This window comes from Ochotona princeps, chromosome 10 (genome assembly GCF_030435755.1).
Source record: "Ochotona princeps isolate mOchPri1 chromosome 10, mOchPri1.hap1, whole genome shotgun sequence".
NCBI classification, from domain to species: Eukaryota; Metazoa; Chordata; class Mammalia; order Lagomorpha; family Ochotonidae; genus Ochotona; species Ochotona princeps.
In genome coordinates, this window is record NC_080841.1 from 983,234 (window position 1) to 1,262,168 (window position 278,935).

General features: G+C 58.3%; 4 protein-coding genes across 5 annotated transcripts; 3 read left to right on the top strand and 1 right to left on the bottom strand.

Annotated features, from left to right (window-relative positions):
* The first annotated feature begins 11,279 nt into the window (after window positions 1-11,279).
* RGL1 (ral guanine nucleotide dissociation stimulator like 1) lies at window positions 11,280-83,095 on the top strand. The gene is made up of 18 exons (XM_058668938.1): window positions 11,280-11,367; window positions 11,908-12,018; window positions 42,023-42,231; window positions 50,805-50,879; window positions 57,015-57,199; window positions 58,989-59,113; window positions 61,086-61,301; window positions 66,769-66,872; window positions 68,471-68,555; window positions 70,259-70,348; window positions 71,369-71,455; window positions 72,281-72,313; window positions 73,899-74,020; window positions 74,942-75,031; window positions 76,102-76,288; window positions 78,791-79,042; window positions 80,816-80,930; window positions 82,785-83,095. Exons 1-18 carry the CDS (start codon window positions 11,341-11,343, stop codon window positions 82,970-82,972), a joined length of 2,301 nt encoding a protein of 766 aa, XP_058524921.1. The 5' UTR covers window positions 11,280-11,340; the 3' UTR covers window positions 82,973-83,095.
* Window positions 83,096-87,583: 4,488 nt separating this feature from the next.
* On the bottom strand, window positions 87,584-134,060 carry COLGALT2 (collagen beta(1-O)galactosyltransferase 2). Its single transcript, XM_004578829.2, has 12 exons — window positions 133,645-134,060; window positions 108,113-108,223; window positions 104,648-104,765; window positions 102,640-102,774; window positions 100,598-100,802; window positions 98,177-98,296; window positions 94,994-95,070; window positions 92,163-92,269; window positions 89,555-89,687; window positions 88,719-88,846; window positions 88,170-88,376; window positions 87,584-87,881 (listed from the first exon to the last, which is right to left on the bottom strand). The coding sequence occupies exons 1-12, from the start codon at window positions 133,896-133,898 to the stop codon at window positions 87,605-87,607; spliced, it is 1,872 nt and encodes a 623-aa protein (XP_004578886.2). The 5' UTR covers window positions 133,899-134,060; the 3' UTR covers window positions 87,584-87,604.
* A 10,555-nt stretch (window positions 134,061-144,615) lies between these two features.
* TSEN15 (tRNA splicing endonuclease subunit 15) lies at window positions 144,616-153,205 on the top strand. Its single transcript, XM_058669682.1, has 5 exons — window positions 144,616-144,783; window positions 146,805-146,886; window positions 147,101-147,236; window positions 152,336-152,477; window positions 152,826-153,205. The coding sequence occupies exons 1-5, from the start codon at window positions 144,616-144,618 to the stop codon at window positions 152,844-152,846; spliced, it is 549 nt and encodes a 182-aa protein (XP_058525665.1). The 3' UTR covers window positions 152,847-153,205.
* Window positions 153,206-202,667: 49,462 nt separating this feature from the next.
* C10H1orf21 (chromosome 10 C1orf21 homolog) lies at window positions 202,668-277,410 on the top strand. 2 transcript variants are annotated; one of them, XM_058668942.1, is made up of 6 exons: window positions 202,668-202,914; window positions 248,310-248,525; window positions 253,620-253,714; window positions 272,559-272,635; window positions 273,936-273,996; window positions 277,115-277,410. In XM_058668942.1, the coding sequence occupies exons 2-6, from the start codon at window positions 248,432-248,434 to the stop codon at window positions 277,151-277,153; spliced, it is 366 nt and encodes a 121-aa protein (XP_058524925.1). In that variant the 5' UTR covers window positions 202,668-202,914; window positions 248,310-248,431; the 3' UTR covers window positions 277,154-277,410. The 2 variants fall into 2 exon arrangements, with proteins under 2 accessions (XP_058524925.1, XP_058524926.1); XM_058668943.1 differs by lacking the exon at window positions 202,668-202,914 and adding an exon at window positions 233,200-233,324.
* The last annotated feature ends 1,525 nt before the right edge of the window (window positions 277,411-278,935 follow it).

The following is a 278,935-nucleotide window of genomic DNA, read 5'->3' on the forward strand; positions in this document are numbered from 1 at the left end:
AAGGTCAGTGGGTGAGGCCATTGTTTTCACATTCTCTTTTTCCTTCCTGTATTTAGGGGGAGATGAGAGTTAAGGGAAAAGTCCACTCCCAGTCTTAGATCTTGCATTCTCCAGGTGGTACTGCAGTTTAGCTCAACAGTTTAGCTGATGCTGCGGCCAAGCCCAGCCAATCACCACCTACTCTGGCTTATGCATGGACCAGTAGGTACAGTCCTCCCAGCCTACCTCCCAGTAGGTACAGTCCCTGATCCAGCTTACATGCAGGCCAACAGGTGTTGTAGCCCTGCCCAGGCAGGTCTGCCGCCAATCCTATCTCTCCCACTCACCAGTGGGAATAGTGGCCCAGCAGGAGAGTTCCCTGCAGTCCCCTGACTGGGTTCACCCGCTCTCCCCTGGGTCTCATGTGTGCTGGTTGGGTGCAGCGGCTAAGTCTGGCATGGCCTGCCTCACCTCATCATTTACCAGTGGATACTGTAGCTTGGCCCAGCCTGGCCAGCCCCAGTTCCAGCTCACACTGGGGGGCACCACAGCCCAGTCAGCTCAGCCAGTCCCCAGTCCCAGCCCTAATGTGAACTGGTTGGTATGTGGCCTGACCTAGCATGATCCATACACTGTTCTGGCTCTTGGATTTGGCAGCGGGTGATATGAACTGGCCCAGCCTGGCTTGCCTCACTCCTGAGCCAAAGGTAAGTCCATGGGTACTGTAACCTGGCCTAGTCTGGGCTGATCCTTTTCTTGGCTCTTGTGCTCACCTGCAGGGACTGTGTCCCTACAGAGGAGTTCCCCAAGCTCCTCCATCAGAACCTCTCCCAGTACCAGATCTCACACCGGTGGGCCCATGGACCAACTCTGCTTAGTCCTCCTCCTGTCTTACAGGAACACTAGCTTTTCCTGACTGGGCCTCACCCATTCTGGTTCTTACTGTTGGGTGCCACAGCCCAGCCAAGCCTGTTCACACCCAGACACAGCTCACACATGGCTCGGCAGGGGCAGAGACCTAGCCCTGCCTGTCCTACACTCTCCCTGGTTCTCAGGAGCACCAATGGGTGATGGAGTCTAGCCCAGACTTGCACACCCCAGATCCAGTCCACATCCATGCCAAGGGAGAGTGTAGCCTTGTCCAGACCAGACTGCAGCCCCACTCCGGCCCCTGTGCTCACCAGTGGGACCAACAACCCAGTCCAGCAAGATGAGGTGACCAGGTGGGGCCAGCCTGGGGCTTGGAAAACAGGTCCCGTGCGAAGTCCTTTCACTCCGTCTGTCTCTAAGGGCAGGTCCCCAACTAAGCTGTACACCCACAGGCACTGCCTATAAAGGGCCCTTTACCTCCTGTCCCAGTACCTCCCAGCACCTCCCAGCATGTCCCAGTACCTCCCAGCACCTCCCAGCATGTCCCAGTACCTCCCAGCATGTCCCAGCACCCCCCAGCTTGTCCCAGCACCTCCTAGCATGTCCCAGTACCTCAGCATGTCCCAGCACCTCCCAGCATGTCCCAGTACCTCCTAGCATGTTCCAGTACCTTCCAGGTCGAGGCTCTGTACTTTTCGGGAGGAAACTGGGTTGGCCGGAGCCACTGCTCCATCCTGTCTCGGCCCAAACCAAACCTGTTTTTAATCTGCGGCTCTCCCTTTAGGTCCCAGACACAGGCGCTTCCGCCTGGGCCCCTCTGAGTGCTTCCTGCCACTTTTACAGGAGAATAAGGAGAAGTAGAAGCCTGACTTTGTTCTTGGCAGTGGCAATGCTTGGCTGCTTTCTGATGCTTAAAGAAGACATGGCCTCGTTGAGACACAGGCCACAGAACGGGGGAAAGGACTGTCTTTGTTCTTTTGTGTGTTCCTCTGGGAGTGGTTACTGTATTTGCAACATTTGGATGAATTTTTGCCAACCTTGAATTTCTGTTACGCATGTTTCTCTTTTCTTTCCGCCTTCTCAAAAGTTCTCCTTTGAGGCAGAAACTTTCCATTCCTGGTTTCATCCAGAAGACAAATATTTCTGGGAAAACACTGCATTTCAGCTGTTCAGCAATTCTGGTGTTATGTAACTGACCACACTGAGACTTTAAATTAACTCTGGTTACATTTTATTGAATAGTGTCATGAGTAGAATAAGCAGAGATGTTTTCAAAGCTTTTGTATGTTTTTAAACGGAGACAGCCCCCGCGAGGTCCGGGCCGTGTGTTGTGCTGGACAAGAGCTTCGCATTGACGGGGCTCCAAGGCCGACTGTGCTGAGCTCCGGGCTCTCCGTGCGGTCTCTTCTTTGGCCTCTTTCCCCGGGGATTGTGGTCTTGCCTGGTTCCGTCGCTGCTGTGGGAGGCTGTACTCTGACTCTTGCACAGTGCGCCCTGACTCACACCCAGGCTTGGTCTTGTCGTCGCTCCTCGTGTGCCTGTGGCTGCCACCTGACCGAGCTCATCGCTCTCACCAACCCGGTGTCCTTCAGCATGATGCCTGTTGTCACATTGTGACCTCGATATTTGCCAAACACCACTAAGGCTTATTTGAAAGCTCTTGTTTTGTCCCACTTGTCCCAGACATAGTTATTTGCCCTACATGAGTCTGCAATGGCCTCCCCTCTGCCCTCCCTGCCATAAGTCAACCCGTGGATAAGGATTAGGGTCACCTTGTTCACCCATTGCATTATCGTTTCAGTCAGCTTTTAAAAAACTAAAACATCTGTGCCAATTGATGAGCTTGAACACAGCTCATTCACCTGCAACACGTGGGCCGCTGACCCAGCAACACCATCTGTTCTGTCCTGTATGCCTGTGCTGTCCTGTTGGGTGCAAGAGCTGTGTCTGCCTCCCGAACAGGCTTCTCTTAGTCTGTGAAGGTGCCTGCTAGGGGTGCCCTGCTGGGGGATGGGAGGCAGGCTGGGAGCCCCACACAGGTGGACTGGCTGTGGAAGCACCATAACTGCCTACAAGTGGCTCATCCTCACAGTGCCTTGTGGGGCATCTCTGTGTGCTGCTCACAGTCCCGCCCCTCTGCACCTGCTCCTCTGTGTGCTGCTCATAGCCCCGCCCCTCTGCACCTGCTCTGTGTGCTGCTCACAGCCCCGCCCCTCTGCACCTGCTCTGTCTGTGCTGCTCACAGCCCCGCCCCTCTGCACCTGCTCCTGTCTGTGCTGCTCCCACAGCCCCGCCCCTCTGCACCTGCTCTGTGTGCTGCTCCCACAGCCCCGCCCCTCTGCACCTGCTCCTGTCTGTGCTGCTCACAGCCCCGCCCCTCTGCACCTGCTCTGTCTGTGTGCTGCTCCCACAGCCCCGCCCCTCTGCACCTGCTCCTGTCTGTGCTGCTCCCACAGCCCCGCCCCTCTGCGCCGGTTCCTCTCTACTTTGTGAACTCTTCCTCACTCATTGCTCCATGCCGTTTCTCTGCTTCACACTGTGAGCAACTTCAAGGCTGAAAAAGCATCGAAGGTTTATCTACATGATTGAATTTGAGTGGTGTCTGACCATACGTCTATCTATCCAGCAATCATTGATGTGCCTAGTCATCTATCACCTGTTCGCTGCGTGTCTGTGATGTGCTGAGAGCCACCTGCACCCGGCCTTACGGGCAGAAAGGCAGACATTACCTCCGCCTCGATAGCGCCTTAGCCTGACAGGAGACATAGGTGTTTATCCAACAGCTATGCAATTACGGATGAAATCACGCCCGTACCAAAGCTGCAGAGTGGAGCCTGGTGTGGGAGGGTGCCTGCTGGGGTCCCTGCTGGGGGATGGGAGGCAGGATGGGGGGCCCACCCAGGGGAGTGAGCTTGCAGAGGCTCTGACTGAGGCAGTCCGACAGATTTAGGAACTGAACAGAACCTAGGTACAGGGAATAAAAAAGCTGAGGCCATTGCAGACCACCTGAGCACAATCCCACGCCTTGGCAGCACATAGACTTCTCAGGTATGTATTTATTTGTCTGAGAAGGAAGTAGGTGTAGACAGACACACGCAAACACGAGGACAAACGCCCCGACCTTCTGGTTCAATACCCATGTGCGCCACAGCCGGAAGCAGGAACTGGGAGCCCAGGTTTCCGGTGCAGGGAACGGGCCCCACGTGCAGTGGCTGCAGGAGTCCAGCACTGTGAAGGGGCCACCAGGATCCGGGTGCCTGCCTCTAGACTCGGCCTTTGCTCTTGAGCAGCTGAGAGGCACGTAGGGGGTGGAGATGAGGGGAGAGAGCATGGCCCTTTGCTAAGGCGGCTCTGGGCTCTGTGCCTGGAGGGCTCCCTGAGCAGTGTCGGGGCTCAGGGTTCTTGCTGTGATCTCTGCATCATAAAGTTTTGACTTGAATCTACAAAATCTTGAGTTGCTTAAATATGGATCTTAATTTTAATACAGAAGCTTTTTAAAAAAAACATTATTTTTATTGGAAAGACAGATATACAGAGAGGAGAGACAGAGGGAGATCTTCCATTCTCTGCTTCGCTCCCCAAATAGCTGCAACAGCCACAGCTGAGCTGATCCAAAGCCAGGAGCCAGGAACTTTCTCAGGGTCTACCACATGGGTACAGGGTCCCAAGGACTTGGGCCATCCTTGACTGCTTTCTCAGGCCACAAACAGAGGGATCTGGATGGGAAATGAAGCAGCCAGGACACAAACCACCACGTGGGATCCAGGGCATGCAAGGTGAGGATGTAGCCACTGGGCTGGTACTCCAGGCGGCCCCTGATAGAGCAGCTTTTGTCCTTATGGTAGCAGCTGGGAGTGGCAGCCATCGTGCTGGCGGCTGTGCTGGCGGCTGTGCTGGGGGCTGTGCTGGGGGCTGTGCTGGGGGCTGTGCTGGGAGCTGTGCTGGGAGCTGTGCTGGGGGCTGTGTTGCATGGTGTCTCCTGCGGAGTGCTGCTCCAGTGAGCGGAGTGTCGGGAGTGTTGCGACCCTGTGTCTCACGGGCTGGCCACGCTGGCATTGGTGGCCTGCAGCTCAGCTTGGCCACTGTAGAAGAGTGGTTTTGGTGAGTCTGGATTTGTAGCATGTTCTGTTCTAAATGACGGTGCAAGAGGAGATTTTCTCAGCCCTGAAACACCTGGCTTGGCTGGGTGCCCAGTGACTCCGCCCAGAACCTCCGTCAAAGCGCTCCATGGCGTCAAGTCGCCTGGGTCTCATTTTACTGCTGTTTTATTACGTAGCATGCAGCGCGCCTGGTGACTGGGCTGACTGTTGTCTGTTTTTGATCTTGTTAGCAATGGCGACAAATTTCTGACGGGCTGTCCTTTTTTCTTTAATTAGTTGAGGTAATAATGCTCATTAGGTGAGGTTGCAAATAGCCGCCCTGTGCCTAGCCTCCTGCCACTGAGAAGAGCATGGCGCGCTGTGCAGGAGGAGCTCCGTGCCTCTGCCTGGCGCTGGCTGCGCGCTGGGTTTAGGGCTCTTGTGTCCTTGCTCTCTGTTCTCTGGTCCACTGCTTTCCTTGGAGGAGGACTGGCGTTGGCTTGCCGGAGTGGAAGAACCTACTGCTTGGGTTCCCCCTTAGGGTGTTCCCCTGAGCTGCTGAGGAGGTGTTTGGAGAGCTGTTCATCTTTAACCCAGCGTGGCAGGGTTGAAAGTCCACACGGGAGGAGGTGACTTGGCTGGCCTCAGGTCGCCACGGCTGGAATAGCCGCAACAGAGGTTGCGCTGAGTGAAGACAAAGACATCCCGTAGTGAGGTCTCAGTGCCAACAGCTTGCATTTTGACAATACATTGATACAGGTGACCATCAGAGTCCCCCCCACTCTCACTAACACAGGTGACCATCAGAGTCCCCCCGCTCTCACTAACACAGGTGACCATCAGAGTCCCCCCCGCTCTCACTAACACAGTGACCATCAGAGTCCCCCCCCACACTCTCACTAACACAGGTGACCATCAGAGTCCCCCCCACTCTCACTAACACAGGTGACCATCAGAGTCCCCCCCACTCTCACTAACACAGGTGACCATCAGAGTCCCCCCGCTCTCACTAACACAGGTGACCATCAGAGTCCCCCCCGCTCTCACTAACACAGTGACCATCAGAGTCCCCCCCACACTCTCACTAACACAGGTGACCATCAGAGTCCCCCCCACTCTCACTAACACAGGTGACCATCAGAGTCCCCCCCACTCTCACTAACACAGGTGACCATCAGAGTCCCCCCGCTCTCACTAACACAGGTGACCATCAGAGTCCCCCCCCACACTCTCACTAACACAGGTGACCATCAGAGTCCCCCCCACACTCTCACTAACACAGTGACCATCAGAGTCCCCCCGCTCTCACACAGGTGACCATCAGAGCCCCCCCCACACTCTCACTAACACAGGTGACCATCAGAGTCCCCCCCACACTCTCACTAACACAGTGACCATCAGAGTTCCCCCTGTTCTCACTAACACAGGTGACCATCAGAGTCCCCCCCACACTCTCACTAACACAGGTGACCATCAGAGTCCCCCTCGCTCTCACTAACACAGGTGACCATCAGAGTTCCCCCCCACACTCTCACTAACACAGGTGACCATCAGAGTCCCCCCTGTTCTCACTAACACAGGTGACCATCAGAGTCCCCCCCACACTCTCACTAACACAGGTGACCATCAGAGTCCCCCCGCTCTCACTAACACAGGTGACCATCAGAGTCCCCCCCACACTCTCACTAACACAGGTGACCATCAGAGTCCCCCCCGCTCTCACTAACACAGGTGACCATCAGAGTCCCCCCCACACTCTCACTAACACAGGTGACCATCAGAGTCCCCACCCACTCTCACTAACACAGTGACCATCAGAGTTCCCCCTGTTCTCACTAACACAGGTGACCATCAGAGTCCCCCCCCACACTCTCACTAACACAGTGACCATCAGAGTCCCCCCCACTCTCACTAACACAGGTGACCATCAGAGTCCCCCCCCCACTCTCACTAACACAGGTGACCATCAGAGTTCCCCCCACTCTCACTAACACAGATGACCATCAGAGTCCCCCCCATACTCTCACTAACACAGATGACCATCAGAGTCACCCCCACTCTCACTAACACAGATGACCATCAGAGTTCCCCCCCTGCTCTAACTAAGGTAGGTGATGTTTTATTTTGCTAACATCCCCATTAGCAGGTGTGCTGTAGTCAGGTTATATTTCCCTAATACTTAGTAGTGTTGCGTATTTTTTCACATGTCTCTTGGACATTTGCCATTTTCTTTGGAAAAATATCTATTTAGGCCCTTTGCCCATTTCCTAAAATGGAGTTTATTTACCTCTTATCAGATATATATGTTGTGAAACACATTTTTTAAAGTACTTTTCCCCAAGTCCAATATCCATTATACTTCCACTGCCCTTACTTTGTGTCCTGGAAACAATCTGTATACCCAGGCCAGAATGTAACGAGCAGACTGACTGCAGCCACAGCACCCAGAGTCAGTGGAAGAGGCAGAAGGGAGACAGGGCCACGCTTCCAGGCAGTGCCTCTGCCGTTCCTGGCACAGCCGCCATCAGGTGCCGTGTGCAGCCAAGGTGATGGGAGTGAGGGTCCGACTGGCAGGCACCAAGTCATCCACAAGTGAGAGGAAGCTCAGCTGGCTAGCGTGGTGTCGTTGAGCCGGCACTTGAGAGTTACTCCCTGTCACCCTGTAGACCCACGTACATTCGGCCATAGTTTTGGTACCTTTTCACTTCTTGCGTAGAGGTTGGATTAAATTTCAGAAGATGTAGCATCACGCAGGCCAAGGAATGAAAGAATGACAATACAAGCTATACGATCTATACTTCTTAAAAAAGATTTATGTATTTCCTGGAAAGAGGGAGAGAGTAAGTTTTCCATCCACTGATTCACTCCCCAAATCAGCCACAGCAGCTGATGCTGCTCAGGCTGAAACCAGGAACTTGGAGCTCCATCCGGGCTTCGCATGTGGGTGGCAGGGTGCTTGGGCCATCCTTCGCTGCTTTCCCAGGTGCATTAGTAGGGAGTGGGGTCAGATTTTTCACCTCTAGATAGATTATCTTGAAGAATTTATACACTAGCTTCTGTTTGCTCTTCATTGTGGTGAGACTGTCCCTCCAGCTGGACGCTCCTGTAGACTCTCTCTGGTCACGCTGTGTTCTCAGTGTGGTGCCAGCAGGCCTGGTGACCCAGAGCTGGGCCCAGCAACATCCTCATTCGTTTGGGTCGCCTTTTCCCTGCTCGGTGGGGGCTGTTGGTTGACTGTGAACACAGTGTTGTGCAAAGCTCTAGCTTGCTCATGTTCAGTCTGCTGTGTGTACCCTGAGAGCAACTCATCACCCCGTCCTGCTCCTGAGGTGCCCGTGCAGGCAGGGCTGTGCAGGGCTGGTTCATGTCACTCAGCATAGTGTCCCCAAGATCCACCATGTGGTCACAAGAGGCAGGATTTCACTTACTTTAAAGCTGGAAGAGTATTCCATGGTATGTGTAGGCCACGTTTCATTTATCCCTTCATGTTGGTGGGCACCTAGATTGCTCCCACGTATTGGGTTTGTGGGCACCTAGATTGCTCCCACGGACTGGGTTTACAGGCACTCAGATCACTCCCATGGACTGGGTTTGTGGGCACTTAGATTGCTCCCACGGACTGGGTTTACAGGCACTCAGATCACTCCCATGGACTGGGTTTGTGGGCACCTAGATCGCTCCCACGGACTGGGTTTACGGGCACCTAGATTGCTCCCACGGACTGGGTTTACAGGCACTCAGATCACTCCCACGGACTGGGTTTACGGGCACCTAGATTGTTCCCACGGACTGGGTTTACAGGCACTCAGATCACTCCCACGGACTGGGTTTGTGGGCACTTAGATTGCTCCCACGGACTGGGTTTACAGGCACTCAGATCACTCCCACGGACTGGGTTTACAGGCACTCAGATCACTCCCACGGACTGGGTTTGTGGGCAGTTAGATTGCTCCCACGGACTGGGTTTGTGGATTCCACAGTAGTGACCATGCGTGGGCAGGTGTCTGTTGGTTGACACCCTGGGCTGGACTCGCTAGATTGTATGAAAATTCTGCTGTCCGTCTCTCCACCGGCCCTCCTGCTGACCACAGTGAATGCACTGTTCATGGCCCAAGAGGTTCCATTTTCTCTCCGTCACCACTACCCTTTGTTTTGTTTGTATTGTTTTGTAAGCGGTGTCAGGTGACCTCTTGGTGGGCTGCTCACTAGCACTGTCCTGAAGGCTTTGTGAAGCTGAATACTCTCACACCTGCCAGCCATTTGTGTGCATTCTTTGGCAGATGGTTCCTTTGCCCATTAAAAAAAGATTTATCTATTAAGTCTAATGCTGGAGCTATAGAGAGGGGGTGTGAAAGACACAGACGGGTCTTCCATTTGCTGGCTCACTCCCTGGATGGCCACAGTGACCAGCCTGGGCCAGGCTGAAGCCAGGGTGGCAGGAACCCAGACCTTGGACTCCGCTTCTCCTTTTCCAGGCATTGCCATGGACGGGGTTCGAAACAGAGCTGCCAGGACAGCAGTCGGAGCCCATACCTGTTAGACAATGCCGCCCCTGCTTTGCCTGTTTTAAAATGGAATCATTGTGTCTTTATTCTTGGTCTTCCTGCGGAAGTTCCTATGGACTCTGGCTGCTAACCCCTGCTGCACTTCCCCCACTGCATGGGGTGCTTTTGCACTGTGCATTTCCTGAGTCGGGAAGACGAGCTGCCTGGCCAGGTGGAGTCTTGTTTGTTTCTGTTACCTGTTCTTTCAGTGCGAGAGAAGTCTTCATCAGGGCCAGCGTAGAGCACTTCCCCCATATTCTCAGCGTTGTTCAATGTTGGGTCTTGGGGTCACAGTGCTCAGGCGCATTCCTTTTTCTGTTTGGGGTGCAGTAAGGGTCCAGCCTCATTTGGCCATGGACGGTGACCGTGCCCAGCACTGCTAGTTAAAGAAACTGTCGCTTCTCCGTTGCGTATTGCTGGCATGCTTGCTGAAGGTCAGCCTGCCGATGACCTGCCGCCCCTTGGTCTGGTCTGCCTGTGTGTCTGCACCGCTCTGTCCGGTTACATTTGAAGCCTGGAAGTGTGAGGCCTCCAGCCTGCGCTGGGGCTCCAGTGGTTTCAACGCTGCTTTGCCTGCCGGGGCTCTCTGTGGCTCCATAGACATCTTGGGGTGATTATTGGTCTGTTTGTTTGAAAATGTGGTTGGGATTTTGACAGCAGTGCGTTGAATTCGTGGAGGTTTGACTGTTACAGACACTTGCCATACCTTGTGTGTAGCCCGTAAACATGAGATATTTATCCGTATAAAGACAGAGCCCTGCTGTAAACAATAAATGCAGCAAAAACTTCACTATGAAAGTAGCTGATGAGAATCAGCGCATTTCTGTATGAGGATTGTTTGGAAAGTCTGTGGAACAACAAAATTCAAAGGTGAATTTGTTTCGGCAGAACAACATTGTGAGAGCAGCACTTGCTGCAGTTCGCATTCTCATGAACTTTCCTAAGACTGCTTATATGTTAACAAGAAACAATATAAATGAAGCTAAGGAAGCAGTTCCATGTGCAATAGCATCAAAAAGAACAAGATACTTTAGAATAAACTTAACAAGAGACCGGACTTGTGCACTGCTAACGTACAAGACATTGCTTATCTTTTTTTCCCTGTAAAGATTTATTTATCTATTTGAAAGAATCACAAAGAGAGGAAGAGATTCAGACAGGGATGCAGGAAGCGAGGGGAGAGGAGGAGGGAGAGAGAGCTTCCTGCTAGTTCACTCTCCAAGTGACAGCAAGAGCCAGGGCTGCGTCAAGCTGAAGTCAGGAGCCAGGAGCTTACCTGAGTCTCCACGAGGGAGGCAGGGCACGCACTCTGGCCGTCTTCCACTGCTGCCACAGTCCATTTGCAGGGAGCGGAAGTGGACCAAGCAGCGCCTTACGTGCTGAGCCACATGCAGCCGCTGTAGCTGTCTCCTCAGCTGGGGGATACTCAGGGACTCACCCTAATGGAGGACTTTCTGGTTCCAGGATCGCTGCTGTCATTTGGGGTCAGCGCTCAGTTATGCTGAATTCACCAGAGATCACAGAGAAGCGAAGGGGGCGAGGCACCGGTGTGTGCCCCCAGCCCTTCAGGCGCCCTGGCCCCGGGGAGGGCTCTTCCTCAGACCGACTGTCCTCTCGAGCGCCAGCGCAGGCGTTTCCTGCGTACTTGTCCGTGGGGTTTAGCAGGGGAGCTGACATCACGGAGCTGGCGGGGAGGAGTCTGCTCCCTTTGTGGCGGCCCGCCGGGCAGCGCATGTGTGCGCAGCGCGGGCCGGACCGCAGCGCACGGCGGGCGGGACCAGACCCAGGGCGACGCTGGGTCGCAGACCGCGGGGTCCGCAGCGCGGGGCACATCATGCCGCACTCTTGCCCCCGAGTGATCCCTGAGAATGCGACTGCCGTGGCTGGATAAAATGGTAATTAGGGCTTGCTCCTGCTGTCCTCAGGCTCCGCAGCCCAGGGCGCTGGGTCGGGATGGGAGCCAACTTTCCTGGGCTCTGCTGCCCCCTGTGTGTCCGCGGGCCTGGGGAGGGAGGGAGCGAGGAGCTGCGGCCCGGGACTGGGGCCACGCAGGGGTCTCTTGTAGAAGGGAGAACTCAACATCCACCCACTCCACCCCCGCCCCCGGAGAGTGAGGACTGGCCATGAAATGCCTGTTTGTGTCCCAGGCGGAGGCACTTGGAAAAGCACAAACTTTTTCTGCAGATCAGTCGGTGTTCCTCCACTAAGGGGGGGAGGAGTGAATCAGGACGGAACTGTGGGGAACTGTGGCCGCTTCGGGAAGAACAGACCTTGCAGCACACCCGTATGACTTCTGACTGAGTGTAGGGTGCTGGGCGAACCTGCAGGTCCTCCCACAGGACCAGGGGATCCCTGGGAGGGGCTTTAGCACTTAGCTGCTGACTGACTGCAGTTACCAGAGGGAATACTTTTTCTGCTTTTCCTGTTTCTGGCAGAGCTCCATCCAGGACTGGGGTGAAGAGGTAGAGGAAGGCGCTGTTTACCACGTCACCCTCAAGAGAGTTCAGATTCAGCAGGCTGCCAATAAGGGGGCTCGGTGGCTGGGGGTGAGTACTGTGGGCTGGGTGAGTACTGCGGGCAGGGTTGAGTACGGCGGGCTGGGTGAGTATTGTGGGCTGGGGTGAGTACTGTGGGTTGGGTGAGTACTGTGGGTTGGGTGAGTACTTCGGGCTGGGTGAGTACTGCGGACTGGGGCTCCGGCTGTTTGCACTGTTGGGCACAGGCATTTGGCTTTTCCTTTCTCTCTCTTGGCCTTAGGAAAGAAACAGTGTCTCCCCAGTGTCTGCTGAGCCCCTTGGGTCTGTCTCTGTGTTTAATATTTTCCAGAGTATCTTCCCTCGGTCTGTCAATCATTGAGAACCCTTGGAGGCAGCCTAAGGTGTGTGGAAAATGGACGTGGGGTGGGGTGGCAGGCCCTAGCTAGGAACAGTGCCTGGTGGCAGCACATGCACCCTGCCCAGAACCCCTCCTCCTGGAGCACTCTCTGAGCACTGGGCAGCGGTGCCTTTGGCAGGACGTCTTTTACCAAGATGTGAAAATCTCATCAGTGAACCCTAAACACATCCCAAGTCAAGAGAGCAGGAGACAGTTGGGCAGCAGAGAGACAGGGTTCTTGGTCCTGAGGCCACAGTCAGAGGGCAGGGATGGGGAGTGGAAAGCCTGCTGGGGTAGTGTGCTCCCGGTTCCGAGACCAGTAGGCGTGATGCACACGCAGCCCATCGGCCCTGGTGTGCAGGATCAGAAAATAGAGAGTGTGTGCGTCAGTGTCCGGAGGTGGAGTGTGGACCGGAAACAGAGCTGCCCTGGCCCGAGGCAGCGTGTGCCTCGGGGAGTTCCGTCCTGGGTCGGGGGTCTGCTGACAGAAGCATTCCACTGCTTCCTGTTGGCCTTTTCCCTGCGGCCCGCGGGGTGGGATGTGGCCGTGGGGCGGGCAGGGGTGTGCTGGCTCCGACAGGCCCCTGACCCCGCGTGGCTGTGAGGGTGGTGTGGGTGTTGCTGCAGGCCTGCTGGGGAAGCAGGGAGGCAGAAGTAGCGTTCCGACGAGTCATCACTTTGAGTTTTGTCGGGACGCGGTGTGGATGTGGTTTGGCTGCTCCCTAGGGCAGGATGTTGCTGAGTTCTGAGCCAGTTGCCTTCCAAAGGATCATGCTTGTCAGTCAAACACAGCAGTGTCCTGGGGAGATGAAGTGGTTAGCTCTGCAGGCCCCAAACATGTAAGCCCCTGTGCATTTGGGTGATCACAGCTACGTGGTTATTCTCCCTACAGTTCTGCACCTGGCATGCCTCTTCCTGCCTGCCTGTCCCCGAGTTCTCAGCACTGTTTGCCCCGGGGCTCGCAGTAGCTCTCCACTGCCAGGACAAGGATGCCTGGGTAGGGCTTCTCTGATGGACGGAGCGTGATGCGTGACTGCCCCCGGCCCTCAGGGCCCTGCTCCCCACCACGGCTCTTCCTGTCTTCACTGGTGTGCTGGGAACCTCTGCTTTTGTCCGCTGAGCCCTGGTGACGGTAGACCTTTGTGTCTGGGGACCTGCTGGCCTCTGCGTTGGGTTTCCTGGGCTGCAGTGCCCTCCCCACAGTGCCTCTCCACAGCAGTCCTGGGGGGAGGCGAGAGAGGAGGGTGGCAGGAAGACATTCATTCATTGTTTTCCACCAAGGAAGTCCTTGTTAGAGTGATGAAGCTGCTGGCCAGGGCGCACACGGGCACGTGGCACAGCCCACGAGTAGGGGAGTGGACGCCCGCAGGGGGTCCCGTGGCTGCCTCTTCCTGCTCGTGCTTCCAGTGAGGAAGTGCCTGTTGTCAGGGTGGTGTGCGTCTGATGGACAACCCCCCAGGGAAGTGCACCGAAGCTGTGCGGGGTATGTAGTCCGAGGAGGTGAGCACGGCTGCACCCCGTGTCTGTTTAGGTTAGCGGAGAGACAGGGCGGTTTTCATGTTGTTGCTAGTGAGATCCGGTTTTGGAAAGAGCAGAAACGTCACGCAGTCCAGAGCACTTAGGTGGTATTTCTGATCGTTCCTTCAATCTAATATTGAGTTGATCTTTGAAATGAAGCCAGTGTCTTTGGTTATAAAATATGCCGGTGGGCCTGGTGCGGTAGCCTAGTGGCTAAAGTCCTCACCTTGCATGTCCTGGGATCCCATATGGGTGCCGATTTGTGTCCTGGCTGCTCCGCTTACTGTCCAGTCAATCAATCAATCAATCAATCGATCTTTATCTGTACGTGTGTGTATGTGTGTGTGTGTGTGTGTGTACACCACCAGCTAACTCCCAGGGCTGGCCTCTTTACGCGGGCACTGCCAGTCTTGCCCACTGGCACTGTGGTGTTACTGATAACTGGGAAAAACCAAGTATTATTAAGTTTTTTAAAATGATTTAGTCATTTGAGTGACAGGGTTGGGAGGAGAGAATGAGGGAGAGCCCTTTTCTCTCTGCTGACTGATTCCTTTAAATGACCTCCAAAGCCAGGAGCCTGGAGCTCCACCGGGGTTCCCACGTGGGTCCAGGGGCTAAAGCAGGTGGGCCATCTCCTGTTGCTTCCCCAGGCACATGTCCAGACAGGTGGGTCAGAACTGGAGCAGCTTCTCTGATCCCGTAGCTGGCATTGTGAGTGAAGCTGGACACGTTCCGTTGCGTGGGACCCCATGCCTGCACTCTAGGGTCAAATTCAGGGGTGGGAGAGGAAGACAGTCCTGCTCAGAGCCTGTGCCGCTGGCTCTGGAATCCACTGAAGGAATGTGTTAGCGTTCAGATAAGATAAGCGGGAGGAGAGGGCGTTCACGTCACAGGCGAGGTTGCTGGGGCTGGGTCAGCACTGCAAGGCTGCAGGGAGTGGACGGTCAGCAGGCAGTCAGGTGACTTTTCTGTCTGCCCTTGTGCAGGGGCCGCCAGGCCCCCTTCTCCACCTCCGGGGTTGTCACACCGTCGGCCACGTTGGCTCTTGGTGACGATGCAGCATTGCGCAGGCGGAGACTCGGGAGGACAATGAGATAGGTGAAGACAACAGATGTTCAGAAGTTAAAGAAGCTGCACATCTGTTTGAGAAGCTGGTTTGGGGGTTAGTACGACAGTAAGGCCTGACTGGTCTGAGACGGTGACTGCCAGCTGCTCCCTGGCTGCTCCCTGGGAGCTGACTCCACCTGGCATCTCAGCGGCATGGCTGCCCGTGGTGCCCTCACTGAGAAAAGCACCTGCTGTCCAGCTCTGGGGCAGAGCCTCTGACTGTGTTCACGCGTCCTTGGAGTCTCGCTGTACACACTTACCACACTCTGTTGGGATTGCTGATCTGTGTCTCCCACTAGACTGTGGACACACACGTGGCCATCTTGACGGCAGAACCTTATTAGAGCTTTGCTGAATAAAATGTCAAAATCCCTTCTTCTTTGAGCGACTACCCTTGTCTTGATGAATAGGAAGTTGTGTCTCATTTAGAATGCCGTTGGCATGAGAATACCCGCTTGTCAAGCGGTGGGTGTGGCCGTGGGTGTGAGAATCAGGCAGTGCTCACAGCCCTGTCCGTGTGCTCGCTGCAACGCAGCAGCTCCGAACAGGGCAGACAGAAACACTTCCCAGCACCTTTGAGATCTGAGAGGCGCCACCGTGCCTGCCTTACTGCCCCTGGGGGCGACAGGCATTGTGCCCAGCCCCTTGCCCTGTGGCCGCAGCTGTGAGGAGCTGGGCCCTGGAGGAGCTGTGGGTTTATAGCAGGCTGTCCTTGTTCTCACTGTGGAGAATGGGGCGTGGGTTGTAGTATTCATTTGTGTTGGAATGTTTAATTCAGACTTTAGATGTACATTCCAAAAGTTAGGAAGCACCTGTAGTGAACTAAGTTGTGTTTTCATTTCAGTCTAACGAGCATGATTCTAAGCTAATGAATTCACTAATGCGGTGGCTGCCCCTCGTTAGTCGGAGTCTCTGCGCTGAAGTTCGCTTGGATCCCTTCCCTGCTGAGAGCTGTGCCGGGGCGCGTGTGGAGCGAGCAGCAGGCCCTCGAGAGTTAGAGAGGGCACAGAGCTGCCATTTACACACTCATTCCCAAATGCTGAACGCAGCCAAGGCCAACGGCAAGAGCTTCTCCCAGGTCTTCCACATGCATGAACCAGGCCACGGGTCTCCCCTGCTGCCTCCCAGGTGCCTCAGCAGGGAGCTGGCTGGGAAGCGGAGCAGCCGGGACGCCAACCTGCTGCGCGTGTGCTGTTGTCGTGGTTGGGTGTGAAGTGTGTGTCTTCCAGCAAGCACACGTGGCGTGTGCTTGGGGCACTCACTTCCTCCACTGAGCAAATGGATGTTCTGGATAGATTTCATTCTTGGTGAAATCCAAATGGAAGAAAACCTCTCCAAGTTCTAGAAAGAAGAGGAACCAGAGGAGTACCCTGCCAGGCCCTTCCCTCACAGTGACATGTTTCATGTAAAAATGGGCAAAACACACAAAGCCGAACACTGATGCTTCCACTGTTCATTGTGTAGAATAAACGCAGTGCCTGTGGGTCAGGAGGAGAGTGGAGTGGCCTGTTCCTTGGGGGCCCAGCCAGTCTATGTCTGAGATGTCCAGGGTTGGTCTGGAGCTGGGGGAAGGCAGTAGTTTGGGTCCCTGGCCAGGTTCTTTGTCCTGGGTGGACATGGTGGACACTGGGAACAGAGGGAAGAGGCTGGACAGGCAGGTGTGGGTGAGGGGGTGTCTTAGCAGGAGCCTCCGGCTTTGAAGACGTGTACAGCGCTGTGTGCCTCCATGGAGGAGAGCCAGGCTTGCGGGGTCCTGGCCGGGACGGGAGGCACCTTGTGGCTTCTCAGGTCCCCAGCTCTACTGGGCTGCTCATTTCTGGCTGCCTGTGAGCGGAAGGCATCCACTCCAGGACTGTGCAGGGGCAGCAAGGCCTCTGCGGCCCTCTTGCTGGCCACTGCCCTTAGCTGGGTGCTGGCCACACATGAATGTCACTTTGGTCGCTGCTGCCTGTGAGTATGTGGCAGGTGTGGGGAGCTCGGGGCACGGCTGTGCTCTGTCCTCAGGTGTGGGGAGCTCGGGGCACGGCTGTGCTCTGTCCTCAGGTGTGGGGAGCTCGGGGCACGGCTGTGCTCTGTCCTCAGGTGTGGGGAGCTCGGGGCACGGCTGTGCTCTGTCCTCAGGTGTGGGGAGCTCGGGGCACGGCTGTGCTCTGTCCTCAGGTGTGGGGAGCTCGGGGCTGGCTGTGCTCTGTCCTCCGGTGTGGGGAGCTCGGGGCACGGCTAGGCTCTGTCCTCAGGTGTGGGGAGCTCGGGGCACAGCTGTGCTCTGTCCTCAGGTGTGGGGAGCTCGGGGCACGGCTGTACTCTGTCCTCAGGTGTGGGGAGCTCGGGGCATGGCTGTGCTCTGTCCTCCGGTGTGGGGAGCTCGGGGCACGGCTAGGCTCTGTCCTCAGGTGTGGGGAGCTCGGGGCTGGCTGTGCTCTGTCCTCAGGTATGGGGAGCTCGGGGCCGGCTGTGCTCTGTCCTCAGGTGTGGGGAGCTCGGGGCACAGCTGTGCTCTGTCCTCAGGTGTGGGGAGCTCGGGGCTGGCTGTGCTCTGTCCTCAGGTGTGGGGAGCTCGGGGCACGGCTGTGCTCTGTCCTCAGGTGTGGGGAGCTCGGGGCACAGCTGTGCTCTGTCCTCAGGTGTGGGGAGCTCGGGGCACGGCTGTGCTCTGTCCTCAGGTGTGGGGAGCTCGGGGCACGGCTGTGCTCTGTCCTCAGGTGTGGGGAGCTCGGGGCTGGCTGTACTCTGTCCTCAGGTGTGGGGAGCTCGGGGCACAGCTGTGCTCTGTCCTCAGGTGTGGGGAGCTCGGGGCACGGCTCTGCTCTGTCCTCAGGTGTGGGGAGCTCGGGGCACGGCTAGGCTCTGTCCTCAGGTGTGGGGAGCTCGGGGCTGGCTGTGCTCTGTCCTCAGGTGTGGGGAGCTCGGGGCACAGCTCTGCTCTGTCCTCAGGTGTGGGGAGCTCGGGGCACGGCTCTGCTCTGTCCTCAGGTGTGGGGAGCTCGGGGCACGGCTAGGCTCTGTCCTCAGGTGTGGGGAGCTCGGGGCACAGCTCTGCTCTGTCCTCAGGTGTGGGGAGCTCGGGGCACAGCTCTGCTCTGTCCTCAGGTGTGGGGAGCTCGGGGCACAGCTCTGCTCTGTCCTCAGGTGTGGGGAGCTCGGGGCACGGCTGTGCTCTGTCCTCAGGTGTGGGGAGCTCGGGGCACGGCTGTGCTCTGTCCTCAGGTGTGGGGAGCTCGGGGCACGGCTGTGCTCTGTCCTCAGGTGTGGGGAGCTCGGGGCTGGCTGTGCTCTGTCCTCAGGTGTGGGGAGCTCGGGGCACAGCTGTGCTCTGTCCTCAGGTGTGGGGAGCTCGGGGCACAGCTGTGCTCTGTCCTCAGGTGTGGGGAGCTCGGGGCTGGCTGTGCTCTGTCCTCAGGTGTGGGGAGCTCGGTGCACAGCTGTGCTCTAGGCCATAATGTGAGCTTTTGTCTTTCACAAGCGGCTCTGTGAAGCCGCCCGGGTCCAGAGCCTCTGGATCTTTCTTGTCCACGCAGCCATGGGAGCTGGGTGTTTCCGGCAGGAGCCCCTGGGCAGAGAGGCAGCTGAAGATGCAGCTGCAGGGTCTCCAGCACAGAGCTCATCTCTGCCACCCTGCTGGGCACTGTGCCTAGGCCAGCCCTTGACACAGGATGTGCCAGGCCTTCCTGGTGCAGTTAGCGTGAGCACTTGAGCTGCCGGGTGAGGTCCTGGCTTGAGCCGTACCCCACTGCACCCTGAGTCAGCCCATAGTTTTCACCTGAGAGGCAGAATCAGCAGCTTGTACTGCATGCTCCTGCCAGCCACCTTACCCGCTCTCTGAGAGGGCACGGCTCTGCCATGGGTGGGGCAGTGTCCCCGGCTCTGTGCTCGCTCTGGCTGAGCACAGGGGAGGACCGAATTGCTCCTGGATTTGTATATGGCATTTCTCATGTCATTCTGTAGCTGACTTGTTGATGATCTTACTTTTGTATTCTTAAAAAAAAACGCAGCACTTAGCAGGAGATCATATTCCATCTTGTCTGTTTGCTGTTTCTGCTGGAAAAGTGGGAGGGAGGGACACAATTTGTTTCAAGTTGCGTGCTAAGCATTACGCTGGTCTGAGTGGAGCGTTGCTTCATGCGCTGACAGATTGTCTTGCGGCATCAGTGTCGAGTCTGATGTTTGCTGCTGCTTTATGTGAAACCTGAGCCCCAGGACTGCACTGACCTGCTCCTGAGATGTGAAGTGGGGGATCCCTGTGTTTTTCTGCTGGTGGCATCTGTGAGAACCCCGAGACTGTGTGCAGAGGGTCTTTGTGTGTGTAAACCCTTCTGTTGTTACTGTCCAGCTCCTTCCCATTGCGCACACACTGGGCGTGCACTGGGCATGCTTTGGGTACACACTGGGCACATGATGGGTACATGCTGGGCACACACTGCGCACGTGCTAATCACACTCTGGGCACTTTCTGATCCCATGTTGTGTACATGCTGGGCACACACTGCGCACATGCTGAACACATGCTGGGCACACGCTGATCACGCTGGGCACATGCTGGGCACACTCTGGGCACATGCTGATCACGCTGGGCACATGCTGAACACATGCTGGGCACACTCTGGGCACATGCTGATCGCATGCTGGGCACACACTAGGCACATGCTGATCGCATGCTGAACACATGCTGGGCACACTCTGGGCACATGCTGGGCACATGCTGGGCACACTCTGGGCACATGCTGAACACATGCTGGGCACACTCTGGGCACATACTGGGCACACTCTGGGCACATACTGAACACATGCTGGGCACACGCTGATCACGCTGGGCACATGCTGGGCACACTCTGGGCACATGCTGATCACATGCTGGGCACACTCTGGGTACATGCTGAACACACGCTGGGCACACTCTGGGCACATGCTGATTGCACTCTGGGCACACTCTGGGCACATGCTGATCACATGCTGGGCACACTCTGGGCACATGCTGATTGCACGCTGGGCACACACTGGGCACATGCTGATCACATGCTGAGCACACTGGGCACATGCTGATCGCACGCTGGGCACACTCTGGGCACATGCTGATCACATGCTGGGCACACTGGGCACATGCTGATCGCACGCTGGGCACATTCTGGGCACACTGGGCACATGCTGATCGTACACTGGGCACATGCTGGGCACACACTGGGCACAGGGCTCTGCTGCTCTTGCTCAGCCTCAGAACAATCTTGCCTTTTTGCTTTGCTTCCCGATGGCTGCTTACCCAGGGATGTTTTTGTGGGGAGCAGGAAGAGGTCTCGTGCTGCCCCTGCTGTCACCTCCTGAATCCTAGGGAGGGTCTTGCATAGAAAAACATTCATTCATTCTTTCAGTCATCTCCTCCATTCTTTGTGTGGTGCCTTTGCTTTGCTGTGGAGAGGAGTGCTGGGCTGTCAGCTCTTGGTTGGAAGCCAGGCTGCGATGTGGGCTCTGAACTCATGAGCTGAACCTCAGGCCCACGCTGGCCCTGCTAGGACATGGGCTCTGCCTACCAGCTTCGCCTTCCCGTTGGGAGCACAGCTTGCAGGGTCTCTGCCCATCTCCCTTCATGGGTGTGTCACAGCTGCTTCCTCTCTGCTTTGTATTTCTCTCCTGCGAGTTCCTTTTTTTTTTCGTTCCTCTTCCTTCCGGTCTTCCTTTGCATTAAACATAGTCAGCAGGGTCTGACCTCCCTCTCACTCATGGGAACCCCTCTCCTGGCCCGCCCACTCTGAGTTCCCTTCCTCGTCTCTCAGGCCATCCTGGGTGGCGTGGGGGCCCCGCAGTGCTCGTGGCACTGGGCTGGACCTGTGCAGTGTGAGTGACAATTGAATATTCCATCCCCAGTGCCACGTGCTGGCACAGTCATTGTAGCCACCACACATGGACTGCCCTCTGTCTGCCCACTCCAGGGTGCCAAAGGGCTCAAATGGGGGCACTTGTCTCCTGGCAAAGCCAGAAGCTGCGATCAACCCCCATCAGCTCTGAGGCAGCTGCTGCAGGGGTCCCTGAGCTGCCTCAAGGCCTTGATTCTGCATGGACAGTGATGGTTTTCATCCACCAAGATGTAGAGAATCACTCCTCAGTGTCTGTTAGAGGTGTGCAGGTGGGCCGTGGGGATGAGGGACGTGGATGAGGTGTGGGGTGGGGCGTTGTCCTGCCGTGTCCAGGGGCCTGACTGCAGCCCTGGGTCTGAGTGCTCTCCCTGGGTCGCCCCTCCCTGTGGCCCCGCGGCTCCTTGTGGTCCTCCTCTGAAGGTGGAATCCTCAACACGGTGGCCAGCACGGTGACCTGCACACGTCGTCCCCATCACCAGGATGTCACCGTGATGACGGCCGGACCCTTGGTTTGCGAGTTGACTTCCAGCCAGTGCTCAGATGCCCCTTAGCCCTCCTCTGCCCCAACTGGCCTCTGCATGAACGTAGAGCTCAGCCCGCAGCCAAGGGGCTTGCTGTCCCCCTGGGACGTTCGCAGGACACAGGGTCAGGGTGACCTCTGCTCTGCAACATGTGGCTTTGATGCTGAGTTAGAGCTCATGTGGTTCCCTTGTTTTGTAGACAGAAGGAGACACGGAGGGCTTGGCACGTGTGTTGGTGACGCAGCAGGAGGCTCGTGCCTCACCTGACCTCGTGAGTCAGCCCTCTGCAGCCTTTAGAGGGGATGCCATAGGGCTGAGTTCCTCTGAGAGTCACGCTGCGCTTCAAATCAGTGTTTAGGGTTGATCCTGACCTAGCATCTGAGGCCCACAGTCTGCTTCCACCTTGGAAACAGCTCTGCCGGTCAGGGAGGAGACCTGGCCATGTCTACCATGATCGCAGGCCCACTCTAGGCTTCCTACCCTGTGTGCTGGCGCGGCTCCCTCCTGCCGCCCGGACTCGTCGGCCCGAGGTGCTTAGCCCAGGTGGCTGCGTGTGTGCCCTGGCCCTCTGAGGTCTGCACACCCTTGGCCAACCTGCCTCTTCCAGGCATGCTCTCAGCAGTCCCGGTGGGAAGTGGGTTGCTGACCCACTCTGCTGCCCACCCTATGCCCCCATGTAGGTTCAAGTGGCCCGTGTGTCTGGACCGCAGAGGGGCTGAGGGCCATGTGGGCATGTGTCTTTCACCCCGTCCCTGCCCTTTGTTCACAAAAGAAAGAGGGCTTTGTCTTCCCGTGGTGTCCGCGTGGGAACCCTTCTGTCCTGCCTCCGTCTGCTCACTGAGGACCTTCCGGTCCCAGGGTGCTTGGACACAGTAACATAGTTGCAGTCATGCTATCTGGGCAGGTTTGTCATTAACAAAAAGTGCTTTTCAGAACAAATCTCTCGCAGTTACTTTGTAGTTGGAATTGTTTGTGTGCTAGTTTTGGCTGCCCCAGAGAAGAGTGTGCCCTGGGCTCTGTGCCCTGGGGGTCTTGATGGGCAGCCCTCAGTCCTGGCCCAAGCCTCCTCTTGTGGCTCAGCAGAGGGAAGCAGCTGGGAGGGGTAGAGGGGCACTGCCCTGCGCCCTCCGGGCTGTGTCTTTCAGGATGGTGGCTGCCAGGCAGTGTGGGAGCCGTGGCCCGTGCAGGCTGAGGGGCTGCGTGTGTGTGCAAGCCATGCTGGCCCAGCAGTAGCATGGAGTCGAATGCAAACGTCTTGAGGATTTTCTCTCGTGGCTGTGCTCACCTGCAGCGCTGTGGGCTGGGTGTGCCGAGGGGACATGCTCGCTGCACTGCTGGCGCTGCTGCAGGCTCCCCACCACCTGTGGCTGCCATTTCTGTTTCTTTGTGGTGCTGCTCTCAGGCCTTTGCTTTTTTGAAGCAGATTGGGGGAGTGGCCTCACGAGTGGCTGAGCGAGCAGCTTCGCCTGCAGGCTGCTGTGAGGCCATGTCTGCTCCGCTCAGAGCGGAGATTATGGGTCTAGAATTGCTCAGCTAACCACATCCCACTGGCAGGGAGTGCGGTCACTGCTGCTCACACGAGGCTCCAGGCTCCGATAGCTAGCTGCTGTCCTCCCTCCTCGGCCGACCTGCCTCCTCAGCCTGCAGGACCCTGGGCTGCCTGGAGCGGGGTGGAGAGAGAGCTCCATGAACCTCCCCTCTCCCTGGTTATGCTGCTAGCAGGAGGGGGCTGCTTCCTGCCTGCAGCCCCACAGCCCCACAGCCCCACAGCCCCGCAGTTCTGCAGCCCCACAGCCCCGCAGTTCCACAGCCCCACAGCCCTGCAGTTCTGCAGCCCCGCAGCCCCGCAGTTCTGCAGCCCTACCCCACAGCCCCGCAGCCCCACAGCCCCACAGCCCCACAGCCCCACAGCCCCGCAGCCCCACAGCCCCGCAGTTCCGCAGCCCTACCCCACAGCCTCACAGCCCCACGACCCCACGGCCCCACGGCCCCACAGCCCCGCAGCCCCACAGCCCCGCAGCCCCACAGCCCCACAGCCCCACAGCCCCACAGCCCCGCAGCCCCACAGCCCCGCAGTTCCGCAGCCCTACCCCACAGCCTCACAGCCCCACGACCCCACGGCCCCACGGCCCCACAGCCCCGCAGCCCCACAGCCCCGCAGCCCCACAGCCCCACAACAGCCCTCTCCCTGCCTGGCTGGCACAAGACAGAGGCATGGTCAGCGCAGCCTCACTGTTGGCCAGGGTCTGAGTAGAGGACACTTAGAGCCGCAGAGAGAAGGGGAAAGGCGACAAAAATGAACTTGAAGGGGTCCCATGGCCTTGTATTTATCCTGACAGTTGTAAAAATTCCTTTGGGTTGACCCATTTTTTCCTTTCTTAATGAGAAAAAAAAAAATCTGGCACAGAGGAAGAGTGACTGTGTCCCAGCCTTTGCTCCTGGAGCCAGACTCTCTCAAATTGCATCTTAGACATGCTTGGTGTTTTAAAAACAGCTGCCACAGAGCCACCACCCGTTTGTCTGCGACTAGCATGGCGTTCATCTCAGGGAAGAATATCAAGGCACAACAGCCAGGAGTCACTGAACTGGAATGTTCTGTATGAGCAAGATGAGCCTGCGTGCTGGCGCAGGGGCCCGCGACCTCTGGCCTCTGGGACTCTGTCTGGTCCTGCTGGAACCTCCCAGGATTTCTGAGGGTGAGGGGGCGTTGCTCCTCAAGGGTGGAGGCCCTGTGACCCCCGCGCTGTGAGATGGAGCTGGGAGCGTGTGCACCACGCCTGCCTGCTGCTGCAGTGGGCCTGTCTTGCCTCTGTGCACCCCACATCGGAGCTGGCTGGCCCCTGTGCGAGGGTCTTGTCGCCCACTGTGGGTGACGCCTGGCACACTTTCCTTCACCAGTCTGCCCTGTTCAGAGCCCTCCCAGCAGTGCCGTCCCAGCCGTCCTGTGAGTTCCCTGTTGCCCTTGAGGTGGCGAATGTGCTTTCTGCCAAGGCCATGGCCCCACTGTGGAAGGTGTCACTTTTACCAGTTAAAATGGCCAAGTCACGGCAGTTACGCACAGGTCTGTCTACACAGACATAGAATTTCTCTCAAGACTGAAATTCAGGAAAGACCACATGGTCCTTTTTAAAGGATACAAATTGTTTTCAATGTTATTAAACTCGAAGAGTTGGTTTACAAAAAAATCTAAATCTGAACATTGTCTAGGGCCAGGAGGATGGCTCAGTGGCTACATCCTCAGCTTGCACAATGTGCCAGGAGCCCATAGGGGCGCCGGTTCATGTCCCGGCCACTCCACTTCCCTTCCGGCTCCATCCCTGTGGCCTGGGAAAGCCCAAAGCCTTGGACCCTGTACCCATGTGGGAGACCTGGAAGAAGTTCCTAGCTCCAGATCAGCTCAGCTCCGGCTGGTGTGGCCACTTGGGGAGGGAACCAGTGGACAGAAGATCTTCCTCTCGGTATTTCTTTTTCTCTGTAAATGTGTTTTTCCAATAAAAATTAACAAATTTTTTAAAGAAAAATGTCTAATTTTTCTAACTTGAATTTTGTAATCTTAGCTATTTGTCCAATTTTTTAAAATAATCTCCTAAAATTCTGACTCAGTGAGGCACGTGCCAGCCATAGCTTTCTGTTCAGCTGAAGGGGATTATCTGTGATTGGCCATGTCAGTGCTGAGCTGGGCTTTCTCCGCGTGGACCAACGTGCAACTCTGGGCTCGGCTGCTGGAGGCCCGCCCTGGCGTGTGCATGGTCTGTGACCCTTGGCCAGCAGGGTCGGCTGCGAGCGAACCAGCACTGCTCGGCCACAGCTCGGGACCACACCAGCTCAGGAGGCTGAGGGGAGGTTGCTGCGTGTCTGTGCTGCTGTGTGGGAAGTGCAGGCTCAGAAGAGGCCTGTTGCCCTCAGTGATTCCAGGCAGGCTCCTGGTGAGCAGGGCTTCCAACCCTAGCTGGGCAGGCAGCCGGCCCCGTGGGAGTCAGTCTCTGTCCCAGTTCGTCCATGTTCAGCCCCCTCTGCTGGTGCTCGGTGTGCCTAGCAGGTGATTTTTTTGGCCCTGTCTGGTTGGCTTTGCTGGGCCGGGAGGGTTGGCCCTGCTTTCTCCCAGACCCCGTGACCCATCAGCCACTCGCATTGTTCTTGCTCCCAGAAGATTTAACCGAAGTCTGTTTCCTTGATCTTAACACTGTGACTATTAACTTGTCTGCTTCCAGCTATGTGCTACGCCTCAATTATGGGGAAGCCGTTCTTTTAACATTTGAGGAATCTGGGGCAGGTACCTGGTGTTGTAGTCTAAGCTGGTTGCAGGAACACTGGCATCCCTTGTGGGTTCTGGTTTGAGTCCTGGCTGCCTCGCCTCTGATGCAGCTCCCTGCTAATGCTTGTGGGAGAACAGTGGAGGATGCCAAGCCTTGGGCCCCTGCACCTCTACAGGAGACCTGAAAGAGGCTGCTGGCTCCCAGCTTTGGCTCCCTTGGCTGTTACAGCTGTTTGGGTGAGAACCAGCAAATGGAAGATCTCTTTCCTTTCTCTGTCCTTCTCTGTAACTGTACCTTTCAAGTAAATATATATATTTATATTTATATATTTATATATATATCTTTTATTTATATTTATATATATATATCTTTTAAAAAATAAGAAATTTGGGAAATCTATTCAACCACCTTAGTTCCTTTCTATGCATTTTTCGTTTCCTAATTGAACTGTTTGTCCCCCGTTTCCTGTTTGGGAACATTGCTTTCCTGACATTTGTGCTACATGCCTGACACCTCTATAGGAACAGCATTCCTGTCCCTAAATCCTGCCACAGCCTTTCTCACAGGTGATGTTAGCTATCCAGGGCTTTGTTTGTCTTTCTCCCATCACAGAGCAGAGAAAGCCCTGGTGGAGGCTGTGCTCAGTAGCTGTTGGTGTCACGTGTACAGTGAGGGGGCTGTGTCCTGCTGTGCCCGGGGCAAAGGGCAGTGGTGCCGTCAGTTGGAGCGCGGGTGCTGCAGGGGCTGGTGCTGTGCTTAGTGATGGTCACACGTGAGCTGTCAGCCAGAGCGCGGGTGCTGCAGGAGACAGTGGCGCTGTGCTTAGTGATGGTCACACGTGAGCTGTCAGTCGGAGCGCGGGTGCTGCAGGAGACAGTGGCGCTGTGCTTAGTGATGGTCACACCTTGCGGCCCTGCCTGCAATGGAACAATACTCTTTACACCTTCCTGTCTTCCACACCCATCACACGGACCCCAGCAAGGGCCCCCCTTGAGAAACATCCCATGGAGGGGCAAGAAGGTAGAGAGCTGTCAGGCAGGAACTGCCCGCTGGAATGTCGGGGTGGCAGAGATGGGCGGCAGGCATGGACACGGGCACGTGGGGCATTGTGGACGCTGTCAGGTGGCAGAGGTGGGCGGCAGCCATGGACACGGGCACGTGGGGCATCATGGACTCTGTCGGGTGGCAGAGGTGGGTGGCAGACACAGACACAAGCACGTAGGGCGTTGTGGACTGTGCTGGGTGGCAGAGGTGGGCAGCGGTCACAGACACGGGCATATGGTGCTGGGCGGCAGTTTCAAGCTGTCTTCTGTTTTATGAACTTGGAAAAAGAGGCACAGCTGTCACTGTTGGTCAGCTCAGCTTCCCAGAGCAGAAAGAAGCACTCGAGCAGTCACAGAAAGGTCTTCTGGGTAGCCAGCTAACAGGAATGCCGGGTGGTGCCCTAGCCCCTGGGTCTCAGGTGCCTGCGGGGTTCCTGCCAACACAGCACCCTGGGCGGGAGTTGGACTTTCACAGGCTGCCCCAGGCAGTGTGACCGCACCTGCAGTCACAGGGGTTGGGTGGTCTGAGTGTCTCCTTCCCGAAGCCCTCATCTTCAGTCAACACCTTGCCCTGGGACTCCCCAGTGCCCATGGTCCCCCATTGGTCTGTGGAGATCGCCTCTTCCCTGCGTAGACCCTGACTCCCACGGGGTGCAGGGGTTTGGCTGTTCCTTTGCTGTGTGCCCTGAGTCTAGCCCAGAGCGTGGTGAAGACAGGAAAAAAGCTTAGTAAGTGCGTCTGAGGAAGAGACGGTTCATCCATGGGCAAGGGAAGTGGGGTGCCCTCCGCATCCTAGGTTATGTACTTGCAGTCGGAGTATCCCAGAACAAGGTGGCGCTGGTGTGGGCAGTGTAGAACAGTTGGGCATTTCTTCCATTCGGCGTTGCCAGTAATTCCAAGTGATCTCACACGCAGGAAAGGCTGCACATGTGCTGCAAGCAACGCAACATGGTTCTGTGGGGGGCTTGAGTTCCGTGAGGTCCTGGGGCCCTCCCTCTGGGTGCTGAGGGGATCATGGCCTGGGAGACTGCCTGGTTTTGGAATGAGCACTATCTTTTTAAGGTTTATTTATTTTACTTAAAAATTAGAATTACATAGAGAAAGGGGAGCAAGCTCTTCCATCTTGCTGATTCGCTCCCCAGATGACCACTATGGCCAGAATTGGGCCGATCCAAAGCCAGGAGCCAGGAGCTTCCTCCAGGTCTCCACGTGGGTGCAGGGTTCAAGGATCTAGGCGGGCTTCCACTGCCTTCCTTAGCAGGGAGCTGGAGCAGCTGGAGCAGCCTGCTCTGGCAATGTGTGGGATGCTGACACCACAGGTGGAGGATTAGTTCGGCGTGCCTTCGTTTAGTCCCTGGAGTGAGCACTTCTGTCTGGGGCTGATCTTACAGAGCATGCTGAGTCGTGGGCGGAAGTTGGCCCGCGGTGGGCTGCTTTTAAAGGCAGAGAAGCTGCCAGGTGCTTGAGGAGTGTCTCCATGGAATGTAGCAAACTCCTGAAGTGCTGCTGCAGCTGGACAGCTCTGGCCGTCTCTGAGCCCTCAGGGGTCCCTGTGGGAGGGCTCAGTTAGCTTCTTCCTGACTGCATTCACCACCCACCCCCTCCCCCGATCCCCTCACGGTGCCCTTCTGCAGTCTCAGGGTCCTTGGGTCGGTAGCCGTGTGGTGGGTTGGATGCTGGCACTGCAGTGAGCATGACAGCTTCCCAATGGGGAAGCGCCAACCTGGAAACCTGTGGCCTCGCTTCCTCGCTGACTGCTGCCCATCTGGGTGTGGGTGTGCGGGGCAGCTGTCCCTTCACAGGAAGTACTGCTTGATGACAGCTGGGTGCCAGTGGTCCCGTGGGAGGGTTGAGACATGCTGGGGCTCTCCCAGCTAAGTGAGGGAGCCCCTTGGCTCCGTGGACCAGCCTGGCCCTCCGTCCAGTGTCCTGGCCATGCTTGTCCTCAGAGAATCGCTCTTCCACACTCTTCCCCTCGTTTACGTTGAGCACAGCAGCCGTGAACCCCAGTTGCTTGGCTCGAGGTCATGGAAATACCTTAGAGGCTGTGCAGGTGACCCGGGGAAGTTCCCCACCACACGCACAGTCTCCTCGCTCTCGTCAGAAGGGCAGTGTGGCGTGGAGTTCTGCAGCCCATGTCCCTGTGTCTCCCTTCCAGAACATGGTGGCGACTTGCAGTGGACGCCAGAGCCCCGCCGCTGTCCAGGGCCTTTTGGTCCCGGCCAGGCACACTGCTTGCTCTGTTTGCCTCAGATAAGCATCCAGTGATTATCAGCTCAGCTATGAAGTTAAATCACATTTCAGGAAGGGGAAGTGCTGCAGATCCTTCTCATGGGAGAATGCATTTTTGAAAATACACAGTTGCTATTGGCAACATGACCATTGTATCTCTTGGACTTAGACACACTTGGCCCTAGTTCTTGTGGTCCCATGGCCGGGGTCCTGGTAATATGGGACCTGAACATTTGCCTTCGTGCAGTTGGGGTGACATGGAGCAGCTCTGTTGCTGAGGGCTCTTTCCACTCAGCAGCACATGGAGGGACGACCGGCCAGAACTTGGGGACTGAGTCACAGCATCCGTGCTGGGCCACGTGTGCAGGGAGGGGCTGACTCGCACTGTGGGCCTGCAGATGTAGGACAGCGCAGGAGGAGGGCTCTGGGTCTGCCTGTCACCTGTCAGCCACAGGCAGCGTGCTGACCGTGCTTGGGTCAGATGAGTCTGCGTTTAGGAGGCAGGTCACACATGGACACCTGGCACCCTGAAGCTGTAGTGTGCGAGAGCACATGGAGCAGCACTGACCCCACTCCCGGATCCACTGCCGAGCGTCGCTGTTCCTGCAGTGTGCATGTCCTCCGGGTGGAGCTGGAAAGAGCAGAGGGAGGGGAAGGGGGCCGCAGAGGGGCAGGGACAGCGGCCAGAGCTGCTTGGCACAGGGCACACTGTGTCTGTGCAGGGTCCTGCAGGGCTGTAGCTGGTGCTGTTAAAAGTTGAACCCGGGCCCAGCGGCGTGGCCCAGCGGCTAAAGTCCTCACCTTGAAAGCCCCGGGATCCCATATGGGAGCTGGTTCTGATCCCGGCAGCTCCACTTCCCGTCCAGCTCCCTGCTTGTGGCCTGGGAAAGCAGTTGAGGACGGCCCAAAGCCTTGGGACCCTGCACCTGCGTGGGAGACCTGGAAGAGGTTCCTGGTTCCCGGCATCGGATCGGCGCGCATCGGCCCGTTGTGGCTCACTTGGGGAGTGAGTCATCGGACGGAAGATCTTCTCTCTGTCTCTCCTCCTCTGTGTATATCTGGCTGTAATAAAATGAATAAATCTTTAAAAAAAAAAACCTGGAACCCCGCGGGAACTCAGCCATCGAGGAGCTTTGGGTCTAGGAGGCTTTGCCGAGTGTGTGTGCCCTGGCCAGCTGTGCAAGTGAGCTGGTCTGTGTTTGGAACACGGTGTCCCTTTCGTCTCTTGCCTACGCCAGTAGCTTTCTGAGTCCTTCTTGTGTTCCTAGAGTTGGTCCTAAGAATGTCACACTCTACTCCTGTTTGATCACGGTGCACTCTGAGTCCTAGCGTCTTCCGTGGCTTCCCCTGGAGTTAGAGCACGCATCAGGGCTCTGTTCCTGGCATGGTGCACACGCCTGCTGCTATACCTGCCTGCCGTCCTGCAGCGCTCACGCCCCAGGCATGTCCTTCAGGAGCCGTCTGTCCCCTCTCACCTGCTGCACGCACGCCCTTGCTCAGCATGGCATCGGTGCCTCTTAAGGATTGGTGCTTGCAGTGGCCTTCTCTGCCCGCATGCTGGTGTGGAGTGAATGTGGCAGTGTCAGGAACCTGGCAGCTGAGTAAATGAAGGTGAGGCTGCGGCTGGAGAAGGGTGCTCTGGGCCTGACTCGTGAGCTGGAGAAGGGTGCTCTGGGCCTGACTCGTGAGCTGGAGAAGGGTGCTCTGGGCCTGACTCGTGAGCTGGAGAAGGGTGCTCTGGGCCTGACTCGTGAGCTGGAGAAGGGTGCTCTGGGCCTCACTCGTGAGCTGGAGAAGGGTGCTCTGGGCCTGACTCGTGAGCTGGAGAAGGGTGCTCTGGGCCTGACTCGTGAGCTGGAGAAGGGTGCTCTGGGCCTCACTCGTGAGCTGGAGAAGGGTGCTCTGGGCCTCACTCGTGAGCTGGGTGGCCCATGTTGGGACATGGACACGACTCTGATGTGGCATTCCAGAACATGATGTCACGAAACTAGATGCTGCTGGTTTGTTTCAGTAGTAACTTCCAAATTCAGAGACCTTAGACAATGTTCTTTTTGTTCAAGGTTCAGAAACAGGCCTGGGAAAAAGGGGAAGTTAAAAAGGCCTGCAATAAATTCTGCCTTGCCTTTCATGCAGAGTTTTGAAGCTGCCTGCTAACCTGGGTCTCACAAACACATGTTCTTCAGTCTGTATGCTGGCCACTGCCCCGTGGACTAGACTTGATACAGCATACAAAGCTGTGCCAAGTGCAGCAAGTATGTGGCCCCACTAGGCTGCTGGCGCTAGACTGAGGTGCAGAGAATCCAGTAGGAGTCATGTCGGGAACATGCTGATGTCACAAGGTAGATCCGTTAGGGACTCCGGCCCACTCAGGGCCATGAGGTGCTTGTTTCTGATGTGAGCTGTGAAGATGGAAGTGGAGCCGCGAGCAGGTGCAAGGAGTGCCTCCGTGTGTTGGCGGCCTTGCTCGCTGCGTTCTCTGGAGAGGTCGCCAGGCCGGGCCCCCGTGGCAGCTCCTGGACCGTGTTCTACAAGCAAACCTTTAGAAAGGTGCTTGTGGTTGTGACGTGGGCTGGAGGGGCAGGGCTAGGAAGTGTGGCTAGCAGGCACCTGCGGCTACGTGGGCTCAGGAGGGCTGTTGGAGAGGCAGGCAGAGGGCTGTGTCTGCGAGTCAGTGACCAGGGCTGGGCAGGTCTCACCATCTGACGTCAGGGCCCAGCTCCCTGCAGGCAGGACTCGGCCTGGGCAGGTGCCTGCTGCTTTTTACAGACCTTTGGCTTTTAGTGGCTACTTGTCCAGTTGGGAGGGGTGGCTCTGGGCTGTCCGGCTCCAGCCTCTGGAGGGTCATGGCTTGTGGACCTGCCTGTCAGTGTGGCTGTGTCCCATGAGCATTCACTCACTCTAGGAAGAGAAGGACACTGTCTCTGGGTGGAACCCTGAGAGGCAGGAAGGAGAGGCTCCCTGGGGACATGGGGCCGAGCACCTCCGGGGGACCCGCGAGTTCTCAGGGCTTCCTGCAGCCCTGCCGAAGTCATTTATCTTCCCAGGCTAGATTCAGTCCTGTGAGAAGCTGGTAGGGAGAGGGAGTTCTGTTTCCCCAAGGGGAATCTTTGTCACTAAGGTTATTTCTATCGGATTGTCGAGTCTGCAGCTGGTACCCGGGAAGGGGCGGGGCAGTACAGGAGCGTGTGCCCTGTTGAGGTGCAGGTTTTGGTAAAAGGGGTTGAGAGGAACAAGGAGGTGAAAGGGGAAGGACTTCTGTTTTCCCAGCCGTATTTTCTTGTGTTTGCACAGTGTAAACAAGCCACTTAGCACCTTCCGAGACAGCTTCAGGCCACTGTGTGATTGTATTACTCCCTCAGCAGCACCCTTGGACAGCCAGGTGCGGATAGGCACGGGTAGGGCAGTGGAGTATCCTTGTGGCAGCCTGAGTGGCAGGAAGCCAGGGTGCGACTACACCCTGGCCTGCCCCGAAAGGGTTAAGGTTGCCATGTCATTTGGGGGACAGTCACCACGAGGGAGGGTGTTGTGAGAACTGAACCAGAAAGTGTGCTTGACAAACACTGTGGGAACATGGAATTTAAGGTGAAAATAAAAATTGAACTGGGATAGGCACTGGGGACAGAATGTGTTGGAGAGTCTGGGTCCAAGTCCTGGCTCCGTTTCTGGCCAGCCTCCTGCTGGTGTACCTCTGGGAGCCAGCAGGCAGTGGCCACTCTGCTGGGAGCCCGGATGGCGCTCCTGGGGAACAAGTAGGTGGGAGATACGTGTCTGTCGCAAATGGAATGGTTTGCATTTTTAATTTTGATTCAAATTTATTATGAGAACAAGTCTGATAGACTTGTAAAACCTCTGATTTTTTCCTTTTTTCCTGTAATTCTTTTTTAAATTTAAAAAAATTTATTTTTGATATTGTTTACACAGGTGAGTGAGATGCATGCCCATGGGGGTCTCTGATAGGGTAGGGAGGGTCAAAGCGTGGAGGAAGGTGAGTGGACCACATGTTTTTATTTGTTTCCTCCTGTTCCCACGTAGAAGGAAGAGGAGGGGCTGCTCCTTGCTGTCCCACTACCTCAGCACCAGGGATGGGCGGTCCGTTGAAGATGCGTTAGAGACCCCGGTGTGGGGAGCAGTGTTCCGAGGGTTCCCTGGGCTGGTTTCAATAGTTGTGAGATACTGTCGGTGTGTTGCACCAGGGTTAGAAAATCTTTCCAAGGGCTGTTGGCTGAGCAAGTCCATGTCAGTGCGTGCACAGGCCCAGGGACATGCTGCAACGCTTGGCCGGGAGAGCCGTCCACCCTGCTCTGCCTGCCTTCCTCTGGCAGGACACACGACGTGCTCTGCTGGTCTAGATGAGATGGCCGTCATGTCCCCACCGTGCATCTAGACATGCTGTCCACAGCACAGGCATCAGCAACCGAGGAGGCTCACTCCCGACACATGTGCTTCAAGACCCACATCCTGTGATCTTCCCTGATTTTTCCCTGTGATTTGAGTCCAATGGTCTATAATTGGGGAGTCCCCCAAGAAACTTCACCTGGGGTCACCTCAGACTTGACTCCTGTTTGCACAAGCCAGTGTAGTGTCAGATCTGCTCTCACCAGTGTGTGCAGCTGCCCGGTCAGATCCACCTGCAGCCCGTCTCTCACATGAACTGGTGGATGCTGCAGCCCACCCCAGCCCACACGTGTGCCAAGGGATGCTGCTGCGTTAGCCTGGCCTGCCCTCAGCCCTGATTCTCGTGCTTACCAATGAGAGCTGCAGCCCAGCAAGGGAGTGCCCCCAGTTCCTCTACCAGGCCCACTCCCAGTCCAGATCTCACTCCTGTCGGAGGGTACTGTGGCCCAGCCTGACATGACTCACACCCAGTCCTGGCAATGGCCAGCTTGTGGTATGTAAGCATTCTGACTTTTGTGCCTCCCAGTGGAAGCTTTTGGCCTAGCAGGCGAGTTCCCCTACTAGGTCTACTTTGACAGGTGCCACAGCCAGCTTGGAGTGGTCTCCCCTCAGTCCTGGCCTTTGCATGTGCTGGTGGGTGCTGCAACCTGGCCCAGCCCAGCCCACTCCCAGCCCTGGCTCCCACAAGTGTCAGGGGAGTTCTGTGGTCTAGCCTAGCTCAGCATGTCCCCACCCCAACTCTCCTTGCAAAGCAGCAGGTGTTGTAGTACTACAAGTCCCCCACAGAATTGCCCCCATATCCAGTTCTCTCGTATTCTGTTGCATGCTGTGGCCCAGCCTGACACAGTCACAATGCCTACTCCAACACTCATGGGTGGGTAACGCAGCTGAGCTCAACCAGCTATTCCCCCAATCCCCAGCTTTTGCAAATGCCAGCAGGTGATGCTGTTTATCCCAGTCCAGGTCTCCCACGTGGATGGCCTGACCCAGACATGCCCTCCAGTTCCCCCCTCTAAACCACTCTGTCTCACCTGTCTGCAAGTGCAGTGGCCTGGTCTGCGAAAGACCCAGAAGTTGTTCCTCCACTGTCAAACAGGCTCTCAGCCTCTTCCACTCCAGTATGTCCCCAAACCCCCTTCCCTGGGCAATCCCAGACGACCCTTCATCGAATCCTCTCTTTCTTGATCTCAGTGGGACCTCCATCTGTCTGCAATGCCCATGTCACCATGTACCCTGAGCGGAGCGGAGGGACTAGGGTTACAAAAAGGACAACACACAGTGGGTCATTCTTGTAAAGAGAATGCCGCTTTATTGAACTCTAGCCTGCCTTTTATACTCTGCCTAGTTCCTCCCAGCATTTTCTCAATGCTCAAGCAGCTCCTAAGACCCCTGGGGATATCTTGAAAAAGGGGAAGCGGGGAAGCGGGAATTTGTGGTCAAGCCAGGGGCTAAGTGTATCAGGCCAAGATTGCGCATCTGTTACCCCTTAGAAACAAGTTAAGCTGTGGAGTTAACCTTTGGGAGACCAGGCCCTGCAGCCCCTGCCCCACTCTCATCCCACTCCTGCCTGGGGGCCAGGGTGGGTGTCCCCACATATCTAAAAAACAGACTAGGCAACTCTGCTGGCACACTGGCATAGTTAACACAGCTTTGGCATTAACCAGGCTCAGGATGCCGACCAGCTGTTGGCTGCTCTCCTCCCAGCTGTGTGACCCTTGCCTAGCTGTACGGCATCCTGATAGTTTCTAAAAAGGCCTGCTTCAGTGCCGTACTGAATTGATACCCAGATGCTGATTTTCCCGATGCTTCCTCTGAGCTCTTTGACCCTTGTTTTCTTCCCCTTTCTTGAGAGCACAAGGCTGGTTCTCTCAGAAGTAATTCAGTCCAGGGAGGAGAGCCACTACCTTGGCATGTGTGCCCAAGGCATGCACAGAGGTACCAGTCGCTCCCCACTTGCCCTGCACTTGGACATCTGAGAGCTGGAAGGACACCTGCTGCTCTGCCGGCTGCTGCCTGGGGTGGCCTGTGCCCCAGGAGTGTGGCTTTGTCAGGGACAGTGCTGCACGGCACCGGACATGCCATGAGGCTTCTGTTTACACATGAACGTGCAAGTCCACAGACTTTATTTTAAAAATTTCTTAATTTTTATTCAAAAGGCAGTTTTTGCAGACAGGAGAGACAGGTCTTCCATCTGCTGGCTCACTCCCCAAGTGGCCACAGCCAGTGGAGCTGAGCTGATCCAAAGCTGGGAGCCAGGAGCTTCTTCTTGGTCTCCCATGTGGGCTCAGGGTCCCAAGGACTTGGGCCATCCTCTGCTGCTTTCCCAGGGTGCATTAGCAGCGGGCTGGGTCGGAAGTGAAGCGTCTGGGACACGAACCAGTGCAATACAGGACACTGGCACCACAGAGCAAAGGATTAGCCCGCTATGCCAGGGCATCGGCCCCAAGCGCACAGGCTTGAAAGTTTACCGTTGGAGGGGAAGTGGATCAAGGTGGACGATATCACCATTCAGATTCTCTAATCCAGGGGAATGAGAGTTTATTGGCATTTAAAGTAGGACCTTGATTTTCCTGCTGTCTCATTGATGATGCTAACAGTAGAGATGGAATGTTTGCTTGAAGTGGAACTAACCCTGTGAGGTGGGCTGGTTGGGGGCGGTCAGAGAGAGCCTGCCTTGTGCTATGCAGTCAGGAGGGAACCAGTACCTCTGTTTCAGGTTTGGAAACACCAGGCAACTCTGGGCCCTACCTGGGCTGGCACACAGCCGCACCTGGAGTGCCCCAGACAAAGGAAACTACTGTGTGCAGGGTTCCTGGCACCTGGGGCAGACTGGCTGGAGGTCCTTTCCCTTGCACAGAGAGTGGGGGAGCGGGGGCTTGCCTGTGGCCCACCTCCTGGCTGACTGCTGCCCACAAGGCAGGGAAGCTACCTGCTTGTCTGTGACCTCAGAGCATGACCTAAGTGACAGAAAAAGGAGGAATTGGGGACTTTTGGAAGCTTGGTCTGGGTACTGTTTGTGGCTGTGATGTCACTGGGCTGGGCTGTGATGTCACTGGGCTGGACTGTGATGTCACTGGGTTGGACTGTTTTGGTTGACACTGTTCTCCTTTGGGTAGCTCTGGATCCTTGAACTTCTTCAAATGGCACGTGGTTTGTTCCTCTGGCAGAGGCAGTGTCCACTGTAGGTCCCTCATAAATTGGCCTTGGATGGAAATGGAGCCTGGGTGAATTCACAGCACCTTTTCTGTTAGCACTGAACCTCTACCTGAGAAATAATGAGTGAAAATGAAACTCTTGTTTAGAGGCGGATCAGCAAACTTCCCCAAACCCACTGCATTTTTGATTGTGTCTCCCAGAAGCTCTGGAGTCCTTCTAGGCCGATGAGATGGGCAGCAGTGGGCACAGACGCTGCATGTGCCAGTGCTGAGCCAGGTCCCCGGAGCCCTGCCCTGGCTCGGCTCTGCAGCCCGAGACACGGCTTCCTGTCTGCTCTGGTAGCTCCTAGACACTGTGGGTAACTCGGAAACCCTGCTGGGCATGCCCCACAGGGCTGGGGCCTTGGTGTGACGGAATGCTGGCATTTTCCTGGGCTGGGGTGCTCATCAGACAACCTGGCACGTGGCCCCACACGAGGCCAGCTCTGGGGACCCTCGTGGGACTGTCAGAGCACCCTGGGCAACATGCCACGCACCTCTGCCTCTCCCTCTTGCGTTCCCACCATCAGACTGTGGTTTTCCACATTGCATAAGGTCAGAGGTCATAGTGATAACACAGCTGTGGTGGGAATAGCTGCAGAAAGAGAAGAGCTGCTGGCCCTGAGTGGGCCCTGACCTCACACGACCTGAGTCGGGGGCAGCTCCTGGCAGTGGGGTGCTGAAGAATTGGCTCTTCCCAGGGCCATGACCTGTAGGTGCTAATCTCCATGGCACAGTTGTTTGCCCCATGGCTGCGTTCACTCTGCCGTGTGATGCCATTGTGTACCAGGAGGGGGTGGCCCCCCAGGTCCATGCATGTTGTGTCCCCTTGTTGGAGCTGCGTCGAGTCTGCATACTCACGTGGTCACACTTCTGCCAGTCAAGGCTTCTGGCTCGCTGTCTCTCCTGGCCATGCAATGGGCCTCTCTCAGGCTGGCCGGGTGTTCGTGTAGGGCCATCCCCAACCTGCCATCTCCTGTTTAATCTGCTTTGGCTGGAGGAGTGACTTAATAGATGTCATTTCTGTATCTCGCCACTAGGGTGCATTTCCAGTGACACCTCAGCTTCCACCTTGGAGCTTCCACTGCTGTCCTCAGCATCCCCTCGTAGGGATGGCAGCGTTGCTTTCCAAGGCCTGCATCTGATTCTCGATCCTTCTAGATCCAGCTACTCACTAAGAGTTATTTCTGATTGTCTCTGAATTGTGTCCTTCCCATTCATGATCTTCCGGTCCCTGGTGCCTTCCAACATCCAGGCGTCCCCTCTGGTCTGTCCCCCACTCGGGCTGGGGGACTCGCGTCTCGGCTCCTTGGCCGGCAGCTCTGTCTGCAGCCTCAGGTGCCCACTGCCTCTGCCCAGTCCCCAAGCCTTGCCTGTGTCACGGGGCTCTGTGGCCGCTCTGCTTTCCCCTAGTGCCTGTGCTGCCAGTGCTTGTGTGGGCACGCCCTTGTGCCCGGCGTTGGTGTGCTGTGTGCTTTGAGCAGGTGGAAGAGACTCCGAGCCTAGATCTCTGTTGCCTGGTGCTGCCCTCCCTCCCCGTTTCCCCTGCTCCCTCAAAGCAGGCTGTAGAAACCACACGTTCTTTTCCCACACTGTCCCCCAAACATGACCTCCGCCTGCTCCTGCTGTCCAAGAGGGGGCCTCAGGCCTTTATTCCAGAAGGCCCCACCTGGCCCAGAAGGAGCAGGACCACACCAAGGGTCCGAGGAGAGTGGGGCAGATCCTGGCAGACTGCTCAGTCCACCAGCTGTAGGCCAGTCATGTTTCTGCACCACTGGGGACTCTTCACGGAACCTAAGCATGAAGTGTGCCGTGTTACCTGGGTCTGCAGGCTGCATTTCCACAGACCCTGGTGTTACACAGAACTTTGTTGAAATATACTTGTGGGTCTCTCTCGCTACCCTGCCTTTGTTAGAGGGCGTGAGCTGTGACCCTGGTGGGGATAGGGAGGGCTGTCACGCCTGTCTGGCCCTGCAGTTGGACTGGCTTCCTCTGTTGGCACTGCACGCTCTTGACCTTCCTGTGCGTCCTACTGTGTGCAGCCCCTGGCACGTGGGTCTGTCTGGTGAGGTGAGTGACTAAGCAGGTGGATGTGGCTGGCATAGTTACTGGAGCAGTAGGCAGATGGGCAGTTGGCAGCTTCCCACACCATCTTTCTGACCACAGAGACCCGGGGCAGGGGCAGATGGCAGTTCTTTGGTGTGGCTCCCTGCCACCCGCCAGGCCAGCTCTGGCCGTGACTGCTGCCGGGCTCAGCTCAGCACAGAGAGGTCTGCATAGGCTTCCAGGTCATCCTCCCCTTGTCCTTCGGGACCTGCCCTCCCCTCCACGTGCCCCACCCCAGCTTCATTTAAGGTGGGCTTGGGGTGGAGCTTTAGGTGAAGTTTGCCAAGGGAAACCCGACGCTGTCACAGGCTAAGCGAGCTTGTTTCCGGGCTGAGCCTGAGGACCGCCGTCTGACCCTGAAGTGTGGTAGTATTATGGTGCCGGATTTTGACATTTCCAGAAAATCATCGAGTCTGAAGTCGGTGCTAAGGCATAAAGGTGGGTTATTCAGGTTAGCCTAGGTCTCCCAGCCCAGCAGGGCTGGATGGGGCAGGCGCAGCCGAGGCTGCAGCAGGAACAGCAGGGCGGAAAAAGAGAGCGAGGTTCAACGGCACAGGGTTCTTATATGTTTTAGGCCAGTAATTATGCAGTCATGATTGGTCAGTTTAACTGTTAACTTTCAAAAAGAGCAAGTTGGCAGGCTTCTATTGGTGGGTCTGAAGCAAGCAACTTTCAGAAGGTACAAACTGATGGGCTATAGGGCGGGGAATCTTATCAAACACCAAGGACCTCCTTCCTGAGGAGTGGTCTGCCGGGTGTCCTGCCGGGTGTCCTGCCGGGTGACCTGGCGGGTGACCTGCCGGGTGACCTGCCGGGTGACCTGCCGGGTGTCCTGCCCGGAGTCATGTAGACTGTCAGGCCTGGAGTTCACACAGCCCCCAGCCAAGCAAGTAAGGCAGAAATGACAAAAGCAGAAAACGTCTAGCTTCTTCAGTATTGTTAAAATTTATTTATTTGAAAGGCAGAGTTGCAGGTGGGGGGCGGGAAGGGGGAGAGTGAGAGAGAGAGAGAGCGCCTTTGTCCACTGGCTCACTTCCCACGCGGCTGCAGTGGCCAGGAGCCAGGAGCTTCATGCCGTCTTGCGCGTGGGTGCAGGCTCCAGGCATTGGAGCCGTCCTCAGCTGCTCTCCCAGGCGCCTCAGTAGGGAGCTGGATGGGAAGTGGAGCAGCCAGGACTCTAACCAGTGTCCATATGGGATGCCAGTGTTACGTGCAGTGGCCTTACTCACTGTGTCACAAAATGGATGGCTGAAGCGTGTTTTTAAACTGTAATTTTTGCAATTCTATACAGGTGACAAATATACAGTCCAGGTCTGTTGAAGTAGCAAAAACATTTCACTACTCTATTAAGAAATAAATCAGATGACTGTATAGATATTAAAGTTGGAAATGAATGTTACCTTTTATAATGTCAGTTTTCATTCCATTAAATGAAAAGTATATGAATTTAGTTTGAAAAGGCATTACAGGGCCCAGCACGATAGGCTAGCAGCTAAAGTCCTCACCTTAAACATGCCAGGATCTCATATGGGTGCCGGTTCTAATCCCAGTGGCCGCGCTTCCCATCCAGCTCCCTGCTTGTGGCCTGGGAAAGCAGTGGAGGACGGCCTAAAGCCTTGGGACCCTGCAGCCACGTGGGAGACCTGGAAGAGGCTCCAGGCTCCTGGCTTTGGATTGGTTCAGTTCCAGCCATTGTGACCATTTGGGGAGTGAATCATCAGACGGAAGATCTTTCTTTCTGTCTCTCCTCCTCTCTGTATATCCACCTTGCCAATAAAAATTAACAAATCTTAAAAAAAAAAAAAAAGGCATTAAAGGAACTTATTAAGCCAGCATTTTTTAAAGTGTGTTTATTTTCAGGTTCTCTATGGTACTGTGAGAATATGGGGAAATCCACGCGGAAATGCTGTTTCCCACAGCCCCCTCTGAGGACCTTGTGACTTGTGGTAGAGTGGCAGACTTTGTGGCTGGGACCTTGACCGTGAGGCCAGCATCTCATGATGGTGCTGCTTGCAGGACCAGCTGCTGCACTGCAGTCCGGTCCTTGCTAAGGCCCCTGGGGAGGCAGTGGAAGGTGTCCCGGAGGCTTGGGCTGCTGGACATGTGTGGGAGACGCTGAGGGAGTTCCTGGCTCCTGGTTTGGCCTTAGGGAGAGTGAGCAGTGATTACACAGACCCATCTGTGCTTGCTCTCTCTCTCTCTCTCTCTGTCTCTCCTTCTCCCTCAGTAACTCTGCCTTTCAAACCAATATGTGAATAAATAAATGCTCCGGAGAGTGCAGCAGGTGTACGGCCGAGAGCAGCCGTGCACAGTGGCGTTCCGAGGGCTGTGGGGGCTGCCCTGCTCTCTGCCCCGGCCGTGAAGCTTGGCCACCACCGGGCTGCTCTAGAGCCACGAAGGTGATGAGCAGGGCTTGCGAAAGCCTGGGTGCTGTGCCTGAACCACGCGGGGCTCTGGGAAGTTGTCACAAGTTAAACCAAACCAAAAGATGAAGCCGCTGCCTCATAAGCTGGGTCTTCGTATGAACACCTGTGGGCAGCCAGACTGGCAGCTGGAGATCACCAGGGGCCTCCTGGAGGTGACGCCTTGTGGGACTACAACTGGTAGTCTGACCTTTGACGGGCAGGCAGGGCAGCTGCGGTTGCCCACCGTGCTGCCGGTGCATTCGCTCTCCTCCTCTAAGGTTTGTGCTTCCCTGTGGAAGGTCTCAGTGACGCAGGGCAGCCAGTGCAGTGGAAGCCACTAGGGCTGGCTCACACCTGGGACACGTGCAGGTGTGAAGGGGATTTGCCTGAGGACCCTTGGGTGGGGAGCTGAGCCCTGGATTGTGTGTTGGGCACTGCCACATGTGGCCTCAGTGTGATTCCCTTCCCAGCTGCCTTCAGTCTTGGTGACTGGGGAGCTCACGGGTGCCAGTGTGTGCCATGGCCATCACTGCTGCTGGGAGCATGTGGCGGTGGCGAGGGCAGTGTGTCTGCCGCCTCCCCCGCCCGCTCGCTCCACGGCTGAGCCTGTAGCTGCTTCCCAGCCCACCCAGCTGTTGCCTGATGACTCTGCCTTCCATGAACTGCGAGGGCTGAGCCTTGGTCAGGTTTCCACAGAGTACCAAATGACCATGGCCAGGTTACCAGGCTCATCGCGGGGTCATCTGACCCTCTCAAACCCTAAAGCCTCCACGGCCTGCCCCTCGTGGGCAGCGTGAGCTCTGCGCTCACCACGGTAGAGCCACCTCCCCTTGAAGAGGATCAGGGAGAGGTAGTGACTCACTCCGCTCCATGCTGAGACCGTGGAAGCTTCCTGGTCAGCTGGACAGATGTGAGCGTCCCCTCTGGGTACCACAGCCCCGCTTCTACCCGCTACACCACACCCTGCACTTGTTCTGGCGTCAGCTCTCCAGGTGCTCTTCTGTTATGTGAGGGCTCGTGGCTCCTGATGCTAACTGGTCATTCCTCGCTCAGGTCGAAGGGGACCAGCTGCCGCCGGGACACACAGTCAGTCAGTATGAGACCTGCAAGGTCAGGAGCATCAAGGCCGGCACGTTGGAGAAGCTGGTGGAGAACCTGCTGACGGCATTTGGAAACAACGACTTCACCTACATCAGCATCTTCCTGTCAACGTACAGAGGCTTTGCCTCTGCCAAGGAAGTGCTGGACCTGCTGCTGGAGCGGTGAGTGCCACCTGCTGCCTGAGGAGTGCGGGGAGGGAGCCCCGTGGGGGGACTGGCCGCACTCGGAGCATGCAGGCTGTTATGCTCGTATTTAGGGACCGCTCACCACCCTGATGGAGTTTCAGTGCATTGTTGGCATGCCTGGAGTCCTGTCCTGGGGGTTGGACGTGTGTTCTGGTGAAGGACACACACTGCCCGGTGACGCGTCCTGCACGTGTGGCTGGAGCAGCGCACGTCTGTGAGACTTGACTTGATGTTGGAAGGGAGGAGCTGGGCTCAGACAGCTGTGGGGGGGTGTCTAGACTTACCACCCACGCCCTCCCCTTCCAGCGTCTCCTGCTGAGGAGGAGGGGTTCAGGATGCTGTTTTCATGTTACCAGTTCTCATACTAATTGAAGAGTATATGAAAATTGTGAAAGTTTTGTTTGTATTACTTCGTTTTCCCTAAGTTAGACTGAATTAAAAACCACGGGAGACAGACAGTTACCAGGTGGCCAATTATTCAGGTTGACACTCCGTGTCACAATTTGAAAACTGGAATTCGTCTAGGAACAGGTGTTTTGGCGAGAAGTGAAGATACCTTGTGTGCAGTGTCAGCTGCCCTGGCTCGGCATCCTGGCTCCGTCTTCCTAGTCCTGGGCTTCATGGGCGGTGGTGGCGAGGGCTGGAGGGCTGGTGGCACCTGTGGAGACCTGACTGTGTTCTTGGCTCCTGACTTTGGGAGCCATTGTGGCCATCTGAGGAGTGAACCAAGGGACTGTGGTCGCCTCTCAAGTGAATTAAAAAATAAAGGTAATCCAGATACAAGTTCAGAAGTTCAAATAATTCAGAAAACTATAAAAAATGGAAAAGTATAAGCTTTTTTCCCAAACCTCCAGTCCCATCCTTGCTTGGGAATCACTGTGAAGCGTTCTTTTCCGTTTTCCCACCATTTTCCTGAGTATGTGTAAATATGTGTGTGTGGACACACATGCAACAGTTGTCACGTGGTTATCATGTCATGTGTACCTGTGTGTGATTGTGTTAGGCTTTCGTTACTCTAACTGAGGGAAGCGAACTTGAGAGGTATGTTTTGACTCACAGTTGTGGCAGCTCACAAGCCCAAGTCAGGCGGCGCTTTGGTTTGGCCTCTGGTTGGCGTTGGCCGTCACATTCGCCGGCCACCAGGGAAGGCGCCCGTCGTATACAAATATTCGAGAGACTTTAGATGTTTAGCTGGCCTTTACTCCAGGGGGCCGCAGTCACCAGCCTCACTTCCCAGTGCAGCAAAAAGGCAGAGCCCAAGCCACAAAGGAAGGAAAAGCCAGAAAGAACCGTGCAAGGGGGTTTTAAACCCCCCAACACAGAAGCTGGAGTGGGGTTGCTTCGGCCCTTCTTTGGTGCAGTGGTGACGTCACTGCCCTGGGGCCCACCAGGATTCTGCCATCCGTTCTGGGTTGCAGCCTGGGACTGGGCTCAAAGCTAGCTCCACCCTCCTCTGGTTACCATGGTAACCGGCACCGGCCAGGCCTGAGACACCACAGGGCGTCCACGGCGAGAGCGGACTGACTCACACATGTTAGTCCGTGTGGCCCTCCAGGACTTCCCCGAGAGCCTCCGTCTGAGGACATAGACGTCGTGACTGGGTGCAGTTTCTGTGTCCTAGCACCATTAACCAACACTGGGGACCAGCCCTCCACACGTTCTGGAATGTCCCTCCACAACAGGGACATGCACAGGGCCTGCCTGCTAAGCCACGCAGTTTTGCTTCATTTGTTTTTATGCTTAAGTAAATTAGCATATGTAAAAGCTTTTTAAAAAGCTGGAAATGCTGAAAGCTAGAGAGATATAGGCAGTTATTATTTCAAAGTCATAGAGACGGATCACCACAATCTTTTTAATGGCTCTGTGAATTTGAGCACATGTGATTTAAATTTTTTTGCACTGAAATAAACTAACTCTTCATTCTCAGTTTCCTAGGAGCCTTCTGAAGCAGCCTTGTTTATCAGATGGGTGGCCTGTGGACGGGCGCGGAAGCTCGCTCCAGTTTTAAGCTTTATAAAGAAAGTGTTGCAAGAAATAGTTTTGATTATTTATCTTCTGAGGGCTTGTTTGAGAATTCTATAGGATAATTTCATAGTGGATTGACTAATAAGTTAAAAAAAAGTATGCTGGAATCGAAAGACTCCAAAGAGGCCAGTGTTGTGGGGCAGTGGGTTAAGCTACAGTTTGCCAGGTTGGCATCCTTCTCAGGGTGGCTCTCCTTCAAATCCCGCTCCTGGTAGCACCCCGGGAAAGCAGCTGCCGCTGAGGGGTCCCTGGCTCCTGGGCCGGCTGACTGAGGAGTTGGATCGCCCCTGGGAAGTGCCACCACGCTCCCATCTGCTTGTCCCTGGCGGTCACCGGCACCCCAGGCCGCCTGGGCCGGCTCTGCACGTGGAAGCTCCCGGAGCTGTGCTTTTCCAAGTGAGGCTCCTGGTGGATGTGCCTTCTCCGTTTCCTGCTTATGTTTGGGGCTGTTTTTAGCAGATCATTGATCAGCTGTTTGTTAAAGAAGTCAGAGTTTGCTTGTTTTATGTTTGACATTTTCTCCATTGGTTTTATAAGTTATTTAATAATAGCTGTGACACTGTTAAAATTTTTTTAGATATTGGCATGTTTTAATCTTAAGAAAGAGTTGATAATTCCACTGACAGTAGGGTTATTAAGAGTGGGTTTTCCCCAGCTGTGGGCAGTGGCCTAGCTTGCACTGTACCTAGGCAAGTGTTACACTGCTGGCCGAAAAGCAGCTAAGAGCTGATGAGCATCCTGGACCTGCTACCTACATCTGTTAACCAGACCAGTGTGCCCTCAGAGTCACCTAGCCTGTTGCCTATTTGTTTTGTGTTGTTTTGTTTTCTGAAGATATGTGTGTGTGGAGGCGCCAGGTCCATGAGCACCTGGGACAGGGGGGCTGGGGAGCAGGGTTCAGCAGGGCCCGGGATTAGCTGGCCTGGAGTCTTAGGCCTGCCTGCACAGTTGATGTCGGGTTCATGAGCCCCCAGGGCGGTGGGGTCCTGTGGGGTCTGGGATGGATCATCTGATTTGCCAATGGGTGAAGCCCACTGGCTTCCTGGCAGCACCTTTGTGGGGGCTTGGTGTGTGTGCTTGAAGGGGTCTGGGGGATGGCACAGGTTGGGGCGTGTAGGGAAATGAGGGCTCATGTCCAGGATTGGTGGTCTGACCATAGAGTGTGTATCAGAACTGGACCTCCTCAGTGGAAAAGACGGAGCAACGGAGCGCAGGCCCAGATGGAGGATATGGCAGCCCACTGAGACCTGCAGAGGACATCTGGTACCATAGCAGAGGAAGGAGGGCAGAACAAATTAGACAACAACCCCAACCAAGTGGTGACAGCAACAGTCGGGGCAAATGGAGACTCTAAGGTTGACTCTGTCAGCCAATGGACATGGGGAGAGTTTCTCATCCTTGGGTCAGTGAGATTGAGAGCACTCAGAACTATTGAAACCACCTGGCAGAGCCCTCGGAGTATCGCCACATCAGGGCATCGGGTTGATGTTGAGTGGCTCATTCCCCAGGCCTGGGTACTGCGGTGGTTGGGGGGTTGGGAATGGCTCACCCCCTTACCTCCCCCCTTTCCCTGGAAACAGGAGGAGGCAGTAGAAAATTTGGAAACAATGACCTCACCCACTTTCCCCTAATCCTTGATCCTTCCCACCCTGATCAACTATGTAAACATCATTAAAAATAAACATGAAAAAGGAGTGGGTTTTTCCTCATCTATGCTCGTAGAGTGAGATGCTTGGAACCCACAGTTTTTCATGGGTTTTTGTTCACCAAATGGCTGGCTTCCAGAACCGCTTTGATCTGGTTGTGACTTCCTGTGGACAACACAGATAACCTGCTGGCTAAATCCTCACTTTGCATGTGACGGGATCCCATATAGGCGTTGGTTTGTGTCCTGGATGCTCCACTTCCCATCCAGCTCCCTGCTAGTGGCCTGGGAAAGCAGTAGAGGATAGCCCAAAGCCTTGGCTGGTCCGCTGCATCCATGTGGGAGATCTAGAAAAAGCTCCTGGCTCCTGGCTTCAGATTGGCTCAGCTCTAGCCATTGTGGCCACTTGGGGAGTGAACCAGCAGATGAAAGATCTTTCTCACTGCCTTGCCTTCCCTATTTGTAAATCTGCCTTTCTAAGAAGAATAAACAAACAAACAAACAAACAAGCAGACCAACCAGATACAAAGAGCTGTGTTTTCAATTGCTACATTGATCAAGCATTAAGCCTGCGCGAGGAGCTTGGGGGTTGAGTTGGTTCAGTTTGTTTGTTTTCTTATTTAATCACTCCTACCTGTGAGTGGCAATTGAAGACTTGCAGGCAATTGAAGACTTTGCTATCTGTTATTTGGAGGCAGCACAAGGAGGTAATTGCAAGCATCAGGAACTCCTCTCCAGTGCCTTTGCAGCTGTCTCTTCTGCTCCTAGTGACCCACAGGCCCCGAGAGCCGCTGGAGTCCCCGAGCGCTGCGGTCCCTCCACGCCGCACATTCTGGAGCAAGTTTAGCTTAGGGCTTCTGTGCGGCCAACCTTTCCTTAATGGCTTAATTTTGTAAATATTTGTTGGTTTTGTGAAAGAGTGACAGAGACCTAGATTTCATAGTGGCTGACTCACTCTCCCAGGCCTGTAACGGCTGGGCCCGGAGGACGTCAGGCATGAAGCGCATTGCTGCCCCCAGGTGCCCGTGAGCAAGAGGGCGGAGTTGTAAGCAGGCGAGAGTCAACTCCAGATGGGTCCCACGTGAAGCCTGCAGTCCCGTTGCAATGTCTGTGCTTTGTTTGTTCCGAGTTACTTATTAATGTCAAATTTCCATCACTTACAAAGCAAAGTGTTTCAAAACAATATCAAGTGGTTAGCATGCTGTGTGGGACGCAGTGCCTGCCAGCGTGCACTGTGGGAGGTAGCAGCTGTAGCCAGCACTGGAGTTCTGAGCTCCTGGCTTCAGCCTGGCCCAGGCGCGGCTGCCGAGCGTGCAGGGATGGGCAGCAGTGATGGAGGACTCTGCCTGGCTCTGTTTCAACATCTCCCTCTCACTGAGTTGTTTTTTTTTAATGTTTACAACAGCAAAATAATGCTGCACTTTATTCCTTTAGTTTTTACCAGTCCTCCCCCTGTTCCCACGAGGCCAGTTGGGAACTAGCCAGGGGTTCCTTAGGAGCCTCTTGTCTCCCCAAGTGGGGGAAGCCTCTGGGAGTCTGCACTCTGCCAAAGACACAGATGTGCCAGGGCCCCTGGCATGGCTGCTGGGAGAGGAGGGCATCTCATGGACACTACATTTGTGGGCAGCGGCACAGGGACATCGAGAAGCCTGCCACCGGCGGGTGTTGGCAGCCTGTTAGCGTCCGTGATTATCCAGGTCCTGAAATGGGAATGATGTTGGCTGCGCAGGGTCGGAGGCAGGGAGAGGGGCTGGAGCGGGCTCAGCATGACGCTGTGCTGCTGGTACTCGGGGCAGGAAGGGGGCCCTAGAAAGGGTGCCTAGGCAGCCTCTGGCCAGAGCCACTCATGGCCTGCACTTCAGCCCTCGGGGCCAGGTCAGAGCCGTGCCTCTGAGCTCACTGATCTGAGATGGTAAACAGGTACATTTAAAACACTGAGTTTGTGGTGACGTGTTATGGTGGCATCAGACTGGGCACTGCTGTTAGAGGGATGGGCTGGGCCCCAAGGCCACACAAGGTAGGTCATTGCCGTTTCCCTCTTGTGTTCAGGGTGACATTTCCACAGGAGAGCTCCCAGGGCCTGGCTGGACAGATGATCTCATGGGGCAGTCAGGGTTCGGCCTCAGCACCCCGCTCAGGTCCATCTCCCTGTGAGTGACCAGAGCTGTTGTAGGGGTCCATCCAACCAGAACGAGGGAAGGGTGTGGAGCAGCTTTGTGGCCACAGCCCCCAGCAGCTCTGTGGTAATGGGGCTGTGACCATCCAGTACCCCAGGGTCGCCCTCAGGAGGTCTCCCTTTATGGCCTGTCCCTCAGAGCTGCCCAGGGGACAGGAGGAAGGAGCTCCTGGCTCCTGACCATACTGGCTGTGACCATCCAGTACCCCAGGGTCACCCTCAGAGGCTTCCCCCTCATGACCTGGGCCCTCGGCTCATGGCCCAACCCCTAGGGCTGCCCAGGGAACAGCAGGAGGGCACTCCTGTCTTAAGTGGCTGAGGGTTACCATGAAGCAAACTAACAGCGAGGGGACCTTCCCTGTCTCTGCCTTTCAAATACATGTTTAAAATAATTTAATTTGAAAGGAGAGGGCTTAGCTGTTTTTTTTTTATTTAATCTTGTTTTTTTAATCTGTGATCTTAGTCTGGAAAATGTGATTTTTTCCCCATCATCCTCTACTGAACGTGCGGTGGCACTGGTGTGGATGCAGTCAGCTGCACGCAGCCTGGTGCACACAGAGGCAGCCTGGGGGTGTGGGAGACACGGCCAGGCTCTCCTCGTGCGCTGCACCAGGAGCTGTCGGCTGGACTGGCTTGCCATGCATGGGCCAGTGCGCCTGGGACCTCTCCACGGCTCCTGTCATCTTTCCATGGGCCAGTGCTGTCACAGTGCGTGAAGTGCCAGGTGACAGGCAGACAGGTAGTAGGGGGATGCTGGGGACAGGGACATGGGAACACTGACCATGGGCTGGCCAGGGCAATCGAGGATGTTGTGGCGAGGACTGAGCACTCCTGCAGCAGCACAGCCAAGGGTGCCAGTTCCTCCGTGCCCTCTGCTGGCAGTGCTGGCACAGTCAGCCTGGCTCTGCTGCTCCGTGCCCTCTGCCAGGCAGTGCTGGCACGGTCAGCCTGGCTCTGCTGCTCCCTGCCCTCTGCCAGGCAGTGCTGGCACGGTCAGCCTGGCTCTGCTGCTCCCTGCCCTCTGCCGGCAGTGCTGGCACGGTCAGCCTGGCTCTGCTGCTCCGTGCCCTCTGCCAGGCAGTGCTGGCACGGTCAGCCTGGCTCTGCTGCTCCCTGCCCTCTGCCAGGCAGTGCTGGCACGGTCAGCCTGGCTCTGCTGCTCCCTGCCATCTGCAGGCAGTGCTGGCACGGTCAGCCTGGCTCTGCTGCTACCTGCCCTCTGCCAAGCAGTGCTGGCACGGTCAGCCTGGCTCTGCTGCTCCGTGCCCTCTGCTGGCAGTGCTGGCACGGTCAGCCTGGCTCTGCTGCTCCCTGCCCTCTGCCAGGCAGTGCTGGCACGGTCAGCCTGGCTCTCCTGAAAGACCGCTGTGACTGGGCTAGGAGCGAAGGGGTTTTCTTCAGGAAAGTCTGTGGTGTGTAGGAGTTGTCACGGAGCAGACCTCCCAGAGCTCTCTCCTCGTGGCTTCCTGTGCATCAGGGCCAGGTGCTGTCCTGTAACCCTCAGCAGCAGAAGTGGCTCCCTTGGGCCGCCCAGCGTGATGCGTCCCAGAACCTTTGCTTAGAGATGGGGCTGTGAGGGCAGTTGGTGCAGCGCTGCGTGGGCAGGCAGGGCAGGGCTGCATGGGCAGTTGGGGCAAGGCTTCGTGGGCAGCTTGGGCAGGGCTGTGTGGGCAGTCGGGGCAGGGCTGTGAGGGCAGGGCAAGGCAGGGCTGTGTGGGCAGGTCAAAGCAGGGCTGTGTGGGCAGGTCAGGACAGGGCTGTGCAGGTAGCTCAGGACAGGGCTGTGCGGGTAGCTCAGGACAGGGCTGCTGTGGTGTTGTGGGTTCACGGAGACACTGCTCCTGCAGAACTGAGGGTGAATGCCAGTGCACAGCTGGACCTGGGGACCTGGGCCATGGCCAGGCCTGCCCACGGGTGCACAGCTGGACCCGGGGACCTGGGACCATGGCCAGGCCTGCCCGCGGGTGCACAGCTGGACCCGGGGACCTGGGGCCATGGCCAGGCCTGCCCGCGGGTGCACAGCTGGACCCGGGGACCTGGGCCATGGCCAGGCCTGCCCGCGGGTGCACAGCTGGACCCGGGGACCTGGGGCCATGGCCAGGCCTGCCCGCGGGTGCACAGCTGGACCCGGGGACCTGGGCCATGGCCAGGCCTGCCCGCGGGTGCACAGCTGGACCCGGGGACCTGGGCCATGGCCAGGCCTGCCCACGGGTGCACAGCTGGACCCGGGGACCTGGGGCCATGGCCAGGCCTGCCTGCGGATACATGAACTGCAGCTTCTGGTGGCTTAGCCAGGAGTCTTTGGTTACTTTTGAATTTTTAACAAGGAAAAAATTAAATGTAGGCACTTGTTTCTTTAAAAAAAAAAATCAAGCCCAACTAACAGCTGCCCTCTCCCTGTCACTGGGTCTGGGAGGGCTCGGTGCTTTCCTCTTACCCAGAGTTGCCCCTACCTTTGGCAGGATGTGCCCGCCAGCAGGGTGGGCACATGGGGTTGCTGTGCCATGGATCTGGCTCTCTGAGTGGTGGGTAAGTGCTGGGAAGCTCTACGGTGGCGGGGGCAGTTCTGAGGGGTGTCCATGTCAGCTCACTCCTCCACAGGCACCTCAGTGCCCCATGCTGACGGGTTAAACATGCCTGGGCGGAGGGCGCAGCTGCTTCCCACCATGCTGACCAGCCTCCTGCTGTGTTTGGTCCATGCAGGTATGGAGACCTGGCAGACCCTCGCTGGGAGGAGGATGGATGTCGGTCCCCAGAGTCCAAGGCCATCATCAGGAAGTGAGTGATTTCTGCTATGCCGCACGTGTCCATCGAGGTGGTGTCCCAAAGAGCTTAACTGGGGACTGCATTGGCCCCATGCCTCTGGGCTTGATCCCTGACGCAGGCAGGCACAGCCCTGGACGCGACACAGACAACCCAGCTACAGGCGCTGAGTGCTCTGCAGGCCGTGGAGGCTGGGAAGGACAGGTGGTGGAGAGTCCCGGGGCGGGCTGGGGTCTTCAGAGGCTGGGCTGATCTGAAGCTGTGGGTCAATCCTGTGGCCCCAGGCAGAGAAGCTGCAGGAGGCTCTTAGGCAGAGACCGTGTGTGGAGGCATGAGGAAGCAAAGGAGGGGCAGAGGAAGAGCGGCAGGTGCTGCGTGCGGCCTGCAGGGAGGTGGGGCCTGGGCAGCAGCGCTCAGAGGACACGACGAAACATGGAGCTTGACTCTGAGTAGCTGAATCACATGGCAGAATGGTACAGGTGAGGATTTAGAGGGGCAGGGAAGGCTTGCGGGCAGCCTGCTCCAAGCTCCCATCTAGGGAGGTGCTAAGAGCATCGGTGGGGCTGCTGGCCATTGGGTAGGGTGAGAAAAAAGGGAAGCTGGGTGTCTTAGGGGCAAGTACTCTAAGGGGCTGTAGGGAGAGCCTGGCAGGGGCACACAGTGTGTCTGCTCAGGCCTGGGCTGTGGGACAGAGGAGGGCCTGGCAGGGGTGTGTGCACACAGTGTGTCTGCTCAGGCCTGGGCTGTGGGACAGAGGAAAGCTTGGCAGGGGTGTGTGCACACAGTGTGTCTGCTCAGGCCTGGGCTGTAGGGAGGAGAGAGTCTGGGAAGGTTGTGTGTGCATGTGTCCGCCACAGGGCTGGGCTCAACCCCTGGTATCAAAGACAGGATGCACTCTGCTCTCAGAACTTCATGCCATGGAGCAGTTTTCAGCCTGGGGTCTGAACACAGATGGAAAACAATGTTCAGAGATGGAGCCTGGGTCCTTCCAGTGTTGTCAGGTTGGAGAAGGGTCCAGCTGGGGACAGGCATGGGCAGTGTGTCCCAGGGAACAGCGTGGGGAGGATTTAGGAAGCATGTGGCAAGCTGTGCTCCTTGCTGCCTGAGCCTCTGCATCAGCGGTCCCCTGACGTCAAGCCCTTTGGCAAGCACACTTTGGAGGTGGGTCAGGAGAGAGGCCCTGGGCAGCACTGGCACAAGCTGTCTGGTTGTCAGAGCTTGTCCTGTAGGAAGGGGGAGGTGCGCTGGCAGGCCAGGTGAGGCTCGCTTCTTGTTGGTTGCACCCTTGCCTTCAGGGTGGGCTGCAGTGCACCCTGTGCCTCCCTCGCAGTGGGCGCAGGACAAGGGGCCATCCTCCACTGCTTTGCCAGGCACATCAGCATCACTGGCATTGTCTCCGCTGCTGGGCCACGGCCTGCCTGCAGTCCTGATGTTGGGCCAGAAGCTGAAGGCCTCCTTACTGCTGGATCGGGGATTCTTAAGCCGAGTTAGGCCTTGTGGAGCTGTGTCCTCTGAGACTTGCTGCCGGAGTGTTTGTGTGTGACCAGGGGAAAATGTTGGAGGACTGGGGAGGGTGTTGGTGCAGCACGACATGGGTGTGGTGGTGGGGAGGGCCTTGGGGTGCAGGATGGCATGGATGTGGTGGGGAGGACATCATTGGGGTGCAGGATGGCATGGGTGTGGGTTGGGAGGACACCAGGGGGTGCAGGATGGCATGGGTATGGGGTGGGAGGGCCTTGGGGTGCAGGATGGCATGGGTGTGGGGAGGGCCTTGGGGTGCAGGATGGCATGGATGTGGGGAGGGCATTGGGGTGCAGGATGGCATGGGTGTGGGGTGGGAGGGCCTTGGGGTGCAGGATGGCATGGGTGTGGGGATGTGGGGGTGTGGTGTTGAAGTTGGGCCTGGCCTGCAGCATTTGGGATTTGATGTCTGATTCGGGCAGGACAGAGTGATCAGACGGGTCCTGTGTGCAGTAGGTGTAGGCTGCTGTGGGGGCTGCCTAGCCTGCACCTGGGCAGGGCCCCCCGGGTCCTGAGCCCCTTAGTCTGAAATTCCTCAGCTTAGGGGCGGGTTTGAAAGTCAGGAGTGTTGCCTGAAAGCCTCTGGATGGAGCTCTGGGTATGTGAGGCACAAGACCAGAGGTCCTTGGAACTGTGGGTGGGCGCTGGGCAATGTCACACAGGTGGAGGTGAGCCACGCGGGGAGCAGGGCCAGCTGTGGTGTCAGGTGGTGCCAGGGGAAGCAGGCCCATGATTCTGAATTCATTCAGGTTCCGTGCACTGCAGGGGCGTGCACAGGGGCTGGGGTGAATGCAGCTGAACGGGTTAGGGCACATCAGAGCTCCTGGCCTGAGGTCCCCTGAGGTCCCTGGGAACGTGGCCCTTGCCCAGAACGGGCTATGTCCCTGTGTGCTGCCCCTGCCCACCTGGCTCTCACCATTGCCTAGCTCCTCCCCGTCCTGTTTCTCAGCACACAGCACCATTCCTTCTGGCCCTGTTTCTGAACTCTGCTCCCCGTTCTGGCCTTACAGGTCCACAGCACCCCCACCAACCAGCCCGACAGTGAGATGCTCGTGTGAGAATTCACTTTATTTTGGAATGTATAGGGCTTGTGACAAGAGCAGGATGATGGTTTGGATGTTGACTGAGTCCAAGGCTGAGGCGGCCCAGCGGAGGCCAGCCCTGACCTGGAGCCACGGGGCTCCCACCTGGTCCCTTCAGCACAGAGCCCACAGGTTCAGGGGTGTCGAGGGCAACCAGCCCATCTTTGTGTGCAGAACCCGACGGCACAGAGGTGCTTTGTCGAGGCTGCCGTGGCTGCTTCCCCCTGCTGGGGAGACCATAACTCGTTTTGCTGAAATGGGAGGAAAGGTTCTGGTTTGCTGCTGCCAGTGCTCGTGGGTCCCAGTGGCTCACTGAGGTGAACGAGGCCTCCGCGTGGAGCTGAGAGCTGCAGGTGCCCGCTGCTGTCCAAGCTGTGACCTCTCTCTGGTACTGATGGAAAGAGGGACTGCCCAGGGCGCTTGCCCGTCACGTGCAGGCCCATGTGGAGGCAGACACAGGGGTCCTGGCGGGTTTAGCTCAGGCTAACAACGCATCGTTGGAGCCGCAGAGTGACCCTTTCACATAAGTACCAAGGAGGAGTTCCCTGTGTGAACACAGACCCAGTCCACCTTGTAGCCATTTAAGGAATCCGCAAGAACATGTAGTTGCACATGAAGGAGCCTAGTGCAGTGGAAGCGCTGGCTGCCGCAGCATCTCCTGTGTGCAGGCCACTGGTCCCGGAGCCTGCCCCCTGCAGTGGGAAGCAGGAATCCACTTGCAGTGTCAGGTGCACACTGAGGCTTGGGGTGTGGTGTGTGTCGGTTCTGGAGTTCCCAGCCTGGCCAGTGTTTGTGAAACAGGGGACGCATGTGCTTTGACAAGAGAGCAGCTCGGCCCACACTCATTCCATCCTTCCTGCGGGTCCTTTGGTGGAACCAGACGCGTGTCCCCTGCCTGGGTCAGACTGGTTGGCGTTATGACTCTGAATGATTCTTTCATTTGTGCACGGGAGGAACCGGAATGTGCCCAGTGTCATGGGGTGAATACAGCCATATGTGCAATAAACGCACACGTGTCAGTACGTGTGCAAATGAGTAAATGTGCAGTGACCACATCCACACAGAATATGCGTGCACATAGTGATATGTACGTGTAATGAAGTCATAGTGAGCACAGTGACTGCGTAGATAGTGACACTTCTTTTTAAAAATTATGTAATTGGAATGGCAGATTTAGAGAGAGAGGGAGACAGAGAAAAAGATCTTCCATCTGTTGCTTTATTCCACAAATAATGCAATGGCAGGAGCTGAGCTGAACCAAAGCCAGAGGCCCACTGGGGCTCTCCCATGTGAGCGTAGGTCCCCGAGGCCTTGGCCCGTCCTCCTCGATGGGAAATGGAACATCCAAACGCGACTTGGCACGCATATGGGACTCTGGGCTTGCACATGGGAGATTAGCTCTGTCCCCAACTCAGTGAATGCACTCGTGCTGTGAATGTATACATAGAGTAAACACATACAGTGAGTGTGAACACACAGGGACACTGCTGTGCAGTAAATAACACTGAATACATACAGCATGTGCAGTGAACAAGCCTGTGCACACTAGATACCTGCATATACTGAACACATCAGCGAATGTGTGTGTACAGTGAATAGACACACGTGGTAGACACACGTGCACCGAGTGAAGGCACCTTAAGCACAGGGACTGCGTGTGCTGTGAACACTTGCAAGTCCACAGTGTATGTGCATTACAGTGAATGTACACATCCGTGCACACAGTAAAGAGAAACATGCGGTCCCATATTGCTGGTAATGTGTATGCACACGCAGTGGGCATGAGCTGGTTTGCCTGACACACTCACCAGCATCTCTTCCTGCACTGAGACCTGCCCTGCCACTGGCGCTGTCCCGGCGTTCCTGGCCTGGTCCTGCCAGAGAAAGTCCGTGGTGTGCAGCTCTGCGTGCAGGGCCAGCAGCCCTGGCATGCCCCAGGTCCCTCTTGGGAGCCTGTCCCTGTGTGCATTGCCGGCCCTGCAGCCTGTCCTACCCCTACGCACACACAGTGAGACGCACTCTGTGATCACGTGCGGCCATGAGCAGCTGAAAGCGGCTGCGCGCCTGCCTCCCAGGAGTTACCAGGGAGTAACTAAGCATGGAAACTAAGCTGTCCATGTGCACATCACTTCAACATGTATGCCTAGTCGTGGAAGCATCTGGAAGGGTGCGCTTCAGGCTGCTAGCGGAAGGCCAGACAGGAGCTGAACGTAGGGGAAGCCCATGCTTGCCCTCATAGTCTTTGCATTTGTTAGGATGTACTTTTCTGCGACAAATAGGAAATGTTGTGATTTTAAAATGGTGTTCCTGCCAAAAGGAGACAGAACAAGCAGTAGGTCCAAGTCCACGGACCTCCCACCCCAGTTGTCCTGGCCTAACTCCCTCTAGCTTCTGGAAGACAGTGGGTTGTTTTGGGAAGATGACACTTAGAGAGTGGGGGGCTATTACCAACGCAGTGGACTTGATGTCCTTTCCCTTAGGTGACCACAGTGACAGCAGGCGGCACCACTGGCTTCCTTCTGCTGAGTTCCAAGGGCAAGTGGTGAGGCCGACTGTGCTCCTAGCCACTGGGCGGAGCAGGGACCAGGATGCCCAGCCTGCTGCAGCCGGCAGGGCAGCCAGAGCTCTTCAGGAAGCCAGTGACGCTTCTAGCACTTGCTGAGAAGTGGGGTTTTTTGGCTGACACATTTTGGTCAGTGAGGTCTCTAACTTGAAGACCAGGTGATGTACCAGCTGCTCTCAGAGACAGTGCCTGCCCCAGGGCTGCTCTGCAGGTCCCTGATGCCTTCCTCTCTGAAGTCCTCTTGGTTCCTGAAGCACACAGTGGCCACTCTGGAGGCAGATGTGCCTCTCATGCTCCAGTCTGTTCCCTGGGGAGGGAACGCCCTAGCCTGGTGGCTGCAGGACGCAGGTCTGCCAGGCCGCCCCAGCCTGGTGGCTGCAGGACACAGGTCTGCCAGGCGGCCCTAGCCTGGTGGCTGCAGGACGCAGGTCTGCCAGGCTGCCCCAGCCTGATGGCCCCAGAATGCAGGTCTGCCAGGCAGCCCCAGCCTGATGGCCCCAGAATGCAGGTCTGCCAGGCAGCCCCAGCCTGATGGCCCCAGAATGCAGGTCTCCCAGGCTGCCCCAGCCTGATGGCCCCAGAATGCAGGTCTGCCAGGCTGCCCCAGCCTCATGCCTTGGTCTCTCCTGGCCCTGAATAGACAGGAGGTGAGGGAGCTCACGCTGGCCTCCTGCAGTTGTTTGGCATTAAGGCTGGGACTGGTGACGTCCTGGCCCCTGGGATGTCTTCCCTGAGGGGTCACTGGGCTCCTAGGCCATGCAGTCCATCTGCAGCCTCCGGTCTGAGCGTGCAGAGCTGTGGTGTGTGGGTCACTTCGAGGTGGCTGCCAGAGCTCACCAACGCCCACACATCTCTGCCCTGGTGGGCTGTTGTTTGCTGCCACCCACTGCCCCAGGCATGGACACTGCTTTGCAAGTGCTTCCCAGGGTCCTGGCCCTGCACCCCCACCCCCGCTGGTGCAGTGACACCGCCTCTGTCCTACAGTGCCATTGCGTCCATCCTGAGGGCCTGGCTTGACCAGTGTGCCGAGGACTTCTGGGAGCCCCCTCACTTCCCCTGCCTACACAGGCTGCTGGCCTATCTCCAGCAGACCATGCCAGGCTCGGACCCAGAACGGAGAGCGCACAATCTTCTGGAACAATTTCAGAAGCAGGAAGTGGAGACTGACAGTGAGTACTGGTCACTCTGGGAGAGGTCAAGCCGGGACTTCGAGCTGTGCAGAGGCACCGGGCACCAGGGAGCCCAGGGTGCTGCAGAAGCTGCTGGTGCCCGCAGTGCTGGTCCTGCACCTGACTGGCACCCAGCTGCTCCCCCATGGCGCAGGCTGTGTGGGATGAGCTGCCCAGGTGCCACCCCTACACCTTGTCCCTGCTGGTGGGAGTTTGTCCGGTTCTGTCCTGACCTCCCCAACACATGGAAAGGGGTTTCTTTTCCCACAGCCAGATTACCGTCATTTGGCGTCTCTCACCTTATCAGAAGAAGTTTCTGGGCTGTTTTCTTCAATGTGAGGAAGTCAGGGTATCCTCGGGGACACAGGAGGGGCTGCCCTGCAGTCACGGGGGCTCGGAGTGCCGTGAGGCCCGCCTTCAGCACACATTATCTCCCCTGGCCGGGGGCAGAGCCATTGCCATGGCAGCCGACCTGTTTCCCTGCCCTGGTCCTGGATCTCCCCAGGAGAGGAAAGGGTTCCTAGGCACCCGACCCAGCCCACACAGGGCTGCCTGTTGGCTGCATCCCCAGCATCATGGGAATGCCTGGTGACCAAGCCCCTTGCTCCCCTCCACAGCAGCCTCTCCTGGGCCTGGCTCTCCTTCCTCTGCAGGGCTGTGGCCTGGAGGGAGGCTCCTGGGCCGGACCAAAGCTCCTGAGTCCTCCCTGGGATGGGCCCCAAGAGTCTGCCAGTGTCTGGAAAATGGCAAACCCTCATCTGCTGAAGCAGCGGGTGGGCACTGTGCACACACTGGCCACTCCTGGCATTTGTTGAATGCATGCATGAGGTCCAGCTGGGGCTCCCATACTCTGGCTGGCGTGGGTGTGCTTCTCATCCTTTGTGTTGGGATGTGCCAACACGGATCATGTACCTGGCAAGGGTATAGGATGCCCACCCAAAGGCCTACCTTTGGGATCCCAGACTCTTCCCAGAAGGAGAGAACCAGGGCATGGCAGGAATATGATGGAAGCTGCGCCACAGCGAGCTCTGAGCCCCAGGTCCAGTATCCCTCAGGGCACACGTGTGTGTCTGGGCTCCAGGGGACCCACCGCTGTGTGAGGCTCTTCACTGCAGGCTCAGGGATCGCTCCCTAGTCACATTCCTGCCACCCGAAAACAGCCCTGGCTGCCCTGCCTTGGCCCAGGGTGCTCCTGGACTCTGTTACTCTATGAAGAGAGAGAAGCAGCCTAGGAAAGCAGTGAGCATCTGAGGAAGGGAGTTTCCAGCTCTGCCAAGCATACTAGGATATGCTGGGATCTGATCACACTGCATTCTGAGTTCACACAGATCTTATCTCACACTGGGATCTGAGCTCACCCTGGGAACTGATCACCCTGTGATCTGAGCTAACGCCAGGATTTGAGCTCACACTTGATCTGAGCTCACACTGGGATCTGATCACACACTCTCGATTTGAGCTCACACTGGGATCCGATCACACCAGAATCTAATCTCACACTGGGATCTGAGCTCACCCTGGGATCTGAGCTCACCCTGGGATCTGATCACCCTGGGATCTGATCACCCTGGGATCTGATCACACTGGGATCTGAGCTCACATGGGGATCTGAGCACATTGGAGGCCCTGTGTGTACATGCTTCCTTGAGCACCCATGGATGGGTCCACAGCTCTGATCGTCCATGACTGTTCCACTCTGGTGTTTTTCCGGTCTAGTGAGGATGTCCAGTGTGCCCTGCAGGGTAGTCCACTGTGATACAAATGCGATTCTTCTTTTCTATGTGGGCAGATGGGCCTCCCTCCACCCCGCCTTTCAGCCTGGAGCAAGACGGGGGGCTTGAGGCCGGAGGGCCAGCAGAATTCATGCGCTTTCCCGAGGACCTGGTGGCTGAGCAGCTGACCTACATGGATGCGGTATGTGTCCTCTGTTCTCTGGGGAGAGTGTGGCTCATGGAACCCACGGACGTGGCCAGCTGAGAGCTTCAGACTGAGCACCTTGCTGTTTTGGGTGAAGGTGCCCAAGACAGTGGGCATGGAGCCCTGTGGTCCCGTGGAGCCAAACCAGGCCTGCCGCATTGGCGTTGCTGTCCACAGAGGCTCAGAAATATTTCAGGAGAACAAGGCCTGAGTTAGAGAACATGAACACACCGACAACTGGCTGAACATGGCGTCCTGTGCTGGCTGGATGTGTCGTCAGCTGTACGCACTTGGTTGGCAGTCACAGTTCATGGCCCCATGCCAGCTGGGACATCCTGGCAACAGACAGGTCTGTGGACCTCGGCTCCGTGGTTGTAGCTGCTCGCGGCCTGGCCTGTGAGAAGCTGGCCTGTCAGTGGCAGGCTCCCCTCTGCAGGAGCTGCATGAGAAGGGTCATGGGGCTGTGACCACATGGCACCATGAGAAGCAGTTTTGTTCAGCGCCTTCTTTCAGATTCTGTAGTTGATAGCCTGAAGGAAATATGTAAGCCATGGCTGGTTACTCCTTGTGGAAGCCCTGGCTGAGTCCCTGCTCCCTCCCACTGTGTGGTGCCCAGCTGCCTTTCCTGGCATGTGCCCCTCGCTTTGCTTGTCTCAGAGACTGCAGCCCGCAGTGGGGCGTGAGCTGCACACCCATCTGCCCTGGCAGCAACGGGGACACCACTGGGTTGCTTGGACTGGTAATATGGAGTGTACCTGAAGTTTGTTTAAATCTGCGTTGTCTGTGTTCTCAAACAGACTAACAAGATGGCACAGTCACTGCATTGATCTGTTGCAGTGGCCACACAGCAGCCCAGGCATGAGCTGTGGGTCCCTCGCATGGCCATGAGCCCAGTTGTGGGCTGTGGGTCCCTCATACGGCCGTGACCCCGAAGGTGGGCTGTGTGACCCTAGAGGTGGGCCGTAGGTCCCTCACATGGCCTTGACCCTGGAGGTGGGCCATGGGTCTCACTCACATGGCCTTGAGCCTGGAGGTGGGCCGTGGGTCCCTCACACGGCCCTGACCCTGGAGGTGGGCCATGGGTCCCTCACACGGCCTTGACCCCGGAGGTGGGCCGTGGGTCCCTCACACAGCCTTGACCCTGGAGGTGGGCTGTGGGTCCCTCACACGGCCCTGAACCCGGAGGTGGGCCGTGGGTCCCTCACACAGCCTTGACCCTGGAGGTGGGCTGTGGGTCCCTCACACAACCCTGACCCTGGAGGTGGGCCATGGGTCCTTCACATAACCCTGGCCCCAAAGGTGGGCTGTGTGACTCCAGAGGTGAGCTGTGAGTCCATTACACAGCCTTGACCCTGGAGGTGGGCCATGGGTCTCTCTCACATGGCCTTGAGCCTGGAGGTGGGCCGTGGGTCCCTCACACGGCCCTGACCCTGGAGGTGGGCCATGGGTCCCTCACACAGCCCTGACCCTGGAGGTGGGCCATGGGTCCTTCACATAACCCTGACCCTAGAGGTGCGCTGTGAGTCCCTTACACGGCCTTGACCCTGGAGGTGGGCCATGGGTCCCTCAAGTGGCCGTGACCCTGGAGGTAGGCCATGGGTCCCTCACACAGCCATGGGTCCCTCACATGGCCCTGGCCCCAGAGGTGGGCCATGGGTCCTGCACACAGCCCTGACCCCGGAGGTGGGCCGTGGGTCCTGCACACAGCCTTGACCCTGGAGGTGGGCTGTGGGTCCCTCAAATGGCCCTGGCCCCAGCGGTGGGCCATGGGTCCTGCACACAGCCCTGACCCCGGAGGTGGGCCATGGGTCCTGCACACAGCCCTGGCCCCAGCAGTGGGCCATGGGTCCCTCACATGGCCCTGGCCCCAGCGGTGGACCATGGGTCCTGCACACAGCCCTGACCCCAGCGCTGGGCCTTGTGGGCTCGCGGTCTGTGCCTTGCTCATGCTTTGTCCTCCCTTCCCCAGCAACTGTTCAAGAAGGTTGTGCCCCACCACTGCCTGGGCTGCGTCTGGTCACGCCGGGACAGGAAGGGCAACAAGCACTCGGCACCCACGATCCGAGCCACCATCTGTCAGTTCAACGCCCTCACCAGGTGTGTGGTCAGCACCGTGCTGGGTGGCAGGGAGCTCAAGAGCCAGCAGAGGGCCAAGGCCATCGACAAGTGGATCGGGGTTGCTCATGTGAGTCCCTCGCTGCTGCAGGTCGTGTTTGGGGGCGGGGAGGAGGGGAAAGGAAGCAGGAGGGAGGGGCAGCTTTGCAAAATAGGAGTTTGGGTGTTTGCAGATGACAGAGCATTTCTGTAGGCAGGATTGCGTCAGCAAGCTTTGGGGAATGATGGTGGTATGAATTTCTGCTGGTTTGAACACATTTGCGTTCAGCGAGCAGGCAGTGCCCAAAGCCAGTCACTTTCTCATGCCTCCAGAGGAAGAGCAGGAGGTCACTGTGTAAAGAATCCAGGTGGTCTCCTGTGGCAGGCGGCTTGGTCCCTGGGCAAGGGGCCAGGCAGAGCAGGTCCTGTGCCCCACAGAGCTCTGCTCGAGTGAGGAGTGGGTGTCTCTCCTCTCCAGTGATGAAGGACACAGAGCTTTGCCACACCTTCCCTGCCCACCACCGGCCCCTCCAGCACAGTGTCCAGCACTGAGGCCCCTCCTGTACCGTGTCCAGCACTGAGGCCCCTCCTGTACCGTGTCCAGCACTGAGGCCCCTCCTGTACCGTGTCCAGCACTGAGGCCCCTCCTGTACCGTGTCCAGCACTGAGGCCCCTCCTGTACCGTGTCCAGCACTGAGGCCCCTCCTGTACCGTGTCCAGCACTGAGGCCCCTCCTGTACCGTGTCCAGCACTGAGGCCCCTCCTGTACCGTGTCCAGCACTGAGGCCCCTCCTGTACCGTGTCCAGCACTGAGGCCCCTCCTGTACCGTGTCCAGCACTGAGGCCCCTCCTGTACCGTGTCCAGCACTGAGGCCCCTCCTGTACCGTGTCCAGCACTGAGGCCCCTCCTGTACAGTGTCCAGCACTGAGGCTGTGTGTTGGGACACAGCAAGGGAGGCTCTGACATTGAGTTTGTCACACACTGAGTGGAGACAGGAAGAGCAGGCTGAGCTGTCAGGATGCTGATGCCTGTAACTGGCACGGGGCACAGCGCATCTGGGTGGAGCCTGCTGGTGCTGGGTGTGCCATGTCAGAGAGTCGACCTCACACTTTCTGGGCTTCGTCACAGTCTGTGTCTCTAGAGGAGATTGTTAAAACATCATAAATACGTAAAACATCAGCCTTCCAGATGCTCTGACTGGTAGGCCCTGGCGTTGTCGGCCGGCTTAGCTTCCTGCTCACTCTGCACCACTTTGCTGGAACCCGTCTTTGGACGCGTGCTGTGGCCTCATGCTGCCCTCATGTTGTGAGGTGCCTGTCACAGCAGGGCCTCATCACGCATCTGCGGTGAGTTCCTGGCTCCAGGCTGTACCTGGGGAGTCTGCATCTCATACATGGGACATGGAAACATGCATTTGTAGCTTTTTCTATTAATCTGTTTAAGTAAGTGCAGTACTCTGAGGCTTTTGAGCATGGTGACATTTTGTAAGTGTGTCAGCATTCACTATAGTCTGAGGGCTTGCCCTGAGCATCTTCAAGCAGCTGCATCTTGGATGGTGAGCTTCGAGAGGTCTCTCATGTACGGCTGCTGTGGCCATCAGCCCCGTGCCTGTAGTATTACAAACAGGTGTATGTGCGCGGGCGGCCTGGCCTTGGGTCAGATGCTGTCCCGTGTGTCACCCAGCAGGTGTGTAGAGGCCTGGCCTTGGGTCAGGTGCTGTCCCCGTGTGTCACCCAGCAGGTGTGTGCAGGAGGCCTGGCCTTGGGTCAGGTGCTGTCCCCGTGTGTCACCCAGCAGGTGTGTAGAGGCCTGGCCTTGGGTCAGGTGCTGTCCCGTGTGTCACTCAGCAGGTGTGTGTAGAGGCCTGGCCTTGGGTCAGGGTCCTGTCCCGTGTGTCACCCAGCAGGTGTGTGTAGAGGCCTGGCCTTGGGTCAGGTGCTGTCCCCGTGTGTCACCCAGCAGGTGTGTAGAGGCCTGGGCTTGGGTCAGGTGCTGTCCCCGTGTGTCACCCAGCAGGTGTGTAGAGGCCTGGCCTTGGGTCAGGTGCTGTCCCCGTGTGTCACCCAGCAGGTGTGTAGAGGCCTGGGCTTGGGTCAGGTGCTGTCCCCGTGTGTCACTCAGCAGGTGTGTAGAGGCCTGGGCTTGGGTCAGGTGCTGTCCCCGTGTGTCACCCAGCAGGTGTGTAGAGGCCTGGGCTTGGGTCAGGTGCTGTCCCCGTGTGTCACCCAGCAGGTGTGTAGAGGCCTGGCCTTGGGTCAGGTGCTGTCCCCGTGTGTCACCCAGCAGGTGTGTAGAGGCCTGGCCTTGGGTCAGGTGCTGTCCCCGTGTGTCACCCAGCAGGTGTGTAGAGGCCTGGGCTTGGGTCAGGTGCTGTCCCATGTGTCACCCAGCAGGTGTGTGCGGGAGGCCTGGCCTTGGGTCAGGTGCTGTCCCGTGTGTCACCCAGCAGGTGTGTAGAGGCCTGGCCTTGGGTCAGGTGCTGTCCCGTGTGTCACCCAGCAGGTGTGTGCAGGAGGCCTGGGCTTGGGTCAGGTGCTGTCCCCGTGTGTCACCCAGCAGGTGTGTGCAGGAGGCCTGGCCTTGGGTCAGGTCCTGTCCCGTGTGTCACCCAGCAGGTGTGTGTAGAGGCCTGGCCTTGGGTCAGGTGCTGTCCCCGTGTGTCACCCAGCAGGTGTGTAGAGGCCTGGCCTTGGGTCAGGTGCTATCCCCGTGTGTCACCCAGCAGGTGTGTAGAGGCCTGGCCTTGGGTCAGGTGCTATCCCCGTGTGTCACCCAGCAGGTGTGTAGAGGCCTGGCCTTGGGTCAGGTGCTGTCCCATGTGTCACCCAGCAGGTGTGTGCAGGAGGCCTGGCCTTGGGTCAGGTGCTGTCCCCGTGTGTCACCCAGCAGGTGTGTGCAGGAGGCCTGGCCTTGGGTCAGGTCCTGTCCCGTGTGTCACCCAGCAGGTGTGTAGAGGCCTGGCCTTGGGTCAGGTGCTATCCCCGTGTGTCACCCAGCAGGTGTGTAGAGGCCTGGCCTTGGGTCAGGTGCTGTCCCCGTATGTCACCCAGCAGGTGTGTGCAGGAGGCCTGGCCTTGGGTCAGGTGCTGTCCCCGTGTGTCACCCAGCAGGTGTGTGCAGGAGGCCTGGCCTTGGGTCAGGTGCTGTCCCGTATGTCACCCAGCAGGTGTGTGTAGAGGCCTGGGCTTGGGTCAGGTGCTGTCCCCGTGTGTCACCCAGCAGGTGTGTAGAGGCCTGGCCTTGGGTCAGGTGCTGTCCCCGTGTGTCACCCAGCAGGTGTGTAGAGCCCTGGCCTTGGGTCAGGTGCTGTCCCCGTGTGTCACCCAGCAGGTGTGTGCACAAGGCTTGGCCTTGGGTCAGGTGCTGTCCCCGTGTGTCACCCAGCAGGTGTGTAGAGGCCTGGCCTTGGGTCAGGTGCTGTCCCCGTGTGTCACCCAGCAGGTGTGTGCAGGAGGCCTGGCCTTGGGTCAGGTCCTGTCCCGTGTGTCACCCAGCAGGTGTGTGTAGAGGCCTGGGCTTGGGTCAGGTGCTGTCCCCGTGTGTCACCCAGCAGGTGTGTAGAGGCCTGGCCTTGGGTCAGGTGCTATCCCCGTGTGTCACCCAGCAGGTGTGTAGAGGCCTGGCCTTGGGTCAGGTGCTGTCCCATGTGTCACCCAGCAGGTGTGTGCAGGAGGCCTGGCCTTGGGTCAGGTGCTGTCCCGTGTGTCACCCAGCAGGTGTGTAGAGGCCTGGCCTTGGGTCAGGTGCTGTCCCCGTATGTCACCCAGCAGGTGTGTGCAGGAGGCCTGGCCTTGGGTCAGGTGCTGTCCCCGTGTGTCACCCAGCAGGTGTGTGCAGGAGGCCTGGCCTTGGGTCAGGTGCTGTCCCGTATGTCACCCAGCAGGTGTGTGTAGAGGCCTGGGCTTGGGTCAGGTGCTGTCCCCGTGTGTCACCCAGCAGGTGTGTAGAGGCCTGGCCTTGGGTCAGGTGCTGTCCCCGTGTGTCACCCAGCAGGTGTGTAGAGCCCTGGCCTTGGGTCAGGTGCTGTCCCCGTGTGTCACCCAGCAGGTGTGTGCACAAGGCTTGGCCTTGGGTCAGGTGCTGTCCCCGTGTGTCACCCAGCAGGTGTGTAGAGGCCTGGCCTTGGGTCAGGTGCTGTCCCGTGTGTCACCCAGCAGGTGTGTGCAGGAGGCCTGGTCTTGGGTCAGGGTCCTGTCCCCATGTGTCACTCAGCAGGTGTGTGTAGAGGCCTGGCCTTGGGTCAGGTACTGTCCCCGTGTGTCACCCAGCAGGTGTGTATAGGCCTGGCCTTGGGTCAGGTGCTGTCCCCGTGTGTCACCCAGCAGGTGTGTGCAGGAGGCCTGGCCTTGGGTCATGTGCTGTCCCGTGTGTCACCCAGCAGGTGTGTAGAGGCCTGGCCTTGGGTCAGGGTCCTGTCCCGTGTGTCACCCAGCAGGTGTGTGTAGAGGCCTGGGCTTGGGTCAGGGTCCTGTCCCGTGTGTCACCCAGCAGGTGTGTGTAGAGGCCTGGCCTTGGGTCAGGTGCTGTCCCCGTGTGTCACCCAGCAGGTGTGTGCAGGAGGCCTGGGCTTGGGTCAGGTGCTGTCCCCGTGTGTCACCCAGCAGGTGTGTGCAGGAGGCCTGGTCTTACCTAGGTGTCCAGCCAGGACCAGCCTCCTCTGCCATGTCTTCTGCACGTTTCCTTGGGATTGGAAGATTCTTACTGTGGGGCTCTGATTTATGGTGCCCTGAGTTTTGGGGCTATGTAAAACCCTTTTACCTGGAAGCAGTGATAAAACCACAGTGTTTGGGAAGTTCAGTGTTGCAGGACAAGTCCATTTGAAGCCAGATAAATGTAAATAATAATATTTGCCCAAAAGCCAACCTGCGTGTGTGGTGACCCTTTATCCCTGCGTGACTGTCATCTCTAGGGCAGGTGGGTCACCGAGTGAAGCCAGCATGAGGAAACAGTGTGGTTGCTACCCTGTGCATCTAGTGTCCAGGACCCCTCCCCATGTCCCTGTGTGTGCAGGCCCCCTCCCCATGTCTGTGTGTGTCCAGGACCCCTCCCCATGTCCCTGTGTGTCCAGGACCCCTCCCCGTGTCCGTGTGTGCAGGACCCCTCCCCGTGTCCCCGTGTGTGCAAGACCCCTCCCCATGTCTGTGTGTGCAGGACCCCTTCCCTGTGTCTGTGTGGTGTGCAGGGCCCCTTCCTGTGTCCATCTGGTATGTAGGTCCCTCCCCTCCCCGTGTCCGTGTGTGTCCCCCCCCCCCCCCCCGTGCACTTTGTGTCAGTGATAGTGCCTTTACTGCCCTGCGTCTGTGTTCACTGGGACAGCTGGAAGCTAACAAGCACACAGAACATGTTAAAGGCAGGAAGCGGGCACAATCCCGTGCCTGAGTCCATGATGTGTGTGGTTAGACTGGGCAGCGAAGGGGCCTCTTCTGACATTGGATGTTGGCACAGCTGCCCCTTGAGGGGCAGGACCCGTGGCGGTGGTGGCTCCTCTGAAAGGGGCAGGCTGAGTGTCTATGTACCACCATCTTAATGTACTCTGGGCCCGTCCCTGTGCACACAGGAATGTCGCATCCTCAAGAACTTCTCCTCCCTGCGGGCCATTGTGTCGGCTCTGCAATCCAACGCCATCTACCGGCTGAAGAAGACATGGGCTACAGTCCCCAAGTGAGTGCCTGGACCACTCTGCCACCCAGATGTGATGGCTCGCGGCTGTGCAGCGATATGTCCAGCACCTTGACCGGGTGTCCCTGCTGCATCCCAAAGCTACAGGCATTCAGGAGCGCAGGGCATAGTGTGCACCTGCTAGCCGCCTCCTGGGTCCCCAGTGCCCATCTCCGGTGCCCACCACACCATAAGCTGTCCCCTCCATATCTCTTGGTTTAAACTTTAGGGCCAGGAGCGAGTTCACTCAGTATTTCTCTCTTGCTGTTGTGCAACCCGTCAGAGCTCAGTGGGTGGCACACAAGATATGCAGCATGCTCAAGCAGAGGTTGGGACATGGATGCTGGCGGAGTGTGTCCCAGATCAGGCTGATGGGGCACCCATATCCCGGTGGGCAGGACCGAGAGGAGCCAGGTCGTGGGTCCAGCATCTGGAGTGAACGAGGCTGCCCCGAGGACCTTACACTCGGCTGTGCGGAGCTGCCTTGTTCGTGATGCTGTGTCCATTAGCAGAGGAGTAGCAGGCTCCAGGGCTGTGTCCTGGGTGGTCAGTCTCCTCGCAGTTGTTTTTGGTAAGGCCATGACCGTGTGCACAGGAGGTGAGCTGGAAGATTCTCCCTGCACCACAACCATGGGAAGACGTGACAGGCCCTGGTGAAGCCATCGGGCCTCAGCGTCCCCCAGCCCTAAGGGATGCGCCCTCTCCTGCTGGCCGGAGTCCCCTGCCCAGCTCCAGCCCTCTTCCCCAACAAGCCTGAGTCCAAAGCACAAGTTAAAGAAGCACATGGACCCGTGCCTCCGCCTGTTTGGTCCACGCTGCCCTTTGAAGGAAGCCACATGCGTTCTGTGTGTGCCTCTGTGATGCAGGCCCACCTCCTGGCTGCTGCAGGGGGTCCTTCAGCTCGACTCAGCCCTGTGCAGCCCCTGCTGAGCCATCTCTGAGCCCTGGGTCCTTTGCCTGTCTGATAGATGGAGGACACCTGCTGGTTGGTAGGAACCAGTGAGACCAGCGATGGTGGTTCTTGTCCTCAGTGCTCAGTGAAAATGCTACCCCTTCATTGTTGGTTCACTCAGCCCTCACAGGGCCTGGGGAGAGGCCTAGGCTGCTGGACGCTCCGACTTCCAAAGCGGGCTCTGGGCAGCGGGCTGAGGAACAGGCCGTGCTGTTCACACCACACCTCTGTAGGAACCTGCTCAGGAGGGCTTGGCCACGATCACTGTGGACCTAACGGCACAGTTGAAGTCTGCCCCAGCCCTGCTGGCTGGAGTGTCAGGACAGGACCCTGGTCTTGGAGTGGAAGCGTGGGTGGTGAGCTGCAGCCCTCAGCAGCTAGCCCTGACAGCTTGGGGCTGGGCCGAGTGGGTGTAAAATCTTGTGAAGCTCCATGGGGTGCCTGGGTGGCGTGGTCCGCATCTCACAGCACGGCCTTTTGCCCCATGGAACCGGCCTTTCTAGGAGCACAGTGAACAGAATGCCTCTGCGCATAGTCACCATGTCCTCTGAACCCTCTAGAACCACTCTGCAGGCCCTGTGCCCAGGACAGTGGCACTTGGGGGCCGGGGCCCGCTGTGTGCCGAGTGTCCTCCTCGTGTCTGCTGCAGGGATCGCGTGCTGATGCTTGAGGAGCTGTCGGACATCTTCTCGGACCAGAACAACCACCTGACCAGCCGGGAGCTGCTGATGAAGGTGAGGTGGGAGTGGTGCCCAGCACAAGCCCACGAGGGCACGGCTGCTGCCTTCAGCTCTCATTGTTCCTGCTGCAACGTCTGAGGCCCGAGGGCAGCTGGGAAAGTGCCGAGGCCAGGGAGCCCCACACCGCACCCCCAGGCTTCCCTGTAACAGCACAGGGTATGGCACTGGAGGTCAGGTGTGCAACGCGGACTGCTCAGCAGACCCCTTGTGCTGGCCTCAGTGGGCATCTCCCAGAAGGACTGAGGCTGCACCTGCCGTGCGTGCCCTCTGCTGGGCCCAGGCATCCTGTGGCCAGAGCTGCCCTCAGGGCTGACACATCTGCCAGAAGCTGAGCCCCTGTGCAGCACAGACGCGTCCTCTAGAATATAACATGCCAGGAGCCGCAAAAGGACAAGTGGCCAGACAGCAACCTGGGACCAGCCGTGCCAAGGGAGCTAGTGAGGCCAAAGAGCTCTCAAGTGGGTGTTGGCATCCTGGATGGCAGGGCGAAGTCTCCTGCCCTGAGGACCATGGTCTATGGTAGGGCTAGAGCGGCAGTACTGCTTGCAGAGACAGGAGAGCTGCCCTTGTTACCTCGGCACAGGTGTTTCCTAGGAGCCCTTGGGAGTGGGACCCACGAGGAGTGACCCGGGAGCACACTGAGGACTCCACCAGGTGCGGCTTCCCACTGGCCCAGCACTGGCGTGATGGCTGTGCTGGTCTCAGAGTCTCCATCTTAGAGACCAGGAGAGCAGCGGGTACCTGGTTGTGTTCCGTGGCAGGGGGAGGCAGAGGGGTGGAGAGCCCTGTTGTCGTGTGCTACATCTGGACCCATAGGGGTGGGCTGCCTGCAGCCATGGTCCTCCGCCTCAGTGCCTAAGTCTGTGCACCGGGGACATAGCAGAATCATTCTGAAGATTGAGTGCAAACCTGAGCAGGTGTGAGTACTCCGGGGCCAGACACTCAACCAGGTGTGCCCAGCAGGTGGGGACCAGGGAGGCCAGGTGTGCCCAGCAGGCGGGGACCAGGGAGGCCAGGCTGGGACTCAGGAATGGATGTCAGAGGAGGTGGGGCAGCTAAGAGGACTTGCCCAGACCCTTGCCCGGTCACTCCTGCCATGTGGCTGCTATGTCTACCCAAGGCTCGTCTCTGTCATGACTCTGTGGCTCAGGTCCCAGGTCTCCACAAGAAACGGTCATTTCCCTGTCCTGGCTGTCGCAATATACCTGTTAGAATTGTCTGAACGGAACATTAACTGGGTTGGCTGGTAGCATCCTACAGACAGGCTGGGCACAGCGCATGGCTTGATGGTTGTTTATGTTCCTAACTCCCATGTGTGCCCACATGAGAGCCTGCGGTTGGCTGTGTGTGCCGTGTGTTCCTGTTCTCCCTGTGTGCCCACATCAGAAGTGTGCACTGGCACCTGGCCTGGGAGGGAGCCGCTGTGCTGCAGTCACAGCCACACGTGCAGGACTGGTGGTAGGTCTGAGAGGTGACCATGCATGGCCATGCATTTTGGGACAGGGTTGATGGCTTGATCTCTGAGGAGGGGCTGGCTTCCAGGTGTGTCCAGTGCAGGCCTCCCCAGCCACCCTGCTGACTGGGGCATGAGCAGTGAGATGCAGTACCAGCGCACTGTCCATGCCGGCTGGGTCCTGGTGGGGTCGTACCCCAGAGATTTCAGTGGCCACCAAGCCCTCTCACTGCTCTTTCCTCAGGAGGGAACCTCCAAGTTTGCCAACCTGGACAGCAGCGTCAAGGAAAACCAGAAGCGAAGCCAGCGGCGCCTGCGGCTCCAAAAGGACATGGTGGGTCCCTCGCACCCCAGGGCCTGCGGGGCCACCGCAGTGCTGGACGCCCACCGGGTACCCATGCCTCCTGGCTGCCCGTTGTGGGAGCCACGACTCACACTGTCCCTGGAGCATGTGCTATGGGTTCAGGGCCGCACAGCAGCATGCTCTGCCCTCGTGGTCCTCCTGCTCCTCCGTACCCGGTGTACGGGCTCCTCCTCCCTGTCGTCCCGTGTGTGATGTGGGGCCATGGGAGTGCCTGCTCACTGCGGAGACTCCCCTTACAGCCACAGACTGTGCTATAAAGTAGCTGTTCTCAAAACAGGGTAACTTTGCAGAGGAGGGGAAGGACTGTGGGGAGGGGACCCTTGTGTTTGGCCAGGAAAGGCATGGCGCCCCCTTCAGAGGGTCTGGGGCAAAGCCCAGCAAACTGCACCTTCCCTGTTGGGAGTTCGACACAGTGAACTTGTGACTTGAGAAAGTTTGAGATTCACAGAAAACCTGCAGAGGAACAGGAGCCCAGTCTGCATCCCCGCCGCCAGGATGTCCGTGCCAGTACCGGCAGCAGTGTCCATGTGTCAGCACCAGCAGACGTGGCCTCGTCCTGTTCACGTGGGCCATCAGGGCAGTGTCACTGCTGGTGGTGTCCTCCCCCCGTGGCAGCGTGCGTGTGTGTGTGGTGTGAGCGTGGCCTTGACCTTCAGCTCTGCAAGTGACCATCCCTCCACCCCGCTGGCCACTAGTCCACGGGGCAGCTCAACGCTGCCCTCCCACATTGTGCAGCCGCCCAGCCCTCACTTAGTAGTCAGCTGCTTCCAGGGCCGTGCTCTGGAAGAGCAGCCAGTCCCTGGCCTGAGCCCAGAGAAGCAGCCCCTCTGTGGCGTGTTCACACCTCTGTGTGGTCTCTGGCTGTGAGACACAGGCTGCAGCCATGGGCCCCCGTCCGGTCCGCACAGCTCAGCCTGTGGCCACCTGTTGGACTTGCACATCTGACACTCCTGCAGGATGGTGAGCAGTGACCCTTCGCTTGCTCCTCAGGGCATGATGCAGGGGACTGTCCCCTATCTGGGCACCTTTCTGACTGACCTCACCATGCTGGACACAGCCCTGCAGGACTACATCGAGGTGAGCCCCGCAGAGGGAGGCCGGGCCTGGGATAGCTGACTGCAGCTCACCTGTTGTGAGTGTGGAACACAAGGACCTGGCAGAGACGAGCAGGGAGGCGTGACACCCCGTGGGCTGCCGTCACGTTAGAGGCCACGTGAGGCCGTGCGAGCCCTGCCTGCCTCCCCCGGCTGGGGAGGGACCTGGCAGATTTGCGGGTGCCCTGAGACACCCTGTTCTCCTTCTTGCTGCTCGCCCCAGGGTTCTGACAGTTCCTCTCTTTCTCCAAGGCCCCAAGCAAGGATTAAATGGAAGTGGGGTGTGCAGCTGTGTGGGTGGCCTGTGTGCTCAGCCGCATCCCTGCAGCAGGTGCCCAGGGCACAGCCCGCCACAGGCACGCCTTCCTCCTCCTGCCCTCCCTAATCCCCGCTGCCTTCCCACACTGTTGGCCTCAGCCGCTTTCCAGAACACCCATGGAGGTCATGGAGACAGGGGTGACCACAGATATAGAAACTGAGTTCCACCTCAGGCATGAAGAACTGAAACTGGACCCTTCCCATGCTGTGGGGCAGAGCCCCCTTCTCTTCACCCACTGAGGGCTGTCGGGGCGGACGTGTGGTTCCAGTAACTCAGTGCCGGCAGTGACACGTCCTCTGCTCGGGTTGGTTGCAGGCCGCCTGCTTGGAGGCGACTGGGTTTCTCCTGATGGAGAAGTTCTCCATCTCTGTGGCTGTGGAGCGGAGCTCCCTGGGGCTGTGCCCAGCCCTGCGAGGTGCCTGGGGGGCCCGGGGCTGTGCCCAGGCAGCGGGGCTGACCCCTTGTTCTGATGGAGGTCCTCTCTTCCAGGGCGGCCTGATCAACTTCGAGAAGAGGAGAAGGGTCAGTGGAATCTTCTCTGCTTTTCTGGTTTTCGTTGCCCACCTGGGTGCGAGTTGGGAGAGAGTGAGGACTTGGGAAAGGTGCTGGTGCGCCCTACCCTCGCATTCTTGTGCACTCACCCAGGGAGGTGGGCTTACTCGGCCTCTGTTCAGAGGCCAGGAGCTGCCCAGGGCACCTGTGGCAGTGCTGGGAACACCTGCTCCTTCCCCTACCTGCCGCCAAGGACAGAGCGCTCCCCATGGAGCCATTGCCCGTGTGTTGTACCCATGAAAACTCCTGAAAGGGTGCATTTCAGGTGTCTCGCCACAGCTGGGTGGTCAGGAAGCAGGGAATCCCTGTGTAGACCCAGGCCGGCAGCCACGGCAGGGAGCCGGGACATGGCCTGGCTGCTGCACGGGGCAGGGGATGGGGGAAGTATGTCGCTCCCATCCACCTGCGTAGGCCTGGCTGTCTGTGCACTGCACACTCTGAATTAGCTGGACAGAGGAGGGAGCTGTGAACATTGCCACAAAGCCTGGGCTCAGTGCACTTGACCCAACGCACTCTCACGCGTGAGTGTGCACCTCAAAGGTTTACAGGCTGGTGGGGCAGGATGGGGGTGGCAATCATGGGACCACCTGTGTGGGCTCCGGCCAAGGGGCATCTCAGTGGCTGGGACAGGAGCACCCATCTGCAGTGGGTGGGCTGGAGTGTTGGCCCTGCAGTGGAACCAAGGCACACAGATGTTCTGAGCGCCCGCCCCCGTCACCTGGGTGATGTAAGCCTTCCCCTCTGCACGGGGTGGGGCGGCAGGTAGATGCTGTTGCCCTGCAGGGACAGGAAGTAGAATGCATTGTCACCACCTGAGAGCACCCCTGGGGGCTGTTGGGCCGGGGAGGGTACTGGGCCAGGACCCCTGGGCGCTGCTGGGCTGGGGAGGGCCCTGGGCCAGGACCCCTGGGCGCTGCTGGGCTGGGGAGGGCACTGGGCCAGGACCCCTGGGGGCTGCTGGGCTGGAGAGGGCACTGGGCCAGGACCCCTGGGGGCTGCTGGGCTGGGGAGGGCGCTGGGCCAGGACCCCTGGGCGCTGCTGGGCTGGGGAGGGCACTGGGCCAGGACCCCTGGGCGCTGCCTCCGGTGCTGGGGAGGGCGCTGGGCCAGGACCCCTGGGCGCTGCCTCGGGGGCTGGGGAGGGCGCTGGGCCAGGACCCCTGGGCGCTGCCTCGGGGGCTGGGGAGGGCGCTGGGCCAGGACCCCTGGGCGCTGCCTCGGGGGCTGGGGAGCGGAACTCTGCATTTCTCCCATGCACAGAGCCCTCTGGCGAGCTCTGAGCCCGTGGTCCAGGGCCCGGCTGTGTAGACCTCAGGCCTCCCTCATGCTCACTGCCTCACTCACTGGGGCCAGGCATGCCTAGGAGCTGTAGTGTTTGTGATTGTCATATAACAGCTGCTTCTCTGTGCTGGCTGTAATGGAAACGGCTGAGGTGGGGTTCGTGTGCCTTGGGCTGGGTGGTCAGGGCTGGTCCTCGGTCCTCCAAGGGGCTGTCCTCACGAGCCTGTGGTGGGTTGGGTGCTCACAACACACCCTGTGCCCCATGTGGCTGCAGGAGTTTGAAGTGATCGCCCAGATCAAGCTGCTGCAGTCGGCCTGCAACAGCTATGGCATGAGCCCAGACCCCAGCTTCATCCGCTGGTTCCAAGGGCAGCGGCTGCTCACGGAGGAGGAGAGGTGAGTGGCCAGGTCCACAGGGTGAGACTGAGGAGCAGTGGGTGCTGGGTGGGACCTCCTACCAGCAGCTGCCAGGCTCTGGGAGCTCCAGGAAAGCATTAGGGGTGCTCCTGTACCCAGCTCCCGGAGGGGGCGTTCAGCTGACACCTGCACTGGTCAGTGCTGCCCCTGGGTCAGTGGGCCGGAAGGAGAGTGGAGCACCACGGCCGTGCAGTGTCACCGGGGCTGGCTGGGCGGCTCCCAGGGCACTGCCAGGACAGATGAGGCATGGGGCACCAAGGGACCTGAGCATCTATCTGTTGCGGGACGGGGGAAGACAAAGGACACGGGAGGACATGGGAGGACACACAGGACACACAGGACATGGGGATGACAGAGGACATGGGACACAGGAAAGACACAGGACATGGGAGGACAGGGCACGAAGAGGACATGGGAGGACACAGAGGACACAGAGGACAGGACACAGGAGGACACAGAGGACACAGAGGACAGGACACAGGAGGACACAGAGGACACAGAGGACAGGACACAGGAGGACACAGAGGACACAGAGGACAGGACACAGGAGGACACAGAGGACACACAGGACACAGAGGACACAGAGGACAGGACACAGGAGGACACAGAGGACACACAGGACACAGAGGACAGGACATGGGGAAGACACAGGAGGACACAGAGGATGCAGGACACAGAGGACACAGAGGACAGGACATGGGGAGGACACAGGACAGAAAACGGAGGACACGGGGGGGACATAGCCTGTGAGGCCAGTGGACCACGTTATAACCGCTCTGTGGGCCAGTCAGGTGGCACCTGTGGCATGAGTGCCTGCGCAGGGGTAGGTGGAGCCAGCTCAGTGCTTGGCCTGCAGGGACAGGGTGGAGCTGGGCCTCATGAGCACCTCCTGTCTGCCAGCTATGCCCTCTCCTGCGAGGTTGAAGCAGCGCCCGAGGCCAGCACCACCTCGCCCAAGCCGCGGAAGAGCATGGTGAAGAGGCTGAGTCTGTGAGTGTCAGGCTGGGGATGAGGTCAGGATGTGGGCCTGCAGGGGGCTGTCGGCATGGGGGAGGGGCGTGGGCCTCAGGGGGCTGTCGGCATGGGGGAGGGGCGTGGGCCTCAGGGGGCTGTCGGCATGGGGGAGGGGCGTGGGCCTCAGGGGGCATGGGCCTGTGGGGGGAGTGTGGGCCTGCAGGGGGCCGTGGGCTGGGGGAGGGGCGTGGGCCTGCAGGGAGCCGTGGGCTGGGGGAGGGGCGTGGGCCTGCAGGGAGCCGTGGGCTGGGGGAGGGGCGTGGGCCTGCAGGGAACCGTGGGCTGGGGGAGGGGCGTGGGCCTGCAGGGGGCCGTGGGCTGGGGGAGGGGCGTGGGACTGTGGGGCTATGGGAGAGGGGTTCTTCTGGCCATCTTGCCAGCTCACTTTGCACAGCAGGGCTTAGTCCCCAAGGCTTTGACAGACTATTAGGAGCAGAAATATGTGTGTGTGTGTGTGTGTGTGTGTGTGTGTGTGTTATAATGAACATTGGATTTATTTTCAGTGTATTTGAAATATGAGGAGCTAGAGATCTTACAAACCTGCTTCAGTTCCCCAGTGCCCACAGTGATCCAAGCTGGGCTAGACCACAGCCAGGAGCCCAGCTCTCCATCCCTGAGGGTGGCAGGCACCCTGGTTCTCAGTGCCCGGGCCACCTGCTGCTACCACCCTGGTGTGCACAGGCAGGAGCCGGGACCAGACAGACCAGCCTGGGAGCAGGTGTCTGAGGTGGCCCTGGCTGTCTGCCTCAGCCTGGTCCATCCATGCTGGTGCCCAGGGAGGAGCAGGGCTGTGGTCGGAGGTGGTGGGCCTGCAGACTTGTTCTGGGGGCAGGTCGCAGAAGCTGTGCGCTCCGGGCGGCCAGGCCAGACGCTGGCTCCTTGGTTGGGCTTGCTCAGCAGATGTGTTCCTGCAGTGACGATGACGGGCCCCGAGCGGGGCAAGACAAGGATTTGTCCTAAGCTGTCAATGTTCCCTGGCCCCGTGTCCTCCGGCCCCTGTCCTCCGGGTGTCGCAGCTTGCCAGCCAGGCCTCATGTCCTCCACAGGCTGTTTCTGGGACTGGATGTGGCCCCTGGAAGTCCTCCCACCAAAGAGCAGCCCAAGTCTGCAGCCAGCGGCAGCTCTGGAGAGAGCATGGACTCCAGCAGCGTGTCCTCGTGCGAGTCGAACCCCTCAGAGGCCGAGGAGGGCTCCCTCACTCCCGTGGGCACACCCGATGAGCCTCAGAAGAAGGTATGCATGCCACAGCCTGCCCTCTGCAGGCTGCGAGGGGCGTGCCTGCTGGCACCTCACTGGCCATCTGGGGGTCGGACTGGGACCCCTCCAGGAGAAGCAGGGACACAAGCAGGGGAGCCTGTGCCTATGGCCTTTGAGGTTCAGTTCTGCTGAAGGCCTTCCACACAGCTGAGGTCGGTCGCTCTCCCACTAGCCCTCTGAGCGTATGCCCACACGTGTGCTGGCCGCATGACAGGGAGCTTCTGGGCAGCCCCTGTTGTCTCTCGGGTGTCAGGGAGCGTGGCTGCTTGGGCTGAGCCTGTGCTGGTCGGCTGAGTGTACCAGCAGAGTGCTGTGAGATGGACTCAGGTGTTCAAGAGCCCTGCAGCCCGTCACATGGCTCCCATGGCAGAGGCCGTGGGGGTGGGGCAGTCAGCCATGTCTGACAGAAGGGAAGGAGGGAGGAGAGAGAAGGGTCCCCATAGCATGGTCGCTTCCCAGCATCAAGCAAGCTGGGTGTTCCTCTTGCCCCTGCCATGCCTTGGTCAGCTGGGTCCTGCCCGCCCCTGCCCTGCCCTGTCTTGGTCAGCTGGGTCCTGCCCATCCCTGCCCCTGCCATGCCTTGGTCAGCTGGGTCCTGCCCATTCCTGCCCCTGCCATGCCTTGGTCAGCTGGGTCCTGCCCATTCCTGCCCCTGCCCCATCTTGGTCAGCTGGGTCCTGCCCTGCCCTGCCTTGCCCTGTCTTGGTCAGCTGGGTCCTGCCCTGCCCTGCCCTGCCCTGTCTTGGTCAGCTGGGTCCTGCCCATCCCTGCCCCTGCCCCATCTTGGTCAGCTGGGTCCTGCCCTGCCCTGCCCTGCCCTGCCCTGCCCTGTCTTGGTCAGCTGGGTCCTGCCCATCCCTGCCCCTGCCATGCCTTGGTCAGCTGGGTCCTACCTGCCCCTGCCTTTGCCATGCCTTGGCCGGCTGGGTCCTGCCCATCCCTGCCTCTGCCATGCCTTGGCCAGCTGGGTCCTGCCCACCCCTGCCCCTGCCCTGTCTTGGTCAGCTGGTCCTGCCTGCCCCTGCCTGTACCAGAGCCTTGGTCAGCTGTGTCCTGCCCATCCCTGCCTCTGCCATGCCTTAGTCAGCTGGGTCCTGCCAGCCCCTGCCCCTGCCCTGTCTTGGTCATCTGGGTCCTGCCCACCCCTGCCCTGCCTGTACCAGAGGCTTCTGCTCCCGATTGGCTGTGTCTTGCTGTGTGCTCCCTCGGCCAGCCTGGCTCTGTGGTCACCTCCAGCCCCTCACTGTGGCCGGGCTGGCGAGGCTGAGTGGTGAAACAGTCCCATGGCTTCGTGCTGCTGTGTGCAGGGCCTGTGTTTCCCTTCGTGTGGTCTCATGGCCGGAGTGGCAGCCTCGGAGCATTGGAGACAGTCACAAGTGGCTGCCCACACGGCCTGTGTCCACACGGCCTGTGTCCACACGGCCTGTGTCTACACGGCCTATGTCCACACGGCCTTGCACATCTCAGGGCTGTGCTGAGGGTTGCACCTTTGCGTCTCTTCTCTGGGCTTTGACTTCTGGGGGTGCTGCCCTGGCACTGTCCATGCTGGGGCTGAGTGCTGCCAACCCCAGAGGACTGGCAGGGTTGGGATTGAACACTGTGTGCCATACGGTTCTGCGCTGTGGCGACCACAGTCTCAGTGGGAAGCATGGTACAGAAGTGGGGGCCGTGTGAAGCTTCATGTGCCCGGCCTGCAGGGACCTGGTCACCTGCCCTGTGTGCGTCACCGCCTGCTCAGCTCCCATCCGTCCCTCACCACACTGCTCCTTGCTTCCTGCATGAGCACTGGGCTTGCTTGTGGTCCCAGGTGGGGAGCTGGGCTCAGCACTGCATGGCCTTGTGCTGGGGGCTGCCCCGCCTCCTGCCCTGCCGGGGTCCTTCCCTTGATGGTGGCCTGCACACAGCCACCTCCATCGTCACTCCTCAGTTTCTGAGAGTGGGGGACACACATGGTTTGTACGGGGCTGCCTTTCCCAGGCGGTCTGCACACCCTGGGTATGAAGGTTGGCAGAATTGTGGAAAGTAGCCAAGGAAGGGAGAGGAAGATGAGTCGACTCGCCTGATGCCATCCGTGCAGGCTGTGGTGCTACCAACGTGCTGGCACCCGTCAGGCTGAGCTGCTGCCCTCGGAGCCCAAGCGCACGAGGCAGCAGCTGCGCAGCCCGGAGCCATGTCCCATGGGCAAGGGGAGCGAAACAGAAAGTCGCTCCAGGACATTTCCCATGATCAGTGTGTGGTGGTCTGGGGAGGCCGGCAGGGCTGGCCCAGGGCCTGCTCCTCTTGGGCTGGCTACCTCCAGGGTGGCCCTCTGCTGCCCTCTGCTGGTCAGTGTCCCTCAGGCCCACTCCCAAGGAGATGGTCACCATTGCCTATGCCTCCACCATGCATGGGGTTGTGGCGGTAGTGGGGGGTGGCTGGGCACGGCCGGCCCCGTGGGCCCTCTGCCCTCTGATGCGCCTGCATGGGTCCCTTTTGCAGCTGTCCCAGTCATCTTCATGTTCCTCCGTCCACTTCATGGACACCAACTCCTCAGGGATCTCTCCTTCAGCCAACCCCCTGTCCTCGCCTGCGTCCTCCAGCAGCAACCTTCGAGCCCACCAGCGCTCCGTCTCGGCCACATCCATGCCCTGGACGGGGCTGCCACCTGTTTACAACCAGCAGCAGGAGGACAGCTGTATCGTTCGTGTCAGCGTGGAGGACGGCAGTGGCAACATGTACAAGAGCATCGTGGTAGGCGTCACCCTGTCCGTGGGGCTCTGAGGGGACCTGAGGGAGTGTGTGTGTGAGACAGAGAGAGCAGGGCCTGGGGGTGTGTGTGTGAGACAGAGAGAGCAGGGCCTGGGGGTGTGTGTGAGACAGAGAGAGCAGGGCCTGGGGGTGTGTGTGTGTGTGAGACAGAGAGAGCAGGGCCTGGGGGTGTGTGTGTGAGACAGAGAGAGAGAGAGAGCAGGGCCTGGGGGGGTGTGTGTGTGAGACAGAGAGCAGGGCCTGGGGGTGTGTGTGTGTGAGACAGAGAGAGAGAGAGCAGGGCCTGGGGGTGTGTGTGAGACAGAGAGCAGGGCCTGGGGGTGTGTGTGTGTGAGACAGAGAGCAGGGCCTGGGGGTGTGTGTGTGTGAGACAGAGAGAGAGAGAGCAGGGCCTGGGGGTGTGTGTGTGTGAGACAGAGAGCAGGGCCTGGGGGTGTGTGTGTGTGAGACAGAGAGCAGGGCCTGGGGGTGTGTGTGAGACAGAGAGCAGGGCCTGGGGGTGTGTGTGTGTGAGACAGAGAGAGCAGGGCCTGGGGGTGTGTGTGTGTGAGACAGAGAGAGCAGGGCCTAGGGGTGTGTGTGTGTGAGACAGAGAGAGAGCAGGGCCTAGGGGTGTGTGAGACAGAGAGAGCAGGGCCTGGGGGGGTGTGTGAGACAGAGAGAGAGCAGGGCCTGGGGGGGTGTGTGAGACAGAGAGAGAGCAGGGCCTGGGGGTGTGTGTGTCAGCAGGGCCTGGGTGTTACTCGTGGGTGTGTGAACATCAACCCTGCCCTATCATGATCTTACCAATCGCTTGGCCTGGAGCCAGCCTTGGTCCCTGCTTGCGTTGCCCACCTTGGGGTGGGTCACCCCCAGCTGCAGCCCCTGACTCTGGGGGCTTCTTGCTGATGCAGGCCCCGAGATGGGTTGGGGGGAAACTGGCTCAGGTTCTTGGCTTGCTGCCCCCCTCATGGGCACTGGATGCAGTGGCAGATCCTGGCTCTGGCCTGACGTAGCCACAGTTACTGTGGGCATTGGAGGAATGAGCTAGTATGAGAGCTCTGGGGCTCTCGGCCCTGGATTAAGCAAACAGATGTTCTTAGAGCTGCTGAGTCCTACCCTCACACCAGGCGGCACACATCCCGCTGTGCTGGAGGACTCCTGGGGGTGTGGTTGGGGCCCCCCGCTGAAGTGCAGGTTGCTGGGCCCTAGTTGTGTGGCTGGAGCCCACGTCCCAGGACAGACTGTGGGCTCTGGCCTGGGGTCTCTGCACAGAGCCTCACTTTGAACACGGCCCTGGGTTGGAGGTTTGCCATAGGTGTTGTCAGACCCATAGCATGTCAGTGTGTCTGAGGATAGAGCCCGCGTGCATGGGCGCAGTTGTACCGTGACGGCTCCCACGTGCGGCGTGCCGGCACCCTGTCTCCTGCTGCGGAGGGTGCGGCTGCGCAGTTCTGGGCATCCATGGACCATTCTTCCTCACCCCCAAATGCCACAGCAGCCTGGCTGGCCAGGGTCCCAGCTGAGTTTCCCACATGGGCAGCAGGGCCTGAGCTCTGGGGTCACCCCCTGCTGCTTGGGCCAGATGTGCAGAGAGCTGGGTCACCAGCGGACACCGGGGACTGGGCTTGTCCTGGTCGGCTGGAGGGAAGCAGCAGCTGTGCCCCACACCCAGCTCCTTGGCCGGGCTGTGTAGGGCGGAGCCAGGAGGCCCTTCTGGGCCAGGCTGCAGCAGAGAGGCCAGCGGCCTGCTCAGGGGCCACTCTGTCTCCACAGCTGACGAGCCAGGATAAGACACCCACAGTGATCGAGAGAGCCATGCTGAAGCACAACTTGGGCTCGGAGCCGGCTGAGGACTACGAGCTGGTGCAGCTCATCGCCGAGGACAGAGGTGGGCAGGGGTGCAGCCCGTGCAGGTGGACCAGGCTCCACACGTGTGTGGTAGGGCTTGACTGTCAGAGCAGAGAAGTAGGGACCCGTGAGCACCTGGCTGGGCTGTCATCTGTCTTAGGTTGCCTGGAGGTTCCAGGTGGAAGCCACGCATGAGCGCTGCCAGAGGGCACAGGCCAGGTGCCGGAGTCCAGCTCCAGCCGAGAGTTCGGAGCTCGGGAAGGGTGCGTGAGATAGGCGTAGAAAGAAGAGAGAAAGAAAAGAGAGACGGACCACTAGGATTCCTTGATGATTGTGGACATTGCGAGAAAGCTGTCCGCTTTATTTATACAGAAGCAGTACAAAGTTTTCTTTTAGGGGCATTTTGACATAGCTTCAGGGGGGCACAATTTACAACTTCTTGAGAAATGATTGAGGAAGGGTCCCACATTCCTTGCTTATCTTGGTTTGCCAGTCTTCATCCACTCTCCTCAGGTCTGGGCTCTAACCTTGGCGCCACCTGTGACAACCAGGCCCCTACCTTGAATTATGTATGGGTTAGTAAGTCCGGGGTCTTGGTGTATGGGGATTACAGGCCATTGGCACTAAAGGCCATTAGGTCAGCAAGCTCACACAGTTTGTTATCTGAACAAGTAAAGCAAGAGTTGTAACGGCGGAAAGAATTGTAATTAGCAATGAGCCAAGTTTACTCCATTTATGTTTCAATTCTACAATTGACAAGTGAGTGTTTCCAAAGACAATTCTACAAATTGTTTCACCTCAAGACAGGGCATTATCCATTCCAACGTTGCAGCCAAGAATTTCTCAGTAGACAACACATCTTATTCAGTAATACACTCTTACTACAATTCTTATTCTATAACTTATCCATCACTTAATGGGAGAAATACATCAAAAGAGAAAAAAACAAAGATCTAAGACAAAAGGTTCCAAACATTAAGTTCCTCTACAACTGCAGGTTCTACAACCTCATAAGTGATCAAATAATAATCAAAAGTATATCTTTGTGATGTTAGTGAAATCAGCCTATACTTCCTCTAGTTAGAAATTATGAAAGCAGCTAAAGCAACTACAGTTTCTATGTTCTAAAGAGTTGCAAGGACAGGCTAACCCTTAAGGTCACAGTAACTATATTTTTTGCTTTAGCAGGATAGCCTTTAGGGTCCCAGTAACACGATAGCCTTTAGGGTCACAGTAACAAAATAACTTTTAGGGTCCCAGTAACAAGATAGCTTTTAGGGTCCCAGTAGTTATATTTTTTGTCATGGCAGTTTTAACCCATACTCCCATCATTTCCATTAGTTTGTAAAATTCTTATCAAGCCATTTCCCAGAAAGCATGCTAAATGTCCAGGCCAGATTTTATGGCAATGGGTAGGTACACAATAAGGTGTCTGGAAACAGCATGGGCTTGATTGTACTCCTGTGTGCAGTTAAAGGCCCACTCACCAGGACATTATCAGTAACATTAACTCTCAAGCTGATATTGTTTGCCAAAGCCATCTCACAGGGGCAAACAATGCCTCAATAGATTACAGGATTCTTAGTGGGGTGCTTGAGTGTCCATGCAAAAGGGTGGTGAGACTGCATCAAGGTGGTCAGAGAGAAATCCGCCGGGCCCTGCCAAACAGCTGGAAGCTCCCTGGGCCCTGCCATGCAGGGAGCTGTTCTCGTCACACCTTTGTGTCATTCACACCTACTGCACGGACCCTGGCAGCCAGGCGTGGGCACTGCCCCGCGCCTGCTGCCTCCCGGAGGTCACGGGCCAGATGTGGGCGCTGCCCCGCCCCAGCTACCTCCTGGAGGTCACGGCCAGGCGTGGGCGACCCTCACTGCCCCATCTCCTGGCCTTGCAGAGCTCGTGATCCCTGACTCCGCCAACGTCTTCTACGCCATGAACACCCAAGTGAACTTCGACTTCATCCTGCGCAAGAAGAACGCCACGGACAAGCAGGTGCCACTGCGCAGCCGGCCCAGCCTCACGCTGCCCAGGACAGCCAAGCGGGGCTGCTGGGGCAGCAGACACAGCAAGGTCACCCTGTGAGGCCCGTGGCGGACATGTCCCCATGAGGTCCACGACGGGTGTCATAGGAGACCAGGAACCCAAGCTTCACTTTGGAGCCCGCGTGGGCGTCGGCCAGGTGAACAGCTGTGTGTGTACGTGCACTGGGCCTGGGCCACTGCATGACGGAGAGGGACCAAGACCCTGGCCAAAGGCCCCTCAGGACTCCTGTGAGTGTAGGGTACTGGGCTGGGGGACACCAGGCCCAGCTTGGGGGGCAGGGGGACTTTGTTGATCAAGCACTGCAGTTGAGACCCCGTGTGGAGACCCTTGCCCCAAAGGACCTGCTCACACCTCATGCTGCTGCCCCGCCAGGACCCTGGTGGCCACGACAGCCCACCAGGCAGCCCAGCTGCTGCCCCTGAGGCACGGGTGGGGTCTCTGTGCCTGGCCTGTGTGTGACCCCCAGGACCCTGCCCCCGCACTGCTGTGGGGTGGCCCTGTCCCCCCAAGCCGGGCTTGGACGTGTGGGAGAAGCACTTTCAGAATGTTGTTCTTTTTCAGGAAGATTCCCCAGAAGCCAGTTTTTATTCTAAAAATAAAAGGGCGTGAGGCTGGAGTGTGTGAAACGGGGTGACACAGCTCATTTTCCTCGTGTCCTGGACTGTGCGGCTTGCAAGGCCTGGGAGGGTCACACGGGAAGGATCTGCCCATGGGCCGGCTTGGGCCGGCTTGGGCCTGCTTGGGCCAGTGTGGCCTGGTCTCCCCTGGCCTCTGGCCATGCCCGTTGCTGGACTGGTGCAGGATGGGGAGCAAATCCATATGTTGCTGATGACTGTCAAGGTGGCGATAACCCCGGCCGTCAGGCAGCCCCGCACCTACGCTCCCGTTCCTGGTGGAAGGCAGGGTACGAGGGGCCCATACTCTGTCGCCCGTCGCCTGAATGGGTAAGCTAGAAACCAGCCCTGGGCATGCGCTGCAGGAGCCCCAGTGCCATGGGCTCGGGGTTCCAGGAGATCCTGGGGGTGACACCCTGCTTGGCTGTGGAGTCATCCCAGGCTGGGCTGAGAGCTGCGTCCTGGCCTGGCCCCCCGCTCTTCCACTGGCCCCACGCTCCTATGTAGCGTTCAGGAGTCTGGTTTCTGCTCTTTGCCCAGGCTGCTGAGCAAACCCAAGCCACCGCCTGACTTGGAGGAATCCCGGGGAGGCCCAGCTGGTGTCCCGTAGCATGAGTGGGCGCACACAGCCCTGGGGGGCAGAGGTGTTTCTGTGTGTGGGAGGAGGGCCATAGGTAGCTGGTGAGGGACATTCTAGAAGAGCAGGCCCTCCCCTCATTGTTGCTGGGAGCTTGGCCTGGGGGCTGCTGCTCACACACTCAGTGGATGGGCATGGCTCCTGCGCTTGACCTCCCACAGGCTCAGGCTGGGCCAGCCATGCTGACTTAGCACCCATCTAGCTCAGTAAGTTAACAGCTTCTTTTAAAACATTTGGGGGATAGGGAGAAGTAGTGTACCTATGGGCAGCAATTCATGTACCAGCTGCTCCACTTCCCATCCAAGCTGCCTGCTTGTGGCCTGGGAAAGCAGTCGAGGACAGCCCAAAGCTTTGGGACTCTGCACCCACATGGGAGACCTGGAGGAGGCTCCTGGCTTTGGATCAGCTCAGCTCCAGCCATTGTAGCCACTTGGAGAGTGAACCAGAGAGTAGAATATCTTTTTCTGTCTCTCTTCTCTGTAAATCTGCCTTTCCAACAAAGAAAAAAATAAATCTTGATTTTTAAGATTTATTCTTCTTCTCAGTTTTATTTTTATTGAAAAGGCAGATCTACAGAGAGAGGGAGAGAGAGATCTTCCACCTGCTGGTTCACTACTAACAGCCAAAGCTCAGCCAATCTGAAGCAGGCGCTTCTGGTCTCCCATGCAGGTGTCAGGGCCCAAGGCTTTGGGCCATCCTCGACTGCTTTCCTAGGCCACAAGCAGGGAGCTGGTTGGGACTGGGGCAGCTGGGACACAAACCAGCACCTGTATGGGATCCCAGCATTTATAAGGGAAGGATGAGCCATAGTACCAGGCCTTAATAAATCTTAAAAAAAAAAAAGTGGCCCCTCCGCATGTCTGCAAGGGCTGGGTCAAAGCCAGGAGCCTGGAGATGAACCCAGGTCTCCCATGTGGCTGGCGGCCACCCAGCTCCTCACACTGACTTCCCAGGGTGCCCCGTGGCAGGAGGCTGTGGGGGATCCCCCCTCTGGGCACTCTAAGGAGATACAGGCATCTCAAGCCAGGCAATAGTACCCAGTGTTTGGTTCCAGTTGTGTGGCAGGGTGATGCCTTCCGGCCCAGCGAGGGTACAGCGGGCACAGGGGCAGAGCACCACATTCCCTGTCCTGGAGACGTTGGCTTCTTCCCCGGGTGCCCAGGCAGAACTGGCGAGACACAGTTGTAGGGGCTGGCATACGGGCTGCAGGGGGAGATGTGGGGAAGGAGCTGACAGAGGTCGGTGTAGTCGGCCCTGAGCAGAGGCTCGGGTCAGCCTGCACACCGATCTGCGGGCATGGGCACGTGGTAGGCGCCCGTGAGAGGCTGCAGACAGGTGCCCACAGGCAAAGCTGAGGGGCACAGTTGCAGGGGACAGCAGGGTCAGTTGTCTTGGGAACCACAGATGCCCGCAGGGTTGGCAGGCCATGGCCTCCCGGGGCAGGGCAGGGCTGGACCTGCCACTCCGGCAGTGCCCAGGGCCCGGGCCCAGTCTCCACTCTATCCACTGGCCTGGGCCCTCGGAGATGGTGTGTACTGAGTCAGCCTGCATGGGAGACCAATGTGTCTGACCCGCAGACTGCCTCGGCTCCTGGGGCAGTGCGTGCAGCCACTCCTTCTCCCCCACCTGGCCATGACCCCTCTGACCTTGCCTCTGCAGCTGCTGTCACAGAACTCCCACAAGTCCGCTTCCTGTCTGTGACGGTGCTCACGTTGGAGTGTCTCAGAAGGTGCAGGGGGCAGAGGGCATTTGGCTCGGTGCTGGAGGGTCTGGGTTCTTTGTTGCCCATCCTTCCTGTTGATATACAGCCTGGAAAGCAGCAGGTACTGCGCCTGCATGTCTCGCACTGTGGGAAACGCAGCTGGAGCTGCTGGCCGCGGCTGGCCCGGGCACTGGGGGCGACCCGGTGCCTGGAAGATCACTTCAGGCAAAGCCAGAGAGGGTTCCTGGGGTTAGGGTCAGGGCTGCACCTGCAGAACTCTGGTCCCACCACCAAGTGCAAAGCCATGCACCACCCAGGTCCCTCAGCGGACCTTCTTAGACCTGACATTTTCCTGGAAACTTCCCGGGGAGAGCGAGGAGCCTGGGATTCCCGAGACCCCAGTCTGCATCCTGGATGAGATCCACACGGCCTCGTGGCCTGGGTAGCTTCCCACTGCCACGCCACACGAACCCCCTCTTCTGAGCCAGGGGTGCCTGGCTGGAGAGACTGAGGCCAGTCAGCTTTGAGCGTTTCTTTTAATTCTTCACAGAGCTCCCTCACACTGGTGTTAGCTTCTCCCCACGTTGCACAGCTCAGCAAGGCGTGGTGGGCTCGGCATGCCAGCAGCCTCCCACCACGACACCAACACGCTGCAGCCTCGTGAGCACAGAGTAGAGCCAGGCTGGCAAGGGAGGCTTGGGGCACCGCCAAGGCTTACAGCCTTGGCCTGAGGATGCCAGAGGGGTTGGGGAGGTGGGTTGCCTGCGACTTGCAGGTGGCACAGGGCCAGAGCCACCCCTGGACTTGGCTGGCGAGGGACAGGCCTCTGCGGGACGCTGGCAGGAAGGCCAGCACCTCTGAGGGAGAATTCTTAGACCCATCAGACCAGCTGATGGGAGGAAGCAGCGCTCTCGTTCAAGGGCCCAGAACTGTGCTCATCCACAGCCAGGCCCCAGCTCTTGCCCCCCGAGCCACACATGCGCACACTCCAGCCAGATGCAAGCTGTGACATGCAGGTGCCCGTCCGTCCTCCTTAGCTGCTGTGAGGTGGCCCAGGAGGCAAATGGCAGAGTTAGCATGGCCATGCTGTCCTGGTTTGACGTGACCTTGAGTTTGAGGGTGGGGAACCATCTCCAGGGAAAGGCTCCGAGGGCACAGTGTGGTTGGCTGACTTAGTCACAGTGGCTGCCCAGCAGTGGGGTCTCCCTTGTGCAGGGCCTCTGGCAGCAGCGGCAGCAATATCTACTCGCCTGCCTCACCCTTCAGCCATGTAAAATAAATAATCCAGGGAAACCCAGCTGCCAGCCACACACCTCCCTGGCAGCCCTTCCCCAAATATATTACCTTTGTCTTCATAAATACAGCAACCTGAGGAGGCTGGCCTCAGCTGTCCACATGCCCTTGCCCACACAGCCCAGGCCCTGGGTGGGCAGTCTCCCCCAGGCGCAGTGCTCAGGGAGGGGCTTCAGCCAGACCCAGACCCGTCCGCCTGGCCCATGGCCTGCCTGAGGGGCAGAGGTCTGCCAGGCAGTGTGGTTCCCCCACGGAGCATGTGGTTGACGCAGGGCCCCATGGCACGCCATGGGAGTGCAGTCCTGCTGCCATGGCCGCTCCAAGGCCCACCTGCGGAGGGGACACTCACACGGGAGGGCACGGGGAGTGGCAGCCTGCAGCTGGCGCAGGGAGCTCTGTGCAGTAGACACGGCCTCCGGGGACCCTCAGAGCTCGTCCCTCGAGGGCGCAGCGTCCAGGGAGGTGGGGGGCAGCCGTGCCTCTGTGTTCTTGGCACTGTCATGGCTGTGCCCTTGCTGCCGGGACTTCCAAGGGTGGGCCCTGTCCCAGTCGGTGGCCACCGTCTCATTGTCCCAGATGGTCGAGGTCTCTGTGTCACTCAGGTAGCCCGGCTGGCCGGTGTAGTGCGTGGGGTGGACAAGCAGGGGCTCGGCAGAGAAGGCCTTCAAGTCTCGGACCTGGTAATGTGCCTTGTACTCGGCCCTGCAAGGGCAGGCCTCGTGAGGAGGGGCTGGCATGGTGCCCCCCGGGCGCCTCCAGGAGACGGGCATGAGTGAGCAAGCATGAAGGCCACACACCCCCCATAGCATGCAGTGGACACCCTGTAGGGACTTGTCCATGAGACACCCACACATAAATGGGCAGGGACTGACCAGGGGCGCCCTACACGGGGTACTTGTCATACGTGATGGGCAGGAAGTGACCGCAGGGGACTTACACGGGGTGCTTGTCATACGTGATGGGCAGGAAGTGACCGCAGGGGACACTTACACGGGGTGCTTGTCGTACATGATGGGCAGGAACTCGTCCACAGGCAGCATTTTGCCAAACGGCTCGGCCCGCACCAGCTTCTGGGCCCCCTCCAGGGAGATGGCGTAGCCCAGGGTCCAGTAGGAATAGTCCGCCTCCACCAGGTTGTCCACCGAGGGCACTGCCCGCTCCGGCACCTTCACCTGCATCCTCTTCCTGCCGATGTAGCTGAAAGGAAGGCCGCCACGGACAGCTGGCCTGAGAAACTCCTGGGCCAGCCCCACGCACAGGCTGGAAGCCAGGGCTCTTGGTTTTAGGCAGAGGCGTGCAGGCCAAGCCTGATGACCTCCAGGGAAGTGACAAGTCACAGTGGCCAGGGTAGGGGCTATGCGAATCCCAGCTCTGATGCCAAGGGACAGAACCATGGCACTGTCCTCTGGGGCTCTCCCAGTGGCCCATGGAACCACTGCTGGGTTCCTCTGAGCTTCAGGCGGCTCCAGGGGTCCCCGACCCCATGCCTGGCCAGGAGCTGGCCCGGGGGCGTGGGCAGTGCCGGGCTCTGGCACTCACATGAGTTCCCAGTCCAGCTGGGCCCGCTCGACGTCCTCCATGAGCGTCACGAGCTTCTTCTTGAACTGGTGCTCAAAGCGCACGTCGTCCTCAATGACCAACACCTTCTCCAGTGCGCGGTCGATCACCTGTGGACACGTTGGAGGGAAGACCGTGGGAACCAACCCGCTCCACTGGGCAACCAGTGCATGGGCACACACGGCCGCTCATCACTAGAACGCAAACACTGGCCTGTCGGGAGCACAGTGCCACACACAGGGTCAGTGTCACAGCTGACCCTGGATGGCAATGCCACATGCAAGTGTGCACACCACACCAAAATAGCCACGTGCCACAAGGCTCCATGCAGAGGGCAGGGCATGCCAGGCTGCACTGCTGGTCGGGGCAGGGGTGCAGCTGCGGGACCATGAGGTGTTGGGGCATGGCTCCATGTGTCAAGCTGCGCTCAGCTGTGTGGCAGACACGGGCCACCCCTGAGGGAATGGCCATGGTCAGGATGCTCCAGTCCAGCAGAGGCCAGGGTTTGTGCCCATGAGTTGCGGGCCCAAGTGCCAGCTCTGCTTCTCCTGACCACCTGGCTGCTCAAGTGAAAGCTCCCCTTCCCGTGTGACCTGTGACTCCCGCATGAGGTTACCCGATGGTGACAATGACATGCGCCATACCAACAGGGCATTCTGCAATGATGATACTGCTCAAGGAGAGTGGCCTGGGGTGGTGCCAGACCCCTCTGAACCCCTGTGTGGCTGCCCTCGGGCAGACAGCCCAGGCCAACCCTCCCTGAGCAGCCACGTGGGGGAGACTCATGCGGGCTCCCCTGCCTGCCGAGCCGTGCTCACCTCTTTCCATACTGAGTAGTGGCTGAGGAAGCAGCCGATCTCACCCCTGGTCAGGGGCCTGGACGAGTAGGGGTCGCGGTATCCGGGCAGCATCTCAATGTGGAGGGCCTTCAGCTGGGTCGTGTTGAGTGCCCTGCGGAATTGGGGTGAGGCTGGGGTGAGCAGGGCACGTCCCCCTAGTGTGAGGGAGGGAAGTGCTGTGTCCTGAGAGCCTCCACGCACAGGGAACGGTTTCTTGGGCCTCCCAGCTTCTTTCTTTTTTAAAAATTGCACTTATGTGAAAGGTGGAGAGCTTCAACCACTGGTTCACTCCCCAGATGCCCCAGCAGCAGGGACTGAGCCTGCCCTCCTGGGTATGTAGGAGGACGGGGCCAGGTGTCAGGCCACTCCACGGGCCACGTGAGCATCCCAGCCAGCGCTGAGTGGGTGATCCCACAGTGGCTCTGCTGACACTCATGCCGTACCCTGCCCCGGAGGCCAGCGCCCAGCAGCATCGGACACTGGGGGGGAAGGGGCAGAATGCCAAGTGCATGTGGCCCTCCTCACCTAGACACAGAGCCAGGCATGGAACAGAGCAGAGATGGCCCATGAGGCCATGGGCAGGGACCTGCAGCTCTGCTTTCCACACCATGGGGTGTGTGTTCACAGGGAGCAGCCACACTACCATCCAAAAGAAAACACGTAGTTCATCGACAGAGCCCAGCTGTCATCCTTGTACTTCCTGCCACCAGGACAGGTACCTCCTGTGCTGGCCTCGCCGGCCACACATGGCAGGAGCTGGAAACAGGCAACTGCATCCAATGGGAGGAGTGGGGTTCAGGCCTGCTCTGCTGAGGAAACTGGCCGGACACTGCACCTGTAGCATGTGGTCTCAGGAGCTGACATGGTGCAACGGGCAAGCTGCTGACCAGGATCCTGCATGCACGCAGGTGTTAGTTGCAACGGTTCCACTTCCCATCGCTGCTAATGCGCCTGAAAGGGCAGTGGAGGATGCCCCAAGAGCTTGGAGCCCTGAACCCACTTGAGAGACCCAGCTGGAGTTCTCGGTTCTAGCTTCGCCTGAGCCAGCCCTGGAGTGAGCCAGCCCTGGAGTGAACCAGCCTGGGGAATGAACCAGCCTGGAGTGAGCCAGCCCTGGTGTGAACCAGCCCTGGCGTGAACCAGCCCTGGAGTGAACCAGCCCTGGAGTGAACCAGCCTGGGGAATGAACCAGCCTGGGGAGTGAGCCAGCCCTGGTGTGAACCAGCCCTGGCGTGAACCAGCCCTGGAGTGAGCCAGCCCTGCAGTGAGCCAGCCCCCAGCCCTGGAGTGAGCCAGCCTGGGGAGTGAACCAGCCTGGGGAGTGAGCCAGCCCTGGAGTGAGCCAGCCCTGGAGTGAGCCAGCCCTGGCGTGAGCCAGCCCTGGCGTGAACCAGCCCTGGAGTGAACCAGCCCTGGAGTGAGCCAGCCCTGGAGTGAGCCAACCCTGCAGTGAGCCAGCCCTGGAGTGAACCAGCCCTGGAGTGAACCAGCCTGGGGAATGAACCAGCCTGGGGAGTGAGCCAGCCCTGGTGTGAACCAGCCCTGGCGTGAACCAGCCCTGCAGTGAGCCAGCCCTGGAGTGAGCCAGCCCTGGTGTGAGCCAGCCCTGGCGTGAACCAGCCCTGGAGTGAACCAGCCCTGCAGTGAGCCAGCCCTGCAGTGAGCCAGCCCTGCAGTGAGCCAACCCTGAGTGAGCCAGCCCTAGATTGAGCCAGCCCTGCAGTGAGCCAGCCCTGGTGTGAACCAGCCCTGGAGGGAGCCAGCCCTGGAGGGAGCCAGCCCTGGAGTGAACCAGCCTGGGGAATGAACCAGCCCTGGAGTGAGCCAGCCCTGGAGTGAGCCAGCCCTAGAGTGAACCAGCCCTGGAGGGAGCCAGCCCTGGAGTGAGCCAGCCAGCCCTGGAGTGAGCCAGCCCTGGAGTGAGCCAGCCAGTCCTGGAGTAAACCAGCCCTGCAGTGAACCAGCCCTAGATTGAGCCAGCCCTGGAGTGAGCCAGCCCTGGAGTGAGCCAGCCCTGGAGTGAACCAGCCTGGGGAGTGAACCAGCCCTGCAGTTAACCAGCCCTGGAGTGAGCCAGCCCTGGAGTGAGCCAGCCCTGCAGTGAACCAGCCCTAGATTGAGCCAGCCCTGGAGTGAGCCAGCCTGGTGTGAACCAGCCCTGGAGTGAACCAGCCCTGGAGTGAGCCAGCCCTGCAGTGAACCAGCCCTAGATTGAGCCAGCCCTGGAGTGAGCCAGCCTGGTGTGAACCAGCCCTGGAGTGAACCAGCCCTGGAGTGAGCCAGCCCTGCAGTTAACCAGCCTGGGGAGTGAACCAGCCCTGGAGTGAACCAGCACTGGAGTGAACCAGCCCTGGAGTGAGCCAGCCCTGCAGTGAGCCAGCCCTGGTGTGAACCAACCCTGGTGTGAACCAGCCTGGGGAGTGAACCAGCAGGTAGAAGAGCTCTCCTTGTTTCTCTGACTTTCAAATAAATAAAATCTTTCAAAAAAGTGTCCCCCCTCAAATGGCCCAGGAGTCTTGAGGTCCCCCCAGGAGTGACAGTCACTGTTGGAGACATGCCCTGAGCAGCTGGGGTGACCCCCACTCACTTCCCGTCCACGGCCTCTACAACCTTGACCGCGATGTCCTGCTCCTGCAGTGTGCGCAGCATGCGGCCCCGCCTGTCCTGCCTGCGTTTGAGGTTTATCATGAAGATCTAGCAGAGGAAGGAGAGGGGCCAGTGGTTACCGGAAGCTTCCACAGTCTGTGGGAGACGTTTAGCAACTCCCTGGGTCGCAGCCGGAGCCACTGAGGGCCAGGAAGGACCTGCCCACGCTGCTGGCCAGGGGTGTGCACAGGCCCGAGGAGCCAGGCTGTCACCATGTGGCTACCTCGTGACCCACCCACGCCCATCGTGTGTCCCCGTGTCCTTCCTGCCTGAGGGAGTCCCCAAAGTTACTCTATGGGAGGGCAAAGGTAAGTTAACCCCAAACACAGCAGAATGGGGAAGCAACAGCCGGGCAGGTGGCTGACTTCCTCAGCACACTCGCGTCATGTCCTGGCATCACCACTTGGCCAGCGGCTCATAGCATCGGGATGCGAGCGGTGTGACAAGTCCTCACTCAGGGCTTTTCTCCAGAGGTTGAGAGCTGCACTGTGGTCACCCGAGGTGGCATCGTAGCCGTTCCCTGCGGGCACTCCTGAGAGGTAGGGACAAGCGGCCCCGCCCCATGACGAGGAAAGCAGACCAGCGGCACCGTTCACACACCCCATGGCTGCAGGACACGTTGTGGACAGGGCACCTGTGTGTGGCTGAGGGACCACAGCAGGTGCACTCTGCCTGCACTGCCCCACCCGGCCCCTCTGGCCGTGCTGCTCGAGCTGTGAGGTCATGACTCCTAGACATGACGGGCTAGGCCCCAGAGGCCTTGCACCTGCTGCCATGACAACTCGCTGTTGAGACTGAGCCCCTCCTCCAAGGTTGGGGGTGCTGGCAGCCAAGCATGGGGACACACAATGTAGCCAGAGTGCAAACTCCAGAGTGGGGCAGGTGACGCTGACTCTGGAGTGTCCAACAGAGACCCTGGGGTAGAAGGCAACAGCCCATTTCCTCTTGTGCCAAAAGAGGACAGGTGCCTCTCCCGCGCCAGTGGGACGGTGCTCTGCGCCGCGGCTGGAGCGAGGAACTGTCCTCCAGCGCCCTCCAGCGTTCAGAGTACGTGGTGCTACAGGCAGGGTGACACCTCTCTGGGCAGAATCGGGAGCTAGTGTCCCTGTGGACCCAAGGCAGCACGCGGACTGTGACGCCTCATGGAGCAATATCCTCATGTCCGGACATTTCCAACCCCTGAGGAAAGCTTCCAGGAGCAGGAGTGCAGCAGCCAAGGTTCTCTGGGCCACAGGCAGTGCTGGGCGCTCAGTCCCTCACAGCCATGCCCTGACTGGGCTGCAGGCAGTGCTGGGCGCTCAGTCCCTCACAGCCGTGCCCTGACTGGCCAACAGGCACTGCTGAGGACCCTGTGGTCTTACTATACCTACTGTTTTCCTAACTGGAGAATTGTTTCTGTAAAGGTGATTACTTAGTGACTCCCGGCCTCATCACTGGCCATTACCTCAGGCAGTGGGTGGGCAATTGAGCGCCACAGTGTGGGGCCACTCCCTCCCAGCCTCACCTCGGGCCCCTGCTTGACTGCCATGCTGTGGGCCTCAGGCCACCTGGGGTCATCAGGGAGACCAGCCAAACCAGAACACAAACACAGACGCATCCGGAAAGCCCCTGCATAGCCAGGCCTGCGTCTGCAAGCTCTGCGCTTCGCCGTGACTGGGCCAGCAGACTTGGCCCAGCCAGCTGGCACGGCCTGCTGGGTAAACAGACGTGACAGCCACCAAGCGTGCCCACCCAGGCTCAGGGCCGCAGAGGCCCCAGCCAGCGGCACTGCCTACAGCTGGCGTTTCCCACCAAGCCAAGGGGGCCAGTCTGTATGCTGTCCTGCCAGGGTGGGCTTTGCTGCGCTCCCCCAGGACTGTGACTTTAGGGGCAAAGAAATCTGCCAAGGACACTGGCCCCACTCAGAGGGGCGGGAGCGAGGGCCATGTCCGGGGGGGGGGGCAGCTGGTCGGTCACCCAGGGATTTGAGTAGCCACGAGCTCCTCCTGGAATTTTCCTTAACACTCTTGGCTCTTCCCAAAACCCGGTCCCAGTTCACCTCACAGAAGAAACCCTGATTCCCACCGCCTGGGTGGCACTGAGTGTTCAAGGTGACTGAAGGCGTTGTCCCGGGAGGGGCAGCAGCACCGAGCACCGAGCATGGGGCAAGGACCTGGTCACATTACAACACACCACACTCCACACCCTGCCACACTCCACGCCACACTCCATGCCCGAGACACTCCACTCCTGACCACACTCAACACCACAGTCCACGCCACACTCCATGCCCGAGACACTCCACTCCTGACCACACTCCATACCACACTCCACGCCACACTCCATGCCCATGACACTCCACGCCCTGCTCCACAACTCCAGGCCTGGCCACACTCTGCCACACTTCACGCCTTGCTCTACAACACTCCACGCCCCGTGACACTCCACGCCCTGGGGAATGTTCTCGCTTAGGCCCTGCTGCCACGGGCACTGCTCCAGGTTCCTGGTCACGGTCCAGGTGGGGGAGGCAGAGACCAGGCTGCACCTGCCCAGGTGTGTCTGCTGTGTGTGTGCCCTGGACAGGCAGCCTTCCCTCTCCTACACGCTCCGAAGCTGCCCATGATGCCGCTGCTGGCAGGACCGCATGGGCTTGAACCAGCTTCTGTCTGCCCAGGTCTGGTGCTGGGGCCTGCTGCCCAACCCCCGAGGGTGAAAAACAGTGCAGAGAAAAACAAGGTGGGGTCCGGCGTGGCTCCTCCCCACTGCTCGCAGCCCTGACCAAAGGCATCTTACCTCGTCAAACCCCATCTTGTCCGGATGTCTAGGCGCAACAGACACGAACTGGGAGGGCTCCATTGGAGGACGGTCAACTAGAAGACCCAAGAAACTCATCAGTCACAGGCCCTGGGGCAGGAGCCCCCTAATCCCCTACAGCCCAAACCTCAGGATGGGGGCAGCTGCTCCAGCCTTGGGGCCTTCCAGTGCGCACAGCGCAGAACCTGCCCAGCCCCTCAGGGATGAGTAGGGGGACGGCGAAGCCATCTCCTCCCGGGACTCCACAGCTGCGTGGGGCCGGCGTGCAAAGCCGCCCTCCCTCCAGGAGCAGAGTCAGCAGTAGCTCAAGCCTCCTCAGCCCCCAGAGCCGGCCCCGTCGACGGCCCATGGCTATGCCTGACCCACTGCAGCAGAGACCACCTTAAAGCTGGGGTCTGTACCATCACCGTTCCCAGAGCAGCGGACAGCCCCTCGAGCAGCTCCACCACACCCCGGGGCACCAAAGGTGTCATGCAAGCGGTGTCTGCAGGGCTGGGGCCTTGGGGGCGTAACTGCAGCGCTGGGCCCAATGCCTGCCGTGGTCCGGCCATTCTAACCTCCTCACTGTCAGAGCCATCCTCCTCAAACATGGAGCTGTCCATTCCTGGTGCCCACTGGGGGCTGGACAGGCTGCTTCCTGCCAGCGTCATTCTCATGTGTCCCCTCCCCAACAGTGCACTGCTGACTCACGCCCGCTGTCTGCACGCCCCCGAAGATGACTGCTGCTGAGGGGCTCCCTTCCCTGCACGGGTCCTGCCTCACCCGACCTGAGCCCCACTGTCCATCAGGAAAACAACCATGCTGGCCGGGACACCTGGGCGTTGGGACGTCGGACGGGCCAGCACTGCTGGACAGGGGCACAGCTTCCAGGGCACGTGGCCTTTCCACCCCACGTGATCTGCTTCATTTACTGTCCCTCTCACTCCTGCAGTCTTTAACATCCTTTCCTAGGTCATACTTGGGCTGCAGTTGAAGTGCAGCCCGCAGGACACCTGCCTCCTCAGGTCCCCTCCATTGGCTCCAGGCCACAGTGGTCTCTCTCCCAGGCCATCCTGGGCGCCAGGCGCCCACCCCCATGATGGCAGCCTCCCCCCATCTCCTATCAGTATGTAAATATGCTGCGACAGTCACCTTAAACACCAACCACACAGACCGCCTAGTCCACGGCCCCTCACCGCCACAGCCCCTGTCCACGCCCCAGCCTGTCAAGACGCCACTCCCCTGCCCCTGCCACTGGCCCCTCCTGGCCCACTTAACCACCGTGGTCCCGTGGCTACATAGAGGTGGCCCTGGTTGAGGTCACCACGTCCTTGGCTCTTGCAAATGCTCCTCCCATCTTCCTGCTCCTAGCTGCCCGGCCGGCTGTGGCCCCGAGGGACCCTCCTCTCCTCGCTGTCCTTTGCTCCGTGAGCTCATGCTGCTGGCTTCAAACAGCTGCCCGGGCCGAGGGCCCTCGGATGTCTGCCTCAGACTCCCCACCCCGTGGTCTCCCGCCTTCCCAGCAGATGGCAAATAAACATCTCAAGTTTCACGCCCAAAACTTCCTTCCCCCGTCTTCTCCACGACGCCTTTCCCATCTCAGTAAGCTGGATACCGGCCGAATCCCAGAGCATGCCCGAGCCCGGCTTTGATGCTTGAACAGCATCCAGCTCCCTGTAGGTCCTGCAGCTTTGCTACCAAGCATGGGCTCAACCCGCCTGCCCCTCGGTCCTCTCCGCTGCAGCTTGTGGCCACTGCGGGGGCCACCTTCTGGAGCACACAGATGTCACCAGGTGATCCCACAGGTCCCACTGAGTGCGAGCCAAACTCCGCGTGGCCCAGGACTTCACCGCCCCGCAGACCCGGGCCAGTCCTGCCCCAAACCCCCGCATGTCCGTGGGTCCTTGGTCCTGCCTTCCACGCGGAATGCTCACCCTCAACTCTTCACATTGTTTCCTGCCCCGGCACGTCACCTGTATGGTTCAGGCCACATTTCCATGCTAAGCTCGGGGCTTTATTTACACTCTTACTCCATTACATTCTACTTTCTGAAATCCAGAGGTGCTGGCAATGACACCGCAGGTCAAGCCGTCACACGCAGCACCTGCATCTCACGCCAACCCCGACTGCTCGGCTTCCCAGCCAGCTCCTTGCTGTCCTCCTGGGAGAGCAGTGGAGGGTGACCTGAGTGCTTGGACCTGCACCTGCGTGGGAGACCCAGGTGAAGCCTCTGGCCCCTGGCTTCAGCCTGGCCGAGTCCCTGCCATTGCAGCTGTTTGGAGAATGCAAGAGAAGCTTGAAGTTCAAGGGTTGTTTATAGCTCTGTTTCTCTCTGTAACTCTACCTTTCAAATAAATAAAATAAATCTTTGAAAAAAATGTCCTCAAAATCTGAGGGGAAATAATCTCTAAAACAAATCTGGAATGTGGGATTTTAACATTTTAATGAGAGCTCAATGCAGTGCTGCCCCCCACTTAGAGGGTCGGCGCTGGTCCGTAACCTACAGGTTGCTCTCAGTGGCTTTGTTTTGGGGAAAAGAAAAAAAAACCTATTTGAAGAAGCAGAGAAAACACACACCTAGCCGCGCCGCTCCCCAAAAGCCTGTGGCGGCTGGGCAGGAGCCAGCACCCAGGAACTCCATCCAGAACCCCCATATGGGTGCCAGGCACCCAATCATGAGGGCCACCCTGTGGCCACTTGGGGTTTTCATTAAACACCAGGGTCTCTAGGCAGCTGGGGCAGGAATTGAACCCGGGTGCTGACGGGAGACATCTGACCCACCAGGCAAATGCCCGCTCCTCAGATGGCTGTGCCCTGGCCAGATGCAGCGTGGTCACCTCTGTGTGCCCCGAGAACTCTAGATGCAGTGCACTTGGGGCTGACCACTCCCGGGGAGTCAAGGCTGCCGGCCAAGGGCAGCACCCAGCCACGCCCCAAGCTGTGTGCGGGACCTTCTGCCGTTCTTCCTGGCAATTCTGCTCCAAGTCCTGGGGACCCCAACACCTCCACCCTACAGCTCAGCAGGCCGCTTCCCCACAGCCAAGTGAGGGCCACACCACGGCTCTCATCCCACCTGCCGCGGCCGGCCCTCTGGCAGGACCTGCTGTGCCTGGTCCAGAGCAAAGGGCGAAGGCCGGCTGGGGGCAGCTGGCCTCCTCCGCCCTGGGGAGCGCAGTCACTCACTCATGGCTTCTATCTGCACGTGGACAAGGTTGTCGACGTCTTCCTGCAGCGTCTGGTGGGGCTTGAGCGGGATGGGCAGGTAGCCGTAGTGCTCGCGGTTGCAGAGGTACATCTGCACACCTGGGGACAAAGCCCACTGTCAGAAAACGCCCGCTGGGATGGCCAGGGAGGCTGAGCTTGGCCTGCACCGTCACCACGGGCTGCCCAGGGGCCTTCTGGAGCTCTCAGTTCCAACAGGGGGCGGTGGGGGGGCGGGGGACCTGCTCCTCAGGCCAGAGGAAAGTGGGTTCTCTCCCTGCGGACAAAGCACACATGCAACCTGAGACACATGGGAGCGAGGATCTGTCCCAGGAACAGAACGGAACTGGAGCCTGCCCACAGGAAATAAGCAGACGGGAGGAACGGCGGCCGTTTGATGTGAGAGCAAACAGGAAAAGCCCGCGAGGTCAGCAGATGCTCAGCCAAGCGCACAGAGCCAGCCGCGGACAAAGGAAATGCAAGACTCTGGGCTGCTCTCCTGGCTCGTGCTTCTCCCCTCGGCAGGCAAGGATGGCAGCCTGCCAATACACACACACACACACACACACACACACACGCACACCCCTTCCAGAATGAGTTCACCAAAGCCCTTCGCAGCCCTTCAGGCCGGGCCCTCTGAGTCACCGTGCTGGAAGGGTGCGTCCACCAAGCCCGGTCCCCGGGCCCAAGCGTCTGAGTCACGACTTTCCAACACACCAGTGTTTTCCCGAAGCACGGTGCCTGCCTGGGACTGCCCCCTCCTGTCCGCTGGAAGCTCAGCCCACTCAGGTACTGACGGCGGAGGGCAGCAGGGCAGAGCCTTTGTCCCTGGCCTTCACCGACGGCAGCGGGCCTGGCAGTCACTGGCACTCCTGCTGGCACCGAGTGAGCGCTCTGGCTCGGCTGCCTGCTCACGGGCCTGTCTGTCAGGGTCATGAGGAACTCAGCTGCCTCGACCAGGCACCCCGTCCACAAAAAGGACTGTGATACCCAGCCAACCTATCCTCCAGGCCATGCCGCCTCACCGTTCCCGCACCGCACAGCAGACGGAAGGCAGAGGAGGGGCCTGTATGCGGGCCTTGAGGGCTGAGAGACAGCTCCCGCCTGTTGGCAGGGGCACCCTCAGGTCAGAAGGCCCCTGCAGCAACATCCCCACCACGGCACAGGAGAAAACTGAGGAGTCCAAACCTGCTAGGTGGGAGCCAGGAGAAGCCAAGTGAGCTCAGGAGCAGAAAATCACAAAACCAAACCGAAAGAGTGGCAATGCCAGGGCAGACAACGGAAAACTCACGGCTGAGCGCCGGGGTGAGGCCCACACGGCTGTGGCAGAGACTGAGGACACAGGACACAGGATCACAGGGCCATGTGTCAACAGCTAAGGGTCAGGACGTCCTTGCACGACCTGCACAGGCCTTTATGGGGGCCACAGTCCCCTGGAGTAGGGCAGCAGGGGTCACTCTGGTGACAATGGCTGCTCTGCCTCAACACTGGGTGCTGTCCCGCAGGGAAGGCCTCGGGGCCTCCTCAGCCTGGGCGCTCTGGGCCTCCTCAGCCTGGGTGCTCTGGGCCTCCTCAGCCTGGGCGCTCTGGGCCTCCTCAGCCTGGGCGCTCTGGGCCTCAGCCTGGGTGCTCTGGGCCTCCTCAGCCTGGGCGCTCTGGGCCTCCTCAGCCTGGGCGCTCTGGGCCTCAGCCTGGGTGCTCTGGGCCTCCTCAGCCTAGGCGCTCTGGGCCTCAGCCTGGGTGCTGTTCCACAGGGAAGGCTCGGGGCCTCCTCAGCCTGGGTGCTCTGGGCCTCAGCCTGGGTGCTGTCCTGCAGGGAAGGCCTCCGGGCCTCCTCAGCCTGGGTGCTGTCCTGTGACTGTGATATGGAAAGTGAACAGTGGTCAACATCAGGGTGCCCCTCAATGTGCAGGGCATGTGCCCCCTGCTCTCTCCATGACTGGAACGTACTGTGGGCAGGTGCCTGGAACCCCTCTACTGCTGCAGGAAGCCTAGGTGGAGAGGCAGCCTGGGAAGGGGCTGGGAGCTGGGTGCCATGCAGCTGCCACAGCAGCTTAGCGCTTCTAAGAACAAACACGCGTCCATTGCTACAGTCCGGGGCCTGGCCGGTGTGGTTCAAGTCTCAGCCAAGGCTTCCTGGCTAACAAAGGGACTCCCACAGCAAACAGAAGCCACGTGGTGGTGCTGGAGGGAGCCACTACCCGCTGTGGGTTCTCAGCACTACCACTGCCCACAGTGCCACAACTGGTCGCTGGCAGGAGCCTGCCCTCGCTCTGCTGTCCACGGAGAGCCACGCAGAAGGTGCTGGCCTGGTCACTGCAGACAATCTGGTGCTCCTAAGCCCCCTAACACGGGCTGATTTCTTTGATTAAACTGATGTCTATGTAGCACTTCTGGTGGTACCTGCTTGCCTGCTGGAGAAGGCAAAGACGATGATGTCATCAAAGGTCCAGGTGTAGTCGGGGTGTGGCGGGTAGAAGGCCAGCTTGCCGGACGCCTCCTTGCGCAGGTCAATGAGGAAAGTGGAATGCACCATGGGCACGGGGAAGCAGCCCTTGCGCTTCCACTCGCGGATCTGCACGTAGTCCGGCGTCCGCCTGTAGAAGCCCTGTGAGGCAGCACACGGGAGTTGGGTCTCCGCGGGGTGCTGAACAGAAGCCCCCAGTGATGCCACGCACACCCCGACCCAATATGGGCCACTCTCCGAGGCCGTGGGATGAAGCGGATTCGGACACGTGTGGGCACACGGCACGCAGGGCACCTGGCACTGGCCTGAGTGGCCACAGGGGCCGAGCCCTGAGCAGGTGAGGCACTGTGGTTCTGGGGCCGTGGCAGCTGCCAAGCATACACGGCACCATCAGGTCTCAGTTGACTCATCTTTACTGGCCCGTTTGCACACTTGTTCACTCCTTGGGTCTATCTGCAAGGCAGGCGAGGTAAGCCCTGGGAGTGCCCGGAAATGTGCCCCACACCAAGGAAGTACCAGGCTCCGCTCCCAGGAATAACCTGACACAGCAGCCGGTCCAGGCAATCGCTGTGCGTCACCAGCACGTGGGGCCTCCCTGCAGCGCAGGTGTCTACCCTAGCCCCCGGGAGCTGCCTTGGGGCTCGCCTGTGGAGACTGCCTTCCACGCAAGCGCCAGGACAAGCTGTTTGTAAATTTCGACTTGAAAGAGACACAGAAATCTTCATTTCTGGGTTCATTCCTCAAATACCACAATAGTTGAGGCCTGAACTCCAAAACTCCACTGGCTTTGAACAACCCGGGCATCAGCCAGCTGTTGTCCGTTCCAAACTCAAGCATTCGCTCAACAGACACCTGCTGGGCACCCACAAGAGCCCAGGCCTAAGACAGGAGGCCTTCAGGACAACGGCCCAGCCTGGCTCTAGCAGCTTCAGGCTGTCGGTCTCACCCCAGGGCACCAACCAAGACTGCAGCCAGAGCTCAGGTCACTCCAGACAAGAGCGGAAATTGTGAGAAACATCGTGGGTGATGGTGGGCTCCCTGGAGTCACAGGCAAGCGTCTGGCGGCACATGACCTGCTGGAGGTGTGTGTCCTCGGGGGTTGCTCTGTGGCCGCAGCTGCTGGGCTGGTGCCAGCGCCCGCATCCCCAGTCCTGCCTGGGTAGAACACTCTGAGCTGACCCTGACGCCCACAAGACGACGTGAAGCCCAGAGATCCCAGCCCAGGCTGAGCTTCCTGGTCAGACAGGTCCGGCCTGCACCGTCGGGAAGAGCCGGAAGAGGCCTTGGAACCCATTCTCAGGACACTGTCACTAACACTCCCGCCCGTGTCGGCCTGTGACACGGAGCTGCTTGGCCCACTCTGGGCTTCCCGTTGTCTGAGCCTTCCTCCTGGGTGGCAGCTGCCAGCGCTTGGGGTGAGCCCAGCGCTCTCCGGTGCGACCACCTTGGCACTGGCTGGCCAGCTTTCAGCGGAGCTGGCCACAGATATCAATGATTATCAAGATATCTAGATTCTAAGGAATTCACTTCTCAGAAAATCATCCTCCATGGAGGAACGTCTGTTCCCCAGGACAGTCCCCAGGACAGGCAGAAGTTGCAAACTGCTCGGCTAACTTGCAGTGTAGTTACCTGATGGCAATACGGTGATTAGAAACAGGCCTGTCGATGGTTTTCTCACAGCAGTGGAGGGAACATTGTTTCGCTTCTGTTTACTTTTAAATATGTAATAGAAAAATGGGTTTTTCTATGTAATCCTTTTGGGAAAAAAATTTTACAAACAGTCCCAGGAAGGGGAGAAGGAGGTAGCATTGCACAACATGCCCCAGGGCCTGAGCCCTTCGAGAATTCCACAGCAGCTCGTGGGGTCGGGGTGCTACTGTGACCCCGCTGGCTCTGTGGAATGCTGGCCCTGGTGGCCTCGCCAGGTGAGACCAAGGCGTAGCAGCCACACAGCTTTGGCTCCGGAACCCAGACTTGCCTGCGGTGTCATGCCACACCAGAAGTTGGAGTAGAGGCCCCGGGACTCCAGCATTGGGGCCACAATGGTTCGGTTTTCTGCCATCATCAGGCTGAGGGTCTGTGGGTTGGTCAGGAAATTGTCAGCATCTATGAACTGGAAAGCAAGAGGAGAGCGTGAGGCGGAAGGCAGTGTCCAGGGCCGGCGGAGGCACAGGACCTGTTCACGGGCTAGGAGACCAGCTATCCATCTGCCCTCAGGGGAGCCCATTGTAGCTGGGTGCCCTTGCCAGTCGGATTCTGCTAATGAGCTCTGCCGGCCACACGATGGCTCCGTCTAAGGCACAGGCACGGTGGACAGACTCAGCCAGGACCCACCCACAGCCTGGTGGTTTCAGCGAGAGGCTCGTGGCTCCCAAGCCCCTGCCCAGCTGCCTCCAGCCCTCCCAGGAGCTGCTGCTCAAGGCCACGGCTTTCTGCAGCAACGGCCAGATGACCCCAGGTCGCCGCCCTTGCAAAGCAGTGAGCCACGATCACACGGACTCACTCACACAGGTAACAGATGCCGGCGTCAAAGAGGAATTGCCACACCAAAGTGCACGTTTCAGCATGGCTACGAGAGGTTTCATATTAGGTGAACATATGGAAAATAATATCCAAAGATGAGTTTCTTTCATCGCAAAAAAGTGTTCAAAATCCATGCAAACAAGCAATCTCCCGAAGTTCCATGAAAAAAGGCATTGAACAACTACACATGAATTTCAATTTTCTTCATCAAAATAAGCGCTTTGTAATTTCATTTCCACAGACTCTCTGAAGTACAGAGAATTGTAAAATAAACAGCAGCACTCATGGTGAGGAGGTTGCACGTTAACCAAAACTCATGGATGGGCACCTGCTGGTCTCTGAACCTACTGAGCCCAGCGCCACACAAGCCACTCCCAACACTACACAAGCCACGCCCACCACCACACAAGCCACACCCAACGCCATGCAAGCCACGCCCATCGTCGCACAAGCCACGCCCGGTGCCACACAAGCCACGCCCTGTAGAGCCGCAGCCCCGCAAGGAGGCGGGGTGCCCCAAGTGTGGTATGTTCGACCCATGGCTGGGGGGCTGAGGGCTGAGGACCCCGAACCAGACCCTTCAGGCCGAGCAGAGGCCCGGGGCTGCCACCTGGCCACAGGCCAGGCTGCACGTCGCTGCCCAGACGAAGGTGCTGCTGTTGCATCACCCAGAGACCACCCGACGAGGGCGCCGCGTGGAAGGGCCTCGAGGGAGAGGGTGTTCACAGAAGGCTGAACATGGTTAGAGAATGTTCAAGCCATCAAGTTGTAATTCCCCCCAGACTCCAAGCTCTGAAAGCACGCTGGTCCCACCCGTGACTCCTCCCAGAGACCCTTCTAACCCTGCGAGTCTTCGCTGGGCCGTGATCGCACACGGTCCATGTTCCTCCAGCCGCTGCTTTCCTCAGGCGCTGAAAAGGCTCATGATTTCCTAGGCCTGTTCCAGGGAAGGAGCCCCAAGCCTCCTGGGCCACTCCAAAGCTGTCCAGCAAGTCAGGAGGAGGCCCGAGGTGACTGCAGGCGCATCTCAACAGGCGTTCCAACGCGCATGTCAGGCCTGAGGTGACCACTGGGCGTCCCCAACACACGCCAGGAGGCCTGAGGTGACCGCCAGGCGTCTCAACGCGCATGTCAAGAGGCCTGAGGTGACCATCAGGCATCCCAACGCGTATGTCAGGCCTGAGGTGACCCCCAGGCACATCCCAACACACATGTCAGGAGGCCTCCGTCTGTCACAAAGCACAAGCCAGGCGATGGAGGTGACCTTCAGCTGTCACAAAGCCTGTGTCGGAAGGCCTGAGGTGAACAGAGGCATGCTGGCATGGGCTGCCAACACACTCCCCGAGCCCTGAGCAGGAGGCGCCCACGCTGCACGGGGCTCCGATGCCAGGGCGCTGCTTGTGGAGCCTGAGGTGGACACATGCTAGGGGACAGCTATCAAGAAATCAAACATCTGTTTTTACCAGAATGTAGTCTGACCATTTTTCCCTCGCGGTCCGAAGGGCTGCCTGTCGCAGCTTCATGACATGGGCAAACCGGGAGCTGGGCCAGTGCTTTGGGCCGATTTCGTCAGGATAAGACCTGGAAGAGCAATGGTGACCACGGAAGGCTGTAAGTATCGAGTGCTGCTGTGCCGGGCTCCGCCTCGCTCGTGTCTGGGGGTTCACGTCTCCCTCCCTCAGCTCTGCGGAGGAGAGCCGGGCCCCCTGCAGCACAGCCCACGAGCCAGGGCCACGAGCCAGAATCTCTGCTTAAACACGTGGGTCTTCACAGGGACACTTCCAAGGGGCCACGGGGGGCCCTGGGCAGCAGGTGCTGCTAGCCTGTCCACTACAAAGAACGGCAGAGCTGTGGTGCAGCCACGTGAGTAGGACAGAAGTGCATCCGGGACTCCAACCCAGGAAGCTTAGCCCCAGAACTCTTGGCCCTGGTCATTTTTTTTAAAGATTTATTTTTTATTTTTATTGGAAAGTCTGCTGTACAGAGAGGAAGGGAGAAGAGAGGAAGATCTTCCATCCGATGATTCACTCTCCAAGTGAGTGCAACAGCTGCAGCTGTGCTGATCCGAAGCCAGGAGCCAGGAGCTTCTTCTGGGTCTCCCATGTGGGTGCACGGTCCCAAGGCTTTGGGCTGTCCTCGACTGCTTTCCCAGGCCACAGGCAGGGAGCTGGATGGGAAACAGGGCTGCTGGGACACAAACCGGTGCCCATATAGGATCCCAGCGCGTGTAAGGCGAGGACTTGAGCTGCTAGGCTACTCTGCCAGGCCCAGTCTTGAACATTTTTTTTTTTAATTCAGTCTGCCATCTCATAAATTTGGAAATGTCATGGGGTGAAAATCCTAGTTTTACTGGGTGGCGTCTCGGTCAGCGTTTCCACAGAGCCTGACACAGGGGTGAGCTCACTGGGCGCTCCGTCCACAGGCACACGGGGCCGGCCAGCAGAAGGGCCCACCCCCGCAGTCCTCCCGAGAGCTCCCAGCTGGCGTGGACACGGTGCTGTCCCAGGAGCCCCAGCTGGCCAGCTCACACAGCTGCAGCCGAGCGACGAGGCTGTGCCGTGCCCTGGGGGGTGGTCCCTCGCACACAGATGTTCTGAAACAGCTCCCTCAGCCTTCGCCCCAAGAACACCAGTGCAAGCCTTGGTTTTCTGAACCCACTGCCAACAAGTAACGCCCTGTCTCAGTCTTCACTCTGACCTTGGCGTGTAACACATGGACTCAAAATCTAGCTACAGGGCCCGGCGCGGTGGCCTAGCAGCTAAAGTCCTCACCTTGAACACGCCAGGATCCCACATGGGCGCATTCTAACCCTGGCGTACCCGTTTCCCATCCAGCTCCATGATCGTGGCCTGGGAAAGCAGTGGAGGACGGCCCAAAGCCTTGGGACCCTGCACCCGTGTGGGAAACCTGGAAGAAGCTCCTGGCTCCTGGCTCCTGGCTCGGATTGGCTCAGCACTGGCCGTTGTGCTCACTTGGGGAGTGAGTCATCAGACAGAAAATCTTCCTCTCTGTCTCTACTCCTCTCTGTAAATCTGACTTTGCAATAAATATAAATAAATTTTTAAAAATCTGGCAACAGAGAACGTTTCCAGGATGCAAATAAACACACAAGGTCGTTCTGTGCATGTTTAAAAACTCGTCCAAGTTCAGGTAGAAGCATCTGCAAAGTCTCACTTCAAACATGTTATAATTTTCAGCTTCATTGCTGAGTCACACTTGAGCCACGTGGATTTGAGGATCATACACAGATGTACACGTGCATTCAAAGCTTGGCGGAGACAGAGCAGGCGCTGGGTCTAGCACGGCGTTTCTGATTATAACGCGGGTCGGCCTTTAATCCATCACTTCTTCTGGGAACTCATTCTTCCTACTGCTGCCTCCCTGAGGTGAGACTGGCGTAGCTCGGGGACATTTATGGTGGGAAATCTAAAACACACAGACTCATTCGTTCATCTAACAAGTGTCAGCGTGGTGCCTGCCAAGATCATAGCATTAGTGAACTCGAACTCCAGAACTTACACTTTGTTTAGGAAAATGTGTCACCGTATGTCAAGTCTGATGCTGTTTTCCAAAGATGAGGAGGTAAACAAATAACAAAGCGGCTGGGGAGGTGACCAGAGCCTGGGCTTGCAAAGGCGTGGCGGAGGACAGCTGAGCACAAACACCTGCCACAGCGTGGGCTCAACCTTCCAGGGAACCGCTGGACACGGCGGAGTGGACAGGAAACACGGATGGAGACTCACGGGGTCTAACCGTGAGCATCAGGTACCTCGGTTCTGGAGGTACCGGGGTGCTTTTACATAAGAGAATGGAACCACATTGCTTGGGGACGTGGACAGATTTGGCAGCCTGTGAGTCCTTGCAGTCAGAAGCAACCAAGAAATTGCCGCGGTTACAGCACCGTGCCGGGTGACTGACACAAGAGAGGAGAGGCCAAAGGCAGGCTTGTTTTAATGCAAAAAGAAATGGAAATCTAAGCATGTCATTTCATGATACACACGACAGTTCTGAAGACACGTTGCATGCACGACTTTCAAAGGTTTTGCCCCCAGATAAGCTTGTCCTTTCTCCGAGTTCCTTTACAACTTGGCCTGGTCTGACAGCCCCGCGCACCACAGGCAAGGGCAGTTGACGGGAACTAAGAAGCCAGAGCTGCATGGAGGCCGCAGCTGCCCCAGGGCCTCTCGGGCACAGAGGCCGCATCCGCGCTGCTTTGAACAGAGGAATCGTTTATTCTCGTTTATGTGGAAGTAGACAAGGATGGGCAGAGACAGACCATCGGGAGGTTCACACTCCTGCGGCAGCCAGGGCTGAGACGGGCCGAAGGCAGTCAGCAGGAGCTCAACCTGCCCTGCCGCGTGGCGGCAGGGGCCCAAGGACTCGGGCGCCAACGCCACCTCCCAGGGCAAACATCAACAAGAAGCTAGAACCAGAAACGGGCAGGTCCCAAGCCCACGCCCTCTAATCTGGGATGGGGGTGCTGGAGGGGGTGCCTTAAGAGCTGCATGAAACATCCATTCTAAATACTAAAGGCCTATTTTCAGGACACAGGTAATATTAACATTTATAAGCATGAGCTGCCTGAGTGAGCTGCTGACAGCCGCAGAGTGGAGGGGAGAGGCTGCTGTGCAATCTGTGAGGGGAGGAAGGGCAGGCTCTGTGGCTCCTTCCAACCCTGGGGAGACTCTGCATAGATCCCAGGAAGACCCCAGAGACCCTGCAATACGCTGCATGCCCCCAGGTTTGAGGCCCTGGCTGGAAGAGAGCTCAGGAAGCAGGGCTGGTGGGGTCGGCTGGGTGGGCGGGGTCGGCAGTGCCAGCGGGGGGTCGGCTGGGTGGGCGGGGTCGGTTGGGTGGGCGGAGTCGGCAGTGCCAGCCGGGGGTCGGTTGGGTGGGCGGGGTCGGCAGTGCCAGCCGGGGTTACTCACTCAGGTTCGTCCATGGGCCGCCACTCTACGTAGTGGTAGAAGCCCCGCACGTTGCGCAGCCACTCCCGGAGGATCTCCGTGGTGTTGTCCACATTGTGGTCCGTGGCCACCCTGCAGGAGAGGACAGAGTGGCTCAGGGACGGCCCCTAGAGGGAGACCACAGACCCCAGGCCAGCAGGGAGCAGAACACCAGCTCCGGGCAAAGAGTTCAGGGAAAATCAAATTAAAAGGTAAATTTATTTTGGTACAAAAAATTAGAAATCCATGCATAATATTTTCATAATACCCACGTATCACTCTTTGAAGACCACTTGTATGTAGATGTTCTAGATATTTCATACCTAGATAAATTCACCTTTTAATTCAGTTTTATATAAACTGTTCTTGTGAGTTGTTATTCATTGGACAATCACAGAGAGACAGGCTAAGTCACCAGCACCTGATACTGGAGAAAGGGCCGCATTTGGTCCTAACTTCCCGTGCCCCACTTTCTGCCCAGCCCCATCCACTCTGGGACACAGCAGGTGGCAGTTCACATCCTTGTGTCTACCACCATGGCCTGGGGAGCAGGACTGAGTTCTGGGTCGTTGGCTTTGGATTTGCCTGGTTCCAGCTGTTATGAGCAATTGGAGAGTGAACCAGTAGATGGAATATCTTGCTGTCTATCTCTATGCATTTCAAATAAAATAAAAATAAATATTTTTAAAAAGAGAGAGAGAACTCTTTCATCTATTGGTTCGCTCCCTAAACACCGAATGGTTGAGGCTGAGCCTAGTTAAGCCCAGGATCTTGAAGCTCAATGCCGAACTCCCCAGTTGGCGGCAGGAGCCAAGCCCTGCGCCATCAACCGCTGCCCCAGGGTGTGCCCTGGAGCAGCTGGAACTCAGCTCAGGCACTGTAACATGGCACGTGGGCATCCCCAGCTGTGCCTTCACTGCTGTGCCAACTGCGCACTCAGCTCATCTGTATGAAGATGATCCTCTTGTGGTCCAGACACAGCCACTGCAGTCCTCAAGGGGCTCACTCAGGTGTGTGCACAGCGCACTCAAGGCTAACATGACACACGCATGAAGCCAAGGACTCCGAGCCTCCTGGAAAATGCCCTCTTGCTTTTAATTTCTAGTGACCCAGGATGAACTGCCCCTTTATCATCACAACAGTTGCCCTCAATCACACCACAACTTCATTTTAGGTCAGTTTCCAGTGAGTGGGTGAGGATTTAATCACATGTGTAAGAGGGGACAACCTATGTCCCCGTCCCTCTACATGGAACAGTTTCACCATCACCACATACGCCAAGTGTTTTCAGAAACCTTTAAATCATGTCTGCAAAACTCATTTCCAAGAGTAGCAAACAGGGTGGACCCCCTCACGCGGCACTGGGGTGGACCCCCCTCACGCGGCACTGGGGTGGACCCCCTCACATGGCACTGGGGTGGACACCCTCACGCGGCACTGGGGTGGACACCCTCACGCGGCACTGGGGTGGACACCCTCACGCGGCACTGGGGTGGACCCCCTCACATGGCACTGGGTTGGACAACCACACATGGCACTGGGGTGGATCCCCTCACGTGGCACTGGGTTGGACAACCACACATGGCACTGGGGTGGACCCCTCACGCGGCACTGGGGTGGACCCCTCACGCGGCACTGGGTTGCTCAGACACCGTCGTTGAAGGCTACGCACTGAGTTTCGCAGCCTGTACACTACACATCTTTGCATCTGTTCAAAATTCCAAAAAACTATATGAAAACAAAATTATGTTATGGAGGCTGCAGTTACCTGAGCTGAATTGATACATAACAGAAAGTATAGGAAGACTAAAGTAACCACAGAAAGTAAAACCAAGAAAGCTTAACACATTTTCACTAGAAATGACCCAGGACACATGAACATACAGCCCTCAGCTGTGACCCAGGACACGTGAACACACAGGCCTCAGCTGTGACCCAGGACACATGAACACACAGCCCTCAGCTGGGATCCGGGACATATTACCACACAGCTCTCATCTGGGATCCAGGACATGTTACCACACAGGTCTCATCTGGGATCCAGGACATGTTACCACACAGCTCTCATCTGGGATCCAGGACATGTGAACACAGCCCTCAGCTGTGACCCAGGACATGTGAACACACAGCCTTCAGCTAGGAACCAGGACATGTTACCACACAGCTCTAGCCGTGACCCAGGACATGTGAACACTCAGCCTTCAGCTGTGACCCAGGACATGTTACCATATAGTCCTCAGCTGTGATCCAGGACATGTTACCATACAGCCCTCAGAAGAACAAAGCAAACAAGTGACAAGAAAGGTCTGTCTGCATGAACACCTTCCATTCTTCAGAGTTAGCCACAGTTACTGTGCAAAGAAACCCTCCACAAGTTTGAAATCACAGTCTTTGATCACGAGGCAACAGAACTAAGATTGATAGCAAAGTAAAAAACAAAAGCTTCACTACAAACTTTCTTAGAAAGCTATTTTTTAATAACTACGATGGAATGAAAGAAAAAAGTGAAGACAGATTCTAGAAGGTATGAAATGTGTAATAACAGCAGTTCGTTTCAAATTTGGGGGTGTAATTACAGTGGTGATCCAATAAAACGTCATTGATGAACTACACAATAAAAATAAAAGCTAAATTTCAACTCAGAAAAGCAGAAAAAATAACAGAGTAGAAAATCACGAGACTTGAAATAGAAAAAGTGTTGAATTATAAACTGAGTTGCTGCTTTTTAGAGAAACATCGGAAGGCTCAGCAGTGGCTAACCTACTCAAGACAACATGCACATGTCAAAAATAAAACTGACTAGAGTGAAAATAAATAATTATTGATTTGAAAAAATTTGCTAGACTTAAAAGCACCCACATTGCTTATAAGTTGTGCAACCTAATGAAAAACACGCAAGTGTAGAATCCAGATGTAATGAAAGATTTCGCAGAAAAGAAAATGCAAGTTAATAAAAATGACAGTAAGGATGTAAAACTCAGATGAAAAATCCATGGAAGAAATAGCAAGAAACAAGCAAACCACAGGCCTGCCGGCTTCCTGGAGACTCCTACCCACGTTCTCAGGCTGTGCGGCCAGTCCTGCCGGAGGGAAAATCAAGCTGCCCCAAACACACATGCACTGACCTGTGCGGCGACCTCACTACAACTGGAGACCAGTACCTCTTAGTGACTACACAGCCGAAGCCCCAAAGTGCTCACAGATGGAACCCAAACAGCCTATTAAGACAATTGGATGCACAGCCTGGTTGTCCCGCATGAGGGGAAGTTTGTTAAAATGGTTCACAATTAACAGACTTACAGGAAACTCACATGATTACGTCTGTAAACGCTTAAAAGGTCTTCAATAAAATTCAGAAATTATTTCTGAATGAAATTAAAACATGCATTACAGCTATCACAGCTAAAAAAGTATGACAATGCAGCGAGATAATGGGGCTAGCAACCCAGATAGGAAGCCCGATACAGACGGAAGCTCACTCATTGCGAGATGTTGGCAAGACAGCTAGGGGAGAAAATGAAAATAGATACACACCTCATAGCACTGCTCAAAATAAATCCCCAGTAAATAAGAAATCTAAACGTCAGAACTAGCACTGTGGTATAGCACGTTAAGCCACAGCCTGTGTCGTGCCAACCTCTTCTATAGGTGCTGATTGGTTTCCTGGCTGCTCCACTCCAATCCATCTCCTTGTTCATGTGCCTGGGAAAGCAGTGGAGGACGGCCCAAGTGCTTGGCGCTCTGTACTCAGCAGATCCAGGAGGAGCTCCTGGCTTCAGCCCGCCCCTGCCCCAGCCACCACGGCCATCAAGGCGTGACCCAGAGAATCGAAAATCTGTGTGTGTCTCTGCCTTTCAAATTAAATTAATTCATCAACAACAAGGAAACAATTTTATCAAAAAAAAAAAAAGAAAAGAAAAGAAAAGAAAAGAGAAGAGCATAGTGTGGGAAGCTGAAGGGTTCCTAAGCGTGACGCAGAACGTCCGGAAGTGCCAGTGTCTGGCAGAACACTGTGGGAGAGGCCCCAGCGGGACGGAGAGTACTGTGACCTGCATGGAGAAAGCCTTCAGACACAATCCTGAATGGCCAAAGACGAGCTAGCAAACTGGGCGAGGTCAGGGGCCCAGAATTCCCCAGGGAAGAGAGTGAACACGGCTCTAGTCACAGGGGCTCACACCTGTGATCACAGCAATGCCCTTAATGCACCATCCCACAGAGCTTGCTGCTGCCTCCTTTTCGTCAGGCTCCACGGAAACAGGTGCGTCTGCACTGTGCTGGCACAAGGCCTCACGGCATCGTGGCGAGGGAATCAGCCATGACCCAGCAACACGGCAGGAACTTAACCTTTTACCGCCTTCCAACAAGCCCCATTGCCCAGGGTGGACTGAGCCGGCTCAGCCGGGAAGATGACCGGAAGGAGCCATCCAGTCACACCCTCTGCAGAAGTCTCCAGGGTCAACAGTGTGAGGCTGGCCGACTTTGGGAAAGCAGAGGGGACTTGATAGGATTGAACTGCAGAAACAAAGCTTTGTTTATTTCAAAGAGTTGCAGATAAAGGAGAGCCAGAAAGCGACAGAGATCTTCCCTCTGCTGGTTCATTCCCCAAATGGCCGCGACGGCCAAGGCGGAATTGGGCTCCAGCCAGGAGCTTCTTCCTGGCCTCCCATGGGAGTGCTAATAATTTACATATTCAAACGATAAAAATGTAACCCAAGGACAGCACAGTTAAATACAAAGGAAAACCAATGAGACTGGTTATGAATGACATCAATACCAAGCCGTATTCTAGAAAGGAAACACAATAAGCACTTGCAAACACAGTACTCCCATGAAATACCCTCAACCTCGGAGAACCCTGTCGGAAAGCACTCGTGTGGAGAACAGAGTGGGCCCGAGGCTGACGGGGCACGTCGGACGGACGCCCACCTGAGCCGCACCAGCAAGGACAGGCTGGGTGGAGGACAAAAGGCAAGAAAGGTAGACACATACACGACTCACCCACTGCCACCACTGTCGCAGCTGTCGCTGGAGAGCTCCCCAGGGCCACCCAGCAAAGCACCTGTAACAGCCACCCCGCACCTGTAACGCTGCCTGGCAGGTAGCCTGGCAACGGCTGGGCTGGCAGCTGACCAGCCAAGGTTAGCAGACCTGCCCCGTTTGACCAAGGACATGGGGCGCCGTCTGTGGTGACCCCTTGAGAAGCAAACGGTATGAACAAGATAACGTTCTCACCTTAGATGTCTGCCCGGAGATCATCCACAAAGAAGGACCAGCAACCCAAATTAGTGGACAGACTGTAAACAGCCACAGAGCACCCAAAAAATGATTGCTAACACGAATGCCACGCGACGCTGCAGGAGCCGGCCAGCACGATGGACGTGAGGCCCGGGGACGCGCACGTCAGGGGCACTAGCCCAAGGCCCCACGAGGGAATTCAGGGGAACATACAGAACATACAGCCTCGTGCCTGGCAGGTCGCACAGCACCCACGCTCAGCTTCAGCAAAGAAACATGGGGCTGCCAGGAGCGCCAGGGAGGGCACGGCATCCCGCTGTTTGCCACGGGCTTGTGCCAGCAAGGCTGGGCAGGCCCCGAGGCAGCAGCCGAAGCTTCTTCCAGAGCCTCCTGGAAGGGGGTAAAGGGAGCCCTAGGACCTGTGGGTGCCCCAGAAGGTGAGACTCCCCCTCTAGGGCTCAAGCCAGCTACTACACCAGGGCCACCTGGGCAGCCAGGCACCATTCAGGCCCAGACTGTTCAAGCAGGGCCCATTGGAGGCCTCCCCAGCTCCTCTGTGGGCTCCGGGGTTCAGGGCCAGCAGACCTGGGCTGCTGAGCCATGTTCAGCATCCTCAGAGGCCAGGCTGGGACAACGACCTCTGTCACGGGCAGGCCTGCCAACCTCAGTACCCACCCTCTTGTCTGCTCAGGGGGCCGTGGCCCTGCCCCGCCATATGGCTCGTAGCCGGCCCCTTTCTGTAAGCTTTCTCCACCTGCTTTCCAGGGGCGTTCTTGGGTGCCACACACGCAGTGACGGCAGAGGCAGTCTCGGTTGGCCCTGGCATTCTAGGGGTCCACCATGTTCCCACTGTGGTGCCACCCACTGCTGGCCTCTGCCTCCTCCCCGCAGCCACGCCTGTCGCACAGGCCCACCCCACACTGGCCACCTGCAACAGAGGTACAAGGAGCAGGCCAGAGGACCGAGCACTCCAGGGTGCTGGAGCAGTGACCGCAGGAGCAGGCCGCAGGACCGAGCACTCCAGGGTGCTGGAGCAGTGACCGCAGGAGCAGGCCGCAGGACCGAGCACTCCAGGGTGCTGGAGCAGTGACCGCAGGAGCAGGCCGCAGGACCGAGCACTCCAGGGTGCTGGAGCAGTGACCGCAGGAGCAGGCCGCAGGACCGAGCACTCCAGGGTGCTGGAGCAGTGACCGCAGGAGCAGGCCGCAGGACCGAGCACTCCAGGGTGCTGGAGCAGTGACCGCAGGAGCAGGCCGCAGGACCGAGCACTCCAGGGTGCTGCAGCAGTGACCGCAGGAACAGGCCGCAGGAGTGACCACATCACTGATGTTTCTACTCTAGACCCCAGCTCTGCCTTGCACAGCCAGCTTGGAATCCCAAGACCGACTCATTTATGCCACCCCAGGTCGCTCCAAGTTGTTGGGCCGAGTTCATGTGGGCAGCGCGAGGCTGCTGGCACAGCAGGTGGGAGGTTGCAACGTTCTCCATCCAACGCTGAGGGCTGAGCCCCAGGGCATGTGCTGGGCTTCCCTGCCCCTGGACCCTAGACCCTGGCACCTCACAAACCCCAGGGCAGTTCCGTGTCCCCATGCCGTGCCCCCCTCTCTGTCCTGTAATTACTGTTCCATTTCCTTTCCCCGTCTCCACCATGCTGCATGTTTCATGTCAAGCAAACGGGGCAGCTGTGGCCTGTGCTGGGCGTCTCTCTTTACATGTTGCCGTGGCCTCTCAGGGTGGCGTGTATCTGCACTTCTATGGCTGAGTCACATTGTGCACCGTGGACATTCACGGGTCAGGGCCCCTGGACGTTTCCGGCTTCTGCTTGTGGTGACCAATACTGCTGGAAGCTTCACGCCCAGGGTTCTGTGTGGACAGCTTCGCTCCCCCGAGGCCTACCACCCGGAGTGGCTATGCCTCCCCAGAGCCGATGCTGAGGCACGGGTGCACACACCGCATGCAGATCTGAGCTCACAGAATCCTCCATACGGTGTTAGCCCCAGGCCACAGCCGAGCATACTGAGCTTGCTCTGTCGGCTTACACCACATCCTGAACCCTGGTACCGGGCGCAGGGCGTGGGCACGGCCCTCCACCCTATGTCGTGGCTGCGTGGTCTGCATGGAGGCAAGGGCCAGGGAGGAACGACCAGGCCTCGACTGGGGGCTGGGTGGAGCAGCTGGAACAACTGTGATGCGTGGCCTGCGGGGGAAGCTGGACGAAGGTCCCCAAAGCCAGCTGGCACCGGAGGTCTGGCAGGGCCACACGACGGCAAAATACAGACCCTGAAAACATGAGGTCATGGCAGAGCCTGCCAGCCATGACCACAGAGGAAGCTGCAGGCCAGGGCCGGGAGGCTGTGGAAGTGACCTTGTCCCAGCCAGGCGCGCCCTGTGTGGACTGCAAGTACCAGGCCCACAGTCCTTGGGCGGCGGCGGAGCAACAGGGGCTCCATGCCCCAAGCAGAGGTTTGCCTCAGCTCAGTCCCCTCTTCACACAGGTGCTGCTCAGCGATGGTGCGCCCCGTGGCTCCCCCTGGACCCTGAGTCACAGCATCCCCGTGTAGCCCCCACAGCCGAGCCAAACGAGGAGCTCGGTGTTGGCACACGGCACTCCCACCGCCAGCTCCACAGCCTTGGGCACGGAAGCCCTGGCCTTGCTTCCTGTTCTGTGCAGTGGCAGTCACATCCACTTTCCAGAACATTCAAATCCAGGCTTTCCGTGCTCTGCCCTACACACACACACACACTCACATGTTCACACAAACACATGCACACACATGTATCCATGCACACAAACACAGTACACACATAAGCACGAATTCACACACACACATTCACACAGAGGGAAACCTGGAAGAAGCGCCTGGTTCCACCTTCAGACCACTCCAGCCATTGCAGCCGTTCGGGGAGTGAAGCAGTGGATGAAAGCTCTCTCTCTCTGTAACTCTGCTCTTCAAGTAAAATAAATACATCTTTTCTAAAAACCAACCGGATCTTCTAAAGTTTAAAAAACTGTGCCTGATACAGGTCACTCTACAGCATCTGTCTGCCAACCTGGTGAACACATGTTAGATTGGATCGACAACAGAATAAAGCCGTGGCAACAGACTCGTGCAGGACCCACTGGTGTCCCAGGACGTGGGCGTCGCGGAGGGAAGCTGCCCCGAGCATCTGGCTTCTGAAAAGAGCCACCCCGCCTGCTCCTGCAGCGGCGGGCAGCAGGCCTGGGTGCAGAGGGAGGGCCGGCAGCCTCTGGACAGCTGAACCCAGGACTTCCCGACACGGCTACCCAGACGGACGACTTGGCTGCTGGGAGAAGCCTTCAGTCCCTCGCTGACCGGTACCTGCTGTCTCGGGGCCAGCGACAACACTGCCAGCCGGCAGGGGCAGCCAGGGGCAGGGCCAGCCTCCAACCTACCCACTTTGGGGCTGCTGGTGTCTGGGGCCCGGGCGGTTTCGGCGGGGGGTGGTGGGGGGCGGAGGGGCCGGGCCCTGCCGTTCTCCTAGTTCGGCCCGCAGCCGCACGCACATCCCCAGACAGTTTCAAGGAGGCCCAGCCGGGCTATTCTTAGCCAGGTGTCAGACAAGCAGGAGGCTGTTCTGGTGGTGGTTGTTTTGGTTTTTTTTTTCCCCTTGTCTGTTACGGAAAACTTTGCTGTGTGCTCCTGCAGCTCCTGGGAGCGGCCTGTGCACACACACAGCCACCCTCTGCTCGCTCCCAGGGCCCCCGCGGGCCAGCCTCAGGGAGACCCAGGCCCAGGCCCCATCTCTCACTCTGCGTTGTTAGGTCAGGAAAGCTATTTTGTTTTGAACCATGGAGTGGGATCCAGGCGGGAGAGAACACCTTGTAAGACAGCCGGCTGCTTGTGATTCGGCTGCAGGTGAGCTGGCCAAGTACTCTGTGACAGAGTCCCCTGAGAGCCCCTGGGCGCCATCCAGTTTCCTGCCCAGGGACCGGGGCACCTGTCCTGGAGCTGTGGCTCCATGAGTCACTTGCACTTCACCAACCAGCAAACTCCGAAGGCTGCAGCTTGCCTGGCTGGGGACAGAGACGGGGTTCAGGACCGAGGACCTTGACCCCTGCTTGATTTCCCCTGGAGGCTCAGGATTCTGGGCCCTCGGGCTCCCCGGAACCTTCCCTGACTTCCCCAAGTGCAGTGTCTGAGCTGGTCACCTGTCACCAACAGCACAGCCAAGGATGGCGACTGTCTCTGGAGCCCTTGGCCTTGGCCTTGCTGCACGGGTCGGGGACTGCACCTCTCAGGGTCCCTGCACTTTGCTCTCAAGCTACAGAAGGGCCTTGGGGACCCAGGAAGAAGTGGGGGCTGGTGCTCCCTGCTCCTTGGGGGTGCTCAGAAGACAAGAAGCCGAGGCCCAGATGTCGCTGCCGGCAAGGTGACTGGGCAGGTCCTTCAGGCCAAGTGACACACACAGAAAACGGACTTGGCATCGCTAACCACAAACAAGGCGAAGGCAGCAGCCTCCTTGCCAGGGGCAAGGGAGGACCCGCTGCTGTCCAGCCCCCAGCCAGGCCATGGAGCAGAGCGCTCAGCACGCCCCAGCCCAGCCAGGCTATGGTCTTCTGCAGGCCACATTGTCCCAGGTTCCACCTCCATCTGCCCGAGGCATCCAGGCTGGCAGCAGGTGCTGTGGGGTCCTCGTCTCCACTCCCCAGGCTGGTGTTGGGGAGGGGAGGCTTTGCCAGGCTCAAGCTCAACAGCTAGAGAAAGCCAAGCCCTCCCTGGGATGGTTACCTGTGGTGGCATGGCAGGAGCCCTCTGGGCCACGTGGATTTCCAGGGTGTTGGGAAACAACCCTGACACAAGCCCTCTTAGCTCAACACAGTGTGGGAGTGGGTGTGCCCCACCCCTGGGGGTGGGAGGCAGCCACTGGCAGATGCTGGTCCAGTCCTGACTTTAGCCTTGGGCATGCAGGAGACTGTGCCAATGAGGCCTACACGAAGATCCCAAATCTGAGACACTCACACCCGGGACACGTTGGGCACAATCGCTGGGGACAACGGGTTTTCAACCTGTAAGGGGTGGACAGAGGCTGGGAGCCCAGTAAGCGCCCAGATGCAATGGATGAGACTTCCTTGGAGGATGGCCATAATACAATCAACAGAGTGGCGAGCGTCTCCATGGACTGACGCCAGGATCAATCCATCTCGCCAGTGGGCGGGGTGCTGGCAGCCAGGGGTCTGAGGCTGAACCACTTTGTTAATCGCTTTACAACCCACGTTCCTCACTGCATTGTGAAGACGACGAGAAAATAAACGGCTAGAACAGATCTACCAGAATTTGAAACCGAGAAAAGCAACATATACAGTAACAATTGTTTTAAAGATATGCAAATCTCTAAGTCCCTGTAACAAGAAATTGTAAGTTCATTAATAAGATAAATACATCCTGTATCCAGTTAAAAATCATTCAGCCTCATTGCAGTGGGGAAAATCTTCCAGATGACCAAAGAATTAAAAATCTAATCAGTCTGTGAAAACACACTTTGGATCCCAAATCCCTGATGGACGGTTTCACACCCGATGGGGGTGGGGACAGGCGCCTGAAGCAGCCAGGGTGGGGAAGGAAGAAGGGCTTGTGCAGGCCCCCAAGCAGCAGACTTGGGAATGAAGACTCAGGTGAACCAGGGGCCTGTGCCAGGCCAGCCAGGGCCATGGCCACCACAAACATGCTGCACCCAGACGCAGCATGTGCCTGTGTGTGCACGTGTGTACTTGCATGTACACACACCTATGTATGGGTGTATGTCTGTGTGTGCATATGTGTGCTGTATGTGCTTGCACAACCTCATATGTGCAAGCTTGTGCATGGCTGTATACATGCATTTGTTCAAGTGTTTGTGTGTGTGAATGTGTGTATGCGTGCTGTGTGTACCTATGTGTACTTGTACATGCCTCGTGCACCTCATGTGCATGGCTGTGAGCGTGTAGGGATTACATGCATGTCTGTGCGTGTGTGTATGTGTGTGCCTCTGAGTGCTTGTACATGCCTTGTGTGCACCTCGTGTGCATGCAGGGACCACATGTGTCTGTGTATGCATGTCTGTGTGTGTGCGCGTATCTGTGTGTGCCTGTGTATACTTGTATGTGCCTCATGTGCACCTCGTGTGCGTGGGTGTGTGAGTGCAGGGATCATGTGTGTGCCTGTGTGTATTTGTACATGCCTCATGTGCACCTCATGTGCATGGGTATGTGCCTGCAGGGGGCACATGTGTGTCTGTGTGTGCATGTATGTGTGTGCATATCTGTGTGTACTTGTACATGCCTTGTGTGTGTGGCTGTGTGTGTGCATGGTCCACATGCATATCTGTGTGTGCGTGTCTGTGTGTGCCTGTGTGTATTTGTACATGCCTCGTGTGCACCTCGTGTGTGGCTGCATGCGTGCAGGGGCCACATCCATGTCTGTGTGCATGCAGGGGCCACATGCATGTCTGTGTGTGTATGTGCCTGTATTTGTACATGCCTCGTGTGTATGGCTGTGTGCATGCAGGGCCCACATGCGTGTCTGTGTGTGCGTGTTTGTGTGCCTGTGCATGCCTCATGTGCACGGCTGCGTGCATGCAGGGGCCACATGCATGCTTGGCATGCTGCCTTTCTTCTCCCATTTGGCTCATGCTTTCTTTTGGCCCAGGTCTTGAGCCCTCCATTTCATCTGGTAAGGAACATTCAATCCTTGATGCTTTTTCTGCTTCTGTCTTATTAAACTCAGAGTTATTTGTGCATGCGGTAGTTGAGTTCTGTCCAGGGCAGCATCCTGAGGATGCGACATGACGTGATCCACTCTGTTGCTCCCTGACCTGGGCTCAGGGCCGATCTGCGTTTGAATTTCACAGAGGTTCCGGGTATGTCTGACGTCCTGCAGCTGGGGGTGCCTTGTTTACTTTTCCAGCTCCTCTTGTTCAGATGGCATTTCCCTGCCCAGCTCTTCAAGATAACCACAGGATTCACAGCGTGTGTCTCATCTGAGACATGCAAACTTCATGCACAGTGTCGCGCTCTGTGGGGGACACCAGCCCAAGGTCTGCAGCCATGCTACCCAGACAAACCACAATCGTTGCTTGGTGCCTGGTTCTGGCTCGATTTCTAAGCCCTTACCCCACTCGCTGCATCACACACAGCCTCTACCTCCTGCAAGGACAGTGGTTTGAGTGGCTCAAGGTTCCCATGCTCCCTCTGACCTCCTGACCTTGACACCCATCCAGGGTGCTGGGACACAAGCTGCGGTGCTCACTCACGCCAACTCCTGCGTTGTTCTTCACCTGGTGAGGCTGGCAGAGGCAGTGCAAAGGCCTTGGTCTGGCACCCTGCCCTCACATGGACCGCCATCCCTTACAAATCAGAGCACATTCCCCCACCATCTGCCAAAGTCACCGTGTGACGTGTCCCAAATCGTGGCCCTTGCATCAGCTTGAAAGTGCATACACTTCCTGGAATGCACACTCGGACTTCGGTTTCCGGTTATTTCCCGGGGAGCGCTCCGCAGGGCCAGGGGGCAGCAGCGGTGAGCGGGCCCGGTGGCCCAGCTCTGGCCTGCGCTCTTGATGCATCCATCAAGCTCGCTCTTCTTCCTCACATTCCATCCCATCTCTTTGTCATGCTTTTAGCAGTCTCCTGTGTTCCCCAAAAATCAAGTTTTGCAGTTCACCCATCACATATAAAATTGCAGATTCGCATTTGTCCTGCTGAGAGTCCTTGGAACTGGGCTGGAACAAACATTCCAGAAGGCCCTCAGCCACATGCAGTCCAAATATGTCCCCTACCCGGCACTCCTTGAAACTGACCTGGCCCCTCCACACCCGTTTAGTCTTCCTGCCAGCCCCTAACTCTCTGGGCCCCTTCTGGTTCGTCTCTGACACCCCTCTCCAGCATGGCAGTCAGCTCCCGTGCTAGCTGGGCCCACTGTGGAACGGCAGGCATCTCCTGTGAGTGGTCTTGTGCCACTGTCTGTGTTTTAAACCACTGCAAAGCTGGCGTGCTGCTAACACAAGCTGAGGAAAGAGCCCCTTCATCAGAGTTTCAACGGCCACCAGGGCTAAGCCCGGCGGCCTGCAGACCGACGGCACCGGCAGAACAATGTCCCTATCAGATTGCAGAATGCTGGACGGCGGTCTGGTTTCCGGCTAGGCGGAAGGAGCACACCTGCATCTCATTTCCATCATTAACGTGGTGAATCTGTGGCACAGCATGGCACACTTTGTTTTCCTGACACACAACATCCCCATAAGCAGGCACATGCCGTGAGGTATAGAAACCAAGCAGGCACCCAGCCATCCCCACAGCAAGACTGTCTCAAAGCTAAATGAGCCAACTGGACAGAAGCGCCCCCCCGAGGAGAACCCAGCATCCCTCAAGGAGCCCACTGTCCCCTGAGAAGAAATTCAGTGTCCCCCGAGGAGCAACCAGTGTCCCCTGAGGAGAAGCCCAGTGTCCCCTGAGGAGAAGCCCAGTGTCCCATGAGGAGAAGCCCAGTGTGCCCTGAGAAGAAATTTAGTGTCTCCTGAGGAGAAGCCCAACGTCTCCTGAGGAAAAGCCCAGTGTCCCCTGAGGAGAAGCCCAGTGTCCCGAGGAGAAGCCCAGTGTCCCCTGAGGAGAAGCCCAGTGTCCCGTGAGGAGAAGCCCAGTGTGCCCTGAGGAGAAGCCCAGTGTCCCCTGAGGAGAAGCCCAGTGTCCCGAGGAGAAGCCCAGTGTCCCCTGAGGAGAAGCCCAGTGTCCCGAGGAGAAGCCCAGTGTCCCCTGAGGAGAAGCCCAGTGTCCCCTGAGGAGAAGCCCAGTGTCCCGAGGAGAAGCCCAGTGTCCCCTGAGGAGAAGCCCAGTGTCCCGTGAGGAGAAGCCCAGTGTGCCCTGAGGAGAAGCCCAGTGTCCTGTGAGGAGAAGCCCAGTGTCCCATGAGGAGAAGCCCAGTGTCCCCTGAGGAGAAGCCCAGTGTCCCGAGGAGAAGCCCAGTGTCCCCTGAGGAGAAGCCCAGTGTCCCGTGAGGAGAAGCCCAGTGTGCCCTGAGGAGAAGCCCAGTGTCCTGTGAGGAGAAGCCCAGTGTCCCATGAGGAGAAGCCCAGTGTCCCCTGAGGAGAAGCCCAGTGTCCCGTGAGGAGAATCTCCGTGTGTCCCGAGGAGGACGCCCGCCTTGGCTCCCAGCAGGAAGCACAAGAAGCTTGGCTCTGACCCTAACCTTGTAGCGGGCTAGCTGCCAAGAAGCTGGGTGGAGGCCTGAGTGACCCCATTCCAGCACAAAATATAAACCACATAGAGGTGTTGGTGTGGGAATGTACTAAAATGTAATAAATTTTAAGTTAAAATGTTTTAAAAGTTTAAAGAGTTGTAGTACAACGTATAAAATGAGTATTTTCAAAAAATAACTGATGACGCAATTTTAAAGCTGAGACATGCCGCACGCACCCAAACCCAGAGGAAGTGTTGTGAGTTACTGCCCGAGGCATTTCCACTCTGTCCCCTACGTGGAGAGAACACAGATGTCACACAGTCATGTCATCTGTCCCCAGCCAGTGCAGTTGTACTTTCTGTCACGAATGGTTCACAGAACGTTCAGACCACAGCTCCCTGCCATTCCAAGGCCCTGACAGCCAGGGTGTGGCACGTGGGCGGGGCTGCCCTCGGCAGACGGGGCTTTGCGCTCAGGCGGCCCAGGGCTGTCACTGTGTCCAGTTACATCCTTGCGCTGGGCCTGGTCTGGAACAGGCTCTCATACCAACTACATCATCCACTTCAAACTGGTCGGGACTGATACTGCGACACAGCGCATGAAGACGCCACCGCCACCCCAGCATCCCATGAGCACCAGTGCAAGTGCCAGCTGCTCCGGCGCCCTGCTGATACACCTGGGAAAGCAGCAGCAGATGGTTCAAGTACTTCCTGCTACCAACCTGAGGGAGAGACAGGTGCCAAACCAAGCTCCTGCAAGCCACATGGCACACAATGTTTCATCCAGACGTCGGGCCTGGGAGCAGCTTGAATTTGAACATGAACCAAGCAGCTCTGCCAATGAGCCTGTCACTTCTAAAACTCTTGCAACTGCACTCCACTCGAGTCTCTGGCCTCTCAAAGTCAGCTTAGCGCTACCTGGGAGGTGAGGAGGTGTGAGGGCTTGAAGGATCGAGTCTCCAGGTGGGGGAGGCAGCGCCGGGGGGCTCGGCTATGAGACATGCCATCCTCATGGTTATCGTGTTCCTGGTACAGGGAGCAGCCAAGCTTTGCCAGGTGCAGAGCTGAGAGCTCTCCCAGCTCCAGGGTCTGCTCATGCCACTCCTCCGCTTGCTGGACTGAAGGGTTTCTGTGAGCAGCACACCTCCAGCACACAGACAGGGCTTTTTTCTCTAAACCGGGAGCAGCATCCTTCGCCTGCACCTGAACCTGAATCTACAGTCTTCTTTTGTGGGGCTGGTGAAACAGCTGGCATCCCACATGGGTACTGGTTCCTGTCCTGACGGTTCCATTTCCCATCCAGCTCCCTGCTTTTGGCTTGGGCAAGTGGTAGAGGACGGCCCAAAGCCTTGGGACCCTGCACCCGCATGGGAGACCTGGAAGAAGTTCCTGGTTCTTGGCTTTGGATTGGCTTAGCTCCAACTGTTGTGGCCACTCGGGAATGGCAGGCAACCACCAACCTGCCGGATGCTGTGAGGTCAGCAGGCACTGCCAGCTCGGACGTGGTCGGCACACATCTGCCCATGTTTCCACCTTCTAACTGGCATTGGGATCCTTGGGCTGACTTCCCACAGTGCACTTTAATTCCTCCTGGGAGCGTCCCTGGATCCCACTAACACCATCTTGTGTGGACGGTAGTGAATGCAGACCCACCTGCCAAGAATGTGCCCTAGAGAATCGGGGGGCGGTGGGAAGGGCTGTGCTGGCATGACACGAGCAGGTTCACGCCACTAAGTGGTGGGCTATGTGAGAGAACGGAAACAAAAGCCCCGATCGCTGACGACATCAGGAGGGAATCTCGTGTGTCCCGAGAAGCTCGAAGGAGAACAGGTGTCTCCAGCCACCAACAAGCCCACCCAGGCCTACCTGGGACGCCGCCACCCCTGGAAACACAAACGGGAGAGACGAGAGCAGAACGGCGCCGCCCCGGGGTGTTCCTGGGCTGAGAACCCTGGGAGGGAAGCAGAGGCCGTGGGCCCCGCTGCCTCTCAGCCTGCCCCTGGGCCAGTGGTTCAAGCTGACGGCTTCTGTGACATGTGACGCCTGGGGCAGGGACTGCAACGAGGGTCTCGGGCACTGCAAGTGCACAGTTTTGCCAGGGCCTTACTCCCGGTCACGGTGAGGACAGTGTGTGTTGCCACCATGCCTGGGTCCCCATGTCACCAAGGCAGCATGCAGCGCACAGCTCCCATGGGCAGGATCTGGGCAAGAGGCGGCCAGCAGCTGGAGGCTGTCCCCTGCATGGCCAAGGTCAGAGCAGACCAGGGGGAGGCCAAGGTCAGAGCAGACGCAGAGGGTGACCAAGGGCGGAGCAGTCAGAGGGGGCAGCCAGGGCCCAGCGGCAGCCAGGGCCGAGCCAGCAGTGGGACCTGCTCTGCATTGCGTCACAGTGGCAGCTCAGTGGGACAAGCCTGATCCCAAGCACCGAGCCTGGGGGCTGGAAAACAAAGCTCATTGCACTTGGAAAAGCATGCCGGAAGGGGAATCAGGAAGCAAGCTGATCTTTATGCAAAGCTTTATAAAATTCATGTTTAGGGCCCAGCACGGTGGCCTAGCGGCTAAAGTCCTCAACTTGAATGCTCCAGGATCCCATCTGAGCACCAGTTCTAATCCCAGCAGCCCCACTTCCCATCCAGCTCCCTGCTTGTGGCCTGGGAAAGCAGTTGAGGACGGCCCAAAGCCTTGGGACCCTGCACCCGCGTGGGAGACCCGAAAGAGGCTCCTGGCTCCGGGCTCCTGGTTTTAGATCAGCTCAGCTCTGAATGTTGCGGTCACTTGAGGAGTGAATCATCAGACAGAAGATCTTCCTCTCTGTCTTTCCTCCTCTCTGTATATCTGACTTTGCAATAAAAATAAATAAATCTTTTTTTTTAATTCATGTTTCCCCAAGCCTGTGGAAGACCCCAATCAATCACAAGTCAGGAGACTGACTGCCACCATCCCACCCCTCCTGTCCTGCTCGGGGGCCTCGCTGGCCTCCGAGGCCTCAGCTCAGACCTAGTGCTGGCCCTTGAGCACTTGAGGCTGATGGCCCCCGGGACTCAACTCCCATGTGCCCGGTCCCCAGCCCCTGTGCCCCCCACAACTCCCCTCGCAGCAGCCTGAGCCTGACACATCAACCCACAACATGGCCATAGCCTCTGCTACAAGTGAACACGCTGGCCACTTCCCACCGCAACGGCCAATGCCATACTCCTGTGGCTGGGGGAGATGTGCTGGGTACAGGCAGAGGCGTCGTGCACTCCTCACCACATGTTCAAGCTGAGTCATGCCCACCCCAACACCACAGGTGGCACCATGGATCGCACGTGTGAGCACCCTGCTGAGAAGCCAGATGCCACGGAGCCTGCGGGCAGAGCGGCCGGGAACTTCCGACTTTTCACTGGCTGAAGACTGAGTTCTGCCGGCTAAACACATGACTACTGGGGACACCACTGGGACTCAGGGACTGCCCGGTGGAGCCATGGGACATCCTTGCCTCTCTCAGGGCAGGGGGCATTCAGTAATCGTCCCAGTCACCATTTTTTCTTGTTTGGACAAATGTCCCCAGCTCTCTCTGGGTCATTTTAGTCCACAGGCCTTGGAGGGGCTATGAGACTCAGCCCATTGTTAAGGAGGACTTGGCAAGTGCCACCAGAGTGCTCTTCGGCTGACAGAACAGGACACCAGTCACCTGCTGGCATCGCTGCCATCCATCCATTGCCCAGCTGGCATGCTGCCCACAGACAGCTCTGAAGCTGCGACACAAAGGCAGCTCTGTACCCATCTAGCAATGGAGGAGGGGAGGCTGCGGGGCCATTAAAGCAGCCTCGGAAATTCCACCAGCAGCGATGAGAGGCCCTGCACCAGAGTGAAACAAGAAACTTTGGCACAGACTGGTCCCCAGGCACCCCAAGCCTGGCAGGCTGACTGGACATAGCCCAGTGCGTGTGGCACCTAGGGCCCAGCCAACAAGTGGGGCCGCAGCCGCCCCGAACCATTGCACCCATTGCTCCACTGGCCGCCCACGCCTGCCCACGATGCTGCCTCCCCTTGATCTGCCAGATGGCCCTCATGGCGCCAGCCCCTGAGCAGCTGGGCCATCACTGAGCACCAGGATGCCTCTGGGAACAGCCTGCAGTGACAGTAAACCTCGCCCACTCCCTACAAGGTGGAATCTTAAAGGCCAGGGCAGGGGGATGTGTGGGCTGAGGGTCCTGGAGGCATAGACAAACCAGACGGCCCCTCACATGTGGTCACTGTGGGCGGAAAGCCACTCACATCAAAGGGAACTCCAGACCCTCTACTCCACTCACATCAAAGGAGACCCCAGGCCCCCATTCATATCCAAGGTGGTCCCAGACCCCCACACACAGGCCACTCACATCAGAGGGGACTTTTCACATTTGCTGCAAACCAAGGAAGAAGCCATACATGGCATGCTGAGGACAATCAAAGCCAATAAATGAAATATCCTGGGTGGGGCTGCGGTGGCCCAAGGAACGCACTGCAGCCTCATCTTCATCCTCCTTCACCTGCTGCTCCCCTGGCCGTGTGGTGGGCTCATGTGGAATGCAGGGACAGGGTATGTCAACTCCGTGCTCTGAGCGTGGCACAGCCGGAACTGCTGGCGCGGGCACACGTCATTCCAGGAACCTTGCCCTTTCTGGCTCAGCCTGCAGTCGCCAAGCCCAAAGGGGCCCCACATCAGTCTGTCCTTGTCTCAGATGCGCATGTCCAGCCCTGCTCTGCAAGATTACCAGGGATGAGGCAGGCCTGTGCACCCAGTGCCCAACTACAGCTGCCCCGCATGGCTGTGGGAGCCCTAGGGAGGCCCAGCAGGCTTTCTGGGGTGGGCAGGACAGTGTGCACGGTCCATCCACTCCTGCCAGCCCTGCCACTCCAGGGCCACCTCAGCTACGAGTCAGAATGCACTCAGTGGGGTTTACCCCTGTTTCCGGGGCATCTGAAGCCTCACAGAATTGCGGAGCAGAGAGAAAATATGCAATTTTCTAGAAAATTTTGGTGCCCTGGCATGCGGAACTTCCTGTGCCAGTTGCACAGAGTGAGGCCCAGTCTGACAAGCCGAGAGCTGTGCCAGCAGAGGGGCCAGGCATGGGACGCGCTTGGCCTGCCATTCTGCTAGCCGCTGCTAAGAGAGCCTGGTTCCCTGGCCCCTGGCCCCAGGCCCCCATCCCGGCAGGTCTCAGCCATAATCGCCACCGTGTATACACAGCGTGGGTGGGATTATAGGGCTGGCTGGCCACCAGAAAACTCAAAGGCAGCCTCTTAGTCCGGCCAGGGATGCCTGGCAGTCGGGAATGCCAAAGGTCCCAGTGTTCACACCACAATCTCCACAGATGCCCCGGGAATCCAAGTCCTGGTGCCAACCCAAAGCCCAGTTCAGCTCAGCTCAGGGGCTCACACAGGGATGCCCCCAGGGCCTCTCCTCACGGTGGGACTCAGAGACAGGCTCGCACAAGGAGCAGGAGGGAGGGACACAGTCCCTGGGCCATGAAGACAGGACCCAGATGTTGCCGGCGACATGTAGGCTCCCCTCAGGCCTAACACGCGTGCTCACGGAGCATGTCAGCAAAGGACTGCTTCCCACCCCGTTTACAAGGGAAGACCTTGGCAACCAGCGTAGTGTGGTTCACAGCCTCTCACCACCAGGCTACTGGGCTAAAAGAGGTTTGCCCTGGACTCCCAGGGTGCCCTGAGCAGCCCGAGCAGAGACAGGTGCACAGGGGACATGGTGGAGACAAAGCCCGAAGACAGCAGCTCATCCACGGTAGCGCGAGGATGCAGACCAGGCCAGCGGCTGCCTAACCAGGTGCAGCTTGCTTGTAGAAGTTATCACATCACACACTGCCTGGTCTCTTACAGACTCTGCTTGCTCGGAGTTGCTCTGTTTTGTTTTCAATGGTCTGAGGACCATTTTCCAGAGAGCTGAGGCCAGACCCCTGTCGGCCACCTAGAACAGGTGCCAGGCGTGGCTGCCTTCCAGAGCCCCTTGGGCACAGGGCAATGACCAGCAGCACTTAAAGAGCCTGGCATTCAGAGACGGAGCTTTTTAAATTCTTTTAAAGACAAAAAATATTAGAAACTTGCTTTTTCAAGATTCTTAAACCCAACATACTTAGCATGGTGCTATTCTCTATGGTGTTATGAAGGCGGCACATCCGTGTGCTAACACGAATGTCTGATATCAGACATGAGGCCACCTCAGAATGATCCCAGAACAGATGGGTTATTTAAAAACTATGCATGGACTTCAAGACATGCTTCTGCAGCAACATTAGCTGATGGCAGCAGATGTTTCGTGGATGTGGGGCTGGCGTTCCAATCCGAGCACCTTGCTTCTGACCTGATGCTGGCTCCACCTCCGCCTTCCTGCTGCCGTGGCCCCGGGTCGGGGGATGGGGCAACGAGCAGCTGAGTGACCAAGTGGACATCAACTCCAGGGAGGTGGAGATTTCTGAATGTCACACTTACACAGAACAGGGGCTAAGCAGGAACAGATATCAGTAGATGTGTAGCTTCCAGACAGACACACGCAGCCGTTAACCGGAGCGTGTCCTGGCAGGCGCAGGCAGTGGAACGGGGTTTGCATTTCATGCTCCCACTCACCATGCTGGATATTTTATGGTACAAGGGTAGCATTTTCAATTTGAGAAACAAAAAGCCCATGAAGAAATTTGCCTGGATCGACAGCTTCTGAGACACCAGCTACACAGGGCGTGAGAGAGTCACTCCTGGCACGTGTCGAGAATAAAACCAGGTCATTCTGGGTGTGTGTCAGTAGCGGCATTAGCTACTTCAACTTTCAAAAGTGTTTATTTACTGTTTATGTGAAAGACAGATTTCCTACCTACTAGCTTGCTCTCTACATGTGTGCAGCAGCTGGACCCGTGCTGGCTCAAAGCCAGGACTCCAGAACCCCGTGGGACAGGTGCCTGAGGCCCGGCCACCACCTGCCACTTCCCAAGTGTGCCTCAGCAGGAGGCTGGAGCCAGAGGCAGGGCCAGGACTCAAACCCGTGCTTAGCTGCAGTGCCATGTCTGTCTGACTAGTCTCGACCTGCAGGAAATGACTGATTCTAAGCGGCAATGTTGGAGGGGTTGGGGACGACTGATGGTTTTCTCTAATTATCAGAGACAACACATCCAAGACCGCTGATTGAGAAGTCTGAACACTGGCCCTCTGTGTCCCTGAACCCCAAACACAGCCACCACACATGTGGAAGCACTACCGCTGATGCCAGCCGTGTCGCTCCTGTGGCCAGGCGGTGGAAGCCCCAGCAAGCAGCTGCCCACTCGGCTCGCCTGTTTCTTTGAAGCTGCTGTGATATGGCAGGGTCCGGGCACTAGACAGTGCCAGAGCCTGGAGTGAGGTGACCAGGACGGTGGAAGAACGCTTGCCAGACCCTGTCTTGTTCCGTGGACCAGCAGGCTAAGCCTGGAACCCACTGGCCTCGGACGGGCAGGCCAACTGGGCTCAGCTGCGACGCCAGCCCCCCACACGTGTCGCAGCACGGGGCTCCTTCCAAACATGCTTTAAATCCAACGCCCACCTTTCCCCTTCTCTTTCAAAATATGGATTTAAAACACATTCAGGAGCCATAGTTAACACAATGTTAATGATGGCATTCACACTGGCAACAGTGAGAGTGTTCATGGAGCAGTCACTGCTGGTGTGAACGGCGTGGATCCACGCTCAAGCACTGGTCACCTCTCACAGGTCCCACCTCCCAGCACGTCTACACTGCCGCTCACTTCCCGTGCGTGAACTTGAGGGCTTGGCCACCCCGAGGCTCCTGGTCTCACTTAGCAGTCATCATGACTGAGGAGGAAGGACCCTCTTCCTGGGCACGTCCTCCGTGAGTGCTCAGGGGACAGGTTGGCACTGTCAGGAAAAGGAGGGCAGGAGAAGCGGGAGGGGCGGGGGGCAGGGGGCGGGGGGCGGGAGGGACAGGGGATGCAGGAGGGACGGGAACCCCAGCACAGGAGCTGGCCACCTCTGTCCTGTACAGTGACATACGGCATGGACCACAGGACTGAGTAACAGACCGCCACGGCCAGTGACGGCGTCGGGACAATCCACAGTGCCATGCAAAGTTGCACCCACAGCCAAACACTCGTCAACAGGCCCCGGTCAGTTCCCAACCCAGCCAGAGACAATGTCCACGCAAGACGGGTCCGCAGCCCCAGAGCCAGGCAGAGCTCCTCCTGGCCTGTTAGCAGGACACCAGAGAGGGCCCCGGGTTCAGCACCTCCCTTACCAAGCAGTTTGGGGATGACATGGCTGGGGCCGCCCCGTGCCCCTCACAGGCGGCAGCAGGCGCCACACGAGCGACCGAAGCCCTCTGGGGCATCACTAGGCTCCTCTGAGTAGGCTCCAACCTTCACCACCATGGACGTGGCCCTGCTTCCCTAATCACATGTTTGGGAAGGGCCTGATGCCAGCGACCTTCTGTGGCTAAGGCCACTGTCTGTGGCTCCACTGTCTTAAAGAGACACATCGCAACACTGTCAGACAGGACCCAGCATTCCACACTAGCCCCCGCCACAGGTGTCGCATGCCACAGCACCACAGGACACCACACTGTCACAGGCCACGGCATCCTAATATGCCACAGTGCTGTCCCACACAACATGGTCACATGCCACAGCACTGTCACACACAGCACCATCACACATGTCACACACATAGGAGTATACATACACAGTCACACACCACAGCACCATCACACACACTGCCACACACAGCACCATCACAGAGTCACACACCACAACACCATCATACACGTCACACACACACCAGTATACACACACAGCACCATCATATACGTCACACACGCAGGAGTATGCACACAGTCACACCACAGCACCATCATACACGTCTCACACACACACACACCATTATACAGTCACACACACCAGTATACACAGTCACATACCACAGCACCACACACCTGCCACACACATTGCTACATGCCACAACACCATCTCACACACACCATCACACACACTGTCACACTCCATATCACCTCACAGCTCCCTTCAGCTCAGCAGACGGAGCTCACGTTACAAGCGAAGTGCAGGCGTAGCCTTCCTGGTGCCGTACACAGTTTGGTGACAAATTATCTGCTGGGTGGGTTGAGCGATCACACGGGGATTGCTGGCTCCAGTTTCCCTTTGTGCTACAATGGAAACAGATGTCTCTAAAACAGAAGTTTCCCCCGTAGGCCCTCTGAACAAACTGGACGGGACCACACAGATGTCTGGGACCACAGTGCCCTGACTCCTGCTGTCTCACATGTCACCTATTAGGCAGGTGCCAACACAGCACTGCCCGGAAGTCCATGGTTAGCGGGCCAGGCCCTCAGGGACACCTGGCAAAGGCAGGCAGGTGAGAGAGAAGAGTGAGAGGCCCAGCAGGGGTGGCACTAGAAAGGTCCCCCCAGAGGTCAGGTCTGACAGGGGCAGTGCCAGACTCTCAGAGTGGACAGCAGTGTGGCATCATGGGATACTGAATAGATCTCAGGAACAAGAAAGAAGAGGGAGACAGAAGCCCCTCCAGCGGTCACCTCCTGTACTCGGGGGCCCATCTACAAGTCAGAGGACCCTGGGGACAACTCAGGAGTCCAGAACACTCAGCCACTGGCCCTGCTTCTGAAGTTCTGGTCAGGTGCCTCTGGCACCTTTCTGGAAACTTCTCTCCTGCACAGGTTTGGGGTGATGTCTACTACTCCCTTAAAAGTCAATACCTAGTGCCAAGAGTTCCTTGTGCCCCACAACCACCACCTCACAGCCACTCAGGCCGTTTGTCGGGAGCCACACACCTTCCTCTGACTTCCTCAGCCCTGACCTGGCCAGAGCCTGACTCCTGGAAGGTGCTACAAGCAGGTGTGCCTGCGCTCAGTCTGTGACTCGGCTTCCCCGAGCGCTAAAGGGTTAACATCTGGTGGGCCGATCACCAGGACTCAGCCAGACCAGGGACTGCAGAACCCTGCAGTAAACATCAGTGCTTAACTTTTACCTGTGGAACCAGTGGCTAAGGAACCGCCACCTCCAGTAAGTTAGACGCAGCTCTGTTTTGTGTGAACTAGAAATGGCCACAGCGGATGGTGAAATCCCACACAGGTGTCCCAGCCGGCTCGGCTCCTCACAAAGCCAAGACTTCTCCACCTCCCCACAGTGAGGGCAGGAATAGGGGTGGGGTCCCCAGAGCCTGGCCCTCATCCAAGGGCAGTCAGGAGGCCACTTTGGCATGTGTTCCACGGAGGACACCAAGCCTACAGAGCCCACCAACCCACCTGGGGCCACAAGTGCCCCTCCTCCATCGGGAGTGACCTGTGGCTTCACAGCCACTCGCGGAGCCTCCTGTGCTAAACAAGGGCTTCCTGGGCCTTTCATGCCTGGCCAGAGAGCCAGTTGACCAGCAGCTAGCAGCTCTGCCTGTCCTGGGTGCTGCTTTCTCATTGCAAACACCGAGGGCTTCCGAAGCTAACCCAGCCACCACTCGTGGAGGATGGAGGTGTGCAGGCGCCCCTTCTGCCTGATAGAAGCTCTGCTGTGCAGGCCCCTCCAGCGCCAGCATCCCCTCCTGTGCGCTGTCCTGTCTCAGCTGTGGTGCTGTCCTGTCTCAGCTCCCTGGGATGGAAGCTGCTCCCTGGGGACTCCTGGGGAGGGCACTCCCAAGGCTGCGCGGCACCCGCTGACCACCAGCCCCTGGAGGCTGCACACCTGCGCTCCACAGGTGGGGAGGCAGCCGCATGGAGCTTCCAGGGCCCTCTCAGCAGCGGCAAAGCCTGGCGGTGGCGAGAGCCCCAGGACACAGACCCCGGGCATCCAGGTCCGCTTGCCCTCGTTGCTGCACACGGAACACGGCGCCGTGGTGGCAGGTCCCGGCGCCCTGGAGAGAGCTGGGGTCGGACTCCAGCCTCGGAGGCGGGAGCAGGAGCCAGCCTGGGGGTCCGAGCGCAGCTCTCCATCGCTGGGCCAGAGTCGGGCGTCCGCACCCCCGGCGGAGGACCCTGGGCTTTGGCCACTGGGCCGGGGACAGTAGTGGGGACCACGGGAGCTCACGGCCAGAGCTCAGGGGAGAAGCCTCGCGGGAAGCTCACCACACGGCCATCCTGCTCTTGGGGTAGTCCAGCCGCTCCAGGCAGCCCAGGAAGGTAGGCAGCGCGCGCGCCGCGTTGCGGGCGAGGATGGCCACCAGCACCGTGGGCCTCTGCAGGGGCGACTCCGGGAAAGTCCGCGATTCCTCGTCGTCCTCCTGCGGGTCTGGCTCGGCGGTGAAGCGCACCCCGCAGCCGCCCCGCAGCAGGCCTGAGGTCAGCAGCAAACAGGCGAGGACGGCGGGGCGCGCGGCCATGATCCTTGGGCCGGGTTGGCGGGCAGGAGGGCGGAGGGGGCGAGGGGTTGTGCCCTGGTCCCGGCCGTGTGCCGGTTGTGTCCGGGCTGTGCCTGGGTCCCGGTTGCGACCCGGCTGGATCCGCGGCTCCCACAACCCTGCCGCTGCCCTCCCCGCGCCTGGGGCTCGCCGGCGATGGTGCCCAGCGTTGCGGACACTGTTCGGTCCCGGCTCCGCTCGCGCTACCCTGGGCTGTGGCTGCCCCACCTCCACCCGAGCTGTGAGGTGTGGCCCAGGCAGCCAATGGGCGTGTGTGTGTACAGCGGCGCAGCCCCAAGAAAATGTATTCTGTCTCTGAGACCGCGGTCTGCTGGCCTTCACAGGGATGTGCTGCACAATGCACCCATTGACAGGCAAGTGGGGCAGCGCGTTGTGCCGCCGTGGACACCAGTTTCTTTCCGTTCAGCTTCTCCCGAGATGCATTCCTGACCACTCCAGTAGAAACCGACACTTGGTGAATGCGGGAGCCTAGTGACTCCTAACCAGCGTGGAGGAGGCAGTCAGGGTGACCCCAGCTTTCCCACAGGGCGCAGCAGGAGCGAGGTGCTCTGAGAAACTGAACAAAGCCATCAGAGCGTGGCAAAGTGGGGGTAATTCACGGGTGATGGAGAGAAGGGGGTGAGGACAAAGGGCAGGGGGTGACACAGCCGGCAGAAAAGCCCAAAGTGGCCGGCCTGAGGGTACCTCTTGGCAGAATCTGCCCCTTGGGTCCTGGAGGCAAAGGGAGAATGGGTGCCATTGCACTGAGCGTGACTTCCAACTCCAGCCTGCTGGCAGCTCTACCAGGCACTCCTCCTGGGCCCCAGCACCCTCAGTCCGAGCACAGCCCTGCTTGCCGCCCCACTCCCAGCCTGCCCAGCTGCTCAGCACCCCACTAGCCCAGACCTCTTGGGCACTCTCCACGCGACCCAGTCTCCGCCCGTGCCCTGTCTAGGTGCTCCCTCTCTCAAGCTGAACATTGGAACCTTTGTCCCCTTACAGCAGCGGCACCCCACTGCCAGCGCAGGGGCACGTGGCCAAGCCCCCTCCGCGGAGGCGGCTAACGAGGCCACAGACACCCTCTAACGTGGTGAGCCAGCACACACCCTTCAGCCCCTGGTGCCTGACCTGGACTACGTGTCTGGGCCTCCGCTGGGTCCACGCGTCTGATGCGTGGCCTCCCTACATGACCTCATCCTCCAGCCTGACTCCTGCCCAGTCCTCTTCTCTGAGAGCCAAACTTTCACATCTCAGGGCCTGGGCATGCTTCCTCCCACCTGCACACTCCTCAGGCTGTACCTGCTCTCCAGGGAGCCCGTCCCGTGCCACACCTCGTGAGGCTGAGGGCTGGTTGTGTCAGAGCTGGCCTGGCGGAGCACACCCCACATGCTGACCGCGGCAAGGCGCGGCTGGGGTACACGGCAGGAGGATGTGGTGGACACGCTGTTCGTTCCTGCTCTCCCGCCGTCTCTCACAGGGGGAGATCCCGGCCTCAGGAACATTTGGCTCAGCACTTGTCATTTACTCACATCACTGCAAGCCAGGGAACCACGTGGCCATCTTTCTTCCCTTCTGGTACCCTAAGTCAACAGTTTGTGTGACCTCACGTTTTTTTCCTTCAGTGAATGTGGGGCTCTGCCGGGCCTCTGATGGTGTTATAAAAATGGTGGGCCTAGCACGGTAGCCTAGCAGCTATAGTCCTCGCCTTGTGCACACTGGCATCCTATATGGGCGCCAGTTTGTGTCCCAGCAGGGCTGCTTCCCATCCAGCTCTCTGCTTGTGGCCTGGCAAGGCAGTCAAGGACCGCCAGTCTTGGGACCCTGCACCCACATGGAGACCCAGAGGAAGCTCCTGGCTCCTGGCTTCAGATGGGCTCAGCTCTGGCTGTTTTGGCCACTTGAGGAGTAAATCAGCAAACGGGAGATCTACCTCTGTGTCTCCTCTTCTCTCTGTATATCTAACTTTCCAATTAAAAAAAGATCTTAAAAAAAAAAAAGAGGGCCCGGCAGCGTGGCCTAGCGGCTAAAGTCCTCGCCTTGAAAGCCCCTGGATCCCATATGGGCGCCAGTTCTAATCCCGGCAGCTCCACTTCCCTTCCAGCTCCCTGCTTGTGGCCTGGGAAAGCAGTCGAGGAAGGCCCAATGCTTTGGGACGCTGCACCCGCGTGGGAGACCCGGAAGAGGTTCCAGGTTCCCGGCTTCAGATCGGCGTGCACCGGCCGTTGCAGCTCACTTGGGGAGTTAATCATCGGACGGAAGATCTTCCTCTCTGTCTCTCCTCCTCTGTGTATATCTGGCTGTAATAAAATGAATAAATCTTTAAAAAAAAAAAAAAAGGGAAAATGGTTCTGGGGTTCTCCTTAAGCGGCCACAGCCAGTCTGTGCACAAATCAGTGTTCCAGCCCCCACCCCACACACGACCTGAGAACACACATGCCCACGGCTAGCTCGGGGCCTCTGGGTGCCCTGCTGGTCCCAGACCTTCCAGCAAGTTCTACACCGGTCAGCTCTCCTAAAACTGCCCCCAGCTGGCCTCCTCTGGTGGCTACTATATGTGTCAACTTGTTTAGTTCTGGAGCCCTGTTGTTTTTTGATCAAACCAGTGACGATGTTGCTCTGAGGTGATCTGGGGTGTGATTAGCACTTCAACTGGGAGGCTGTGAATCAAGCAGATGGATTGGCCTTCTCAGTGCGGTTGGGCCTGGTCCGGTCTTCGAGACGAGCAGATAGCTTGGAGCCGGCAGGAGCTGTGCCTCGGCTCGCGTTAGGCTGACTCCAGCACCTCTCCAGGTCTCAGCAAACAGTCCCACACAACTCCTCAGAGCTCTCTGCCTGGCTAATCAACATACCCAATAGGACCGTAATGTAAATACCCTGACACGTTTGCGCTGCCTCCTGCCCTACCATCTAATTCAGTGACTTGATGTATCCAGGACCACAAGGAGGCTGTCTGCTCCGCCCCGCCCTCCAGCCTGGGGACTCACCCTTCAACCTCACACTGCAGTTTAGACTATGAGCACATCTAAACAGCAGGATGAACAAACTTCTGGCACTCTGAATGTCACCGTTGTCCTAGCATGTCACTGCCCTGTATTACTGGACAATATCCCACTGTACAGACGCAAAACATTTTTGTTTGTGCTTTTACTAGCGGTTGGACATCTGGGTCAATTCCATTTTTGTGGTATTGTAAAAAGTTCTGCTGTATTTGAATTCCATATACATTAAATCACAGATTATATATTTTTCTGTGGCCTAACATGCACTCAAGTTACATTCACCAACCCAGTCAACTTAACTTGGTAAGTCGATTTTTGTTTTTTAAATGTTGCTCTGAGATATATTCCTGAGAGCAGAGCTGTTTTCATCTTTTTCCTGTCAGAGCGATGGGTCATCAGCTCACCTGTTGTCATTTTCTTACTCAGCCAACATGGCTTTGCACCACTACGTGCTTGCTGGATGTAGCTGCTTATTTTCCCCTAAGAGGCGTGTCCTTTCCTAACTGGTTTCTAGGAACTCTGTGAATATTCTGTGCATCTCTTCCTTCCGTTACCTGTTGTAGGTGCCTTCTCCTTTTTTGGTCAGAAACTCTAAACTGCAGTGCAGTCACGTTTAGCGAATGTATTTTTCATGTGTCTGCTTCTGCCTTTGGCCAGGTCTCTTTATTTAACTTTATTGAACATCCTTCAGGTTGCAGGATGAGTCCCCAGGCTGTGAATCACCCTCACAGCCAGTCGCCTCTGACCTCTGACCTGTCGGGGGTCTGTCCTTACCCTCCACTTTAGGTCCCCACCCCCGTACTGCCACCTGCTGTCAATCACAGACCTTTCATGAGATGTTCCCTTTTGCTCGCTCATCAGAAGGGCCTTGGGCATTTTGGGCTCTTTATGCTCATACTTGAGAACCATCTTGTCAGGTATTAGCAAAATACCTCCTGGGAGTAGGCCGGTTAGAATTTCTAGGTCACGTTGGCAGGAAGTTGCCAAGTGTGCAATGCTGGCCGTGTCTTCCAGAAGCATGAGGCCTGTTTTACTTGTCTTCATCCTTCCTTAAAAGAGTTCTTTCTCTCTCTCTTCCTCTCTCTGTATATCTGCCTTTACAATAAAAAGTCAGATACACAGAGAGGAGGAGACAGGAAGATTTGCTATCTTCACTCCCTAAGTGGCCACAAGCAGCCAGAGCTGAGCTGATCTGAAGCCAGGAATCAGGAGCTTCTTCCGGGTTTCCCACGCGGGTGCAGGGTCCCAAGGACTTGGACCATCCTCTGTCTTCCCAGGCCATAAACTGGGAGCTGGATGGGAAGTGGAGCAGCCGGAGCACAAACTAGCGTCCATATGGGAGCCCATCACTTGCAAGGGAGGATTAGTCAAATGAGCGTCATGCTGCGCCCTCTAGTCTCTATCCTAACACATTTTTTGTTTTGTTCTAAATGTAAGCAGTTCTTTAAAAATTAAATACAATACGTCTTGTGTGTATCGAACTTGGCCTGGCAGGGCAGGAGTGAAACGGCCCAGTCCAGATCACCACACATCAACCACTGGAGGTTTTCAGAATAGGGAGTAACTATACTGTGGGGTAGATAACCATTAGGTTTTAACAGTTTCATAATTCTAAGCTTGCCTCCTCCCTCGTGCCCAGATAGGGAGAGGGTCTGGGGATGAAATCACTATGCCCCTCCAGAGTTCCAGGGGTCTCTCAGATTGTCCCTCGGGCCCAGACAGGGAGAGGGTCTGGGGATGAAATCACTATGCCCCGCCAAAGTTCCAAGGGTCTCTCAGATTGTCCCTCGGGCCCAGACAGGGAGAGGGTCTGGGGATGAAATCACTTATGCCCCTGCAAAATTTTTCTTAGAAATTTCCAAGCCCATTGTCGACGCACCTTATTTGCCTCGCACCCCAAACTCTTTGGCCGAAGTCTTCACCGCGAGGTTCCTCAGTAGCTCCACCGTCTCAGGCTCCCCGTACAGGTCACCAATTTGTCCCGACCTGCAGGACACGATGCTCAAACCCCGAGGGTGGCCTGGGAATGCCGGGCTGCTAGCCCCCGGGCTGCAGGCCCAAGAAACACATGGACACACATACCTGGTGGAAAAGAATGCCTCCTGCTCTTTTACTCCTCATATATATACCTTCTTCTCTAGGGGAGGAGGGGGAGGGGTTTCCTGGAAGTAATTATCTTAATTGAAACAGGGAAGGAACTAATTATCTATTGAAACAGGAGGAACTAATCATCAATATTGAAACAGGGGAGGAACTAATTATTTGAACAGGAACAAGGCTGGAGGTTCTATTCCGCCTGCTTGACACAGGATGTTCTGGCCTAATACCCTGCTTGCTGTGGCCCTGCTTGCCCAAGGCAGGCTGTGCAATGCAACAGGCTGTCAGGCAGGCCAAGTCGAAGGCCCATAAGTCTATGGCTCCTAACAGTCTTGATTTTATAAATTGGGAATTTAGATTGTACTGTCAACTTCATGAAAAAATGGAGAGAACATAGCTTGAATTATTCCCAATTCCTGCCCATATGTTGGACATCCCCGACCCGTGCACACACAGGAACATACAATGTTTTACTGAAAGCACCAACGTCACACTTACACATGAAACACAGAACATGGAAGAAGCGTAAGAAGTAAGTGTTTGAGCATTCTTACAATCACTGGGCGAAATGCTGCTCCAGTCGCTAGCCAGCGTTTTTCAGTTTGGGATCCCTGTCCTAAGCGACTCTGCAGAAAAGTCTTGTCTTTTTCTGTAACATATGAAAGGTTTGCATCACAATTCAAGGGTTTTTTTTTCCTCTTGAGGCACTAAGTGAGTCAGTCCACCTGTGCTTAGACATTACAGGTTTTTGTTCTCTGTTTTTAAAGAGTAAAATGGCCTGGCTCAGGATATCAAGTTGAGAAATCAGCACACAAGGGCTGGGTGACTCGAGCTCGAATGGACACAGCATCCTCGGGGGACTTTGATACGGGTTACTGACTCGTCTTGTTTCCAGCTGCCATGGTTTTCCAATCCAGTTGTCGCCTGATTTCACTCATGAGCCACGAGAGCCATCAGGCTTCTGTCCCCAGAGCTGCAGGTTGGTTAGCTGTCCCTGGGGTCTCGGGGTGCACCACCAGCCACTTGCAATCAGCGAGCTCTGTTTTCAGCACTTGGCACAGAGACCAAGAGAAATTCTGCTTTTGTTCTTCAATTCTTTTAAGAAAACAGTGGGGGCAGTGTCCTGGCACGGTGAATTAGCCGTAGCCTGCAAGCCTGGCATATGGGTGCCAGTTGGAGTCCCAGCTGCTCTCCTTCTGGTCGAGCTCCTGCTGACCCACCTTGGCGAGCAGCAGCTGGCCCAGACCCTCTGTGTCCTTAATCCAGGTGGGAGACCCAGATGTGGAGGGAGTCCAGGCTCGGCTTGGCTCAGCTCTGGCCGTCACGGTCATTTGAGGGCGTGAACAAGCAGATCGTTCTCTTCCATTCTGGAACTCTACCTTTGAAATAATATATTTTAAAGAAAATATCACATTTAAATCCAGAAACAACTAAAATTCATGCTTCGTGTATGATGTATTTTACAGAATCCCAGTTGCAAAGGCCTGCCCTCATCTCTTGATTTAGTCTACGATCTGCCTCCATCCTGCTTAGTTTTTCTACCACCACCTTCCCTTTCTTGTTGAAAATCTTCCTTTGTAGATGTTTGTTACTTTTTCATAATCCTATTAGATCTCTTTACTGATTTATAAAATTTTCCCTCTACCCAGATTTATGAGTAAATGCCCTTAATGCTTCTATAAATACCATCACATGAACTGACTTGGGTCTTCAGGGCTTAGCGTCAGTTACCAACTTGGAATCCTTTCCAGTTCATGTCAGTGTTTCATGCTTCCATGAACCTACTAATTTTGGCACCACTGGCTTCTTTTGGGCTTAACAGCTGCTTTAGGGAGGCAAAGCTTAATGACTGCATTCCAGTGGAACATATTCCAGGGAAATTCACAAAGTGCCCTGGGTCTACCTGGCATTTATTAACGGATTGTGGTGGATATTGTGACACAGTTCAGGCAACCCTTGAGACGCCCCTACCCCCTTCTCAGAGTGCCTGGGCTGGAGTTCCCCTTGGCTGCACGGCCAGCTCCCTGCTCACGTGTACCGGGAGGCAGCGGCTTGAGTGCTCGAGTTGCCGCCGCGCACACGGGACTCCTGGAGTTCCTGGCTTCAGCCTGGCCCTTGCCTGGACATTGTGCGCATTTGGGTGGTGAACGTGCACAAGCAAGATCTTTCTGTCGCTCTTTCAAATAATTAAGACTTAAAAAAAGACTAGATGGACATTTGGAATGTGTGTTCCCAGCACTGCTTGCAGGCTTTCCCATCTTTGACCTGTGATCCCGTTTGAATGTTTGCCGTTGTTTCTTCTCTCCTCCTGCTGTTATCTGCATGTGTACGAGCTGACGTCACACCTCAGTGGCGCTCCATCATCTTTAAACCGTTCTGCGGTGCACACTGGGAGACGTCTGTTTCTCTACCTTCAAGTCCACTTGCTTTCTCGTCTGTGATTTCCTTTTGGCTCTTAAACACACCCAGTGAAATGTTTGTCTTCTGAAATCATAATTTTAAGTTCCAGAATTTCTATTTGGCTTTTTAAATGATTCTCTGTTGAGATTTTTCATCTGCTGCTGGTATGTTTTCTTTCACTGAGAATAATCACAACAGTCACTTTAAAATCCTTACTTGTGGATTTTTCCTTAGCATCCAATGCGTGGCAGGGTCTGGCTCTGAGCCCTCTTCTTCTTTCTAGGTTTTATTTTTAATGATGTTTACAGTTTAGTAGCGAGGGAAGGAAGGGTCCGGACTAGGGAAAATGGGTGAGAACACTATTTCCACACCTCTTTATCTTCTTCCTGTGTCTGGGGGGAGGGAGGAGACACCGGGAGAAGCCACACACAGCCGCCCAATTATCTCAGTACTCAGGGATGAGGAGAGGCCGCCTGAGGTCATCCCAGGGTCCCTGGTGTGGCGCATGCTCTGAGGGCTCCGTCAAGTGCTTTGGGTAGTTCTGACAAGCTGTTAGTCTCACAGATCCAAGGATGAGGAAATCCTTCCAAGGTCCATTGGCTGACACAGTCCACCCCAGAGTCTCCATTCGCCCAGAAATTTGCTGTCAAGCTTTGCTGGGGTAGTTGACCAATTTGTTCTGCCCTCCTTCCTCTGCTGTGGTACCAGATGTCCTCTGCAGGCCCCAGTGGACTGCCACGTCCTCCGTGTGCATCTGGGTACAGTGTGCACTCCACTCAGATCAGAGGGCCTGCCACTCTCCCCACGGACAGAACTCTGCATCTGGCAGTTCTTGTCTGAGGTGATCCCAGACCTGATTTTTGTATGCACCCACCACTTTGGGGTCCGGCACATTCTTTCACCCACATAAACTTATACACACACTGATAGTTGCAATTCCTAGGTAAGATATAAAGCCATCCCATCTCCTACACAAACCAATGAATGCTACAGCCCAGCCCAATCCCACACCAACACTCGGCCTCCAATTACACCGTCAGGAGCTGCAGCCCAGTCAGAGAAACCCCCAATAACCCCCGCTGGGCCAGTCCCCCAGCCCTGATTCCTGTGCTTGCCAGCATGTGCAGTGGGCTGGCCTGGTCTGTTCCACATCCCATTCAGCTCTCACACACATCATTGGGTGCTAACGCCTAACTCCACCTTCCAGCCCGCACTCATGTCAGCGTGTGCCACCGCCTGTCTAGCCAGACCTTCTCCCAGTCCTGGTTCCCGCGCTCATCAGCGGATGCTGCAGCCTGTCACAGAAGTGCCCAGTTTCCCTACCGGATCCACTCCCTACCCTGGATTTTGCACGCTCCAGGTGGTTCTGCAGTCTAGCTTGATAGGATCTGCCCCTAGTCCTAGCCCCAGTGCCCCCAGTGCCAGCTGATGCTGTGGCAAAGCCCAACCAATCTGTACTTATGCTGGATCAGTCGTGCACCAGTGCAGCCAGTCAGTTGGCCCAGCCTGGTCTGCCCCCAGTGCCAGCTCTCACACTCACCACCAGGAGCAATGGTCCAGCAGGGAGGTCCCCACAACTCCCCTACTGGCTCACACACCCCTCTCCAGGTCTCACGTGTGCTGGTGGGTGCTGCCACCCAATCCTGCCCTGCCAGCCCCCAGTCCCGGCCCTAATGTAAGCTGGCTGGTGCTGTGGCCCAACCTGGCTGGTCATGTACCAGATCTGCCAGTGCATATTACAAACTGGCCCAGCCTGGCCTGCCCCCAGACCCAACCCACAGGTATGTCAGCGGGTACTGTAACCGGACCTGGCCTGGGCTGCTCCTTGTCTTGGTCCTCAAGCTCTCCTGCAAGGACTGCATCCTGGCAAAGCAGTTCCCCAAGTTCTTCTATCAGGTCTCATCAGGACAGCTAAAACAATGGCTACGGGAGTAACCACTAACTCTGCAAAGGTGTCAGTTGTGAGGCTCTGGGATGGCTGAGAGCCTCTGGCCTGTGTAATGTTACTGTCTGTTTGGGGCATCCTGACCTTGGTAACTTTTGCTTAGTCTGCTGATATGTTACTGCTTTTGGAATTAACAGATTGCTACCAGTGATCATCCTGCTGCTGTACACGTAGCATGTTTTTATATATTCACTTCAACTATAAAAACCCGGTTTTGCTTTCCCCTCTGTGCGCTCTCCTGTGAGATCATTGCCGCCCTTCTCCATAATAAATTCATTTTCCTTGAAAGGTTGAAGACTCCGCGTTCTGATTTACAACAGGTCTCCTCCCAGTGCTGAGCCCTCTTCTTAAGCATCTTCTATGAGACCTTGGACCATGTCCAGGGCTCCTTGAACGTGAATTTTAGCGTTATTAATCCCAGCTCCTTTGAGTGGGGAACCATTTCCTGGGTGGGGGAGCAGTCCTGTTTTCAGCTCAACCTGGTTAGTAGCTGTGTGAGTGTGGTGCCCGAGGGTGGCCAGGGTTCCTCTGAAATGCAGGGTGTGGAGTGGGGCTCTCCGCCTTCCTCGGTGGGACCCCCGGGTCTCCCCAGCCCTCCCCGGTGGGACCCCCGGGTCTCCCCAGCCCTCCTCGGTGGGACCCCCGGGTCTCCCCAGCCCTCCTCAGGGGGACCCCGGGTCTCCCCAGCCCTCCTCGGTGGGACCCCCGGGTCTCCCCAGCCCTCCTCAGGGGGACCCCGGGTCTCCCCAGCCCTCCTCGGTGGGACCCCCGGGTCTCCCCAGCCCTCCCCGGTGGGACCCCCGGGTCTCCGCAGCCCTCCTCAGGGGGACCCCGGGTCTCCCCAGCCCTCCCCGGTGGGACCCCCGGGTCTCCCCCAGCCTGCTTCCCGTGGTGCAGCGAGGGGGCCGGGGTTGCTCAGAGCCCGCGCGTCTCCCGCCGCCCTTTCCCACTAGCACCAGGCTGCCTTCCCTCGCGGGATTTCCGGCGGCTTCCCTCTGGCCGTCGGCCCCGCGCCGCCCCCTCGAACTCCCCAGCTGCGCGCGGCGCCCGCGTTTCCTCAGCTCGCTTCCTCTCCTGGAAACGCGGCTCCGCCTGCACTTCTCCCTTCCCGGGACCCGCAGACCGGTCCGCCAACAGAGGGGGACCGGGGCAGCGAGACGGGGAGGCGGAACGCTGCGCGCGGCCCCGGCTGCCAGCCGGACGCGGACCAGCGCCGGAGGCGGAAGCCGGCCGTGCGGTCGGGGAGCACCGGCGCGCCATGCAGGACGAGGAGGAGGAGCGCGGCGGCGGCCAGCGGGGACCTGACCAGCGGCGGCCTGGCGGGGACGGCGCGGCACCGGGAGCCCCGGCACCGGGAGCTGGCCAGGGCGGCGAGGCCGCGCGCCCCTGGGCCCCCGAGGACGCCTGGATCGGCTCGCACCCCAAGGTCAGCCGGCGCGAGAGCAGCGCGCAGCGGCTGGGGAGGCCTCCCCCGGGATGGCGGGCGGCGGCGGGGACCCCCCTGGGGTGCAGGGAACGGAGGCCTCACCCCCCGGGTGGGAGTGGACGCCAAGGGGCCTGACCCACCCGGGACTGGACACCATGGGGCCTGACCCTGACCCACTTGGGAGTGGACACTGCGGGACCTGACTGCCAGAGTCCAGCTGCAGCCGAGTTCGGAGCTCGGGAAGGGTGCATGGAGTCGGTGATAAAGAAAGACGCAGACACTGACACTTGGTGCGTTCTCACAACAGCCCAAGAAAAAGCTGTCCTTTTTATTTACTCAAAACCTCACAAGCTTCTGCACAAGCAACTGATTGTTCTATTTTTACTTCAAGACTAAGGGGGCATGTACAGGCATTTGGTCACTCCGTCTGCACTTCAAGGCTAAGCAGGTGCCCCTAAAGATAATTCTGCAAAATACTGTATTCATATTCTTCAAAGCAAGCCATTATTTATTCTTCAACAGTAGCCATGGAGCGACAACCAGGACTGCAAGGCCAAGGCACATGCAATTATCTGCTAATTAGTAGTACATTCCTACCACATTTCCACTTCTACAATTTACCCATCATTTAATGGGAAAATAGGTTACAAGGGAAAAAACCTAAAATCCAAAACAAAAATTTCAAATATAGAATCCCCCTACAACTACAGACTCTACAACCCCATAAACAATGAGACAATAATCAAAAGCATTTTTCTTTAATAAAAGCATCCTTAATTCCTCTAGCTAAAAGTTATAAAAGCGGCTAAAACAGTTACATTTTCTGTGCTCCAAAAAATTGCGAAGACAGGCTAGCCTTTGAGATAACAATAACTGTATTTATTGCCACAGCAGTTTCAACTCTCCCATCACTGCCACTACTTTGTAAAATTCTTATTAAGCCATTTCCCAGAAGGCACGCTATATGTCTAGGCCCGATTTCAGGGCAATAGGTAGGTACACAATAAGGTGTCCAGAAATGGCATGGGTTTAATTGTACTCCTGTGCGCAGTTAAAGGCCCACTCACCAAGACATTATCAATAACATGAACTCTAAAGCTCACGTTGGTGGCAAAAGCCATCTCACAGGGGCAAACAATGCCTCAATAGATTACAGAATTCTTAGTGGGGTGCTTGAGAGTCCATGCAAAAAGGTGGTGAGACTGTCAAGGTGGTCAGAGAGACTTCTGCCGGGCCTTGCCTAACAGCTGGAAGCTCCCCTGGGCCTTGCCACACTGGGGAGCTGTTGTCTTCATACCCTCGTGTCATCCACACCCACTGCACGGACCCCAGCACCTGACCCTGACCCACCTGGGAGTGGCCACCATGGGGCCTGACCCTCACCCTCCCGGGAGTGGACACCATGGGGCCTGACCCTGACCCACCTGGGAGTGAACACTGCAGGACCTAACCCACGAGGAGTGGCCGCCAGGGCACCTGACCCACCCAGGAGTGGACGCTGTGTGGCCTGAGCTACCCAGCAATGGATGCCGCTGGACCTGACCCATTTGGAGTGAACACCAGCGAGCCTTATCCACAAGGAATGGGTGCCGTGGGGCCTGATCCATCCAGAAGTGGATTCTGTAGGGCCTGACCCACCCAGGAGTGGATACCACAGGGCCTGACCCATGGGGAGTAGATGCCATGGAGCCTAATCCACAGAAAGTGGATGCCATGGGTCTGACCCACGGGGAGTGGACACTGGGGGGCATCACCCATGGGGGAGTGGATGCGGGGGGGACCTGACCCATGGGGAGTGGATGCCTTGGGGCCTGACCCACAGAGTAGATGCCACGGGCCTGACCCATGGGGAGTGGATGCTGGGGGTGGGTGTCAGAGGCAGCTTCGTGTCCAAGCCCCTCAGCTCCAGGAGGGCCGTCCCATCTTCCTGAAAGAGTTTTCTGGACGGTGTGTGTTTAGTGAGTACTTGCGTGAGGATCTACCTTCAGCATCTGACCGTGGGGCTTTGCTTTCTGCTTTAGTACGTGGAGATGATGGAGTTGGACATTGGAGACGCTGCCCAGGTGTACGTGGCGTTCTTGGTCTACCTGGACCTCATGGAGAGTGAGTGGCTGGTGCTGTGTCATGGGGCAGGCGCGGGCTCCAGGGTGTGGGCTGGAGGCTGAGTAGCATTCATGCGCTCGCTGTGGATTTTCCCGGTAGCTTTGTAGCTTCTTCCTGTCTTGACATTGGTGATGGAAAAAGCTGGAGGACCAGAGGAGGCTGTGTCCCTGCGTGACCTGGTCAGCTGAACTTGTGTCTTGTGTGTGCTTGGCAGGGCAGAGCTGGTATGAGGTGAGCTGTGTGGGCCTGCGGGAGCTGCAGCTCCTCTGCCTGGTCGGCACGGAGACCCAGGGTGAGGGCCTGCAGACCATCGTGCCCACACGCGTCTCAGCGTCCCTCAGCCACAACAGGTGAGTGGCGCGGGCTTGCTGCCGTGGCGGGCGGCCTGACCCCTGTGCCGTAACCCGCGTCCCCAGGGCTTCATGGAGTCGCACAGTGGTGCTTGGTTGGTGATTTCCAACTTGTACCTCTGTCTTCTACTGTGTTTTAAGATTAAAGAGTCATTAAGTTTACATGTGCTGGTTTACTCCCCAAATGCCTGACGCAGCCAGGGCTAAGCCTGGCTGAAGCCAGGAGCCTGGAGCCGCATCTGGGTCACCCAGGTGGATGGCAGGGGCCCAGCCACCTGGGCCATCCTCCGTTGCCCCCCCGACCTAGGAGGGAGCTCCAGGGGAACGGAGCAGTCGGGGCTCGCTGTGCTGGCCCCAGGCCTCCACTGCCTGCAAGGATCTTTAATCAAGGATAGCACTCAGTTTGCAAATAGTCAGATCTCTTTTATACTCACCATCTTTGCATCTGGCTTAAGGAAGTATTATTTATCCAGAGATCTAGAAGTTGTGCACTGTCTCACTGAGGGTTCAGAGAGCATTCATTTTTGATGGTGTGAGAGGTGTCAGGTAGATCCTGGTCCTTCTACACGTGAGAATCCATCCTGACGTGTGTGCCGTCCCGGAGGAGCGAGGCTCCAGAGGGGAGGGCTGGACTCGGGGCGCCTCGAGGGCAGAGGGCAGAGCGCCCTCAGGGCCAGTGGGAGTGCCCACAGTTTCCTAGCCCCCCAGGGATGAGGCTCAGGGGTACCGGACAAGGAGCACTGGTTCTAACCGGGCACCAACACGGCCACTGAGGTCTCTGAGGGACATGACGTGTTAGATGCCCTGAGGTCTCTGAGGGACATGACGTGTTAGATGCCCTCAAGCCAGAGCTGATTGGTTATTTCCATGTGTGCGCTCCATAATGGTGGGTTTTTTCCTTTTTATTTTTACATGTGACAGGGATGAACACGCATGGCCTTACACGGAGCGGGGGGCCGAGGTGCGGAGGGGGGTGGGCGTCCGGTTTTCCCTTCCCTTTTCCTCCTCCTGTGTCACAGGGGTGGGTGAGGGAAGCTCTTTCCTATCCGATTGTATCAGTGCCCAGCGTGGGAACAACTATTGGCTGTCACCTCAGAGACTCCGCCAAGGTTGAGGGAATCCTCAGTGTCCGTTTTCTGCCCAGGTCTGCCCGGTCTATCTGCTGCAAAGCCCGTGAAGTGGGCCCCCGTGTCCTGCGTTCCCCCTCTGATGGGGCGCTCGCCGTCCTCTGCTGGCCCACGCGAGCTCGGCCCTGTGTGATCTGGACACGCTGTCCACTGCACAGGCGTGAGCACGTGAGGCCCGTCCTCTGCTGGCCCACGCGAGCTCGGCCCTGTGTGATCTGGACATGCTGTCCACTGCACAGGCATGAGCACATGAGGCCCGTCCCGACACAGGCGCTCCAGGTTAGAACCAGGCAGCCTGTGATTTTCCCTGAGCCAGGGTTTGAGTTCAGCATTCCTGTCCAGGAGACCTCCAAGAAACCTTGCTTGTGGAGTAACTTCAGACTTGACTCTTGTGTGTGCCAGCTAGTGCAGCGTCAGGTTCAGGCCGTCACTTGCAGCAGCCAACACACATGCCAGTGAGTGCAGCTGCCTGTCTGTTCCATCCCAGCCCCATCTCATGTGAACTGATGGGTGCTGTGGCCTGATGCGGCCCTGCCTTCCCAGACGCTCTCCAGCGGGACTGCAGCCCAGCCCTGTTGGGCATGCCACCAGCCCAGGTTCATGGGTTACAGGCAATGCTAGCTAGCCCTGCCCTGGTCTCCCATCGGGCTGGCACCTTGGCCTGACCCCGACATACCCTCTGGATCCCTGCTTCTAAGCCGTCCTGTGTCAGCTCCCTTTCTTATCCAGCTGTAGTGTACTGGACTGCAAAGCCCCCAAGCCTCGGGCCTCTGTTCCAGCATGTCCCTGTGTCCCCAGACCCCCAGCAGTCTACAGCTCCTGCCATCCTGTGCTGGACCCGGACGCCCCCACATCCCGGCCTCACGGAGTGCTGTGTGCTCTGGGGCCAGGGTGGCAGGTTCCACCCTGGTTGTGTTAACCACTTTGCAGATTGCCGTGAGGTGTGTTTGTGTCTGTTTCATAATGGGAATTGTTTCCTGCTGTGTCCGGCCGTTTGTGGGACCCTGAGAACCACAGTGGACTGCGGTGGTTTGAGCCTGGGTAACTGGAGCGTCTGGATTCACTCCCGGAGTTGCCAAGTGCTTAGTTTACTCCTCAAAACTTGTCCTTTGTCTTTTTAAATTACTGTAACATATATTACCCAGCCAGTGTTACTGTGAACTGTTTGGACAGGAGCTACTGTTGCAATTTATTTGAATTTAATCCTAACAAAGCCAGCAAAGTGGAAGCAGTAGCTGTTTTTACCAGAACTATTTCAGAGTTCTAGAGGTGCCCACTTGTGGGTGCTGCTTTTAGTGCGTTCTCTGGCTGGCAGTTAGGGTTTACCCAGCTCTGTTGGTCAAAGCTGTTTGCTTCTTTAAATAGAAGTGGTTGGGATGATACATTGTGAGTCTAATGACTCGGCTTGTTTTGTGTGTTGCTTTTAAATCAACATTCCTTATTAAATTTTACAGTGAAATAACATAGACAGAAGAGCAGACAGAAGGCCTGGCACTCACTAGATTTGCTGTGCTGCTCAGGGCCTGTAGCTCCCACTACTCGGGCTGTTTGACAGGGAGAGGGTCTGTCCCCGCGTGCACAGGAGCACGGCTCCAGCAGCAGCCGCTCGCAGTGTGGACCACGGTGTCACTCTGCAGGGTGCTGGGTGTGCCGTGGCGATGCTGCCGTTCGGGGCTTCTGTGGGGGTGCAGGAAGAGAAGGCCACTGCCTCCCCGTGTTCGGGAGCCCATGTGGGGGACCCCTCCTCAAAACACGTGAGCTTCAGGAAGTTGGTGCAGCGCATGGGTGAGAAGCCAGGGTGATTTCACAGCTCCACACCAGTAGAAGCGTTGCTTTCTGTCTTCCCGCACTTGTAAAGCTTGCTTGGACTCCAGTAGGCATCAAGAGGTGGCTTGTGCCTGCATTTCCGCGGGAGCGTTGGGGACACACGCATGGGTGTGAGACTGGGACCCCTGTGGCACACAGCATAACGCTCATGGTGACTCTAGGGCCGAGGGCTGGCTCGGAAGGAGAGCTGGGTGGTGTGAGTGAAGACACCTTGTCCCCCATGGAGACCTCTCATTAGCAGGGTGCTTGGCCTCACGAGTGGGCAGCTGAATAATATGGGTATTAGGGCATCAGCCCTGGGTTGAGTCTGCCTTGAGCACGCAAGTGCAGTGTGGCCGCCGCCTCTGTGGTGCTGAGCTGTTACGGTTGGTTCATAGCAGACAGGAGGACATGTACGGGTGGCACGCAGCCCTCCAGGGCCGAGGTGGGGCCTTGCACTGCGCCATGACCCTGGCTTCCCTCTGCCTCCTCGGCTCTGGGTAATTTCCACCCCACAGGGGTTCCCACGGGGTGTTTGAGGGAAGTCTAAAAGTGTTCTGTTTATTCTAAACAGCTCCAAAACAAGTGTCAGTGGAGCGAGAGGAAAGAGCAGAGATGGAAATTTCTATCCAGAGTTTCAGTACACAGGCGGGAATGCCTGTGTACACACACAGCCACATCGCGTTGGGAAGCAGAGGGCACGCGCGTGCGCACACACACAGCATTTAAGCTGCATCTGCCTCTGGTGGAGGGCGTGTGTGAGCTGGCCTGAGGGGTTTGCTTCTTGTCCACTTCTTGTTCACACATCTGTCAGTACTGTCTGGAGAAGCTCGCCCACCGGGTGGCGCTGAGTGCAGTCGGGCAGCACTGCCAGGCTGGGTGCTGGGTGCTGGGTACTGACAGAGAGGGCTGAGCAGTTCAGATGTCAAGCAGTCCTGGGCTGTTTCTTGCTCTCCGTCGGTGAAGGAAAAGTTAGTTCAGGGTGGGCAGCCTATACAAACTGAACTTTTAAACTCTGTGTTTATATCTTTAATATTAATTTATTTGGAAGGTAGACATGAGCGCGCGTGCACACACGTCTTCCATCCACTGGTCACATCTCCAGATAACCGCAGCAGCCAGGGCAATGCTGGACAGGCGACAGGAGCTGGCAGCTCAAGTTGGGGACAGGGACCCCGTAATGGCTGCCTCCCAGGCCTGCGTTAGCCGAGGCTGAGAGCAGGAGGGGCCCTGGGCCCTGGGCTCCCTGCGCCCACCGGTGCCTTGGTGCAGGTGTCTGGTGGCTTCTTAGCCACAGCCCAAAGGCCACTCTGCACCCTCGCTGGGGACCCCGTCACATGTCATTGCCCGCCGGTAGCAGTGGACACAGACCTCCACGTGGCTGACGCCTTCTCTCCTTGTGCCTCAGTTTGGCTTCTCTGACTTTTTCTTCTGCAACATTGGCTCCACCACGAGACATGCCAGAATGTCCGTTCCTTTTAGGATTTCCATTGGTAGCCAGGAGTTTCGTCGGATCACTCTTGGCTGACCTCCACCCCCCCACCAAGGTAGCATGTTTGTGAGTTACTTTAGGGTTGTTAGCACATGTAGTTTTCTTGGTTTCCTGGTACGTTTCTGGGCCTCTGCACACCCGTGGCCTGGGAGATAGGATGGGGCCCCTCCTGCCCCCGAGGAAGGCCGAGTCCAGGCTGAGCTGCAGTGCCACCTCGGGGTTCTCTTTTCAGTTCAGGGGCTAGAGGGAGCCAGGCTCCTCTGCCAGGCAGAGCCTGGGACCCAGGGCCCTGTCCCTTGCTGCAGTGGGGAGCCGTGCGAGGCCATGGGGGCCCTGGACAGGGGGAAGACACTCATCCAGTTGTGACGCCCTGGGCGCAGGCGGGGTGCTCAGAGTGAGGAGCAGTCGGTCTGAGAAGGACTGGTTGCCCAGGCACCCTGCCTTGGAAGACTGCTGTGACAGAGACACTTCAGATGCCTGGGTTAGAGCCCCGACCACTTTCTGAGTATGTGGACTGCCCCCCAGGTCGTGGTGGGCAACTGTGACCACCCTCCCCTGGCCGTGAGGACACCCGGTGAGCCCACCCTGCAGGCCCACCCCTGCCCCCTGTGTGGTAGCAGGTGGTGGTTGGTGACCCCGTGGGTGGCTGACTTCTCACGTGTGTGTGTTTGCAGGATCAGGGAGATCTTGAAGGCATCTCGGAAGCTGCGGGGAGACCCAGACTTGCCAATGTCCTTCACTTTGGCCATAGTGGAGTCAGACTCGACGATCGTCTATTACAGACTGACGGACGGGTTCACACTTCCGGACCCTCAGGTCAGCCGTGAGAAAAGGAAGGTGTGACTCATTGGTTGTATTCCACGCAAAGCAGCATGTTCCTGGTTATTTTTTTGTGTGGAGAATTCCAGTTTCCCAGAGCATTCCCAAAGTCCCATGTGTGCTGATTTGGTGGTGGCTGGGGCGGGGCCTTGTAGGTGGGGTGGTTTTCCCCAGAATCCACATCTGCAGGAATGGCCGTGTCTCATGGCGTTGTGATGGAACCTTCTGGCGAATGTCAGGGTGGGTTCCTTGTATCCAGTGCCGGCACGAGGTGTCCAGCTCTGCTGCCCCTTAGCGGCTCCCAGCGGCCAGCCCGCCTAGCCTGACCCCTCTGTTCTGTTACAGAATGTGCCCCTTAGAAGATGACTGGCACTGCTCACACTGCCCACGCAGGATTCGCTCGGAGACCCCCGGCCCGCTCCAGCTTCACCTCCCACAGCAGGGGTGCCCCAGCCCAGGGGCTTCCTTCCCAGAGAACAGAGCCCTGCCAGGACGGGCCTTGGGGAGTGTTAGAGGAGGGGGCTGGAGAATGGCTTGGTGGGGCCAGGGTCACCCACAGCTGTGCGGCTGCTGCCAGGCTGGGCTCCAGGGTGTCTGGGCTGCCCTCTGGCTCCGCCCCTCAGCAGACTCTCAAACCCCTGAGCCCGGAGTGGGCTTCTGTCCCAGCTGCGCCCTCCCAGGGAGGACAGGCTCTTACTCTGCTGAAGCCCGCCCGTCCCTCACTGGCTGACGCTGAGCTGGAGCTGGACACAGCCAGCAGAGACACAGTGCCTCCTGTGTGGCCCTGTCACCCGCTCGTCATCTGGGCCGGCATGTCACCCAGGGGAGAGAGGAGCAGGTCGGCCTCGCCTACCTCCTCCTAGGTAGACCCGGCTGTGCTGCTTCTGGTGTGCCCAGTGGGAAACATGCCGAGCTGCCGAGCCGGCCACTCAGCGGCTCGGTCAGGAGTCAGTCAGAAGCTTGAGCAGGGGGCAGCTGGCTTGGTTCAGGAAGTGCCCAGAAACAACTGTCTCGGGCTCTGCGGGCACTGTCTCTGCCATGACTCCCGGGTGCCCCTGTCTGGGGCCTGGGAACAGCACGATGGGCACGGCCGGGGCCTGGAGCACGCTGGGAGCAGGTGTGTGTGCTCACAGGTGGTGGTGGTGAGCTCCACGCCTCGGGGTGGGGGCGGAGGGCAGGCAGAGGGCAGGGCCCCCCACCGCCCTCTCTGACCGGGTGGAAGTGGATGGAATCCTTGTGCTTTGTATTCCGTTTCCCTTCTTTATACGACTTTTATAATAAAACATCTTCACATAAAGCATCTCGACTTCTGTATGTGTACTGTTACATGATGACATTGGTGGCACAGGAAAATGCATGGTCATGGTGTGTGGGTGCAGGACCGGGCCTGGGCTGGGCTGGGTGGGTCTCCCGCCTCTGTCATGGTGTGTGGGTGCAGGGCCGGGCCTGGGCTGGGCTGGGCTGGGTGGGTGGGTCTCCCGCCTCTGTCATGTTGTGTGGGTGCAGGGCCGGGCCTGGGCTGGGCTGGGCTGGGCTGGGTGGGTGGGTCTCCCGCCTCTATCATGTGTGGGTGCAGGGCCTGGGCTGGGTGGGTGGGTCTCCCGCCTCTGTCATGATGTGTGGGTGCAGGGCCTGGGCTGGGTGGGTCTCCCGCCTCTGTCATGTTGTGTGGGTGCAGGGCCGGGCCTGGGCTGGGCTGGGCTGGGCTGGGTGGGTCTCCCGCCTCTGTCATGATGTGTGGGTGCAGGGCCGGGCCTGGGCCTGGGCTGGGTGGGTCTCCTGCCTCTGTCATGTTGTGTGGGTGCAGGGCCTGGGCTGGGCCTGGGCTGGGTGGGTCTCCCGCCTCTGTCATGTTGTGTGGGTGCAGGGCCGGGCCTGGGCTGGGCTGGGCTGGGCTGGGTGGGTCTCCCGCCTCTGTCATGGTGTGTGAGTGCAGGGCCTGGGCTGGCCTGGGCTGGGTGGGTCTCCCGCCTCTGTCATGTTATGTGGGTGCAGGGCCGGGCCTGGGCTGGGCTGGGCTGGGCTGGGTGGGTCTCCCGCCTCTGTCATGATGTGTGGGTGCAGGGCCAGGCCTGGGCCTGGGCTGGGTGGGTCTCCCGCCTCTGTCATGTTGTGTGGGTGCAGGGCTGGGCCTGGGCTGGGCTGGGTGGGTCTCCCGCCTCTGTTGCAGGAGCAGGAGGACGCCCTCACCTTCACACTGCCATGTCTTCCCCGAAGCCAGCAGGGTGCGCCACACTGTCACCCTGATGGCCCTGGCTGGTCAAAGTGGGAAAACACGGCCCTCACGGACCTCGACTGCTGTGGAACTTCCCAGCCTCGAGCCGGTCCTGACTCGTTTCCTGGGATGGTTTAGACGTTTGTTTCTGCTCTGGTTTTATTTATAAGGCAGAGTGAGAACTTGCCTCTGCTGGTTCACTCCCCAAGTGGCTGCAGTAGCTGGCCCTGGGCAGGCTCCATGCTGGTCCTCCGTCTTAGGCGGCTGCGCGGGTGTTGTAGCAGGGAGCGGGCTCTGCAGCCGAGCAGCCAGGACTCCCAGCCGGTGTGCAGTGTGGGGTGCTGGGGTCACCCACTGTGCCATCGTGCCAGCCTGTGCTTGGTGAGGGTTCTTGGGGCTCCCCGGAGTTCTCCCCAGGCCACGCCCTTCCCAGCAGGTGTGCACAGACATCTCTAAGTCTTCCCTTCTGGTCCCTTCCTCCATCCCACTGGAGGCCTCGTCACAGTGCTGGCATGCACATTGAGGAAGAGGCCGAGTATACACAGCTGTGGGCAGACCTGAGGACAGTGACGCCCGGCAGCAAGAGGTGCATGGGGTTCACTGTCACAGGGACTTTCTCAAGTCTGCAAGGACTTAGCCCCACTCTGTTCTGGGACATTTCCCCTTCTAGAACATTTCCCTGTGTACTGGGCTGGAGTTGTCCAGTCCAGGGCCCGCCAGACACCTGCTGTGCTGGGTGACAGGGAGGCAGCCTGGCTGTGTCCACGTGGTTTGGCTGAGCGACAAGGGTTTGAGGACGGTGTGGGTGATTTAGTGACTGAGCTTAGGCCCGTCCCCCCACCCTGCCAGGGACCACTCAGTGGAAAAGGAGATGCCCCTGCTGGCCTGCCTAGTGACCCACAGGCCCTGCTGCCATCCCTGGCAAGCAGGGCAAGGCCTTTGGACACTAGAGGGCACTGCGGCTCAGCTCGTGCCTGCGCCGAGTCCCCGCACAGCCCGAGAAGCAACGCTGGGCAAGCAGTTCCCTCTGTTAGCACCCGTTCCTCCGAGCCTCTGAATCCTGCAGGTGGCGCTGTCTTTAGAGCCGAGCCTGTATGGAGTGGGCCTGAGTGGGAGCAGCGTGTTTCACTGGACTAAGGTTCTGTTCACATCTACGTGAAAGTTCCTTCCACGCCTCCCAGCAGGAGCCTCAGGAGTGAATGGCTCAAGGCACGGATCACACAGCCAGCAGGGACGCTGCGGCTGGAGGCCCCTGCCCGCAGGCTGGCACCTCGCTGGCAGCAGATGGGTGGGGGTGTCTGCACATCCTCCTCCGAGGCTCCCACGGTTCCTGTGGCTCCAGGTTGACGCCACAGTGCCGCCCAGATCCCTAAACACCTCCATCTCCGGCCAAAAGCCAGGGCCTGGAACCGAGGCACAGAGAGCCACAGAGCCCGCGTCGTGTCTGAAACGGCTTTGTGCTTTGTGAGCCTGGAGCCAGCCGGCCGGGCGGCATCCCCCCAGGTCACCTCCACCCAGGGGAGGCCCGTCTGCTGCAGCCGAGTGGGACCGCAGAGCCTGTCTCGGCACAGAGGCCGTTTGTGCACAGCCGCCCAGCACCCCCACTGTTTCCCTGTGCAGAGCATCACACCGTGCCCTGAACGCCGGCAGTCCTCTCTCCCCTCCTTGCCCGCCAGCGGCCAAGACCGCTGCGCTCACCCGGAGGGCCAGGTGTCTGACAGGGGCCGTGGAGTGAAGAGCCTTCAGGGGACTGCCCCCTGCCTGAGCAAATGCAGTCAGCTCTCGGAGGGGATGGGAGAGGCGTCTCCTTCCAGCTCTGAGGCTCCTGCGTCCAGGGCTCGTGCGCTCAGTGGTCCTGCAGTCGGCTGAGAGTGGGACGATTCCGGCAGGATGATTGATTGGTTACCATGTCAGGTGCAGGTCTCACAGTCAGGAACATAAAACACGAAATGTCGAGTCAGTCCCAGCCGTGGATCCGTGGGAGCAGACCCGGAGCTGGGTGGCCCTCACGTTGAGGGCAGTTCCACCACGAACACTTGGACCACACGTGGCCTCTGTGCCCAGCAGGAGACAGTGGGAGAGGCTGTGCAGGGAACGGCCCAGGGGCAGGACCTCCTCACAGGATAGTGCCCTCCTCAGCAGGTCGATAGTGCCAAATGCAGGGCTGGCCAGGACACTGAGCCACCGTCATGTTGTGTGCAGTCACGAGGCAGTGCTGTGCACAGTCGCTGGGCCACCGTCGTGTTGTATGCGGTCACGAGGTGGTGCCGTGCACAATCGCTGGGCCACCATCAAGGCATCCCCACTCCCTTGTCTTCCCCCTCATAGCTGAGCCGGTGGTGTTTCCTTCTCTCGATGGTGGAACTGCGCCCGACGGTGTGTTTCCTGGCTGCGTTGCGGGAGACGTTGGACGGTTGGGCCAGGGCCGGGTCTGCGGAGCCTTGTCCGCTGTGCCCCTGTGTTGGATGCTCTGGGAAAGGAGGCCCTGCATTCCAACAGCCTGTGAGCAGACACTGTACTGAGGCTCAGCCCTGGCAGGCCTCGGAGGAGATGGGGGTCGACCCCACACCCTGCTGTGCCTGACCAGCTACGGTTTAGTTCTTCAAGCCTGTCGCCTGGCGCCCAGACTCACAGAGTCCTCCTTCTTGTCCTGGGCTTGTAAGAAAGAGCGAAACACACCCAAAACCCATCCAGTGCAAACAGATGGCTGTTGGCCACAGTGCCCTGGGTCAGGGCCCTGGCCTTCCTGGCGGCTCCCCACGTGCGCGGGCCAGCCACCACAAGTCCCCTGCTTGCTGTGAGTGGGAAGTGTGGGGACCAGGATCAGGCCAGGGGTAGGGCTGTACCCCAGGTTACAGGCTTCTGTCGGCCCACCCTGTGGGCCCAGGCTGGGCATATAGGCCACCGCAAGCTGAGGTGCAGGCATCTGTGCCCACCTGTGGGTGCAGGCTGGGCAGCTGTGATGCCATGCACTGGGAGTCCATGAGGGCCTTGGGGGCCATGGTCACCTCCCTGAGAAGCCCAGGGCGTGTCTCCTCCCCCTCAGGTCACCCAGCGTCCACAGAACGCCCTCCCCCAGGTGGGAGCTGCAGACCCCCAGGACCAGGCACGGGACAGGTGGGCAAGGCATGGGGGGAGGTTTTGTGTTTGCCTTCAGCCTGAGCACAGATGACATAGTGGTGGCAGTGCCAAAATGCGCCTGAGAAACAGGGTCAGCAGGTCCTGGTTGTGGCTCCAAGTGCGCGGCGCAGGGGGAGCTCAGCCTAAGAGGCATGGGCACAGCTGCCTGGGCTGCCTGGCATCCCCGGCGCCAGGATCCTCCAGAGTGTCCTCTGCCACAGACACTGCCTGTGCCCTCCTGCCCAGCACCCAGCGTGGACACCTCAGCCACAGACACTGCCTGTGCCCTCCTGCCCAGCACCCAGCGTGGACACCTCAGCCAGCAGAGTGCTTGTCCACCACACATGGCTGGAGGTGCGGACTCAGGCCACTGGGCCCCTCGCAGTGCACATGCCCTGTGCCGAGGGCTGTCTGCCAACCGCACGTGGCTTTCGTGCTCACCAGATCCAACCGTTGGCTTGGCACCCAGCTGCTGCCCAGTCCCATGGTGCTGGGGACGCCTTGGGCCTTAGGGACAGGACAGAAGTTCACCGCTGGCGTGTATGCACCAAGGGAGGTTGGCATGGAGGATGGCTCCAAAGAGTTCTAAGGGGCGTGCCCGTGGCCTTTCCAAAGGGGGCATCTGCAGGAGGGAGACAAAGGGGCAAACCCCTAACCGGCAGGTGGCCTTGTGAGAGTGGTGGGCAGCTGAAGGCTGCTGGCGCTGATGGGGCGACGACAACATTGTTCAGTACAAGAAGGAAATGAGGGAAGGGCAGGATGTGTCAGCCACTGGCAGACGGGCACGGGACCCAGACCCTGCCTGGGCCGCTGGCACAACATACAGGACACACCCATGTCTCCCTGGCGGTGTGCCCCAAGCCAGGCTGAGCCCCCAGGTGGAGATCATGGGTCAACGAGGGCAGAGGGGGACGACCCCTGGGCCTGAGGGCTTAGAAGGGACTCTGTGCCTGGAGGACAGTGGATCCAGCCAGGGGGAACGGCAGAGAGCAGGGAGCAGGCAGCACTGCCCGGTGCTGTTCACACCCACACCCAACCCGGCAGGAAACAATTGACCACAGCCCGCAACCCCTTCCTGCTCCACCAGGGGGAGCCCCAGGCATCCTACCGGCCGTCCAGGGGACGTGCTGCCATCCAGGGTGCGGTCCTCACAGGGTCCTCGCCTGGGACCTATCTCGCTTGTCCAGGCTGCTCACATGGGGTGGACCTGGGCTGTCCATGGTCCCGGCTCCAACTGCGATACGAGCTGTGGGTGGGACCAGGGTGTTTCATGGTGGACTTTCTGTGCAGGTGATGTGGCCAGTTGAGCAGGCGTGTCCAACTGAGCAGGATGATGTCCTGATGTGGCCTGGCCACCCCGGGCTGCACGTGCGCCCAGCGTGTGCCTGTGTCCTGTGTCCTAGGTGGACTGGGGAACCTCTGTGTGCGTGGGTCCACCCTGAGGTGTCAGGTCCTTCGCTTACCAGAGGGGCTTTGACAAGTTCATGGGAATGTGGAATTCAAAGACAAATACAATTTTGGCGCATAAAAAAACCCACCCACCTGAAGCACAGCCTTGGCTGTCGCTCAGCATGTGCCTGAGAAGAGACAGGGAGAGAAACAGCAGAGGGCGCCCCACTGCGGGATCACCGCCAAGTGCCCGGAGCAGGACTGGGCAACGACCTACAGCCAGAGCCAGGCGCTCAGCCAGGTCTTCCTGCAGATAGAAACCCGGCTCCCCTGGGGTACAGCTAGCAGGCTGCGTGGGGTGAGGGATCGTACCTGTGGGGCCAGCGAAGGCCCCTTGTCCACAGTGTCACCTGAGCCCTGTTGGTCAGTGACCGACCCGGCACGGGAGCCCGGTCTGCACACTGGGCCACGTCTCGCTGTGTCCACTCCCCCACACAAGCCCCCTGTCTTTTCCTCTGAGGACTGGAGTGGGTGGAATAGGCCATGGGCCCAGGAAGGGACCAGCTGGCGCCTGCTATAATGAGACAGCTTTCCGCTGAAAAGCCTGATTGCTTTGAGAGCAAAAGGCGATGACTGTCACATTTTTCCACAGAGATGTTCTGTCCCTCGTGGCCAGAGCCTCCATGTCCACTGGAGCGTGCCCTTGGGTGAGCTCGTGGCCTTCCCACTCTGCTGCCAGCCCTGCAGACAGCACCACGGTCCCTGCTAAGAGCAGCCAAGCTGCCTGAGAAGGGCTGGGCCCCCGGCCCCCAGCGCCTGCCGCCCTCTGCCCTCCCTCCCTCCTGCACTGTGCCTGTTCCCGTCACCTCATTTCTTCTGCTAAGAAAGTGCTGAAGAAACAGCTAAGCTATGACAGCCCCGAGCCATCCTTCCTGCTACTCTGGCCACCCAGCCGGGTGTTCCTGTCCAAACTTCGGGCTGGCCTGGTGACTTTGGCAGGGAGATGGTTTGGGCTTGGGTACAGCAAGGCGTGTGGCAGGGAGATGAGCTTGGGCCTGGAGCTGTGCCACTCCGACCCTGGCCCAGGTACTTTCTCCCAGTCAGTGTCTCCTGGGCCAAGGGTTGCAGGGACACACCAGCCTCCTAGCTGCCTCTCAGGCTGTGTGGAAGGAATGGCCCTGCTCACTGGATGCTGTGCAGGCCCCAGCCCCCTGCTCCTTCCCCCAGTGCAAAGACTGCTGACACTGCTCTGTGCTGCTGAACACCTTCTGCACGCATGCCACACCCACTGACGCTGCTCGGCGTTGCTGAATGCTTTGTGCATGCGTGCAATGCCACGATGTGGGAAGCCAGGCACACAGCCCCGCCTCCAGGGTGCAGCCGCACAGTGACCACATGACAGCCACATGGTGACCACAAGATAGCCACATGATGACCACATGACAGCCACATCATAACCACATAGTGGCCATGTGATAACCACATAGTAGCCACACAATGACCACACAATATCTACATGGTAACAACATAGTAGCCATACGACACCCACATGACAGCCACACAGTAACCACATAGTGGTCATATGGGAACCACAGACCCAACGCTCCAGGGTTGGCCCTGGACAGTGAGGGTGGGAGCCAGGGGGTCCCATCACCTGCTGTGTGGTCCCCCGGGGGGGTATTTTTGGGGGTGTGGTGCACTCTTTGGGTGTCCCCAGGGAAGCCCCATTCTGTCATCTGTACTGATGCCCAACTCTAGCTCAATATTAGCAATTCTACCCCCTTTCCCATGGTCTGCTCCCATCCTCCCAGACACGCACCTGGCACAGGCTCTGGTTCGGTGAAGCCTGAGACCAGGGCTGTGGTGCCCATGGACTGGCCTGGGCCTGCAGCAGCTGATCAGCTCCTCTCAATAATGAGTTTCTTCTCTTTCCCCTGGCCAAGGATTAACTGATTGCTTCAGAGGGAGAGAGCGAGTGAGCATATTCTTCCATCTGCCCGTTCACTTCCCCAATAGCTGCAACAGCCAGGGCTAGGCCAGGCTGAAGCCAGGAGCCAGGAACTTCATCCCACGTGGGCAGCAGGGACCAGGTACCCCAATGTCTTCTGCTGCCTTCCCAGGCCCATGAGCAGAAAACGGTCAACAGCGGAACATCCGGGACTCAAGCCAGCCCTCCCGTGGAGTGTTGGCATCACAAGCAGCGACCCCAACCCAACAACCAGCCCCTTGCCTGGTACCGTCTCGGACGCCCGGCCAAAGAATGAGTGTACATGGTCCCAGCCCATCCCCCGCCCCGGCCCAGCTGGCAGATGCAGCTGCCGCAAGAAACAAACACAGCGGAGAAAGGGTGCCCCCCGGGCATCTGCCCGCCTCCACAGGAGCTCACTCTGCAGCAGGCCTGGCAGCACCTCCAGGCACAGCAGCTCTGTGGCTGATGATTCTGCAGCCTGTGCCCAGCAGCCCCAAGACCCAGCTCTGCCTGCAGGTGGCATCCTGGCTGCTGCCCTCGACCACGGAGGGTCTCCCACCATTAGGGGTGGCCCAGTTGCTGTGTGCTGGAGGATGGAGTCATCCTTCATGCACCACATGTCCTGGCGTGCCGGCCCCCGACTCACCGGCTGCACCTCACGACGGTGTGGAGGGAGTGGGCACCGAACACACTTTCACACTGGCTCTGGAATCATCCCAGGCCGGCACCGTGCAGCGACCCCGTGAGACCTGGGCACGCTCACGGTCAGGGGCAGGCGGCGGTGTGCAGTGTGCCGCACGGCTGTGCGTCGAGCAGATTAGGGACACCCCACGCACATTCAGCTTAGGGCATTTCCTTTATTTTTTGCATAAACAAATGAGTAAATGTTCTTTTTGAAGTTTATTTATTTGCCTGTTTACTTGGAAGAGTGACAGATTTTTCATCCACTGATTCACTCCTTAATGGCTGCAAGAGCCAGTGCTCGGCCAGGCCGAAGCCAGGAGCCCAGAGCTCCATGCGGGTCTCCGAGGGTGCAGGGCTCAAGCTTGCCTGCCGACCTCAGCTGCTTTCCAGGGTGATCAGAGGGAGTGTGATGAGAAGCAGATGGGCCACTGGAATTGACACTCCAGTGTGGCCTGAAGGCACTACAAACAATGGCTTAACACACTGCACACGGTGTCCGCCCTAATCTGCACGGTTTCAACTGGCCGTGGGTTCACTGGGACATAACACACTGTCCATGGAGGGCGTGGCCTTCGCCCACCAGCAGCCCTCACCACCGGAAGCCATGGCCCCATGCACACATCCCCCGAGCTGAGGCCTGCTCTGTGGCCTCACAGTGCCATTTCTCCAGAGGGCCCGAGGGCATCCTGACAAACAGCATTGAAGCAGGTTTCCTGCATACTAAGGGGTAGGTGTTGACCCCAGAGCCGCCTGTGTGAGCAGAGGTGTGATGTGGGGGGCAGGCCTTGGTCTCTTGGTTCCACTTAGACAGAGGAACATGGAAAGGCTCATTGGTGCTGCGTGGACTTGGCGAGCACCAGCCCACTCTGCCCCCGCCATGGGGCCTGCCTGGGAGCGTGAGGGCGCTCTTTGGGGTCTGCAGGGACCCACGCCAGCCCCCAGAGGAGGCAGTGCAATTTGAGGCCACCCTTCCCCTCCTGCGGCTGTCTGTGATTGGTGGCCACCTCCTCTCCTGGGATCCACGCACGGATGCCGGCTCTGTCCCTGTCTGTCCTTGTACACATCGAGTCCCAGAGGCTCCCAGGGGACGCTGGCCGCAGAGACCCCGGACAGAGGGCGGCTGACTGGGAAGGAACAGAAGGCCTGGAAGGCTCCGGGAGCCATAAGGCGCTGATTTGATCCTAAATGGAGCACTCTTATGAGCAAAGTCGGAGCTCTCTGACTGTTGGCCAAGGCGGTGGCCAGGGCTGGTGTCTCACGGAGCAGAGGGCTCAGCGCTCGCCTGTCCCCACAGCAGAGGCTGAACCACCATGGAGGACGCACTCCCGGGCCATCAGACAGCAAGGCCGATGCCGTCTGAGGTTGGTGTCCTTGGCCAGACCCACACGGCAGTGGGGTGGGAGGCAGCGCCCTCCACCGCGGTCAGCTGCTAAGGCAAAGGTTCATGGTCAGAGTTGAAAGTGAGTAGGTGGAAGACTCCTTGGCCGGAAGCGCAGTTCTCTGCTAGCTCGACCTCACGGGATTCCGGCTGAAAGGCATCCGGAACTCGGGGGCTCGCGTACCGCCTGGAGAGCGATTCGGTGGACACAAAGGGCATGGGAGTCCTGCTGAGTCTACAGAGGCCAACACGGGCACAGGGCCTGGTTGGTGACCAGGCAGAGGACCGTGCGTAGCCCTCTGCCCTGGCTCAGCCCCAGGAACGTTAGTGCCCAGGCAGCCGCTGGGTGTGACCGGAGAGCAGCCGAGCACTGAGTGGCCCCCACGGCCACGGGCCCCCGGCTGTCTCCAGCTGCAAACAGGATGCTATGCGCCCCATCCTCTCTCCTGGGGCTGCGGGGAGCAGCCACCCTTGGGTACCTGCAGCACGTGCTGAGCCAGGGATGTCCACACCAGCTGGGGAGGGCAGGGACACGGGCTCTCCGCCCACCTCCTGCCATCCCCACCCCGTTAGCGCTCACCCGAGCTCACCCAGGGCACAGCTAAGGTGCCTGCAGGAGCAGGGACTTCTGACCGCAACCACTGAGTGGGACTCAAGCGGCCATGGGCAGGGGTGGTTGACCGTGTGTCTGGGAGCTCAGGAGAGCTGCTTTGCCCACCCCACCCTGCCACACCCCGGTGTGGGGGCTGGAAGTGGATACCCTCAAACCCCAGGACCAACTCTGGATTCCAGGTGCTTTGTTCCGCTGAGAGACACGCGCCCACCCTGCGGCTTGGGCACTGTGTCCTCGGAGCGGGATGAGGCCTCCTCCTTGGCCCCGTTCTCATTACTCCCAGTGTGCTGGTGGGTGCTGCCTGCAACTGGCAGGGTCCCGAGGTGGACAGGAAAGCTTGGCCCGCGCCTCCACTCCCCGTGGGAGGGCTCCGCTGCTGGCGTCTGAGGCAGGCACGTGCCCTTGAGCAGAAGTGGCAGGTGGGCCCTGTGCTCCTCCTTGGGCCCCGGGCCTCGGGCACCTGCAGTCCTGCAGCCGGCTCCCAGAAGGAAGCTCACCCTGGCAAGCCTCCATGAATGCCGAGCTGCATTTTGAATGGATGCTTCTCCTTGGCCGGTGGGCTTTCCCTGGCTCTGGGCGGCACCACTGGCCACAGGGCAGCAGGACAGGACTGTGTGTGCTCCTGCAGGAGTCGGCTGAGTGCCTCAGCGGGGGGCCCTGGCATCCTCCCTCAGGTGCAGGGAGGCCTCATGGCTAGTGCCTCGGGGACACGTGATGCATGCTGTCTCATGACCCAGTGTCCCCCAGCTGTAGCTCAACTCTACACAAGGAAAGGACCTAACGCAGAGGGGCCAGGTGGCCACAGCGATGGACCCTCGGCCCAGGAGGGCACATCGGGGGCTGTGCTGAGGCCCAGTTCTGACACACATGACCAAGCCGTGAGCTCGTGTGCCATGCCTGGTAGGGTTCTAGTGCCAGTAGCCTCTAGGCAAACAGGGTTTTGTAGAACGGACAGTGAGTGGCCTGGGACGTGCCCAGCTTGTCGCCCGAGGTCTGCGTAGCCAGGTGTGGGTCTCTGGGCGAGGCTCTGCCAGGCGTTATCCCTTCTCACTGCCCTGGAGTTGGGCTGCCCATCAATCAGGAGGCTCCAGTGTGGCTCAGGCTCGATTCTGCCACCCACCAGCCATCCATGGCACTGACCTCGATAGCAAGCGACCCATGGAAGGCAGCCCCATGTGTCCATCCTGGCAAGATTTCACCCTTGTCTAGCTGAGAACTCTCCTGGAGTGCCCCTGAGCGTGCCCCAGGGGCGTCTCACTCTGTTGCTTTGGGCACAACTCACCCCATGGTGGGACATTCAGCGGGGAACCTGTGGGGGATGTTAGCCTCATGCCAGGCTTGGCTGGGATTTACTGGCCCTGGCCTGGCCAGCCTCTGAATGCCTCGCCATCCCCTGGGTCTGTGAGATGCCAAGTGGAGGCTGGAAGGAGGTAAATGCTGTGGGTTCTTGGTGGTCCCCTGCAGCACTCCTGGAGTTGGCCCTGGCAGTGCCCCGGGCTCCCCAGCCCACGCCCTGCAGCCCCCGGCCTTGATGCTCTGTTCCGCAGCCTGGCCACTGTCTCTGCCACGTGTGGCCTGCAGTCGTCCACGGCCAGGCTGGCAGCTGCCTTCCCTGCAGCCACTCTGGGGTGACCCCTGGGTGGCACAGCAGCCCTCTGCTGGCCATCAGTGGTACTGCTGCCCTGTGACACACCGGGATCTCGCCTGTTTCTGGAGTTGTGAGTGGGCGTTTTTCGGGGCAGCACTGGAACCCCCTCCTCACAGCTCACAGACCTGCCCCAAAGCACGTCGTGGTAACCCAGACAGGAGGAGGGTCCCTCAGGGCTGGTGCCGGGATGGCTGAGGCAGGGGCAGGAGGCTCCTGGGGCAGTGCCTCTTGGCCTCAGCAGTTGACCTCTGTCCCTCCCTCTGTCCCTCCCTCTGTCCCTCCCTCTCAGCCCTGGTAGCCACCATTCCCCTCAGCTTCCGCAGGGCCCGCTGCCCCGATCCCGCGTGTGACTGGGCTCCCTGACACGTGTCTGAGCGTGGCTGGCCTTCCTCAGCAGACGGCCCCCAGCCCACCCGTGCCATGGTAGCCTTGCTCTGACGCTGGCTGGGCACCTGGTTGCTGTACGCCCCACATGCTCTGTAGGTACTCACCAGCTCACGGCCCTCTCAGCTTGGGAGCTGCAGGAGTCTCTCGGGCAGACCTGGGTAGCTGGATCACACAGCGGCTCCGTTTTCCCTTTTCCTGGAGCTCCAGTGCTGGTTCCACAATGGTTGCCCCACATCGCAACTGAGTCCCCTCCTGGCATCCCAGTGGCACTTCTGTCCCTTAGAAGCGGCTTTGAGCTGCATTTCCCTGGTGCAGCTGCCCGTCTCTCCCTGCTACCTGCTGGCCACCACGTCCCTGGGGAGACAGCGGCTCCAGCCACCGGCTTCAGTGGGATGCTTCCGTGTCCGGTTTGGCCCTGCTGCTCCGTGTCCTGGCGCTGATCCTGGCTAGCAGCCCATGCTGGGGAGGAGCTCCAGGCCTGTCCCGCGTCCCCAGGATTGCTGCCCTTGCTCTGAGGCGCTCTCGGGTTTGACTCATCCGTCCAGCTTTGCTCTTGCTTTCTGAGGCTTGGGGTCTAACAATCCTCAGCCCGTCCAACGCTGAAGCGCCCCCGATGTTAGGCGTCCTCTGGCTGTTCCCAGGACAAGGCTGGCACGAGCGTTTCCTGGAGCTTGAGCTGCGAGTAGCTGGAATCCTCGCACATGAGCACGGAGCGCCCTTGCCTCCCTCCCCTCGAAGCTGAGTCCCGCTGAGTGGACTTCTGCCTCTCCCTCCATCTCCCCCGGGACCGCTCTCCAGCCTCCTCGCTGGGTGACTCGCTGCCGCCCGTCGGCCCTGACTCTGTCCTGCAGTTCTGCCGAGTTTGTTTGCTGTTTCATTCAGGGTTTGTGTGTGTGTGTGTGTGTGTGTGTGTGTGTGTGTGTGTGTGAAGTTTTTGGGTTTTTAAAAAATGATTTATTTTATTGGAAAGGCAGATTTGCAGAGAAAAGGAGAGATAGAAAGATCTTCCATCTGCTGCTTCACTCCCCAAGTGGCCACAATGGCCAGAGCTGAACTAATCTGAAACCAGGAGCCAGGAGCCTCCTCCTGGTATCCCGTGTGGGTGCAGGGTCCCAAGGCTTTGGGCCATCCTCTACTGCTTTCCCAGGCCACAAGCAGGGAGCTGGATGGGAAGTGGAGCATCTGGGATGTGAACTGGCACTCATATGGGATCCCAGTGGATGCAAGGTGAGGCTTTAGCCACTAGGCTACCGCACCAGGCTCAAGTCTTTGGGGTTGTCTGTGCACAGGGACAAGGTGACAACCCGACAAGCCCTTATCTGGGTCAGATGCCCCTGTCTCCCTCTGGCCTGCCTACTCAGCCAGGACTTGCAGTTCTGGATAGAAAAATGTGTAACATGGCCTTGTCTATCTCAGACGGGGGAGAGACGGGGAGAGGCTGCTGGCCTCCATCGACAATGTAACAGAGCCAAGAGTGCCCCTGGCCACCAGCAACAGCCCCACTTCCATGTCTCAGGCCCTCTTGCTCACGGAGAACAGCCCCGGAAGTCCAGGAGCCAAACTGCTTGCTGTTGGCCTGACACCCCGAAAGCTTCCGATTTGGGGCTGAGGGTGACAAGCCAGTGAGGTGCCCGAGCAAAAATCCCCAACTCCGGGAACCCAGTGGCCAGAAGTGCGTCTCGTCCTGCCTCTCAGCGGGCGTCTAGTTGGCTCTGTTCTCTACGCAGCAAGGTTTGTGGCGACCCAAAGCAGAAGGCACGCTGAGCACCAGAGCTCTTCCTGGGAGAGTGCAGGGAAGGGCACCAGGCAGCCCGAGCTGGAGCCTCCCGCCACACCAGGCCCACCACCCCGCCAGCTGTCCTGCTCGGCCACGGCTCTCGGGTAGTGAGGAAGATCAAAGAAGGCTAGGTGGACTGGCCACTGACCGTGTGCATGGCACACAGATGTCCCAGAGGGACAGTCACTGACCCTCGGCCCAAGGCTGGCATCCCTGCATGGACGGAGCCTGGGCGATACCGGGACAGTTAGGTGGCACAGGCATCCCAAAGGGAAGTGTGTACCCCACACGCCTGGACTGCACCCACCAAGCTGTGGGAGGAATGAGAGGGGACGAGCTCCTCTGAGTGATAAACTTGGTCAACATAGCCGAGAGAGGCCAGTAGGGCAGCAGTACGTGCCCTGGTGAGCTGAGGACGGCCGGAAGGCAGCCTAACAGCAGCTCTGGACTCCTGGGTCCCCAGGAGCAGTAAGGGGTCCCGAAGGGAAGAGGCTGGGCTGGAAAGTGTCTGCTCACCCATGGTACAGCTCCCCTCCTGTGAGGTCATCACTGGCTGAGACCAAGCCCTTCCTGTGACATCACCACTGAGGTAGAGCCTCTCCTGTGAGGTCATCACTGAGACAGATCCCTTCCTGTGACGTCACCACTGAGGTAGAGCCCCTCCTGTGAGGTCATCACTGAGACAGAGCCCCTCCTGTGACGTCACCACTGGCTGAGGCCATGGCTCATCATGTCTGTACATTTTTCCCTGAGTAGGAAATAACTCATTGCAACAGCAAATGAAACTGCTGATGGCTCTGCGTGTGCCTCTTGAAGAGGTGTGCTGACACGCTCTGTGTGTGCGTTTGCACACGTGCATATGTGGCTGGCAGGGAGGAATGTGCAGGACAGAGCTGGGCGGGAGAATGACATCCATCAGAGGACCCAGGAGGACGTCCGCCACTCCCTGGATGCACGTGCCACAGAATTACCATGGCAACCACCACTGCTGGAAGCAACCCAGGAGTTAGGCTTTCTCTGTTTTTTCCTTCTGTTTTATCAAGCACAACCCTTGTTCTTGGTAAGAACCGAATAGCCCAGAGCCTGGAGGACAGCTCTGTTTGCAGCCAGCCCCGGCACAGCAGGTCTCTGAGCTGTGTGTGTATCTGGCAAGCTGCGTCTGCGGTGATGACAGCTCCGAGGCTGAGTTCTTCTCACCCACCGTTCTTATCAATAAACTTGGAGAAGGGAACACCCCCACAGCCCGTACCCTCCCAGCCGCCACACAATCTGCTCCGCACCCTCTTCCTGGGTTTGGAATTCACGCCATCTCCGTGTTGAGTGATGCGGGATTACGAGCCCTGGTTTCCACTTTCTGTCAGCTGCATCGCAGCACCCACGGGCAGTTGTGACGCGTTTGCCCCGCATGCATGCCTGTGGACGCTGCTGTGTGGCGTCCATTGTGCTCCTGCTGGCTCGTGTATGCGCTCAGTCTTCCAGTCGGCACTGCAGCATGGTGTCAGTCGGCCAGCTTTGGGCACGGCACAGCCAGGGTGTAATCCACCCAGACTCTGGCAGAGGTGGCAGTTCAGATGGGTAGTGTGTACTCTGTCAGCCGAGAATAGCCAAGAGACCATCACCTGCCTGCTAATGGGCAGCAGATGCCAGTCCCATGGGCCTGCACCCAGCTTGGACGGGGTGCAGCCATCCCAGGCAGAGAGGGGGTGAACTCGCCACGGTTCTGAGGGCTTTGCTGCACAGCCGAGGTCCTCAGCCGTGAGTTCACAATCCCTCTGGAAGCAAGGCACACTCACACCTCTCTGTGCTGTCTGGGACTGCTCTGTGCCCTGGGACACAGTCTAACAGCCAACAGAGCCTGAGGGCCCAGAGCACCCGCAGGCTCCCGGGGCCCAGCCTTAGGTGACCCCCGAGGGCCCATGGCACCCGCAGGCTCCCGGGGCCCAGCCTTAGGTGACCCAGCAGAGGTCTTGCCCAGCCAGTGCAGCTCCAACAGCCAGCCAGTGCCAGCAATTCCCTGCCTGCATTGGCTCCCACAGCCTGGAGTTCTGGGAGTGTAGGCTCTGTGTGGTGGAACCTGAGAACACATGACAGCAGTAATAGAATTCATCAGCTCAGGAAGCCCTTTGTTCTGTTTTCTGCAATAAATATCCACTTGGTTTTCATCTTTCTGAGAATGAGTTTATCCTCATCGTCACCACGCCCTTCCTCCCATTTCTCTCACCTGTTCTAGGGGACGCAGCTCAGGGCAGTAGCGGTCCAGGAACAGGAAGCGGAGTGCGGGCACCGAGTCTAGGGTGGAGAGCGGGCACTGCATGGCAGTGCTTCCTCCGCCCAGGCTGCCATGGGGGCAGTGGGGTGGGGCAGGGAGCCAGCAGGGTGCTGGGGCACAGAGGCAATTCTGGCCTCATGGGGGCAGTGCGGTGGACCTCGGCCAAAGCAGGCCGAGGGCAGTGGAGGGATGTTGCCCCGCGAGTGCTGGAGCCCTGGCATGCTTGGCTGGCATCCCCGTCTTGGATCACCTGCCTCTGCGTCCAGTCCAACTTTGCACTGTGTGACTGGGAGGCAGCAGACGATGGCTTGAGGGCTTCAAGATCCAGGGTGAAGTTCTGGGCTCCTGGCTGTGACCTGGCCCAGCTGCCGCAGGCTTCGGAGCCATGACAAGCCAGTGTGGTATAGCTCACTCACCCCTTGGTTTAACTGGGGGGGAAGGAACCTGGCAGGAGGCTGCTTCCCGAGGTCTGCCCTTGCCTGCCCTCCCACGCTGGTCTGCAGCCGTGACCCCAGACTGCCCTGCCTCGGCTCACACTGTCCGTAAGCCTCGGTCCAGCCCCCAAGTGAGTGTGCACGGATGGCGGTCGGGACTTGTCATTCCACTGCCGGGAAGAACACTTCAGCATTCCGGCCGGGACGGTTCCGGCTTAGCCAGGGCTGCCCCTGGGAGGAGGACAAGCGAGCTGGAGGTCACAACAGCCAGCCCGGAGTACTCCTTTCTGAGAGCACCCGGCACACATCCCAAGACGAAGGTGTTTGTGCTACGATAAAAACAGGAACAAAACCATTTTCCCTGACCCAGAGCCTAGCTGGCCAGGTGCCCTGAAGGACAGGAGCGAGCAAGCGTGGGGCGGGCTCCAGGAGTGGTGTGAGATTCGCTAGGTGTGGCTTTCTGTGGGGAGCCAGTGGACGCCCACGCCCATGGCTGTACTTGCCAAGCCCTCTGTGTGTCCCCTACGAGCTGGGCTGGCTTTGTGCCCACCGGAGCGTCTGTAGGGGACAGGCCTGCTCGGGCAGTGCCTGCGCCTGCAGCTGGGTGCCTGGGAACAGCACCACCATTCTCGTCGGCTCTCCTTGCGGGGCCCTCTGTCCTCCATGGGAGCCGGCGAGCCAGGCTGGCCCTCAAGCCCCTTCCGTGATGTGTGGTGGCAGCTGAGGCCGGGGGGTGTGGGAAAGGCTGTGGGGTTTCCTTCTCTGGGGGCAGACAAAGAGCCCTGTGTTCCCGGCCACCTGGGCCCAGGGGCCCCGCAGCCCAGTGGCCAGGCAGAGAAGAGAGCGTCTCTGTGGCCGGCTCCCGGGCTCGCGGCAGGCTCCTGGTGCCCCGGTGTGGCCTGGAGCTGGCCGGGCTGTATTCTGGGCCTGCGGCTAGTTCTCAGCTCCGACACTGGTTGCCTTCCAAGTACCCCCACAGCGAGCTGGCGTCCCTGCCAGGCCCCTGGCAGCTGCACCCTTCCTGCGCACGGTTCTATGTGGGCTGGCGAGGCAGATGGCTCCGTCCAAGCAGCCGAAACCCCAGCTGGCTCTTGCTGTGCCACGGAGGCCCAGGACCGCGTGGGGCGGGGAGGTGGGGGAGGCTCGGCCTGCAGCCCTGTCCCAGGTACACAGGGAGGCAACGTACCCGTCCCAAGCCCCCTGCTTCCTCACGTCCATTTAACTGCTTCTAGCAGGTTGCTTGTCTGTGACTCAAAAAGGGGTCACCTCGCAGGGGGCACTGAGGTGTCACAGCCTTCCAGCACCTGCTTCATACCAGGAAATTAATTCTGCATGATCCCAGACACTGAGCAAATGAGTCACATGTGGCCTTGATGGCCAGGGGACAAGAAACGAGAGTGTGAAAACGAAGGGCTGGCGTGGCTCTGCATACTGACCCCCTCTCTGCAGCGCCGGCATCCCACATGGGCACTGGTTGAGTCCCAGCTGTCCCACTTCCGATCCAGCTCCTGCTAACAGCCTGAAGCGCAGCAGCAGATGGCTCAAGTACTCGGGTCCCTGAATCTACACAGGAAACCTGAAAGAAGCTGCTGGCTTTGGGTCGGCTCCGCTGCAGCCACTGCAGCCACCTGGGGCAGGTACCAGTGGATACAAGATTCTCTAGCTCTCTGTAACTCTGCCTTTCAAAGAAATACTTGAAAATAAGTAAGTAAGTAAATAAATTGAGACTTTAGTGCTGCTGGGAAAGACGCAGAGAGAGGCTGGGAACCCGTGGATGGACAAGGCACCTCCATTGGGGATAGCAAGTCCTCAGTGACCACACGGGCAGGGTGAGCAGGGCTGAGTCCAGGGCCACCGTGGGCTGGGCAGTCCCGGCTGAGCAAGCTGGGCTGGGCCGCCAAGGACTCTGCAGGCAGCCCTCCTGCTTTCCCTTCCTCAGGAACCTGCCCTGCTCCCCCCCTCAGGTGACAGCATCATGCTCGCGTGTCACCTGAGGGCACCTGGAAAGGCCTGTGCACCAGGAAGCTGAGCGAGCGGGCACAGCCCGTTCCCTTCCCTGTAAGCACAGCATTGCCCTGCTCCTGCGAGCAGTGAGGGATTTGGTGCTTTGGCTGGCAGGTGGTGGCAGGGCACAGGGCTGCAGTCCCACGGCCAGCTTCCTCTCCCTCCGGCCAGCTGGAAGGCTGGTGCGAGGACACTGAGGACGCTTCCTTCCCATTTCTCTCTCACTCACCGGCTTCTCCTCGTGGTCCCCAGTACTTGTGACCTCATGGCCTGTGCAGCCCCCAAGCCCGGGGTCAGAGCGGGAGGCTGGAACGGAAGCGGATCATTCGTACTCCAGCCAACACCAGCCCTGTTCTCATTTTGCAGCTGAGCAAGCGCCAGTGTGCGCATGTCAAGTGACCCCCTACACCGGAGGATGTGCCAGGAGCAGAACCGGCACTCCAACATGGGCTGCCCCTGGCTGCTGGGTCGGTGTTTGCTAATCAGAGCCCTGCAAAGCCGGCTGCCCACACTGCACCTGCTCACCTGGGCTCTGGGTCGGCCATGCTCACCCCCACACCCCGGCAGAGCTGCGGGCCTCCTGTCCGACCCCTGGCCACTCCGTAGGCTGCAGTACTGGAGCCGTGTTTATAGGTGACACAGAAATGACAGATGGTCACAGCTCCCTGTGTGCCTGACCAGGACACGTGGTCTACCTGCGGTCAGACCACACAGAGAGCCTTCCCTAACAGGAACTTCCCAGTCTGAATCTGTCTCGGCCTCAGGCGGCATTGCCGTCACTACGGCGATCCTGGCAGTGTTTGCAGGGTGCAGGGCACCAGCACCTGGGGGACAGACTGCTCACCGGGTGGGCAGGCAGGGGAGTGGCCAGCAGAGTTAGGGAAGCTCGGTTGAGGTTAGACCAAGAAGCATTTCAGGAAGACACGCACATTAAGCTTTGTGCAACAAGCAGGCCACGTCTCTGAGCAGGGGAGGCCGTGGGCTGGGGGAGGGGCCGTCACACAGGGAGCCCGAGGCCAGCCCGGAAGCTTCCGCAGCAAAGATGGGCCTTGCTGTCCCTGCAGGGGCGGGACGGAAAGTGCTTCTCAGAACACAGTGTTTTTGGAGGGTGGCCAGACAGCGATGTATCAAGTTCAAGTTCTTAGGCTGCGGGGGGGGGGGGGGGGGAAGCACATTAACCCTCTGTGCTCTGTGAATGCTGGGGACAGTGGACACAGGCCAGAGATTCAGACAAGGCGGTGACTGTGGTGGACGTGGCCATGCTGGGCATGGAGGGGACAGCACTGGTGACAAGACAGCCCAGAGGAAGGCCAGGCTCCGGGACAAACAACGCAGGGAACATGGCTGAAACACCCTGCTCATCTTCCAGATCCCAAGACGCCCCACCCTGCGTGCAAACCCGACCCCCCCCAGGCTTGTCGCTGGGTACCAGGCAGACTCTGCCAACCACTGCACACGTCCCTGCCTGGTGGAACAGGGGGAGGACTCTGTGGGGCCCCACCCACCCCAGGCCTTCCTTCAGGGCCAGCTACAGTGGTCCAGATGCAGAGGGGTTGGGGGAACCTGGCACGGGGTCCTTAGGATGGGCTGTTTCACCAAGGCTTTGACACCATCCGCTGGCCCTCAGAGCACTGCCCACCATACTTCCTATCAGCCAGCACAGGTTGGAACTGAATCCTGGGGTACCTAGAACACAGTGTTAAAACACAGTCCCTTCACATGACAGGGACACGCCCCGTGTGCACGCTGTCCTCCTGTGACAGGGACACGCCCCGTGTGCACGCTGTCCTCCTGTGACAGGGACACGCCCCGTGTGCACGCTGTCCTCCTGTGACAGGGACACGCCCCGTGTGCACGCTGTCCTCCTGTGACAGGGACACGCCCCGTGTGCACGCTGTCCTCCTGTGACAGGGACACGCCCCGTGTGCACGCTGTCCTCCTGTGACAGGGACACGCCCCGTGTGCACGCTGTCCTCCTGTGACAGGGACACGCCCCGTGTGCACGCTGTCCTCCTGTGACAGGGATACGCTCCGTGTGCGCGCTGTCCTCCTGTGACAGGGACACGCCCCGTGTGCACGCTGTCCTCCTGTGACAGGGACACGCCCCGTGTGCACGCTGTCCTCCTGTGACAGGGACACGCTCCGTGTGCGCGCTGTCCTCACACTCACCTGCTTGTGGACTCAGAATTCACAGAGTGGAGATCTCATGGGAAATACAGATGCAGGGTCCGGTCCCTGGATCACTGCATAGTCGTGTTCAGGCAGAAGGCGCTGCTGCACATGACCCCGCAGAAGCAGCCCCGTGCGTGTGCTGAAGATCCGTCCCCAGGCAGGGTCCCTGCAGCAGCCTGAAGTGCTCACCCTGTCCCCTGGGCTGCTCCCCAGCATTCCCTTCCAGGGACACACACCTCACGGCTCCATGTGACAGCAGTGTATCCTCAGAGCATTCGCGTAGGCGGACACCAATGTGTCTTTCCTCTAAAACGTTATTTTGTGTTTAGGAAAGATGTGTCATGGGAGTGACTGCCCTGAAACAGCTGGTGGGGGACCCAGCAGTCGCCTCTGGAGACCTCCTGCTCCCAGACTTTGGGGCAGCAGGAGCTCCGTGGGGCACGCCTGGGCCAGGGAGAAGCCTTCTGCAGGCGGTGCTGCCCGGGCCAACGGCACAGCGGCCGGAAGCAGTGTCGTTCGCCGGGTGGGCGAGGTGAAGTGGGGGCAGAGCAACGCTCACATTTCTGACCCTGGAAAAACACTGTGATGATTCCGTGGGGCTCCGACCTGCATAAGCGAAAAACTGCCCCACAGTCCGGGTTGGATGTGGGCAGAGGCAGTGCAGTTGCCACCTGGGTTGAATCTCAGCTCCTGTTTCCAATCCAGCTCCCGGTTGATCAGGTCCCGGGAGGCTCCAGGACGTGGTGCTGCCACTCACTGGGGCCACGTAGCTGGAGTTCCGGATCCTGGATTCAGCCTGGCCCAGCCCCGACTACTGCCTCCATCTGGGAAGTGAACCAAGGGGCGGACGATCTCTCCTCCCTCTGTCTCTTGGCCTTGCAGATAAGATGGTGAAGGGACAGGAAAAATTAAGGAGGACTCGCTCTTACAGTAAACTTGAAGCTCCATAGAATGGCGTTTACAGCCTTCCTGCAGTGAGCAGGAGTTCAAGGACCAGGCCCTGAACTTGTTTTGAGGTGAGACATCCTCCCTGGAGGAAGGCAGAGTGCCCTATCCCGAGCCTGAAGTACTCCAGGTGCGAGCGCCAATCAAGAGCAAAAGGGAATCGGGGACGCAGGGAAGCAAGGCTCCACCGTGTCAGGGAAGACAGATGTGCGAGTCCTGGAGTTATTAGAATGGTCAGACGCCAGACAGAGACCAAGACTGCTAATAACTTTTAGAGCAGGAGGAAAGATCAGCTTGGGCTGCAGAAAACTATGGGAAAATGACAGTCAATTTTTCTTGTAAGATCCAATAGAAGTCGTGTCCAAGTAGGGAAATGGCACATCCAGGGTTCAAACCGTAATACGTTTTCAGTAGCAAAGGAAACACACCAGACATCAGTAGAACCATCATAGCAAAGTCCTTACCCCACGACCAGCACGTGCCCTAGAAATAATCAGGTCATTGCTTTGTACCTAAAAGCCCGTGGACTCCCCATGCATGGCTGACTGTGTGGCAGTATGTGCTCAGGCTGCTGGAGCAAAAGGGACACGGACTCTCTTTAAGTCAATAATCCTCTATCCGTCGAGGAACCACTTTCTACCCCTACTCCCAGGGCCCCTGGCAGAGCCGACGGCCACACTGGGAATTCCAGTTTTTGCTGAGGGTTTCTGCTTCTCTGGCCACCCCACCCTGACTGAGCCCTGCCCAGGCCCTTCGAAAACTGACCAGCTCAGCAGGACTTTGGTTTTGTCCTCCTGTAATAGACTGTGGGTAGCTTCAACCCCAGGAATAGTCCCATCCCAATCCCTGCTTATGTTCATGAATTTCAATTCTGTTTATTTTAAGCATATTGATTTTTTAAAGATTTATTTTAATTAATTAATTTTTTTTATTGGACAGTAAGATTTACAGAGAGAGGAAGAGGCAGAGAGAAAGATCTTCCATTCACCACTTCACTCCCCAAGTGACCACAGTGGTTGGAGCAGAGACGAAACAAAGCCAGGAGCTTTTTCTGGGTCTCCCGCATGGGTGCAGGGTCCCAAGGCTTCGGGCCGTCCTGTACTCCTTTCCCAGGCCACAAGCAGGGAGCTGGATGGGAAGTGGAGCAGAAAAGACACAAGCAGGCTCCCATATGGGATGCCATGCGTGCAAGGCGAGGATTTAGCCACTAGGCTACTGTGCCAGGCCTGCCCATTGGCCTTACTGGTGGGTTTTTCTCTGCATCTCAGGGATGCCTTTCCTTCTATCTGAAGAATTTCCTTTCACATTTCTGTTAAAGGAAAGGCCCCTGGGGTGTATTTTCTCTGGTTTTGCTTGAGTAGAAAAACATGTATTTTACCCGCATACTTGGCCATTGCCAGAAACTCAGGGTCTGTTAGCGGGAAGCAGAAGTCAGGAACCGGCCCTTCCACTGGTGCCTCGGCCGCCCAGGCTCAGTGCCCGTTCTCAGACTCTCAGGCTTTTGGTTTCTTCCTTGGCATTTCAAAGGTGGCTTGCCTCTCCCTCCGGCTTGCTCCGTCCTCTCGCCTGCCTGCCCGTCGACGCTCCTGTGCGGCTGATGTGTCGTGTCTCCATGATGATGCTTTCCAGAAATCTTACAATCCCGGAGCCTGACTCTGGGTCCCTTTGCATTCTTCCCGTCTGGGGTTTGTGGCATTTCTCTGCGAGTTTTCATCTGTTTGGGAAAAGCGCTCAGCCATCACCGCTTCCAGCGCCACTGTCCTTGTGCCCTGCTGTACGTGGGTTCCACGCAGCCTGGGCCTTTGCTGCTGTGTTTGCATCCTTTTGCTCTGCGTTCTGGAGTCGGAATAGTCCCACAAATACGAATCCTTGCTGGGCCCGCTGTGCGGCGAAGCCCCGGGAACGCCCCACGCTCCATCGTGCCGGCTCTGCTGCTGCCAGCGTTCACGGCTCCAGGGAGCTCGCCCCTTCTGAGTGCGTTAGGCTTTTCTTTCCTCTTCTTTTCGTTTTACTATTAGTCATTTTAAGGCCTGGTTTCACCATGGAGGTGTTTCTGTTGTTTTTTTTAAATTCTGTTCCTCGACATATCTAGTAATATTGTACTGGAAGCATAACGTTGCTTGTGAGACACGAGTCTGCTTGGCCATAAGCTGACTTCCGTCTTTGTAGAGAGCTGCAGCAAGGGACCTGAGTCACCTTCATAAGCCCTGGGATGATGCTGACTCAGGAGTTGTGTTGCTGCAAAGCTCTGTGCACCTGCCACAACTGAGACCCAAACTGTCCGCAGAGCTCCCCTCCTGGGCTTCCGGGCACCACTGTCCCCTTGCGTCCGGGACCTCCATGTTGCCTTTTGTTTCCTAGCCCCTTGCCTGTGTCCCCCAAGAATCTAACAGACCCCGAGTGCCCTCCATCCCCTCCTCTCTGTGCTCATGCTCCAGCCCTTCTGCGGGCCTGACCTGCAGTGTTTGACTCCTGGAAATTGTGACACCGTGGAACGTACCACAGCTTCGCCACCTCTGGGCACCCACTTGTGCTCAGCTGTCAACCCTCCCTCGCAAGGGGAGATCCCTGAGGTGGCGCGGAGGGCACTGGTCTCACGGAGAGGCCCCTGTGGTGACACAGAGGGCGACGGGCTCGCGTTTGCACCTGCCTTTGCTCTGTGCCGTGTGTCATGCATCCTGGTTGTCGGGCTGCTGTCTTGTGAGAATGGCTTGTGTTTTGTGTTTCAAATGGTTCTTCCAAGTGCTTTCACAGGAGGCTGGCTGCAGTGCATTCCAGCATAACCAGAAGTGGGATGTGTTTCCTGCAAGGGAAGTGGGCCCAAGCAGCTCCTGCTCACGCTGCCGAGGGCGTGGCGGCCTCGGCCCAGCTGCAGCCCCAACCGGTTTCCTTGGCCAGCATCTGGAACAACAGCTCTGTTCCATCTGTAGACTCCAGCTCAACAAAATCTCTATGAGTCTGCACCATTTCTGACCGAGTGGGGCTCTCCCACGTTCAGCAGTGGAGTTTCCTTGTTTATTCTGCAAACATCTATTTGGCCGTAAATGTCTCTTGGTCGGTCTCAGTTTAAGCCTCAGACCCAGGAAAGAATGACAACTCCAAGCCAATCTGACCATCTACCAGGTTCTGTCCTTCCCTTTCTTTTGCAGTTCCTTTAAAAAGTATCCATTAGCTATATTTAGAACCTCTCCAGCGAGGCCCATCTATCATAACCCCATTAGGCAGTATTTAGTCAATTCTAATACATCAGCCCGCGGCTCGGCTAGAGCCTGCTTTAGAACGCGAGTGTTTGAGCCGTGATGGATGGCCGCGCCTCAGCTCCCTCGGCCCCTCGTCTGTTGCTGATCAAGACGGAACTGTTTCCAGGGAAAGAGAAGCCATCCGCAGCTGCTTCGAAAGTCAACTGACATTTTGTTAATTAGCATTTATTTACAGGAGTTGAATAACAATATCAAACGACAATAAGGAATGAGTAGTTAACATTTTTGTAAAAAGCTGCTGACATTAAGTTCCATCGTTTGGCACCTCGCTGCCAACACACATTCTCTGACAGGAGTAGCGGGAAATTGCTGGAGTCTGTGGAAGAGTGAAATGAACTCCAGAACAACACAGGACGGAGAAAGGCAGGGCTGGGCTGTGGCTCTCGGCTCCTGCAAAGCAGGCCAGGAGCAAGCCAGAACAATGGGCAGGGCCGACCACACGGATGACATCACTTCCTCCGAATCATGCTGACCTGGTCCCACTTGGGTCCTGAGCGGCCACGGTCAATGTGTGTGCCGACGTGGGCAGGAGGGAGGGGAGAGCAGCGCGAACTTGGGCGCAGGAATGTTCACTGGGAAGATCAGACTTCAGGACAAATGCCCCAGCCCGGACCGCCAGATGCCCCTGTTCTGTCTGATTCCTCCTGGGAAGTAGGAGCGCCAAACCTGAGAGTGACTAAGAAACACTGTGGGCTGGCATCGTGGCATAGCAGCTAAAGTGCCACCTGTGATGCCAGTGTCCTGTCTGAGTGCCAGTTTGTGTCCTGGTTGCTCCACTTCCCCCCATCCAGTTCCCTGCCCATGACCTGGGAAAACAGCAGAGGACTGCCCAAAGCCTTGGGCCCTGCACCCATGTGCGAGACCTGGGAGAAACTCCTGGCTTCCACCTGGCCCAGTCCTGGCTGTTGAGCTGTCTGAGGACAGATAATAAGCGCAGCCAATGCTATGGTATCAAATTCCCAGCTTGTACTGAGCACTACAACCCATTCATCAATCCGCCCATCAGCGCTATCTCATCGCAGTCCCTCCGCAGGCCCAGCTGCCCCTCTGTCTTCATGCCCAATGGTTGGCTCCAGGGACAAGAACAGGGACGTGATTTTGTGCTGCCTCCGACTAGCACAGCGGAGCCCCGCTTGGAGGAAGCTACAGCCCCCACTCCCCACCTTCCAGAGCCTGCTCTTCACTCCCAGGAGGGCCAGGCAACACCCTGTGGTCGCTCTGCGGGGCGGTGCACCTTGTGTTCTCACATCCTGGTGGTCTTGGGGTGTTGTTCCCACCCTACTGGCTCAGCCCAGGAAGGAGACTGCCTGGCAGGTGGGCTGAAGCTCGGACCAAGCAGGAATGTGGACCCATCCGGCCCCGGCCCCAGCCAGGTGGAACGTGGCCTCACGGTGCTGGCCAGGACGCCAGAGCGCCTTGACAAGCGGCTGTAAGGCCAGAAGCATGTGACTGCTGCTCCACTGGAGTGCACAAACGGGGCAGAGTGAGCTGTCTTTGGGGCACTTCTCAATGTGCTTGGATTGGTGGGCTGCAGCTGGGACCTCCCTCCCGGCCTCCCGTAGTGAGGCAGAGGTGATCCCTGGGCCCCCCAGCTGTGTCCACAGCCCACACACTGTCTCCCTATTCCCTCAGGCTCACTCAAGGAGCCCTTCCAGCAGGTGCCAGCCCTACTTGCCTCATGTCTGGGTTGCCTGGTTTGCTGCGTGTGTTGTGTCGTGCAGACCCTGCTGCAGGCTATGCTGTCCGTGGTCCAGGCCCAAGATGACGGTTGGACTTGACGCTTTCCGTGTCGCATGGACGGAGCGTGGTCCCTGTCCTGTGCTGTGATGTTGCACACACATTGGGGCGTTCATGCTGCTGCGTGTGAGTGGCTGTCCTCACCTCCCCACACCTGTGCCTCTCTCTGGTTAACAACTTCACTCTCTCAGCTTCCTGCCTGGATGTTCTTCCTCTGTTCTCAAGTGTTTGGCGTCCTGGCATAACTCCCCAAAGACATGTCTCTCAGAGAGCACCGTGGTGCCTTAACCCTGCACGTGAATGTGGGTGAGCTTGACGGTTTTCTCGGAGGTCTGGCTTCTTAGTAAGCTTGTTATTTCCGGGTGCTCCAGAGTCCCTCTGTGCCCGGGTGGCAGCTGGCGTGCCAGCACCCCTGTGGACCACACTCCTGCAGGAGGTTCTCTTCACAGGCACCAGCAGGCTCCCTTCCCCACTGAAGACCCCGTAATGCTCACGCTGCTCCAGGTGCACACAGAGGTGGTACAGCCCTCCAAGGAGCGAGGGACCCCTCCTCACCCCTCCCCATGTAGCACTGGGGACCCCTGGAACTGAACCTGACCTGAAGGGTTCCAGGAACCAGGCCAGACAGCACTGGGGAGGACGCATGGTGGGTTCCTGGTCTCCCCTGAGCCAGGAGGGCAGCTCCCTACCATCCTACTCCTCACGTGACTTCATCTCTCAACCAGGAGAGGCAGGCAGGTAGTGGTCGGGCCCCCCCCTCCCCTGTTAGGAAGCCCCCCACTCTCTGCTGTTAGGAAGCCCCCCACTCTCCCCTGTTAGGAAACCCCCCACTCTCTGCTGTTAGGAAGCCCCCCACTCTCCCCTGTTAGGAAGCCCCCCACTCTTCCCTGTTAGCAAGCCCCCGACTCTCCGCTGCTAGGAAGCCCCCCCACTCTCTGCTGTTAGGAAGCCCCCCACTCTCCGCTGTTAGGAAGCCCCCCACTCTCCGCTGCTAGGAAGCCCCCCCACTCTCCGCTGTCAGGAAGCCCCCACACTCTCCGCTGTTAGGAAGCCCCCCCACTCTCCCCTGTTAGGGAGCCCCCCACTCTCCCCTGTTAGGAAGCACCCCACTCTCTGCTGCTAGGAAGCCCCCCACTCTTCCCTGTTAGGAAGCCTCCCACTCTCTGCTGCTAGGAAGCCCCCCACTCTCCGCTGTTAGGAAGCCCCCCACTCTCCGCTGTTAGCAAGCCCCCCACTCTCCGCTGTTAGGAAGCCCCCCACTCTCCCCTGTTAGCAAGCCCCCCACTCTCCGCTGTTAGGAAGCCCTCCACTCTCCCCTGTTAGGAAGCCCCCCACTCTCCGCTGTTAGCAAGCCCCCCACTCTCCCCTATTAGGAAGCACCCCACTCTCCCGTTAGGAAGCCCTCCACTCTCCCCTGTTAGGAAGCACCCCCACTCTCCCCTGTTAGGAAGCCCCCCACTCTCCCCTGTTAGGAAGCCCCCCACTCTCCCCTGTTAGCAAGCCCCCCACTCTCCCCTGTTAGGAAGCCCCCACTCTCCCCTGTTAGGAAGCAATGCACTTTTCTATTCACTAGGCCAGTCATGTCTGCGTCAAGTTTAGAAAGTAGACTTGGGTTTGAAGTATGTCTTGCCACGGCTTAGGGGATGCTCTGGGCACTGCAGCTCTCCGCCCTTTAGGCCAGGAGGGCATTTCTTCATGCACTCGTGTTTCCTGTCCAGGAGGCAGCAGTGCCTAACGCACACAGGCATTGGTTGTACGGTCTGAGCCAGCAGACGAGAGGAGATCCCCAGTGCTGGCTGTTACCAGAAAAGCCCGGTAGGTCTCTCCTCACCTTAGTATAGAAATAAAAAGCCAGGACTCTGTTGCAGACACAAGGTTGTCTGCGAAGGGACCAGGTGAGCAGGGAAGGGGAAGCGCCTCCCAGAGAAAGCCGGGAGGTGGGGGCCTCTCAAAAGAGGAGGGAGACACCAAGGGTTCTTTGGTTTGGGGGTTTTAGGCCTTCTCTGACCCCTCCTTGTTGGGCGGGAACCTACAGGTAAGATGATCCCCATTGGTGGTCTCCTAACCAGTTGAGAAACAGGTGGGCAGTGCTTGGACCGCCTCCCTGGAGGTGTGGCCAAGAGGTCAGCAGGCCTGGCTGGTCCCGCTGGTCCTCCTGGTGCTGGGGAACAGGGAGCCATCACTTAGTAGAATGTTGGTTGGCAAGAATTTTGTCAGAGTGAATGATAATTGTGGGAAAATGCGGGTAGGAAACAAAATATCTGGAGAAAATTTCTCAGTACTGAAGAGTCAGAAAAGGTATGAAAAGGGTGAGGGTGTGGCTTTAAATCTGTCAGAATTACCTGTTAGGCCGCAAATTTAAAGGAAGGGAGCAGGCCGGCTTGGGGGGAGTGTCCGGAGAGCCGGCAGGGACAGGTCAGACCAGTCCTGCCTCCTGTGACAAGGCAGGGCGTATCCTCAGGCCATCGGCTTTGCCTTGGGCGGGATACAGCCTGGTCCATCCAGAGAAACATGGGCTTCTCTGTGCTGGAGCCTGCTGGGCCGGCCTGGGAGCTGCAGGCAGCCTGGGACGTGCGGTGCCAAGCTGTGTGGTGCTGAGCCGAGTCGTGTCATGCCGAGCTGTGTGGTGCTGTACTGAGTCATGCTGTGCAAGCCGTGTGCTACTGAGCCAAGTCGTCAAGCCAAGCCGTGCCATGCAGAGCCGAGTCATGCTGCGCCGTGCTGAGCCATGCCATCCGAGCCGTGCCATGATCTCTGGGAGCGTCTTGGGAAATCCCTCTTGCTTTGGAGTGAGCGTGGAGTTTGCCGGAAACTCCGGTTGCCGCACGCCTTCGTGGTGTGCCGTGTTCCACCTTGCTGCATTTCTGAGTCAGCTGTGTTTTAGAAGAATCACTAACCACATGAGGCACGTTCAGTTGGCTCCATTTCTTTGCAGTGTAGACACCCTGGGGCTGCACCCTCTACTCAGTCTGCTCACAGCCCAGCTTGGTCGTGCAGCGTGGGTGCTCCACACACAGGGTGGACGGTGAGGGCCCAGGGGATCCTGTGCTCCGGGCCTGGGAACCGTGGGCGTGGCAGACAACTTGCATTTGAATAAGAGACGGGATAGGAGGCAGCTAGGGTTCTTCTGGTCCCCGAGTTATCTTGAATATATAAAATTGGATTTTCTCCCCCGTGTCTCAATTTCACCAGAGCATGTTTCTCACAAGGCCTCGAAAGACACAGGGGCAGAATGAGCACAGGCATGCACCCTCTGAGCCCACCTGAGTTCATCTTCCGGCCCCCGTCAAAGGGCTGGTGTCTGAGTGATCATTCTGTCGTTAGGAAGGACTGAGGAAGTTAACGGTCCCACTTTTCTGAGCTTTTTGTCTCAGAGCTAGGTGTCGTGGAGAACACATTTTTTACTTTGTTCTTGGAGAAATTCCTTTGAGATGGGGTTGAAAAGACACCACTCTACAATTAACTTGGGATTTTTCCTTCTTCCTGCCACAGTCAATCGTAACCCCAAGAGGAACAAACGGTCATTACCCTCAAGTCCACCCTGAAGCTGAAGACCCATGTCCCAGCTTCCCCAGCAATGTGAGCTATCCCAGGAGACGTGCAGCGAACAACCTGGACACACTTGCAGACACTCACCTGGGCCTGGCTTCTCTGCCCACATTCCATCACTGCCAGGCCTCACCTCCCTGGAACTCCCGAGAGTACCGTTTTTTCTTTTTCCCTTTTTTTCCCCTAAATTGTGGTGAGGTCGGCTGCGGGGTCCGTGTGGTGGGTGTGGCGGACACGAAGCTGTGAAGAGAACTGTTCCATTGCAGGCAGGGCCGCTGCACGGCAGGGCCCGGCGATGTCTCTACGACCACCTGAAGGCAGCGCCGCCTCCCTGTGCACAGACACCGGACAGCCCCGCTGAGATCTCTGTAATCTGTTGAGCATTGTCTGTCCCTGCGGAGCTGGTCTTTACTACCAGTGTGAGCTGGGAAGTTGATGCTGCTGAAGGGCCTTTTACCATGCACGCTGCCTCTGTCTGCTGCGCCCATTGACCATATGCTAAACAAGGGCGTTGAGTCTCTGGACGTAGTGGGAGTCTATGTTAGAGTTCTTCTCCTTCTTTGCTTGGTCTTCAGCTCCCTCCTTCTGTGGTGCACTTCCTCCCTTGACTGAGTCAAGACTAAGCTGTACAATGAGGATTGTAGTAGGAATGTGTTACTGATTAATATGCACCATCTATTGGGAACCTCCTGACCACAGGATTAGGCCAGCTGGTATCCTGCCTCAAGGGGAAAGCAATCGGCAGAACTCTCCTTGGAAACACCCACTGGGCCATGACCTGAAGAGTGTGCCGGACCTTGTGACTGCTGCTGTGTAAACAAAGCGGACAGCTTCCCCGCATTGTCCATTGTGCTCCTAGAATTGCAGTGGTCCGTTTCTTTTCTTTTCTACGCCTACTCCACGCTGGAGCTGGACTCCGACAGTAGGCAGCTGGTTCAGGGTCAGGAGCTTGGAAGCCACTCCCCCACTACCTAGGCATTCCCTCCTGCCTACCTGTGACTCTCACCTATCACCTGAGAGGGGGTGGTAGGCACTGTTGTGCACCCACGCCCCTCACAGGCCCCTATAAAGGCTCATGATAGGAAGAGGCTCTCTCTCTTGGTGCTGTGCTTTGTAGCTCTGGCACTCTGACTCCTGGCCTTCCAGTACCTCTGAGGACAGGTATTGGAGCATGGCCCCTGTGTGTCTGTAGTCCTCACCCTCTGTTCCCTGCTTGGGCGGGACAGTGAAGGCAGCAACGCTAAGATGCTTCATATTTCTAATGTGTGTACTCTCGGGAGTTCCAGGGAGGTGAGGCCTGGCAGTGATGGAATGTGGGCAGAGAAGCCAGGGAAAGGTGAGAGTCTGAGCTTTGGAAGTGTGTCCAGGTTATTCGTTGCATTTCTCCTAGGATAACTTACATTGCCGGGGAAGCTGGGACATAGGGCTTCAACCTAACGGATGGACTTGGGGTTACGATTGATTGGACTGCCATATGTACTTGTGACTTGCTATTTCTACTGGGCCCTGTTATCACCACGTTTGGTTAATAAAGACTCCTTAATAACCTTAGACATGCCTGACGTGATCTCGCTCGCACCCCGCAACAAAATAAATCCTGCTTTGCAAACTGGAATTGTCCACATGGAGAGTCTTCTTTCGAGCGTGCAGTCCTGTTTTCATGTGTAACATCCTACAACAAAACGTTTGCTTTCTTGATCAATGTGCTCTAAGCAGCGCCTCCCCCTGGCCCCATACGAAGCTCTGGGGTGCATCGTGGACTTGGGGGTGTGGGTTCTGGGGGGCACCGCGGGCCAGGGTGTGGGCTCTGGTGGACACCGTGGACTTAGGGGTGTGGGTTCTGGGGGGCACTGCGGGCCAGGGTGTGGGCTCTGGGGGGCACCGCGTGATTAGGGAGGTGGGCTCTGGGGGCCTCTGGGTTCCGCTGACATCAGAAGGTCCTTCAAAATCTGTTCATGAGGAAAATGGAGTTACAAATGAGCTTTTGGATGTAATTTTTTGCATAATGCATGAAAAATGTATATTGTGAAAAAATACATATATATTTCCTTTTTTAAGATTTATTAGAAAGGCAGTTATGTATAGAGGAGGCAAGACACAGAGGAAGATCTTCCATCTGATGATTCACTTCCCAAGTGACCTCAACTGCTGGAGCTGACCCGATTCGAAGCCAGGAGTCAGGAGCTTCTTCCGGGTCTCCCACGCGGGTACAGGGTCCCAAGGCTTTGGCCCGTCCTCAGCTGCTTTCCCAGGCCACAAGCAGGGAGCTGGATGGGAAGTGGAGCTGCCAGGATTAGAACCGGTGCCCATAAAGGATCCCAGCAAGTTCAAGGCGAGGACTTTAGCCACTAGGCTACCACACAGGGCCCAATATATTTCTTTTTTTTTTTAATATTTATTTATTTTTATTACAAAGTCAGATATACAGAGAGGAGGAGAGACAGAGAGGAAGATCTTCCGTCCGATGACTCACTCCCCAAGTGAGCGCAACGGCCAGTGCTGCACCAATCCAGAGCCAGGAGCCAGGAACTTCCTCCAGGTCTCCCATTTGGATGCAGGATGCCAAAGCATTGGGCCGTCCTCGACTGCTTTCCCAGGCCACAAGCAGGGAGCTGGATGGGAAGTGGAGCTGCCAGGATTAGAACCTGTGCCCATATGGGATCCAGGCACGTTCAAGGCGAGGACTTTCGCCGCTAGGGCACACCGCTGGGTCCCCAATATATTTCAAAAACAACTTTTATGACAGCAAAATAAACTCATGCTCTTAATAAATTTCATGTATCTATAAACATAAATGACTTCTTTGTATTTTTCCTTTATTTTCCAAATTTTGTACCATTTTCATCTGTTGTTCTGTCAAGTTTTGCACAACAGCATATGAAACACACAGTGGACTGCCTGCTCTAAGTGGAAGGTTCTAGAATGCCTCTAGAAACATCCTGTTTTTCTGGCAGGGTCATCTCTGCAGGTTTGCTGTGGTCGCTACTGTGGGTGTCCAGGCCTCCCTGGGGGCAGGTGCGCTTCCGGGATGGACAAACCAGAACTGCAGACAGCCAGGTCAGACCTGATGGGCCAGATGTACGGTTTGTAGCAGCAAAGGAAACCGCTGCAGGCACCGCCACAAGGCCTGAGAAGGGAGCTTCCTGCTCGGCTGGTCTTGCCGGAGAGCCTGCCTCTGCTCCTCTGCGTTGGGGGCGCCTTGTGCCCCCTCCTGGTGGGCAAGCTCGGGGAGTGTCCCCCCACCCCTCCCTGGCCCAGGCAGGTCTGGTTGCCTCAGAGCCCAGCTTCTGCCCAAGGTTTCGTGTGAGTCGCTTGGACAAGCTGGCATGGCCATCACACGTCTGTGAGACAGGTGGTTTCTGTCCAGAAATGGCCGCAGGAAGTCAATCCTGGGCACTGTTCTCCTGTGCCCTCTGCCAGCTCGCCTCGTCTGCCCACCCACTGAGCCAGCGTGGTTTTGAGTAAGCCTTTCTTTTAATAGCTTCCTTGTAATGACTGCACAAAACCACGAGACAGAATTGGAAGTTTCCGATTTCCCAGAAAGTGACGCATCCCGGTGACTTTCCTGCTGCTCCTTCCCAACCTCCCTGAACTGGGACGCTGGTCTTAGCTCCTGGGCCTCCAGCCGACAGCTCCAGAACCTACAGTAGCTGGCTGCAGAGGTCCTTTAGCCTGTGCCCCACCGGAGGGTTTGGGGAAACTGAAATGCAAGTTCTTAGGCTCCCACCCAGCCCTGCTGTGCCAGGAGCTGTGAGATGTTGTGACCCCTCAGGGTGACTGCTGACAGGTGTCTACCTGAAAGGGCTCCAACCTACAGCAGGCCAGGAACTGGGAGCAGGGCGGGCGTCTGAGAGGGCCTGGTGGCCGCCGGGAGCTGCAGGTGCGAGCCTGGAAGATGGCGGCCATGTCTGCCCGAGGGCTGTGTCCACTCCTCTGTTACTCCGTGGGAGTGAGCAACCGATGGCTTATTTCTCTTCCATAACCATAATGTTGCGAGGAAAAGCCTCTGTCTGGTCTCCCCAGAGGGTCATTCTGGGGCACCACATTTGACACTGACCTCAGCCGCCAGCCTGCCCATCAACCGATTTAGAACTCTTACGCATGCTCTGGCTCCAGGTCAAGGTGCAGTAACACGAGCCGGCGAGGATCCAGCACAGCACGTCCTCGCGCTACTCCTGCAGGTCAGCAAAACAAGCACCCCAGGGAGGCTGGGCCAGCGCCTTGCCCCCAGCTGCTGCCTGACATCAGGGCCAGTGCCGACCCTGGCCTCCCTTTGTGTCGACCCTGGCCCTGCCTCCCTGGTCAGGGAATCCAACATGTCCTCCAAGCCTGGGTTGCCATGCCATCTCCTACACCAGGGACTGGCTTGGGAGCAGGCCTGTAACTTAGGACTTGGGCAAGGGGACCCCAGAGGAAGGCTGCAGAGGAGCATCTGGGACCTTCTCTTCATAGAGAAAGGCTCTGCATCTTGGAGCAGGGGACGTGGCCTGAAAGAGACAGGGCTCTGAGAGCAGCAGCAGCCATTTTGTAACCAAGAGGGAGCCCAACATGGTGCTGCAGGAGGACAGGGCCCTGGGGTTCTCCGTGGTCCCGATCTGGCAAGATGTAAAGGCTGTGTGGCCTAGGGTGGCGTGGCTAGCCACTGGGCACCCAAGGGCTGATGGGACCTGGGAGGTTATGCCTACAGAGGGTGAAGGCCTGAGCTGTGTTCCAAGGGTGGGAGACATCGAGGTCTTCGCTCCGGAACTCAGAAAGCTCCTGCCTCTGCCCTCTGCCCTCTCCCCTCTGCCCTCTGCCCTCTGCCCTCTGCCTTCTCCGTCACGAGGGCCTCAGGATGCCTGCCCTGACGGGGCCAGTGGGCTTCTTTCACTATCCACATTCCGTGTCTGATATTTTGGGACACTTGCCCACACAGGGTCGGGGGTAGCATCAGTGTGGTGTGCCAGCAGGTTTCTGAGGAGGTACGGCATGGCCCCGTGTCAGTGCGTGCGTGCTGACCCAGGAAATGCACAGTGGGATGGCAGTCCTTGTCCCAGGCCCTCCCCAATTCCCAGCAGGCTGTGCCCCACCCTGGAGCTTCCTACCTCCCATGCTGAGAGTCCCAGGGTGCTGAGGAAGTGTGCAGGGGTGAGCGTTGTCCGTGCCATGCATGAGTACGGGGCGGCCACCGTGGCTGACGTCAACATAGGCTCACTCCAGCCCTGGGCCCAGCCGCGCACGTCACACATGGCAGAGGCTCTGCTCAAGTCCGCTGTTTGGAGGCCTGCGAGCAGTCATCCTTGAGCAGGCTTTGACTTGAAGCAAGAAGGCCAGACGCCAAGTGGCTTTGCCTTACAGCCTGCGGTCAACACCCGGGCATGGGCAGGAGGGGAAGCCACTTGCCCCCGATGCTATCTAGAAGGTTCTTTGATGAGCCTAAGGGCTGTGTTGCATCCTGGCTGGGATGCATGGGTGTGGGGGTGTGCCATGGGAGGGGTGTGCAGCCTCACCAGCCTTCCTGTCCTGGCTTTACTGGACGGCTTCAAGGGCACAAGCTGGACCAGCCCAGCCTTGAAGCTGCCCCCGGTCCTCCGCCAGCGGGTGGACTGCTATCCTCTGGTCACCTCCTCTTTCCCAGATGGGTCAGCACGGGGGCTGCCGGCACAGTCTCTGCCTAGTTCTGCACAGCTGGTTGGCCCTGAGACCCAAGGACAGGACACAGCCTCTGCATTGCAAGGGGTGTTGGGAGAGTGGGGCTTCTCCAGGTGCTGACAGGGCAGCTGCAGGCAGGAGTGCCGGCTGGGGAGGGCTGCACGCAGGGCGGAGATGCCAGTCCTGCAGTCCTGGGCACCCATGCCAGGGCGGCAACTCTGGCACTGCAGCCTGGGGCCCAGTGCTGCCTTAGCTGTGTTGCCTGGGCCGGCACCTGGCAAGAAATGTGGGTTTGCTGATGCGTGTGTGCGCACATGCCCTCGTGTGTGTATGTCTACCATGCACGTCTCTGCTGTGTCTGAGCCCCAGGACCTGGCACGCTCACGGTAGTTCACGGCAGCTCATGGTAGCCGACACTTAGTAAATGTTTTGAGAGGGAATTGAGTCATTATATAACAGTGAGAAGGCTCAGCCCTGCCTGTGGACAGATGCAGATGGGGACCAGGAACAGCAGCGCCAGCCTGCAATGGAAGGGGAGAGGCTCAGCATTGAGGGAGGGGGCTCAGCATGGAGGGGAGGGGCCTCAGCAGGGAGGGAGGGGGCTCAGCATGGAGGGAGGGGGCTGAGCAGGGAGGGAGGGGGCTCAGCATGGAGGGAGGGGGCTCAGCAGGGAGGGGAGGGGCCTCAACAGGGAGGGAGGGGCCTCAGCATGGAGGGCGGGGCTCAGCATGGAGGGGAGGGGGCTCAGCATGGAGGGGAGGGGCCTGCAGCAAGAGGGGAGGGGGCTCAGCATGGAGGGGAGGGGACTCAGCAGGGAGGGGGGCTCAGCAGGGAGGGGAGGGGCCTGCAGCAGGAGGGGTGGGGCCTCAGCATTGAGGGAGGGGGCTCAGCATGGAGGGAGGGGGCTCAGCATGGAGGGAGGGGGCTCAGCATGGAGGGGAGGGGCCTCAGCAGGGAGGGAGGGGGCTGAGCAGGGAGAGGGGGCATGCAGCAGGAGGGGAGGGGGCTCAGCATTGAGGGAGGGGGCTCCTCATGGAGGGAGGGGCCTCAGCAGGGAGGGAGGGGGCTGCAGCGGGGTGACAGCCTGGCCCTGGCTGAGAACCACACCCAGCCTTCCCGCCCAGTGTCCCTGGGCCTGGGCCTTCTGTTTGAGCTCCAGCACACCCTTTGTGGAACTGGGATGCCAGGGACCGCCTCCAGGGTTGTTGGGGAGCACTGCCTAACTGCTAGAGCTCAGAACCTGGGGTCGTGGCCCCCCCCCGAAGGCCAGCCTATGCCCATGTCGACTGAGTCCTTAGAGAAAGGGGAGAACTCTCTGGAAGCAGAGGCACTAGGCTCTCCTCAGGCCAAGGAATGCCACAGATGGCTGGCGATGGCCGGAGGGAGAGACGTGGAGCAGTGTCCAGCCCACCATGGCCCTGGGCGACGGGGCGGCCAGCCAGCACACAGCCTGTGAGGGCTATGGCCAGATCCACCCGCGCTTCCCTGGTTCGCCGGAGGCTTTCCGGGACACTGCTGTCCACCCTGAAGGGACTGAACAGGGGCCGAGACAGAGGGCGAGGCTGACCGAGGTGCTGAGCACGGGGAGCAGGTCCGGTAGCCCGGCAGGGTGGCTGGAGGCCGCGCAGAGGAACCGCATACAACAAAAGGAAAGCATCTGGAATGTCTTTGCCTCAAAGTAATCACGAGTCCAGGCTGCTCCACTTCCCAGCCGGTTCCCTGCTCATGCGCGTGGACAGGCCCCACATTCTGTGCCCGTTGGTGGGAGTGTGGTTCGTGTGCTGCTTCCGGCTGTGGTGAACGCCGGTGCCAGTGACGGGTTTAGTCCCTGCCTTCACTCCTGGTGTGCGTGGCGTGAGTGGAGCCATGGGAGCACGCAGCGATTCTGCCTTGAGAAGTGGGGGCGGCCAAGCAGAGCAGGGATCCCCCCTCGCTGGCCTTGCTGACACTCGCTGTCCCCAGGTGTGCAGGTTGGTACTGGTCTCTCTGATGGCTGCTGCTGAAGCCCAGGGTGTGCTCCTGGCCTCCCTGGTGAGGTCTTGCCCACCTGCCAGGCGGTTTTGGTGGCTGTCCTGGATAGTCCGCGTTACCAGATTCCCAAAGTGCACACGGTGCTGCCCTTCCCCCAGGGCTGTCTTCTCATGCCACGCTCCTCTGATGCACAGAAGGCCAGCAAGGGGCCAGAGGGGTCAAAGCTGAGCTGAGCAAGGGGACAGCGAGGAGGTCCCAGCCACTGCATGACGAGAGAGAGGAGGTGCGTGAGCAAACCACCTGTGAGCAGGGCCGGGGCGGGGGGCTGGACGGGAGGGACGCATTGAGGACTGCCCCACACCTAGGCAGCTCCGGCCAGCACCGCCCATATCCAAGGGCAGCTGGCTCCATGCCTCTCAGACCCATCACGGGCTTGACTGGAGCCCGGCCTGGATGTCCCCTCCCGACCACCACCCCAGGCGAGCCTGCTGCTGGCGGCTCCAGACCCAAGGCCCCTGGGAGGGATCCTGAGGGTGCAGATGAGAATTCCAAACCAACTTCCAGCATCCGCTACCCTGGCCCCCCGGGGATGTGGTGGGCTTGATGGACAGGACCCAAGTCCCGCCCCCTGTGCTAGGCAGTGTCCAGGCTGCTCTCTGTCTGCACACACTACATGTGCAGGGTCCCAGGCTGGGGGCAGTCCCCTGTGCGAGACACCCCAGAAATGTCACAGAGGCACAGGGCCAGGATACAGGGGGAGCCCACAGTCCCCATCAGAGCCCACCACTCATGGCTGGTGGGCAGGTGCCTCCTGCAGCCAGGCTCTTGCCACCCCAACTGGATGGCCTCACTGGGGAGCCCTGCCCACCCTGCTCCCTGCAGCTTCCTGTCAGCCTTGCTGTGCCAAGCAATAACCCCAGCTGTTCTAGAACTAAGAGGGGGAAGTCGTTGGGCACATGGTTAAAGGAGCATTGTTATCCCCACAGGAGGGTGTGAGGCTCTCACCCAGAAGGAACCTGGACAGCCATGCTGGCTGCCGCGTATGGCGGGGCTCTGTCCGGGGTGCCGCACGTGCCCATGAGCACACACAGAACAGTGCAGAGAAAATGTGAGAAGCTCAGTAAATTGCAACTAGAAAATGAATTACTTTTGTGAAAAAGAATTTGGACTCCTTGCGCAGCTTGCTCGCAGTTGGCCCGAACATTCAGCAGAGCCTTGTATGCGTGGATTTCCACATTTTTTTGCATCAAAGTAAACTAATGCCACTTTTCATGGTCTTTATGAAGTTCCCTTCCCATCTGGGGACAAGTTGTGGTGTGTAGAGAGGGAGGGACGGGGTGGGGACAGGGGAGAACAGATAAGAGGGGACTGGCATCCACACCCCAGGGCGTGGCCCTGTGACATAGGCTGGCTCAGCCTTTGGGGACCCTGACTTCGCCTCGGCCCCGAAGGTGATGTGGGTGACATGGCCCATCTGTGGTTTCTAGTGTGTTGCTTTATTAACGCTGCTGAGCTTTTTGCTGTGTTTTGTCCACCTTCCACAAGCTGTGATTGCACCAAAGTTGGTCCTAGATGACACGTTTCTAAAATTTGAATCATTTGCTGACGTTGAAGTTGGGAAGACGTCACATCGAAGTCTGGCCCCTCCCAATGCCACATGTGAGAGAGTTGGCAGCCACACCCTTTCCTGTACCCAGCACCGCCAGCCAGCCTGGGAGGGGCTGGGCTGGGTGTCCCTCAGCCTGCAGGCGCTTGCCATCCAGCCCGGGGCTCCCAGCACCAGAGGCCCTGGTCACACAGGGCTCCTGGTGTGAGCCAGGCTGGGCCCTAGGCATGGGGGAATGGGTACCACATGGAAGCAGGAGCCCCTCAGTAATAATCGCCACGGGTTGTAATGACAGTGGTCACGTGTGGATGAAATGCAGCCTATTACCTAAACACATTTCCCTGCTGCTCTCTCGCCTGTAACATGTCTCACTAGTCCCCACGACGTGGTTTGCGTAGTAGGCAGGGTTCCGGAGAGTTCAGTGGGGAATGTGTGAGTTTAACTGGCTCTTGTGTTCATCCTGGACAGCCCTGGCCTTCGAGGTGCACATGTGTGGAGCAGCGATTCACCCCAACTCCCAGAGGCTGCGGTGACACATATGTGTTGTTGGGAACATGAACTAAGAGGGGGATGCAGCCAGATCTGGGGGTCTCAGCAGGAGGAGGCCTGACCAGCTGGCCCTCCTGCCACAGCATCTCAGGCTCCCAGAGCCAGGGGAGGGGCTCAGGTCCTTGGGTTCCTGTACCCACTGGGGAGACCCAGAAGACTCCAGGTTCCTGGCTGCAGACTGGCCCACCTCTGGCCATTGTGGTCATTTGGGGCATGAACCAGCATGTGGAAGATTTCTCTTTCCTCCTCTCTGTTACTCTGCCTTTCAAATATTAAAATAACAAAATAAATGTTTGAAAAAAATGTTTGGAAACCAGAATGTCGAAGACAGGGGAGACAGGGAAGGGGAGAGCTCAAGACCATCCCCAAACGGCTGAGGCCAGGGGTCCGGAGCTGTGCAGGTGTGACACGAGGCCGCCTTCTGCTGCTGACACAGCGTCTTAGCCAGGAGCTGCACAAGCAGCCCTCTGGTCCGGGATGGCGGCTTGGCCGTCTGCACAGTTGCACCTGCGCTCCCCGCACTTCGCCGTGTGATGCCTTATAAACACTCCCACACTCCCCCTGTTGTTTTAGAGCCTGGCGCACAGGGGCTTTGTCCATTTCCTGACAGAATCCTCCAAGAGCCACACCACTGGGGCCCAGGGGCTCACGTCGCCCTGCCATCAGCCCATCTGTGGAGCGCACTGACCTCGCTCAGATCTCTGCCAACTGAATGGACAGGCGGGAAGCAGTCTCTTGCTGTTAATACGTTTCCTTTTAATTATTACCCACATTGAAACGTATTTCCTCTTTGATGAATTATTTAGGTGTATCCTTGGCCAGGTTTGTCTTGCATTTGTGTATTTTTCTTGCTGATCTATTTATATACTAACTTTTATTCAAGAGGCAGAGAGAGCTGCTGACAGAATAAGTTCCCCGTTGCTGGTTCACTCTCCCAGTGCCCGTGGAGCCAGGGACGGGTTAGGTCAAAGCCAGGAACTAGGAACTCAATCCAGGTCTCTTGTGTGAGGGACAGGACCCGTCATCTGCCACCTCCCCAGGTCTGCACTGAGGGAGAGGCTGGGACTCAAACCCAGGCGGTGAGCTGGAGTGGCGCATGCAACCACCAAGCTCAGTCCCTGCCCCGGCCTTGGGCTCCGGGACAGAGGACGCTCCACGAGCTCCACTCCCAGGTAGCAATCCGTTCTGTCGCTCCTTGTGATCCATCTGTTTTGTGCTGGTTTAGCCATCGTGCCATGTGCGGCTTCTTTGCTGATGGGAGATGGCGCAGAAACTCTCCTGATATTGTTTCTTCCATCAGAAAGGAGGTGAAGCAGGAACTGGCTGTCCGTGCTCAGGCAAGGTCTGCTGACTCTGTCACTTGGCAAGTCTGCAGGCCATCTGTTCAGCCCCGTCATGGCCCACCACACCCTGCCCTTCATTCAGGCTGCCACCGTCCATAGGACAGCGTTTACAAGGTTTCTGTGGGTGTTCTTTCTTAAGTTGTATGTATTTGTTTGCAAGGCAGAGTCACGGGGGGGGGGGGGGGGAGAAGAGAGAGAGAGAGAGAGAGAGAGAGAGAGAATATCTTCCATCTGTTCACTTCGCAAAAGCCTGTAAGAGCAAAGACTAGGCCAGCTGAAACCAGGAGCCAGGTGCTCCATCTGGGTCTCATGGGCGCAGGGGCCCGAGGACTTGGGCCATCCTCTGCTGCCTTCCCAGACCACAAGCAGGGAACTGGATGGGAAGTGGAGCAGTTGGGATATGAACGGGCGCCCATAAGGGATCCTGGCGCATGCAACATGAGGACTTTAACCACTAGGCTACCATTCCAGGCCTGAGAACATTCTTGATGATGCACCTGTCACAGTGCCACCAATACTGCCAGCTTTGCTGTTCTCCACAGTGAGTCGGGGCTCCCCGGGCTCAGACTGTGCTGGGCCCTTGCGGCCAGTGCCTCTGGCACCCGTGTCCACAAGTCCTGGCTGCTCCTGAGCCCTGCAACCCGAGGAGCACCCATTGCTGCAATTCCCCTGGTCCTGTTGACCGGGGCTGCTGTTGCAAAGCCTCCGTCCCTTACGCAAGCAGGAAGACTCAGTAGAAACTCCAGGCAAGGCTTTGGGTCCGGAGAGGGGACCAGCTCCTCACAGAGGAATGGCAGGAGGGCAGAGCCTGGCAGGATCGGAGTGGACAAAGAGGCCTGGGTGTGGAGGGACCGCTTGGCAGACGGGCCTAGCGCTGCAGCAGGCATGGCGTGGCTGCCCAGTGTCTCCTACGGGGACCTGGTGGGACCATTCACCACTCTCCAGCCACAGCGGTTCCACACGCTCAGGTGTCAGTGACGGAGGAGGGACCCATGCACCTCTCCTCCTGCTCCTCCCATCTGTCTCTGGCATGTGGGGAGTTGGGGTGGCCCTTCACTGAGAAAGAGGGAGAGGAGCGGGTCCGGCTGCCTGGGCGCAGCCCCCTGTACTGAGTATCCAGCCTGGGGACAGACGGCCCTGTTGTGCGCCCCCTTTGGGAGTAGATTTGGAAGGCACTGGGCAGAGTGGAGGCCCCATGCTCCAGTTACCACCATGAAATGAAAATTTCTTTTCCCAGTTTGATTCCTAAATTATAATTTTAAATAACATCTTCTTTAGGAATATGCCTAAGTCATCAATGTATATAAATATATATATAATATATAATATAAATATATAAATATATATATAGAGAAAGAGAGATAAGTGCATTAAAGAATTATTTACTTGGTGGAAGATGGGGTGGGGTGGGAAAAGAGAGAGAAAGGAGAAGCAGAGAAAGATGGGTCACCCCGTGAGTGGCAGGCCCCCCCATGAGTGGCAGGTTCCCCCCGTGAGTGGCAGGTCCCCCCGTGAGTGGCAGGTCCCCCAACGAGTGGCAGGTCCCCCGCTGAGTGGCTGATAGGAACAGTCTGGTTATAAGTGTTTATTTGCTCCCATCTGCATCCACACTGCCCCATCAATACATACTTGAATGGGTATAGATAAAAATGAGTCCATGGGAGATATGGGTAGTAATATTATCAATAATCTTAATTATATTCTTAATATTACTACACTTTTATCTGAGATGGATGGCCCAGAAATAGCTACAATAATAGACCTTTTATGTAAATTATGCTGTGACTTAATAATGGCTATAGTATGTATGTTGGAGCTTTTGAACTGAGGTGACTCCGTCTTCCTAAGCTACTGGTGAAATGGGGCCACCTCTCCTAGCACTCCTGTCAAGAAGCCCCAATGTAGGTAAGCCCTCTCCTAGCACCCTGCCAAAAACCCCAATGTACTAAGCTCTCTCTCATCACTCCTGTCAAGAAGCCCCAATGTAGGTAAGCCCTCTCCTAGCACCCTGCCAAAAACCCCAATGTACTAAGCTCTCTCTCATCACTCCTGTCAAGAAGCTCTAATGTACGTAAACATGTCATAAAAAACAAGTTATGGTAAAAATGATACAAGAAGAAGAAAATGTGTCTTGATAAATATGTAGAAAAAAACCATGTTTCTCAGAACTAAGAGATAGATAACATGTACTAACCAATCAAAACGTTGTAACGACTGCTTGCTTGACCCACTGAATTGTATATAAACCCCCGCCTTGGTCCCAGTCACTGAAGCCAGCAGGCTGCCACTAGACCGGAGCCAAACCTCTCGGGCTTCCACCCAAAGCCAGTAGGCTCCCATGAGACCAGACCCAAAGCCAGCAGGTTCCCACTAGGCTGGAACCAAAGCCCAGCAGACTTCCACGAGGCCGGAGTGAAGAGCGCTCTTAGTGGCTTCCCCCGTCCTGTTTGGTGTGTGCTCGCCTGAATAAATGCTTGATTGCAAGCATCCATTCTCTCGACTCGTGACGTTTGGTCGAGTAACTGGGCTCGGTGTTTGCGACAGTGGCAGGCCCCCACATGAGTGGCAGGTCCCCCGTGAGTGGCAGGTCCTCCGTGAGTGGCAGGCTCCCCATGAGTGGCAGGCCCCCCGTGAGTGGCAGGCTCCCCATGAGTGGCAGGCCCCCCGTGAGTGGCAGGCCCCCCATGAGTGGCAGGTCCCCCTGTGAGTGGCACAGACTTGAGCACCTGAACCGTTCCTGTTGCCTCCCATGTGTGGACCACAGGGGCTGGAGCTGGGAGGCAGAACTTGGTGTGAACTTGGCACCTGGCATGGATCCAGGGCACTTCAGCCGTTGGGTTGAGTGTCCACCCACGGAAAAGCCCTTTCAACCTGCGGCCTGCAGCACTCAGCTAGGTAGGCCCCTGGAGAGACTGTCTAACGGCTCCAGAGCCACACACAGCATGAAGATGTGGTAGTGTTCTTTACACGTCTCTCACTCCAGCTTTGCACAGACCTCGTCTCTGAAGTTTGCTCCATGCCGTCTCACTGTCCGTTCCTCTCAGGGCCCTGGGAGAAGGAGGCTGGGCAGAGGACCTGCTCGGGTCCCGTCCTTGGGCCTCTCCTCCCAAAAGGGATCGGGACCTTTTGGACACCTCCACAACCCCTAGCAGGTTTTAGGGTCCCCAGGGGACCGAGGTCCCAAGGGCCCTGAGCCTGTTGAAGCCCAGCAGATGCCAGGAGATGAACTCACTCCCTTCTCTGGCAGGATGCCCGAGGTTTGGGCCGAACCCCTGTGTGGTGTCATGGCTGGGCATCAGGCCCTCTTCCATGGGCCCCGCGTGGCCTTGCCCTCAGCCCTAACACCTGAACCTTGTCACCTTCCTTCTGAGGAACGCGAGCCGAGAGTGGGGACATGCACCGTGGCCAGGCTTAGTCGGGGCAGGAGATCTCAGCAAGGCTGCCTGAGGAATGGCCAGTATCCGCACCGTGTTTTCTGAGCTATGACCTTGTCACTGTGAGAATCGTCTTTTCCATTGGCCACTCACCCCATTCAGTCCTCAGTAACTGTGTGTAAGATTGGGCAGACCACTGGAAGCAGCGCCCTTCCCAAACTGCAGTGCGACCAATACTGAGGGCTGGGCCGCCATCTCCACGCCTGGGCCCAGGGTGGCTCCTGGTCCGTCCATCCTTCTGGAGCAACTGGGAAGAGGTGAAGCCGGCTCAGAGCACAGGTGGTGGGGTTCTCCCTCCTCTTCTCCCGGCTGGGCCTGCTCCACGGCCCAGTGAGAGGCAGAGGGATCCACCCAGCCCTCCCTGAGGGCACCCGGGCCAGGACCTGCAGGAACCCCCACACCCCTCCCACCCAGGGAGTCCTGGAAGAGAGACGCGCAGCAGTACCTTGGGCCTCAAGCCAGGAGAGACCCAAACAGATACGGGGGAACCAAGACTCCAGTGGGCCATACCTGGGCAATGCCAAGGCTGGGCACCAGGGCAGGGAGGCCACCGAGGGCCGGCGGCTGGCGGCACCCTGCTCCCACCCCTCCAACTTCTCCTCACTGCTCTCAACTTCCGTCTGCCAGACATTTGCAACTACGATAACGATAACGGCAAACACCTGCCCCGAGGAGAGACCCAGGAAGGAAGGAGCAGCGGAAGAGCCACTTCAGCTCTGGAGATGCTGTCAGAGACCAATTAGAACCATTAGCAAGCCATTAGCATTGACTCAACTCCCAGCTCTGCTTCCCAAGGAGTTGTCCTAGACAGTGACCCCAGTGCTTACAGGCATGCGCACGTGCACACACACACACACACACCACACACACACATCACACACACACACCACATACCACACCCCACACACACATCACACATACCACATACACATACATACACTGCACACACCCACACACACCACATACACACACCACACACACACACCACATACCACACCTCCCCACATACACCCCCCACACCACACACACACCCCACACACACATCACACACACCACATACACATACACTGCACACAACCACACACACCCACCACACCCACCACACACACACACCACACACAGACACCACACACATACACACACACACACCCACACACCACACCCACCACACCACACACACAGACACCACACACATACACACACACCCACACACCACACACACCACACCACACACACATCACACACACCACACACACCCACCACACATCACACACACACACACACCACACATCACACACACCACACCACACACACACACACACACACACACACACAGTATCTGGATGGCAGAGCCAATAGAAAGGAGCAGCTGGGCCCGGTGTGGACCCTCACGATGAGGGACTCTGGATACCCCGAAGGAGAGGCGCACAGCCGCCAGGGTCACCCGGGTGGAGCTGCAGTTAGACCTCCCGGGTTCTGCCCCAGGTCAGACGGCTCTGAGCAGGGTCGGCAGCGGGGTGGGCAGCGGCACTGAGGCCTGGTGTGGGCCAGCCCCTGGAGGGAAGCCACAGGACAGGGCAGGGAGAGGGTCCTATCTGAAGACAAGCTCAGAGGAGGCTGGGCAGAACTCGGGGCGCACGGCCCTCTGCCGAGCTTCCTGGCCAGAAGCCTGGAACGCCATCCGCCTCCCGTCTGGGCCAAAAAAAGATGATCAGTTTCGGGGGAACTCCAGAGTCTCTGAGGACATGGAGTCCAGAGTTGCTGCTGGTGCGGGAGGCCCGCAGGAAGGGGTGGGCTTAGAGCAGCCCAGGGATGCCACCAGCCCCACCAGCTTGCCTCCTGCTCCAGCGGGCCTAGCCACCGCCCGCCCTGCACCAGGGGTCCTGGGCAAGGGGCTCCTTTGGGCGGCCCACCTGTACTGTGGAGGCCCACCTGTGTGCCCCTGCAGCAGCCTCCAGCCCACCGGCCCTGCCTGGTCCATAGCAACAAAGCAGGTATCCTGTGAGGCTGGGGTCCTGGTTTGTGGGGGTGGGGTCCTGGTTTGTGAGGCTGGGGTCCTGGTTTGTGGAGGTTGGGTCCGGGTTTGTGGGGTTGGGGTGCTGGTTTGTGGGGCTGGGGTCCTGGTTTGCGGGGCTGGGAGGAGCTGCGTGCTTCCCCAGCCCACAAGAAGGCGTTTTCAAACGGAGATAGCTTTTCCTGGAGTCCTGGACCTTGTGCCTGCGGAGCGCAGTGCCTGCCAGGGCGTGGCTGAGCACACAAGGTCTTGGGTGTCAGGACCTAATTAGCCTGCCCCTCCAAGGCAGCCTTAGGGCAGTGCGGCCCTCCAGGACACCTGGACACTGCTGCTGTTCCTCAGGCCCTGCCCAGGAACGCATGTCCACCGAGGGCTGACAGGCAGGTGCACGGTGTTCTGAGGCGCTGAGCAACCGGGGCTGTTAGCTGGCTAAGTGACCCTGAAATGGACACTTGGAAGCCCTTGGCAACCCCTCCCCCATGGTGCCCTTTTGTTCACACTGAGCTCAACCTTTTGGCCCCCTGAATTCCAAAATGTTCAACAAGGAACACACACGACCTTGCTTAATTTAAAAGTGAGCTTTGCACATTTACAAGAACGCGTGGATTCTGTTGCAAGCAACACGGGCGGCTGGGGATCTGATTCCGCTCCTGAGAGGAGAAAGGATGTATGTGACGCCCATGACAGATGAATCTGCGGAGGCGCCAGGTGAGGACAGCAGAACACTGGAATGGTGGCCAGCCCAAGAAATAGGGCGGTCTGCTTACAGGCGGTGGACCCAGTGCTCAGCTAAGAAACCTAAGGCCTAAGCCACGCCCACCAGACTGCAAGCCACGCCCATACCCAAAGCATCCGCCTACCAGGGCGTAAGCCACGCCCCTGTCTGCAGGACCCGCCCACTAGGCGCAAGCCCCGCCCCGCGGACCCGCCCACTAGGACCTAAAGCCGGCCGGCTAGCTGTTGGGGGCCAGCACGGCGGCGCAGTGGGCAGATCCTCCGTCTGCGGCACCAGCGTCCTGTAGGGGTGCCGGCTCCACTTCTGCTCCTGATAATACACCGTGGGACACCCAGGAGACCCTGGCTCCAGGTTTCCGACCTGCCCAGCTCCAGCCGTTGCGGCCATTTGGGGAACGAACCAGCAGATGGAAGATCTCTGTCTCACTTTCTCTCTCTCTCTCTCTGTAACTCTTTCTAATGAATAAAGAAACAAAGAAAAGATGTGCGCGCCTCCGGGGTGGAACTACGGTGCCCTGAGGGCGGCGAGCGCCGCTCCACACGCGGGAAGGCAGGGCAGGGCTGGGCACCCCGGCGCGCAGGGCTCCAGAGGGGCCGGGGCCGGAGGGGCGCGGGGAGGACCCCGGGGCTGGCGGGGAGGACCCCGGGGCTGGAGGGAGGCCGGGAGGACCCCGGAGCTGGCGGGGCGCGGGGAGGACCCCGGGGCTGGAGGGAGGCCGGGAGGACCCCGGAGCTGGCGGGGCGCGGGGAGGACCCCGGGGCTGGAGGGAGGCCGGGAGGACCCCGGAGCTGGCGGGGCGCGGGGAGGACCCCGGGGCTGGAGGGAGGCCGGGAGGACGCCAGAGCTGGCGGGGAGGACCCCGGGGCTGGCGTGCCTCAGCGCTGACCCCTCCAGCTCTCGGGGCTGAGCGGCCGGCGCGGGCCTCTCCATTGTTCGCGTGGCGCTCGCGGCCGGGCCTGGCGCGTTGCAGAGGCCGTGCGGGGCAGCGGGGCGCGGGGACACGCACCGAAGGGCAGCAAGGTCCGCCCGGGGCCCGCGGGGCGCTCGGCACGCGGGGAGAGCGGGAAGCGCCCTCGGCGCGGGGTGCGAACGGGGTCCGCCTCTGCGACCCCCAGGCCTCCGGCAAGCTGCGAAGTGGCGCCCAGGACCCGGCGCAGCCCCTCCGGCTCGGGGGCAGCGGGTGCTCAGGGGGACGCGGGCACAGGCGGGCGCGCACTATCCCCGCGCGCTCGCCTGCGCGCTCCTCCCCGTGCTCCGGACGCGGGGCCCTGGCTCCGGCGGGCCGCCTTCCTCCCCGGGCGCGCGGCTGCCGAGTCCCCGCCCGCTGCCCCGCCCCGCGCCGCCCCTCCCGCCCGCCGGGGCCCGTCGCCGGCCGCGCTGCGTGCCCACTGTGCCAGCCGCCGCGCTCGGGGCCGGGGAGCGGGCCGCGCGCCGCCGCCGCTTCGCGCTCACGCCCGCGGGCCCGCCCGGGGCTCGGCTGGTGCCACGGGAGGCCGCGGGCCGAGCCGGACGCGCCGTGGCCGCCGGAGAGGAGCAGGAGGAGGAGGAGGGGCCGGCGGAGCGGGCGGGGGGCCGCCGCAGCCCCCCGCGGACGCCCGAGGTGAGCGCGAGCGGCGCCGCCCGAGTGGGGCGCGGCGGCCGGGGAGGCCTGCGGGCCGCGCGACGCGGGTGCGGGCTGCGAGCGGCGGCCGTGACGCTGCGGGCCGGCGCCGAGGCCGGGCCCGGCCGACCCGGGGCCCCGGGGCCCGCGTGGGGCGCCCTTTCGGCGCGCCCGGCCCTGCACGCAGCCGGAGGACGCGGGGCCGCCGAGCGGGGGGGGGGACCGGCGCCTCCTCCCGCCCCGCCCGACGGACGCGCCGCGGTGCGCGCTGCGGGCCCCGGGCTCCCCGGCCGCCGCTGCCCGGCGCGGGGCTGCGGGCTGGGGTCCTCGCCGGCGCCCCTGGCCGAGCGGGCTCCCCCGGTCGCTGCTGGGGTGGGGGCTGGCGGCCCAGCGTCGGCGGCCGCTCCCGGAGCGCGCGGTCAGAGATAAAAATACCCGCCCGCGTTGGCCCTGGGAGGCGGGCGCGCTTCCGAGAGGAGCACCCTGTTTCCAGCTGGAAGTTGACCGCCCAGAAGCTGTCTCTGGGAAAACCGTTTTAAAATAGACGCTTCTGCGGGCCCGCGCTTGAGTTCGGGGAGCGAGGGCAGCTCTGGAAGTGACCCGGAGCTCGCGGAGACGCACCGGGGGACCCCTTCCTCCCGGGGTGCGTCCCGGTCTGGACCGTTTGGGGAGCCTGCTCCCCGCCCCCGCCCGCCTCGTGCCCCTCCCAGCCCGCGGGAGCCGCCCTCGCCCTTCGGCTGGGTGGGATCCTAGAGCCTAGGCGGACCAGGCGTGAGTAGGTGCTGTTTACACTTAAACTCCTGATTGCTAAATTTGGGGGAGGGGGCTCTGATCCCTCAATCCCCGGTTTCCTGGCCCATAGGGTTCGCGCGTCCGGTGTTGGTCCCCTAGAAGTGCAGGTGACCAGACCATCAACGTGGGTCTGGACCTGGGCGCCTCTCTCCGGGACTTCCAAAGTGGGAAGTGAAGTGCAGGGACGGCTGCGTGGGGTTGTGGGCGTGGGACCTTCATGGTTCACAGATGCGCCCTGGGAGTGTCACTGCCCTCAGTGCCTGCTGGGATGGGAGCCCAGGGCTGTGGGCCGCCTGCGGGGTAGCCCAGTGCTCCTGCAGGCCAGCCTGGTTCCCACCTGCAGATTTCCCCGGGGAAACATGGCGGCAGACCCATGCCCTGCACCACCCGGAGTTTACGCCCAGGAGTCCCAGAGGCCTCAGAACTTCCTTCTTCAGGCCTAACTCATCCCCCTGGCCCAGGGTCACTTTGCCATTCCACGGGGGATCCTCACATCAGTGAGTCATTCTCTGTGCAGGTCAGCAGCCTCTCCCGCTCTTGGGAGCAACATCTAGTTGGCTTGGCCTCAGCCCCGAGGGCCCGCAGACCAGCAAGAGTGGTGGCATCCCCAGTGGCTTCCTCCACAGCCCTGGGGTTTCCTCCTGCAGGGTTTGTTTTGTTTTGCTTGTCAAGAAAGGAGCCAGCACGGGGAGGGAGGGAGTGTGAGGGCAGGAGGTCGATGCACAGGTGTGGCCCCCTGGTCCTGTTGGCCCCCAGGGGTAGGTGTTCTTTCCAGCTCTGCTGGGAGGGTGGCCCTAACAGGCTTGGGAGGGAGCCTGGGGTGGGGGAGGATGCATTTACCGGAGGAACTGGTCAGGTGTCCCGCGGCCTTTCGGAGGGCAGAGGGAAGAGCAGGGGTCCCTCCTGCACCTTTGCCAGCATGTTGCTGGGGTGTACTGTTCTGTGCCTGTTCACCTGAGCACTGGACTCGGCCAGGGGCCTTATCTATCAGAAGAGCTGGTGGCTGATGGGCCCAGGGATCACACAGGTGTGAGCACCAGGCTGTGAGCCCATGCAGGTGTTCAGGCCGCGAGTGCCTGCAGCTGTCTGGCCAGCCTCTTCCCCCCAGCTTTGCTCTGCAGGGTGAAGGGTGTCTTTTGGCCACCCCAGGGTTCCTCCTGGATCTGTATTCCAGAAGCCCCGTAGCAGCAGGGAGGTACGAGCTGTGCTCAGTCAGGCCTCCCTCCATAGATAGATGGAACTTGAATGCAGATTGTGGCAGCGCTGGGAGAGCTGCAGGGACAGGGAGAGGGCTGTGGAGGTGTGCTTGTGCTGGGGAGTTGCAACAATGAAACTGTATTTCAAAGGATGGGACAGTTTGGAGTTCGAGATCGTAATTCAAGGGCTTATCTGAAGTGGTGTATAAATTATATATGTAGATATTTTTCAAGTAGGCAATTATTTAGCTCCACTCTCCAGGTTCTGAAGTTTAATTTTATGAGTTACAGTTGCAACAAGAAACAACACGACAAGCTGTGGTTATGCAATTATGACAGGCGTGCTGGAAGGCACACGGTGCTGGCAGTAGCAGGCCCCGCCCAGCTCCCAGCAGTGTGTGCAGCTCCAGCTGCAGGGGCGTCCCTGGCTCTCATGTCTCCTGTGTGGCTGGACGTGGTGGGAGGCCTGGACCCCTCATTCCCACGTGTGGAGGCCAGATCAGCCAGCCGTTCCTTCCCCGTCTGACCAAACCGTGGAGAAGAGACCTTCCATCAGTCCTAAGTTTCCCAAAATCAGTCTGAGTTTGGGTTGGGAGGGGGAGGGCTCTGTGCCTTAGGTGGGACTTGGACAGGACAGGGATGTGGCCAGTAGAGACTTGTCCCCTCAGGAATTGGGGATCCATGGTCCTCAGCTGGCCAGTCACTGGGGTGGGGAGGGAGCCTTCCTGTTGGCAGTGCCCTTTCTGCCCCTGTGTCCCGAGGCCCTGGGCAGACCCTGCCGGCCAGCCGGGGTCTCCCTTGGGGCAGAGTGGGCATTGAGGAGTGGTGTCCGTGGGTTCCACCTCTTGTTCCTTTTGCTTGGCTGCCTCGGCAGTCAGTTGGGATGGACGGAGGGGCGTGGTTCCAATGCTGGCTTCCACCTCTCTCCTGTCACCACCTCCTTAGGTCACGCAGGTCCTCAGCCTGGGCTGCGGTGGACCCCTCGGGGCTCTACTCTCCTACTCTGTGCAGACCCACGGCTCCTCCCTCACCTGCTGCCTGTGCCCCCAGGGCGCAGCCTGCCCTGCCCCGCCCACTCCCCTGCGAGCCCTGTCTCCAGCCTGAGCCTGCCTCAGCCTGCCCCCCTGCACACGTTCACTGCCTGCCCGCCTGGCCAGGGCACCCCATGTCCCTCTTGTGTTAGTCCTGCGTGGTACCTTGCTAAGTTAGTCCGAGTCAAGCAACGTGGTAACATGGGGGCCTGTGCTCCGTCCCTCGGTTAAGCTCGTTTGCTGGGTAAAGAGAGAGGAGGCCTCTTGGTGCTTGTTGTTGAAGATTTTCACAACACTGCTTCAGCGGAGGCTTGGAGATTTTCCCTAAGAGCGCCCTGAGAGGTTTAATGCACCCCTCGCTGCACTTGCCAATCACACAAGTAGGGGTGGCTTGTTTGATTTCATCCTCATTAGCATTTTCCTCCCCCTCCTCTGGTTTAATGCCTGTCACTGTAACTCAGACAGTTCTTGGTGCTCCAGCTGGAGGGGAGAGCTGTCACCATGGCCTGCCACCCTGCGGGCACTGGCAGCCTGTGCTGGCCTGGCGGTAGGGCAGTGCTCCCACCCAGGGTTAGGTCAGCTCTGGCCCCAGTGCCTGAGAGCTCCCACGGACGGCTGGTCGGCAGGATCAGCCCTGGTGTGCGCTGTCCGCCTGGGTGGCAGGGAGAGGGGAGGGCTGGAGCAGGACCGGGTCCCAGCTGCTTGGGCAGGTGAGGGTGTCCTTTAGGGCGTTAGGGATGCCTTTCTCCCCAGTCGCCGGGATAAGGCAGCCCCCCCAGTTCCCTCTGGAAGTTGTGTCTCGAGTGGTTTTCCTGGCAGTCCGTCCCTTGGTCACAGAGGGATGTGCAAACCCCTCGATGAAGGAAGTGAGACTCTGGGAACCTCTCTGGATTGCTCAATCCCGCTGCACATCCAGGGCTCTGGTTTCTGACAGAAGTTCCTGGAAGATCCCCTGCCGACCTTCCCCGGAGCCCTGGGTCTGTGGGAAGACTGGCCCTCCCTGTCCCTGCCCCCCAGGACCCCTAGAGCCCTCGTCTGGCTGACAGTGTGGCAGCTGTGATCTGCTTGTACACACCCTTTGTCCCCGGCTCCAGGCCCTGCCACAGGCCCTGCCACAGGCCCTCTGCATTTCCCGGTAGAGCAGGTGGCTCGGGCTGACGGTCCCAGGCTGCGCATCTCCTGCTCCAGCCTCCAGGGAAAAGTGGGTGGGACTCTCTGATCTTCCTTGTTGTGAGGTTATGCCCTTCTTTGTCACTCAGAGGGTCTATGGGTGGATGTCCTGCCTCGGTGCCTGGCACTGGAGGGCTGGGCAGAGATGGAGAGAGGCCCACCGTGGGTGCCCTTCCACCCCGCGCTGTGGGAGGGTGACACGGTGCACCCCACTTCCTGAGCAGCCGTGGTTTGCTCTGCCTTCACGGCATACCTAACTCTTCCCAGAGGAATCTGTTTGGACCCTGAGTTACAGGGTTTCTCGGTCGGGGTGGTGCTGGGGCTGATACCTGTTCCACAGGGGTCCTCCTGGTGCCACCTACGTTGCTGAGACGCAGAGCGGTCTCTCCTCCGATTCTCTCGTCAAGTTGTGAAGTCATGGGACAGATCACAGACTGGCATTTGGGGACAGTGGCCTCGGGGTGGAGTGGAGGACGGAGCATGGTGTCTCACGCAGACAGCGCTGCCGTTAACACCTGGCTCCAGGGTGGTTGTGACTTCACGGTGCATGTGTTGCTGGCTCTCCCTCCGTGAGGGCCACAGGCCAAGGTCCCATGCGTTGGGCCTGCCCCACGCCAGGGGTTTTGGCACAGGCATGTTGTTGGTCAGACCGATGGCAGAAGTGTGCTTTTCTGTATGTGGAGTGAGGTGGGATCACTGGGGAAAGCGTGTGTGAGGAAGGGGATGGCCAGTGAGTCCTGGGCAGCTCAGGGATGAATGAGGGTGGTTATGTAGGCAGAGGGCTCCCTAGGCAAGCGGTCCAGGGGATGGGGTGGACAGGGCTGCTGCACCGCTGCGTCCAGGGCTGGGAGGAGGTGTGTGTGTGCTCAGAGGGAGGTGGCGCTTGTCCTGCAGGGAGGCCAGGCGCGGCTGTCCGGCCCTGTGGGGCTGCACACGGAGCCTGCTGTTTCATGTGCGCTTGTAGTCTGAGCTGGCCTGAGAGTTTTTGTAAGACTGTATGGCAGCTGCAGTGGTCGGAATTTGGAGCCAGGCTTTGGGGTGGGGTGGGGTTGTCCTGTGTGTGTGTGGGTTGGTTCTCTGGGAGGTAGCTACCCGGGGCTTTGCATCCGCACCACACAGGCAGCCGTGGACACGGTGGTGCGTGGTACCTGGAAGCAGCTGTGCAGGCTGAGCAGGGTCACTCAGGTTCAGGTGTCAGGCGGGAAGCGGGGCAGGTCCCTCTGAGTGCAGGTGGAGGCAGGCACCTCCTTGTGGTTGGCATCTGTTCCCACTTTGCCTTCACCCAGGCCCCAGGGGTGGTGGTGGCACCACTGCCCAGCTGTGGGCACAGTGCGTGCCGAGTGGACACCGAGCCAGGCTATGTTCTTGGGGTTCTGCAGCGCCCCCCTGCACCCTTGCTGTGGGCACCTGTGCGCTGAGGGCAGGAAAGGAGGGTCCTGTGCTAATTCCTCCTGTCTGAACAGGCTGTGGCTCACGGGGGGCGGGGCTGAGTCTGTGTCCGCACCGCCCCGTGTCACACCCTCCGGTTCACACATTACCCTCCCCTGCTGGTCCCTTAGGAAGCAAGTCCCCAACACTGGAGGGATTAGATTTCGCTTGTGAACGATGAGCCATGCTTCTTTAAAGCAGCCATATCAGCACTGTCACGTCTCAGTCTTGTTTGGGTGAAGATTATTTAGTTGCAAGTCAGCGAGAGCGAGAGAGAGCGAGAGAGAGCGAGAGCGAGAGCGCGCCTCCATCTGCTGGCTCACGCCCCAGATGGCTGCAGTGGGTAGTGCTGGGCCAGACCGAAGCCAGGAACTTCCTCCAGGTCTCCCACCCAGGTGCAGGGTCCCAAGCACCTGGGCCATCCTAGGCTGCTCTCCCAGGTGCATTAGGGAGCTGGATCGGAAATGGAGCAGCCGGGATGGATTTAGCCAGTGCCCGTAGCGGATCTGGAGTCGCAGGCAGTAGCTTACGTGCTGTGCCACTTCACTGGCTCCCTGACTTCATCTTTTAAACAGCAGCTTCTCACTGCCCAGTATCTGGCCTGTGGAACACTCACTTGGATTGAGGTTTAGTGATGACTTGGTCAGGTTTAGGATTCTGGTGATGCTCCACGTTTTTGTGTTTTTATTCCCTCTCATCCAGACGACAGGCGTTTGTCCTCTGGGATCGCACGTGTCCCTCCTGCTCACCCTGCCTGTGTCCTGTATCCCCGCACACTGCTGGGGCAGGAGCCTGTTCCCTGCAGAGGGAGGGTCTGGGCGCGGCGTGGGCTGCCCCAGGGGTGGTGTATGTGAGAGGTTGGTGTTGCGTCCACTTCCTGTGCACGAGCTGAGTTCCGAGTCTGAGTTGTCTCTGCCAGGCTCCCTGGAAGGAGTCCCCTGTTTGGGGGTGTTTTTTCAGGTCTCAGTGGAGTGGAGCGTGTCTTTGTGTGTCTTTGCTCATTGCGACTCAGGTTGGCTGTGGCCGGCCAGAAACCCGCTGTGTCGGCTCGGGGGCCTCGGGCGGAGCTGCAGCTTGTCCTGGTTCCTGCTATAGCGGCTTTTCCCATGGCCGCCTGGCATTGTGCAGCTTCAGAACCAGTTGTGGGGAATGGGGTATGTGGGTGCCAGGATGCAGGCATGAGGAATGCCTGGTGCTGCCCCCCACTACCATGTAGGGGTCGCCTGCTGTTCCTTTTAGTGCCCCATCTCATCATGCTTTATGTCCATTTTTATAGGATCGTATAGGTTATTTCCCCCCGTTAGCAGTTTTGTAATCTTCACGGATATTTTTCCCAGTTTCCCGTTGGGCAGCCTGCAGGATTACAGCGTGTGGTAGGTGTCCTGTCCTGGGTGTGTCTGAGGCAGTGTTTCTGGGAAGCTGGGGAGAAGGTCTGAGTGGACCCAGGCCGGCAGCACAACCTCTGGCTGTGGAGCTGGGAAAGCAGCCGGAAGGCTTTGGTCCTGGCTGTCACACCTGGAGCCTCCCGGCCCAGCACCCTTGCTGGGCCATGGACTTGCAGGTGGTTGATGCCAGGCCTTTGGACCACGCTGTGCTGTAGGTACTCAGGATCTCCCACCTGCCGACCACGTGTGGCTGGTCCTCTGTCCTGTGGCCCTGGTCCTCTGTCCCGTGGCCCATGCCCCTGGTCCTCTGTCCCGTGGCCCGTGCCCCTGGTCCTCTGTCCCGTGGCCCGTGCCCCTGGTCCTCTGTCCCGTGGCCCGTGCCCCGGTCCTCTGTCCCGTGGCCCGTGGCCCTGGTCCTCTGTCCCGTGGCCCTGGTCCTCTGTCCCATGGCCCCGGTCCTCTGTCCCGTGGCCCCGGTCCTCTGTCCCGTGGCCTTGGTCCTCTGTGCCGTGGCCCCTGGTGATTCTGCCGTGTGTGGGGGGGTGCACATCAGCTCGGCTCTCTGCACGGGGCACTGGCTAAATAAGTGTGCGTCTGTAACATGTCGCCTCGGAGCCATCTTTGGCATCTCCTTGACTGCGTCTCCACACGTTGTGGTCTGTCCCAGTGCGGAGAAAGGCGCATGATGCTTGAGGGAAGGGAAAATCTGTGAGTTTCCATTCTTTTTGAGAGCGTATTATCGGGGATGACTGTGGAGAAGCAGAGGATGGAGCAATGCCCTGTGGCCGGCAAGGGAGGAAGACGAGGATGTGTGTGTGTGAGATGCAGCTGGGCGCAGGGCCGGTTGTGAAGGAGGGGAGGCGGTGCTGCTGTGGCCACGGGGGGGAACCGTGGGGCGCCGAGCTGGCTCAGTCCGGGATGGCCTCACATTCACAAACGTGTGTTGCGAGCGTGTCTCCTGGTTGCCCCTCTCCATCCTGGGTGGCTTGGTGGGCCAGCTGCCTCGAATGCCCGAGTGAGGTCCTCCGTCCACCATTTCTGCTTAGAGCTGAGCCCTTTCTGGAGCCCTGCTGTTGGCTCGTGGTTGTTTTTCGTGTCTGCGGTGGAGGGAAGCATAAAGAACTCCCCAGAGATGTCTCAGGATGGGGTGAGGGTGCCAGGAGCCCTGGGCAGGTGCCTGGCTGAGCTCAGATCTGTCGCACCGGGAGCCCTGTCCAGCAGGAAGCAGCTTGGGGCCTGCAGGGTGTGTGGGTGTGGAGGGAGTCGATCCCATTTTTCTTTTTTGTTAGCGTGGCCCTGACTTGGACACTGCAGAAGGAGGTGGAGCAATGCACGATCAATAATTCAGTGGTTTCCCCAGGTCGGCAGCTGCAGACAAGACCCGGCACAGATGGAGTGGGCAGCAGGCGACAGGCCCTGCACTTGGCACACTGGGGGCACGGGGGAGGGGCTGGTGTGTGGGGCACGGTGGGCGGTGAGCCCCACGGGGCTGGTTGGTCCCCAGGGCCCAGCATCTGCTCTGCCACAGAGGACTGGCCCTTGGCGAGGAGCAAGCCAGGACGCCCTGTAGCAGCGCAGGGACATGTGTGACGTGAGAGTCGGGATCAGCCGTGCTCTGCGGAGAGGAGCAGACAGGGAGTACAAGTCAGGAAAATAGACGGCCTTACATTTTTAAAATAATATCCAGTAAACAGATGGCGAGGTTCCTCCAAAGAATTTATTGTTCTGGGCAGCGGCAAGTGGGAGAAGAATTGTGTGCAGAGCTGTTGGCTGGGAAGCGGTGTGGAGGTGTGTCCTGAGTATCCACTCATGTCAAAAGAGGAGGTAGAGTCTCAGGATTAAGCCAGGTTGTCCCCGTGGCTGCCCTGGACTTTGGGCGTGGACCCTAAGTTCTGAACGACCTGCACGTCCAGTTCGACCTTGGCTCGGTGGGCGCCGCTGGTCTGTCTCTAGGTGGCCGGAGTGGGCTGACGTGAGGTTCGGCTGGTTAGGGTACCAATGGCATGTGACGTTACGGGACCAGAACTCACAGTGGAAATCTCTGTGTGTTAGACGGAGTTGTTTGACTCAGATGGTATTAAAACCGTACAGGAATAGTGCAGTTGAAATATATCCAGTGTGGACAGAACGTCTCTGTGTTTAATGCCTTGTTATTTATTTATCTTTTATTTTTGCCAAAGATGAATGGATCTTTGTGGGTTATGTGATCAAATGCAAGGATCTCTGAGGCTCCATCTGGGTTTCAGGTTTTGGCTTTTCAGTGAGCTTGGAAGACTGCTGACCGAGTTCCAGACTGTCCTACAGGAGGACTGGGGCCTTGGCTATCTTGCGGGTCGCCTGGCTGCTGGTCAGCTTTCCCAGCTAGTGTCAAGACAGGACATATCATGTTGGAGTGACCCCGAGGGGCTGCACTGTGCAGTCTTGGTCTCACAGGGTGGAAGTGGTACCAGCAGGAATCCACTGGGAGAGCACCCGTGGTTCTGTCTGGTGTCTGAGTGGGAGCCCTGGGGTCGTGTGGCCCCTCCTGCCCCATGATGCTCTGGGCTGCCAGAGGCTGGGCTATGACCCCAGCCCTCCTCTGGTGGCAGCTGGCTGACAGGGATGGTTCAGGCAGTTCTGCGCTGTGGTCACCTTCAGCTAGGCCCAGCCGGGTCACAGTCGGACAACTGCCAGCGTCTTTACGTGCCTGCCAGGCCAAACCCAGGAGCCAGGGTCTCTGTTGTGGCTCCCATGGGTGTAGGGACCAGGCCCATGGGCCATTCTGTGCTTTTGCAAGTGTGTAGCGGGGAGCTGGATCCGACGGGCCTGCTTCCTGTCTGTGTTCTGTGTCCTGTGGGGGCCTCCACAGGCAGGTTTTTCATTTCTTCCAGCAAAGGATGGTTGGCAGGAGCTTGGTGTGCTGTGGTGTGTGTTTTCTTACGTGTGTGTGTGGGAGGAGGTGTGTTAGGGAGACTCTCGATGTTTGCTGGAGTTGGGAGCAGGTGTCCGTGGGGTCCATGGGGTCTCAGGCTGACTGAGCGTCAGTGCCCGGTTCTGCTTCACAAGGCCGGGCAGTGTGTGGACATCTGCAGGGCTGTCCTCTCTTGTGGCCAGGGAAAGGGTGAGTCCTCAGGGGCAGTGCAAGCCACACCTGTGCCAGGGATGCTTGTCTGTGCCCAGTCCTGGGATGGCCATAGCGCTCTGGGGTTCTGGCGGGCAGGGCGCAGTGGTGCAGTTGGTCAGCTCCACCCTGCCAACCCCAGAGGTTGGAGATAGATGGCGGCCTTGCCACCGAGAATGCAGTTGTCGGTGGGGTGCCATCAGGTGGCCCCCTGCTGGGGGAGAGGCCAGGAGGTCATGTCGCACAGCTCAGCATCAGCACGCTGGAATGGTGGCCCTGCCTCAGCCCTGCCTCAGCCCTGCCTCAGCCCTGCCCATTTCCCTGGGACCTGTCTCTCGGGCACACAGTTCAGTTCCGTCTCCACCTCCTGGGTATGCCTGTTCCCCAACGTGTGTGCTCTTACATGATGTGTGGTAGTGTGGTCCTCCTATGTGCCCAGCTTTGCAGCGGGATGTGGCCACAAGCTGCAGAGTGAGCTCCAGAGCCCAGTGCTGCACTTGGGTCAGCCTGCCACAGCCTGTCTTCTGGAACTTTGGCTTTGACACTGACGAGCAGCAGTGGTGCCCCTGCCTGCCCTTGCCCAGACATGCTCTGATGGAGCTGAGCGGGGCGGAGGGGGGTGTAGAGACTCACTTTCTGTGCCTGGGGAGTGTAGCCGTGAGGATGCTCCTTCGAGCGCCCATGTCCCACATGGCAGTTCTGGAGCGCGATACCACCCTGTCCCTCGCTCCGGATTCCTGCTGCTGCAGACCCCAGGTGGCTCAGGTGGCAGGTCTTCCCTGCCCGCCAGTGGAACCTGGGTTGGGTTCCATGCTGTCAGGTGTGCCCTGGCTGTTGTGGCCCTCTGGGGTGTGAACCACCAGAGGGGGACCCTGAGTGCTTCTCCGTGTCTCTCCACCTCTCTAGGAAATTCAAAGAGTGCTTGCAGGTGCAGGGGCCCAAGGACTTGGGCCATCCTCCTCTGTTTTCCCAGGCAGGGAGCTGGATTGGAGCCGCAGAAGCCAGAACTGAAACCAGCACCCATGTGGGATGCAGGTGCTGCAGCTGGACGCGTAGCCTGCGCTGGCCCCGTGTAGTGGGGCTTTTAGTCTGGCAGAACTGTACGTGTGTGCGTGCTACCACTGTGGGGAGACCTCGGGGTCTGATGTGGAGCAAGGCCTTCCTGAGAGTGCCTTTGGGGTGCACTGTCCCTCTTTCAGAGCTTTACCCGCCGCACCCTAGCAATGTGAGTGAAGAATTTCACAGGTCATTTGGAAGTTTCATGCTGTTCATTGTTTCAGGTGGCATACAGCTGTATTCCTTTGTACGCATGTCCACGTTGAGTGCGTTGCCCTCCTGGTCACCATGCCATGGCTGGCTAGCTTCTTGTCACCTGGCATGGCGTTGTGGGACCACTGTTGTAGTTGCTGGAAGTGCCTGGGGTGACAGAAGTGCCGTTTGCAGGGCATAGAGATGGTGGCATGAGGTGGGTGCCCGGGGCATAAACTCCATCATTATGTAGGTGATCCTGGCAGCAGTGGGATGGTTCCCACCAGCAAACCGACCATCCTTCTCTGCCCCTGTTGGCTCAGGACAGGCAGACGGGGTCGTAAAGCTACTGAAACATGCAAAGATGTTTGTTTCACTCATTTCACTTGTTGCTGCAAGGAACTATGTATCTTAGTATTTTTTTATAGTGGGTAATTTTAAAAAAAAGATTTATTTGGGCCCGGCGGCGTGGCCTAGCGGCTGAAGTCCTCACCTTGAAAGCCCCGGGATCCCATATGGGCGCCAGTTCTAATCCCGGCAGCTCCACTTCCCATCCAGCTCCCTGCTTGTGGCCTGGGAAAGCAGTTGAGGACGGCCCAAAGCTTTGGGACCCTGCACCCATGTGGGAGACCCGGAAGAGGTTCCAGGTTCCCGGCTTCAGATCGGCACGCACCGGCCCATTGCGGCTCACTTGGGGAGTGAAACATTGGATGGAAGATCTTCCTCTCTGTCTCTCCTCCTCTCTGTATATCCGGCTTTCCAATAATAATAATAAAATCTTAAAAAAAAAAGATTTATTTTTATTGCAAAGTCAGAGAGGAGGAGAGACAGAGAGGAAGATCTTCTGCCCGATGATTCACTCCCCAAGTGACCGCAACAGCTGGAGCTGCACCGATCAGAAGCCAGGAACTTCCTCCAGGTCTCCCATGTGGGTGCCGGGTGCCAAGGCTTTGGGCCGTCCTCGACTGCTTTCCCAGGCCACAAGCAGGGAGCTGGATGGGAAGCGGGGCTGCTGAGATTAGAATCAGCGCCCAGATGGGATTCCAGCACATTCAAGGCGAGGACTTTAGCCGCTAGGCCACCATGCCAGGCACTACAGTGGGTAATTTTAACATAAGAAACTGCAGGAGAGAAAACTCAAAGTGCTGCGGGAATTAAAAAAATGAAAAGTTGATCACTGCATTCAATAGCTACATGCACACTCATGTAGGGGCTCATCGCAGTATGATACAGGTGTGTTCAGATGTCAGCTCACCTCTGCGTTGATGACTTATGTGCACACTCATACGCATTCTTTGCATTTGTGTGGACACGTGTGTCATCTCGTTGCTGTGTGATGGACATGCACACATGTTTGAGCTCGTCCGTGTGTGATGGACGTGCACACTCGTGTGTGAGCTTGTCCGTGTGTGAGCTCATCCGTGTGTGTGTGATGGACGTGCACGCTCGTGTGTGAGCTCGTCCGTGTGTGATGGACGTGCACACTTGTGTGTGAGTTCGTCCGTGTGAGCTCGTCCATGTGTGTGTGATGGACGTGCACACTTGTGTGTGAGCTCGTCCCTGTGTGAGCTCGTCCGTGTGTGAGCTCGTCCGTGTGTGTGTGATGGACGTGCACGCTCGTGTGTGAGCTCGTCCGTGTGTGGTGGACGTGCACACTTGTGTGTGAGCTCGTCCGTGTGTGAGCTCGTCCGTGTGTGTGTGTGAAGGACGTGCACACTTGTGTGTGAGCTCGTCCGTGTGTGATGGACGTGCACACTCGTGTGTGAGCTTGTCCGTGTGTGATGGACGTGCACACTCGTGTGTGAGCTCGTCCCTGTGTGAGCTCATCCGTGTATGAGCTCGTCCGTGTGTGATGGACGTGCACACTCGTGTGTGAGCTCATCCGTGTGTGATGGACGTGCACACTCGTGTGTGAGCTCGTCCGTGTGTGAGCTCGTCCGTGTGTGTGTGATGGACGTGCACGCTCGTGTGTGAGCTCGTCCGTGTGTGATGGACGTGCACACTCGTGTGTGAGCTCGTCCCTGTGTGAGCTCGTCCGTGTGTGAGCTCGTCCCTGTGTGATGGACGTGCACACTCGTGTGTGAGCTCATCCGTGTGTGATGGACGTGCACACTCGTGTGTGAGCTCGTCCGTGTGTGATGGACGTGCACACTCGTGTGTGCGTCTGTGGGAATTCTGGCTTCAATTATGGAGTTTGGTGTCTTTATCCATGATCCTGTTGTTGCTGCGAAGCGAGCCAGATGCCTGAGCCACTGCCGGCAGACACTGGGGCGCCTGGGCCCTACCCAGTCAGGTTACAGTCCAGAGAGAAAACCGGTTTCCTGGGTCGCTGGGCACAGCTCACTGTCAGCAAGAACAGCGCATGCCACTCAGCCCGGCTACTTGCCCCCTTGGGTCACACACTCCAGCAGACACAGTGGCTCTCTCCCTGGCCCCCATGTGGGCAGCAAGGAAGACAAGCCCCACAGAGCTGCACCAGGCTCGTCTCGTGTCCCTGGGACTGTGCTCTGGCTTAATGGTGACACAGGCTGGGTGGCCTCCTCCGGGGTGGGTAAGCCATTGGCAGGAGGTCTGGGAAGGGGAGTTTGAGGCCTGATGGGGACCGGAGCGGCCCATGTGGGTGGGTGAGTGAGTGTGGGCATACTTGTATGAGAGAGAGAGAGAATGAAGCTGTGTGTCTGTGTGTGAGAGAGAGAGGAGGAGGAGGAGAGAGAGAGAGAAAGAGAGAGAGAGAGAGAGAGAGAGAATAGAGGCCATGTGTACGTGAGAGAGGGAGAGAATGGATCCTGTGTGTATGTGAGAGAGACATCTTCTGTCTGCCTGCCCACTTCCTGATGCCCCAGTTGGCTGCAACAGCCAGGGCTGGGCCAGGCAGAAGCTGGGAGCCTGAAACTCTACCCAGGCCTCCCCTGTGGGTACGGGGGTCCATGCCCCTGGGCTGTCCTCTGCTGCTGCCTCCCCATGTGTGTGAGCAGGGAGCTGGATGAGAAGTGGAACAGCCGAGACGTGCCTCAAGTCTTCAGGTGGCACTTGCCGGTCTTAGCAATTAAAGAGCTGAGTCCATTGCGAGTAAGGCAGGCCAGCACAGTGGCGCGGTGTGGTCTGCGTGGAGTCCCTGTGCCCTTGGGGGCACTCCTGGTTAATTGGGGTAACTGCATCTCACTTGCTCTTGGGGGGGGTCTCATGCCCATGGTGGTGCCCAGCACACAGTCAGCTGTTTTTGACTTTGCTGTCTTTGCGTGCTGAGCAGCACGCAGGAGTGAGAGTGATTCATCGAGGAACCAGGAGGCTGGGAGGCCCAGGGTGAGTGGTGAGGGCCCGGGGCTGCGCCACGCGCTGAGTGGCTGTGCCAGGGTGAGTGGTGAGGGCCCGGGGCTGCGCCCCGCGCTCAGTGGCTGTGCCAGGCTTAGCAGTCCTCTCACTTTTCACAGCCCGGCCTGGGTGGCCTGGTCCTTTCTGTGAGAGTGGGGCTCACTCCTCAGAGCGGGTGCTTGGCCCTTCCTCAGGCCCAGCTCCCGGTGCGGGAGACCAACCATAGGCAGGCAGACCCGAGTGCGTCTGCTCACCAACAGTGGGCGAGCGGCCAGTGTGCTGAGCAGCAGTAGGATCAGGGGGCAACGGATCTTGGAAAGGACCTGCCTATCTGGCTTCACTGTGGGTGAAGCGCTGATGCAGAGGGCAGCAGGAGCAGAGGTTGGCGTGGCCTTAGGGGTCCTGAGGGCAGTGCCCCGAGATGCCAGGTGGGGAAGGGGAGAGTCGCAGCCCGTCTGGGTTCTTCCCTGGAGCTGGGACACGGGCCCTGGCGGGGCAGGCAGAGCAAGCAGAATCTGTTTGTTCTGCTCCAGGTCTTTGGGGCCAGAAGCTGGCGTTTTTGTGGCCCAGGTCACCTGTGGTCAGTAGTCTCTGTGGCCTGGGGTTGTGTGACCTCTGGGGCTCAAGGCCCCCCAGGCCTGGTCGGCTTCCTTCAGGGACAGCCTGAAGCCTGGGCTGCTGGAGGAGTCAGGTGTGGCCGAGTGCCCGTGGGGAGATGACCCCGTGTGGCAGCCTGGCCACACCGCGGCCTTTTCATTGGTGAACTGAGGATCTCTGTTTATTCGAAGCCAGGGCCACAGAGAGGAGAGACAGGTCTTCCATCCGTTGGTTTTCCCCCTAAATGGCATAGCAGTTGGGGCTTGGAGAGTCCAAAGCCAGGATTTCTCCCGCGTTTCTCATGTGGGTACAAGGATCCAAGCACCTGGGCCGCCTCCTGTTTTTCCGGGTGAATTAGCAGGGAGCTGGATGGGAAGTAGAGCTGCCAGGACTCAAACTGGTGCCCACGTGTGCCACAGTGCCGGCCACCAGCTTTCTGTTTATAGTCAGGTCAGTGCTTGAGGCCACAGGCTTTCCAGTGCCCTCTGCTCTGAAGAGGCCCCTGGAAGTCCTGGTTGCCGTCACCTCCCACTCCGCCGCCGGTGGCCCTGCCTCAGGGAAGTCGCTGCTAAGGGACCCCAGAGACGCGCCACTGCCGTGCGATCGGCCCTGACCGCTGACCGGCATTGCAGATGACTTGCCCTCGCTCTAGCCTCTACTTCCTTGTTTAGTTAAGTAAGACAATAGAGTTACTGTGAAGAGCCTAGGAGATGAGGCATGTCGGGTTTAATAGAAGGCTTGGTTTACGACAAGTGATTAACACTTCCTCTTCTTGTTACCAGTGTTCCTGAATGGCCGCGGCAGCCCAGGCCCTGCTCCCGTCCCGGTATGGGAATAAGGGTTGCTGCCTCGGGCAGCTCCCATGCCGACATGTGTGTGTCCTTTGACTCAGCCGAGATGCCCTGCGGCAGACACGCCGTCGGTGAGCTGGCCGTGTACACGGTCAGCTTCTGCTTACAGGACAGGCCCACAGTGGGATTTGAAGAGTGCGTGAGGGTTGTCCTCTGGCAGATGGATGGTACCTAGGGGTGGACCTGAGGAAGGATGGGTGAGCAGATGGGAGCGTGCAGGATAGAGGACGGTGGGAGGAAGATGGGGCGGACAGGAGCGAGCCCCGAGGAGGCTATGGACGTGGCCTCTGGCTGTGCTCAGGCTGCAGCTTGAGGACCCCTTGGAAGGTGCTGCGGGGGGATTTCTCCCTGCTAACTTGTCCTGCATGTCCTTGATCGACCGTCCTGAAGGTGTCACCATCCCACAAGAAATCTTGCGGACCCCCACTGCCTGCTGTTAGGACAGGTCCGTCCAACCGTCTACCCATACTCCATCTGTCTCTCCTCCTCCACACTGATCTATCCAGTTGTCATTTTATCCCTGCCTCCTACAGTCCCCTTCCCCTCAGATCTGCAGAGCCTCAGGGGGCATGAAACCACATCCAGGCTGTCCAGGACCAGACCCAGGCTGCATGCCTGCAGGGGTGATGCCAGCTCCCCCACTGGGAACCCCCAGCTCCGTGGTCTTGGCAGACCCACACATCCTTCCTGTGCGTGGAGCGAGCTGCTTTCCACACTCGAGTTTCTGAAACCCCGTGGCGGTTGTCAATTGGTTTCTGTCAAAGGCACTGTTGGTTTGATCCTATAGTTGGGAGTGCAGTGGTGCTTGGCATGACCTGGTCAAGCCCATGTGCTCGAGAGAGCGTCACTGTCCTTAGATGCCAGCCAAGATAACCCAAGCTGACCTTAGCATACATGTGACGCCAAGTAAGGCAGTAGGGGGGGGGTGCTGCCAGCTATGCCCAGAGCCCCAGCAGTTCCACCCACCCTTGCTGTGCCCATCCCATTCCGTGCTTTCCCAGTGCCTTGCTCTTGCCATGCCCACACCGTGCCCTGGCCATGCCCATGCTGTGTCCTGGCTGTGCCCTTGCTGTGCCCGTGTCATGCCCTGGCCATATCCACACTGTGCCTTTGCCATGCCCGTGCTGTGTCCTGGTCATATCCTTGCTGTGCCCATGCCATGCCTTTGCTGTCCCCATCTGTGCCCTGGCCATGCCCACACTGTGCCCTGGCCATGCCCACACTCTGCCCTGGCCATGCCCACGCTCTGCCCTGGCCATGCCCATGCTCTGCCCTGGCCATGCCCATGCTCTGCCCTGGCCATGCCCATGATGTACCCACACTGTGCCCACACGCTTGCACTAGAGCTGCTCCCGCCTCTCCCACTCCTGTGCATGCCCGTTAGAGCGGGCAAGGTCAGAGCCCAACTTTGAAAGGCTGGCCTTTGCTTGTCAGCTTGTCTGCCTTGGACACCCCTTCCCCTGGCCCTGTGGGGTCCATCCTTCTTGGGCCCCGGCACTCCGCAGCTTTACTGGGTTCCCTCCTGCACAACCCCCACCGAGACAAAGCTGGAGGTTAGGACAGAGGAAGATTGGGCAGTGTTGGGAAGCTTGTCCCTTGTGTCGGGGGACGCTGGGCTCTGCTCCCCTGCAGAGATGGGTGTCAGTTCTCACTGGGGTCTTCTGCTGTCCCCTCTGCCTGGTTCCATTCCATGGGGCCTCTGACGCCCTCCTTCCTGCCCTGGGCTGCAGGCGTCCGCGGGACCCACGTGCTCCCTGCCTCGGGCTCCTGCCCCTTCCCAGAATGCATTATGTGCCCTCCTGTCCTGATCCGGGGCTGCCATGTCATTTGCTCACCCAAGTCCTCTCTGCCCACTCTCCTAGCATTCGCAACCTTCCTCCCTGATGACTGGTTCCACTGCCTGAGACAGGCAGGTGCCTCGGATAAGGAAGGGATGTGTGATGGGCACCCCCAGTGTGGAGTGGCTTTGTGGGAGTCCTTGTGTGTGTAGGACATCCCGCTCCTATAGCCCACAGAACCTGCAGGAGAGCCGCCCAGGGTGGTCCTTTTGACCGCCTCCGCTGTGAGAAGACCCCTTCAGAGTCCTCTTTCCTCTCTGGGCCTTCCGATCCTCAGAGGCTGAGTCCTTGGGGACCGACCTGCCTTGGAGGTTTTGCATTTCTGCACCAGCAAGCCGGGGAAATGGGGTAGGTTTTTGGATCAGGTTGGGGAGCAGGGTGGGTGACGGGAACCCCCTTTGCTCTGGGCCCCATCTGGGAGATGGTGGGGCTGAAAGCGGTGTCTCCTCCAGCTCTGGGCCCTGGCTCCATGGCGGTGGAGGGGCTGCCCTCCTCAGGGGTGTCTCCAGTCCTCAGTCCTGGAATGGATGGGTCCTGCAGGTGAGCCTGGGGACACCCATCTGGTTAGGAGAGATGGGCAGGTTAGAGATGTGGCTGTCTGCCGTTGATCTTGTTAACTGCCGATGGTCTGCAGTTTGCTTCCTGGTTTGGGGGTGTGGTAAATCATTGTGAGCCAGTGGAGCCAGTGCCCCTTTCCTGCTGCCCTGCAGGCAACCCCAAGCTTTGGGTGGTGTTTGTGTTCATTTCCTGCCCAGCGCCTGGGCTGCCTGCTGGACACTCACTGATGATGTCATGGTTTTCTTTTTTAAAGAAGAGGGGAGGGGCGCGTGTCTGCCTCGCGAGTCTCTAGTCTCGGAATTCTGAGAGTGTAGGAAGTCGACTTAATTTAGGAAGGTGGGTGGACGGCGTTTTGAGTGCGTTTCCATGGGCACTGAATGCAGCATTTGGGGGTGCAGAGGAACACAGTGTTAGGGAAGGACCGGTTTGGGGGTAAGGACTGCTGGAAGTCAGGGCTTTGTACCGCCTGGAGATCCCAGAAACGCGAAAACGTCTCTATCCAGTGACTTTTGGTGCTCACAGCTCCTGCGTGTGGTCGGTACCCCTCGGGGCATCCTCACATTGAGATGTCAGGTGTCATTCGTCAGCAGATCTTGCACCCACAGTGCCCTGCCCCCTGTGACCTGTGACCTGTCTGGGAGTGCGGACAGGCCTGGCCCCTGGCCGCCCGTCAGAGGGCTCACTGTCCGCGCGTGTCAGAGCTTGTGAGGCCTTGCCTGAAGGAAGAGTGAGTGGGGTTGATGCCTTCTTCCAACTACCGGAATTCCCTGCCAGGATGCCTCCATTCTGAAAACCAGGCGTCCAGCCCCTAGAGCCCCCTTGCTGAGAGCCGGATCTGCCCTGCTGGGCAGTGTGGTCTCTGGCCTCGGTTCTTACCTGGTACCCTGGCTCTGGAATGAACTGGGTTTGCCGCCCGTTGGCCCCTGCGTGCCGACATCCATCCCCCTAGATCTGGAACCTTCCCGCTGCTCGGCTCTGGTTCTCATTAGCCTGGGGATATTTATAACTAGTGGGAGTCTGTCCTTTCTGCTCATGTGGTCTCGGGCTTCTGAGAAGGGGAGAGAGTTTGCTTCTGGCCGCTGGTTCACTCCCCAGATGGCCTCGGCGGCCCAGGTGAGGCAGGCCAACTGTCCTGGCTCCCTCAGCAGTGGCCGGCACCCAGGTCCTTGCATCGTCTTCTCTTGTCATTTCCCAGGAGCGTCAGCGGGGAGCCTGACCCCAGCCTGCGCAGTGTGGGCTCCTAGTGCACAGCTTTGCCCCGCCACCGTGCCACAGCTCCCACCCTGGGCTGCGATTTGGTTAGGATGGTGGGGGCCGTGCTAGGGTTGTGACAGATAAATGGCCTGGGTCAGGTTTGGAGCAGGGGAGAGGAGGGAGCTGGTTGGATTTAAGATGTTTTTGATGGTAAGGGATGTGTGTGTGCGTGCATAGTACATGTATGTAAGTGTATATATGTGTGATTATGTGTGTATGTTAGAATGTGTGTATGTGAATGTATGCAGAAGTTGCCTCTGGTCACCCGGGGCCAGGCAGGGCAACGCTTGCTGGACTGGCCACCTGGTGGGACTCGGTGAGGTAACGTGGACCCCCCCCTTCCCAGCATGGCTTTCATTTTCCTGGCGCCCACCCCGACTCCTGCTCCATGGACCCTCCATCCCAGGAGCGGGGCCAGGGCGCAGCCACTGCTGAAGAAACTGCTAGGCTGAGGTGTCGGGAAGCTGGGACCCTGGACGGCTGTGTGTAGGGGTGCTTTTGAAGGTCATTTGGAGGACATGACCTTTGAACTCAGAGGGTCAGTGACCCTGTAGCCCCGGCGGGTGCCGGGATGCTCTTGTTTCTGCTCAGGAGCTGAGAGGGCCTGAGTCTTGCTGTTTCATCCTGTGACTCTCGGTGCGTCTGTCTCACCCCTCTTCCTGTCTCAGCACTGGGCCTTTCTGGAAGCCAGCTCGTTCTGCAGACACAGTGAGGCGGAGGTGGGGTGCGTGCGTCTTCCTGCCCAGAGCACCCCGTGAGCTGACCCCACACAGGGCCAAGGCTGCGGTTTCAGGAGAGCCAGCAGTGACCATGAGCAAGGAGCCCTGCTGGATGCCCCAGGTGCTGCAGAATTGGGTCCCATGGAGCCTGGTGCCACGTCTTGGGTCACAGAGTGAGTGGCAGGGGACCATGGATGTCAGGTCCTGTGCTTGGCTGGCAGCACAAGCCCGTCCCCTCTTGATGACCAAGTGGACGGATCCTGCCCGTGCAGCTGAGCTCACTGTGGCCTGCAGCCCTGGGCAGGAGCTGTGAGCCCGTTGTACTTCTTCCCTTGAGTTTGGTGCTGTAGGCTGGAGGAGTAGCCCCATCCCTCGCCATTCAGCCCCATTGCCACAGAAGGGCTTCCAGGTGCATTGGGGAGATAGGCTGCAAGTGCTGGCCACAGCCTGGGGCCTGGGTACGGTGTCCTGGGGTAGCAGGGGATTTGTGGCCACCCCAAGGCCTGGACAGCTGTGCCAGCAATCCCCCTGCTGCCCTGGAGGGGCCAGGCTGTGTCTGCGAGGCCCTGGAGAAGTTTCGACGGCAGGGACGGAGGCGGCTGTGTAAGCAGGGTGGGTCACGGAGGATGCGCTTGGGGGCAGCGGGAAGAGCTGTGTCTGGTTTGTGTTGCTGCTTTCGGTCCCGGCCCTGTTCCATGGGCTGTTTCTGGCCTGCAGTTTGGTCATCGCTGGGCGTGCTGGTGTTGCAGGCCTGGTCAGACCCAGAGGGCTTGGAAGGCAGCACAGAACCCACCCCAAACGTTCCTCGAGGTTTTGTGCTAGTGGAAGTACACAGGACAGAAACAGAATCGGGACTCAGCTGGCTGGCGGCCAAGGCTGGTGGCCTGCTGTGGGGTCGGGGAGAGGCTGTGACGAGGTGGTGGGGGAGTGGCGGACGGGAGTGGTGGCTGCGCTGTGCTTGAGTGGCAAGCTAATCTGTCGCTTTCTTTTTTTGCCACTGGAAGAGCCTGTCTAAATATTGGCCTTGCAGAAGTCTCATGGTTCTGAATGCTTTGCAGGAAGGTTGAGCAGGTTCTCACGCTGGAGAGGAGGGTGCTCTGTCAGGTGTGTCAAGTGTGGGTCCCGCACCCAGCAGCCGTGCTGAAAGGCTGTGGGGAGCCTGGCACCTTTGCCAGCTGCAGCCACCTGGCAGGATGCCCAGCCGCTGCTGCGGATTCCAGGAAAGCAGTGGTTCCCCCCCACCCCGCCGTGCTGATGCCACGTGGGTGGCATGCCCCTCCAGCTTAAAGTGCAGGTCCCCTGTGATGTGTCCTCTCGCCCCCGACACCCCGGCCGACTGAAGTCCTGGGGAGGCGACCATTGGTGCTGTGCGCACAGCACTTCCTCCGTGGCTGCTGGAAATTTCCATCCTGGGAACTGCTGGCGTCCTGCGGGTTCCGTGCCGATTATTTTTAGCGAGCCGCCGCTCCTGTGCTGTCCCTGCCTAACAGTGCTGTATCTTCTCATCCTGCAGTAATTAATCTCACAGTGCTTCTCCGAAGCCGATCCTGGCTGAAGAGTGCTTCTCAGGTTTTGGGGTTTTTAAACATTTCTGAGCTAGTGAGAGGAGCCGTCTGACACGCTTGGTCAACGTGACTCAGCAGATCCATCCCAGCGTGCCTGTGTTCTCGGCTTGCTTCATTCACCAGTCTGTCCCTTCCGGGGGAGGAGGGCGGCGGTGGAGTTGTGTGGTTGCCATCACCGTGTGTGGTGGGCCTGTGCACTGGGCCCACAGGTGATGCCATGTTGTGGCACACAGCAGTGCTGCGGGCTGGTCATTGCCGCCTCGTGCCGTGAGCAGGCTGGCTGGGCTGGCATGCCTCCCCGTCCTCCATCATGCTGCCTGTAGTGGCCGCACGGGGAGGGATGTGTGTGTGGCCCAGGGCAGTAGGGAGCTGGCTGGGAACACAGGGCCATCTCACGCTGCTGTAATCCCCGGGTGCTCCCAGCCGTGGGGGTCGGGCCGAAAGGCACTGCACAGAGCACCCGTGAGGAGTGTGCAGGCCCGGCAGCACTGGTCCTAGGAGCTGCGTCCTTCTGGGCTGGCTGCCCTCCTGCCATGAGCAGCCAGCGGCCCAGGCCAGAACTCCAGTCCTGCCCCTTCCCCAGCCTGTGGCTGACCTGGCCAACTGCCCTGCTCCGCACCCTGTGGCGTGGCTCAGGGGAGTGTCTGTGGGTTGCCTGGAGCCTTACACGCTGGGACTGCTTGGTAAACCCGTGGTCGCTGGTGGGCGCCTGAGCAGGGAAGGCTCTTGATGGCTCGATTGACTCGGAGTGCGACGTGAGCCTGGTTCAGTCCCCCCACCCCAGCGTCTCCATGTCCCCGCCCGTGTGCACCAGGGAGGCAGTGTGGACCGTGGGATTCTAGGGAGGCTTCGGTGGGATGTCATGTCCAGCACTGAGTAACCTATGAGTGGTCGTGACCGCCCTCACCACTTGGTTGGCCTCATATGGGGACAGAGCAGCTCTGGGGCCCCAGGTGTTAAGGACCCTTGTGTGGCTGAGTCGTCTCCAGTCTGGCCGTGGTCTGGAGGGAATCTGCCGCCTCGGGGGGCCCGGCTCTGCTGCTTCTCGGGGTGCAGCTCTGTCCTGCTGGGCAGAGCTCTGTCTCAGTCTTTCTGGAGGTGGTCTGGGAGGGCCCTGAGTGATGGTTCAGCATCGCGGGCCGTGCAGGCTGGGGTGCACACTGCCCTGCCGGTGGGTGGGATGGGGCAGCACTTCACGCGGCTCCTGCCAGCGCTGCCAGACGCAGCCCCGAGAGCCTCTGTGTTGATGCGTGCTGATGCTGCTGACGCCTCAGACGTCTGCTCGTCCTGCCTGCCTTCCTGTTTGCTGTTTATTTATTTGAAAGAGAGAGAGGGAGAGACAGAGCCATCTGCTAAATGGCCGCGGCTGCCAGGGCTGGGTCAGACCGAAGCCAGGGGCCAGGACGCCATCTTGGCATCCCACATGGGTGCAGGGACCCAAGGACGTGGGCCATCCTCCGCAGCCTTCCCAGGTGCGTTAGTAAGGAGCTGCCAGGACTCGAACTGGCGCTCGAAGGGGATGCTGGCTTCCTGTCCCATGTGGACTCAGGCGCCGTCATCTGAAGCTGCCATCTGGGTGGTCGTGGGTGGGAAGGCTGAGTAGGCAGCAACGTCCAGGATGTCACTGTGCCTTGTAGCAGGAGCCAGGCCACCCGCAGGCTTCTCCCTGAGCCAGGGTCAGGGGCTGCTGCCTTCCTCCTGTGGCCGTCCAGACACGCAGGCGGCTCGTGCTCCATGGCGGCTTCTGGAGTCGTCACCGTGAAACTCTGAACACAGCCCAGCCCAGCCCCTGGGGACTCGCGAGGACAGGGCCTGGTAGAGTGTCCCTGTGGTGGTACTTCCCAGAGTGGGCAGGGAATGAAAGGGTAAATTTCTCATGGGAAAAAAATTTTGGAATGTAGGTTTGTGTGTGTGTGTGAATGTACCTTTCCCATGAACCTTCCAGAGACCTTTCATATATACAATGTCAATATTTTTGCAACCAAAGGAATCTTTTAATTCCATTTTCCAGGAACTTCCTTGTACAAGAAACACGTTTCCTGGAGGTAGGAAATCCTGTGTGGCTGGCGTGCTGTGCCCTGTGAATGCAGGGTGGTTTGGGGAGCAGTGACAAGGGGGTGGGCAGCTGCAGCACACTCGTTATTTAAGCCCTGTTGGCCTCCGTGCAGGTGACCGAGTCCAGGGCTCACGGCAGGTGCAGCTTGCCTGCCTGGGCTGTGCGCTGTTCTGCACTCCAGGTTTCCCTGGCAACCACGTGCTTGGCTTGTTTCTCTGGAGCCGAGCTCACCTCCTTCCCTGAGCCCTGAAGTCTCTACACCGTTCCTTCACTCCCCAGCCAGCTCTCCTAGAGCTGTAGAAGTGATGAGACGGGGGTTAGCATTGTGGCGTGGCGCACACATGTGTCTCACACGCATGTCTACATACACACATGCATAGCTATGTGAAGGTCATTAGAATAAGTGTTTCCCCAAGTTAGTCATTTTGCCTCCACATTAGTGTTCTTGGTGGTATTTGTGTCAATCAAAGCCTTTGTAAAGGTCAGGACACAACCTACCCAACCCCCTTTGAGTGACTAGCTTATTCACTGAGAATAACTGCGGATGAGAAAAAAGTGAATTTCCTGCTAGTAGACAGCGTACCGAAGAATGGGCCCGTCAGACAGCCTCATGTCTGCTCTCCAGTTGGCACGGCTGGCCCTGGCCCCTTCTGTCCATCAGCAGGGGTCGTAGTGACTGCTCTGTGGCTGCCGAGTGCCAGGCATGTGTGCATGTAGACCAGTGTGCATGGCACACACAGCACACATGTGCACATGGCACATGCATGTGGCATACACAGCACACACGTGCATACCATGTCCTCCGGAGGACATGTGCGTGGCTGCATGGTACGGTCAGAGAACAAACGAGATCACTGACTGCAGCAGTGCGTCCCCAGCCCTCCACAAGGCTTGGCGCTGGCGTCCCCGAGGCCAGGACCGCTGCCTCAGGGTCCCCTTGGTCCCTTGGACTGCCCCTCCTGGCGGGGCTCTCCGGAGCTCTTTAGGGAGCTCAGCCTTGGTTTGTCAGGTGTAGCATCTCCCTCCTGCTGACCCTGATTGTGGGCTGAGGGAGCCCTTCTCGGCTGTGCTGTGGTCCCTCCAGGGGTGGGCCCTGCTGGAGGCCTCTCGCTGCCCTGGGTGTCTGGAATACGGTGAGCAGGGGACTTCCAGCCTGCTCCATGTACCCCCAGCTGGCTGGCATGGCCTCTGCTGGCTGCCGTGGGGGCTCCCTTCAGCACGTAGCTTCCCAGCTCTTCGCGGAGGGGTGGGCTCTCTCTGCCGCCCCCTGGGTTTTACTGCAGGCTGTGCTGGGTGGTGAATTTTCAGGCTTTGCCCACGTCTGCTGTTTGTACTTTTAGCAGCTCTCCTGGTCCTGGCGAGTGGAAGGCTCTCGGCCAGCAGGTGGCCAGCACTGTGGGCCAGAGGCCCTGCGCAGCAGCGACCGGCCAGCTCTCAGGAGAGCCAGCAGGTGTGTGGTGACTGTGCTGCTGGCTTCCTTAATGTTTGCTTACTTTGGCTTTGTTTTCGTCTATGTGGAGGGCAGAGCCAGAGAGAGAGAGCAGTGTTCCAGCTGCTGGTCACTCCTGAGACGTGCGTACAATGGCTCAGCCTGGGCCAGGAGGAAGCCCCGAGCCCAGAACACTCTCCGGGTCCTTCCCCGTGGGCACAGGGGGCTTCCTCTGCTGCCCCTGAGATGCGTGAGAAGGGAGCTAGGTGGAAAGTGGAAGAGCTGGGGCGTGCACATCGCCTCACCTGCCCTGGTAGCCCTCGGTCTTCGAGGGCAGAACCCCGCTGGCCACCAGGGGAGCCCGTGTCTCCTGATCTCCACCCTCGGCCTCTGCGCCCAGTCCAGCCTGTTCTGCCGCAGGACAGGCGTGTGCTGGCCGTCTGCGCCCAGATTTTGTTCCACAGTTCTTTTTTTTTTTTTTAAAGATTTATTTATTTTTATTATAAAGTCAGATATACAGAGAGGAGGAGAGACAGAGAGGAAGATCTTCTGTCCGATGACTCACTCCCCAAGTGAGCGCTACGGCCGGTGCTGTGCCGATCCGATGCCGGGAACCACGAACCTCTTCCGGGTCTCCTACACAGGTGCAGGGTCCCAAAGCATAGGGCCATCCTCGACTGCTTTCCCAGGCCACAAGCAGGGAGCTGGATGGGAAGTGGAGCTGCCGGGATTAGAACTGGTGCCCATATGGGATCCCGGGGCGTTCAAGGCGAGGACTTTAGTCACTAGGCCACGCCGCCGGGCCCTCCACAGTTCTTACTTGGCTTCTGGCGATATGTTAGTTTCTCATGCTGGGCAGTCATGGTCATCTTCCTGCGTGTGGCTCTGTCCTGGCTGCCTGGCCTCGCCTCGCCCGGCATGCCGAGGGTCCCGCCGTGCCCGTGAAGCTCCTGTCAATGCCAGTGTGAGGCAGGGTTCTGAGCAGGCAACACATGGAGGCCTTCCGCCCAGCTGCTGGGGAGATGGGTCAGCATTCGCTAACAGCTTGAGAAGAAATGGGGTGGTTATGCAGACAAGTCGGCCTGCTCCTGCGGGGACCTGAGCACGTGATGGAAGGAGGGCCACAGGTGGCGGATCCAAATGACACGCGGAGGGCAGCTTCCGTGGCTGCTGGAGCGGGGAATGCTGAGCCCGAGAGCGGGCACTGGGAGTCAGAGGACGGGGAGGCGTGGGGCGGTCTCCTGTGCCCGGGGTGGGCAGGGACTGTTAGCTGTGCGTGGGGAGCCGTGATCTGGGTGTGTGGCAGTCCCACACAGCCCTCTGCGCCCTGCTAAGGGAGGAGGCAGGGTCCCAGAGGAGGGGACAGTGCCCACGTGGTTTCCGTACTGACCGGAAGGGCCTGACGCCCATGCAGAGCCGTGCCCAGACATGCACACTTTGCAGGATTCAGGGAATTGGCAGCTTCTTTCGCTTGCGTGGGCCTTACTAAATTTATCACACTCTCGTTTCAAATGCCGGTCATGCTTTTCCCGGCAGAAACCAGAGCTTCCTAGAGTTGGGTGTGACATGAACATGCGATCACACAGCTCTCCTGATACCAGAATCTGCCCTGAGGACACTTACTGGTCTGTCCCCTTGTCCCCGACTTTCCCGATGGCACAGTAGGGGCCTCGTGTGGACCCAGGGTGGCGCCTCAGGCCCCCGAGTGCCTCTGGCCTTTGTGGAGTCCTGCTTAGCCGCGGTCAGCCGGGACCAATTCCCCCCCCCGAGGGAGCATGCAGCTGGAGCTGTCCAAAGCAGCCGAGTCCTCCCAGGCCGGGGCCAGCCTGCCCTGCGGGCCTCTGTCGTGTGAAGACGAGGTCTCGGATGCCAGGAGGGGCCGAGAACAGGACTTAGACCTGACACTCCGAGCAGACCGTCTACACTCAGCATGTTGGCTTGCAAGGAGAACATACTAGAATGGCACCTTGAACCTCGGGCACGCTCGCTGAGGCGGCAGAGGCTGGGAACAGATGTTCCTCCCTGGGGGTGTGTCCAGTGCCCTCCCCTAGACCTGCATGGCCTGTGGAAGCTGCCTGCTGTGCCAGTCAGCACCTCTCCTCTCTCAGCCAAGGCGTGTCCAGTCGGCCAGCAATGTTTTCCCTTTGGGTACAGCAATGGGAATGCTCCACCATGGTATGGGGTTGGCACTGTGGTGTAGTGGGTGAAGCTGCTGCCTGTGGCACCGGCTTCCCATATGGGCACCAGTTCATGTTCTGGCCACTCCACTTCCCATCCAGCTCCCTGCTAATGACCTGGGAAAGCAGGAGAGGATAACCCAAGTTCCTGGGCTCCTGAACCCATGCGGGAGACCAGGGAGAAGTCCCTGGCTTCTGATTGGCTCAGCTCTGGCCATTGCTGCCATGTAGGGAGTGAAACAGCGGATGGAGGATCTGTGTGTCTCCCTATTTTTCTCTGACTCTGCCTGTCAAATAAAAATTAATCTTTAGAAATAGATTCGTGCCATAACTTTTCAGACAGCCACAGCCCATGGCGCATCCTGGCCCATGGGGGTCCTGCAGGTGTGTATGTGGCGTTCAGAGCTGGGGTCTCAAAGAACCACTCATATTTGGGTTTCACAGCCAGTGTCAGGTGTTCGTCCCCAGGAGCACGGGGAGAAGCCGTGCAGTGCTCACATGCTGTGCTCATGTATGTGGTGGGCAGCTGGTCCTGTGTAGATTCTTTTCTCTGTGTTTGGCTGGGTGGAGGTGTCTTCGTTATGGCTTGGGGCCTGGAGGTAGCAGGGGTGGGGTCTGGGGACAAGCCTCATGACCTCAAGCTCGCGTGTGTTTCCATGCCTGACTGGCGTGGCTGCATCCCCGGCTTGTCTCCAGGGGCAGCTGCGCCAGGTCCGGTCCTGCCCCGCTCTGCTCTGTTCCCAGGCGCTCTGCCATTTCCTTGCCTTCGCACCGGAGAACCTGTGTCCCCGCCCTGCTGGCGCTCACCTGCTCGTCATCTGCCCTCTGACAGCTTCCTGTGTCTGTGTGCCAGAGCCCAGGTGACATGCTGGTCCCCAGCAGCAGCTGGTGTCGCTGGAGGGGAGGGCTGCATGGATTCAGTGCGTGGGACATAGAGTGACAAAGCACAAATGGGCTGGCAGCTTCCAGAAGGCACAGCTGACCCGTCGGCTCGGTGTTGAAGTGGCCACAATGCCTTTGGGTTAAGGTCCTAAATGCTCTGTGCGTCTGAAGTGGTTGCTTCACAAGATAACGTGCGGAATGTTCTGTCTTCTTTGTTTTAGATTTATTTATTTGGAAGACAGAGTTACGGAGAGGGAGAGACAGAGATGGAAAGAATCTTCCATCCTCTGGCTTACTGCCCAGATGGCTACAGAGACCAGGCTGGGCCAGGCCACTGCCAGGAGCCTGGAGCTTCTTCTGGGTCTCCCACAAGGGTCCAGGGTCCCAAGCACTTGTGGCTTCCTTCACTGCCTTCCCAGGTGCGTTAGCAGGGAGCTGGGTGAAGGTGGACAGCTGGGATATGAGCTGGTGCCCATGTATGACGCTGGTGTCACAGGTGGCGGCCTTACGTGCTATGCTGTGATGCCAGTTCCTGCTGTTTCCTAAATTTAAAAAAATATTTGTTTATTTTTATTGGAGAGTCAGAAATACAGAGAGGAGGAAAGGCAGGAAGATCTTCCATCTGATGATTCATTCCCCAAGTGACCGCAACAGCTGGAGCTGCACTGATCTGAAGCCAGAAGCCAGGAACCTACTCTGGGTCTCCCATGTGGGTGCAGGGTGCCAAGGCTTTGGGCCGTCCGCGACTGCTTTCCCAGGCCACAAGCAGGGAGCTGGATGGGAAGTAGGGCTGCTGGGATTAGAACCGGCGCCCATATGGGATCCCAGCGCATTCCAGGCGAGGACTTAAGCCTAGTCCACCGCGCCGGGTCCGTCCTGTTGTTCCTTGAAGGAAGGAGCTTGTTGGGGACGTGGAGATACGTGAAATGGCGTCTGTCGTCCTGGAAGGTGATTGAACAAGCGCAGGTGGCCTGTTCCCCAGGGCTGTGTTCTGGTGGCAGCCCCGCAGCAGACAGGCTGTGAGAGGCTCACCAGAGCCGATGGGAGGGTAGACAGCTGTGTGGAGGGGACTATATCCACACATTTTCCATCTCTGGCCACGCTGGTGCTGACCCATGCCTGTTCTCAGGGTACCCTGGTGGACGCGACATGGGGGTCTACTGTCCTCTAGGGGCATTGCCTGGGTCCTGCACCTCCCTTGCTGGCTGCCACCATTTCTCCAGGTCAGGCTGGGTGACGTGTGTTCCACGGGAGCCCTGCAGTGCCATGTGTGTTTGGGTCATTTCTGGGCAGCTCTGGTGTGACGGAGACCTTGCCCAGGCTCTGGACTCTCCGTGCCAGTCCCACCAGCTCCAGGAAATGACTAGTTTCTGGAGAGCAATTTGTGAATTACTAGGTCATCAGTGGGTGGTAATTTGTAGATTGAATAGCCTGATATTTCAAGGCACCCTTCACGGCGTGGCCACTGGGTTAGCAGCGTCTCTCCTTTCTCCAGCATCTAAGCCGGGATTAGGGTGTGTGTACCAGGGGCCTCCGGCTACATGTTGGGGCTAATGCCTGGACAGAAATGAGGAGTCAGGAGAGAGGCTGTGGGCACTGTCACCCCCTGTGTCCCGGGATAACCTGACCCTCCCCTCTGACCGTGCTGTGACCAGGGCGGAGGTCCAGGGCTGCTGGGATGCCGTGGCCAGCGGCCAGTACAGCTTTGTTTAGGGCATTGTCTGTCACAGAGATGGGTGTGGCAGGTGAGCCGGGAAGCCCCACTTTGGTCCCTGCTGGGCTAGGGAGCCACACCGGGAGAACTGAGGCCACCCCATGGCAGGTACTGGACCTGCTGAGAGCCTGGGTGGGGCAGGGAGCTGGGCCTGTAGCATTGGGAAGCAGGCGCCCAGCCGGCACTCCCTTGGCCTTCTCCACCTCTCCAGGCCTCACCGTCATGGCCCCTTCCCGCCCAGGAGAGCAGGGACAGGCTAGTTGAAGGAAGCAGTGGGTGTAGTTGGGAGGTAGGAGTGGCTGGACGAAGGCCATGCCAGAGTTCCTCCCGACCCCTGCAGCCCCCCAGTGGGGGAGGAGCAGGTCCCAGCGGGGGCCTCGGCTGACTTGGGGAGGTCCCTGCTGTGGGGTGCTGTGGCTGGTGGACACTCCTGACCAGGACGTGGCTGAGCAGGACATGCCCGGCCGTGAGGCAGCCCATGTCTAGATCAGGGTGTGAGAAGGGGCCTTGTACGTTTGGGTCCCCACTGTGCATCTGTGTCCTGGCGGGTGGGGAGATCGGTGCCGTGGGCACGAAGGGTGAGCTCCTGGCCCAGCAGCTTGCTTCACTGGGTCGTCCTACTCTCTCCAGGACTTCCTAGTAAACAGCCACCTCCCACTGCTTCCCGCTTCCTGTGACTTTGCCACAGTGGCCAAAAGAATTGGTTTTCGGAGACGCGTGGTTAGGCAACTTCCTTGGGCCACGACCTTCATAGCTGGGGAGACTGCGAAGTGACCGTGACCTGCCTTTGCCTGCCAGAAACCAGAGTTCATCGAGGGGACAAAGGTCAACCAGCAAAGCTACAGCAGAGGGGACGGCGGGGAGGGGTCCTGAAGGGGGTCCCTTGTCACGGTGTCGTGTCAGCATGTGCTGTGCCTGTGGGGTGTTCTGGGTGGTGCTGGTCAGCATTACCGACCTGGCCACTGGGGTGTTCCCAAGGCCTGGGCCTTACCCGCAACGTCGTGACCCCTGGTCCCACATTATCACCTGTGAGCTGAGATGCTGGGTGCCCGGCACAGGGGCTCCTGTTCCTTGCACCCGTTTGGCCATCAGCAGGTGGCCAGGGCTGGCTCAGGGCAGGCTTCCACGTTAGGACGGTGGGGGCCCAGCTGGGAGGGCTGTGATGCCTCGTTGCTAGGTTACCGAGCCCTTGAGTGGGGTGTTCCCAGGTGTGTGTCAATGGTCGAGCGCAGCTGCAGAACACATTCTGGGGCAGAATACGGGGAGCAGGAAGTAAGTCAGGCTGAGCCGGCACTGCACACCACAAAGAGCAAGAAGTGCCGTGTGTGTGGGACGCGGGAGGACCAGCTGAGAGGTCACTGGGCTGGGCGGCTGCGGTGGCCACACTGCCAGCCAGCAGGTCCCGGCGGGGGCTAGAGGAACCCTGTGCGTGTTCCTCTTCCATTCTGCAATTCTGTCTCCGCTGGACTTTGTCTTCTCATGATACGTTTGAAAAGTCACACAAACGTTTCTATTTAAAATAACCTGTCCTCAGGCAGCCATTTCGCCAGGTCGAGGTGTAGTTACGCCGTCCATATTTGACCTTTCTTTGGCCTCTGATAATCCGGAATTTCAGCTACACTTTTTGGGTAAAGTTGTGGCTTTTTGTAGTTGCTGTAGTTCACACGGTAGCTTCACAGCCCATGCATCAGGTAGCACGTGTTGCCAAGTGTTCACTTTGTGCACAGAACAGTAGGATGCCAGGCACTGAAAGCAGGACCCGCACGGCCAGGCTGCAGCCCCCAGCACAGGAGCTGGCCCCAGGCCCTGTGTGTGGTCACTTCTGCTGTGGGAGGCCAACGTTGTCCCACATGGGCTGGGCTGGACTGGGAAGACGAGAGCTGCAGGCCCAGTGGCTGGCACCCACATGAGCACCCAGAACAGAGGGATCTCTGTGGAGCCAGGGGCAAGGTGTCTTAGCCACCGCGAAGACTTCTTCCAGACTTAAGGGGTAGGTGGCCCTGGAGTGACAGGTAGAGACTGGGCCAGGGCCTTGGCTGCTGGAGGCTCAGCTGACTCCTTACTGACAGGGCCCTGGTAGGAACTGGGGGTGCAGCAGCAGGAGTCCGAAACAGCGCTGCTGGCCCACCAGACTTGTGGAGGAACGCCCGTTCCCCCTCTGCAGTGAAGCCCTGGGGTGCTCATCCTGGGTGCTGGGGACTTTCAGGAGGGACCCCCAGCGAATGGAGACCCCTCTGAGCAGGTGCATGGGAGGGGCTGCGGCCAGGCACTTTGTGATCCTGCAGAGTGGTGAGGGCAGGAGGAGGTGGCCCGTCTGTGAGGCCCTAAGGAGTTGGGGACGCCTTTTTTCCTAGGGTGGCAGGAGGCAGCCCCAGAGCCCTCCCTGGGCGGCTGCCTCTGGGGTCCTCCCTGAAGTTCCAGGAAGCGGGCAGGAGTGTGGGGCTGGAGCACTTGGCCCAGCAGAAGCTCGCGGAGGCCTTGTGGAGGAGCAGTGCAGTCCCTAGGGATTCCTGAGAGGTGAGACTCGGTGATGGGGCTCCATTCCCTTTCTGACGCATTGAGAGCTGCTGGCGGACTGAGGTCCTGGACACTCGGTGGAGTTTCTGCTTCTTGGAAAAGTTAAGAGCTGCTGTGTAGCGAGAGGGGGACCAGAGAACGACACAGGTCAGATTTTTGTTGGGACCCTGAGGGTTCTTTATAATGGTTGAGGGAGATCTGTGACTAGAAGATGACTTTCCCGTTTGCAGGCAGGTCCCTGGACGAGGAGGGGCGTTCATGTTAGGGGGTGACGGCACGGGTGACAGTCCTCCCCAGGCTGGGTAACAGGCCTTCAGCCACATGGATGAGCCAGGCCGCGCCTGCGAGGGACAGCCAGCCTGAGGAGGGAAGGCACAGTGTGGCCAGACCCTCTACAGAATAATTCTGCTGCACCTGTGTCCCTTGAGACTTATGGAGCCACACGTTGGCGTTGTGGCCATGGCAGGTGCAGGGTTACGTGGGCTTCTGCCAGGCAGCGCACTGCCCCCAGCTTTTGACGTGGGCCACCTGGACCCATGCTTGTCTTCCTGTCTGTGACTGTGCGGAATTTGCCTCTGGCTGAGACGGGGCGGCGAGAGCCGTGAGCTTCCCAAGCCTTGTGTGGCGTGAGACGGAGATGCCCACTCCTGTGCAGGTTGGTTTGTGTGGCGTGGCAGGTCACGGGAGCAGGAGGCCTCTGTTGCGAATGCTGATTGGTCATCTCACTGTCCTTCAGACAGCATCCTGAAATAGTTCTTTGTTGTGGTCGGCACATCGGAGATTTCGATTTCAGCAAAAACAAAGGGGCTTATCAAAGCCCGTAGTTTCCTGACAGATGGGTGCGTGCCAGGAGCACTGAGAGCAGCAGGGAGGTGCACTGAAGTGGACTGACCCTGTTCTGCCCTCTCTGCTCCTGAGCAGAAAGTCAAGGACTAACAAAGTTCTCAGAACATCGGGGCCCTGTGAGCAGTACCACCAGCCCGGCACCTCACTGCAGGTGTGACATGGCAGCTGGCAGCTTGCCTGCTACAGGAGAGATTTCACACTTACCCTGAGAGAGTTCTCCCGACACCCCCACCTGTCCCATCCTTCAGCACCCTGTGGTGACCACACGGAGGCCGTGCCCATCCTGTGCCCTGGCCGGACGCTCTGCAGGTGCAGCCTGAGCACCCTCTGTGTTCCATGCCTGGGGCACTGTGGTCGCCTGCTGGTCTTCACTGCAGCCCTGCCCCCTCCCGACTCTCCACTCCTGCCCCAGGCTTGTCCGACGGCAGGTGGATAGTTTGAGCTCTGTTTCCTTTTCCTCTCCCCTAATCCTTGACGTCTTGATGCAGGACCCTGTGTGGTAGGCGACACTAGGGCCCCCTGGGTCTGCAGACATAGAACTACCCTTACTGAGGGTGTGTGACCAAGTGAGACAGGGAGGTGAGGAAGAGACTTTCGCAGGAAGGGTGTGTTGGCCCTTTGTGGTGAGGGATCTGTGTGTTTTGCTCGTCCTGGCTTCCAGGCACCTCGTGCCGCAGCTGCAGTGGACAGAGCTTGGGAGATCCAGCAGGACAGGGCAGGTCCTTAGTTAACCCAGGAAACCTCGGGCATCTCAGGCGCCCTGGCCTGCTTTGCCATATTTAGCCCTGGGCTTGTGTCCCGAAGAGTGAGGGGTGGGTGCTGCCGTACCCTGCCCGCCCACTCCTTGCCCACCAGGGCACAGCAAGGTCTCCCTCTCTGCCTTCACAGTAAATGAAGGAAGCCTGTCGAATGCACTCACAGCTTTCGCAGTGTGTGTTTCCGCGACCCTCCTGACGCCGCCTGTGTGCCGCGGCCACAGGGCCCTGAGACCAGCAGCTCTCCCTGTCGTCACGTCCACCCCGGCGCCTGCTGCGGCTGGCCTGCTCGTCCCCAGGTCCACCACGGTGGGTTGCTCGGCAGAAGGGACTGCACCTGGCCATCAGCTGAGGGGGCGGGACCCTGCAGTGATGCCAGCAGCTGCTGGGTGCCGGGAAGCCAGGACTTGTCTAACCTGCTCTCCTTGTGGTCTGTGCTCGGCTGCCAACCCTGGCCAGTGCTCCCCGCTCTGCCTCCTCTGGCAGCAGCAACATCGGTCCCGCCGGCAGAGCAGATGGGCACACGGGCCGGCTGGTTATTTGTATGCTTGCTTGTGTTCTGCCTCTGGGAGGCTCGGGGCAGCTCTTCTGCGGTGGATGAAGGCGGCCTTAGCCACTGTTTGTCTTGGTTCCCGCCAAGCCTGGGCTGTGAGGAGGGTGGTGGCCGCTGCCTGCGCGGCCTCTGCGAACCTGTAACTGGCCGCCCATGGCAGTGAGCTCTCCAGCCCGGCAGGCTGCAGGCTGCGCAGCCTCGGAGGTCTGCAGGTTACCACTTCTGAGTGGCCTTTGAGAGTCCGTGTGGACTGCTGACGGAGCAGCGGTCTGCAGTGCTTCTAGTGTCTAGTGAATCAGGTGGAATTGCCCGTAAGATTATGTAAGCAAATCTTTTTTGTTGCATTTTAAAACAATTTCAGATTTGTTTTTTTTTGTTTGTTTGTTTCTTGAAGGTAGACTTTGTGTAATTTTCCCCCATTTTTAGAAAGGTAGATCTTTCATTGAACAGGGCTGCCCAGCACAAACCCTTCAAGACAAGGGTGAGGCTGGTCCACATGCTGTGTGACGGGGTGAGGTCTTGTGTGCCACCCTCGGGACTGTGCCCAGGGGAGGGATCAGCGTGCGTCGTTGCACGTGGCGTGACAGGCACGTTGGCAGATGCATTCTCTTGGTAGGAGGGGTCCCATGGCAGGGCAGGTGTGGTGGCTCGTGGGTGGACGCTGGCATCCAATCTGGGAGTGTCACTTCAGCCTTGGCTCCTGTAATTGAGCCCGGGAAAGCGGCAGAAGCTGGCCTTGGGTCCCTGCACCCACAGGGAGACCCACTTGATGTTGGCACCTGGCTTCAGCCTGGGCCAGTGGGTAGAAGATTCTGTCTCCATCTCTCTTCCTTTTCCTCTCCCTCTCTACCCCTCCCCCTTTGTCACTCCGCCTTTCGAATAAGTAGCTGATCATTCTGGACTGTCCTGTGGAGCTGGCTTGAAGCAGGTGCCCATTAGAGCGTGCCCCCTGGACTCGCCTAAAGGAGACCGTGTGCAAAGCCGTGGCTAGTTAATGAGACCCCGTGTCTTCAGAGGTGCCCATGGTCTCCTTGAGTGGGTTTTTTGGGTTAACACCAGTCATCCTCTTTGGGAGGGTCTGTCTAGCATGAACCAGCTGCTTCGCTGTACTTCTCAGTCTGTGGTCTGTGGCTTCACCAAGAGCTGCAGTAAGACCACCCCTGCTTCCGGGCCTTGGGGGTATGGCGCCAGCCCCCACCTGCCGCCCTGTGGTCACAGGGCCCATGAGTCTCGTCATCTCGCTGCAGCAGGCGGTCAATGAGCCTGCCTTCCTGCAGAAGCTGTGCAAGCTGAGCCCATCCCTCTCGGCCTCACCTTCGTGCTGGGAAGTGTGGGCGTGCGCACCTTGAGGCCTGCACCTTTTCTCGGCGGGAGAGAATGTGCCTCCATGACGGCTTCTTGGCACGCGCGCTGAAGTGGAAATTGGCTGGGTCACGCTTGGCACTGGCTGTCGGTCAGAGGCAATCTGCTGATTCCTGGCAGCACACCATCTTAGGGAGAGTGGCTTGCACACTATGCCAGCACTGCCCTGCTGCAGTGGGTGTCACTTTCAGATCACTCCAGCCCTTCAGTCAGGATGCGCACACAGCCACACCGCTTTGAGAACACAGGAAACAGGTTGAGGGACGTCTTGGGTTGCTGGTTCCCAGTGGTCTTACCTGGTGTCACTGAGCCCCGGTCTGCAAACGGAAACACGCATCTTGGGGGCGTGGTTGCAATTGATCTAGCTTAGTGACAGTGTCACTAACCCCGCCTTCCTAAAGCTGTTTTATTTGTTTTTAAAAGATTGCTTCTTTGAAAGTTGGAGTTACAGAGAGAGGGTAGACAGAATGTCTGTCTGCTGGTCCCCTTGCCAGTGGAGGCAGCGGCCGGGCCGGGCGGAGTCATGGGCCTCTCCCAGACATGTGGGTCATCTTCTGCTGTGTGTACACACACATACACATACACTACTCTTTTTTCTTTTATTTTAGTTTTAATTATTTATTATTTTTAATTCATTAATTACATTGTATTATGTGACACAGTTTCATAGGTACTTGGGTTCTCCCCACCCCTCCCCAAACCCTCCCACCATGGTGGATTCCTCCACCTTGTTGCATAACCACAGCTCAAGTTCAGTTGAGATTCCCCCATTGCAAGCGTATACCAAACATAGAGTCCAGCATCTTATTGTCCAGTCAAGTTCAACGGCTTCTTAAGTATACCCTCTCTGGTCTGAAGACAGAGCCAGCAGAGTATCATCCCAGTCAATTAAAAGCTCTGACATACCATCAGCAAAAATTTACATCATTATGGAATTAATTGACATAGTAATGAGTAACCAATATGTTAAAAGTAAATGCGAGTTCCTAGCCACCTTCTGTCACCACCTCATTGACATTTCAATTTTAGTTTATACACAACATGTAACATTCATAACATAACATGTTATACATAACATCATATCATCTTAAATTAAGGCAAACATGTGGTATTTAACCTTTTGGGATTGGCTCATTTCCCTTAGCATTATGGTTTCCAGTTTGGCCCATTTGGCCACAAAGAACTGCATTTTGTTTTGTTTAATAGCTGAGTAGTATTCCATGGAGTAGATGAACCATAGCTTTCTTATCCAATCCTCTGTTGATGGGCATTTTGGCTGCTTCCATGTTTTTGCAATTACTGATTGTGCTGCTATGAACATAGGAGTGCATGTTGGTTTCTCATAGAACAAGTGTTCTGGATATATTCCTAGGAGTGCTAATGCTGGATCATACGGTATGTTGAATTTGAGTTGTTTGAATGTTCTCCATACTGATTTCCATAGAGGCTGTACCAGCCTGCAGCCCCACCAGCAGTGGAGTAGGGTTCCCTTTTCCCCGCAACCTCGCCAACAAGTGTTGTTGGTGCTTTTATTCATGTGGGCCAGTCTTACTGGCGTTAGGTGGTACCTCATTGATGTTTTAATTTGGATTTCCCTTATTGCCAGGGAACTTGAGCATTTTTTCATATGTTTATTTGCCATTTGGGTTTGTTCCTTTGTGAAGTGTTTGCCCATTTCCCGTGCCCATTTCTTGAGTGGCTTGTTTGTTTTGACATTTTGGTTGTTTTGTAGCTCTTTGTATATTCTGGAGATTAGCCCTCTATCACCTACATAGTGCGCGAAGATCTTCTCCCATTCTGTGGGTTGCTTTTTACTTTGTTGATTGTTTCTCTAGCTGTACAGAAGCTTGTTAGTTTGATGAGGTCCCAATTGTTTATTTTGGTCTCGATTTCTACTGCTTTTGGAGTCTTTTTTAGGAAGTGAGGGCCTACCCCTAAGTGTTGCAATGTGTTTCCAACATTTTCTTCCAAAAGTTTGAAGGTTTCTGGATGTAGGTTTAGATCTGTTATCCATTTAGATCTGATCTTAGTGTATGGTGAGAGATGTGGATCTATCTTTTTGTTTCTGCAGGCTATTAACCAGTTGTCCCAACAGCATTTATTGAACAGACCTTCCCATTTGCCTGGATTGTCGTTTGTCTTTTTGTCAAAGATTATTTGGCTGTACCTGTTTGGGTTCCCGTCTGGTGTTTCTATTCTGCTCCATTGATCTTCCTCTCTATCTTTGTGCCAGTACCACGCTGTTTTGATAACCACTGCCCTATAGTATGTCCAGAGGTCCGGAACTGTGATTCCCCCTGCTAACTTCCTGTTCTTCAGGATGGTTCTAGCTATCCGTGGTTTTTTGTGTTTCCAGATGAACCTTTGGATCATTGTTTCCAGATCTGTGAAGAATGTTTTGGGCAATTTGATTGGGATTGCGTTGAATGTATATATTGCTTTTGGCAGTATAGACATTTTAATGATATTGATTTTACCTATCCAGGAGCATGGGATGTTACTCCATCTTTTGAGGTCTTGTTCAATTTCTTTTTTAAGTAGTTTGTAGTTTTCTTCAAATAAGTCTCCTACATTTTTGGTTAGATTTATTCCCAGATATTTCATACTTTTCTCTGTTATTTTGAATGGTATCTTGCTGGTTAGATCTTTTTCCATCTTGGGGCTGTTTGCATACACTGTGGCTGTTGATTTTTGTTCATTAATTTTGTACCCTGCCACTCTACCAAACTCTCGTACAAGTTCTAGCAGTCTCTGTATTGAGTCTCTTGGCTCTTCTACATAAAGAATCATATCATCTGCATATAGTGAGAGCTTGACTTCTTCGTTTCCCATTTGGATTCCTCTGATTTCTTTTTCTTGTCTTATGGCCTCAGCGAGTACCTCTAGGACTATGTTGAATAGTAGTGGAGAAAGTGGACATCCCTGTCTTGTTCCAGATCTCAGTGGGAAGGGTTCCAGCTTTTCTCCATTCAGTATGATGCTGGCGTTGGGTTTTTCATATATGGCTTTAATTATGTTGTGGATTTTTCCATCTATGCCTACCTCGGTTAGGGTTTTTAGTAGGAAGTGGTGTTGGATTTTGTCGAAAGCTTTTTCTGCATCTATTGATACTATCATGTGATTCTTGTTTTTCAGTTTTTGGATGTGGTGTATCACATTTATGGATTTCCGAATGTTGAACCATCCCTGCATTCCAGGGATGAATCCTACTTGATCTGGATGAACGATCTGTCTGATGTGTTTTTGAATTCTGTTGGCTAGGATTTTGTTGAGAATCTTAGCATCAATGTTCATCAAAGAGATAGGTCTGTAGTTTTCCTTCTCTGTTAGTTCTCTGTCTGGTTTTGGGATTAAGGCAATGTTGGCTTCATAGAATGAGTTTGGAAGGGTTGCTTCTTTTTCTATTGTTTTGAAGAGTTTGTAGAGGATTGGGGTTAGTTCTGTTTGGAATGTTTTGTAGAATTCTGTAGTGAAGCCGTCTGGGCCTGGGCTTTTTTTATGTTGGGAGGTCTTTAATCACTGATTCAATCTCTACTTCAGTTATGGGTTTGTTCAGGTCGTTTGTTGCCTCTGGGCTAAGTTTTGGCAGGTGGTGTGAGTCTAAGAACTTTTCCATTTCTTGGTGGTCTTCTGATTTGTTGGAGTACAGTGCTTTGTAGTAATTTCTAATTATGGCCTTAATGGTTGCGGTGTGTGTTGTTATGTTGCCTTTTTCATCTTTGATGCTGTTAATTCTTGCCTTCTCTTGTTTTTTCTTTGTCAGTCGGGCCAGTGGGGTGTCTATCTTGTTTATCTTCTCAAAAAACAGCTTTTTGATTCATTGATTTTGTGTATCTTTTTTTTTTTATTTCTATCTGATTAATTTCCTCCCTTGTTTTGATGATTTCTTGTTTCCTATTGTGTTGGGCTCTTCTGCTGTTGTTTTTCCAATTCCTGGAGGTGTGTGTTTAGTTCCTGTATTTGGCGCCTCTCTTGGGCCTTGACATGAGCTCCAATTGCAATGAGTTTACCCCGTAGCACTGCTTTGGCAGTGTCCCACAAGTTTTGGAATGTTGTGTCAGAGTTTTCATTGGTTTCCATAAATTTTTTGATCTCATCTTTAATTTCTTCTCTGATCCATTGTTCGTTTAATAGCATATTGTTCAGCCTCCAAGAGTTTCTGTATTTCCTGGGGCATTTTGAATTGCTGATTTCCAGCTTCATTCCGTGGTGGTCTGAGAGGGTACATGGTATGATTCCTATCTTTTTGAAGTTATTTAGGTTTGCTTTGTGTCCTATCATGTGGTCGATCCTGGAGAAGGTGCCATGCACTGCTGAAAAAAATGTATAATCTGTGGCCTTAGGATAAAAAATTCTATAAATATCTATCAAGTCCAGTTGTTCTATTGTTTGTATGAGCTCTGTTGTTTCTTTGTTGAGTTTTTGTTTTGTTGATCTGTCTATTGTTGTTAGTGGGGTGTTAAGATCACCCACTATTATTGCGTGCATATCTATGTCTCCCCTTAAGTCCGTAAGTAATTGCTTCATGTAGCTAGGTGTGTTTGAATTTGGTGCATATATGTTCACAATGGTAATTACTTCCTGATGGATCAGTCCCTTCACCAATATATAATGTCCTTCCCTGTCCTTTTTGATGTGTGTCAGATTGAAGTCCACATCATCTGAAATTAAGACAGCTACCCCAGCCTTTTTTTCTCGTCCATTGGCATGAAATATTTGTTTCCAACCTTTCACTTTCAGCTTCTTCGAATCTCTTCTGGTTAGATGTGTCTCTTGTAGGCAACAGATAGTTGGGTGCTGTTTGATAATCCATTCTGTTAATCTATGCCTTTTGATTGGTGAGTTCAGGCCATTTGTGTTAAGAGTTAAAATTGAGAGGTTGTGATTTTGCCCTGCCATACTTGTTTTTGTGGGTGTTGATATCTGTGTAATTGCCCTTCCTTGTGTGGACTTTAGTGGGGAGACCTTCCTGTTTGCCATCTTTGCTTATGATTCACCTCCTTTTTTTCTGGATTTAGTGCATTTCTAAGGAGATTTTGTAGAGCTGGTTTTGTGCTGGCATATTCTTCTAATTTCTCTTTGCTGTGAAAGTATCTGATTTCATTCTCAAATACGAATGAGATCTTTGCTGGGTACAATATTCTTGGTTGACAGTTGTTCTGATTCAGGATTTGGAAGATCTTTGTCCATTCTCTTTTTGCTTGTAAAGTCTCTTCAGAGAAGTCAGCAGTGATCCTGATTGGTTTTCCCCGGTATGTGATCTTTTCTCTGCTTCGTAATTGTCTCGGGATTCTTTCTTTGTCTTTGTTGGAGTGGAACTTGAGCACCATATGTCTGGGTGAAGATCGCTTTGGGTCATATCTGCTGGGAGTCCTCTGACCGTCCTGGATTTGGGCTGGGTTCATGTTCCAAGTGTTTTGGAAGTTTTCCTGTATAATTTCGTCGAGCACCATTTGCATTCCTGACTCTCTTTCTGCTCCTTCAGGAAGGCCAATAATCCTAATATTCTATTTCCTGAGGTTGTCTTTCATTTCTTGTATGGTCTTATTGGCTTTGTTCAGACTTGTCTCCAGCTGTTTAATGAACTGGGTATGTTTGTTTTATGTGTCTTCCGTTTCAGAGATCCTCTCTTCTGCTGTATTTATTCTGTTGGTTAGGCTCTCAATTTTGTGCTCTAAGTCAAGGATTTTACTTTTCATTTGTTGTATTTCTGCGACTATGTGGTTCTTGAATTCCTTGAAGTCCTCCCAATGCTTCTCATTGTCTCTGACAGATTTTAACATTATTTTTTTGAATTCCTTGTCTGGTTGATCTTCCGTGTCTTCATCTCGCATCTCCGAAATAGACATTGGCTTTTGATCCTTTGTTGGTGGGGTGTTGGCTCTCTCATCTGGATCATTACCTTTTCTGGTATTTCTTCCCATTGTGTTAGTGCTTCTTTTTTGAGAGACCTAGGCACCAGTGTGCTGAGGGGTCTCCAAGCACTAGCTTGTAGAGATCAGAGTCTGCAGGCGTGGAGTAGCAGGGTGTGGGAATTTTCAAGGCACTTTTGGTGCGTCTCCAGAACACTGGACCTCAGGGCGCCACTTCCAGGGCCCAGCGGATTCAAAGCGCACTCTCAGCTCGTCCCCTACAGGTATGCTACCACAGGGCGTGGGGGAGTGAAGGCACTCTCTGTGCGTGCCCCCTGTGCGCGGGATCACAGGGCTCGGAGGATTCTAGGTACTTTCTTGGTGTGTCCCCAGTGCCAGGGACTGCAGGGCGTGGAGGTTCCAGGTGTTCTCTGGGAACGCCTCCTGCACGCGGGTCCGCAGTGCCCTCCTGGTGTGTCTCCCAAGCACGGGACTATAGGGCGTGGGGTGTTCCAGGTGCTCTCTGGAAGCGCCTCCTGCGCAGGCCCACCCACCCCAGCGCTTGCAGGGGACCGCCCGCCCCAGCGCTAGCACGGGACCGCCCAGCCCAGAGGCGTGCTCGGGTTCCTGTGGGACAGCACCGCCCAGCTGAGTGCCAGACCGCAAAGGCACGGGGGAGTAGAGTATTCAGTGTGCCTTTTGCCTTTCTCCTCAGTGCACAGGACCGCTGTGCGTCACCTCCCAGACACAGTTTTGGCAGTTTCAAGGCACTCGCCCTGTGTCTCCAGACACTGGAGTCTCGGGGGGGGGGGGGGCGGGGAGATGAGCACCAAGGGTGTTCAGGCTCTGTGCATGCCCCTGGGGGGCCAACTCCCGGAGCCTCCGACCCACCACTGTCCCCACCCAACTCACTCAAACCTCAGGTTCTTGCAGTCTGCTTCTTCCTCTGGTGGGGACCCTCGCCGCGGGTGCAGGTCCTGGCGGGTCCCAGTGGGACCTGATGACTGCAGCGGTGCAGGTCCTGGCGGGTCCTGGCGACTAGGGTGGGCAGGTGCCAGCGGGTCCTGATGACTGCGGGTCCTGACGACCACAGCGTCTGCGGGTCCTGAGGACTGCGGGTCGACTGCGGCTCTCAGCGGCTGCATTCAAAGGTGACTCAGCGGGTCAGGAGCGGAAAGCCGTCTTCCCTGCCCTTTGTTTTGTTTTGTTTTGTTTTGTTTTTCCCTGGTTGCTCTTCTGAGTTGTGTGGATTTTTTTGGCTCCACACTGTCCAGGGAACTTCACGTTCTTCTCCCTGTAGCTCTATGCTGCTCCACTTACGCTTTTGTTGCGTTCTAGCCCTCTCTGTCTGTGAGCTCCCTCACAGCCATCCTCCTATGTCGGCCATCTTGCGAGTCTCTCACATAAACTACTCTTACCAGCTGCACTGGGGCAGGTATGTGAGCAGGGCGCTAGATTGGAACCAGCACTCACATGGGATGCTGGCAGTACAGTGTCCTTGGGCTGCCCCGGAGCCCTCTGGGTAGGGCTGGCTCTCTCTGAGCTGGAGAGACTGTCCTGAGACGAGAGGGAGATGAAGGGACTCCTAGCGCATCTCCCAGCCCGAGGGCGCTGACGGCTTCCCTGGGGTGTCCCCATCCTTCCTGAAGAGTGTGACAGAGCACGGAGGAGGTACCCCAAGTGTCACTGCCTGCATGTGGGTGTGCTGGCCCCGACCATTTTTAGATTGCTGGGTGAGTGGGCATGTCTCCTGAGCTGTGGAGGTGAGTGGGGTGTTGGGCATCTTGCTGCCCAGAGCGGGTCACTGTGTGTAGTGTGAGAGTGCTCACGTACACAGTGTGTGTACCTAGGTGTCGGACTGTCCTGTGAATGGCCACACTACACAGGCTTACATGTCACCCTGCACCCCATGGACACGCACAGCTGGCTGCGTGCCCTGGGACACCTCCATCGCAGCACCGGCAGTGTTGGGCTGTGTTAGCTTCCAGGGCCCCAGCGCGGCCACGGCGTCACAGCTGGGACAGTGCTGCAGCTGGTAACAGTTGTGCATGTGTGCACATGTGTGTGTGTGTGCACACCCCCCTATCCACCTGTGTCATCTCAGACAGCTGCACATGAACCCGAGCTTTCCAAGAGCAGGAAGACTTGCATGTGCTGTCAGAGGGATGCTCTTCCGTGGGCAGCGTAGCAGGCAGGCTGCTCCAGAACCCTGGAGAGGGGCTGGGCTGGGGGTGCTGCCTAGTCAGGGTCTCCTGGAGAGGGGACAGGTTGGCCAGGGGTGCAGCGGGTCAGGCTCTCCTGGAGGAGAGGGACCAGGCTCGGGGTGCAGCAGCTCAGGGTTTCGTGGAGGGGGGACAGGTTGGCCAGGGGGGCTGGGTCAGGGGCTCGTGGAGAGGGGACAGGTTGGCCAGGGGGCCGAGTCAGGCTCTCCTGGAGGGGGGACAGGTTGGCCAGGGGTGCCAGACCAGGCTCTCCTGGAGGGGGAACAGGTTGGCCAGGGGTGCCAGACCAGGCTCTCCTGCAGTTTCTGCCTATGTTGCCTTCGTGTCCCAGGGGTCTGAGTTAGTTATTTCACATGCTAGAGGGCTTCTCCCGGCTGGCTCTGTGGTTTCTGCTGTAGGATTTTCCTATGCTGGAATATCCTGGCAGTGGGAAATGTGAGGAGCAGGGGAACTGTTGACGACTGGAGGGGGCTGTGCCAGGTGGGAGGGAGGGACAGGGCTGGGAGCTGAGGGGTGTAGGGAAATCCCACTCATGAGCCCTAAGTGTTGCAGACCCAGGGTGCATCTGTGTGGGGTGGGAGTAGCAGGAGAGGTTGGAGGTGGGAGGGGGCCGTGGAGGATGAGGGAACGGCCAGGGCATTGAGGATGGGAAGGGGAGTGGGGGGGGGGAGAGGCATTGAGGGTGGGGGGTGCATGGAGAATGGGGGAGGACATTAGGGGAAGGAGGGGCCGTGGAGTGGGAGTCGTGTGGGGGCCCAGCCCTGGAGGGTGCAGACCCTGGGCCCTCTCATGCTGTGGTGACAGATCTCAACACCCAGGCTTGTTACTTGAATGAGTGAGCAGGGCTTTCTGGCATCTCCCCAGCCCTCGCCCCTCATTGTGGGGGTGCTCTGTGGGCTTCCCACCCTGCTGTCCCCAGCAGCGTGTTCCCGGGAGCGTCCCGCCCCCATGGCCTCATGCCCTGACTGTGTGCCTTGCCCCTGCAGGTGCACCCGGCCCCTGTGACCCACAGCAAGGTGGATCTGCCTCGCGTGCCCAGAGGAGGACGATGTCTGCTGGTCTGTAGAGATGGTCCGTTCCGCCCGGCGGAAGCTGAGCGAATGAGACTATGGGCTGTGCCTCCGCCAAGCATGTCGCCGCTGTTCAGAACGAAGAGGAGGCCCAGAAGGGGAAGAGCTTCCAGAATGGAGATGTATTTGGTGGTGAGTGCCCAGCAGGCGGTGGAGGGCGATGTGGCGATGTGGCGATGTGGGGGGTGGGTCTGTGCTGGCTTCCTGCCCTGGTGAGGTGGCATGCCTGGTGGGGGACACTTCTTGTGGCCATGTCGGTGCCCAGGGTCTGGTTCCTGAGCCCTGCTGCCCACCCATGCTGAGCTCGGAAAGCCATGCTGATGGCTGCACAAGCTGCCTCTGTGGTAGGACTTGGTGGCTCTGCCTCTGGCTTTGGCCCAGCCTGAGTTTCATGGACAGTGCTGGCATTAGGGGGTGTGGAATTCTTCTTTCTCTTTTGCTGTATTTTCCCTGCCTCTTGAATAAATAATTTTTGTTTCTTAGATGAGCCAGTGAGGATTCAGTAAGTGTGTGGGACAGCGGTGTCCCAGAGGGAGAGGGTACGCTAAAACCACCTCAACACCAAAGACGGGTGCCTGATGGTCACGGTTGACACAACACATATAACAGCCACATTGCAGCTTCCTGTTGGTGGTCCACACCCTCCCGCAGCATCCAGTGCTGGAGAAGACACGGCACGTGTCATGGTGGGAGTCCAGGGTGGCCGGACTGCCGTCCAGGGCACGGCTGGGCCGGTGTGTTGAGCCGGCATGCAGGTCCCTCAGGATGTAGCCCTGTTGGGGTGAGGGAAGACCAGGGGTTGGGTGGGACATGTCATGAAGGACCGGCCACCAGTCTGCATGCCATGGGAGCCGGGGAGAGGAGCACTGGGCAGGAAGTCAGGCTGAGGTCACCAAGAACCCCGGGCACCTTCAGGAGGATGAGCCAAGTCGCAAGAAAGATGCTGAGGTTGTTCGGCAGCACACTCGGTTTCCAGCCTGGCGGCAAGGCTGCCTCGACACCTGCCTCCTGCTTGGGTTATGGCTGGGGCAGCCAGGCAGGGAAAGACCTCAGGGCCCCTTGGCAGCGAGGGCTTCTCCCTGATCATCCTGTGGGACAGAGGGCAGGGTTTCCGCTGTGAGTGATGCTGGCACTGGCCTGGTGCCCCTTGCCCCTCTCCCCGCGTGGTTCTACCCAAAGCAGTGTGGTGCCTTGTCCCCACGTGTCCAGCTGAGGGTGAGAGTGCAGGCCTGCTGGGCCGTCTTCGTGTGGTGGAAACCTCTGGTGTGGTTTCCAGCCTGCATCCACTAGTTCTCTGCTTCTCCCATGAGCCAGGCCCCTGGCCAGGACACGGAGCCTCCAGGCGTCTTCAGACCTGGGCTGGGGAGCCAGCTGTGTCCCTTGGGATCTGTCTTGTGGTCGGCCTGGTCCCAGGAGCGGCTGGGGGTAGGGCGGTGGGCGTGGAGACCTGCCACGTGCAGACACAGCTGCCTGAACACGTGGTGGGGACTGCGTGGCTGGGCTGGACGCCAGCCTGGCTGAGGCCGCTCGCCTTCTCAGACCCTCCTGTTTCTCCTGAGTGAAGTGGCTCTGTGCTCTTCCTCTGTTATCTGTGTCCAAGGGTTTGAAAAACACCATCGCCTCACAGTCTGCCATGGCGTGGAGGCTGGGATCTTCAGGGAGGAGGACTCCAGAGCCTGTGGGGTGTAGGCTGGCCCCAGCTCCAAGGCTCCCACACCTGTGCTCTGTGCACATCTCGCTCAGGGTCTGTGCTGCGCACACACACCAGCTTTTCCCATAAAGGTGTTGATTCAGAAGCCTGGGGCTCCTGTTTTTGCTTCTGTCTGTGGAGGAGCTGGGCTGTACAAGTGTGAGGTGGAACCCTGAGCATTTGGTGGCAGACACATGATGTGGCGGTGGTCATTAGCCTGGGTGCCCACTCTCATTTGCTGCAGAGCTCCAACCTGGGCTTTTGCCCCTGCACAAGCGAGGTCCACACCAGCCCTCGGCGGCCCTGCCCCTGCACAAGCGGGGTCCACACCAGCGCCCCACGGTCCTAACAGGTGTGCGTTGTGGTCAGCAGACCTGTTGAGGTCGTGGGGTGGCAGCCTGCAGCATGTAGACAAGGTGCAGTTAAGGCTCCCAGGAGCAAGTGCAGCCAGTTCTCAGGAGAGCCAGGTGCTCACGGGACACCCTAGTGGATGCAGGGCACTGCGCCAGGCCTGTCCAGAAGTTGATTGTCACGGCAGCCTCCTGGGCCCAGGGGCTTCTCTGTATTCTTCCTGGAAAGCCGGTCCTTTCCTGTCCCTCTTGTCGGGAGCAAGGAAGGGTGGCTGGTCCTTGGGGCTGTGGCAGTGGGGGGCGTTTCCCCCGGAGTGGTTGGGGGTGTATTGGCTGGTGGTGCCGCATTTGCATTCCGTGGCAGCGCTCCGCGTGGGGGAGGGCCTTTTAGCACCTGAGGGCTCCTAACAGGGTTCTGTTCTGCCAGCCCTTGGCCTGGGGCAGGATCGTGGTGCAGCCTGGGTGTGCTTCTCAACAGGTAGGTGCGTGTGGGCAGCAGGTGCAAGACAAACAGAATCCAGTGTCCTGACTGGCTTAGAAGGGACAGCAAGTGGCTCAGAAGCCCTGCCCAGTGTCCACTGGGAAGGCCCAGTCCTGTGTGCTCCTGGGTGGAGCTGAGTAGCCTGGGTGAGGCTTGTGGCAGGGGTCAGCATGTCTCAGGAAAGAAGCCCAGGGAGCTGGCTCTCTCCCCCTTTCCCGGGTGGGGTCCCTGTGAGAGTCCGCATGCTGACTCTGGCCTGTGAGACCGAAGTGGTACCCATGGCTGCTGAGCCACGTTGTGGTAGGACAACATGGACAGTGGGAGACATCCATGTGGCCAGCCACAGGCTTGGGGAGATGAGGAAACCCCAGAGGGACTCCGGCCACTGTTTATAAACTGGCCCTGTTTGGCCACCAGGACCTGCCTGGTGCCTGTGGGCATTGGGGGTCACTGGGGACCAATGGCATCAGTCATGGGCGTGCTCCCCTGAGCACCTGCTGGGACCTGGAGACCCCAGCACCTCCCTGTGTCTGTGCAGGCCATGAGGCATCCATGCTGGGGCGGTGATCAGCTTGTGCTCCTGACCGCAGGCAAAGCGGCACTCGCTGCCAGGCGTGGCAGGACCGGGGCCCCTGTGCCAGTACCTTTTGGCTGGACAGAGAGTCAGTCTGAGTCCCCTCTGCCGTGATGGCCCAGTTTCCTGGCCCCTGCTGTGGATGCCCCAAACCAGGGTCACCACGTGGCATTGGGCCTGGGGCTCCAGGAAAGCACGGGGATGTTGGAACGTGCCGCCCCTTCCTCCTCCGTTGCTTCTCCACCTTCCTTCTTCCGCTTCCTCTCTCGTGCGCCGAAGCTGTGCTGCCAGGGCCTGGGGACCACAGGACTGAACTCCAGCCAGGCCCCAGGCACCTGGTCTTGGGGGCTCCTGGCTGGAGCCACACCTGCCTGGCCCCAGGGCTCCTGGCACCAAACTGAAACGTCTGGTGTTGGGTAGTCAGTGTGCCCATGTGGGCGTCAGGTGAGGAATCCAGCTGGGGAAACTGGAGTTGATGCTTCCTGGATTGTTTCAAGAATATACATATTTTTTTTAATTTGAAAGACGAAGTTGCAGAGGGAGGGGGGAAAAGGCGAGCGAGGCAGGTCTTCCAGCGCAGGTCAGTGGGCTCAGTGCTTGTCCTGTTGTTGCCATGCAGTCCGCATCTTCCCTGCAGTTAAACAACAAGCCTTGCTCGGTGAAGGTGGCACTGCTCCACTGTGTCAGGACTGCGGGCATGCCCGGGCGGGGGTTCACTGTGACATCAGGCACTGCTGTGTGCCAAGCACCACGCTGAGTGTGGGTTTTTTTCTTGATTTTTAACATGCACATACGGGGAACAAGTCTCCTGTATTTCCCGGATGCAGGTCGAAGAGCACAGTGATGCTCCCACTGCACCTGCTGCTCTCCTCCCGTGGGTGTGACATTTCACAGGGGCTTTCATCCATGACCTCGCTGCATCCTCAGTACCATACCAGCCCGGCCCGTTTCACAAGGGAGGACCTGTCCTATTGATCCCTTAGCTTCCTGCCCTGTCCCCGGGTCCCCTCACGGCGTCGGTCCCCCAGCCTGCTGCCCTGTCCCCGGGTCCCCTCACAGCGTCGGTCCCCCAGCCTGCTGCCCTGTCCCCGATCCTCTCACAGCATTGGTCCCCCAGCTTCCTGCCCTGTCCCCGGGTCCCCTCACAGCGTCGGTCCCCCAGCTTCCTGCCCTGTCCCTGGGTCCCCTCACAGAGTTGGTCCCCCAGCCTGCTGCCCTGTCCACAGGTCCCCTCACAGCGTCGGCCGCAGGAGGAACAGTGTTTGTGTGTGTGTGTACAGTGTGTGAGCACCCTGGCATTTGGGAGTGACCAGTGGATGGTGGCTCGTTGTGGTGTGTGCACGTGCTGTTTATGTGTGGTGTGTGAGCGCTCGACGCCCCAGCTCTCCTCCAGCTGCCTCCGCAGTGCCCTTGCCCTTGGCCTGCTGCCCGGCCAGCCTGGCCCTCGCCATCTGTTCTGCTCCTCAGTGAGCGCTGTTCCTGGCCACCGCACCCTGGGCTGCTCAGCTCTCCCCTCGGCACCGCTCCCCCTCCACAGCAAGAAGGCCTTCAGCCAGCTGCTGCCCTCGCACAGGTGGCCTGGAGCTAGAGCTGTCTCCATCCCGCCTTCCGCTGGCCTGTTTAGAGGAGTTAGAGTGGGGGGAAGTGGATCATGTTCCATCTGCTAGTTCCCTGCCTGGATGGCCAGGGCTGGGCCGGGGACGCCAGGCACGGGAGCAAGTGTGACGCCCGGTGTTGCAGGCAGTGGCTTACGCTGCTGTTCCTCTCACAGGGGCTGAGCTTTTCCGAGCGGAATTCAGGTGTGGATGTCCATTGGAACCCATAGCTAAGAGCACTGCGTGGGCATCTGAAACAGTCTTCCATCTCATGGGACCGTGGGGGCCTCGGCCGTGCGGAAGTGGGGAGTGCTGGGCGTTCTCTGCCGAGGCCCCTGCGGGAGCCACCTCTGTGGCCTTGAGCATCTGCACGTGGGCCCCCGCGGAAGGCTCTGGAATATTTGGCTCCCACCCTTCCAGCAGCTCCCCATGACCCTGGATGGCGAGGCCCTGCCCTGTGAGGCTGCTGGGCGTCTGGCAGCTGATGCCTGCGTGGAGCATGTTGGTGAGCAGTCTTCTCTCTCTCTGGCACCCAGATGAATACAGAATCAAGCCGGTGGAGGAGGTCAGGTACATGAAGCCTGGGGCCGAGGACGAGCAGAAGATCATGGCCAGGAACCAGGAGAACCTGGTAAGACCTGCCCCTGGAGGCTGACCCTGCGCCCGCCGGGATGGCCAGCCAGGGCCCCTTCCGGCCACTGCTGCATCCTGCTTGTCGCTGGCGAGCCTGCCCTGCCCTTGGTGGAAGGGCCCGCAAGGGGAGAGGTGTGGTGTGGGGCAGAGCTCTAGGAGGGCTTATGGGGGAAATGGCCTTTCCACCTCTGCTCCAGGCCCCCTGCTCCCACACTGGGTGGGCATCCTGGGCGAGACGGGGTGTGCCCCGGGCCCCCTGCTCCCACACTGGGCGGGCATCCTGGGCGGGACGGGGTGTGCCCCGGGCCCCGTGCTCCCACACTGGGCTGGCGTCCTGGGCGGGACGGGGTGTGCCCCGGGCCCCGTGCTCCCACACTGGGCGGGCGTCCTGGGCGGGACGGGGTGTGCCCCGGGCCCCGTGCTCCCACACTGGGCGGGCGTCCTGGGCGGGACGGGGTGTGCCCCGGGCCCCCTGCTCCCACACTGGGCGGGCGTCCTGGGCGGGACGGGGTGTGCCCCGGGCCCCCTGCTCCCACACTGGGCGGGCGTCCTGGGCGGGACGGGGTGTGCCCCGGGCCACGTGCTCCCACACTGGGCGGGCGTCCTGGGCGGGACGGGGTGTGCCCTGGGCCCCCTGCTCCCACACTGGGCGGGCGTCCTGGGGATGTGAGGCCTGTTATGTGTTGGGAATCTCCAGCAACACCTTTTGCTTTGTTGCAATCCGGGGAGCAGAGAGGTGCAGCAGAGTGAAGCGGGCCACGGGCAGCCTACAAGCTCTCCGTCTCCTGTCATCTTCAGAGTTGATCCCTTGGAAGCCAGGAGTGGAATGGCTGTTCCCAGGGGCTGGAGGGGGCCGACTGGAGGGGGCAGGCGAGGGGCTGGCTGCGGGGGGCCGGCTGGAGGGGGCAGGCGAGGGGCTGGCTGCGGGGGCTGGCTGGAGGGGGCAGGCGAGGGGCTGGAGGGGGCCGACTGGAGGGGGCAGGCGAGGGGCTGGCTGCGGGGGGCCGGCTGGAGGGGGCAGGCGAGGGGCTGGCTGCGGGGGGCCGGCTGGAGGGGGCAGGCGAGGGGCTGGAGGGGGCCGGCTGGAGGGGGTGAGAGGCTGGCTGCCGGGGGCCGGCTGGAGGGGGTGAGAGGCTGGCTGCCGGGGGCCGACTGGAGAGGGCAGGCGAGGGGCTGGCTGCCGGGGGCCGGCTGGAGGGGGCAGGCGAGGGGCTGGCTGCCGGGGGCCGGCTGGAGGGGGCAGGCGAGGGGCTGGCTGCGGGGGGCCGGCTGGAGGGGGTGAGGGGCTGGCTGCCGGGGGCCGGCTGGAGAGGGCAGGCGAGGGGCTGGCTGCCGGGGGCCGGCTGGAGAGGGCAGGCGAGGGGCTGGCTGCGGGGGGCCGGCTGGAGGGGGTGAGAGGCTGGCTGCCGGGGGCCAGCTGGAGGGGGCAGGCGAGGGGCTGGCTGCGGGGGGCCGGCTGGAGGGGGTGAGGGGCTGGTTGGAGGGAATGGACGAGGGCCTGGCGGTCGGAAGGAGGGTCAGGACGTGGGGAGGGGAAGCTGCCAGAGTGCTTTGCAAGGTGAGGTTGTCACACATGGTGCTGACAAGTGGTGCATTTGTTTAAGAGTGAGGGGCTTGAATGTTGTCACTGTAGAGAAGCTGGGCTTGCAGGCAGCGCTCAGTGTGCTCGCGCGGCCTGTTGGTCTTTGTGCATGCAGGTAGCTGCGTCACAGGGCACTGTAGACACGTGGGATGTCCCTGTGTCAACTTGAGTAACTAGAGATTTGGAGACTGTACACTCGGAGGAGACGTGCGTGTGTTCCGTTTGTGTCTGACTTGGTCTCTGCTTCTGGTGCTGCTGGCCACTTCGTCAGGTGGGATGAGGTGTTCCTAGGAAATTCGTGAAGCTGTGCTGTGTTTTCAACCACCTTGGTCGCCTTGTTCTGCTCCCTGCTGGTTCCTGTCCCATGCTACCATCCCTGCTCTGTATTTCTGAGTGCAGGAACTTGGCTCGCTGAGGTAGCAGCAAGTTCGCATTCCAGGTCCTTTCCCTGGAGTTCCACGAGGCAAGACTGAACCCCAGGAAGGAGAGGCAGAAGCCTGCATGCGAGCTGTTGTGACAAGCCGAGACCCTGGCTGCTTCCGGGGGCCGGGAACAGGGTGAGGTCCTGCCCGGAGAACTGGCAGATGGCACGGGGGCTACTTAGGGGCGACGAGGCTGCAGAGTCTCTGGTAGGGAATGGGACAAGGTGCCTGTTAGGGAAGCAGCAGGAATCAGAACATGAATGGTGCCCTAGGGTCCCCCGAGAGCTCAGATCCAATGCCGAAGGTTGGAGGGAAGCCTCAGGTGTGACAAAGCCAGACTGACAGGGCTGGCTGTCGTGGGCAGCCAGAGAGGCGGGTGGCCACGGGCTGGCTGTCGTGGGCAGCCAGAGAGGCGGGTGGCCACGGGCTGGCTGTCGTGGGCAGCCAGAGAGGCGGGTGGCCACGGGCTGGCTGTCATGGGCAGCTGCAGCGAGGCAGGTGGCCACAGGCTGGCTGTCATGGGCAGCCGGAACGAGGCGGGTGGCCACGGGCTGGCTGTCATGGGCAGCCGGAGCGAGGCGGGTGGCCACGGGCTGGCTGTCATGGGCAGCCAGAGCGAGGCGGGTGGCCATGGGTTTTGCATGGGGTGCTGAAGCTGACAGTGCTGGCAGGGAATGTAGACAAGGTGGGCAGGGTCCATGCCAGCCAGCTGTACTTTCTGCGGCTGTGACAGCATCCGTGGGCAGGAGGCTTGGTGGGACATGTGTGGATGTGTCCCTGACCACAGCGCCAACAAGGAACCCTCACACCCCGATACCTCCCAACCCAGTCAGGGCTGTCGTGTTAGCGTGTGCCCTAGGAAGTGGTGGGCAGTTGGCTCAGGTGCTTGGGTCCTTGACACCTGTGGGAAACCCTGCTTGGGTTCTGGGCTGCTGACACTGGTCTGACCCAGCTCTGGCCGGCGTGGCCATTCAGAGGCAAACCACAAAATGGAGGATCTCTGTCTGTCTCTGTTTTTCAAGTAAGTGAGTTCATGATTAATAATTGGATTGAATAGGCCAAGAGGATTTTTGTCTTTAATATTTTTTCTTCAGGAAATAGGAGTCTATGATTTGTGATCACAGTTGCTTTTTTTGTGGGAGATGAGCTTGGCGGAGCTGCCACCAGACGCCTTGCCGACTGCCTCGGGCTCTGTGACAGCCTGAGTTCCGTAGCTGCCCTCTGGTGTGTGGAGTCAGATGAGGGTTCTTGTGGGTGCCTTGGTCCCCACATCCTCTCAGGTCGCCACAGGCCTCACTGTCACTGTGTGCTGACACATGGTCTGGTTGAACGGGCCAGCGTGGGCGTTCTTGAGGCACCGAAGAGCGGCTCACTGGCTGGTGGGTGCCGTGGGTAATTTCCCAGGTTTCCGTGTGCTTTGCCAAGATGTGGCTCGCTGTGTCCCAAAGCTCTGTGGAAATGAGAAAGCTCAGCTGCTGTGATCTCAGGTCTGTCCATTCTGTCCATAGAAGTGCAAGGTGACTTAAGGCCTCCTTGTTAAAGTCCTTGATGGCAGAGTGTGGCTTTATGCGTGAGGACAGTGGAATCCAGTGTTGTATGTGATGACGCCCAGCTGTACAGTTGGAGATGTTCTGCCCATAGAATGTGCTGCGCCAGCAGCAGGGCCCTGTTGGGGCTTATTCTCCAAGCCTTGGCCTGCATGACAGCCAGGGGCAGCGCACTGGGCATGAGCTGTGCTTTGCCACCATGGAGGTAGTGGAAGCCACCACTGCCAGGCCATGCCACTGCTCTGTGTGCCTGGTGGGAGTGAGCCGTGTGAGGCCATGTCCCCTCAGCTGGCTGGGAGCAGCTCTCGCCGTGGCCGGATGCCTTTTGCGCTCTGCTGTGGGCGCTTGCAGGTGACGGGAACGGGCGGTCAGGAGGGGCCTGGGTGGGAAATGTGGATGTCAGCCACGATCAACCTCGGGGCTTTGATGCTTGCAGGAGAAGCAACTCGGGAGCCTCGTGGCCAGGCAGCAACGGCCTCAACTCCTGTTCCCAGCCTGGCACATGAGGCCACTGTGGTTTTGTCATCCGCCCTGGGGGACAGCATTGTCTCCAGCCAGTGACTGTGGGGCACCTGAGCAGAGCCCACCCAAGGCCCCAGAGCCGCTCTGTCTGTGCAGTGTTGGGGTGGGAGTGGAGCTTCGTTCTCCTGCGAGGAAGGCTTTGTGGCGTTGGTTTTCTCCGTGTCGAGCGTTGAGCGTGGCTGGAGCTCCTGGTCCAAGCAGTCACGTGGACAGAACAGGTGATGCATGGTGTCAGGAGCGCTGCTGTCGCCAGCAGGTTGAGAGCGGCGTCCGGCAGCCGTGTGACAGCACAGACAGTGGTCAGGTTCTGAGTCGCACACAGTCCCCGCTCCCGGGCAGGGAGAGCTGTCGTCACCACACTTGTTGCAGCCTTCCAAGGGAGGGCAGGTAGCACTCGAAGTGTGCGTCACTGTGATGTACACGGGAATTGGGGAGCTGGGTGAATTTTAAAGGGGGCATTGCTGAGCTTACTGCGACCCCGCTTTGTCGGCCTTTGCTTCTGTCCATGTACGACTGACCATGAGCAGGTGCGCATGGTACCTGGTCTTGGAACTACACAGCTCTTGGGGAACCCTATGTGTCTGAGGACACAGCCTCACTGCAGGAATGGGAGGGTGGCCTGGGCCCAGCTGTAGCTCACGGGCTGCAGCTAAGGCCCTGGTGCAGTGGCTGGGTGGACCCCCACTGACTGCAGGTGGACGAGGACTGGCCTTGCAGCAGGGCCCGGCTTCCCAGGACAGCTGGACCCAAAGCGGGCTGCTGTGGTGTGGGGGGCTGGAGCAGGGTGCTGCGTGGGGCTAGCTGGTGCCTGTGCGCTGCGGTTCAGGTCGGCACGTTAGCTTCTGGTTAACCAAGTCACGTTGTTTGGCCGGTTAGTGGCATTTGTCACTGCAGAAGAACTGGAACCAGCAGATGCTGGCCCTGTGCAGATGGAGGGTGTGATAACGATTTCCTCTGTCAGCACTGCGGTGAAATGCAATCGCTGTTCAGCATGCACGCCTGGCCTTGGAGTGGGCGGAGACAGGTCTCTGACAGAGAGCCCCAGTGTCGAAGCAGGAAGTGGAAGCTTCGTTCCTTTGGATACTGACCCGCAGCGAGTTAAACCACAGCTGCAGCCCCAGCACCCCCTAGGAGCCCTTGGCACAGCTGCAGCCCCAGCACCCCGTAGGAGCCCTTGGCACAGCTGCAGCCCCAGCACCCCGTAGGAGCCCTTGGCACAGCTGCAGCCCCAGCACCCCGTAGGAGCCCTTGGCACAGCTGCAGCCCCAGCACCCCGTAGGAGCCCTTGGCACAGCTGCAGCCCCAGCACCCCGTAGGAGCCCTGGGTGCTTCTTGTTCGTGTGCCAGGGGAGGCAGCAGGTGAGGGATCCTGCACCCACATAGGAGACCGGACGGGGTTCCAGCCTCCTGGTCCTGACTGCGGCCTAGCCCGGGTCTGCCAAGGAAGCCAGAGGACGGACGATCAACCTCCCTCCTTCCCTTCATCTGTTTCTCTGTCTCTGAACTACCTTTCGGTGAAATCGGCACATCATTTTTGAAAACAGATATTGGACTGGTTTATGTAACTGAAATCTGGACTTTTTTTTAAAAAAAGATTTATTGTTATTTGAAAGGTAGATTTACAGAGAAGAAGAGGTAGAGGAGGCCTTCCGTCCTCTGATTCACTTCCCAGATGGCCACAACAGCCAAAGCTGAGCTGATCCGAAGCCAGGAGCCAGGAGCCTCTTCCTGGTCTCCCTCATGGGTGCAGGGCCTAAGCACTTGGGCCATCCTGTGCTTAGGGGAAGCTGTCAGAAATGGAGCAGCTGGTGTAAAACCAATGCCCCTGTGGGATGCCAACTGCACAGGTCCGAGCATGGCACCAGCCTGGGCCTTTTTCATACTTGTGGCTGGTTGTTGTAGCCCCCTGGGGGGTGGGCGCTGAGTGAGAGGCCGCCCGAGACCCAGCACCCAGGGCAGTGGCTTCTCTGCAGGTGTCTGGCTGTCTCACTCCTCTCCCGTATGCCACTGACAGTAAACCCAGAGCACGTGACACTCAGCTGTTGGTGCGTCCTGCGAGATGATGTCAGCTGAAGTGAACAGCCCGCAGCCTGAGGGTGAGACCTGAGCTGAGACTGGGGCCCGGGGTGTGTGTGCGGGCTTCATGTAAGTTGGGGTACAGCGCTCAGCAACCTGGGGTTCTGAAAACCTGTCTGCTTTCTCAGGAAGGATGGAAGTGAGTGCCAAGGTCCCCTGGGCTGGCCTCTCGGTGTGCGGCCGGGACGTGGCGAGCTGCCTGTGTTTCTGAGCAGGGCTGACCCCGCCGACCTCCGTGGGCTCTGTGGGCAGCAGACGCCGAGTGTGGAAAGTACAGGACTGGTCCCAGGACAGCGCTCCCCAGGTGCCTGGGTGCAGCTCGGCTTGGGGCCAGCGTTGGTGTGTGCTGCTGCACTGCCCGTTTCTACTTACCACCATGCTGACTGAAACAGGACTGCCTGGGACTTCCTGGTTGGGCAGGAGTACCTGCCATGAGGGCACTGGAGCAGGAAGTGGAACAGGAAACTGGGAATGGGATGGGAAGGCAAGGGAGGACTGGCATCAGGGACCAAGTGGGTTTACTGTTGGAAGTGGGGGGACTTGGGGTGTCGGTGGTACCTCCAGCTGCTTCTCCCCAAGGCTGTCACACCTGCAGGCTCGGAGCATAGAGCTGGGTGGCTGTGCTGGCAGGGAGCCACCACTGTGGTATGAGTGGGATGGGTGTGTACCCATCCTCTTACACGCCTGTCCTTTAAGGTTAAGTCCCCTGCTTGTACGCGTGCAGGTGGCTGGAGCTCCACAGAACATACTCGGGTGGAGGCAGGATGCGTGGAGCCACACACTGTCCTAAAGCCCGCAGCCATCACTGAGGCTCCTGCCTGACGTACAAGCAGATACAGTTTCTCTTCTACAGAGTGAACCTGGATTTCTAGCAGACACAGGGATGAGGTCACCAACACACTGTGTGAGCTCACAGACACACAGGGATGAGGTCACCAACACACTGTGTGAGCTCAGACACAGTGATGAGGTCACAGATGCAATGTGAGGTCGCAGACACACAGGGATGAGTCTCTCTCTCTCTCTCTTACACACACACACACACACACACACACACACACACACACACACACACAAAGGGCTTCCCCTGTGGGCTGTTTCCAGAGCTGTAAACTCTTTATAATTGCAAAAAACCCTGAGCTAGACCCCAGCTTGGAGTAGGTGGCTGTCACACACACTGTCAGAGCCACCCGGTCGAGGAGCCTCACAGCCTCCTGGAGCAGAGCCTGGTGTGGGTACAGAAGGGCGGCTGCGTCCCTGCAGCTTCGCTGTGACGTTGTCCAGAGTAAGCAGAGGGATCGGCCTGGGCTGCCCACACGGCTATCCTGGTAGTGGGAAGCGCCATGGGCCCTGGGAATGGCTCTCAGAGTTACTGGAAGTGTGTGAGCAGCCTCCGTAGCGCTGTATCTGTCTGTTGTCTTAGGATTAACCCAGAGTGGGAAACTGTGGAGACAAAGGCAGCTTTGTGGCACTTAGACACAGCAGTCTCACACCAGCAGGATAGGTCCCCCTGCTTCCAGCACGTCCCCTGGGGGGATTTCTGTCAGTTCCGCTGTTGGTTAGCAACAGTGTTAGGTTGGTTTGAGTCACGCCTTTCTGTGGGAGGAGTGCACGGGGTGCACAGGCATGTGGTAACAGAATCTGCTCAGCGACTCAACCTTGCCTGGACTGCCGAGTATTCCTTTTACTGGAATCTAGAAATAAAAAGCAGGGAAGAAGCAATGAAGAGTTCTGTTCTGCCGTCCCTCAGCTACTTCTCCCTCCCAGGGCTGTGTCTGAGCCGGAGCCTTGGCCGCGCGCTGTGAGACTTGGTCGTGTGGAAGGAGCAAGCGACAGCAGCTGAAAGATTGTTCCCTGTCAGCCTTGCCCCGGTCCTTCCCTCGTGCTTCCCTCCCATTGGAGTTGGAGGCTGGAGAACATTGTCCAGTTGTTTTTGAGATACTCCTGAGGCCATGAAGCCAGTGTTGTGGCATACAGGTTAAGCCACTGTCTAACTCTGCCTCCCATACAGACATGGCTTCGAGTCCCCGCTGCCCCGCTTCCTGCGCAGCTCCGTGCTAGGCGATGCCAGCGATGCCAGCGATGGACGCCGGCCCAGTTGTTTGGATGAAGCTCCTGGCTTCAGCCTGGCCTGGCCCTGACTGTCGCTGCCGTCTGGGGAGTGTCCTATAGAATGAGGACTTCTCTGTCCCTTCCCGGCCTCCCCTATGACTGTGCCACTCAAATCAATACATTTTAAAAACAAACTAACAAAACAGCCTTTGAGAAAGAGGCTACTCTTAGAAAGAAAATTGATCCTTCCTGTTGTCTCGGCGTTGTGTCTCATGGAAGCTCATCTCCCTGCTGCCCCAGGCTGGGCAGCCCCACGGCTCCGTGGCTGCACCTGCTTGCTTTGTCCGCCTGGAATCCTGGTCACCACAGTGCTTGTTTTCCCCTGGGTGGTTTCCATGGAAAATAGATGTCCAGCGGTAGCGCCTAAAATTGTCATCGTTTGTCACACAGCTCTGTCAGTGTGGTTGAGTCATGTCTCCAGTTCTGACAGCTGGTGTAGGGTCAGGCCTTTTCTGACGTCTTTGTTGTCTGCCGTTTGACCTCTGTGTTTGTTTATAAATCTAGAAATTATCTGTGAAAGATTGGAAGAACTGCCTGGGGTTCCAGCTGCCTGAGCAGGTGCCATGGCGGTATCGTAGGGAGATGGAGTCAGAGAGAGAGAGAGAGAGAGAGAGAGAGAGAGAGAGAGAGCGCTTCCATCTGCCTGTCTGCTCCCCCGATGTCTGCTGAAGCCTGGCTCATGTGCAGGCTCCCTCCAGGTCTCCCCAGGGGTGCAGGGACCAAGCACACGGTCCGTGTGATGCTGCTTTCCCAGGATGGTAACTGGAGCTGGACCAGAAGTGGAGCAACAGGACATGAACCAATACGGCATGCCAGTGTTACCAGTGGTCAGGGCCCCAGATTGGGGCTCATTCTTATTTTTAATTTTTAATAGTTATTTATAATCAGAAAGACAGATTTACAGAGAGATCTTCCATCCACTGATTTACTCCCCAGATGGCTGCAACAGCTAGATCTGAGCCAGTCTGTAGCCAGGAGCTTCTTCTGGGTCTCCCACGCGGTACAGGGTCCCTAGGACTTGAGCTGTGTTCTGCTGCTTGCCCAGGCCACAAGCAGGGAGCTGGATTGGAAGTGGAGCAGCCAGGACACAAACTGGCACCCATATGGGATGCCAGTGCCAAAGGCAAGGGATTAGCCCACTATGGAGCTGTGTTAACCTCCGATCAGATTTAAAAAAAAATTATTCAAAGATTTTTATTTTATTTTTATTAGTCAGATATACAGAGAGAAGGAGAGACAGAAAGATCTTCTGTCTGATGATTCACTCCCCAAGTGGCCACAACAGCTGGAGCTGCGCCGATCCAAAACCAGGAGCCTGGAGCCTCCTCCAGGTCTCCCACTTGGGTGCAGGGTCCTAAGACTTTGGGCCGTCCTTGACTGCATTCCCAGGACACAGGCAGGGATTAGAACCAGTGCCTATATGTGATCCCGGCAGGTATAAGGCAAGACTTAGCTGCTAGGCTACTGCGCTGGGCCCTCCCAGATTTTTTTTTTTTTTAATTTCCTCCTCGATCTAAAGTATTTTCCATCCTGAAGTGAAACACATTACTTCTAAAGCTCAGGGTGGGACCCAGCTCAATGGCCTGGTGGCTACAGTCCTTGCCTTGCTTGTATCAAGATCCCATATGGATGCCAGTCCATGTCCCAGCTGCTCCACTTTCCATCCAGCTTCCTGCTTGTGTCCTCCCACAGGGGGGATCCGGAAGAAGCTCCTGGCTTTGGATTGGCTCAGCTCCAGCCCATTGCAGCCACTTGGAAAGTGAACCAGTGGACAGAAGATCTCTCTTCTTCTCTATAAATCTGCGTTTGCAATAAACATAAATAAATATTTAAAACAAACAAAAGAGCTCAGGCTGAGAACATCACACCCACAGCATTTGAGCCATAGAGAGCTGTAGTTGGGCTGCAGGGTGGCGGTCTTCAAGGCTGCCCCTGGAGGCAAGCTGCCGGGTTGGCCAGCTCAGGTGCCCTGGCCCATACCCCAGGATCTGAGTTGAAGATACTGCCAAGAAGCAGGGACACTGCCTCCCCGCTGTCCCTGCTCAGCCAAGTAGCAGTGGCAGCCACGTGGCTGTTGAGGGCTTGCCCGTGGGGGAGCCAGTGCACACATGGCTTTGGGTTTGTAGGACAAAGTGCGGTGGTGAAGCCTCAGTGTGGAGCAGAGTGGCCGTCGCAGAGCCGTGTCCCGTTCGTGACGGAGACCCTGCCCAGGCACCACAGTCTTGGTTGCCACCGGGCTTTTGCTAGCACCTTGGACATGTCACGTCCCCCCAGCCTCCGATGGGCTCCATCGGCGTGGCCAGCGTCACATGCAGCTGGGCCTGGGCTGGCGTGTTTGGGTTAGTGCCTGAACAAGTGTGCCTTGTTTGCAGCCTTCTGGTGAAGCGGCTCCAAATGTGTCTGAGTGTTTTATGGAAAACCCACTCTTTCCTGGGTAAAAATAAAAGGGTCTCCATGGGAACGCAGCCGCGCAGCGCAGGCATGTCGCTAAGGGAGCCCAGCTTGGCTGTCAGCCGGCTGGCTGGAGGCCAGCTTGGTGGTCACTCCCATGAGAGGGTCTGTCAGCTTCCCCCAGCCACCAGTCCTCCCCGAGCTACTGTCTGTCCACAGCAGTGGCCCTGGCCACCCCTGCCCCTCCCACAGCACACTGCCTGTGACTGCTCCCGCTCGGGTGTGTCTGCGGCCAGGCAGCTCTCACCCCTGCATCGGGTGATGGGGTGAGGCTAAGACTCACCAGGGGTGGCCTGGGATGCAGGCTGCAAGAACAGTGGAGGTAGGGGGCCAGTGAGCCTTCTCCCCATGGCTGTGGCTGCTCGCTATGTGGGATCTGAGTTTCCTGTGCAGATGGCTTAGGCTCGGAGCACTCCCGGAGCCTGAGGAGATGCTGGCTGTGGGGTGCCACCTGAGGAGCTGTGGAGGCGTGGGGTGCCTCTTGAGGAGTTGCAGGATGTGGGGTGCCACCTGAGGAACTTTGGGATGTGGCGTGCCACCTGAGGAGCTGCGGGGCGTGTCACCTGAGGAACTTTGGGGTGTGGGCTGGGCAGCAGCTGTTCTACACCCACTATGTGAGAAGCCTGTGAGGGCTGCTCTGACCAGGAGCTGATTTCTGCTCCAGGGTGCACATGAAGTCTGAGGGCAAGGCATGCCCGAGGTCAGCCCACCCTGGGGACCCCCATGGGTGCCGAGGCCCCATCCATCCCTCAGGAGAAAGGATTGGATGGGCGGGGCTGCTGACTTCTGTTGGGCTGCTGGTCCCCTTGGTGACAGGCCACACTGCTCCCCCTTGTGTGTGCTCGCTCCGGGAGGCGGTGTTTTCACTAAGGAGCGCCCGGGTCAGGCCTCTGGTGGTGTTTTGTGGTAGCCCACGTCGCTGTGTCTCAGGTTCCTGCTGAGGTACTTGGGTCTCAGCTCTACTCTTGCAGCTGGCGCTAGGTCACACTCCTGGAGCCTCAGGAAGAAGGCGGTGGGGAGGGTGGCAGTCTCTCCAGGCACCTGCTCGTTAGCTCCCCTGCGTGCTGGCAGTGCGTCTGAGCCTGTGGCGGGCGCTCCCGCTGGGGGCTTCTCCAGCAGCCCTGCCCTCCAGTCATTGTCTGGTTGTGGCCTGACCATGGGAGGCCAGAGGGCGTGTCTGGTTGTGGCCTGACCACGGGAGGCCAGAGGGCGTGTCTGCCCTGTGCCTCTGTTGTGTTTCCTCGGAAGGTTTAAGCAAGGAGCGTTTCCACTTTTTCAGGAGTAAAACCTCTGGGTGGAGGGCCAGTGTTGTGGCCAGTGCATAGGAAGCTCTGCCTGCGACTCCGGCAAGCCATGCCCTCCATTGCCTGCCTTGGAAAGCAGCAGGTGGCTCAGGTACGTGGGCACCCGTCCCCTGAGACACCAGGCGCCCTGGCTCCTGCCTGCTGTTGGAGGAACGCACCGGCAGAAGGAAGATCTGACCTCTCTAACCCTCTCTCTCCGTCCGTCACTCTTTATCTGAGGAATAAATAGTTTTTTTTAAAGAAATCTGTTTTTGTAAGGGGGCAGAGCCCTGTATGTAGAGCTGTTAGTGTTTTTTGCTTGTTTGTTTGTTCTGTTGAGAAACAGAACTGCTACACATCACGTCAGCACCTCTCACCAGCTGTTCCTCCAGGCACATCCCATGTCTCAACCACCTTGGACTCCGTATTGCACCCTGTCACACAGCCTTGGGAATGAGTTCGTGTGTCTGAGGGCCCGTGCGCAGTGTTACCTGTCAGTCACCAAAGCGGGGTCCTGGCACACAGGGTGTGTGCGCTCTGGGAGCCAGTGGCAGGGGACGAGTGCTGGGCCTGCCTCCTGGGGAAGGACGCGGCCCCCCACAGCTCACCCTGAGAGCTGTACCTCCCCAGCTGGGCCTGCCGACCCTGGACCTCCCCGGGGTGTGGCCCCGCTGATCCTGACAGGTGTATTTAGCGCCTCTGCCTCTCCCAGGATGCTGGGAGCCCAGAGAGCCGGAACCATCTTGCCGCACTGAGCTGAGCTGTGCAGGCAGGAGTGGCCTGGCTCCCCTGGCTTCCTAAGGAGCACAGGGGTGGAGCTCCCTGTGTGTGTGTGCCCTGCGGGGGGCTGCCTGTGGGGGAGGGCCAGTTGCATCAGGCAGGGAGACCGCTGAGCCACGACAGGCTGTGTGGTGACTGCATAAAGCGACGAGAAGCCATCCTTCAAGGTGGCAGCCCAGGCAGTCCTGGGTTTGAGCAGACCCCCTGTACCTCCTTTGGGTTCACACAGAGGATGCCCCTTTGCCATTGGGAACCAACCTAGTCCCAGGGTGTATGACTTGTCCCACCGAGCAGCCTCGCTCTTAGGCCTGGACCAGAGGTACCCCTGGATGCCCTTGCTGGGGCCAGGCGCAGCTCACACAGAATAGCAGGGTGATGGAGGGCAGCTGGAGGGCAGAGGAGACCGCCACGAGCCTTCCCGGTGGAGAGCCCTGAACGCTAACACATCCTCGCGGGGGGCCCTGGGATGTCGCTGGAACTGAGGGTAGAGGAGGCTGGGAACCCCGAGAGGCCCCCAGGTGAGTCAGGACACCTGGGCAGAGCCGAGCGGAGAATCTGCACCTGTGGCCTGTCCACTCAGGGGCAGGTCTCAACTGATGGACAGCCATTGTCCTATGCCTCCTTAGAGTCCTCGAATCTGTCCCATGTGAGGTGAGGAGCGGCCGGCAGGCCTACTCCTGGGGCCGTGTGCCCCGGGTCTGCAGTGACGCAGTGCCTCTCACAGGCTCGACTTGGCTTTCTTCCATTTTCTGGATGTGTGTATCTAATCAGTGTGAATACTGTATATTCTACAACATTGAAGTTGTGTTTTCTTAAAATATGGTGTGGATACTGGGGTCTACCAGTCCCGATGTGGGGGTACGATGCAACATGCATCCCTGCTTCCGGATGAAACATGGATTCCCAATGAAACTGTTGGATAAGTGTAGACAGTGGGGTGCTGGACTGACTTTGTACCAGCAATGTCGGGGTACACTTAGATAAGAGACTGGTGGAATTATAATTCCTTATGAAGGATTATACCACTGTAATAAAAAGGGGAAAATCTGTCGGGGGGTGGGTGTTTTGGGAGGAAAGTCCAGTCTACATGAAATTGTAACACATAATTCAAAAATTCAAAATAAGAAAAATACATTTTTTTAAATGAAAAAAGCATATGGTGTGGAATGATTGGGTCCCGCTAGTTAACCTGTGTGTCGCCACAAGCGGTGGCATGTCTGGAGGTGAGCCCTGCCAGCTCTGCCTCCCGCGTGACCTCTGCCCCCCGTGTGACCTCTGCCCCCAGCGCCTCAGGCACTCTGTCCGTGCCAGTGCCTTCTCGTTCCCACAGTTACAAGGACCCACTCCACCCTGGGAAGGCGAACCGGCTGGCGGGGTCATTGTTATGTCCTTTCCACAGGGAGCAGGTGGGGAGGGCACCTGGTGTAGGGTGGGGAGCATCCTCCCCCAGCCCTGGATGCCCTGCTGTCCAGGCCCCAAGGCCTGAGCCCCAGGAGTGGCTCTACAAGTTGTGCCCCTCTGAGGCAAATTGCGCCCTTCTTCGCCTTGGGGGCGTCTTGGGTCCTGGGAGAACGAGGTGGGGGGGTGACCAAGACCAGCTCTGGATCGGCCTCAGTGCGTGCAGAGCACGTCTGTTCACTCGTGCTCCAGGTGTCAGGGGAAACTGCTGGGTTTCTGAGTTCTGTTTGGTGCCACCTGAGGTTTGGCACCTCTGGGTGCCATGTGGAGGTGGGTTCCCAGCCTCTTTGCCACAACCCTGCTTCCACCGGTGCTTGCCGGACTGAATGCATCCCCAGAGGGAGATGCGCTTGTGCTGCCCAGCGCCAGGCTGCCTGCGTTTGATGTAATTCACGTGTATTTAAAGATTTACTTATGGGAGAGGAGGCGTGATGGAGATTGCTCTTCCAGCTGCGGGGTCGCTTTCCACGTGGCTGCTGTGGTCAGAGCTGGCTCGGCTGAGCCCGGGCTCAGGAGCTCCACCCAGGTGCCCACGTGGCTGCAGGGGCCCGTACACTTCCACCATCCTCTGCTGCTTTCCCTGGCACAGTTGGGGGTGAACTGTTGGGGTTCCTTTGGGAGTTCTGTCCCCCAGCCTTGGGTTTTTGAAAAGCCAGTAAGGATGGGCTTTAACCCACAGAATGCTTTTGGGGCACCTTTGTTTTGTTTGAACCTGACCAGCTGGCGCAGGGTCCCCTGAAGTGCCGCGAACACTACCAGCGTAGATGGAGCCGTCCTGTGCGTGGCATCCGGGCCCCTCCTGGGCAGGGAACCTACACGCCTGGCTGTTCTGGAAGTGTCGGCTCAGTCAGGACTTGAGGACTGGCAAGAGGTGCAGGAGTCCTACAACAAAACCAGGCCAAGCTGTCCCCTCCACTTCTGAGCTGTGGTGATGTGACAGTCACAGAGCTGTGGGATGTCACAGATCATCCCCTGCGCTCTGGGCAGAGCATCCCTGTGCTGTGGCCCGTTACAGAGCGTCCCCATGCTGTTAGCCGTCACAGAACATCTCCATGCTGTGGGCTGTCACAGAGTGTCCCCGTGCTGTGGGCTGTCACAGAGCATCTCCATGCTGTGGGCCGTCACAGAGTGTCCCCGTGCTGTGGGCCGTCACAGAGCGTCCCCGTGCTGTGGGCCGTCACAGAGCGTCCCCGTGCTGTGGGCCGTCACAGTGTCCCTGTGCTGTGGCCCGTTACAGAGCGTCCCCGTGCTGTGGGCCGTCACAGAGCGTCCCCGTGCTGTGGGCCGTCACAGTGTCCCTGTGCTGTGGCCCGTTACAGAGCGTCCCCGTGCTGTGGGTCGTCACAGAGCGTCCCCGTGCTGTGGGATGTTGCAGAGTATCCTCCATCCTGTGGGCTGTGGTAGCCGGAGTGTTTTCCATGCTGTGGGCAACGAGCAGAGCCATCCGCATCACCAACCCACGCACACAGGGCCTGTTTTCCTGCATACCTTCCTGTCTGTTGTCACACAGCTGGCCTCCTGGTGCCACACTTGGCCTGTCTGTCCGCACATGATGCCCTCATGAGCTCTGCTGCCTCACAGGCCGCATTCCAGCTGCAGATGAAAGCCCTCGTGTCCTGTTGGCACCAGGTGGCTCCCTCATGTCCTCTTCAGAAGCCAGTGTTCCCGTGCTGGCAGCTTGTCACTCCTGGGCTCAGCCCTTATTCATTCAGACTGAACATTACTACTAGTTTACCTGGTGTAGACCCAGGCACGGCTCTGCAAACTCCCCTCAGGCCTGCGGAGCCCCCCAAGGTCCCCTTGGGCATGGGCCACCTGCGTGCTGTGTTGCAGGTGAGGGTGCCAGTTGTCCCCCCTCATGGTGACCTCACAGCTTGCAGGGAGGACGTTGGGCATGGAAAGGGTGTGTACATCTGCTTGTGCCATGAATCACTTAGCAGCCACCGTGCAGAGTGGCCCTGGGTGGGCGCCAAGTGAGAGCTAGTTGTCTGTAAAGAAGACAGGGAGAATGCAGCGAGGGAAAAAGGGCCGCGTGCTGCTTTCCTGGGCGGGGCCTGGAGCAGCAGGAGACACCCAGACAGCTCGTGGGAAAGTGTGTGTTAGCAAAAAACTGTGGGTTTCCAGAGTTTTCGGCAACCAAGAAGGATGCTTCAGTTCCATTTTCCAGCAACACTTTGAAATCCCCCAGTACGGACAGGTTGAGGGGAAAAAATAGGATACGTATATTGTTGGTTCATCACGTTTAGCACACGACCCCGTGACCTGAGTGTGCCAAGGCAGGCCCACGGGCCCGCATATGTGTGGGGTCATGTCATGTTGCCACTCCTGGTGTATCCTCTGACCAGTGACCATTCAGCAGCAGCTGGAGTTGACCTGGGTGATGTGCAGTGGGCGAGGACTGGGAGCAGCTGCCCTGGGGTGGGCCTGGTGTAGTTGTGACAGCGTGTGGGCTCTGCTGGAATCCATGCCGGGTCTGTGAGAAGCAGTCACCCCAGACCTGGGCCTTGGCTCCTGGTCCTTGGCTCCTGGTCCTGGCTGCTGTGTCCCTGGGAGGGGGCGGCTCTCTCGCTGACGGGGCTGCTGGCCACTCTGGGGCTGTGGAGCCTGCCTTCAGTGTGTCATGGTCAGCAGTTGTCTGAGTATGAGGCCATCCGTGTTGGGCATCCGAAGCTTGGGTGGCGGGGCATGAAACATGCAGGCTCCGTATGTTACATGGTCACAGACTGCTGGGTGGCACATGTGTTTGTGTCCATGTTCTGTTAACTTGGATCAAATGCACCTAGATAGTCTAGCGCCATGTGGGAGACATGGCTTGGGAGTGGTTCCGCTTTGGTCACTGTGGCCACTTAGGGAGTGAACCAGTGGACAGAGGATCTTCCTCTCTCTTCTCTCTGTAAATATGCCTTTCCAATAAAATAAATCTTTTTTAAAAATGCACTTTGATTTTCCAGGTTTCTATCCACTAGGAAAGCCTGTAGGTTAACTTGTGCCTCTCAGGTTTTCTCCTTCGAGAGGCAGACGGAACCAGCTCCCATGCCCTGCTTTCCTCCCTGAACACTCAGCAGCACGAGCTGGCTGGCCAGACCCCCGCCCGGAGCTAGGAGGTGGTGCGGGTGGCAGCCCTCGGGCCCTCACCGTGCCTGGCTGGGCGCATCGGCCAGAAGCTGGGATGGGAAGCACAGCTGTGAAGGGGACTGTCAGACACGCCTTAGTAATGGTGCTTTTACATGATACAACTTTTTTTTAAGGTTTATTTTGTTTGAAACTCTGTTATAGAGAAGGAGTAAAAGGAAGGAACAGAGATCTTCATCTGCTGGTTCACTCCCCAAATGGCTGCAGCAGCTGGAGCCGATCAGAAGTCAAAAGCCAGGAGCTGGGTACTTTTTCTGGATCTCCCATGCCAGTGCAGGAGCCCAAGGCTTTGGGCCGTCCTCCACTGCTTTCCCAGGCCACAAGCAGGGAGCTGGGTGGGGAGTGGAGCAGCCAGAATTCAAAAAAGCACCCATATGGGATGTCGCCAGTTCGAGTTCCAGCTGCCCCAGTTCTGATCCAGCTGCCCACGAGCACACGTGGGAAAGGAAAGGCAGATGACCCAAGGGCTTGGACCCCTGCCAATCACCTGGGAGAACCCTCACAGTGGGAGAATCAAGTTTTCAAAATGCTACCTTTTCTGCTTGACATCTGGGGCCACACAGGTTAAGCTGCCACTTCCATCAGGCGCCAGAGAGGACCAGTGAAGGGCTGCTCCACTCGGACACTGAGAGGGGCCGCCCTCAGTGTTTTACCTGCTGCCCCGGGAGAGACAGGCCCTTGTGAGAACTGTCCTGTCGCATCTCCATGCACTTGGCCAGGAAACATGACAGACCACAGCCTCTGCAAGTGGGGCGTGGGTTGCAGCCGTGTCGTAGGGTGTGTGGGTGCCTGGGGCTTTGGGATTTAAAGACTAGTTTCATCTCAGCATGGCAAGGTTTTAAGATCCACACCGTGCCAATGTCTCTTGTAAGTTTCTGGAAGCCTCCTTGTCTAAACGCAATGTGAGGTTTGTGACTGGCAAAGTCACAAACTGGCAAAGTCTGTTTTCCCTGCGAGCCTTCCAGCGCCATGCACATGGAGACGTGGCATGCTCTCCTTGTCGCACAGTTAGAACCCCGGGGGGAGGAAGGTACTGGCCGAAGGCAGAGCAGCTCCTAACATACAGGCCCGTGTCAGGCTTTCTCTGCTCCTGGACATGTCTGGAAGCTGTGGCTGCTGTCCCTGCCACGGCTATGGCAAATGTGAGGTCGCAGTAACTGCCGTGTGCTCTGCAGAGAAAGCTCAGGGCGTTGGGGCCCTTGACCAGGACCCAGGCCGTGCGGGACTGCTGCTCCCCCTCGGCTCTAGAATCGTCTGTCCTGTGAGATGGAGAATCAAGCATTGGCTGTGTGTCGTCTGCCCGCAGAGCGTACTGGCTGTGAAGGCTGGTCCTCTACCCACAGTGCCAGTCCCGGTCCTGGGGCACGTGGGGCAGGAATGGGGAGGGCCGCCGGTCCAGCAGCCCCAGAGGGGAACTGGCTGTGGTTGAACCAGAGTCCTGACTCGTCTTTTACATGTGCGTTTTCATATGTTACAGGAGAAAAGCGCAAGTTCCAGTGCAAGACTCAAGACGAGTAAAGAGGTCCCGGGCTTAGTACACCAACCCCGAGCAAAGTAAGTCCCAGCGCCTGGTCTCTGGGCTTCACCCTTGAGTCCAGCACACCCCGTCAGCCTCCTGGATGGTCACCAGATGCCCCTGAGCTTCAGTGTCCGGGCCGGGTGGTTTGCCAGGTCGGGGCTTGGGTGGAGCCATACACAGACCCTTGGTCTGTGTTGGAGCTGATGCTGCAGTGGGGAGGGGGAGGGGGTGGGTCAGAGCCCGTGCTGCAGTGGGGAGGGGGAGGGGGTGGGTCAGAGCCCCTGCTGCAGTGGGGAGGGGGAGGGGGTGGGTCAGAGCCCGTGCTGCAGTGGGGAGGGGGAGGGGGTGGGTCAGAGCCCCTGCTGCAGTGGGGAGGGGGAGGGGGTGGGTCAGAGCCCCTGCTGCAGTGGGGAGGGGGAGGGGGTGGGTCAGCCCGTGCTGCAGTGGGGAGGGGAGGGAAGGCGTCTGCCTTTGCCGCTGCAGTGGGGAGGGGAAGGGGGGTGGGTCAGAGCCCGTGCTGCAGTGGGGAGGGGAGGGAAGGCGTCTGCCTTTGCCGCTGCAGTGGGGAGGGGGAAGGGGGTGGGTCAGAGCCCGTGCTGCAGTGGGGAGGGGAAGGGGGGTGGGTCAGAGCCCGTGCTGCAGTGGGGAGGGGGAGGGGGTGGGTCAGATCCTATGCTGCAGTGGGGAGGGGGAGGGGGTGGGTCAGAGCCCGTGCTGCAGTGGGGAGGGGGAGGGGGTGGGTCAGATCCTATGCTGCAGTGGGGAGGGGAGGGAAGGCGTCTGCCTTTGCCGCTGCAGTGGGCAGGGGACAGGTCTGAGACACAGGGCTCTTGTTTTCGGGGACCTTGCATGCTCCTGTGGCTGCACGGAGGGAGGAGCTGCTGGTTCTGCAAGGCTGCAGGTGATGCCACACTGGCAATTCATGGGGTTGTCAGGTCTTGGTCCAGGTCCTCAGTAAGTAGAAGAGAGGGAGGCGGAGGGCCAGGCTCAAGACGTGGCCTGCTAGTGGTCTGAGGGAACTAGCACGCCAGTGTATGTGGCATGGCCGTGTCGCATGTATGAAAAAGCACCCTTTGGTCCTGCCGGGTGGGGGAAGCTGCAAGCCCAAGTACAGTCAGGGGCAGAATGGGGGCGCCTGTGCTTGGCATGCCTACTGGGGGACAGCTGGCATGGAGGCTTGACGTCTCCCAGGGACTCTGAGCCGAGACACACAGCACATGTCTGTGAGAAGCGTGCCGTGGGGTACACCCCAAGGGTCAGAGGCCAGCCTCTTGCAGCTGAGGGTGCTGGGTGCAGGAAGCGCCTGCTGGGCGCTGACCACCGCTTGTGTTGCAGCATGCACATCTCCGAGAGCCAACAGGAATTCTTCAGGATGCTGGATGAAAAAATCGAGCAGGTAAGACTTGGGAAAGGATCTGCTGGCTTTACTTCGCAAGGGACGTGAGAACAGGGTTTCTGGGTGGTGTGGGTAGAGAGGGGACAGCTGCCAGACTGTCCCCAAGAGAGCAGCAGACGTCAGACGTGGGATAGGAGAGCCTGAGCTGGACCCAGCATCACAGCTCCGTGCACCTGTCTCCATGGCCTGGCTCCCCGTGATGCTGTCCAGGTAACGGCTGGAGGCTGGCAGACACAACCTGTGTGTCACAGAAAAATCTCCTGGTGCTTGGCCTGTGGGGCTGCCTTCCCTGACAGCAAGATCACGGGGGTCCAGTGGGGATTCGATCCCTGCACGTGGGCCCAGCCGAGCCCCTGATCTGCGTCTCTGGCTAGATATGGCTCTCCCCTGAGTCAGAGACCAGGCTGTCGGGGCGTGCGCTGTGTCCGGCTTGGATCTCAGCCCGGCACTGGGGTGAGGGACCGAGCAGGGGCTGGGGAGCCCGTGGGACCCCCACTCGGCTCTGCAGAGGGGAGGCTGTCGAGGTGCGGGTGCCTGGGCTCCCAAGCGTTCGCTGTTGGTGAGCCTGCATGTGCCAGCCACAGCATGCTGCCAGCCACAGCCCGACCTGCCACGCGCTGCCTGGTGGCTGCTGGCCTTCCGGAGGCCCGCTTCCTGGAGCCTGTCTCTGCAGTTCCCCAGTTAGGGTCGCTGGGCAGGGCAGGGGGCTTCTCCTCACACACGCACACACACGCTCTCACATACACACATACACTCCACACACACATTCCACACACTCACACTGTACACACACACACTCCCTATTTTGGCAGCAGAATCGTCTAGGAGTTTGAAGTAAAGTGTAAAAAGGTGAGGCCTGGATTGGAAGTTGCTTCTTTAAGCAGCACTCCCAGGCCCCGACAGGCCCTGACAAGGAGCTAATCTCTAGGCAGCGTGGTCTGTCCTTGAACTTGCCCCTGCGCTGCTGTGCCTCCAGCGGGCAGAGCCGCTCTGCTCGCGTAGCACCAGCAGCGTTTGTTGTCAGCCACTGACCGGCGCGAAGGAGCGGCTCCAGGCCGGTGTCGCAGGGTCTCTGCACCGAGCACGCTCACGCTCGTTCCAGCGGAGGGCACGGGCGATGGTGGGGTGGCCTTCCCTGTCGTGTTGCCCGTTACGTCCTGAGTGTTTCAGTTGCGCTGTCCTCCATGTCAGCACAGGCCTCCGGAAGTGGGCAGCCGGAGTGCCTCACTCCTCCAGCGCAGCACCCTGCACGCTGTGCCTGCGAGACCTGGCACCTCACTGGAGGTGTTGGCGTTCCCCAGTGTGCAGCTCTAAGAACACAATGCTTTACTGCAAGGCAAACTGGTGATTTTTTTTTTAAGATTTATTTATTTTCATTGGAAAGGCAGATTTACAGAAAAAAGGAGAGACAGAGAGGAAGATCTTTGATCCACTGGTTCGCTCCCCAGATGGCCTCAACGGCTGGGGCTGAGCTGAGGAGCTTCTCTCAGGTCTCCCACATAGGTGCCGGGGGTTCTTCTGCTACTCTCCCCCAGGCCGGCACATCGGCAGGGAGCCTGATCCCATGTGGAGTGCCGGCCTGGGGGACAGCCTGGGTGCTGAGGCCACAGTGCTTCAGAGGCAGTGTCCCCAGCACGGTTTGGACCCAGGACGCCTGCGGCCTGTGACGGGTGAAGGGCTGCCAGGCCAGGCCAGGGCGAGGCACTCCATCAGTGGACCCTGGCTTTGTGACCACTGGCCAGTTGCTAAGGCCTCAGTCTCTCTGCTGTGAGAACTGGATGGCGTTTGTCCAGGGGGACGATTCCAGCCGGTTTTTGAGGCCTGCCTGCTCTAGAGCAGCGGCCTTGTTTGGTGGACATGGTCTGAGCCTGCTCCTCGGAAGCCCATCTGTCCAGGGAGGGCAGGAGACAGCACGTAGCGCTGGCCGACTTGGGCCACAGTGCCGGGGTGACTCCAGCTACCTGTGGGAGCTGGCCTGGGGTGCCTGCAGAGCTGCCGTGGTGACCAATGCGTGGTTCGGAGGGCGCAGGAGGTGCGGCTGCGTACCTGTGGGTGTCTCTTCCTAAGCCTTTCCAAAAACCTGGCCAGGGCCCTCCTCCGGGCACTTGGCTCAAGGCCAGAGCTGCCTGCTTGGCGGTTGCCAGGGCTGTGGAGCCCTTCTGGATCCCCTTCTGCAGCCTGGGACCCAGCCGATGTGGCACCACTCCAGCCCATGAGCTCCAGCGGTACCCTGTGCCCCACAGCCTCATGGGCACCATGCTCTCGAAGTCCAGAATGCCCATGTGTGATCAGTGTGTCATGGCCCACCGGCTGTCACTGCTTAGGCTCGGCACTGAAGGCGACAGATCTCCCGGGGAGGGAAGAACGCAGGGCTGTCCATGCGGTGCCCGTGCCCTCCTCCTGCCCTCTGACCAGGTGACGCGTGCTGCTTCTCGGTCAGCTCCTGACCGTGGACACTGGCCAGTGGGGGAGGCTCACTGGGCACTCCTGACACCATCAGACATAGGGCTGCCGCTGTGCACCAAGTGACCAGGTCAGCGTGGCGTGGAGTGTGCCAGCAGGCACTGGCAGGACGGGCACACAGGGAACCCTGGGGAAGCAGCTCTGTGCCCTGACTGAGCTCTGGCCCAAAGGCACGACTGCCCCCTGGAGCACAGGGTGGGTACTGCCATCTGCCCCCTGGGATGCAGGGTGGGTGTTGCCATCTACCTGGGTACAGGCTGTTTGCTTACAAGCAGAGGCTGCAAAGAGCTGGCAGCAAGTGGCCTTGTGTACACAGGCGTAGCTGGCGGACAGCGCCCCGTTGTGCCTGCAGGTGGATAGAGTGCCCGCCCTCACATGCTGGTCCACAGGTCTTAATGGTTTATGGGTTTTGTTTTTTTTTTCCTTTTTTAAAAAAATCCATGTCCATCTCATCAAGACAGACCTGCCCGGCGGGAAGCCAAGCCCTGCCCGTGCCGACTGGGGCTCTGCCCGGTGCACACAGGCTGGCTGACGTCCATGCCCTGAGGCCACCCCGCACCGCGCTCAGCTGGGTCCTGCAGTCATTCACCCCCAGCTGTGGCCAGCACACCCTCTCGAATCACTCTTGGGTCACGCTTCTCTCCTGTGCCCACAGGGTCGCGACTACTGTTCGGAAGAGGAGGACGTCTCATAGCGCTGCTGCCGCCACCTGGCCCAGCAGCGACTACTGTGTACATAGGTTCCACCCCAGTGCCGTCCGAGCAGATGGCAGTCCTCCGGCCAGCGGCAGTCCAGCGAGACAGGCCTGCGCCACGTCGTCTGCCCCATCCGGTCACCGTGTCTCCGCTCCACACTGAGAACCAAACTGTTAGCTGAGTGTCCTCATTGCTGATTGTCCCAGCTCGTCGCATCCCTCCCCTTCCACGCACAGGCTGGCTCCAGGACGGCCGTTTGCTGCCGGAGGAGGGCTGGGTAAACCCAGCTCACCTCTGCTGCTTGTTTGCTCGCTCTCCTGGCCCGTGTGTGCGGGCGGCTGGAGCCTGGCTCTCCCAGGTGGTGTTGCTCCTGGGCAGAGCGTGGCAAGCCTGGAGTTCCTGCCGGTAGAGGTGGCGCCTTCTCCAGGCGCGTGTGCCGGGGCTCCTGGAGGGGCCTGGCCTTGACGCCGATGGCCGGTGGGCGCAATCACTTCTTAACCCTTACCCTCACTTTTTTTTTCTAAGGAAATAAACATTTTACTGTTTTTATGTATCCTGTCTTCTCCCATTCATGGAGCTCGGTGTTGTCCCCGCCCTGATCATTCGCCCACCAGGCGGCAGGGCTTGGCGTGGGCAGAAGATGGGGGCACACTGCACTGCTGCCCTTGCGTGAGCAGCGAGCCATCGCAGTCAGCATCGTCCCTGTCCGTCCGTCCCAGACGCCAAGCCAGCCTTGCCGCTGCCCTTCCTCTTCCCAGCGCCGATACCTCCTGCAGGCCGCCCCGATTGTCCTGGGAGCCGTCACGGCCGGCCCGGCCGTGGTGGGGAAGTTGACTGTACTCAGTAGAGTTTATTTTTCCATATGAAGCTAATGATCTCAAAGTCAGAAGCCCTATTTTTAACAAATATTGTCACAAGTAAATAGCGATGAAAGAAGAAAATACCTTTTGTATTTTTTTTCCAGTGTGTGTGAAAGCTTTGCCGGGGGCTCTTGCTGTTGGGAGGGGCTGGCAGAGAGGGCTCATCCAGGCATGCGGGCCCCTGCCAGCAGCTTACTGGTGTGGTCGGGGGGAAGGGGCCCACAGGGCTGCTGGGCCTCAGGCTCCCTTCAGGCCTGGGACAGTGCCTGGAGCCAGGCGGGCCCGCAGGCGGCTCCACCCTCGTGCCACCCTCAGCCCACGCCTGCTGGGGTCTTCCTCCCTGGGGCCCAGGCGCTCTGTTGAGAGGCCGACACTGCCAGGACCTCGTGCTGACAGCAGGAAGAAGCCCCGACGTCTCCTACCGACTCCTCTGCAGGCTGTCGCACACGGTGGTGACCCCAGGACCAAGAGCACATGTAGCGTTGTCCGCACTGCCACGTCAGCGTGTTGGCGTATCAGGTGCACGCACCTGACTCCGCGTGTTCCGCCTCAGCCTGTGAGCTCGCGGCTCCTCGCCGGCCGCACCCGACGGGACGCCTGTGGCACCTCCAGCAGCAGCCTGGGGAGGGGGCGGTGGAGGGGTCGGCCAGGGGCCTGGCTCTGTCAGCCACCCTCAAAACTGTTTTTCACATGTTGGTTTTAATCATAAAACTGTCAAGTGATCCGTGTTTGCACCTGGTTCTTTTCCCACCTTCCGGAAGGGTCCAAGGACGCGGCATTTTGGGAGACACTGAGATGCTGTGGGCAGGAGCGTGGTGTCAACCCTGGCACGGCCGCAGCCTGCGAGGTTCGCGGCTGCCAGGCTGGCAAGAGTGGGGTGCACAGGAGGGGCAGGAGGCAGGGGTAGGTGGGTGCTGAGGT

Coding starts and splice junctions, on each gene's coding strand:
- RGL1 (XM_058668938.1), top strand. CDS start 11,341: ATGCGACTGCCGTGGCTGGATAAAATG. Junction 68,556..70,258: donor GCCGGGAGCTGCTGATGAAG/GTGAGGTGGGAG, acceptor CTCTTTCCTCAG/GAGGGAACCTCCAAGTTTGC. Junction 72,314..73,898: donor ACTTCGAGAAGAGGAGAAGG/GTCAGTGGAATC, acceptor ATGTGGCTGCAG/GAGTTTGAAGTGATCGCCCA.
- COLGALT2 (XM_004578829.2), bottom strand. CDS start 133,898: ATGGCCGCGCGCCCCGCCGTCCTCGCCTGTTTGCTGCTGACCTCAGGC. Junction 108,224..133,644: donor AAGAGCAGGATGGCCGTGTG/GTGAGCTTCCCG, acceptor CCTCTCCTGCAG/GGTGGCCACGGACCACAATG. Junction 104,766..108,112: donor CGGCCCATGGACGAACCTGA/GTGAGTAACCCC, acceptor TTGCTCTTCCAG/GTCTTATCCTGACGAAATCG.
- TSEN15 (XM_058669682.1), top strand. CDS start 144,616: ATGCAGGACGAGGAGGAGGAGCGCGGCGGCGGCCAGCGGGGACCTGAC. Junction 147,237..152,335: donor GCGTCCCTCAGCCACAACAG/GTGAGTGGCGCG, acceptor GTGTGTTTGCAG/GATCAGGGAGATCTTGAAGG. Junction 152,478..152,825: donor TCACACTTCCGGACCCTCAG/GTCAGCCGTGAG, acceptor GTTCTGTTACAG/AATGTGCCCCTTAGAAGATG.
- C10H1orf21 (XM_058668942.1), top strand. CDS start 248,432: ATGGGCTGTGCCTCCGCCAAGCATGTCGCCGCTGTTCAGAACGAAGAG. Junction 248,526..253,619: donor GAATGGAGATGTATTTGGTG/GTGAGTGCCCAG, acceptor TCTGGCACCCAG/ATGAATACAGAATCAAGCCG. Junction 273,997..277,114: donor TGGATGAAAAAATCGAGCAG/GTAAGACTTGGG, acceptor CTGTGCCCACAG/GGTCGCGACTACTGTTCGGA.